At 54.1% G+C, this 239,681-nt stretch overlaps 5 protein-coding genes across 11 annotated transcripts; all 5 read left to right on the top strand.

The window, feature by feature from the left end:
* Nucleotides 1–6,957: 6,957 nt before the first annotated feature.
* On the top strand, nucleotides 6,958–45,842 carry SLC60A1 (solute carrier family 60 member 1). 2 transcript variants are annotated; one of them, XM_078612188.1, is made up of 11 exons: nucleotides 6,958–7,215; nucleotides 10,828–11,081; nucleotides 25,367–25,562; nucleotides 25,822–26,067; nucleotides 27,315–27,453; nucleotides 28,104–28,216; nucleotides 28,796–28,969; nucleotides 32,032–32,179; nucleotides 33,367–33,437; nucleotides 37,581–37,713; nucleotides 42,115–45,842. In XM_078612188.1, the coding sequence occupies exons 2-11, from the start codon at nucleotides 10,852–10,854 to the stop codon at nucleotides 42,147–42,149; spliced, it is 1,485 nt and encodes a 494-aa protein (XP_078468314.1). In that variant the 5' UTR covers nucleotides 6,958–7,215; nucleotides 10,828–10,851; the 3' UTR covers nucleotides 42,150–45,842. The 2 variants fall into 2 exon arrangements, with proteins under 2 accessions (XP_078468314.1, XP_078468313.1); XM_078612187.1 differs by having other exon boundaries at nucleotides 6,959–7,215; nucleotides 42,112–45,842.
* A 3,140-nt stretch (nucleotides 45,843–48,982) lies between these two features.
* Nucleotides 48,983–74,078, top strand: LOC144731200 (histone lysine demethylase PHF8-like). Of its 6 annotated transcripts, none has more exons than XM_078612190.1 (23): nucleotides 48,983–49,127; nucleotides 51,323–51,408; nucleotides 52,103–52,319; nucleotides 52,701–52,861; nucleotides 53,266–53,407; nucleotides 54,296–54,482; nucleotides 55,358–55,520; nucleotides 56,516–56,603; nucleotides 57,797–57,921; nucleotides 58,717–58,808; nucleotides 59,367–59,456; nucleotides 60,402–60,791; nucleotides 61,446–61,573; nucleotides 62,750–62,794; nucleotides 63,668–63,930; nucleotides 64,268–64,347; nucleotides 64,914–65,059; nucleotides 65,766–66,082; nucleotides 66,765–66,860; nucleotides 67,632–67,741; nucleotides 67,984–68,187; nucleotides 68,991–69,159; nucleotides 69,722–74,078. In XM_078612190.1, the coding sequence occupies exons 1-23, from the start codon at nucleotides 49,030–49,032 to the stop codon at nucleotides 69,811–69,813; spliced, it is 3,489 nt and encodes a 1,162-aa protein (XP_078468316.1). In that variant the 5' UTR covers nucleotides 48,983–49,029; the 3' UTR covers nucleotides 69,814–74,078. The 6 variants fall into 6 exon arrangements, with proteins under 6 accessions (XP_078468316.1, XP_078468318.1, XP_078468317.1 ...); XM_078612192.1 differs by having other exon boundaries at nucleotides 57,815–57,921; nucleotides 61,443–61,573; XM_078612191.1 differs by having other exon boundaries at nucleotides 52,106–52,319; nucleotides 61,443–61,573.
* A 1,060-nt stretch (nucleotides 74,079–75,138) lies between these two features.
* LOC144731202 (uncharacterized) lies at nucleotides 75,139–80,637 on the top strand. Its single transcript, XM_078612197.1, has 3 exons — nucleotides 75,139–75,200; nucleotides 77,636–77,798; nucleotides 80,400–80,637. The coding sequence occupies exons 1-3, from the start codon at nucleotides 75,149–75,151 to the stop codon at nucleotides 80,488–80,490; spliced, it is 306 nt and encodes a 101-aa protein (XP_078468323.1). The 5' UTR covers nucleotides 75,139–75,148; the 3' UTR covers nucleotides 80,491–80,637.
* Nucleotides 80,638–82,293: 1,656 nt separating this feature from the next.
* Nucleotides 82,294–93,988, top strand: MRPS9 (mitochondrial ribosomal protein S9). Its single transcript, XM_078612196.1, has 11 exons — nucleotides 82,294–82,429; nucleotides 84,409–84,624; nucleotides 85,903–85,965; nucleotides 87,679–87,709; nucleotides 89,579–89,658; nucleotides 90,036–90,121; nucleotides 90,448–90,523; nucleotides 91,649–91,820; nucleotides 92,205–92,313; nucleotides 92,815–92,984; nucleotides 93,517–93,988. The coding sequence occupies exons 1-11, from the start codon at nucleotides 82,328–82,330 to the stop codon at nucleotides 93,606–93,608; spliced, it is 1,197 nt and encodes a 398-aa protein (XP_078468322.1). The 5' UTR covers nucleotides 82,294–82,327; the 3' UTR covers nucleotides 93,609–93,988.
* Nucleotides 93,989–103,415: 9,427 nt separating this feature from the next.
* On the top strand, nucleotides 103,416–189,684 carry LOC144731203 (calcium/calmodulin-dependent protein kinase type 1-like). The gene is made up of 11 exons (XM_078612198.1): nucleotides 103,416–104,045; nucleotides 116,191–116,322; nucleotides 135,443–135,517; nucleotides 157,701–157,839; nucleotides 161,052–161,178; nucleotides 175,513–175,588; nucleotides 177,946–178,058; nucleotides 178,448–178,526; nucleotides 179,148–179,235; nucleotides 181,296–181,440; nucleotides 189,477–189,684. Exons 1-11 carry the CDS (start codon nucleotides 103,948–103,950, stop codon nucleotides 189,602–189,604), a joined length of 1,200 nt encoding a protein of 399 aa, XP_078468324.1. The 5' UTR covers nucleotides 103,416–103,947; the 3' UTR covers nucleotides 189,605–189,684.
* Nucleotides 189,685–239,681: the final 49,997 nt, after the last annotated feature.

A 239,681-nucleotide genomic window follows, 5' to 3' on the forward strand; every position in this document is an offset into this window, starting at 1 on the left:
TTATAACATTATTATTTTGTGTTGCATATTTACGTAGTTTTGTGGCGAACTAGGACTTACATCTAACCGAGAGGGAAGAGGGTCCGTGCCTTTACACATCTGGTAGTTCCGCTTTGGTCCAAGCAAGTCTGACTGCCGATGAAAACAGATTAATTATCATCGAAGCCGGTCCAGTGTGTGCAGTTTGCTTGAGTTGAGCCAATGTGGTTGACATCGTGCACTCCCTGCAGCTGGGAATTTTTGGGACTCGGTGAGAATTTGCCGTGTGCGTGTTTATCACAAATATAAGTGTAAACTTATTTAGTGTTAAAATGCTTGTTTTCCGTATCAAGACGTTGTACAGGGCAAGGTTGTAGACGTAATCGATGCACACGGAGTGAAGTCCAAGCAACGTGGCACAGGTCGCGCAGATTGAGCAGCGGGGCAGGCGCCGTGCAGAGCCCCCCCCCCCTCCCCCACGTGGTGTGGCAGTGGGGGGCCTCTCGTCTCGAGCCGCGGGGGGGGGAGATGGAGGCGCGGATGGGGACAATCGGCGACGGTGTCGCTGGGACGCACGCAGTCGCGGCCATGTGGGTCTCAAGTTGTTCGATCTTGGCTGGTTGGTGAAGCGGATTCGGCGGGGTGGGTTCTGGATGAGGCTCGCACCTGAAGTCAATGCCCATTGTGACTTGTTGAACAGACTAAGCTGAGGACACGAAGCTGCTGCGATTAGCAAATCCAAGCGTCTCCCTGCTGGACCGCGAGTGGAGTGGTAACCCAGTCCATGTGGCGCGCCTGAGCCAGTGCTGGACATTCTTATGAATGAAGATTGTGTAGGCCCCTACACAATCTTCATTCATGAATGAAGAAGTATCTGTAGCACAGGGGCCTACACAATCTTCATTCATGAATGAAGATTGTGTAGGCCCCTGTGCTACAGATACTGTGAGGGCCCACAGTAATATGTTCAAAAGGAAAACAAAGTGAAGGAAAAATAAAATTTATTTTTACAAGGCTAACAACAAATAGAATTCAGCATTCACAAACGAAATAACTTTTCACTTCATCTCTGGAGGCCTTCCAGCTGGTGGAGACCCCTGGACTGCAGCTCCTAAAGCCCTCGCGCCTTAATCCGGCCCTGGTCATCTCCTTGTGAGTCAAATGAGCCCAGACCAAATATCTCGCCTGTCGGGACTACGTGAGGTAGCGCAGCATCAGCTGTTCCAATTTATCTGTGGCAAGTATATTACGTGGTAACCATTTAAAATCAATGGAATTATCAAGTAATTCACTCTCGTTAGCCGTATAAATAATGAGGACTCCTGAAGCTTTTGAGGGTCTTGTTTGGGATGTTTGGCAGCGTGATATCGGAGTGTGCAGAGGAAAGCCACCAATGTGATGGTGGCTTTCCTCTGTTTGCACTCGGCCACATATTCACTTTAAAATGTTTTCTTGTTCATGTTTTTTGTTTGTTGCGGTTGCACCCGATTCAAGAGCCGAATGGCTCACAGGGCTAGATTAATAAATGAACTTGAACTTGAGAGAACCTCGGACTGCACGCAACTGGCGACCAAACCTACTAGCTCCTCTGCCTCCTGAATGCGCACCGCCTTATTTATCCGTGTCTTGCCACGCACACGGTTTTAACGCCATCTCCGTGTGGTCCGCCAACCTCGCCACTGCTCCCACCGCATTACAAGGCGCAATGGGGGCCCATCAGCCCTCACCGTCGCAGTGATCAATTACCCGGGCAGCCGAGAGGCGCTTCTGGACAAAGCCGACGACTGGCTGACCCCACCCTGCCGAGTCGATGCAGGCACATTGACACTCACCGCGCCGGGCTTGGAAAATCTGCGCCAGGCCGGGTGCCAAGTGCGGTTAAAATAACAACAACAACAACTCGTGGTGCACGCAGATGCTACCGTGGCTTTTGTGTTTCACCGCTCGGCCCGGCGTCTGCTGTTTAAACACCAGCGGCGGCCTCAATGTCCCTGCCTCCCGTCTGTTTTTGGAAACGTTGCTGCCTGCGCGACTCCAGCCCGCTGCGAGCCACGGGGCCGGCTTCTCCACTGCTCGTGATCATCGGTGGCTGCCGCGACTGTACACTGCGATCCTCCCTCGGATCTTACGGTGGAGGAGTAGAGAGTTCATCGCTCGGCATCTCCCAGAAACCATCTCGTGGATGCGCAACCGAGATTTAGATTTGTCATCGTCGCTGTACAAATGCCTCCACACCCAAGGGGGAGCGATTGGTTCAGCCACGGCACGCGCAGCGGCGCACGCGGTGTCACTCGTGAGTGCCTGGACCGCGGGGGTGCTGCGGGCCGGGCTGCCCGACTCGTGATAGGAAGGGGGGGTCCGTGTTGGAGCGAGCTCGGCTTGGGCCCTCGTGTGGAAGGAATTAAATTCGCCCCCCTTCTAATGCCCCCCCCCCCCCCATCTTTGTAACCCGGTGCCTACGCCCCCTCCAGCTGATGAGCCCCGGGCGCAACTGCACCGCCTGCACACTCGATAGCCACGCCACTGGGAAGGCCGTGAGCTCAAATCCTGGTTGAGGCCTCGTTTTGACCGTCGTCCCTCCTCCGCCGCTAGATTGGCCGGGTCGGAAGCCATGCGAAGGGGTTTCCTGCCTCCACCAAGAGTGAGGCGGTGTCAATCTCCATTGTCGACCCCGAGCCAGTTGTCGGAGATTCCACATTCACGTGGCAGGGAGCCATCGGTACTTTTAAATTGCTCCAATTATTGCGTGGCAATCAGAAACTCATTCCGTGCGTAAGACCGTGAGCCGAGTTTCTCTGCAGAGGCTTTGCGCCGTGGGTGGGCATTAACGCCTCGGGCTTCAATTACCCAGAGCACCCAACGTCTGCGCCTGCACACAACTGTTCGTCTGCATGAATTGTTTTTAGCACACAGCACGCTTCATCCTGAATGCCCTGCCAAGGACGATTACCCCAGGGTGGGTTTTTTTTGTGCGCTTCACTTTGCCACTGAGAGTCGGTGGAGCGGCGCGCGGCGTTGCACTGAGCGCGCACGCTGGGACGAGGTGCGCCCAGGTGAGACCCGAGTCCCAACAAACCCTGCCTCGTGGTGAGACTCGCAACGGATCATTCACAGGTCGTGAGCGCCTCCTGGACGCCCTCGGGGAGTTCCACAAACAGTTAGGTGTGAATTCTAGATTTGAAGCTTTCGCGATTGCAAGGATTCATGCTCTTAGTTCTTTCGGTAAAGTCACGTAGGTAAAAAATGAAAATAAAATAAAAATCACGACGTTTCGGAGGCAACACAAGTCTCCGTCATCAGGTGGGACCGTCACAGCCAGATTTGCTGCATCAAGTAGTTAGTTGTGATCCATCAACCCTCGCTGCTGTCTCCACAGCTGCAGGATAGCGTGCCACGTGCATGGCCACCACCGTGTCACCTGTACCACCGATCAATTCCTGGATAACACGACTGCACAGACAAATGATTCGTGCATCTGTGGCACTGCCGCACGCACCGTAACCGTGGGAATGCAGCCGCGCGCTTAATTCACAGCACGTGATGCAGACAGATGCGTGAGTTGATGCGCGCGTACACAGCGCCTACGCGGGAAATAATTACACGGGCTCTTGTTCGCGAACGACGTCGAGGTAATAAAAACTTTAAACACTTTTTGAAGTGTCCTGCAAACCTGGCTCGGCATCAACGCTCGGCTGTTCCTCGACTTTTTGCGCTGCAGAAAGAAAACGACTCTCGCGCTTTGTGAATCTTTATGTAGAGTGGAGGAGGAATCCGATGAGCTACGAAGCATTTTTTCAACAGATGTCCGATGGGATCGAATTCGTGGCTTATTTTGAGGTTGAATGGAAAAAAAAAAATATAAAAAAATTGACATAATAAAATAATAGAATAAAAAAACATTATTTTATTATTTCCATTCTACGTGACTTTACCGAAAGAAGCAAGAAGATGAATCCCTGCAGTCACGAAAGCTTTAAATCGAAATTATTTTGAGGTTGTTTGTGGCCAAATCTCTCGGTCCAAACTTCGAGGGCCGACGCACCGGGGTGACCCACAGGCGGCGAGAGAGATCCAGCGAATTGTGCCCGCACCTCCAACTCGACTCTCGAGAGGTGAAGACAAAAACAGCATTGTTATTTTTAAATCCTTTATATTAAGTTCGCTTGCTTGCTTAGGACCGTGCAAATCTTTCGGTCGTTTTTTAACCCACTTCCCGTGATCCAATCGAGCTGACATTTTCCACACATACTCGTTGTGCGTGACAATTAATTTTCGTGAAAAATTTTTTCCAAAATTTTACACTTTTTAGGACAAAAATATTATATTTAATTACCAATTGCTTAATGGTGCAATGCAATCATCTGACCCATAGGTGGCAGCCATCTCAAGCCAGAGGACGAGAGGACTCTAGCCGCCACGCATATAAAGGATTTATAGTGAAAAACTTTGTTTTTACGGGTTATACTTATTATATACTTAGATTACTCGCAGAACAGGTTCCATAGATAGCACTTGCACAACCTCGCTATCCGTGCTCTGATTCGTGTGGCGTTGTCTTCGTGCTGTTCACCTTGTGGTGTTTCCTGGTCTGACGCTGGTTGTGAGACTAGGCCATAAAGCAGGCTGGCTGTCTGGTGTAGGCCAATAAAATTAAAAGGCAATGCAGATATTATAATATGTGCATATGATAATAGGTGCATTGATAATGATCATAGCATGTTTGCACGTGTTGCCACAAGTACGTGTGGTTAATCCAGACTTGATTCCTTGCAAAAATGTTTCTATTTGGTGTTTGAACATCTTAACACCATCTGTTTTATTGCCAGAAAGGGTAAAACCTATTCTCATTTTATTTTATATATCTAAATCTAAAAAATATTTTAAATAGAATGCCACGCACGGATGGGTTCTTCAGCCCGCGGCGACTTTATTCAAATCTCGAGCTCTCTTAAGCAGCAGTAGCAGCAGCAGGAGCTGCGACACCTCCACCTGTATCCCGACTCCGTAGCCCCAGGTGCAGGGTTGTCGCGTCCTGCGCGTGGGGTCAGGTCACGCGTGCGCCTGAAGCCAACAGGATTCCTTCACTGTTTGTGAACGCGTTTGGTGGTAAGGGAGGATAAGTCGAGGCTTGCCGCGTTTGCAGTGGTAAGTCTCGCACATCCACGAAGCTTCTGCGATGCCGGTACAGCCTCGATGGCTGGAAGTCCCCACGTCCCAACAAACTCGTTGTTTTACTTGCAGATTGTTTGCAGATAAGTAACATCATGCATCTCGGGCATTAAACTATTTCTCAGATAAAGAGGCCGTTCCAGGTGTCACACTTGAAGCAGAAGTCGACCGTTGCCCTGCGGAGTGGGAAGAAAGGGAACGACCCTGGATGAGATGGTGTCACTGCGGATATCATGAAAATAGCGGGACCAGTTGGTGGGACAATGAGAGCGCGCTTGTTACACGAGATGATTACATTTGACATTAAAATACCTCGATTGTGCAACGATGCATCCATCATTCTTCTGTTACAAAATGGAGATAATAGCGAGCTGAACTAAAGCCGAATTCTCCCTGCACGCGGACAAATCGAATTCACGAAGATTATTGGGAATGGATTCGCGGAGAATTCCAAGGCCACACGGCCACATGAGCGAGCTGGGTTTTATGAACCAGATTCTGGGAACAAAAGATCATGATGATAAAATACCGTGATGCCTGGCCCTTGGAGACGAGACGAGGTCTTCTCATCGGTGGAAATCGATGCAGTCATCCATGCTCTCGCAAACAAAGACCCAAGAAGCAGAATATTCAAACAAATTAAAAACTGGTCGTGCAGGGAGGCGGTTGTCCCCACAGCTCTTCTGTGGCACCACGCGGCTTTTATTCTGAACATCGATAGACAGAAACCAGACAGGCACCAAAGTTCTAAAATTAAGATCCAGACAGGCACCGATGCGTATGGGGCGAGCTTTTTGCACCGCGGATTAAACTCATCGACAAATCCGAATTGAAAGATCGCAGATTTTTCGTGGAATTTAGGAGTGGTGAATTTTAGTTTCACTCCACAAGTATAATGTTTGGAATAACCATCTCAGACATTCCGATGACATCGTCGATATAACCCCGAGTCTCTGGACGCTGTTTTCAGGAGGGTCCTGCCAATTTGTCGCGGTCGTTGGCGATGTTGCTGCTACTGCTGTTACTGTGTAATCCCAACGGGGTAATGTGTAGGGAATTTTCCAGCATTGCGATGTTTGGCCAATGCCACAGTTGCCTTGTATGTTTGTGTGTTTTTTTGTGTTAGCTTTGGGCAGGAAACCGGACACGGAGAATAAGTCTTTTGCGACCAATATCAGCCATACAAGAGGGGGGTGGGGTTGGGGGTGGTTAGATCGCGTAAATATAAATTTGTCGTTAAACCCACCCACCACCCGACACAGCTAATTAGTCGGGTTTCCACGCACAAAGACGCGCGAATCGGGAATCGAACGCAGAGGTCGTTTTGCTGAGAGGCTCGAATATTGTGACTGCACCGCCGGCCTTGGCTCCCAGGATGAAGACGTGGGGTAGAGAACAGAGACGCAGACAGCGACTTGTTGACTGTGAAGAACATAAAGAGGGTTTGGACAAAGACAAAGATCCCCCGTGTAGCTTGAACAGACTGTTGGGGCAAGTGCTGTTAGCGAGCACCTATGGAGGCCGACACGGCACACGAGGGGGTGGGTGGCCAGCACCGCGCCCGACCGCCTTTGCCACCCCCAGTGGCGATGTTTACACATCGCACCGGCCACACATTTAAGGCTGAGTCGACCTTGGGGAGGCCCAAGACCGTAGTGGCACCAGCGCGCTCACCACTCCCCCACCGCTCCCCGCTGGCACGCACTCGGCAGCGATCTGTGCGTGCGCAAGGTGCAATGCGTGACGCCGTCCACACGGCTCGGAGCAATGAGGTGGAGCTCTCCGCTCCCCCGCCCAGCCCCCCCTCCCTCCCTCTGCTTCCTCGTCACCCTGTCCCGAGCGAGTGGAGGAAGAGGAGGCAGTAGCAGCAGCAGAGCAGCCGCAGCGGGCACGGCCATGGGCAACAGCAGCAGCAGCAGGAGCCCGCAGGCTGTGGGCGCTTAGAGCGAAGAGGGCTCCGTGTGGTGGTGCCAGCTCACGCCGCCTCCTCCTCCTTCTCTCCCGGCTGCGGGGCTCCCACTCGCACCCCTCCTCGCCGCTGCTACCGCAAGTCGCTCACTGGCACAGGTACTCGTACTGCTGCTGCTACTCCTGCTGCTGCTGATTCTACTCAACCTTCTCCTACTCCTGCTGCTGATTCTACTCCTGCTGCTGATTCTACTCCTGCTGCTGATTCTACTCCTGCTGCTGATTCTACTCCTGCTGCTGATTCTACTCCTGCTGCTGATTCTACTCCTGCTGCTGCTCCTGCTGCTTCTACTCATACTCCTGCTGCTCCTTCACCTACTCCTGCTGCCGCTACTCCTCCTGCTGCTCCTACTTACTCGTGGTGCCGGGTGGAGGAGACGTGGTGGCCTCGCCTGGGTCTCTAGCCAGTTGCTGCTGAGTTGGGGATCTCGCCCTCTGTCTACCACGAGTGGTGAGCGAGTTGGAGATCTCGTCCCTCTGTCTACCACGAGTGGTGAGCGAGTTGGGGATCTCGTCCCTCTGTCTACCACGAGTGGCGAGCGAGTTGGAGATCTCGTCCCTCTGTCTACCACGAGTGTTGAGCGAGTTGGAGATCTCGTTCGTCTGCCTATCACGAGTGTTGAGCGAGTTGGAGATCTCGTCCCTCTGCCTACCACGAGTGTTGAGCGAGTTGGGGATCTCGTTCGTCTGCCTACCACGAGTGTTGAGCGAGTTGGGGATCTCGTTCCTCTGCCTACCACGAGTGTTGAGCGAGTTGGGGATCTCGTTCGTCTGCCTACCACGAGTGTTGAGCGAGTTGGGGATCTCGTTCGTCTGCCTACCACGAGTGGTGAGCGAGTTGGGGATCTCGTTCGTCTGCCTACCACGAGTGGCGAGCGAGTTGGGGATCTCGTCCCTCTGCCTACCACGAGTGGTGAGCGAGTTGGGGATCTCGTCCCTCTGTCTACCACGAGTGGTGAGCGAGTTGGGGATCTCGTTCGTCTGCCTACCACGAGTGGTGAGCGAGTTGGGGATCTCGTCCCTCTGTCTACCACGAGTGTTGAGCGAGTTGGGGATCTCGTTCGTCTGCCTACCACGAGTGGTGAGCGAGTTGGGGATCTCGTCCCTCTGTCTACCACGAGTGTTGAGCGAGTTGGGGATCTCGTTCGTCTGCCTACCACGAGTGGTGAGCGAGTTGGGGATCTCGTCCCTCTGCCTACCACGAGTGGTGAGCGAGTTGGGGATCTCGTTCGTCTGCCTACCACGAGTGGTGAGCGAGTTGGGGATCTCGTCCCTCTATCTACCACGAGTGTTGAGCGAGTTGGGGATCTCGTTCGTCTGTCTACCACGAGTGTTGAGCGAGTTGGGGATCTCGTTCGTCTGTCTACCACGAGTGGTGAGCGAGTTGGGGATCTCGTTCCTCTGTCTACCACGAGTGGTGAGCGAGTTGGGGATCTCGTCCCTCTGCCTACCACGAGTGTTGAGCGAGTTGGGGATCTCGTCCCTCTGCCTACCACGAGTGGTGAGCGAGTTGGGGATCTCGTTCCTCTGCCTACCACGAGTGTTGAGCGAGTTGGGGATCTCGTCCCTCTGCCTACCACGAGTGGCGAGCGAGTTGGGGATCTCGTCCCTCTGCCTACCACGAGTGGTGAGCGAGTTGGGGATCTCGTCCCTCTGCCTACCACGAGTGGTGAGCGAGTTGGGGATCTCGTCCCTCTGCCTACCACGAGTGGTGAGCGAGTTGGGGATCTCGTTCTTCTGCCTACCACGAGTGTTGAGCGAGTTGGGGATCTCGTCCCTCTGCCTACCACGAGTGTTGAGCGAGTTGGGGATCTCGTTCCTCTGCCTACCACGAGTGTTGAGCGAGTTGGGGATCTCGTCCCTCTGCCTACCACGAGTGTTGAGCGAGTTGGGGATCTCGTCCCTCTGCCTACCACGAGTGTTGAGCGAGTTGGGGATCTCGTTCTTCTGCCTACCACGAGTGTTGAGCGAGTTGGGGATCTCGTTCTTCTGCCTACCACGAGTGTTGAGCGAGTTGGGGATCTCGTCCCTCTGCCTACCACGAGTGTTGAGCGAGTTGGGGATCTCGTCCCTCTGCCTACCACGAGTGTTGAGCGAGTTGGGGATCTCGTTCCTCTGCCTACCACGAGTGTTGAGCGAGTTGGGGATCTCGTCCCTCTGCCTACCACGAGTGTTGAGCGAGTTGGGGATCTCGTCCCTCTGCCTACCACGAGTGTTGAGCGAGTTGGGGATCTCGTTCCTCTGCCTACCACGAGTGTTGAGCGAGTTGGGGATCTCGTTCCTCTGCCTACCACGAGTGGTGAGCGAGTTGGGGATCTCGTTCGTCTGCCTACCACGAGTGTTGAGCGAGTTGGGGATCTCGTCCCTCTGCCTACCACGAGTGGTGAGCGAGTTGGGGATCTCGTTCGTCTGCCTACCACGAGTGTTGAGCGAGTTGGGGATCTCGTCCCTCTGCCTACCACGAGTGGTGAGCGAGTTGGAGATCTCGTTCGTCTGTCTACCACGAGTTGCTGCTCTCAGTCCCAATGGTGCTGGTCCCAGCCACTTGATCGCTAGTTTATGCTGCAGTACTCTATATGTAGTAGTATTCCTCCTGCAATTGATGTTAGTCCTCTAGCTGGTGTAGTTTGGTGGCCTATGAAGCACTGTGTGTTGATGCAGTCGTGTACGCATTGAACATGTGCTGGGCTGTATAGACCTTGGGTGATGCTGATGGTCTATGCAGTTCTGCGGTGGTACTGTCTGTTAGTACTGCGGTAGTACTCGTGGTTGTTTCGTGGTTATGGTTGTACTTTATTAATCCATAATCTCTGCCATTACATACAATGAAACAAGAAAAGGTAAAAAAGAAAAAAGCAGAGCAATGTAATACAACACACTATTAGACATTATTGTAAAAATAAATAAAAAGTCCATCTTATGTGTTAGTGAATGTTTTTATATTTCATGCAGGAAATGGCAGGAAATTCGTTTTCAAATTTAGATTTTTTTCGGGGGTGGGGCGACCCCAGACCCCCTGGAAGATTTGCTCTCCCCCCCCCCAATGTTGACTCCACGGCTACGGCCTTTGGTGTACTGCGGTCACACGGAGCCGCGCTCCACGTGGGTCTAAGAACTCCGCTGGCCCACGACTCTCATTGACAGCTGCAGGCTCCCTGGACTCTCCCTCTAATCCGTGATGTTCACCCCACTAAGAAGGATCGCGAACCACCCCGCGGTAACTCTACACGTGTACCGGCTCATAGGGCAGCAGCAGCAGCAGGATCTCGCTTTTAATATCGCAGCTGTTCTCGCCCATCATCGGGCATCGGCGTCGTCATTTCCACCTCGTGTTACTTCTCTTCCTACATTTCTGCTGCGTTCGTGAGATGTTGAGTTTTGAAATGTTTTGTCGTTTGAATAATTTGCGACGCTACACAGCGCGTTGTTTGCCTCTTAAGTGTGACTCTTAAATACGCGATTGTTGTGAAGGTGAGGTTAGTGTCCGAGTCTGTATTTATCCTGGAGAAATCCGTAGAGCTATAAAGCTCTTATATTTTCACAGACGTCGAGGCGGGTAACACTCCGTCTGTGCTACTCTCCCGTTTCCTGGGCGAAACGTGGGCGAGGGTTTTGCCCAATCCTGGCCACTGAATACATGAAGTCTGATCGCCCTCCAGACTAACTCCCCAGTGTCTCCACCTCCTCCTTCCTCCTCCCCCGGTGCCCCAGAGGCTCCGTTACCACCCAGCAGACATGGCCAGAGATCCCGAGCCATGGGTGCTCTTCAAGAGGAACCTGCAGGCCACGCTCACCTACTGCAGCGTCTTCTTCACCTTCGGCCTGTGCGCCTCCTTCCTGGGGCCCACGCTGCTGGATCTGCGATGCCAGACCCACAGCTCCCTGGAGGCCATGACCTGGGTGTTCTTCTCGCAGGCCCTGTGCACGCTGCTGGGCAGCGTTCTGGCCGGAATGCTGCTCAAACGGTACGTTGCGTGTCTCGCTCTCTCTCTCGCTTGCTCTCTTTTTTTTACGATCAGTGGAAACAAGAAGATGCTCGGTGTAGTCGGCACTTTGCTTCGTTCATCATTTCGTTTTTTTTTCAAAGCTTTGCTTTATGTGCCCCCCACCCCACCCATTTTAAATTAAATATTTCACTAAAGAGTAAACGCTCTGCTCTCCCTTATCCCTTTCCTCTTTCTACCCCCCCCCCCTCTCTAGCCCCTCTCTCTTACGATCAGAGGAAACAATAAGATGCTCGGTGTAGTCGGCACTTTGCTTCGTTCATCATTTAGTTTTTTTTTTTATAACTTTGCTTTATGTAAACCCCCACCTCTCGCTCACTCTCTCGCTCTCTCTTTTTTTTTACGTTCAGTGGAAACAAGAAGATGCTCGGTGTAGTCGGCACTTTGCTTCGTTCATCATTTCGTAATTTTTTTTTTACTTTGCTTTATGTAAACCCCTACCTCTTGCTCTCTCGCTCACTCATTCTCTCGCTCTCTCGCTCGCTCATTCTCTCGCTCTCTCGCTCGCTCATTCTCTCTCTCGCTCGCTCATTCTCTCTCTCGCTCGCTCATTCTCTCTCTCGCTCGCTCATTCTCTCTCTCGCTCGCTCATTCTCTCTCTCTCTCGCTCATTCTCTCTCTCTCTCTCGCTCATTCTCTCTCTCGCTCTCCAGCAGTGTATCTGTCGGGCAGTCGGCCGTGGTGATGGGATACGCGCGTGTCGCTGGGCGATTCCCAGCCGTGTGAGTTGGGTTCAGTTCGAGTCGGCGAGTTTATCTGTTGCTGGGTGCGTCTCGGCGATTTTATTTCGTATCCTGACCGAGTAACCCTGGGCTGGCCGGAGGGAGTGAATCAGGCGGCAAGCTCGGGTCCCGTCGCGTCGTGTGCTGGACCGCTGCCGTGAGCGGACAGATCGACTCGCCGTTTGACCGCTGTAGTTTAAATGCCGGTCACAGATCCACTCGGACCCTTCGCTCCTCCAGAGTCGGCGCGAATTCGCAGCGCTCTGTGCAGAGTGAACGTTGGTCGTCCTACGGAGAGACCAGCCCCCGCCGTGTAATGTGGAATTTCCACTGGCGGCTCGGGGCCCGCAGTGGAGCAAGCGCTTGAGTCGTTGCTCGGGAGGCCGTTGATCGATGTCCGGTCGCCGGGTTGGCGGCGGCGTTGGTCGCGATTCCTCACCGAGGCAGAGTGAGCAACGTGCAGGCCGCCACCACCATCCACTCGAGCGAGCGCTGCCTCGGCGCTAGAGCCGCAATTATTTACGGGGCAGAAAGACCTCGTGCGATGAGTCATAATGAGGTCTAAACCGGTCTACAATTCTCTACTTGTTTATGCAAATGTTTATCGTAGATGTATAGGTGACGTGTGCATTGTGAAATGCGCGGCTTTGTTGGTAAGCGAACTTGATTATCACGAAGGTGGCCAACGACCTGGGCATTCATTTGCGCTCCGAGTTTCGAATGTAGTAATCCTTGTTCCCGCGCCCTACAAACAAACGGCGCTCTTGACGTTCGCAGGGAAAATAATTTCTATTATGTTTTATTTTTATTATTTTATTACTTCCCTTCTACGTGACTTTACCGAAAGAACCAAGAAGAAAAATAATTTCTCTGCGTTTAGTAGCAGGGGCCGTGGAGCGGGAGGGAAGGGAGGAGGGGGAAGAACAGGGGGTGGGAAGGGAGGAGGGGGAGGGAGGAGTGGGAGGGGGAGGGAGGGGGAGGGAGGGAGGGGGGGGGAGGGAGGGAAGGAGAGGAGCAGGGGGAGGGAGGGAAGGAGAGGAGCAGGGGGAGGGAGGGAAGGAGAGGAGCAGGGGGAGGGAGGGAGGGAGGGGGGAGGGGGAGGGAGGGAGGGGGGGAGGGGGAGGGAGGGAAGGAGAGGAGCAGGGGGAGGGAGGGAAGGAGAGGAGCAGGGGGAGGGAGGGAAGGAGAGGAGCAGGGGGAGGGAGGGGGGGAAGGGTGTCAGGGTGAGAATGTAGCCGTACCGGGGTCGGTGTTGGAGCAGTGTCGACTCGGCTCGGCTCCCATGTGATGATCGTTGCGAAAACATCGCGAGAGGCGACTCGGAGCCGTCACGCCTGAGGTCCCTGGGCCCCGGCCCTCGGTTCGGTGCCTTTCCGAAGGGGGTTACGATTTACGAAGAGCAGCGGTGACAACAAACCGCGATAAACAACTGCGGCAGTCGGTATTGGCGCGTGAAGTCCGCCCGCTAAGTGTGCTCCCAGATTGATGTTTCGGCAAACGCGACCGCTGAGACTGACAAGAGCAGTGATGGTGATAATGACCACGTGGGGGGGGGCGGTAAGGAGAGGGCGGTCGCAGCGACACCCGTCCAGACTCGCCGCAGAGACTCCCAGAAACCCATTTTGGGTGTCTCTGGGAGACTCTGGCTCCCCTGGCCCTGCACGGAGAGTGTGGGGAGCGCCACTGCCCCCCGACTTCTTCTTCGCACGACCCCGTCGATCGCGCTCTTCGTGTCCGGGGGCACGGAGCCTCCTCGCCGGCGGAACTTCGGAGGAGCCTAAAATATCTCGGCGTTAATTGCCGCGCGGCGGTTAACATCGTCGTGACGGTTTGGCGGCAATTTTCGGTGGACGAGAAGCAACTGCGCTTCGCCGTGCCGGGCCTGCCGCGGGTATTTCGCGTTTGCATCATAATTGCAGCCGTGTCGGGGGGGGGGGGCGGCGAAGAAACACCACCCTCCTCCTGGGATGCCCCTCGGCGAGCGGCGCGTCCAGTCCTTTCGGGGAACAGCCTCGGAAGATTGAACCCCCCCCCGCGCTTCTGGAGTGAAGTTGGCTGCGTGGGTCCATGGACGAACAGCTTTTGTGAGTCCATGGGCCCAAGCAGAGCGCGGTGACCACCTGCGGTAGCAAAGCTCTCGGTGCGCCGACGCGTTTGTGCGACCAATGAGAGTGGAGCGTTTGATAACTCGCTCGTCTCCGGCTGTCGTTGCATGATTCTGTGTTTTTGGCCACACAGACGGATTGGAAGCGGTAACGTTGTGCCACCTCTGGTGGTGGTCCCGGTGAGTGAACCACCGCGGCTCAGAGACGACAGATTGGCGCTTCACCATTTGTCAGTCGCACGATTTTTTGTTGAGTTTCAAGATTCCGCCCGTCTACCCAGGAAAGGCCTCGCTGAGTCTCAAGGCTCATTTTCTGGAGGGTCCTGCCAAGTTTGTCGCAGTAAGGGGTCCATGCAGCTGCTACTGCTGCTGCTGTGTATATCCCAATATGAGTAATTTCCAGGCATTGTTATGTTACGGCCAGCACTAATGACATTGTGTGGCTTTAGTTGAGCTATGGGAGGAGAACACTGGAGCACCTAGAGGAGTTGAGCTATGGGAGGAGGACACTGGAGCACCTAGAGGAGTTGAGCTATGGGAGGAGAACACTGGAGCGTCTAGAGGAGTTGAGCTATGGGAGGAGGACACTGGAGCGTCTAGAGGAGTTGAGCTAAGGGAGGAGAACACTGGAGCGTCTAGAGGAGTTGAGCTATGGGAGGAGGACACTGGAGCGCCTAGAGGAGTTGAGCTATGGGAGGAGGACACTGGAGCGTCTAGAGGAGTTGAGCTAAGGGAGGAGAACACTGGAGCACCTAGAGGAGTTGAGCTATGGGAGGAGGACACTGGAGCACCTAGAGGAGTTGAGCTAAGGGAGGAGAACACTGGAGCGCCTAGAGGAGAGACACACACAGACCAGGGGTAGAGAGAACGTGCAACCTCCACACAGACAGCCGCCACAGTCAGGAATTGAACCCAGGCTCTTCTTGCTGTGAAGTAGGAGCGTTATCACGGCCGCCACCAACACCATCCTACGGCCCAGCGAGTGTCTGCATTCTATGCCTTTTAGATTGCACAATCGATGGACGGACTGTCTGTTGCCAGGCGGAGAACTCCTCACGGAGGGGGACTTGGGTAGACCGATGACAGCCGACGGAATGAAACAAAATAGCAGATGGAAAAGTCGCTCGCGCAGCAGAATTCGAACGTTACTGCCGACGCCTTTATTAAAATAACTGCCGTGATTGCAAAATGCTGCCATCGTACCGCAGGCTACAAAGTGACAAGCAAATGAGGCGGAAATGGCCGCACTCGGAGAACTTTCCAAACGGCGTCCGGGTTCTCGTAGGATACGGCTCGGCTGCGGTCAAATCAGGTGGAGGGGTTGTGAAATGGAACCCGGCCTTCGCCGATTTTATTTGGTTCGATCACCGGTGACCACTGCAAACCGAGCACCGTTTCATCTCCATTGGCGCCTGGAACCAAAACGGTGAACCGCGGTTCTCAGCAGTTCGTTCGAACCCCCCCCCCCCCCCAGGCACGCGGGGGGACCGTTACTGCTCAAACAGCCGCGTAGACAATTCGGCAACCCACTTTCTGTGTTGCCACAACCTGGCTGCCTCGCAGCCACGACCAGTTGGGAGTTCTAAAGACCCAGTCTCCAAAGCGCCGGGTTACGGATGTGTTCCAAAAAAAGGGGGAAACCCCTATTATTATATTTTGGTACTGGCAAATGAGGTCTAATGGTGAGGATGGATGTGTTCCACTTTATGAGCCACACACTGGAGTCGATCACTCGCTCAAGAAAAGTAAACCACGCTTTATAAAATCATCGATCGACCTCGCCAACGTTCCCAGTGTCAATGAACGCAACATTCCAGGCCAAGCGCCTGTTGACCGTTGCCAACCCATCGAACAGCAGTGAGGCCGACGCAGCCGGAGGCTGGTTTCATCCTCATAGGGACTCATCAGTGCGGTACAGTCATCATTGTTCACTGCTGCCATGTGGCTCTGAGAGCCCCATAAACGGAGAAGCCTCACAACTGTACGTTGTAGGGACGCCCTTAGCACACGCCGAACGAAAATAAATAATTCAAATCTGTAAATGACGAGAAAACCGACCGTTTTCTCCGCTCTCTGAGCTGGTGGTCTCTGATAAAATGGCCTCGCATTCAGTTCTCTTGAGTTGGTGGTCTCGACAAGGCTGAGCGCTTTTGTACGTGCAATGCTACACACCTGCGTGTGCGTGTGTGTGTTGGTAAACCTACGCAAGGCTGTTGAGAGAAGAGTATGTGTGTGTTAAGCGCTTTGTGGAGTTTCTGTGCCGCATTGCCCGACAGCAGCTGTCGAATGGACTCCCGCTTAATTAATTTTAATCGAGTGTCCTTCAGGCAAAACTGCATCTCGCACTGCTGTACAAGACGACAGCAAGACCATACAAAGGAAAACAAATATATATTTTGCCCCTCGCAAGACAAAGAGCGCACCCAGACCCAAGGTCAAGTCAATTAAAGGCCAAAGTAAACAAAACTGTTTCTAGATGGGACTGAATAGCGGCAGGGGAACGTGCCGCTTATGACCTTACCGCACCCCACACCGCGTTCCGTGTTCTCCACCAGCAGCTTGGTCCCCCCCCCCTCCTTTTCAAGAGCGCTTTCATTCCGAACTATTTTAAGTGTTGCTGGTGATTATTTGTTTCCCGGTAGGCCGGACGAGACACGGTGAACTTCCGTTTGGCGTCGCCCGCACCGAGATCGGTGACGGATCGCTCACCCCGCGGTTGCCCTGCCGTACCAAGAGGCTGGCCCCTGCCGTAGAAATGTCTCTGCAGCCAGTGGTTGAAATTCCACGTTCTCATGGCCGAGGCCAGCTGCTCCAGACTTCCCACAGAGCAGTACTCATCTAATGACTCCTATAGAGATAATGGCGCGAGGTGACCCCTTGGCTGGGATTTGAACCCAGGACCGCGGGTCACGAGTTCTGACCGTGGTGCCGCGCTGGCTGGACTTGAGAGAGAGAGAAGGAGGGAGACAGATGGATGGTGCGTGGTGCGTGTGCCCCAATGGCGGTCGCGTCTCCCAGCGAGAGTTTCTAAATTGCTCGCGCATCCGCTCGCCGTCACCGGCGCTCGTGCGTGTCCGTGTGCGTGTCTGTGTGCGTGTCCGTGTGCGTGTCTGTGTGCGTGTCTGTGTGCGTGTCTGTGTGCGTGTCTGTGTGCGTGTCTGTGTGCGTGTCTGTGTGCGTGTCTGTGTGCGTGTCTGTGTGCGTGTCCGTGTCCGTGTGCGTCGTCTCCCCGCACCTGCTGCTCGTGAAAGGCGGACGGCGCGCCCGCACACAAAGCTGTTTGCGCGCGTGCGGCTGCACGGATCGCTGAGCGAGCGAGCGGAGTGTGCACAGCGTGGCTTTCATTTCCTCGCCTCCGCCACCGCCGCTGGGGCTTTCACTGCGAGCGCACGGCTCTGTTGGCACATCCTGGCTTTTGTTGAGCGTGCGGGCGTCGATCGTGGGGCGAACGCTCGCCGCCGCCAGTGACTTTCCGCGCTCGTGCCTTGAACGCACGCCGCGTCCGAGGCTGCATTGGGTACCGCGAAGTTCTCGGAGGGGGTTTTAAAGTCAATCTTATTTGCGGTGGGTGTTCCTCTCCGCATGATCACCTTCGAATAATAATATTAATATACGTTGGCTTGTTTATTGTGTGCAGTAGGTCGCACGCTGACGATTGCCGGCGATGCGGCGTCTGTCTCCAAGCGTCTGCGCCAAGCGCCGTACTTTCGTAAGCGTACGAGAGTACGACGCTACAGGTTCTGCCGGTGACTTCCCCACGATTCCAAAACTTGAGGGAAACGAACCAAACGCCCCAGTGCAGTGGTCGTCTGGTCTTCTCTCTTTAGACTTGCTGAGCCTTTCGTAGGTAAACAATTGGCAGTAGCATGATTATTATTATTTTGGCTGCTGCCGATTGAAGTAAAACGTCCAAGCAGCTTCCTGTGTGCGCCGGCCGGCGTGACCTCCCCCACCGCGGCCCCGCGCACCGCCTGGGGCCACGCGGCCCCCAAACCTTCACGACCCCTGGGGGGGGGGGGGGGGGGCCTCAGACGACCACGGGGCCCAGTTCAGGCTCTCTCGGGCCTCGCACGCGAAGGGCCGGGCGCGGTGCTCTGCATCGTGAATCCGGCGACCCGAATTGTGTTCTCGGCCACAGGTCGACGTGAGTGGCGAGCGAATGCTGATCGAGTCGTGGGGCTCCCCCACCCTTCGCTGAGCCGCACTGACCGGCGTGGTGAAGTATGGTCAGAAACAATCCCCACGACTGACGCGGCGTGGGAAGGATTTCCCGCAGCAGCGGATTGAAAAAGGACCGTAAGTTACAATTTTTGGTTCTTTCGGTAAAGTCACGTAGAAGGGAAATAATAAAATAATAAAAATATAAACCAATAAAAAATCCTCATGACGTGATTGCTTGTGTTGCAGTCGAAACGTCGTGAGAATTTTTTTTATATTTATATTATTTTATTATTTCCCTTTTACGTGACTTTACCGAAAGAACCAAGAATATGAATCACTGCAGTCACGAAAGCTTTAAATCAAGACTGTAAGTTATGTTTACGATTCAAGAAAACGTTTCAGAGTTTCCGTGCTTTCAGCAGCGCCTTGCTGCGCGAGGCAGCAGACCCCGGACTCTGACCCGCATTGTTTCTGGCTGTCACAATTCGCACCTGGCCCTGCCCCCCACCCACCGCCACGCCAAGAATCTTCGTCTTGCACGTGTGGTGCGGGTTCGCGTTGCCTGCGTCGACGTGGCTGTATTTGTTTTTTTAATTAAGCCGCTCCTAGCCGCGGCTCTGATTTCAGTTCCCTGCCAATGTACACATGAACGCTTTAAGCAGCAGATATGATAATTTGATAATAATTCAGATCAATCCGAATTCGCTCGGAGCCTTAGCACCATTGCATTAGTTCGGATCATCATAGTTTCAGGGCAAATTTGTATTACTTAGGGGGGGGGTTGTGGATTTTTGGGTTATTTCACCCCATGTCATGTGACATCACTCTTGTTGAGAAAAGCGTGGAAGTGACATTGACCACGTTGCTCCTACGTCACCGCATTAATTCGCAACGGCGTCAAAATTGAGATCGGACTAAATTTCCGCGAGTGGACCGGATTTTGGGATTTTTCGTATTTGCACAAATAGCGTTCGCTCGTGTACGCGTGCCGTGTCATCTTAACGGGCGCTCGCTGACGTGTACGTGTGCCGTGTCATCTTAACGGGCGCTCGCTGACGTGTACGTGTGCCGTGTCATCTTCACGGGCGATCGCTAACGGCGCCCTCCCCTGCGGAGAGCCGTGGAGCTTCCGCACCGCAGATAGCTGCTGCCCGCTGGGTTGGCGCTCCGCTGGATGTCTTGCAGAGTCGTTGGCGCCGCGACGTCGATGCCGTTTGTTCCATCGTGAAGCTGCTCCTGTGTCAGCGATGGACGGCATGTGCGCTGTGAGCGTCAAGGAATGCGAGGCTGCGAAGGCTCGCGGCAGGCCCGTCCGTGATGAGCTGCAGTTTATGAGAGTGACCTAAGACGAGAGGATCGCAATGCAGTTGTTCAGGAACCACTGATGGTTGTTGATGAATGCGCAGAAGCCGCATGCGTTTTGCACGTCCCTCCGTTGCTGCTGTGGACTTGCCGATGATCGGTACCAGCGGTGTCAAGATCGGCCTCTGTAGAGGAGGCTCGTGAAGGACGCTGCTACTGGGCAGTTGGAGGCAGTCGCCCTCCAACAACAACGGAGGGCGGAGGAGCGACGCTCACAACGACGAGCGGAGCGCCGGGTGGCTAAAGCACAGCAAGTTGGCACAGTAGGGGGCACAGGTGGTGCATCGGCCAGTCATCTCAGTCAGTCGACCCGTGGCACCTGGGTCTGCCCCGTGACCTCCTGCCAGCGGGCGTTCGACACTTCACGTGGCCTCAAAGTGCACATGGCCTGGCACAAGCGTCGTGGTGACGTCACCGCCACTTAGTGGCGAATGGCGGTTGTTGTTGTTGTTGCTGTTTGACGCTTGGGGCCTGCGCGTTTCTCGTCGTGTGGCAGATTTGAGTGAACTCCAATCGAAGAAGAACTTTTCAGCAAATGTTCATTCACCCTCGGCAGGACAGCAGAGCACCAACACACGACGTCACAGATGTGAAATACAGCGACAAACACACAACGTTACAGATGTGAAATACAGCGACAAGAAAAGAGGAGGGTATCGTCACCGTGCGACCCTCTCCCCGTGGCGGCATTCTGCCGCGGGCAGCCTCGGCGCAGTGAGCAACTCAATAAAGAAAGGGGCGGACGAGCCACCGCTTTGACTCCTCGTGGAGGAGGGGAGGGGGAGACCCACCCACCCCACGCTGCGCTGACGCTCCGTATCGCTGGGCTCCGTATCGCTTGGCTACGTTTGCACTTTGCCTGTTGCAGCGCAGCCCCTGAAACCGCCGCCCCACAACGCACTGTTAACGCGTCGAGGTTTACATTCCACAGTCATTTCCTGTTCGCGCTCCGATCGCGATGGGGCTTTGCTCATCGCCGTGGGCAAGCCCCGAGCCGGCGGTGCCAGTTCCATGTTGCTCTGGCCGGAGTCTGCCTCTCCACAGGAATCGTTGTTGACTCTATGGAGCCCAGCCCATGGTCGATTCTTGCTGTCTCGATGGGTTCATCTCAACTCGCGGTTACGTGACGCGTACAGCAACGAACAGCATCTTCTCCAAAGACGCTGGTACTTGATAATTGGTTTTTTACCCTTTTATTTGGCAACAAAACTGACACCTTTTTTACGAGGAGTCATGTTTGCATAGACCACAATACCTGCAGTCATAATGCAAACAAAAAACATAACTCTGATCATGTATGCACTGTCCTTGAAGTTGATTGGTCCACACCCGAGACAGCTTTCCTTAGAGCCTAGTCTCACATGGGTTGGACCAGATGACGCCAAAAGGCGCACAACTCAAAGACAATGCACCATCAGAGTATGAGAGCTCGGGGTAAGCATTTACACCATTGGAACCTCATTTGCCAGTAAAAAATATAATTGTTTTTTTACCAATCATATTTTTTACTGGCAAATGAGGTACCAATGGTGTAAACGCTGGTACTTGTTTTCACGATGCCGGAGGAGGGTTTCCACCTGCTAAGTACAAAACCCCCGCCAAGAACGCACCGTGACGAGCGTCAGAGCGGAGGGCCCCACGTGTCGTGGAGTGTGGTGCGTCGCTCACCTCGCGCAAACGTAGACTCTCAATGTCCCTCGCTCCTGAAAAATCCCGGACAGGTGGCAACCCCCAGCCCGGAGTGACGATGGGTGGAGAGAACCCTCGGCCGGCCTGTGCGAGTTTGTCGACTTTGGACTTTGAGTCGCGCGCCGCAGCGACGCCCGGCCAGGCGTGAGCCCCGCGTCCGGGATTGAGACGAATGCGAGAGAGCACGTCGGGAGGGGGGGGGGGGGGGGGATCTGTGTGAGCGCACTGCGAGGGTGACCCCTACGACCCACGGAGGGGTCGCGTGGACTCGGGGCTCGGAGCGGCGGTGCGGTGGGTTGGACGCAGTGCCGTGATCCCTCGGCGGCCTGGGCTCGCCTGCCGGCCACGAGCAACGATGTCTAAACCGATCCTGTCCACCGCCCCCCCGCACCCTTTGCCAGCCCTCACTGGTGAGGTATGGTTCACCAGTGTGGTTTAACAACCGCCACAACGTGGGGAAGCCTTCATCCAGCAGTGGATTGACTCGGGCCGCGTGTCCTCGTTGGGACGTGTTGCTCGGCTCACACCGCACTGACCAGCGTGGTGAAGTATGGCCAAACAGCCCCCACGGCCGCGTAGGGTGGTTCGTGGTTGGGCGTTCCTGCGGGGGGGAGGGGGGGGCGTGGGGGAACGCGCGTGGCTCGATCGTGCGATCAGAATAACGCGCGGCACCTGGGGCGCCACCTGGGCGCCCGATCGGCAACGCTTCGAGATGCAATTGCTGATGCAGTCAAACGCAGCAGAGTTTGTTTGTTAGAGTTTGAAACGCCCTTGAATGTTTCCTCCTTGGCAGTGTAAGTCATTGGAACCGGCTGGGCAAGGGGCAGGACTGGTTTTCTCAAGTTCAGCCACGCGTCGGAGTGCGTGGCGGGGTGAGCGTGGCGGGGTGAGCGTGGCGGGCTGAGCGGCGGGGTGAGCGTGGCGGGGTGAGCGGCGGGGTGAGCGGCGGGGTGAGCGTGGCGGGGTGAGCGGCGGGGTGAGCGTGGCGGGGTGAGCGGCGGGGTGAGCGGCGGGGTGAGCGTGGCGGGGTGAGCGGCGGGGTGAGCGTGGCGGGGTGAGCGTGGCGGGGTGAGCGGCGGGGTGAGCGGCGGGGTGAGCGGCGGGGTGAGCGGCGGGGTGAGCGGCGGGGTGAGCGGCGGGGTGAGCGGCGGGGTGAGCGGCGGGGTGAGCGGCGGGGTGAGCGGCGGGGTGAGCGGCGGGGTGAGCGGCGGGGTGAGCGGCGGGGTGAGCGGCGGGGTGAGCGGCGGGGTGAGCGGCGGGGTGAGCGGCGGGGTGAGCGGCGGGGTGAGCGGCGGGGTGAGCGGCGGGGTGAGCGGCGGGGTGAGCGGCGGGGTGAGCGGCGGGGTGAGCGGCGGGGTGAGCGGCGGGGTGAGCGGCGGGGTGAGCGGCGGGGTGAGCGGCGGGGTGAGCGGCGGGGTGAGCGGCGGGGTGAGCGGCGGGGTGAGCGGCGGGGTGAGCGGCGGGGTGAGCGGCGGGGTGAGCGGCGGGGTGAGCGGCGGGGTGAGCGGCGGGGTGAGCGGCGGGGTGAGCGGCGGGGTGAGCGGCGGGGTGAGCGGCGGGGTGAGCGGCGGGGTGAGCGGCGGGGTGAGCGGCGGGGTGAGCGGCGGGGTGAGCGGCGGGGTGAGCGGCGGGGTGAGCGGCGGGGTGAGCGGCGGGGTGAGCGGCGGGGTGAGCGGCGGGGTGAGCGGCGGGGTGAGCCTCACAGCCACAGGTGGTCGCCAGCAAACACGAGGGTCCCCGCCGTCGGCGCAGAGCCAGAGAAGCCGGACGGCAGTGGTTGTGGTGGTGGTGGTCATGGCGGTTGTCATGGTGGTGGTGGTGACGGTGGTGGTGTTGGTGGTCATGGTCGTGGTGGTGGCGGTTGTCGTGGTGGTGGTGGCGACGGTGGTGGTGGCAGTGGTCGTGGTGGTGGTGTTGGTGGTGGCGGTGGTGGCGGTGTTGGTGTTGGTGGCGAGACTGCTGCTGCTGCATCTGGCAGCCTGTCGTGATCCCACGCTGTGGAGGCAGCAGCAGCAGCAGCAGCGAAGGAGGCCTGTGGATCACGCACAGATGTTGCGAAAGTCCCTTCCCGTGGCTGACGAGGAGGTGCCATACCCTGGCTCGCCAGCAGAAGGCGGGACAGGAAGTGGACTAATCTCCTTTTCTTTCCATCTGTACGGGGATCGAGTGTTGCCCCCTTGCGTGCGTGGATTTTCTCCGGTCGGTTTCCTCCTACCTGTACAAACACTCGTACGTTGGCGGAAAAAACATCTTAAAATACAAACCCAATGAAGGATCCTCCTGAAGAAGCGGCCTTGGACCCGGCGTGGCTCTGCTGGACGAACGAGAAGACGAAGACGACGATGACGAAGACGACGATGATGAAGGGCTCGGCGCGTCGAGTGGGGGGCCCGCGGCTCTGCGGGATCAGAGAAGCCACGTCAAGACCATTGCACCGTAGCAAGCGGGTAACGACGACAGCAACAACAACAATAGTAAGAGTGATAATGCGATTCGTAACGTGCTCGATGCCCTTTAACTCCGGCCAGGTGGCTCCGGGCTAGAGCGAGCGGCTCGCACATCGGAGGGAAGGTTGCGAGCTCGTGGTGTGGGCGGGGGCGGCTGCGAGTCTGACGGTGTAAAAATTAGAAGAATGGGAAAATGCCACGGTATTTGTAAAAAGTGCCGAGTCGAAGCGTTTCGACAAGGTCATGCCCTGGGGGCAGTGAGCTAAGACACGGGCGGCTGATCGCACAGGGAGGGTTCGGAGGGGCACAGACAGACAGCGTTACATGGATGATCGTTGTTGTTGCTTCGTTGCGAAACGTCCAGTCGTTGGGTGTGGTGGTGGGTGGCTGGGTAGTCCGCGTGCCTAGCCACCGCATGCCTAAACAGCCAGATAGTGGGGGCTAAATGGGTACGGTACGGCTGGAGAAGCGATAAAGGATGTGGATCTGAGTGGACTTGTTGATGACCGGTATCAGCGGTGTCAAGATCGGCCTCTGTGGAGGAGGCTCATGAAGGACGCTACTACTGGGCAGTTAGAGGCAATTTTCCTCCAACGAAAGCGGAGGTTACGGGAGTGACACTCACGACGAGTGAAACGCCGGGTGGCTAAAACTCGAGCTGGCACAGTGGGCAGTACAGCTGGTGCATCTGTCCGTCATCTCGGTCAGTCGACCCATGGCACCTGCAGGATCTGTCCCGTAACCTCCTGCTAGCGAGCCTTTGACACGTGGCCTCAAAGTGCACCTAGCCTGCCATAGGCGTCATGGTGACGTCACCGCTACATAGCGGCGAACGACGGTTGGGGGTTTGTAATGGACACCGATAACTATCTAACAATCTTGGGAACAGGGTTGGGGGATCGCAGAGAGATGGGAGCTAAGATGAGGATAGGCGACACGTTGCTGCTAGGAATCAAGATGCCACTTGTATGAACAGTAGAGAAAGTACGTTTCTGATGGCAAGACATCTCAACTAGAAAGGTCCTTGATGAAAAATGTAAAAGGCTTATATCTGTTCTCACTGTGAAATGATCGTGCAAGGCCATGTATCAATGTGCCAAAACGTGGAAGCGTCCAACCAATGCGGAGTATCCTTGATGACGTAGGTGTCAGAAACTAGACACGGGCGGAGAAAATTAAACTAAAACTGGAGCACGTGACCAGGAACGCTTCAAGAAGCGGATTTATACAAATGATGGATTCGATACCATGGTTGGGTGAACGCTGGTGTGGTGATTGTCGGTGAGCGCGAGGTTATCTGTAGTCCTTTGTTATCACGGTCGTCCACGTTTCACTTGGCGGCGTTGTTGTTGTTGTTTGTGTTGTACCTGTCGCTTTGCTGTCCCTGTTCTATTTTGATGGCTCTTGCTGCTCTTGCATCGTTATAATTCACCGTGGTCATTTGTGGTGGTGTTCGAATTCGTAGTTGTTGTTGCAGTATAATCGTGGTTGTGGTATAATTGTGGTATAATTGTGGTTGTGGTATAATAGTGGTTTTGGTTGTTGTGGTTGTTGCGGTATGATCATGGTTGCAGTATAATAGTAATTGCAGTATAATTGTGATTGTGGTATAATAGTGGTTATGGGAAAATTGTGGTTGTGGTTGCGGTATAATTGTGGTTGCGGTATAATAGTGGTTGCGGTATAATAGTGGTTGCGGTATAATAGTGGTTGCGGTATAATAGTGGTTGCGGTATAATAGTGGTTGTGGTTGTTGTTTAGAGTGTCGGCGGCGCCGCTGCTGTTCGTGGCGACGCTCTCCGTGTCGGTGCTCTTCGTGGTGGTGCCGCTGTGCTCGCACGTCGTGCTGCTCGCGCTCGTGCTGGCGCTCGTGGGACTCGCCATGGGCTGCATCGACACCATCGCCAACACGCAGATCCTGCGCCTCTTCCAGCACAACGCCTCGCCCTTCCTGCAGGTGCGGCACCGGCGCCCCGCAGGGGATAGAGAGACTGGGGGGGGGGGTGGGGGGGGGGGTGGGGGGGGGCCGCCCTGCATGAGAGGGAGACGCTCTGTAGGCGAGACGGACCCTGCAGGTGCGACGTCACGGTGCAAACAGCCTCGATGGTGATCACGTGTAGAATGACGATGATGACGGCAGCAGCGCTGTCTGTGACGACACCAGCAATGACCCTGGCGACCGCTCCCCCCCGCCCCCCCCCAACTCTCCCGTCCAGGCTCTGCATTTCTGGGCAGGCCTGGGCGGCCTCCTGAGCCCTCTGATCGCCGAGCCCTTCCTGTCGGACGACCACTGCCTGCTGACGGCCAACGCCACGGTGCACAACTTCTCCAAGCTGGAGTCGCTGCGCAGCGAGCTGGTGCCGCACCACGTGGCGGCGCGGCACGACGCCGTCGTGCTGCCGCTGAGCGGGCGCGCCGTCACCAACGTGCAGTACGCCTTCTGGATCATGGCCTTCATCAACGTGAGGCCCGGACCCCCAGACCCCCAGCCAGACCCCCCCCACCCCACCCAGACCCCCCCCACCCAGACCCCCCCCCCCCTACCCAGACCCCCCCCACCCAGACCCCCCCCCCCCACCCAGACCCCCCCCCACCCAGACCCTCCCCACCCAGACCTCCCCCCCACCCAGACCCCCCCCACCCAGACTCCCCCCCCTCCCAGACCCCCCCCCCACCCAGACCCCCCCCACCCAGACCTACCCCCACCCAGACCCTCCCCACCCAGACCCTCCCCACCCAGACCTCCCCCCCACCCAGACCTCCCCCCCACCCAGACGACCCCCCCTCCCAGACCCCCCTCCCACCCAGACCCCCCCCACCCAGACCCCCCCCCACCCAGACCCTCCCCACCCAGACCCTCCCCACCCAGACCCCCCCCCACCCAGACCCTCCCCACCCAGACCCCCCCCCACCCAGACCCCCCCCCACCCAGACCCCCCCCCACCCAGACCCTCCCCACCCAGACCCTCCCCACCCAGACCTCCCCCCCACCCAGACGACCCCCCCTCCCAGACCCCCCCCCCACCCAGACCCCCCCCACCCAGACCCCCCCCCACCCAGACCCTCCCCACCCAGACCCTCCCCACCCAGACCCCCCCCCACCCAGACCCTCCCCACCCAGACCCTCCCCACCCAGACCTCCCCCCCACCCAGACCTCCCCCCCACCCAGACGACCCCCCCTCCCAGACCCCCCCCCCACCCAGACCCCCCCCACCCAGACCCCCCCCCACCCAGACCCTCCCCACCCAGACCCTCCCCACCCAGACCCCCCCCCACCCAGACCCTCCCCACCCAGACCCTCCCCACCCAGACCTCCCCCCCACCCAGACCTCCCCCCCACCCAGACGACCCCCCCTCCCAGACCCCCCCCCCACCCAGACCCCCCCCACCCAGACCCCCCCCCACCCAGACCCTCCCCACCCAGACCCCCCCCCACCCAGACGACCCCCACCCCGACCCCTCCCCAACTCTCACCCCGAACCCTTGTCCCTACCCCCGACCTCTCACCCAAGACCCCCCCCCCACCCTGACCCTCCACGTTGTACGATAAGTGTTCCCTCATGGAAGAACGCGTTGTAGAGAAATCTGGTCGCGTGAACACCACGCGTGAAACGAGTACTCGCCGCACCGCACGCGCTGCGTGTGCTGCCCGTGTGCTGAGCGTGTGCCGCGTGTGCTGCCCATGTCCTGCGTGTGCTGCTCGTGCAGCTGCCCGTGCCGCTGGCGGTGCTCTTCCTGATGGTGCGGAGCCGCTGCAGCCAGTGCTGCAGCCAGGAGAAGGCCCCGCTGCTCGGGGAGGACATCTCCATGGACGACGACGACTCGGGGCCCGACCACGACCGACGAGGTGACCCCCCCCCCCTGACCCCCCCCCCCCCCACCCCCGCGTCACCACGCCCGCGTGGGGTTAGCGGGTCGCACGGGGATTCCGCACGCTCGTATTCGGGGCGCCCCAATCCGTGTGGGTTTGCAGTCAAAGGTCTCTCCGCACGGCTCGGAAGGGGGCAGCACGCATCTCTGCTGCCCAGGGCTAGGATGGGAAGGGAGGGGCAGTGTCCATCTCTGCTGCCCAGGGCTAGGATGGGAAGGGAGGGGCAGTGTCCATCTCTGCTGCCCAGGGCTAGGATGGGAAGAGTGGGGCAGTGCCCATCTCTGCTGCCCAGGGCTAGGATGGGAAGGGAGGGGCAGTGTCCATCTCTGCTGCCCAGGGCTAGGATGGGAAGGGAGGGGCAGTGTCCATCTCTGCTGCCCAGGGCTAGGATGGGAAGGGAGTGGCAGTGCCCGACTCTGCTGCCCAGAGGCTGCGAGGTTTCTTAGCCAGGGCACTCTTCATTGAGGTGGTGGTTCGACTCTCAGCCAGGAGTTTCTCAAGGGTAGGCCATTGTGTTCTGGCGTCATAGGCCCCGAGCACCAAACTCGTGTGTGGTTCATCAACGTTTATCGGCGTTCTTGTATTTCCATTGTGTTTTTGTTCTGTGTTTTTATCGTTTGTCGTAGGGCCTACACAGCATGGAATTCTGAACTGTTTCACTGGGCAGAACTTGTCGACAAAGATGATGTCCATCCATATATTGGGAATGCTCATTCTGCTGTTCTCTGAAGGAGTCTTGGTAAGACAACATCATCGCTATTATCGTCACTGTCATCGTATTTGTGGTCATCAATATTACCACCATCATCATCATCATCACCCTCGTCACAATCGTCCTCAAATATATCGTCAACATGGTCACTCCCACAGGCACTGTGCGCGTCGGGAGGAGTGTCACGCGATCCCTGACGCATACGCTGGAGTTAGCACGTGGTGTGTTAGCCAAGACGTGAGCATTGAGAGGGGGGGGGGGGGGGGCTCCCTTGCCTGTGTGTGTCTCTGTGCCTGTCTGTGCGTGGGGAGCGGTTGTGTAGTGGTTAGCGCCCTGCGATATGAACCCGGCGACCCGGGCTCGATTCCCGCTCACGGTCAACACCAATGACGATTATCTGAGCCGGTCCTGGGCCTCCCCTAGGTCGACTCAACCTGGTGCGGTGTGTAAACATCGCCACTGGGAAGACAAAGGCGTTCGGGCGTGGTGTTGGCCACCCACCCCCTCGTGTACCGTTCCGGCCTTCATAGGTGCTCGCTGACAACACTTGCCCCTACAGTCTGCTAAGGCTACGCGGGGGTTCTTTGTCTTTGTGTGTGCGTGCAGTCCGAGTTTGCGGGCTTTGTGCACAGCTACTCGACGCACAGCTCGGTGGGCATGCTGCCCAGCGAGGCGGCCTTCCTCAACAGCCTCTTCTGGGGCTTCATCACGCTGGGCCGCCTCGTCTCCATCCCGCTGTCGACGCGCGTGCCGCTCAGCATCCTCCTCTCCATCAACTGGGTACGGCGCATTCGACTCCCCGCAACGTGTGGCGGGAGCGGTGGCGCAGCGGTTAGCGCACTGCGCTACAAACCCCGGCGACCCGAGTTCGATTCCCGCTCGCGGGCAACGCCGGTGACGATGATCTGAACCGGTCCTGGGCCTCCCCTAGGGAGATAAAGGCGGTCGGGCGTGGTGCTGGCCACCCACCGCCTCGTGTACCTTGCTGGCCTTCATAGGTGCTCGCTACCAGCACTTGTCCCAATAGTCTGTTAGGGCTTTTGTTCGTGTCCGTGTCCCTGTGTGTGTGTGTGTCGTTATCCCAGTGCTGTATTCCGATGCTGAAAAATTCCCTGCAAGTCACTCGATTTGGATCACACAGAGGCGCAACATCGCCCCCGACAGGACAACTTTGACAGGGCCCTCCTGAGGTGGAGTCTTGAGACTGGGTTAAAGGATCACAGCGGTGACGATAAGAATAAAGCCAGACAAGGGGGATCTGCGGATTGGTCGATACGATCCGAGTTGGACGTGCGAGTGAGAATTCTGGCTGCCACAGCGAGCATGTGCAGTTGAGCAGTGAAGTGACTCAACAGTGGGGTTGTCGATACCAAGGCGAGAAGGCCTCGCGTTGTGCGAGGAAGGCTGCGGGTCGGTTCCAGTGGAGGCCGGAGCGCCAGGCGGAGTGCCCCCCCAGCTCTGCGCTCCCGCCCGCCCGTTTGCTCGCTCGCTCAGGGCTGTGGGTTTGGCCTAAGAGCCGCCACTACTTACCGATTCAAACGAAGCCGTCTGGAGCCACCGCAGCGTGAGCCAATGGCGCTCATTGTCAGCGGCCGTGTCGCAGCGCTTTGCCTCTGGCGGCAGCTACTGCAGCTGCTGCTGCGATTCGAGCGTGGTGGCCGTGAATGATGATTACCGCTCCTCGTGTGTCCCCGTCGTCCCGTCCGCGTTGGTGCCATCGCGCGGCTCGGCGGCAGAGCGAGCGGCTCGCATCCTCGTTGGGAGTGCGCGGAGGCTGACTTGGCCCAATCATCCCATTGGGATCGATATAATACGTACCACTTTGTGGGGAAGTCTAGAGCCGTTGTGCTATCGATAGACACCTGCGATGATCAGGGTTGGCTACGTGTGGTGTGAAAGAAGTTGAACATTCATACATAAGCTTGCCCTCAACAGAGGAATATGGAATTGCTGTGTGTGTCATCATGCTCGTATGCACACTGTGTGTGTGCACGTGTGTATCATGCTCGTACTCTGTGTGTCTGTCTAGACTGACTGTGTATGTGTGTGTGTAGACGGTCTGGACCACTGGACGGGTTCCGCAGGATTGGAAGGATGCCCTGGTGGTCCCCCTCTTTAAGAAGGGGGACCGCACAGACTGTAACAACTACAGGGGCATCTCACTCCTCAGTGTGCCGGGAAAGGTCCTGGCAAGGATTGTTCAACATTGCCTTGCTAGGCACGCTGAGGAGAGGCTTGCGGAGCCCCAATGCGGTTTCGGGAAAGGGCGGTCCTGCACAGATGCCAAATTTTCTGTCCGTCTGCTACAGTAGAGGTGTAGGGAATTCCAACAAGATTTAATCTCTGCTTTATTGACCTGGTCAAGGCCTATGATACCATCAGTAGGCCTGGGCTCTGGGTTGTTCTTCGTGCTTTCGGAGTCCCTGACCCTCTGCTCACGATCATTAAGGACCTTCATGATGGTGAGCGGGCCCGGGTAAAACTACGTGGCCGGGAGTCAGAGCCATTCCCTGTACACCTTGGGGTGCGACAGGGATGTCCTCTGGCTCCCACATTATTTAACATCTATTTTGACCACGTAGTTCGTGAAGCCTTCAATAGCTGTACCGGGGGAATTTCCATTTGGTACAGATATAATGGGAGGCTGATCGATGCCCAGGTGTGATCAAGGGATGGCTCCCTATTGGTCAACCACGTTATGTATGCCGATGATTTGGTAATAGCAGCTCATTCAGAGGAGGAGTTGGAGACGCTGCTGCTGAGACTGGAGCATGCTACTAAGAGGTGGGGCCTTATGATCAGCCCCACCAAAACTAAGCACCTGCCTGGGTATTTTGTATCATCGGACACTCCACCCCCACAACTCTCAATCGGTGATGGGCCAGTTGTGGAGAGAGTGGAGAGTTTCCCATACCTGGGCAGTGTGCTTATGACCGGCTCCAGTTTAACAGCAGAGGTCTCACTCCGAATCAGTCGAGCGGCAATATCTTTTCATCGGTTGCGTAACGCTGTGTGGAAGCTGCCTGGTCTGTCGCTCCACATGAAGCTTCAGGTCTTCTCGGCCACGGTTATTCCCTCCCTTCTCTACGCTTGCAAAACGTGGACCCCCCCAAATGGAGCAGCTTTGCCGGTTGGAAACATTTAGGCTGGCCTGCCTACGATCCATCCTGGGTTTAACCAGGCTAGATTGTGTGAGGAGCTCACATATCCTTGAAACATCTGGACAAGGTCCCATCGGTGAGCTCCTATGGCAGGCAAGGCTGCGTTGGCTGGGTCATGTAGCCCACATGCCCAGCCACCGCATGCCTAAACAGCTTTTGTTCGGCCGGATCGAGGGGGCTAAATGGGCACAGCACGGGCTAGAGAAGAGATGGAGTGATGTGGTACAGGAGGACGTGAAGCTGAGTGAACTTGCCGATGACTGGTACCAGTGGTGTCAAGATCGGCCTCTGTGGAGGAGGCTCGTGAAGGACGCTACTGGGCAGTTGGAGGCAGTCGCCCTCCAACAACAACGGAGGGCGGAGGAGCGACGCTCACAACAACGAGCGGAGCATCGGGTGGCTAAAGCACAGCAAGTTGGCACAGTAGGGGGCACAGGTGATGTATCAGCCAGTCATCTCAGTCAGTCGACCCGTGGCACCTGCTGGGTCTGCCCCGTGACCTCCTGCCAGCGGGCGTTCATCACTTCACGTGGGCCTCAAGGTGCACATAGCCTGGCACAAGCGCCGTGGTGACGCCACCGCCACTTCGTGGCGAATGGCGGTTGTTGTTGTTGTTGTTGTTGTTTTAGACTGTGTGTGTAGACTGTGTCAGAAACTGACTGTGCGCGTGCGTGCGTGTAGATGGGCTGCGTGGCCTCCTTCGCCGTGATGCTCACCTTCTCGCGGCACCCCATGTCGCTCTACTTCGGCACGGCCGCCTTCGGCCTCTTCCTCAGCAGCGTCTTCCCCAGCGGCCTCGCGCTCACCGAGGATAGCCTCGACTACCGCGGTGCGCACGCTCGCACGCTCGCTCACTCGCAATGGGACCAGTCCGTCCCTCCCGATTTCAGGGACATCGCTTCACACAACAACCCACCACAACAACAACCCACCACAACAACAACCCACCACAACCACAACCCACCACAACCACAACAACAAACCACCACCACAACCCACAACAACAAACAAACAACGACCAGAACAGCCGCCGTTCGCCACTTAAGTGTCAGTGACGTCGCCACGGCGCTTGTGCCAGGCTGGGTGCACTTTGAGGCACTTGCCCCAAACACTCTGTGAGAGGCTACACGGGGGCGCGTGTGCCCACTCCACGGTGCCGGGACGAGTCCGTCCTGGCTGACTTCCCCGACCCCCCTTCAAACCCGCCCCCCCTCGTCTTCGTGAGCTGGCGGCTGCAGGCGCCCAAAGTGGAAATTCCACATGCCTGTGGCGAGTGATGGTTGTACCCGTAGGATGATCAGTGCTTAGTCCTACAGTGTGGTACTTATTCTATTGGTGGAAAGCCATAAAAAACTTGACCTGCCTCCCCACCCACCCCCCCCCATCTAGGTTAACTCAGCCTTAAATGAGTACCTGGTGTGGTGAGTAAACACAAGCAGTGAGGAGACCAGGCAAAGTTCAGGCCGCGCCATCGACCTTGTGCGCCATCTGGGCCTTCGCAGGCCCTCGCAAGCAGCACCATCGCATCTGTGTGTGCGTGTTCGGCTAAGGGTGCACCTGGCCTGGCACTTGCTGCACTGACAGTAATTATTGACCATACTTCACCACGCAGGTCGGTGTGGGTTGGTGAAAAGGAGCGTCACTTAAATGTCAAACGGCCGGTGCTTCCACTACTGACGTGCCTGTGTTTGTAGGTTTGTGTGTCTGCGTCCGTGTGTGTGCGTCCGTGCGTGTGCACGTGCGTCCGTGTGCGTGTGTGTGCGTGCATGTGCGTCCGTGTGTGTGCGTCCGTGTGTGTGTGTGTGCGTGCGTGTGCACGTGCGTCCGTGTGCGTGTGTGTGCGTTCGTGTGCGTCCGTGTGTGTGCGTCCGTGTGCGTGTGTGTGCGTGCGTGTGCACGTGCGTCCGTGTGCGTGTGTGTGCGTGTGTGTGCGTCTGTGCGTGTGCGTCGGTGTACGTGCATGCGAGCACTGAACACAAATTGTAACGACGACCCGCGATTGTGTCCCCCCCCCAGGTTGCGCCACCACTCTGCTGGTCACGGGAGCGAGCGCCGGAGAGATGTTCCTTCCCGTGATCGTGGGAACGGTGAGTGAGCGCTCCCCACTTGCGCTACCCGCCCGGCCCTCTCCGCCCACGCTTGTGCCGGGCTACTGCCCGGCTGGCCCAGTGCTTCCACAGTTCCACATCAAGTTGGTGGGGGGGGGGTCCCCCCTGGGAATGCGTTGTCTGGGACGTAGTCGTTCCGTGGAACCCCCACACCGCCCGTCGTGTCCCTCCACTGCTGGATGAGGCCACTTCTCACGTCTGGGTGAACCATATTTTCACCCGCTGGTCAGCCTGCGTTGGTGGGAGCAAAGCCATTGGGAGCATAGACGTGCAGCACAACAATGGACTTTGCTGCACCGCCCCCTGCTGTCCACAATGTAGCACCGCAGCAGCAGCAGGAGCCGCCTGTAGTGACTTGCGGTCGCCCATCCGAGCACGATCCGGGCTGAACCCTGCTTGGTGACCCGAGGTGTGATGAGATCGGGCACGTTCCTGGTGACTTGGTCAGGATGTGGATCCAAACTTCTCACGCTGCAATCTCCGTTGTTAAAGCCGGGTCTGTTGCGAGCGTCGGCGATTGTCTTCCCAAATAATCGTGCGATGGGACTCGTCTCTTGTGGTGGCCCTGAGCAAAGTGGTGGAAACTCCACGTTGCTGTGGAAAGGGCTAGTGTCTATAGGATGACCACTTGACTTCCCACAATGCATTACTGATTGTATCTACCCCGGTGCGATGTCGAGCTGAGTCGACTTGAAACAAAATTGCGAGTTGAGTGCTCCAGCCACCGCAATGTCAGCAGATTGAATCGACCCTTTGTCCTTCACGCACAACTCATCTTCAAATCTAAAAGGGTTTCCCCCCCCCCCCACCACACGGTCTACACTGTACGTGTTTGCACCGACTCCGAATCTCGCTCCCCCTTGAGCCTCGAGGATTTTATTCCCCACAACTGGCAACGCTGGTCTGGCGCTCCGTGCAAAAACAGCTCCCGCTCGCTTTATTATGGTTCCACTGGGCTTCCTTCCCGCCCATAGCGTCGCTGCTTCCTGGTTTTGTGGCCGCGGTCCGAAGAACAATTGGATGCTCGGGAAAGTCGCACTTTCGCGGTTCCCATCATAGCGAGGCGCCGAGGTTGTTCCGAGCCGGCGTGGGCAGAGGCCCGTGGAGGAGGCATCGCGCACGCGGCGGGCACGAGCCGCACGCGTCGCTTGAGTTGCGCGCCAGCGTTACGCGACCGGGCGCAGGCGGCGGAGGTCCCAGCTGCTCTCTCGTGGCTGGAGCGTCGCACGCGACAACGTAACCCAACAAACGGGAGTTGTCGACAATGTGCGTTCGTATTCGGCACCCTTCACGACCTGCAGAGGCAGCCGCCGTGCGCTTGGGTTTAGACACAAACGAGTTAAACAAATGTAGCCCTCTCCCAAAACTGATGTCGTAGTTCGATTTTTGCAATCGTCCACACCTCGATACAACTGCTGCGGAGCTCGGCTCAACAACGAAAATGCCATAAGTTTTTTTCCCCCCCCACGATTTTGCCCAAGCTGCGACGTTGGGGGGAGGGTCGCACTGCGGCGGGCAGAGCTCTCCCGGCACAGCTGTGAGATTTGGGCTCGAATCCTGGTTGGGGGGAGGGGGGGGTCATCTCTGCCCATCATCATCCATCTGGCTTCAATATAAAGAGTGCCACTATGAAGAGGAGTCACCATTACATTTTAAGTGTCAATAGCTTGTAAGAAATGTACACTTAAATTCTCAGTTTTGCAGTTTTTATCACAAATAAAATTAAACAATCTACTGGTACCATGCTGAATCACAGGGCACATGGGCTGTTTGTACTTCGTAAACAAAAGTGGTGGAAATTGCACATTCATATGGCAGAGCCAGTATGTTCCTACGACGACCAAAATCGACTTCCTATGAAGTGGTTCTGATTTTATCGACCCTGTAAATCATGATGGGCTGAGCTTGCGCTGACCAAAATTTGACCTCTTGACTTTTCCATGTATGAGCTGAGTGCTGCTTTAGCAACCGCAGTGCACCGCAGACAGATGCGTAAACACTTAAACGGCAACGTTAACGCGATCCACGGTAGTGTCTCAAGATTGTAATGTGATTGGTTTATTGAAAGACTTCTTGGGCCACATTTCATTTGAAAACCAAAACGCATACAAGCGTAGCAAGCAGCAGCAGTTCACCGCAATCCTGCTAAACGAGAGCCGTGGCCGCCGCCGTGAGACGAGGCACGTTCGTTCGTAGCGCGGGCGTCACCCGGCCTGGCGCAGGGGAACCGGTGCATCATGCGCTGGGCCGCTTGTGGCCCAGAGGTCGCAAACGGGTTTTGATTCCTTACCCGTACCCGGCCGCACCAGGGTCGCAAATGGGTACCCGTACCCTACCCGTACCCTACCCGAAATGAGTGACAAACGGTTATTCACAAGTGACTCACGGCCTACCCGTACCCGTACCCGGCCGCACCAGGGTCGCAAATGGGTACCCGTACCCGTACCCTACCCGTACCCGTTCTCTACCCGTACCCTACCCGAAATGAGTGACAAACGGTTATTCACAAGTGACTCACGGCCTACCCGTACCCGTACCCGGCCGCACCAGGGTCGCAAACGGCTACCCGTACCCGTACCCGGCTGGGTACGGGTAGCTGGGTTTCGGGTAGGGTACGGGTATTGGGTACCCGGTTGCGACCTCTGTTTTGGCCCCTCGCCACAGACGCCTCGCGACGGGGGGCTGCGTTTCAGTATTGTTCAAATCGTTATGATACGGCGGCGGCTGCTGGCGTATTGAAATACGGTCGGTTATTTTCCCATAAATAACTTGTTGGTTGTTCTTTTTTATGTAAAGCTTTCGTGACTGCAAAGATTCATATTCTTGGTTCTTTCGGTAAAGTCACGTAGAAGGGAAATAATAAAATAATGTAAATATAAAACAATACAAAATTCTCACGACGGTTCGACTGCAACACAAGCAATCATCATCAGGTGTGAAATCCACAGCAAGAAAATTTGAATTTCTTTGTTGGTCTTTGTTATTTTGCTTTTAACTTGAGAACCAAATGCGTCTAGTAATCCCAAGTCCCCTGCGTGCCCGGTTTGCCTTCCTGTGTGTGTCGGCTGTGCGGCGGTGGTGGTGGCGGTGGGACTGCTGTAGCCAGTAAAGCAACAGACGCTATTGGCGGAGTGCGCTTGTTTTGCGGTGTAGAGCTGTACCACAATGTCTCGCGACGCAGACCCCGAGCCGCCTGCGAAATGATTATTTCCAACGTCTCCGTTCTGTACACTATTGTTTGGCCAGTACTGGAAAAGGAAAATAACTCGACGCAGACGATAATAATGCACGGGGAGGCACATGCATCACTTATGGGGGCATATCTGATGTCCGTGAAATAATTGTGATTTTGTTCTCGAGAGAATAGGCGATTGTCCCGTCGTGCCTAAACAACAATCAGGGCTAGATAACAAACGGGCCGAGATAAGAATCATGCCTCACTCTGCTGTGACGTGTTTGTGTATTCACGTGTTTCTATAAACGTTAAATCGAGCGATCAGGGCACCACTCGCTCATCACTGTGTGTGGCTCTGAGCCAGTGATAAAACACTCCACACTCCCATGGCAGGAGCCCTTCCCACGATGGAACTTTTCGCTCTTGACTTCCCACGATTGTGATCGCCTGACTGGAAATCTGAAGGTTGCAAAAGTTAAATCCCTTTTACAGGTTGAGTCAACAACCCATCACTATCATCGTCATCATCGTCACCAGCGTCACCATCTGAATCTGTGGTAGACAAAATGAGTAGCACTTTACAAAGTCAACATTGGTTTCGATTTAAAGCTTTCGTGACTGCAGGGATTCATCTTCTTGGTTCTTTCGGTAAAGTCACGTAGAAGGGAAATAAAAAAAAATAATTTAATATAATAAAATAAATTTATTATATCTCTTATAATGTTTTATGTTTTTTATTTTATTATTTCCCTTCTACGTGACTTTACCGAAAGAAGGCTGTAGCTCCGGCCATAGCAATGTGGAATTTCACACGATGGGTTCAGGGTTGCCAGCAGGAACGAGAGTGGCACCCCCAGCGGCCGTGTGAACAGGGATGCGCTTGAGCTCACGAGCGTGACGATCGAACGGGTCGCAGGGGAATGACTGTGAACCCTTTGTCGACGCAGATCATTGACCAGCAAGGCTACGGGATCTTCCTGCCCGCTGGGCTGATCATCTGTGTGCTGGGGCTGCTGGCCTTCCTGGGCCTTATCGCGTGCCGACGCTTCTTCACCTCGCATGATGAAGATCGCCCTCACGGTAGGCGTGACTGCGTGTCGATGCACGGGTGTGTATGTTGCGTGTATGTTGGAGGCAGTTGCCCTCCAACAACAACGGAGGGCGGAGGAGTGACGCTCACAACAACGAGCGAAGCGCCGGGTGACTATAGCACAGCAAGTTGGCACAGTAGGGGTCACAGGTGGTGCATCAGTCAGTCGTCTCGGTCATCTCGGTCAGTCGACCCGTGGCACCTGGGTCTGCCCCGTGACTTCCTGCCAGCGGGCGTTCGATACTTCACGTGGCCTCAAGGTGCACATGGCCTGGCACAAGCGTCGTGGTGACGTCACCGCCACTTAGTGGCGAATGGCGGTTGTTGTGTGTATGTTGAACGCGGGTGGAGTTTAGCGGAGGGGAGCACGGGAGGGCAATGCCCTGCCCAAACTGGACACCTTCATTAATTTATTTTGAGTAGTTTACAATCAAGATTATAAATACATGTATTATATGCATCGGCGATTCCTAATCCGAGGGACAAAGTGAATCCCTGCCATCCCCGCCAGATCTAGAAGTCAAACTCTGCCCATGATGTTGAACTTCTTTTGCACCGTATGTAGCCAAGGGGCCGTCCGTAAATGACGTCACGCGATTTAGGACGATTTTTGACCCCCCCTCCCTCGTCACACGGCGTCACAAAAAGTGAGACCCCCCCCCCCCCTCAAATGTGACGTCACAAAGCTCTGCCCCCCCCCCCCCAAAATGAAACATGCTTCAAATCGCTTTAAACTATTGTCATTGTAGTGCGTATTTAATGTGCCGCTGCACTCTGATGTTGTAGGAGAAACATTTCTTTAAAAGTCTATTTAATTAAGTAGAACGTGTTGTCTATATTTATTTAAAGTTGCGCATTTTGATGTGACGTCACATTTCTCAACCCCCCCCCCCCCTCGTCACACATCGTCACAAATGTCTGACCCTCCCCCCCACCCTAGGTGCGTGACGTCATTTATGGACGGCCCCCAACCGTGATAATCTGAGGTGCACTGTGTCATTTATGGAATATGGATTTCCCTGTGTGTGTACACACATGCCCAAACAATATAGCCATCAGAAGACTGTTGGGGCATATTGTTGTTTGCGAGCACCAATGAATGCCGACACCGCACATACAGCACTTTTCCCTCCGATCAATGAAAGGTTACTCGAGGGGTCTTTGTCTGTTTGTGCAGTGTGTGTGTGCCAGTGAAGGGTGTGCATGTGATTAAACAGGTGATACTGTGTGTACAGTGGTACCTCGGGAGACGTAGTTAATTCGTTCCAGAAGGTAGGACTTATACTGAAAATGACGTAGACACCAAACGCATTTTTCCCTTAAGAAATGAAGGGAAAGGAAATAATCCGTTCCAGAGTATAAGAAATGATATTAAATATGGCATATTATACATTAATAGGGTTGTATAAAATAATTTAGACACTACTTATTACTAAAATGCATACATACATTAAAATAAATGCATAAATAAATTATATATATTTAAATAAAAATACAATTTAACGTCACTTTACCTTGCTGAGAGGAATTGATAGCCTACGAGGATGGTGGTGAGGAAGGGGAGGAGTCGTGAACGGGGTCTACGCGGGTACGCGGTGACTCATTCCGACCCATACAAGTTCTAGCAAGCGTGTCGTATCCCAAGCAAGACGTCGTATCCCAAGCAAGACGTCGTATCCCAAGCAAGACGTATCCCAAGCAAGACGTCGTATCCCAAGACATTTTCTCTCTCGTCAAAACACGACGTGTACCAAATTCGACGTATTCCAAAGCGGTCGTATACCGAGGTCAGGGTTGCGATTTGCGCACCAATTTCCGCAAACATGCTGTTTTCGACCGCATTTCGCGGTAGTTTCTGTGACCCTCTTCCGCACAAATTTCCGCAATTTGCGGTGATTCCTGGGAAGACTTCCGCAAATCGTGACTTCGATTCCCGCCTATACCGGTGCCGTACTCGCGCGGTTGGCGCACATATCTCGCGTCTACCCACTTGCCTCTGCCGTAGCTACTCTATACCTCCTGCAAATAAATACACTTTACTGCTAACGATAATAGCTCATAACATCACACACAGATTCAAAAATGAGCAGCACCCCCACCACCAAGAGCAAGCCTATCGTCCTCGAGCGCTGGTTCCTCGGCCGCCTGTGGCTCATGTACGACAAGGAGAAAAGCGCCTTCTTCTGCACCACGTGCTCTGCCGCCGGGCCGAGGTCGTGCATCTTCCACAAGGACAACAAGGGATATACCCCGGGCGTCTCGGGCAAGTTTTCCCTCGACCGCATCGTCGACCACGGCGACAGCGTCGGCCACCTCAAGGCCGCCGAGACGCTCCGAGCCAAGTCGGCCTTGGAGTTGGCCTTCCACAGCGGCAAGCAGGAGCAGAAGAGCATGGGCGCGGCGGCCGGCGAGTCGGGCGCCGCCGACTACACGCTCTGGCATTCGCACGCGCTGCGGTGCGGCTACTTCATTGCCAAGCACAGTCTGCCCTACTCGATGATGGAGCACATCTGCGGCCTCGTGCAGACCAGCATCAACTCGTATGCGGGTAAGCGGCCTTCTCCACTGCCAGCGGTACCTACGGCTCATACTGCTCGCGCGACAGCGCAGTCGACATGGTGGAGATCTGCAGCACGTCCATCTTGGAGAAGACCGTGCACGAGATGCGCGAGGCCAAGTTCTTCTCGATCAGCTGCGACGAGAGCACGGACGTGGCATCTAGCAAGAACGCCGTCGTCATGGGCCGCTACGTATACTGCAACGCCATTTGCATCCGCATGCTCGGCGTCGTCTCCCTCTCAAGCGGCAGCGCCAAGGCCGTCTTCGACGCCATCATTGAGCTGCTCGATGGCCGCGGCCTCGACATCGAGGACCTCATCGGCTTCGCGAGCGACGGTGCGTCCGTCATGACGGGCTGCAACACGGGCGTCGCCGCCCGCCTCAACTTAGTAGTTCCACGTTTGGTTTCGGCACATTGCCCAGCGCACCGTGCTGCTCTTGCGGCAGAAGACGCTGAGAGCGAGTACGAGGAGGAGCGCATGCTCGTCGTCGCGGGCATCTACAACTACTTCAAGAGGTCGCTCCCGCGCCAGGAGCTGCTCAGCGCGGCCATGGACAAGCTCGGGGCCCCGCACCTCAAGCTGCTCCTCGGCGGGTTCACGCGCTGGCTCTCGCGCGGGCAGTCGTTGCACAACATGCACCGCCTCGCCCAGTCCGTGGCCGAGGTCCTCGCGGACGACACGAGCTCCGTCGCCGCCGCCAAGTACTACAGCTACTTGCGCTGCGTGGCCTACCACGTCTGGATCGCGCTCATGTCGGACGTGAGCGGCATCCTCAACATGCTCAGCACGGCGCTGCAGGCCGACGACATGCACATCGTGAGCGTTGGAGGCATCGTCGCCGCGACCGTCCAGCAGCTGCGCTACACCTTCTTGACCACTTTGACGCTCGACACCGTCTCGACACCGGCGCTCCTCGAGCTCAACGAGCGCCTCGGGGGCAACGTGCAGTCCGAGGACGAGGACGAGGTGGCGGCGACCTTTCGCGCCGGGGGCGAATACGTACAGCGCCTTGTTGCTCATCTCGAAGAGCGCTTCCCAGAAGAGACGCACTCCACGGTACGGGCGCTCGCCATGCTGTACCCAGACGAGATCGCCAAGGCGGCGCACATCCAGACCTTTGGCGTGCACGAGATCGTCGCGCTCGGCAAGACCTACCTGCCGGACGCCTCCTCCTCCGAGCTCGTGACGGAGTACAACCACTACAAGTACTTTGCCATCGGCAGCTTCCGCGGCGTCGGCGCGACGGAGATCCTCAAGGTCGTGTGCAGCAACTCGCACATGCAAAAGTCCCACCCCAAGATCCTCACGCTCATCAAGATCGCTGCGACTTTGGCGCACGGGTCTGTCGACTGCGAGAGGGCCTTCTCTCTGCAAAACAACATCAAGACCGAGGAGCGGTCGCTCCTCACGTGCAAGCAGTTGAACGCGCTTATGGTTTGCGCCCGCGACGGACCAAAACTCAGCAACTTTGATGCCGAAGACAACATGAAGCGCTGGAAGAATGCGAAGAAGAGAAAGTACATTTGCTCGTAATCACGCTCTGCCTTTGAATAAAGTATGTGGTTCTTGTGCGGAAATGCGGAAATCATATATTCATTGCAATCAGTAGCTCAAAGCCCTGCGTGATGTTGGGCCTTGCATATATCCTTTCCAATAGAACGCATTAACGTGTTATTAAAAGCGCGCGGTCACAGGAGTAGTCTTTCCACCGTTTGCGGTTGACATTAGCAGAAATGCGGGAAAAATTGAACCCTCCTTCTGCATTTTCCATGCCGAAATCGCAACCCTGACCGAGGTGTGACTGTATGTGTGTCTGCGCATATTCAGCAGATTCCAAGGTGGAACCTGGCGGCGCAGGCATGTGAGACACCCACGCCGGCGTTGAGGTTCACTGCAGTTGGGACGCTCCACCGTGCTCCCTCCCCATCGCACGTCAACCACGTGGCTTCTCTCTCTCGGCACCCCATGGGAGAATTACACCTATCTCACCTCGTCCCCAGCATCAACCAGAAACGTAACATCCTGTAGTGATCCTATAGCAATCCTTTCTCGACGTATAGGTCCATGAGTACAATGTGTGGTGTAGAGACGCGTTAGGGATAGTGTGTGGTCTATTTGATAAAGTGCTGTGCAGTGTCAATCCATCGTTTTCGATCACCTTTCCTATGGCTTCTAAGCCTTGACCCCTGAACAGAATGAAACGAGTCACGTTTGGATGCAATATATTTATAAGACTTCCTACCAAACGTTATGTACATACATTTTTCCCTAAATAGACAAAAAAAAAGGTTCATACCCTATTTTCTAATGTGTACATTCATAGATTGAATTTGAAATCTTTCCCCGTGAAAATCTCAAGGCGATTTTTCAGAAGAACCCTGCCCAAGATGTTTGCCCAATTCCAGTTTTGTTTTGTTTTCTATAAAGCATACGAGAGATGGACACCCTTGCCTTGCCACGCGCATGGCACATGGTAGGACATGACAAGCCCGCTTGCTGTACTGCTCACCGCTGGCACCACCTCGTTTATCAACAGGGGTGTGCCCCCCACGTGGTCCGTCGTGTCTCCCATCCCCGCGTGCTCCACCAACCCCCCACATCGGGCTCGCGACGTTCAGGACGCAGCGTCTTTCAGTGCGAACGAGCGTGCGGCATTGATCGCCCGCAACCTGAGCAGTTGGTGAAAATGCCACATCCCAAAGGCGGGGACCGTTCGGTCTGGAGGTTGATCGACTGACTGTTCACCTCCCGGACAGTGGTACTCGTTTTATATCCGTGCTGGAGAGACGATGAGTCGAGTCGACACCGGCAGAATTTAACTGGTGACTCTCCAATCATGTGTTAAACGCCTGTGCCATAGATTTTTTTTTGGAAGTTTGATATAATTAAGTTAAAGTCATAATCACGGTGGATAAAACAAGTAGCGCAGCTTGTGTGAATTCGACAGTGTGTGTACACTATAGAGCCCGTATGGAGATTGTCCACCAACTGGCCCCTGCCATAGGAATGTGGAATTTGCACCGCTTGCTAGGGGCCATCAACAAAGACGAGTGCCACATTGCACTCGTCTGACGGAGCCACTGTTCACGAGAGGGTGATGATCGTGTTACGAATGACTGCGCTTTATTTTTCCTAAATCTGTGAAAACTCATCATTTATGTTTGCAACGACCCCCTAATTTTACTTAAGCAACTTTCTTCGAAAACCTATACCACAAAGAAGTACGTAAGCATTTTAAACAGTTTACCGTGTGTGTTTTGCTAAGCTGTGAAAAAGCGTGTGAACATTTGGGTAGCCATGTGCACAACGCTATAGCTACATTTTTATTTGCTTTGCCGCGAAATTTATAGCTCGACGCATATCCTGAAAAGCAACGCTTGTATCCTGATAAATATGAGACCACGCGGCCTTCTATAAAACATATCCGGTCAAGATTCACTTAACAAACTCTCCCGGTTCTATTGTCACGTGTGTTTTTTACACGGCACCCTTAACATTTCGTGCCGATTTCAACGTCCCCGTTGTCGTAAAACGTCGGCGGTTTCATATTTTGTTAGCAATGTGCACGCCAAGGTTCAAGAGGTCATCGCAGCCCACGCTGCTGAAACCGTGACCCCTCACCCGCCGCCTCCGTCGCACGCATCCCGGTTGTTGCACAGGCGAGCGATGCCCGAACCAGCAAGGCCCGTTCGCTCGTATGGTCTCCCAACATCTGTCTCCAGGGTTTCCCGATGTCACCGCCGCTGCCGCTGGGTGCCACTCCAACCTCCCCGTCTCCATCCTGCACTTGTGCTTCACCTGTTGGTCTTCCCCTTCCCGATTAAGGCTTCAAGGTTGTCCTGCAATGTTTATTCAGAACTTGTGTGTCATAGTTTTGGTTCTTTCGGTAAAGTCACGTAGAAGGGAAATAATAAAATAATAGAAATAAAACAATAAAATTCTCACGACGTTTCGACTGCAACACAAGCAATCACACCTGATGATGATTGCTTGTGTTGCAGTCGAAACGTCGTGAGAATTTTATTGTTTTATTTTTATTATTTTATTATTTCCCTTCTACGTGACTTTACTAAAAAAACCAAGAATATGAATCTCTGCAGTCACGAAAGCTTTAAATCGAAATGTAACTTGTATGTCGTTTACCCGATCTTTCCATGAAATAGCTGGCACCCTCTGCAAGTCACCCGCTATTATTCAAAGTCCTGAAGCTTCTTGACCCATCTGTCAAAGTGCACATGGCGTGGTGTGCGAACATCTCCAACGAGGAGACAAAGGTGGCCATTCTTAGTGTGCGTTTGCTAAAGAGCACTTGTCTCAAAAGTCTTCAAGGCTGCAGGTGGGGAGCTTTGTCTTCATCATTTGCAGCACAATTAAAGAGAGATTGGTGTCATTGTGGCTGTTATACATAGCCATCAAAACGATCGGTAATGTTACTGTCTGGCACATCACAAATGTGATTCAAGGTCAAATTTATCACCCATACATCCCCTTAATCAGACCTTGAAAAATAAAAGGCCTCACAATTTTCAAAATATAGGAAAATCATCTCAGCAGACGCTACTTGTCAGATCAATTTCAAGGTCAAGCAAATACTTCATTAGACATGCCATCCACACATCACCTTGCAATGCATTTATTTGTAACCTGCTCTTTGCATGCTTGAGAGTGGGGTAATTAAGTGTCATCACAGTAGTCACCTTAGCTTGATCTAAGAAAAACCCGAAACGTTGCATGCTTACTCTGTAGAGCATTTAGATCCATGCTTGTAAGGCAGTAGCTGTGTGAACCATACACGTTTAACTTGGTGCGGAAAGAGGCTGGAATCGACACTTATACTCCGTCGTGATAACACTCCGAGATGGTGCCGTGGTCTATCGGTGAGCGCACTGGACTTGCAAGCCACAGGTCGCCGGTTAAACTCAATCTCTTGGTCTTGGCAAGGTATACAAATGGCAAGTTTCTTATATCCTCACTGCCTGTCCACCCAGCGGCATGAATAGCTACACCGCGTTTGGCCATTGGCAGGTCGTGTGTGGTGGGGGGAAGTGTGGGTACTCCAACATCTTTGTTCGCATTAGTTTGGGGTTGCTGATGGATATGAGCGCCACCCAAATCCTTAAGCAGGAATATCTTATATTCGTTTTGTCACATTGAATAATACACATTGACATGTGATGACTCGAAAGTTGAACGTTTGACTGTGGTTTCAGTGTGAAGTTTCGCAAGTGGTATTCGATGAAATGAAAATTATTAGAAAGGGTTGTTAGGTTGCAAAGGTTGCACCGCAAAGATGGTATCTGCAGTGCGACAACCAATCGGATATGGGATGTCTCAATAATGTGAGTTTTGTAAACCAATTACAGTAAAAAAAAATAATCTTCACGATTATATATCCAGGTGATTGGAAGCCGCCAACACGTCTATTTAATGTGTTCCGTTTGATGGGTCCCCTTGAGGGCAGACACCACGAGATTGTCATATTTATCCCAAGATGTGTTCCATGCAACAGTGATCCCCCGCAGTCTCTAAACCAAATAAACCGCTCACCGCCTTGTCAAGGTTGTGTTTGTCTTGACATGATTTACGACGACACCACGTGCACTTGCACCCATTGCCCACATGGTGGAGCCTCCCTGATTAATTATTTAGGCAGAAACTATTACCAGAATTAAGGAAGTTTTCATAAAATATTAGCAAAACGTTGTTTCCTGCCAATTCATGAATTAGAATCAAGATTTATAGATTCAATATTTTTAAATGTTTAAAGGAAGCGTTTCTTTATTCCAATGAGTAAGAATGAGAATTATATTTGTAAACCACCGATCATCAGGGATCCGAACGTGCTGTACAAGACGGTAATTCGTGCAACTGATCACTTAGACACGGTAGAATAATAAAATACTAAAAATAAATTGCGGAATTGGCTCAAAGTGGAATAGTGCGGAAGTGCACAGATAAGATTTCAGACGCACTTTAAACATGTCCACAGAGTCGGAACGATCCTGAGACCTCGTGGGAGAGGTAGGGAGGTAGGGAGGGAGCTCCAGAGTGTTGGGGGCTACACGGGACCCGGCTCTGGTTCTCACAGACCGCAGCCCACACCTGGGAACACACACGAACTGTGGCCACAGATTTGTGCTGTTGCCAGCGTGTGAGATGACATTTTATTCAGAACCCCGCGGCGAGCATTGCACCCATTCTGTGGTGCTTGAGCAGGAGAACCGGGCCGCACATCAGGAGGAGGTGAGTGCGGTGAGTCCGCGCGTAGCCCGCACCATTGTTTTATTATTCACCACTTTCATCCGCGCCTCTTTGCCGCACCGCGTACTTGTCTCAGTCACAGTGTTGGTAAGCCCACAAGCTGCTAACCCCGAGCCAAAATGAGTAAAAAACAAACTTCGCTGGAGATTTAAAGTTTTCGTGACTGCAGGGATTCATCTTCTTGGTTCTTTCGGTAAAGTCACGTAGAAGGGAAGTAATAAAATAATAAAAATAAAACAAAATAAAATAATTCTCACGACGTTTCGGCCACAACGCAGGCAGCCGTCCTCAGCTGCTTGCGTTGTGGCCGAAACGTCGTGAGAATTATTTTATTATGTTTTATTTTTATTATTTTATTACTTCCCTTCTACGTGACTTTACCGAAAGAACCAAGAAGATTCGCTGGAGAGCTTCTTTGAAAAGGGGGAAAGACCCAATGATGACCCCCCCCCCACCCTCTCGGTCCGTGAAAAAATTGATCTTCCACGAAACAGGTCCCTGGTGCCAATCAGGTTGGGGACCGCTGTGCCAGAGGACGGCTTCGGATGACGGCGTCACGGGAATACTTCCGAAGTGAATTCGAAGTCTCGCACGCACACTCGGGGCACACCTTGCAACGTTCCGTTGGCCGCACGTCAAGCGACAAATGTTCAATCCCCCAAGGTGTGCGTGGCCAAATTGTGACCAGGGGCCGTCCATAAATGACGTCACGCACCTAGGGAGGGGGGGGGGAGAAATGTGACGTCACATCAAATGCGCAACTTTAAATAAATATAGACAACACGTTCTACTTAATTAAATTGACTTTTTAATAAATGTTTTCTCCTACAACATCAGAGTGCAGCGCCACATTAAATACGCACTACAATGACAATAGTTTAAAGCGATTTGAAGCATGTTTTATTTTCAAAATGGAAATATGGTTTTGGGGGGGGGCAGAGCTTTGTGACGTCATATTTGAGGAGGGTGTCTGACTTTTTGTGACGCCGTGTGACGAACGAGGGGGGGGGGGCGTCAAAATTGGTCCAAAATCGCGTGACGTCATTTATGGACGGCCCCCAACCAAATGTAAACTTTGATGGAGTCATCGGTGACCAAGCGCTCACTCCACCAACTTGCCCATCATTGCGACGGCAGAGACGAGATGGCAGGCGAGGGATGCCACGGGACGAGCCCTCGTGGATTGCGCGGGATCGCCACCTGCTGGTGGCCAAGGGTTTCACGCGGCATTGGCCGTGAGTTTGCCAGGGAACAACAAATGCCTTTGGGGGCCGTCCATAAATGACGTCACTCGATTTTGGACGATTTTTACCCCCCCTAATCGTCACATGGCGTCACAAAAAGTCAGACCCCTCCTCAAATATGACGTCACAAAGCTCTGCCCCCCCCCCCAAAACAATATAAAAAATGCTTCAAATCGCTTTAAACTATTGTCATTGTAGTGCGTATTTAATGTGCCGCTGCACTCTGATGTTGTAGGAGAAAACATTTATTAAAAAGTCTATTTCATTAAGTAGAACGTGTTGCCTATATTTATTTAAAGTTGCGCAGTTTGATGTGACGTCATATTTCTCACCCCCCCCCCCTCGTCACACATCGTCACAAATGTCTGACCCCCCCCCCCCTAGGTGCGTGACGTCATTTATGGACGGCTCCTAAATGGAACTGATTTAAGAGATGTGCCCCCGCTGCTTCCACATCAAAAAGCGCAACTTTAAATAAATATAGACAACACGTTCTACTTAATTAAATATACTTTTTAATAAATGTTCTCGCCTACAACATCAGAGTGCAGCGCCACATTAAATACGCACTACAATGACAATCGTTTAAAGCGATTTGAAGCATGTTTTATTTTCAAAATGGAAATATGGTTTTGGGGGGGGGCAGAGCTTGGTGACGTCATATTTGAGGGGGGGGTCTGACTTTTTGTGACACCGTGTGACGAGAGGGGGGGGTCAAAAATCGTCCAGAATCGCGTGACGTCATTTATGGACGGCCCCTAGGTCGACTCGGCCTCAAATGAGTACCTGGCGCGAATCTGTAAATATCGCCACTGGGGAGACAAAGGCGGCCGGGCGTGGTGCTGGCCACCCACCCCATCGCGTGCCGTGCCGGCCTTCACAGGTGCTGCTCGCTAGCAGCACTTGCCCCAGCAGGCTATCAAGGCTACACGGGGGCCCTTTGTCTTTGTGAAGGCGACCGATTGCGCAATCGCGCCCGGGCGCGAACGTTCAGCTCACCGCGTGCAGATTCGACAACATTCTCACGCGTGACCGTACAAATATTCACAAAAAAATAATAATTTGCAATGCAAATATTCGCATCCCCGTTAACATTCAACATGAACATTGTGTTAAAATTTTATACGTAAAAAAATATATATTTTTAACAAAGATATCAATGATAAACCTCTGTGCTGGCATCAGGGCGCCGCGTGGCGAATGTGCAGATCGCAGAAGCGCGGTTGGTGGTCGTCGCAAGATGGCGGGCGAGCCCGTGTATTGCGTTTGCCGCCTCCCTTACGATGTCACTCGCTTCATGATCGAGTGCGACGTCTGCAAGGACTGGTTTCACGGCAGGTGAGGAACGCCGCGCAGCACCGAGCCGCGCTGTTAGCGATGCTCCGCGCCCCCCTCCGCCGTCCTCAACGCGCTCCGCGAACGCACGGCCGCGCTGTGGCCTGGTCGATTTTTCGTAATCAATGGAGCCTGCGGCTCGCCTGGGCGCGGTGGCGTTTTCGCGCGGGGAGGCGCTCGGCCCGCGTCGCTCGCTGCGGCGCAGAGGCCGAGCACGCGTGGGTTGCGGCCGAGACGAGGGCAGGGCGAGGCCGCGAGGCGCCGCCGTCACGACCGGGCTGCGCGTTTTCGGTGCGGACGCGCGGGCGTCAATAAAGTAGCCGTCGTGCAGCCTGGGCCTGCGCCAGGCGAGCCCCGTGCGCAGTTGGCGCGCCGCTGAGGCGGCGAGTTACAAACAAAATCGCGGCTCCCAATGCCTCTGGAGTCGGCGGCGAGGTGGCCACGGCCTGGCGCGATTCGTCGTGGTCTGCACGGGCCAGCCCGAGGCTCGCGCGGAGAGGTAAGGAGGGAACTCGGGGTAGGCCCGTAGCTCGGGCAGTGCTCGCGTTGGGCCGCGCTGCCTCAGCTCTGCGGGTTGAGCTCCGCTTGTTGCTTTCACCGAGTCTACCTCGCGTGTTCTCTCAACGATGGGGGGCACTTTTGGAAGAGAAAAGATCATTCGGGCTAAACACGAAACCTTTGGCACTAAGAACAGTGCGAGTACAACGAAACACTCCACGAGTTGCATGCAGCCGCAACGGGGTCTTGCGCACTGCTCGGCTGTTGAGTCACTTTCACTACTTTTGCGCAATTTTACGAGTCGCTTTTCAAGTCGGTAGTAACAACGGGCTTGTAAACCACGTATCTTAAGGCAAATGTTAGGGGTGCGTGTTATTATCCAGGATCTTTGTGTGGTCACAATTGTACTACTTTGATACCGGGCCCAAGGTTTGGTGCGGCCCACTTTCCTAAGCGTCTTTAAATCCGGCGAATATGGGAATCGTGACAGCGTGCCTCGGGAATGGTTAGAATCTCAAGGACGATGCCAGGAGGGTCCTGCATCATTGGATTGTTTGGCCAATTCCACGGTGAAGTGAATGTGGAGTTAAGCACCATTCTTCATATGAGTGTCGATAGACTTTGTTTTAATGTTGAATGTAATTGCACCTGCCATAGGAATCGCCCGCTATACCTTGTAAAATAGATCCTGCTTGGTATATGGAAACGTTTGGGGTTTATAATGTTATTTGTTTATGTTTCGTCACATCTTGATATATTTAGTACCCCGCTATGTTGTGATGGCGGTGGCGTATTGATGGTGCACTGCCCTATGAACCTATGAGTTCGATTCCCCGCCACCGCTAACATCCGTTGCGAGTGATATCTGGACCGGCTCTTGGCATTCCCTTCAACCAGCGTGGTGAAATACTGTACATGGTCAAACGGTACAGTGTGAGCAGGCCTTTGTCCACCAGTACATTTGTAAATTGTTGTAGATTTTATGTGGGAATTATTTCCTGTTCAATGGTTATCGCTGACTGCAATACTTGTTATTGCATTTCACGATATATATATCATTTTTTATCTTTTATATATGTACATCTCTTTATATTATGGCAACTAATGGACTTTACAAATATGTGTGCTGGGGTGGCCTATATATGTGTGTGTGTGATCATTGCACTTGTAGGATTTAAACGTTTACTCATATCCACCCCAACTCTGTTACGTGCTGTGGTGGCAGGTTTTTCCCACAAACACTTCGTATGGGAGTATGATGCAGTTGTCAAACTTTTGCGTGTTGAGCAATATCTGTAGTAGTAAAGTCAGACTGCAGTTGTTGTTTACAAAGACAATTGGACAGTACTTGTCTTACTGGTGACCTTAAGCCAATAATTAAAATCGCATACTGTATATCCAAGGCAGGGTGTAGTATCATGGGAAAGCTACTTCTGACTTCTCACCAAGTGGAACTCGTATTATGGACACGCAAGAAGACATGTTGGTCTGAGTCCCACCTAACTGGTGTACAAACTGTTGTACCGCCATCAAGTCTTGCGTTAACAGTACTATGACTGGCTCCTTCCTGAGAATATGAAATTTTAATCGTGAGTCATGGTTGTCAACATTTGTAAATTGAGCAGGTAAAGACTTAAACCAATTTTTCCCCTGATAGTCTATACAACTAAATGTGAAATATTTGCCTCTTGTGTCCACAGCTGTGTTGATGTTGAGGAGAGTGCAGCAGCCAGCATTGACCTGTATCACTGCCCCAACTGCGTGAAGCATCATGGGCCCTCTGTCAGTAAGTATCTCATTTACCTCCCATTTGTGCCTATGGTGACGCGTTGTCTCACTCATCATAACTTTCTCTCCCCTGATTAAAACCTACAGTACTTGTAAAGCCCAATCATACTTTTTTTAACTTCCAAGTTGCTTACCCTATCTTGCCATTAAATCCCAGATGTCCTGCACATGCACTTGTACTAACTGGTACATTTTAGTTTGTTCAAATCCAACTGTCATACCAGTGACATCATCCCTGCATCATCTACATTTCCAAGTCTATTTGATGAAGATGGCTTACCACAATGATAACCCTGGATTTTATGCTATCTACCATGCCTAGGGATTGCATAGATGGGAATGCATAGGTGAGCTTGACATTGAACAGTAGATTGAACAATGCTTCAGTTCCAGTCGATTGTGAATACATGGTATTACGTATGCATGTTATACTCACGTGTTACCTTGTACGCTTATGAACACACCAGACAGTACTGATGAGGGTGAGGGGCAGGGGAAAGGGGAGATTGAGAGTAGGCAGTCATACATTACAAGCCAGCGTCGGTTACCTGTGAAAATGCTGGAGCGTAAATCTCCGATGAGCACTGTTGGCTACGTATGGTGCGAAAGAAGTTCAACATGCTTGCATACAAATTGGAATGTGTCTTGGATTTTCTTCACTGCTTGCAATTGCTGCTTATAAGAGTTTGTAGAAGCTCCTTACCCCCGTGCAGTGCGCAGGCGGAGGAACCAGAGCTCAAAGCAGCAGGAGGCAGGAGTGGTGCTTGACAAGGTTTCGGGAACGGCTGGGGGGAAAGGCGTTACTGGAGGGGGCACCATGTTGGCAGGGGGGGGCTTGGGTGGGAGCAAACCCGTGCAAACTGGCTCCTCCATCTTCATCAAGGAGCTGCGCAGTCGCATGTTTCCCAGGTGAGCTGTTGCTGCTGCAGTTACTCATGCTGCTGAAGCTGCTGTTATTGCTGCTGATGTTTCTCCTGCTGCTTACGTTTCTGATGCAAATTCTGCTGCTGCTCTGGTGGTTGCTGTTGCTCTGAGGGATGTGGCTGCTGCCATGACTGCTTATGGCTGCTGTTGCTAGTTGTGGTGGAAAATGCTGTTGTTGCTTTGGGGGTTGCTACTGGTGCTGCGGCTATAGCTGCTGCTGTCTGAACCCCACCATACTCATTTCTGCATGCTGACATAATAAGGTCCTCACTCGCAGCACTTGCCCCTGTACTTTGTCAGGATTTAAGGCTCATCTAGGAACTTTTGTCTTTGTGTCCGCACCCTGGCGGCGTTGTGCATCAACAGCGCGGACGATGTTCTGCTGAAGCCGCACGGCAGTCAGCTGACACTGCAGTACCTGGAGCAGGCCGGCTTTGAGACGCCCATCCTCGTCGCCAAGAAGGATGGTCTGGGCATGATGGTGCCACCCACCTCCTTCACAGTGAGCGACGTGGAGCAATACGTGGGTACGTGCTTCTCTGCGTGCATCCCTGCCAAGCCACTCTGGGGGTGGTGGGGTGGGCTACGGTTCAGAGGAGGGAGTGTAGTAAGCAAGTTGTTGACTTATTAGCACAGATTGTGGAGTGCTTTCCCATCGTGTGTGTGGGGTGGTTTACTTCAGTCACTCTTCTTCTTGCTGGTTTTTAGAGGACTCGTAAGCAGAACAAGAGGAGTTAAAACCCTGATCTACTCTACCCATAGGCTCTTGAAAGCATTGGAGGATCAAGGAATTCAATACACTTCACTTAAAATGGGACCATGTACAGAAATAACATTATTTCATCAAATTTAGTAATTGCTTTCGTTGTTGCGTGACGGATTCCACAATATTCCATCGTAACGGGAAATGTTCCTGTCTCGCACACTGCAGGCAGTGAACGCCTCATCGATGTGATCGACGTGCCCCGCCAAGCGAGCGTGAAGATGACGCTGGGCGAGTTTGTGCAGTACTACAACAGCCCCAATCATGGCCAGGTGATGAACGTCATCAGCCTGGAGTTCTCCAACACCCGGTGAGCACACAAAGGAGGCAAAGCCTGTGGTGGTGTGGAATACCCGTCTTGTTATTTGTGTTGACCCAAGGGTCGTTTGTCTAACTACTCCGTTTCACAATTGTGTGTCCGCAAGGTGGCTGATTTCAGATTGACTGCAGTGCCTTCAAGAGGCGTGTTAGCTGAGTTAGCTTGAGGATCACTGTTACGTTGTTTTTATAGCTTTATTTTGGTGATTTCGAAAACGTTTTGGATTAGCTATATTTGTTTGATGTTGTACAGAGTTAGGCTGATAACTTTAATCTAAATTGTGTTATGGTTGTTATTGTTTGACTTGCATCCCACTGGGATTTTTGCACACAGCATTGATATACGGTGCTTTTTCAGGAAGACTTTGCTGTTTTTTCCTGGATTTTTCTGTTGCGCGTAGTCACTTGAGGATGTTTCTTGTTCATGTTTTTGTTTTTTGCGGTTGCACCCGATTCAATAGCCGAATGGCTCACAGGGCTATACCTAATAAATGAACTGAACAAGGCGGGTACCGTCCACGCGTAGAATGTCCTTACCGTTCCTATTGCTGTTAGGGACTGTGTTAATGATGTCATGTTCAGGCTCGGGCTACGATTTATTTTTTAATAATCTGATAATTCCGGGTGATGGGCACAATTCAGTTTTTACTCCACCTTGACAAATATTTTCATCATAAGACTAAAATGTGGATTCCACCCTTTTCACCAAAGATTTCCAGCTGCCGTGATTGCTTCGGTTGTGTGGTATTTTAAGTGCGGTGAACTCCCGTTTATGTTTTCTTTTAAACGAGAAATTGGTATGACAACCGCACACTGGAGAAGACTGTGCCCTGCCATGTGGAATTTGTTCTGAGGGCCATGCCCGTTGCGCTTGGTGCAGCTTGTCCGTGCTTGTGGAGCCACCCGAGGTGGTGCGGAACCTGTCGTGGGTGGAGAACTACTGGCCCCTGGACTCGCAGTTCCCCACCCCGCACGTGGATAAGTACTGCCTGATGGGCGTCAAGGACAGCTACACCGACTTCCACATCGACTTTGGCGGCACCTCCGTGTGGTACCACGTACTCAAGGTCAGTCGGCTCGCCTGCTTGTCATTCACGCCGGCTGTCTAATGTGCAATTTAATGCAGGTTAAAAGTGGTTACAGAGACTCTTACTAAGTAGTGATGTTCATAGGCTGCCCGAGCCACAGGACTGGGGAGGGGGGTGATAGTTGACACAGCATGTGGTTCCACCATGGGTAGTGTAATGACCACCACTTGTGGTACAGCAGCGGCTATGTTGTGGAGAGGCTGGCCTCACCGCGAATGTTTGGGATTTCTGCAGCTTGCTGAGGGCTGCCAAATTCCCCCTGCCTCTGTTCACCTATGAGTATGAATGGGTACACCACAGTCAGTTCCCAGTTTGTGAGTGGTGGGGTAAACTGGTTACCCCCAGGTCTTCCAAGACATCTGTCCAGCACTTAAGTAGGGCAAATACCCTCTACAGCAGTGGTATTCACTTTCGCCAATAAGACATCATTGTGAGGGCCACCACACTGCTTGAAAAGGGGTGTTTTCACATTTGTGTATTGTCGGGGCCCGCACGTCAGGGACTGCACTAAAGGCCACCAGGGGCCGCCACTCGTCTCTGGGCCTTGCAATGAAGAACACTGCTCTAGAGAGGCTTTGTACAGCTCCCTCTAGTGGAGGCCCTTTCACCAGCATGTGTGTATGTTGAACTTTTTTCGCACTGTACAAAGCCAACTGATAATTGGAGGTGCATTTTTCAAGGCTGCATCTGTACCATATTTAACTTGAACCTACATTTACAGCTTTAAGTTATTCTATAATTGTTGTAAGTACACATTGTGGACTCACGAGGCCGGGACCACAATCGCCGCTGTTAACGTACATGTACTTATATTGCTTCAAACTAAAAGCAGAGTGCCGTGTCTACGCTGCCAGGGCGAGAAGATCTTCTATCTGATCAAGCCAACCAACGCCAACCTGGCCCTGTACGAGCGCTGGAGCCTCTCTTCCAACCAGAACGAGATGTTCTTCGGGGACCAGGTGGACAAGTGCTACCGCTGCACGGTGAAGCAGGGCCAGACGCTTCTCATCCCCACAGGTGAGACCGTGGTCAGGTGAGGCTGCTCTGCTGCAGCTCGTGCAGTGCGCACCACCTGCTGCCCTTGGCCACGTTGGAGTGAACCTGGCAAGTTGTGGTTGCGGTGGCGCACACACCTGTGCTTTTGTGACAAACGGTGGATTGCGTATATTTGTGAAACTCAAATTCTGTGGTCTGTGTCAGGGGACCTTGAGCTGACACTACAGAGAGTGGGTTCGAGGAACCATCTGTGAACCTTGAAGTGGTATCTCTTTTTAAGTGTGAGGTTTCTCCAGATGTTGCAATTTCGTCTTGCATGCCAAACACTCCTAAAAATTGAATTAGTTGAAATGTCAATGAAGGACCCTCCTAAAAGTCTTGTGACCCTGTGTGGCTTTTCTGAATAAGTTAATTGCATTGTAATGAAACAGTAATGGAATTAATAAAAAGTAAATTGTCTCCATCTAAGAGATTAATATGTTGGCACACGTATACAATGGAAATCCCGAGGACATGCAGTTAGGCATACATGCCAGCGTATAGGTTAAAATGTTGTTATCAAACTCGTCTATGACCTAATTACCTGGAATGCGGCAGATCCTGTGGTATATCCAAGGTTCAGCAGTGTTGAGCCTGGATAACACTTGGCTAGGAGACCACTATAGACAAAAGACAGCTGTCATAGGCGTTGTGGGCTGTAGAGGGTAGTGTAGCAAAATCGCTTGCTTTGCACTCTCCACTGTCACCAACCCGCATTTACCAGCATGGTAAATTATGGCCATAACATCCCAAATGTCTCACAAGGCCCTCATCCTGTAGTGGATAGACAAAATGGGCTTGTACACGAATATTTTGTTGGAATGACACTTGAAGAAATGTTTTATTACCGGACTTTAGGAACCCTGAGCTTGCGTGCGTCATTTCGAGTTCACGATATATAGTGGTGAGTTGCAAGTTCTTTGTTGTAGGGAGACGGAGATAGACGCTGCGTGTGGAATTCCCTGTGTCCTATTCAGGCTGGATCCACGGCGTGCTCACCCCCGTCGACTGCATCGCCTTTGGTGGAAACTTCCTTCACAACCTCAACATCGGCATGCAGCTGAGGTGAGCTGCGAACATCGCCGCCCATGGGACTTGCAGAGCTGCCACTGTTGAGGATCCCGGATTCAAATTTTGGTTCAGTCACCCCGTCCCCCATTCAACTGGGTTTTCAAGTTTAGCAAGTTAATGGTATGGGCCCAGTAAAACCATGATATAACGTGTGTTTTTTGCACTAAATTCAACATTTTCCAGCTCCAGCATTGCACGTGTTGGTTGCATTGCCTTGCAACGCACTCTATCTGTAGGTAATATAAGAATGTCCACCACTCATTAGAACGAGTCAGATATTTTCCCTAACTAAAGACATCATATGATGGTGAGAAACATTGGACTTGTGTTGCATAGTTTTTCAGAGGTATTAATGTGAAAATAAAAGTACGTCTCTGCTTTTAACGTGAGTTGCAGTAATTAGTTTACAATTAAGTTGAGTATTCATTGAAGATGGATTAACTGGAGTAGCAAGTGGTGATTAAGTTCCTACATTTGCAGGGAAACATTGGACATGAAATACATGAATACATGTATTCATTATGTCTTGGTGAGTCCCCCTCTTGTCATATGAAACATTGGTGTAAACAATGATTATTATTGATGGATTGAGCATTTATGACAAACCCAGAAGTGGATGTTCTTAAAGTGCTCAAAATTAAATGATGGCAAATTTGTACTAAATCTCCCTCAAAGGTTGCATTTTTTTATGAATGCTAACGGTCCGAATTAATGCAAAAACAAGTAAACCCGTAAAAACAAAGTTTTTCACTATAAATCCTTTATATGCGTTGCATCGGGGCGGCTAGAGTCCTCTCGTCCTCTAGCTTGAGATGGCTGCCACCTATGGGTCAGGTGATTGTCTGGCAGCATTAAACAATTGGTAATTAAATATTTTAAAAAAATTCCCTAAACAGTGTAAAATTTTGGAATTTTTTTTTCACGAAAATGCATTGTCACGCACAATGAGTCTGTGTGCAAAATGTCAGCTCGATTGGATCACGGGAAGTGGGTTAAAAAACGACTGAAAGATTTGCATGGTCCTAAGCAAGCAAGCGAACTTAATATAAAGGATTTAAAAACTAATGAAACCGTGCAGACACCGTACATGAATTGGTATAAACAAAGAAATTGTGAGGACTCGTCAACTCGCGCAGGGTTGATGGTCTACGCCTCCAGTGGACGTTTCGCAGAGCGTGATTGTGCAGTGCACGGTCATTGTGCAGGGTGTCCGAAATGGAAAAGCGCCTCAAGACGGCTGACCTCTTCTCCTTCCCCAACTTCGAGACGCTGCTGTGGTACACCGGCCGGAGCCTCCTTGAGACCTTCCGTGGTAAGCGTGTGTGTGTGGGTGCATGTGCTTGGGTGTGTGCGCGCGTGTATGGGTACGTGTCCGAGAGCTCTCCAAATTGTGCTTTATTGTGCCGAGCCATGGGTTGCACCCCAATCACACACTCGGTATCATCGGTTATAGAGATGCCGCTATTGGAACAGCTCGCCCTGGGATAGTGGTGGTACTGTTGACTTCCCCTTGAAGTGGTCTTGGAGAACTAAGGATTGAGCTGATTTTATTACTGGGTTTTGCATCTTCAACTTTGATATTGTAATGTGCTCAATATAAAATAGTTTCCCAGCAAGTAAATCACCAATCATTACTTCCTTATAATCACCTATTACCTCCGAATTGTTTTTATCAGTTGTGTCCATCAGGTCAAGAACATCATTCATTACCCTTAGAGTTGGCAGAGCATAACATCATGACATGTCAGGAAACGACTCCAGAAGATGACACTACAGAACTAGAACCACATCAATAGCCTCTCGCGACATGAGGTATGCACTAACAGTTCAAGAAACCACTTGTTGTGCTGCCAGTGGGTTTGGGAGTCAAACCAACACTTCTTCAAAACTGGTGGATTTCAGGAGTGTGCGGCCACACAACTGCAACAGAACTTAGTGGTCATGATTAAGTTCACGTTCATCAGGGTGCATGGTTCACCTCCAAACAGTGCCCAAAGCTGATTGCAGCCTTGATTGTAGCGAGCTGCCCATGTGACCCCGTGTGCCCCCCACCCCCATTGTGTCCCTCTGTGCCCCCCCTGTGCCCCCATCACGACTTAATTTGCAGAGCTGCGAGCACGCGGGAACCAGCCGCCCGCCTACCTGACGCAAGGAGCCAAGGCCCTCAACTCCACCCTTCGCTCGTGGATGCGCAAGGAGGTTCGATGTCCGCTCTCGTCCTACATTGGCCATTATCTCTCGTACACACACACACATCGCCTTGAGCAGAGAATGCAGGTGCTATGTTATACAAATGGTATGTGAATCCAAAATGGGCTGGACAAAGTTGTGGAAGTTGGGGAGACCAGACTCATAAGGAGTGTATGAGAGATGACACACAAAGTTGGGAGAGAATAGGCAAAGGATCATATTGAGCAGGGTCGGTGTGGGGAAAACGATAAAAAAAGAAGCCAGTGACTTGGGAGATGGGTTGGATCAAGCACGGAGAGTGGATGACATATCAGATATATGATCTCAAGAGCAAACTGATGAAGTATGGTTCTACAGGAAGGTTTATGGTGGCAGTCATTGGGTGACAACCATAACCCATTTGATCAGCACGTTTTCAGCAAACATCCAACATTTTCACGCATTGTATGTGTTAGCTTTAAAATCTTTCACATGTAATATTGTTTATTATGCAATTTCATTAATGACCTTTTTCTGATAGTGTTGAATGCTACTGGAAGTCATGGTTTTACTTTGTTGTGACTGCAGGTGCTGGGGGACCATGAGCCAGATATCCCAGATGACATCAACTATGGGCAGCTCACCAAGGATCTGGCGAAGGAGATCCGCATTGCGGAGGTGCGTGTGGCCCAGAAGCCTCATCCCTCTCGACTGCCTTAGTTTGGCTCAAAGTGCATTGATCTGTTTCCATTCAATCTTCATCAAGTGCACAAGCTCCTTACGGCCAGTGGTGTTGGTTGCAATATTCTGCACAGTTAAAGCCGCGAGGTCATCGCAGCCAGCGCTGCTTAAGCTGCCGCACATTGACATCACTCCCTTCAGATAGATCCCAGTCTTTGCACAGTTGATATCACTCCCTCAAGGTCTGCTTGTACGATCTCCTACCATCCGGCTTTAGGTCTTCCCCTTGGTTACCAACAACATCTTGATGGCACGCCAATGTTTGGCTTGGTAACATGTCCTGCTCCGTCCTGCACACATGCTCCTTTCGTCGCAACCTAATTCTGGTAACATCCACAATGTTACCGTCATGTGCTGTCCAAAGCTTCTAAGTTGCATAACTAATGCCAGAAGCTTTTTAAAATGTTTGTATCCTGAAGTTCTCCTTGCTGACCAGTACAGCAAGAAACATTACTTCTTCCTCAAGCTCTCGGCCTTTCACCTTTCTGCTCTTTCAAAGTGGTTGATGAAGTCTTTGAAAACGAAATGTTTAATTTGAGGCGGTATAAGAATGCAAAAAAATTGATAAATTCATTGTACATCTCTATCTGATCTGCTTAAAATCTGCAGTGTTTGAAAGGCACGTGCGTGGCTCATGATGATGGCAACCATATTGACTAGGGATCGAATCACATAGCTCGGTGTAAAAAAAAGTATTTGTCTAATTTGTTCTCTGTCATTTGTACTGGTTGTATTGCCAGTACTTTATCAACTGTAGTCTTAATTTGCTTGTCATTCGTTCCGACCATTAGTCTAAATGAATCAATGCTTGCCAGATACAATTGTAATCTATTAGTCTGCAAAGTCAGCCTGGCATATCTCACCACCACCACCTCCTCACAGAATCCCCCAAGTGGCGGTGGTGGCGGTGTGACGGGGGCAGCGGTGGGAGTGGGGGGCGGCCGCCGCGGGGTTACACGCACCACCTGGGGCGGGGCCGAGCCGCTGCTGCTGGAGCCTGGCCCTCGTGCCGTGCGGCTCGTCCCTGGTCACACGGCGCTGTCGGACAGTGAGGGGGAGCCGGGCGAGGTGATCATTGGCGTGCGCCACAAGCCTCCGCGCGCCCTCGGCCCCGACGCCGGCCCCGGCCCCATCGCGGGCCCCGGCACCGCCAAGGGCAAGCGCTCGAAGAAAGGCAAAGGTCGCGCAGCGAAGGCCAACATGGGGCTCGACACTATGGAGATTCACACGGTGGAGGCGCTGCACAAGATGGGCACGACTAAGAAGGGCGTGGTGCGTGGAGATGCACACCACGGAGTGCGTGTGTGTCTGTGATTATGGGTGACGTCTGTGGGTGTGCGTGCGTGTATGGGTGTGGATATGGCAACAGTGGCGCAGTGGTTAGTGCACTGCACTACGAACACCGGCGACCCGAGTTCAATTTCCGCTCTTGGCCAACCAGTGACGATTGTCTGAACTGTTCTTGTGCCTCCGCTAGGTCATCTCAGCCTCAAATGAGTACCTCGTTTGTGATGTGTAAACATCGTCACTGGGGAGACGGGCGGTCAGGTGTTGTGTTGGCCCCACCCAATTGTGCGCCGTGCTGGCCTTCATTGGTGTTCGCTAACAGAGATATGGGGATCTTTGTCTTTGGTGTCCAACATCGGCATGACCAACAATGAGGTAGTTGACGGAGACTATCACGTGATTGGTGTGTGGTGGTGATAATAGTGGATGGGCATGACCAAGAGTGAATGAGGTGGCGGAGAATGATTTTTGTGGGTGGAAGTGATGGTGATTGTTGTGCTTCAGTGCTGATAATGCAGATTAAGCTGCCGCTGGTCGTAGTGACCGGTGCTGCTAATGCTTGTGATGATGGTAATGCTGATAGTGCTATGAATACTGAGGGTGCTGGCGGTGATGGTCGGTGTGTTGCCCATTCAGAAGGCGGCGACTCGTTCACCGCAGAAGGGCAGGCTGGGCAAGGGTGTGCCGATAGTGCCCACTGGCGCAGATGTGAAGACCCTGGACAGCGAGAACGTTCGTCTCGTGCTGTCCAACGGCAAGGTGCTGAGGTGGGTGTGAGCCACAGAGCTTGGCGATGAGACCACATGGGGCAGCGCTTTCACAACTGTAAGAACGAGGTTTAGGTTAAAGTATGGAAGAGTAGAGGTCAATTTTATTTGAGGGATGAGTAATGTAATTGTTACTGCATGGGTCAGAGAGTTGGACTTTGAACAAAGAAACGAGAAAACAAACCTCTGGCCTGAGAATGCAGTTGCACATAGAGTGTGCGAGGAATGCCGTAGTCGGACATGGTTACTTGTGTGCGTGGCTGGAGAGCTTAGTGAATGTAAATCAGGAAGAGGAGGACGTGGTTGCTGGGACAGACGGAGGGTGGAGGAAGGCAAGTTATGGAGACAAGCATTATCTGTGGGCCAAAGCATAAATCGGTACCACCTAAAGTAGCTTTAGTCATACCGATTTATTTACATGACGAATAAAAGAGAATGGTTGATAACCCACTAGTTTCAAATTGTTTTCACGTAACTAATCTAATTGGCCACATAGCGAAATTAAAACCGCTGTACTCGTTGCAAGTTTAAATTATTGTTATATAATTCCAACCCCCCCCCCCCCGCTTTGCTCTCCGCACCTGTTTGGTTCATAGTGATGACATAATCTTACTCTATTTAAGACCGGAAATAGGTGGATTGCTTCACTATTTTGGAAAATCGCCCGATGTAATTGCCAGCGAAACATCGTACTCAAATTGTAAATGTTGTGGGTTTACTCTCCAACGCACCAGTGGACTGAAGTCGTAACTAATTGGCACGTTTTGTTTCCGTGACAAACCTTACTGGCTGTGTCGGGTGGTGGAGGGTTACGACACATTTATACTTACGTGATCTAACCCAAAAACCTTTATGAATATTTTTTATTATTGCTCATTTGAGCACCAAACATGACAGTGTAATTTAATCCAGTCGTATTGCTGCGGGGTGACCTCACAGCAGACATCTTATTTGCTTACAATATTTTGACAATTCTCAGTTTGTATATTTGTCTGGGATGAGTGGGTGCATAGGTGTTATGTGTATATAAATGCAATTGTGTGATTTTTTTTTTTTTACCTGTAAATTTTGATATTCATTTTCACGATACATCTTTGCATCCCAAGTCATTTCAGGACTTTTTGGTTTTGATTCATTGTGTTCAGCATCTGACATTTTTCCCATATTTTGTAACAGCAAAAAGAAGACCAAAAAAAAGCTTGGCAGTCCATTTAAACATCAGTAAGTAGTGTGTGTGCATGTGCATATGTGTGTGTTATTGTATAATCTAATAGCATAATAGCGATCCTACTCTTGGCTGTGATACAAATAATTGCGCCCTGCACATTATCAGTGACATTTGAACATCTGAATCTGACCAGAGCCTTCCTTAGGTTAACTCGGCATCATATTAGCGATGCATATTGGTCAAGAACATTGGCACTGTGGTGATTAAGTAGGCCTTGCATGGCGCTGGCCATATCACCACTGCCCCCTTGCGCCGGGCTTGTCTTCATAGGCGCTTGCTCACAGAATTTTCCCCCATTATTTAAATTGTGTGTGTGGTGGTGGATGCGTAAATTTTAGGGCAGTAGCATTATGCTGTAGGAATAAGAAGCATTCTAAAATGAGTCGGTTCACGTGTTCTGTGTTTTGAGAAGTGCCAGTATAGCATACCGTTGGATATCGGCACATTTCAATCACCGGGCATATTTATGTTTTGTAAAATTAGATATTTATCCAATATTTGTATACGTTACAGACAACATGCCTTGCACACTTGTACTTTTATTACTCGCTGTGTGAAAGTGTATCATTTTGACCACTTTTGCTGAAGTAGTGTACAAACGCATTTCCATCGTAAAGGTATATGCGAGCATGGGAGTGCATGCATACATACATTCACTCAATATTGATATATTGCAACTACAGGGTTCCGTCTATCGCTGCAGTTAGCCTGTGCATTAACATCCCAAACAGGAACCAAGAAAGGACAGCTACCTTAATTAGTCCCAAAAATTTGGCAATTCAATGGTTATTGGCGTTTGGATGAAACTGCGTTCTATCCATCCCCCATGGCATATCTAACCCACCACCTCTTCCTCGCTCCCACAGCGCCAAGGATCTGAAGCAGGTGGAGGTGGGGAAGTTTGAGCCGATGTTTGGTGTGGGAGGAGGCGCAGCGGGAGGCGTTGTAGTGGCCGCTCCCGTGGGGGCCACAGTTGTGGTGGGGGCCACTGGGGCGGCCGCAGGTCTCAAGAAGGAGGCAAAGACTGCGAGGGATGCCTACGACTACGACTCGGACGAGGACCGCATGGCGATCGATGAGACGCCCATCAAGAAGGGCCGCAAGGAGGCGTGGAAGCACACAGGCAAAGGTAGCCGCATGCCACTACCTTAATAATACAAATACCCCCCCAGTGAAGCTGTTCACAGTGCAAGGCCTTCCCCTTTGAGAAACGCCCAACTTGTGGAACTAAGCTTTCTCCTACACCCGCACTCTGTCTTCACGCTGACACAGCAGGTGGCATCACTCACACACTCCCGTCTCCAACTTTCGGAGGTCTTTGAATGTTACTGTAGACGTATTTTTTTTAAAAGTCATTTTGGTCTCGGCAGACTGCTGAATTCAAAATAATAAGAACAATTGTTTATATATTAGTTATTCACAAATATCAGCTGTCTCCAAATTCTCTTTTGCATTTTTTGTTGCAGAGCGGCCAGTTAAAGTGGAGGTGAAGAAAAGCTGGGCTGTGCCTGCATCCGCTGTAAAGAAGGAAACCAAGGCCAGCCCAGTGCGTGCAGAGCTCACGCACAGAGACACACTCAGCTACATGCACACACATTATTCAACAAAGATTTCCTGTATGGCCATATAGACCTTGAGGGCAAGTGCTGTTAGGGAGCACCTATTAAGGTCAGCAAACCTACAGGAGGCTAGTGTTGCCAGAACCGTGGCCTGCCACCTTTGTCTCCCGGTAGTTGATGTATATACACTGCACCAGGCACTCGCGAAGGCTGAGTGATACAAAGTCAAAGATCTTCCGTATAGCCTTAACATATTCTTGGGGGCAGTGCTGTTAGTGAGCACCTATGAAGGCCAACATGGCACACGAGGAGGTAGGTGGCTAGCACCATGCCTGGACACGCACACTCGGTTGTTCACTCGCTCGTGATCGTAATATCTCGGCACACTTTCCTCCTGGTTCCACTCTTGCATGTTCAACCGCTTTCTCCTCTGCATCCTCTCCCATACACCTCATCTCCCAATTCCACTTCGTCCAAATACTGCTGCCAAACTTTTCACTCGCATCTGCACCCCAGGTGGACTCGAGTCTAACGCTAACCGTGCCGCGTGCAGGTGGTGGAGCCCGGCTCCGAGGACGAGGATTCCCTGCAGATTGACGTCGGGGGCGCGGGCGGAGTGGCGGAGGGGGCCGTGCCCCGTGGCGTCGGAGGCTCCATCCTCGACCTGCTCAAGGCCAGCCGGCAGGTTGGCAACGACGGGTCAGTGGACGGGCCCGCGATGACGTTTGGTCACGTGGGGCATGCGCTTGGCAATCGTTCACTTTCTGATCGCTACTCGCCCAGACACAGAAGCTACTCGCTCGGCAAGCGTTAGCTTGCTGCTTGCAGACGAAGGTGATCGCTTAATCGCAGAAGCACTCGCTCACCTCTCGCTGAGCACTCGATGCTCATGCATCCAGCATTCACCCAGCCACTCACTCACTCATCCGCTCACTCAGTCTCTGGCTAAATTATTCTCTTAACCACTCATTAGTACAATCACTACAACTGCCAAAATGGATTCAACTGCCGAGTACCTTTCCAATAAGTCATTCGGCATGCATTTAAATACTCAACCACTGTTACACTCATCCAGTACTCGCACCACCGCTCGCCACTCAGGCAATGGGCTTCCTTACATTGTATCCCAACTGACCACCTGCAGGTGCAGTCATTTTTTCCACAAATGGAAAATAAAGGAATTGCTCAAACACGATTGCAGCGCACGGCAACAAAGAGTGGAACGAGCCGTGAACTCGTAGCTACGGCGGCGAGTGTCTCGGGCGGTGTGGGTGGCCCACACTCGTTGTCTTGAAGAGTCACTCCTTCACTTCTCCTTTGCTCGTTCAAGCCCCCCCCCCCCCGTGCCCGCTCACCCCGATTCCTATGTGCCACCTGCTTCCCCCGTCTCCCATGCGCCCCCCAGTGAGCCGCCGGCGTCTCCAAGCACGCGCGAGGCTATCCAGGGCATGCTCTCGATGGCGGGCTCAGCCACGCGGCTCGGCTGGCCCGTAACCGGCTCCCAGGTGGGCGGGCGAAGGCACGCGGCGGCGGCCATGGCCGCGGCGGCCGCGGCTGCTGCCGCCGCGGCCGCGGCCGCTGGGACGACAACGGCGGCGGGCGACGCCAAGAGAGGGACCCAGCGGCGCAGGCCCGAGGCGCGGCCCGGCCGCTCGACGAGCGAGGGGGATGGGGATTCTGAGGACGACGACCTGGACCCGTGCTTCAAGGACTCGGAGTACGGTGCGAAGCTCACGCCACGGCCGCCTTGCCGTGCCTGTGGAGGGGGCTGCCTGAGCCGTTGTCGTGGGGCCTGCAGGAGAAAATGCTGCCACGCTGATGGGGACACACGGCAGCTGCGTGTTAAACGAAACACCTAGAGTTGGTGGAAAAGCACGTGCATCAAGGATTCCACAGGATCGAGACAGCTCTGGGTGGCACTCGCCCCCAGGGTTGCTGTGGAGGCTTTGAAGGGTGCTGAATCCAAATATGAAGTCGGATATAAAATAGTGCTAATTTTCAGAATCTTTTTAAATCGTTTGCATGCCAATGCTGACAGAAAGTGAGTTAAGTCTACCAGTGAATATACTTTCGTCAAATAAATATAAGTTTGCTAACATATCTCTTTATTAGTTGGGTTTTGGGTTGAAAAACCTCTATACCATAACAGGTAAAACAGGTGCATCGGTGCCGTTATTTATAAACACAATGTGTGTGGGGGGGGGGGGTAATGGTGCAGTGGTCTGCTCACCATGGCAATCCCAATGAGCTGGTTTTGAATTTCAACCACGACTAACATTAGTTAAAGGCAGCTGAGCATGTTGCTGGCTGCACCAACCCGTCGTGGTGTGCTTAATAGGCACTCGCTAACAGGCCTCGCAGTCACTAAAGCTCCATGTGTGCGGTGGTGTGTCTCGTGTTCCAGTCTACCCTTCCCTGGAGTCGGACGACGAGGAGCCGGTCTTCAAGTCCCGCACCAAGAAGAAGAAGGGCGTGGGAGATGCACCCTGGAACCCTGGAGGTACTGAGCCTCTCGTCGCACCGACACCACCAGTGCCAACAACACAAACGCGCCTCTTTTGGAGAAGTACCCAGGTCGTGATTGTCCAGGGATATCTGATACAGGCTTCAAGCTTCGTTAACGAGGAATCAATACTGAAATGTCTGGTCAAGCGTGTTGGTCGTGGTTGTGACAGCACGGCCGTAACTCGCGTACACTTGAATGCGATGCTAGTGAGGTGATGCTACTGAAGCATTTTCTCCAACGAAACGCTTGTAAGTGACTTACAGATATTTTGGTTTATCAGTATTAGACTTCAAACTCAGCCTAGGTACGGCCACTTTCTCCAAAATTAGAACTGTTATACTTCTAAATTATGTCTTTAGATTAATGTGGCTGTAATAGCTGCTGTTTTCATTCCCATACTCCCTCGTGGGAGACAAGAGTGGAACTAATTTTATTGACCCTGGAGGGATGATTGGGTGAGTCGACTTTTGACCGTTAATTGAACTTTCGACCTTTCGTCTTGTACTCTAATCACAGCACCACTGGGCCAGATTGGGTTAGGCTATGTGTTGATTGGATGGAGAATTGGCACTGAGAGTGATGGAGGCAAAAAAACATTCGTTAAGGTCAGTGTCAGGAAGACGTCAGATTCACTGAACGTGAAGTTCAATTTCAGAGATAGTTGGAATTCCCGGTGTGGTGTGTGTACTTGAAGGGCCATCTTGTGTGCCATGCTGGCCTTAAGAGGCGCTTGCTAACAGCCCTTCCTTGTCTCTTGTACCACAGCCAAAGTGGTGCCTACAGTGCCACGTCCCGAGCGGCCGGTGAGAGAGGGTACGCGCGTCCCCTCCATCGAGACCGGCCTCGCTGCTGCCGCCGCTAAACTCTCACAGCAGGTAGGCACAGCACCCGCTGTTAGACACAATACACACAGCACCATCTGTCGCCATTCACACAGCACCAGCTCACACACACCATACACAAACCACCTCACCCTCCCCGTCACTAAGGTGGTGTGATGCTCTTCCACATTACATGGGCTCCATACAACAGGACAACTGGGCAAGTGCACCCCTCTGCTTGCTTTTGAAATGCAACGCTCAACCGCCGTGTGTTGCTGCTGTGCTCGTGCGTGCAGGAACAGCACAAGCCGGCCAAGCGGAAGTACCTGCGCAAGCGCGCCGCCACCGTGCCGGGGGCGGGCGGCGTGGGAGAGGTGGACCCCCTCGCCGCAGATGACGCTGCCGTCTCCGCCGCCATCTCCGCGACCGCTGAGGGCAGCGACCCTCCTGGGGAGGAACCCCCCAAAGAACCCCAGGGCTCCCCGGACAATCGCTCACAGGTACCGCGCCGCCGAACAAGGGGTGGGGGGGGGGTAGCCGTCATGTGACTCCAGTCGTGCTTTAGCAACAGCGTGTTGCTGCTCGACACTGACCGATGCAGAAGGGCTCGCTGCTGTAGACGTTGGTGTAATCGGACTCACTGCTGGAGACGTTGGTGTAATCGGACTCACTGCTGGAGACGTTGGTGTAATCGGACTCGCTGCTGTAGACGTTGGTGTAATCGGACTCGCTGCTGGAGACCGACTCTCACAAGCTGACGCTGCAGACGAACTCACTGACTCTTTTAGACTGATTGCTGTAGACTCACTACTGTTTAACACGTAGGCTTTCGCAACTAATATCATCCATAATAGAGGTGTTTTGGTTTAGATCGCGTGAATATATAAATGTGTCGTTAAAACCGGCCACCACTTGACACAGCCAACGAGTAAGGGTTGTCACTAAAACAGAAAATACCAATTCTTCGCTAGTACAGCACACCGGTGTGTTGGAGAGCCAAGCCACAACATTTACAATCTCGTGGACTCACTACTGTAGAATCACTTCTGTAGAATCACTTCTCTGACTACTGCATACAGACTCTTCTATAGACTGACACTTCCTGCGGAGTTCTCGAGAATGACCAACTAGTTTAGATTGGCTGCCGTGGATCAATCCACCACCTAGGACCACCTGTTTGTAGTGTTAACACTGTTGGAGCGACTGAAGAGTCTGATAGACCGGCACCTCTAAGATGACCGTTGTAGGCCACTAGACGGCTGTAAAAGCGGCGTGCGTGCGTGCGGTGTTGTGATGGCGGCAGGAGTTCTTCACGGGGAGCCTCGCCGACCACGAGTACACGTCGGCCGGGGGCGGCACCTTCGGCCTGGCGCGGGGAGCCACGCCCATGGCTCCCGGCGTGTTCCTGTCATCACGGAGACCCAGCGCCCCCGTGCCCAGCACCCCCACCACCAACCTGGGCTCCCCCAAAGGTACGGCAGCACCCCGGTGCCCCTTCCCCCCCGCTGCTTGTTCTGTGCATTCACAGTCCGTGTTGCAGATGACATGACCCAGCAGTAGTGCGCTCGCTGCTTGTTGCAGTGATTCGCGGTTCAATTCCGGCAGGCCGTCCTGGTTATTATTGCGGGTGTATGAACAATGAATATGTGCCGTCTGCTTCACATTTAAAGATCCACATAATTTGAAATAAGTAGGCCATTGGCTGATTTATTCATAATATATGTTGTGTAGTCCATTTTCTGATTCATTGATACTGTAGGCTAAGTAGGCCATCGACTGATTTATTGATAGTATCAGATGTGAATTATGCAGGATAATTACGTAAGAACTAGTAATTATTTGGTGCTACTAGAGGCCTTTTAAATGATGAACAGGGTAATTGTCACAGTAGCTAAAATTGTGGGGTATTTGCCCATGGCCAAAAACAATTCGAGGGCAGCGCGTGCATCACAGCAAGTCAGGGTATTTATTCTCTTTAGGACGAGGGGTGGAGCTGACTGCTTTGCCGTGTCTGCTCATGTGGTTCTTTTCCAGCGGGGAAGAGGCCTCGGAAGGGTCTGGCCACTGCCAAGCAGAGGCTGGGGAAGATCCTGAAGATTCAGAAGAACGGCCGCTTCTTATTGTGAGCGCTTAAATTGGGGGGGGGTCGTGTGTTTGTGTCGACAGAGAGATCTTGACGTGCTCGGAGTTCCTTCAATGCACGCTCCGGCTAGCCAATACTACCACCGTGGCCTACAGACAGTGTTGGGAGGATGTATTTTGAAAATAAATCCATCTTGATTACTTCTTATTTCACATTTTGAACTAGTTATGTATTTATTTAATTGTTACAGCTCTGTATTCCGTTTGATTACTTTTATGATCTGCATTGTCAAATTCAAAGGGTATCTCGCTGCTCTAAGGAGCAATAGGGCAGCACTAATAAGGAACTGTTGATGTCCCTGCGGCTGGTGTTGGGAATTCTACATTCCTGAAGAAGTGCCAGTGTCTATAAATCGTCGAACGTTTACTTACCTGCAAATTGGTGCTAATTTTATGAGAAGAAATAAATGCTTACAAGCGAAGTCAACCCTCCCATTCATTAACTTATTTAACCAGGAGATAAAATGATCTCGTTTAGATGCATGAAACAACATTTCCTCTTTTGCCAGGGTGTGCACTTTTAACTCACAAGCGAATGACATTGAGTTGAGCACTTTGATTTAGCTTTCATTCGAACGATTTAACCTCAGAATTAATAGAATCGTTCAAATAATATTGTTGATGTCCTGACATTAGCATAAGCTGCCAGTGAGATTATTTTACCCTTTGATTTTTTGACATGTTTATAATTTAGGATGCAATCGTAATAGTAATTCTTTGGAATGTGCTAAGTGTAATTTAATTGTACACTAAAAATGGAGTAATATGTCACGAACGGTCACCTGTGTTTAGTGATCTAAGCGCAGTGATGCGTTACCCCCCCCCAGCACTGCCTACAAAAGCCACACACGGACACAGCTTCGCACACGCAACAAACAGCAGCAACGCTTGTATGTAGCACTCCGGAGGGTCCGAGTACGTCATACGTCACAAGTATTTCAATGATGGTGCAATTTTTTCATTTTCTTTTTCTCTCAGTGTTAGCGAGCAAGCCACAATGGTCGCAGTAGATGCAGCCCACTGCCAACGCATGCACTACAGGTGTTGCGTTAAAGTCTTGGTCAAAGTTCGTAGCTTAAATTCCGATTCTCGTTAAGGCCACATTTTGCCAGTCAATTTGGCATGATCAGGACACAAATGATTTCCTTTGGCATTGTTAGTTAAGCACAAAAAGCACCTCCGCTGTCGTGATTAAACCTGATCCCGTAGTTTTGTTGCAAAGTCAATGGCTGTCCTGCAAGGTCTGGTCCGAGTCTCGGCATGGTCGCCACCATCTGGCTGTAGGTCTCCTACTTTGTCCGTGACCTCGGTGCTGCTCCAATGTCTGTCTCGGTGACCTGCCTCTTCCAGTCTGCATACATCTCCGTCCATCGCTGCCTTGCTCAAACAAGCAATGTGGCAGTGCTCATCTCCATTGGCAGCCCTGGTTGAAATTCCACATTGCCATGGTAGAGGCCAGTGACAAACACTGGTGACTTCCTACAAAATGGTTCGTACTTCCCACTCGCAGTTGGAAGGTCACGAGTTGAAATGTTAATCGGGGGTCAACACGTCCTATCATCTCTCCAGGGCCGATAAAATTATAACTTTTTTGTGGGAATTCCACAGAAGTCACCATCTTACAAATTCGGCATTTGATTGGTGGTGGATATGGGATGTTTTTGGTCTGTGCACCGACCAAACAATCGTTTGAATAAACAAGAAACTTTGTCAGATGTTCAATCCTACACAATACTGTTTACTTCCACAAGCGAGCTCGATTGTGTTTGTTATTTCAGCCCCCTCACACTTGTTTGGTGTTATTGCTGCAGCCGGATCTTGTCATGGGGTCGAGTGAGAGTGATGGGCGATATCTGTAACGTCAATGATGGGTCACTGTAATACGCCTCATGCATGTGAATGTGAAGGATATCGCGAAAGAAATACACGTGTTTGACGATTGCCTGTGTCATTCATTGAAACGAATAGCAATGAATGTGTAATGCATTTCAATCGCTATTTGTTTCAATGGGAAAAATAATAAAATCACTATATCCTTCAGAAAGGTATTGCCCATTGGTGGTAAGATGTTGTTGACTAAAGTGAGAAATGCCATGTGATATAGGCAATAGCAAGTCAATAGGTACCCAGAAACACCAGGACGTGCTAATGGTAATACTATTATTGCCGTGTACTGGCCATTATCACCAGTCGTTTAATTGGCATTTTTAGACATCATCACACGTGTGCCCTGTCGCAACACAGTTTAAGTTACATAGAGATTCAGTGAAGGTGTGTGTGTGTATAATCCTTTGAGGCGGTGGTTCAATTGTCACTGAGAAGAAGCTAACCTGTGACCACGTGACCAACAATGTGCTTTTATATTGGGAAATCCGCAGTCTGTGAGACAGTCTGGCCAAGCAGTTTTGAAAGAAATAATTATGAGAATAGTTTAAAACTATAGGAAATCTTAAACGTTTGTTTTGTTGTAGATTTTTTTGTATTTATTTATGAAGTTTTTTTCTAATCACAATACTGCAGTGTATTATCATTTGTAACATTTTAGGGTGACATGTTGCAAGCATTTTTTATTTACTTTAACATTTAGAGGCAAGACTTATTTTACTAAATATGCTCTCAGTTTCGAAATGTTGTAAGCTTTTTTGAGATATTATTTCCTATTTTAATTTAAGTGTGCATAAGTTCTGTAAAAAAAAATGTATATTACCTCTTACACACTAGTTTATAATAAATATTAAGCCCGAAATTAAAGCACTGCAGATTTAGTGAGTTCAACTTTTTAAAATGTTCTACTTACCCTGCGTTATAACACGTGGCCCAATGAAGTGTAGGTCGTCATAAGCGAAGGGTGGGTTCGATCAACTGTTAGGCCCTGGTAAATTGTGCTAAAGTCACCCCACAAGCTCGACCCCATGAAAAATGTGACGACTAATTTTATCTGGGTCAAACGTGAAAAAATGAAGCATTTCCCTGCTGAAATATAATGCGTGGCAGTGCGCAACCATCCTCTCCATGACACATCCTCCCGTGAGGAAGGAGTTTTGGCCGAGTTGACCCCCATCCTGGATATTCGAACGTTCGTCCGTCCCACCGAGTTGGGTGATCTAATCAGAGCCACTGGGCCCATATAAGAATATTCCATTGAGATCGCGTAAGATCACCGAATACCACTGAGCAGCTGACGTGAGCACCTAGTGTGTACGAGGTATTGGTGAACACTTGTACTGTATATTATTGTGTTCTTATCTGCACAGCGGCACCGACTTTGGCAGTTGTGCGATCTGCCATCAGCCCACCTCGGCCTTCCCAGTTGCTCCAGAGGAAGTTGAGCGCAGTGCTCATGTGATGAGAGTGAATTTGAGAAAAGTTGCAGCTTTGTTTTATCGCAACATCACTTAGAATGTGTATGCTACTCCACTGTGTGTCAATTTGTAAAACGCAGGTTGTAATTGAGACTGGAACCGATGATACCCAATGAACAAGCAATATATATAAAAATTGGTGCGTTGAGCCTGAAGTTAAAATGAAGACGTAGGAATCATTACCCGAACCCAGGTGGATCGCGGGAGAGCTGTTTGTGCAGATAAAAGCAGCTTTGCTGAGATGACTTTTAATTTGTCGCTTTGTATCCTCCAACTAACTGAGGTGGATACTGTTCTTACTGTATGTGGTACGCAATTCATTTGACCGCTCAGACTCGTGAGTTACCGGTAATAGGTTTATGTTTTAGACATTAAACTAGAGTGTAAAAAAAGAATATATATTTTTTTGCAGCCAACAATATTCTCACTAAGTTCGAGTTAAGACTTCTTTTGTGTACATTTACAAACTCTGCAGACTGTCTATTCGACGGCGTAACGAGAAGCATTATTTTATACGGAACACAATTGTAACCGGCCCAACATGTTTTTTTAAAACACTGAAAGTTTTGAGAATAGTTCTGTTGTATTTTGTAAGCAGCTTTTTGTAGGTTGTTACCAGAGTTTTGAAATCTGTTTTTTTAAAATGACACTTAACGATAGTAACCCGCATTTAAAGGCCGTGATGAAAACCTTTTTGTACTTTGTAATGTAATCATTTCCCATGTGTTCATTGCGTGCGGTTGTCACTTGTACAGACGTGTTTGTGTATGGGTTTGAAAGTGATGTCTCATTCAAGGTTATTTGCCTTCATAGACACCACATGTATCATCCAGAAGTGCTTGGAACTAATGGTTTAATTTGTCCATTAAATTTTCTGGTTATTGCTATTCCCGGTTGCTTCCTGGATTTGTGTTTTTTTTCTTCTATGTTTGTGATGTTTTATTAAAAACATTTTGACATTGATGAGTGCCAACGTGGCCAGCTGTTAACTACCTCGCTTGGTGCACAGGAGGTCGTGGGTTCGATCCCGATCCTGACACCTGTATATTTGGAGTTGGCACGTCTCTCCCCGTGGTCGTGTGCATTTTCTTCTGGTGCCTCCGGTTCTTCCCTCGACATTTCTAAACACGCGTTTACAATATTTGGCTTCTATAAATGTCCACATGATAAGCCACTTCATTGAGCGATCATTTGTGGCCAGGTCGCTTAAAAAAAACTGCATAGCTCAGTGGGCCTTACCTGGTAAAATAAGTTTGCTTTGAAAGTGTCAATATACAGACTACACCAAGACACGTACACCCATATAATAAACACCGACGCGTTGAATCTATATTTCAAATTACATTTTGGATGTACTCATTGGAAAATTGCGAGTTGAAATCCTGACTGAGGGCTGCCTCGGCCCATGATCCCTCCAGGGGGGGGGGGTCGATAAAATAAAAACGGTTCCATCCTCCCTGCCTATGTCAGCTGTTATTTCATGCTAATCTCTCACATTAACATAGCCACTTCCGTGCCCAGTTACATGCTAATTTCTCACATTAACATCACTAGACCCAGCCACTTCTTTATGACCCTTGGGCTACACCCATTTCAAACCTTTTAAAACAGCCTGCATCAGCAGCAGACCATCCTTTCCCACCTGATGACGGACGCTTGTGTTGCGCCCGAAACGTCGTGATCTATTTTATTTAATACCTACGTCACTTCACCGAAAGAACCAAAGAGTATGGATTCCTGCAGTCACGAAAGCTTCAAATCAAGATTTTTTTTCGGGGGGGGGGGGGGGTGAGGGAGGGTCAAAATCACTGCAAGAACATTCACAAGACGGACACGTGGAATGCCACGGCGCGCGAGCCCGCTGTGTTGCTCAACGACAACGGCCGCCGTTCGCCACCAAGTGGCGGTGACATCCCTGCCGGCTCTTGCGCCACAACACCCGACACGATCAGGCGAGATGAGGCTGAGAGCGGCGCTTCTGCTTGCGACACCGCTGCTCGTGCATGGCGGTAGGGAGACTGCGTGGACGTGAAGATGTACATCTCAGAGATCGTGTTCAGTAAAACGTCAAAACAATTGAAAGTTTATTGGACACCGAGACGGTTGGGATATGTTTTTTAAAGATTTGCAGCATAAACGGATCTACAACACCAAGCTTTTAAAGTAGAGTTCTCCGTCAATACTAATTTTAAGCCCCAGTAGCGCCCTCAAGAAAGTAGACATCCATACTGCACATTACAGCAGACGGGGAACGGTGCCGGGCATATGAAATCCGTCACGACCTCGTGCTGAGCAAAGTAGATTGTAACGTACAGAATAAACGTGCAACAGTGCGTAACGAATGCGATGTCGCAATTTGTTGGGTGCCATGAAGGAGGCAATTGTCGATCGCCACCACTCATAGATCCGCCACTGAGCAACTCTGGTCAATACTGCCAGGCTGATGGGTGGGAAATGTCAACTTCATCTTTTTTAGTTAAATCAATGACAGTATTGTGTAAATGTAGTTCGAATCATAGCGTGTGTTTGACATGGGACTGTGTTAATACTGGTAGGAACCACCTGGTTCCACCTGCCCACAGGGGATTATTGTGTCCGTCCGTCCGTCGTGTATCCAAAAATGGGAGGGGTGGGGCTGGGTGAGAGGGGCTGGGAGGGGCTGAGTGGGGGATGGGAGGGGTGGGGCTGGGTGGGGAGGAGCTGGTCACCCCGTGGTGCCCTTATAAAACTCAACGTTTAAGCTACTCACGCCGGCTTGTGCCCGCCCTCACAGTCGGCCATATTTGCAGAATACACCACGCCGCCGTTGACCCTGGCCATTGACCGAGCAACCCAACGTTCCTACCAGCTCCCTCCGCAGGAATGTGTTTACCTCCCAATTGCATTGTCTGCGGATGCCGATGTTTGCATACACCCACGATCATTCCTGCTTGGCTAGGAACACTTTAAAATGAGCGGGTGAGTAATCAGAAGTAGTTCCATTAATCTCCGTGTGGGGGCTCGTGTACTACCACACGGGCATTGGTTCCTTCCAATGGTGACGCTTCATCCCAAGACTTGGTGCTCATGGCGCAAATGGAATAAAATTGGGAGAGAATAAATAACAACAATTGACCTCAGTTAGAGGGCAGAGGAGCGACGCTCACAACAACGTGCGGAGCGCCGGGCGATAAAGCACAGCAAGTTGGCACAGTAGAGGGCACAGTAGGGGGCACAGTAGGGGGCACAGGTGGTGTATCGGCCACTCATTTCAGTCGGTCGACACCGTGGCACCTGCTGGGTCTGCCCCGTGACCTGCCAGCGGGCGTTCGACACTTCACGTGGCCTCAACGTGCACCTAGCCTGGCACAAGCGCCGTGGTGATGTCGCCGCCACTTAGTGGTGAATGGCGGTTGTTGTTGTTGTGTATGTGTATGTTGTATGTGTGCTGTGTGTGTGCTGTATGTGTGTGTATGTGTGTGTTGTATGTGTGTGCTGTATGTGTGTGTTGTATGTGTGCTGTGTATGTGTTGTATGTGTGTGTTGTGTGTGCTGTGTGTGTGCTGTGTTGTGTGTTTTATGTGTGCTGTATGTGCTGTGTGTGCGCAGCCCCAGCTGTGTGTGTGTGGTGTGTGTGCTGTGTGGTGTGTGTGTGCTGGGTATGTGCTGTGTATGTGTGTGTGCTGTGTGTGTGTGCGTTGTGTATGTGTGTGCTTTGTGTGTGGTGTGTGTTGTGTATGTGTTCTGTATTTATGTGTGTATATGTGTGTGTGTTGTATGTGTGTGTTGTATGTGTGTGTTGTGTGTGTTGTGTGTGTTGTATGTGTGTGTTGTGTGTGCTGTGTGTGTTGTGTGTGTTGTATGTGTGTGTTGTATGTGTGTTGTGTATGTGTGTTATATGTGCGTGTTGTATGTGTGTGTTGTGTGTGTGTGCTGTATGTGTGTGTTGTATGTGTGTGTTGTATGTGTGTGTTGTATGTGTGTTGTGTATGTGTGTTATATGTGCGTGTTGTATGTGTGTGTTGTGTGTGTGTGCTGTATGTGTGTGTTGTATGTGTGTGTTGTATGTGTGTTGTGTATGTGTGTTATATGTGCGTGTTGTATGTGTGTGTTGTGTGTGTGTGCTGTATGTGTGTGTTGTATGTGTGTGTTGTATGTGTGTTGTGTATGTGTGTTATATGTGCGTGTTGTATGTGTGTGTTGTGTGTGTGTGCTGTATGTGTGTGTTGTATGTGTGTGTTGTATGTGTGTTGTGTATGTGTGTTGTATGTGTGTGTTGTATGTGTGTTGTGTATGTGTGTTGTATGTGCTGTATATGTGTGTGTTGTATGTGTGTGCTGTGTGTGTTGTGTACACAGCCCCAGCTGTGTGTGTGTGCTGTGTGTGTGTGTGTGCTGTATCTGTGCTGTGTGCGTGCTGTGTGTGTCCTGTGTGTGTGTCCTGTGTGTGCTGTGTGTGTACACAGCCCCCGCTGTGGAGAGCGCGGCCGCCGTGGTGAGGTCCCCGCGCGCGGCCTCCTCCTCCTCCTCCGCGCTGCTGGAGACGGCGCTGGTGGCGTTCTTCGTCTTCGTGCTGCTCCTGGCCATGGTCCACAGCACGCGCGAGTTCCTGGAGAGACGAGCAGACGAGTGAGCCACCCCCCCCTCCCCCCACGATCATCGCTGCGTCGCAATCGACGTCGACACTTGAACGTGAGATGTTAAATCCCTCGCCCGGTACGCACGAAGTCGTGGGTTTCGATTCGGACCCTGGCGTGTCCATCTCCATCTCCACGTGGTCGCGTGGATTTTTGTGTTTTTCTCCACGTAGAGAAAAACACGCGTGGAGCTTGGGGGCCGGCCATAAATGACGTCACGCGATTTTGGACGATTTTGGACGATTTTTGACCCCTCCCCACTTCGTCACACGACGTCACAAAAAGTCAGACCCCCCCCCCCCCTGAAATATGACGTCACAAAGCGCTGCCCCCCCCCCCCCCAAATAAAAAAAACATGCTTCAAATCGCTTTAAACTATTGTCATTGTAGTGCGTATTTAATGTGCCGCTGCACTCTGATGTAGGAGAAAACATGTATTAAAAAGTATATTTAATTAAGTAGAACGTGTTGTCTATATTTATTTAAAGTTGCGCATTTTGATGTGACGTCACATTTCTCAACCCCGCCCCCCCCCATCGTCACACATCGTCACAAATGTCCGACCCCCCCCCCCTAGGTGCGTGACGTCATTTATGGACGGCCCCCTTGTTATTTGTGATCGCCGGGTCGCTTCTAAATCGAGAGATAATTAGCTCAGTGGGGCTTACCTGGGAACAATCAAATAGAAATGTACACATTCTAGATTTGAAGCTTTCGTGACTGCAAGGATTCATACTCTTAGTTTTTTCGGTAAAGTCACGTAGGTAAAAAATAAAATTAAAATGAATAAAAGTAATCATAGAAATAAAATAATAAATCACTATTAAAATTAATGAAAGTAATAATAGAAATAAAATAAAATAATAAATCACTATTATTTTATTTTATTTCTATTATTACTTTTATTAATTAAAATTTCATTTTTTACCTACGTGACTTTACCGAAAAAAACCTAAGTGTACAAATGTACACAGCCCACTGCGATCACTAATCATAGTTACACGATTCAGTTTGCTATCGCCATGTCCCTACGTTTCATTCACGTCCACGAATGTTTCTAATGTTAACACATATTATGTAAAAACTCGATTTAAAGCTTTCGTGACTGCAGGGATTCATATTCTTGGTTCTTTCGGTAAAGTCACGTCGAAGGAAAACAATAAAATAATAAAAATATAAAAACAATAATAGTTTTATGTTTAAAAACAAAATCTTGTTTTATATGTAAGTAATAAAATAATAATATAAATATAAAACAATACAAATTTTTCTATTTTTATTATTTTATTTTTTCCCTTCTACGTGACTTTACAGAAAGAACAAAGAACACTCATCACGTTAACACTTATCACGTTAACACTTAACACATTAACACTCATCATGTTAACACGTTAACACTAATCACGTTAACACTTTAACACTTAACACGTTAACACTCATCATGTTAACACGGTAACACCTATCACGTTAACATTTATCACGTTAACGTGTTAACACGTTAACACGTTAACACTTATCATGTTAACACTTAACACGTTAACACTTATCATGTTAACACTTAACACGTTAACACTTAACACGTTAACACTTATCATGTTAACACGTTAACACTTATCACGTTAACACTTAACATGTTAACACTTATCATGTTAACACTTAACATGTTAACACGGTAACACTTTCCACGTTAACACTTAACATGTTAACACTTAACACGTTAACACTTAACACGTTAACACGTATCATGTTAACACGTTAACACTTATCACGTTAACACTTTAACACTTAACACGTTAACACTCATCATGTTAACACGGTAACACCTATCACGTTAACATTTATCACGTTAACGTGTTAACACGTTAACACGTTAACACTTATCATGTTAACACTTAACACGTTAACACTTATCATGTTAACACTTAACACGTTAACACTTATCATGTTAACACGTTAACACTTATCACGTTAACACTTAACATGTTAACACTTATCATGCTAACACTTAACATGTTAACACGGTAACACTTTCCACGTTAACACTTAACATGTTAACACTTAACACGTTAACACTTAACACGTTAACACGTATCATGTTAACACGTTAACACTTATCATGTTAACACTTAACACGTTAACACTTATCACGTTAACACTTAACACTTATAATGTTAACACTTAACATGTTAACACGGTAACACTTTCCACGTTAACACTTAACACGTTAACACTTAACACGTTAACACTTAACACGTATCATGTTAACACGTTAACACTTATCACGTTAACACTTAACACGTTGACACTTATCACGCTAACACTTATCACGTTAACACGTATTATGTTAACACTTCACACGTCAACACTTATCACGTTAACACTTATCATGTTAACACTTAACACGTTAACACTTATCACGCTAACACTCATCATGTTAACACCTAACATGTTAACACGTTAACACTAACACTTAACACGTTAACACTTATCATGTTAACACTTAACACTTGCCACGTTGACACTTGTCACGTTAACACTCATCACGTCATCACGTTAACACGCATCATGTTAACACGTTATCACGTTAACACAGACCTCGTGCTAAAATCGAGCTGCTGCTGTCGGCAGCCGAGGAGGAGAAGTTGAGGCGAAGTCGCAAAGTCGTCGTCACCGTCGTCGAGTGACAAACGCCGGGCGGGTCACCCTCGCAGCCCACGTTGCATATCGATATACATATTGATTATTGATTCACTCGTCTACATGTGTTTGTTTGTGTGCCGTGAACGACCACTCTGGGTCTAACTCCGCTTTAAAAGAGTGCCGAACTTTAATACACGTGTTGTGTGCGTTTCGTTTGTTGTAACTTTCTTGCCCCGCGCCTCCACTGGACATCTGTGATCAAAGAGCTTCATAGATCATCGGATTCCCAAACCTGTCAACCCTTTGTCAGCGCCGAGATTATTACAGGCCAATTGAGAACTTATTGGTTACCCCGTGCCCTTATAAATCTCAACGTTCATCCTGCAAAGTCCCATCACAAGAGAGAAACACAAATAATATGTATTTATAATATTTATTGTGCCCGTATGGACGTGAAAACTCAAATCGCCCTGTACACAAGACTGCGGCTAGACCGTGTGGGTTGTGGACACGGTTGTGGGTTCCTTGTGCAGGTCAGATTCTCATCGATAATAGAGTTGTTTTGGGGTTAGACCGTGTAAATAGATAAATGTGTCGTTAAACCCCTCCACCACCCGACACAGCCAACTAGTAAGAGTTGTCACGTCAACAGAACGTGGCCAATTCGTCACTAGTACAGCACTAGTGTGTAGTAGTGTTTAGTGTAGTGTATAGTGCAGTGTATAGTGTAGTGTGTAGTATAGTGTAGTGTATACTGTAATAGTGTAGTGTATAGTGTAGTATATAGTGTAGTGTGTAGTGTAGTGTATAGTAGTGTAGTGTATAGTGTAGTGTAGTTTATAGTAGTGTCAGAACCGGCCCTAGACCTTTGGGGGCCCTAAGCAAAATTTGGTTGGAGGCCCCTTTGATGTATGATTTTTTTCACCCACTAGCTAGCAGTGACTCTAGGGGGCCCTCTGCTGGCCACGGGGCCCTTTGCAATTGCAAGGGTCGCTTAGTGGCTGGGCCGGCTCTGAGTAGTGTAGTGTATAGTGTAGTATATAGTAGTGTAGTGTATAGTGTAGTGTATAGTAGTGTAGTGTATAGTGTAGTGTATAGTGTAGTATACTAGTACAGCACTAACCGCTGTGTTGGAGAGCCAAGCCACGACATTTACAATCTGAATCCATGTGACTCAGATGTTGACAGTGAATCGTCGCTGTTCGCCTGTTTGAGACTTAGGCTCTCAACAAAGCTGTCTCTGGGGTGGAACAATCAGCTTCAAAGACAACGCATCATCACACACTACCAGAGCATGCTTTTGGTTGCATGTCCACCACAAGTACCGTGTGGTTAGCAGAGGTGTGGACTCGAGTCATGTGACTTGGACTCGAGTCAGACTCGAGTCATGAATTTGATGACTTGCGACTCGACTTGGACTTGCATAACAATGACTTTGTCCCACCTCTGGTGGTTAGTACAGACATGATTCCTCGCAAAAGGTTTCTGTTTGGTGATTTGGCATCTCAACACAACTCCTGTTTTATCGACAGAAAGGCTAAAACCTATTCTTATACAGATTCCGATTGTGATGGCGACTCGGCGCGCATGCGCGTTGAGGCGCGCTGTGGGGAGTAGTAAGATGGCGGCCCGTGCCTAACGGGAGTAGCAAGATGGCAACTCATCGCGCATGCGCATTGAGGCGCACTGTGGGGAGTAGTAAGATGGCGGCTCACGCGCTGCACGGCAGTAGTAAGTTGGCGGCTGGTCGCGCATGCGCGTTGAGGCGCACTCTGGGGAGTAGTAAGATGGCGGCTCGGCGCGCTTCACGGGAGTAACAAGGTGGCGGCTCGGCGCGCATGCGCACTGCGGTCGCCGTGCAAGTGCTGCAGGAGTAGCAAGATGGCCGCGCCCGCAGCGGCGTGGTTCCGCGCCTCGGCCTCGCTGCTCAGGGCTCGCGGTTCGTTCCCCGCTCCGGGGAGACGCGGCGGCTCCCTGGTCGACGTGAGTTTTGTATTCGTGGCACCCGCGAGAGAGCGTCCGTCCGCTCCTCCTGTTGCGGCGCACTGCTGGTGCTGCCGTGAATGTCATTGGCCCCGCCACGGGAATGAGGAATTGTCACCGCGGGAGTTAAGCGCCGTCCCCGTGTTCGCCTTGAGCGGGGAGACGCGGAGAGACGCGGTGTGGCGCGGGTTTCACGGGGCCCTGCGGCTGTTGCTGCCACCCCGCCATCGGTATAGGAGGTCGCGAGTTGACATTCTGGGCTCGGCCCCGGGGCTCAATATAACGGGTAGCAGCGTGCGTGGAGTCAATTTGTGGATTTTGTTTAATGAAGGGAGACGGCAGGCATATCCCCACCCTGGTAATGTGGAGTTTCCCGTTATAGCTCTCAAGCATTTTGATGAAACTGTTTGAGAAGGTCGCGTCGCTGGCTCTCGTCACCTGCCCCGTGACCTCACGGTGACCTCACGGTGACCTCACGGTGACCTCACGGTGACCTCACGGTGACCTCACGGTGACCTCACGGTGACCTCACGGTGACCTCACGGTGCCGCACGGCGCACGGCGCGGGGGCGATGTTGCTCGCGGTGCCGGTGCTTCGTATTGATGCTGCTGGCGATGATGATGCTGTCCTTATGGTGATGATGCTGTCGTTATGGTGATGATGCTGCTGTGACGAACCTGTCATGATGATGATGCTGCTGGTGATGATGCTTTCCCGGTGATGATGATGTCGTTATGGTGATGATCCTGCCCTGTTTATGATGCTGCTGGTGATGCTCCTGCTGGCGATGATGCTGTCCTGTTGATGATGATGCTGGTGATGAACCTGTCATGATGATGCTACTGGTGATGATGCTGTCCTGTTGATGATGTCATGTTGATGATGCTGGTGATGATGATGTCATGTTGATCATGATGCTGCTGGTGATGATGCTGCTGTGATGATGTCATGTTGATGATGATGCTGGTGATGAACCTGTCATGATGATGCTGGTGATAATGATGATGTTATGTTGATGATGTCATGTTGATCATGATGCTGCTGGTGATGATGCTGCTGTGATGCTGTCATGTTAATGATGATGCTGAACCTGTCATGATGATGCTGCTGGTGATGAACCTGTCATAATGATACTGTCCTGTTGATGATGCTGTCCTGTTGATGATGTCATCTTGATGATGATGTCATGTTGATGATGATGCTGGTGATGATGATGTTATGTTGATGATGTCATGTTGATCATTATGATGCTGCTGTGATGCTGTCATGTTGATGATGATGATGCTGGTGATGAACCTGTCATGATGATGATGCTGGTGGTGATAATGATGCTGGTGATAATGATGATGACATGTTGATGATGATGCTGGTGAGGAACCTGTCGTGATGATGCTGGTGATAATGATGCTGGTGATAATGATGCTGGTGATAATGATGCTGGTGATAATGATGATGTCATGTTGATGATGATGCTGGTGATGAACCTGTCATGATGATGGTGCTGGTGATGATGATGTCATGTTGATGTCATGTTGATGATGATGCTGGTGGTGATGATGCTTATGAAGTTTTTTTGCTGGTGATGGTGCTGACAATGGTGGTGCTGGGGAAGACAATGCCACTGGTAATGTTGCTGCTGGTGGGATGTTGTTACATTTGAAGATGATGTTATTGCTATTGGTGAAGTCACTGGTGGTAATGATGACGAAGAGGCTGGTAAAAATGTCACTGCTCGTGTTCATGGTGCGAGTGATGATGTTGCAGCTTGTGAAGGTGATGAAGTTTCTGCTTTTGTTTTATGTAACTGATTATTAATTTGGTCTGTTGTGATGATATTGGTGACATTGCCACCGTTTCTGCATCTGTCACTGTCACCCCACTTCGAATCAAAAAGATGCTGCTGCTGTTGATGATAATTTTACGACGTCTGCCGATTAAGATAATGCTGCTGCTACGGTTACTGCGCGTGAGCGTGCAGGCGTGTGTGCGCGGAACAGGCGCCTGGCTGAGCTCCCGGCGCCCGTACGTGGCCGCCCGTCCCGGCTCCACCGTGAGCGGCGGCAGCGGCGGCGCCGCCGACCGCCTCTCGGAGGAGTTCCTGGCCCAGCAGCTGCGAGACTACGAGCTGGGACGGCGCCACCTCGCCAACATGATGGGCGAGGACGAGGAATCCTTCACGCAGGAGCACATCGACGTGAGGAGCAACGCACGCACCACGCATGCACCACGCATGCACCACGCATGCACCACGCATGCACCACGCATGCACCACGCATGCACCACGCATGCACCACGCATGCACCACGCATGCACCACGCATGCACCACGCATGCACCACGCATGCACCACGCGCGCCGCGCTGCTGCCGAGACGCTGTGCCGGCACTGCTGAGGGCCCAGACCGGGAGTCTCGCTCGGTCTCAATCCGTTCATATGGGCCGGGTCAACGTCACTGAGCGAGGACCCCCAGCGATCCTCGGTTCAAGCTCAGGGCGGAGTTTCGTTGGGAGTTCTACTGAGCATGCACCGTTGACTATTTAGTCTCAATACCTAGGCCTGGTCCTTCATATCTCAGGGGTGATGATGTTGCCACTGAGAGTCACTGTTCAGGTTCTGGGGTTGGATTGTGCTCACCCTCCACAGCTGATGGATATTCCCAACGGGAAAACACTTGGTATAACATCTATTTAGAAAAACCTCATTGATTCTCAAGACTCGTTTTAAGGAGGTGCCTGCGTGAGGATGTTTGGACAAGATAATTTTAAGGAGTAAAACACAAATTGTCCGTAGAGACAGTTTTATGGTCCCACTCGTTCTCCTGTCGTCTCCGGGCCAAATTGCAACACAGTGAGTCTGGGAGTCTCAGCATGTGTGTGATCCACTACCTCTACAGGCATACATCGCACCCACCCTCGTCCCATATACACCGTGCAAGCACTTCAGCTATGCCGGCCAAGTGTTCTGACAGCCATTAGAGGTAACCACAAACCTGGGGTTTGAACCCGGGTCTTGTGAGTTCATGGTCCATGTGACTGGCACGGCCGTGATGAACCACTTTTTTAAATCCTTTATATTAAGTTTGCTTGCTTGCTTGCTTAGGACCGTGCAAATCTTTCGGTCGTTTTTTAACCCACTTCCCGTGATCCAATCGAGCTGACATTTTCCACACAGACTCGTTGTGCGTGACAATTAATGTTCGTGAAAATGTTTTTTCAAAATTTTACACTTTTTAGGACAAAAATATATTTAATTACCAATTGCTTAATGGTGCAATGCAATCATCTGACCCATAGGTGACAGCCATCTCAAGCCAGAGGACGAGAGGACTCTAGCCGCCACGCATATAAAGGATTTATAGTGAAAAACTTTGTTTTTATGGGTTATACTTATTGAAGCTGATCTCCCATAGCAGTGCCAAGGTGTGCAATTGAGGGATGCAGTACAAAGACTGACGCTGTTTGTTTCTCTTTCAGAAAGCGATTGAATATCTCTTCCCCTCGGGGCTGTTCGAGAAGAAGGCCCGTCCCATAATGAAGGTATTGTAACTCGTATCAAAAATCTCGTTTGTTGTTTTTCATTCCGCACTGTGTGTGTACGTTCAAGTAACTGTGTGTTGATGTCAAAGGTCAAAGTGTCTGTGCTCAAATGAACTGGAACAGCGCTCATTTCTATTGGTGCTTCTGAGCCAGTAGTGGAAATTCCTCCTTCCCGTGATGTTTCCCGGTCCCACAAGTTAATGCTTATTTTATCAACCTCAGAGGGATGATGGTCTGAATGGATATCTGAATGGGTTGCAAGCACGGTCTATGGTGCTTCCTGACCTGTTTGGTGTAGAGGGCATTTCAGCAAATTATTGCAACACTAAAAATCTGTGACTTTCCCATGCAGAGACAGGCCTTCTCCATAGAAACAAGCAAGATCACAGCCCCGTGCTATACTCTCAGCTGACCCGAATGGTTTTTATAGCTACAGAGGTCTGTTTCTGTGTGTGTATTGTATTTATATTGCGTAGCGGTCGGCACACTACAACCACAAAGTAGATATCCCTACTCTTTCGTTCTTTCGGTAAAGTCACGTAGGTATAAAATAAAAATAACTCGCGACGTTCCGGGCGCAACACAAGCATCCGTCATCAGGTTTTGCTTTCCCACCTGACGACGGACGCTTGTGTTGTGCCCGAAATGTTGTCATTTATTTTATACCTACGTGACTTTACCGAAAGAACCAAAGAGCATGGATTCCTGCAGTCACGAAAGCTTCAAATCAAGATTGATATCCCTAGTTCGATTCCCATCCAGAGCTAACATTAGTGGTTTATATCTGAACTGGTTCTGGGCCTCCCCTAGTACCTTGTGCAATGTGTAATCATCAGCACTGGGGAGAGAGAGGTGGCCGTTTATGGTGGTGGTAGCCACACCATCTCTCCGTGCGGAGTGGCGGCATTAACAGGCACTCGTTAACTTGCACCCAGCAGAACAGCCTGTGAGCACGATACAAGGAATCGTTGTCTCTGTTATACACGCGGCACCAGGAGAGAAATGGGAAAACCCTTGGGTGAGCTTGAGAGGCGTTATGAGCCGAGACTACGTCACCTCACCCAAAAAATTCATTACGTATCGTAATACGGTTAGTCCTCGCTTCATAGATGTTAACACAATGCATTTTTGCTATAGCGCATTCCGTTGGGGAACACTTTTCACACACCGCGGAATGCGCATCGTAACGCGATATCTGAGCGGTTGACCACAAACTAATTTTTTGAGCTGCGTGGCTGGGCGGTACGATACTGTACGCAGAATGATACAGTAATTTGGCGGCGTTCCCTCCGTTATTTTTCCCCACAACTTACTATGTGTGCATACGTAAATCTCGGCAAATAGTATTGTTTTTTTTATTCATGGGGAAATTGTTTTCGCTTAACGTTATTTTTGCTTAACTCGGCACTTTTCAGGAATGCATCTACCACTGATGATGAATCGTCATACTCGAATTGTAAATGTTGTGGGTTTACTCTCCAACACACCGGTGTGCTGTACCAGTAATGAATTGGCATGTTCTGTTTCTGTGACAAACCTTACTAATTGGCTGTGTCGGGTGGTGGCGGGCTTTAATGACACATTTATATTTACGCGATTTAACCCAAAAAAAACCTCATGGATCTACCACCGTGTTAAGCGAGGACAAACCTGTACCGGAATAATCGCATCCGAGTGAATGTTACGCTCATTTACGTTCCATTTGTTTTGCAGCATCCAGAGGAGATATTCCCCAAGCAAAAAGGTACGGAGGCGGAGTCCGTGGTTGGATATTTACATTTGGCGTTTCACCCAGAGACACTGAAAGTCACCTGAACAACAACGCAGCAGCACTCCTCATGCTCAGACGCCTCTTATCCCCAATTCTTGTTTCTTGCGGGGGCTTGGATGATCTGTGAATTGTTCCACTGGCAGGCTATTTCTCCCACAGTTATAATAATGAAACTGTTGTATGTTTTTAGAAAGCTGTTTCATTCATCATGCAAATTGCATCTCGGATCACAGCCGTAGGATTTGTAACTCGCGCATATTTCGCACGGACGCGCGGGGAACTTCAGGCAAGCGAGAAAGCGGCAGCGCAACAGCCGCTAACCAATAATTGCCCAAGCTCTGGGGTCCTATATTCAGATTTTAGACTTAATTTGGAGCTTTCGTGACTGCAGGAATTACTCTTAGGTTCTTTTGGTAAAGTCACGCATTAAGAGAAAATAATAAATTAAATACTAGCATACGACGTTTCGATTGCAACACAAGCAATCATCATCAGGTATAAATGAAATAGAAACACAAATCTAGTATACTTAGAAATGTAATGTAATACAACAGAGAGTCGGATAACATAACAGTCAACACCCTACCTGGTTGATTACGTTCTTCCTGAGAATGCTATTTTAGGCCAATCGATTAATGAGCGTTGAGCATTTATACGCTCATAGGAGGAAGGAATGAATAAAGGGAAGCCGTTTCCATCGTCTTTTTATTAGTGTATAAGGAGAAAGAGTTATTGAACAGTAGCTCGGTTGGCTACACACGGGAGCCAATCGATTAGCAGCTCACCCTGTTAGCCGCTAGATTGTTAATAAGTAATTAAAGTTTTTTTTGTTAATTAAGCTAATAGGCTAAACACCTCCGCTAATTCGCTGTTTGGTCTGCAGCAGAGTCCACGTGTCTAGACAGGACATCCAAGTGGTTAGAGAGAGCCCCAGTCAAATGATCATCAATGCTCTTGAGATATGGGTGTGGATGTGTGCATGTGTGTGGCGAGTGGTTGCCTAGCGGTTGGAGCACTGCGCTATGAACACGGCAACTTGAGTTAGACTCGTGGCCTGGTTTGACATCAGTTGTGAGTGATATCGAAATTGGTCCTGCTTTAAATGAGTACCTTGTGCGGTGTGTAAACATCAGCATCTTCTTGTGTGCCACGCAAGCCTGAATAGGTGTTCACTAACATCACTTCGGTTCTGTCGGTAAAGTCATGTAGATAGAAAAATAATAATAAAAAATAAAGTAAATAAAAATAATAATAAACAAAAATCCACTAATGTAGACTGTAGCCTGGTTCTTAACCGGATTGAGTGTACTGGCAGTCTATAATGTAGACTGTAGCCTGGTTCTTAACCGGAGTGAGTGTACTGGCAGTCTATAATGTAGACTGTAGCCTGGTTATTAAGTTTGGTGAGTGTACTGGCAGTCTATAATGTAGACTGCAGCCTGGTTAATAGGCTGGGTGAGTGTACTGGCAGTCTATAATGTAGACTGTCGCCTGGTTATTAAGTTTGGTGAGTGTACAGGCAGTCTATAATGTAGACTGTAGCCTGGTTATTAAGCTGGGTGAGTGTACTGGCAGTCTATAATGTAGACTGTAGCAATGGTTAATAACCAGGCTACAGTCTACATGAGTGTTTTTTTATTTTATTTTAATTATTTTTATTCACTTTATTTTGTATTATTATTTTTCTATCTACGTGACTTTACCGAAAGAACCAAAGAATATGAATTCCTGCAGTCTCGAAAGTTTTAAGTTAAAAGTTACTTGTGTTTATTGTTCGTGTGTGTCTGTCCGTGTGCCTGTCCGTGTGTCTGTCCGTGTGCCTGTCCGTGTGCGCGTTCCCAGTCATCCAGTGGGGAGAAGATGGACGTCCATTCCACTACCTCTTCTACACGGGGAAGCCCAACTACTACACCCTCATGCACGTACGTACCTGTGTGCTCGTACGCACGTGTGTACACGTACGTGTGTGCTCGTACGTACGTGTGTGTCAGAGAGCGTGTGGGGTGCGGTAGTGCAGCGGATAGCGCGCTGCACTACGAACCAGGCAACCCGATTTCGAGTCCCGCTCATGCTTAATACCGTTGATGGTGATCTGAACCGGTTCTGGGCATCCCCTAGGTCGACTCAGCCTTAAATAAGTACCTGTTACCACGTGGTAAACACCAGCACTGGCAAGATAAAGGCTGACGGGCGTGGTGTTGGCAACCCACCCACTTTCAGCGTTCAAAGGTGCTCGTAAACAGCACTTGTCCCAACACCCTGTTAAAGCTATACGGGGGATCTTTGTCTTTGTTTGCAGGACTTGTACTCCCAGATGCTGCAGGTTGAGGCTGAGGAAGACAAGATGAGGAGCAAAGGTTACACGTCCGGTGACGCTAAGCCTGTGTAAGAGTCGCACCACAACAACAACAACAACAACGCCAAGAGCAGCAGCAGCTGGGTGGTGGCGCTGTGGCAACGCTCGCACCACGAGAGCAAGAAGTCCCTGGGTTCAATTCCCGAATCGGGCGCCGTTCTGCGTGGAGTTTTGTACGTCATCTTCCCCCTGTTGTGTGCGTGTATGTTGAACTCTGTGTACCGTGTGACGCGGCACGGTGAGTTTTCACGGTGTGTCTCACCGCTGTGTACCACGGCGCGCTGTGCTCCGTGTGACGTGGTGCGCTGCGTACCACGGTGAGTCTCACCGCGTGTCTGCCTCCTGCCGTGCGCAGGGCCCTGCCGAGCAGCCGCTGGGTGACGCAAGAGGAGCTGGAGCAGTCGCTGAACGAGCAGCTCAGCGAGCACGACGTGCGTGCTCATACTCCCCCCCCCCCCCCCCCCCCCAACGTTTACCGTGCATTGTGGGTTCACAGGCCTCCCCCTTGGGCTCTCGCCGTGCATTGTGGCTTCACAGGCCTCCCCCTTGCGTTCTCGCCGTGCATTGTGGGTACACAGTCGTCCCCCTTGCGCTCTCGCCGTGCATTGTGGGTTCACAGGCCTCCCCCTTGGGCTCTCGCCGTGCATTGTGGGTTCACAGGCCTCCCCCTTGGGCTCTCGCCGTGCATTGTGGGTTCACAGGCCTCCCCCTTGCGCTCTCGCCGTGCATTGTGGGTTTACATTCCTCTCAGAGGCAGCCGCCCCTCGTGAGATGCCTGGAAGTTTGGGGAAGCGGTGATCTTGAGCTGGAGGGGCGGGGGTGTGGGGAACAGGGTAGGCAAGCTTGTAGAATGAGGTTGATGTGGACATGCCTCTACATATATGCGCGTGTATGTGCCTTTGTGTGTATATACACGTGTGTGTGCTCGTGGAGTGGTGGCATAATGGTTAGCGCTCTGCATTGTGAACCCGGCAACCGGAGTTTAGTTGCCGGCCACAGCTAGCTAACATTTGAACTGGTCTGGGGCCTACCCTAGGTCTACTCGGCCTTAAATGAGTACCTGCTTCGGTGTATAATTATCAGCACTGGGAAGACAAAGGTGGCGAGGTATCTGCTATCTAAGTGATCTTTGCCATTTGTGCGTCCACGTGCGAGTTTTGTGTGAGTTTATTAAATTTTTGGAAGAATGCTTATTTTATAATAGAATTGGCCAACACTCAACTGTGAGTTTCTCCTGAAAACAAGTCTTGAGACTCGTAGGAGCTTTTCTGAATAACTTGCACCGCCCCCTTGTGCGCTATGCCGGCCTTCATAGGCGCCACTCCCTAACGGCACTTGCTCCAACGGTCTGTCGAGTTTAACACATAGGCTTTCGCGACCAATATTATTCATAATAAAGGTTTTTGGGTTAGATTGCGTTGACACGGCCAGACAGTAAAAAATGTGTCACGTTTACAAATGACAAATAGTTCACTACTTTAACCCACCGGTGTGTTGAACGGTCTGTCGATGCTACACGCGGAATCTGTGTCTGTGTTGTGTGCGCGTGCGTGCAGTACGCGCGCTTCGTGCGGCTGGGCGAGCGAATCGCGTCGCAGCCGTTCCCCACCGAGGCAGCGCGCGAGCAGCTGCTGCGCTTCCGCGTGGCGCTGCAGGTGCAGTCGCAGCAGCAGGAGATCCCGGAGCGACGCGCGGACCAGGAGGGGCGCGCGTACAGCGAGGCGCTCGGTAACCGCACGCACGCACACGCACACACGGGCAAAGTTCCCCCGCACAGCCTTTAATAGATTGATGGGGAAAGTGCCATTATCGAGCACCTAATAAGGCGCGCATTCTTGTACACTTGTGCACACGCACTACCGCACGTACACGCACTCACGTGCGGACAATTCGAGCCATGCACACACACGCACCTACATAACCACGCATACTTTCACACGTATACACACGTAACCAACCGTGCTCGTCACATGCGCGGGGGAAGGACGACAAACTTGCCACGGCGCTCAACACCGGTATTTAGCGACCGGACCCGCGTCTTGGTTTCCGTCGACTCTTGCCGCCTTGGCCGGGCGTGCGATTGAGCTCGCGAGTGTCTTCGGGCCTCCGCAGGCTTCCGGAAGAGGGCCCGGGCCAAGGTGACGCTGTGGGAGAGCGGGTCGGGGAAAGTCACCGTCAACGGACTGGGACACGTCGACTACTTCCCCCAGCTGCAGGACAGGTGGGGACCCGACCCACGTCTCCACGCGTGGCACGCGGCCCCAGTGTGCCAAGTGGCCAGCAACAGACAGCACAGACAGTACTCTCCGAGTTCTAGTCGATAAGGGCATAATGCGTTTGTTGAAGTGAGCAATATTAAGTTGGGAAAAGAGACGACGGGAAGGAATTCCCAAGCGAAGCAGTGGGAGGGAAGGAGCAGAGATGTGTGGTGAGTGGTTGGGTCAGTCAGAGTGGATGAGTGAGTGGGTGAGTGTTGTTGTGGTCTGCAGTGTGGTGAGTGGTTGGGTCAGTCAGAGTGGATGAGTGAGTGGGTGAGTGTTAGTGTGGTGAATGAACATGGTGGAGGAATCGATGAGCAAAGGTCACACGGGAACATGAATACGCATCACCACCCGGGGGGGCAAACGTCTCGTGTGCCATGCCGGCTTGCTTTCTAACAGCACTCGCCCCGACGGTTGCAAAGGCTACGTGGGGGACCTTTGTCTCGGTGTGCGTGACGCAGAATGCAGCTGATGTTCCCGCTGCAATTTGCGGGGCGTCTGGGCGCGCACGACGCGGAGTGCGAGGTGAGCGGCGTGGGCAGCTCCGCACAGGCCGGCGCCGTGCGCCACGCCCTGGCCCTCGCGCTCACCACCTTCCTGGAGCCGCACCTCATCGAGAGCATGCGCAGGGGTGAGTTGGGAGAGCGAGTGAGTGTGCCAGTGTATGTAAGTGGGTTCGTCTTTGTGTCTGCCGTGCCGGCCTTAATAGGTGCTCGCTCACAGCACTTGCCCCAACAGTCTGCGAAGGCTATACGGGGGATCTTTGTGTGAGTGAGTGTGGGGAGCAGTAGTGTAGCAGTTCGCACGCTGCGCTGCAAACCCAGCGGCCCCAGTTCGATTCCCGCTCACGGCCAACATCAGTGACGATTATCTGAACCGCTCCTGGACTAGGCCTCAAATTAGCACTTGGTGCGATGTGTAAACTTCGCCACTGGAGAGACAAAGGCAGCCATGTGTGGTGCTGGCCGGATACCCCCTTTTTTGCCGTGCCGGCCTTTATAGGTGCTGCTCACTAACGGCACTTTCCCCAACAGCCTGTTAAAGGCCAGGCGTGCACGCTAACGCGTCTGTGTAGCCCCTGCAAGAGGCTGAACGCTGGGTCTGTTGGTTCAATGTTCTTTGCATTCCAAGCCTGGGTCTGACTCTTGTCTCTCCGCACTCAGCCGGATTGTTGACCAAGGACCAGAGAACGAAGGAGAGGAAGAAGCCGGGACAGGAGGGCGCTCGCCGCAAGTTCACGTGGAAGAAGCGTTAGCGCTGCCGCCTAGCGCTGCCGCTAGCGCTGCCGACGCGCTCACAGGGACAGCTGGCGCCCACTGGGCCGGTCTCCACAGCTCCCGCATTGCAGCCGCTCCCTGTTGCCACTTGCAGCGTGCGTGAGGATTTCTTCTTTTAACAGAGCCAAGAACGTACAGCGTCAGCGGTCTTTGCCAAACGATCCCAATGCTGAGAATGTAGCTGCCAAGTGGCTCGATCGGGATCACACGCGCCAGCAGCGGGCACCCATTGCCGTGACAAAACGTGACAGGACCCTGCCGCTGAAGGAAGACTCTTGAACTCCCTGCGGCGCGGGTAAACAAACGTAAAAATAATAACTACAGGAATTATTTTAATAAAAAGAAAATCGAGCAACAACTCCATTGTGTGCGTGTGTGTGTGCACCTCGCTCGGCTGTGTGACGCGAGCCGCCCTGCGCGCGGTTAATAATCGTAGCGGTGCACAAGCACTACCAACAATAACAACAGCGCGCTCCGCAGTAGCAGTGCTGGAGAGTCGGTGACTTTTCGGGTCATGGGCCAATTCATAGAACATTTCTGGCAAACGTCAAAATAGTTTGAGGCTTAAATAGTGAGAAAAGTTAACGCGTTTGTAAATGTGGGAGGAGGGCGTTGTTTATCGTGTTCATTTCTTCTGTCTGCCCGTTTGGTTTGGGGTGAAAACTGCTCTTTGTGTTTAGTTTATTGTCCTCGCCCCGCACCTCCGATTGGCGCGGTTGGCTACGTACGGCGCGAGAGAACTTCACACAAGCACTCTCCTGGTGGTGGCCTAAGTGGCCTGGACCACACACACGAGGACGTTGTCTCGACGCATGGCGGATACACAGGCAGAACGCTGTGCAGTGGGAATCTCGCCAGCAATCTGCAATAACCACGTGAGGTGCGCCCACTTGTGAGCGGAACACGCCTATGGCAATTAAAATGGCATTTAACACGGCGTGCGGTTACAATCCCTATTTTAAATTAACGGTCAAAAAATGCCTTTCTTGAGTTGCAGTCGAATTAAACATTTTTTACAAGGTAAAGTCCACTAAGCTATAGAGATCTTTTTCAGAAGCGACCTGGCCACAAATGATTGCTCAACAAAGTGGCTCATCACGTGGAAATGCACATCAGCCAAATACTCTTAAAACGCACGTTTCTCAATGTGGAGGGAAAACCCGGATGGACCCGGAGAAGAACCCACGCCACCACGGGGAGGGAGGGAGGCACGCAAACTCCAAATACACAGCAGCGGGCGTCAGGATGGGGACCGAACCCACGACCTCCTGCGTACCGTGCGAGGTAGTTAACATCTCCTAGACACCGTGGTGCCCCACAGATGGCTTCGCTGTTGAGGGCACTCGCTGAGTGCCGCGAGAGTGGACCACAGCCGGTGCCGATCGCGCGAGGCAGTGCCCCCCCCCCCCGTGGTGTCACCAGGGGGCGCTCACCCGGTGGTCCGGAACGTTGCGCTGTTTGGATAAATAACAATTATCATGTTTAACGTTTAACACGTAGGAGGCTTTCGCGACCAATATCCATTAGAGGTTTTTGGGTTAGATCGCGTAAATACACACCGGTGTGCTGTACTAGTGACGAAATGGCACGTTTTGTTTACGTGACAACCCTTACTAGTTGGCTGTGTCGGGTGGTGGCGGGTTTTGACGACATATTTATGCGATCTAACCCAAAAACGTCTATTATGAACAATTATAATATTCTTCGAGCAAAGTTTCCCAAGTCGTGCGTGACGGTTCGAGCCCCGCAGCCTAGCCCTGTATCGGCCAAACAGCAGCACATCACCGCGCTGTCCCACTCGCGGATACGTGGAAAGGTCGGATACGTGGGCATCTACACAGTGACGGCTACGTGACCGTGCACAAAACACCGCACTGGGTTCCCCATTCGGGTTAATGACCTCAACCCGAGTCACCAATGATGGCAGATTTTTCTTATGACACTTGGTTCTTCAATGCAATCGGCCGAGTTGAACTGTGAATGGCAAAAGTGTGCATTGTTTCTCGTGTTTAATTTGACAAGAGAGCTAAAGTGGAATTGCAGTGAGAGACGGCGAGAGGTACATTTGTATGAGAGCACACGCGCAGGTTACTGACGTCGTTAAAAAGGTGCAGAAAGGTCAAAGTGGGAGTGGGCAGGTCGCGTCACTGGAAGAGATGAAGGCCGCTGGTTCCAGGGTAATGGAATGCGTCCGAGAGGACGCGAGTCGAGGAGATGGAGAAACGAAATCGGGGCATACTCGTAGGTTTTTTCGGTAAAGTCACGTAGGTAAAAAATAAATAATAAAAATAATAGAAATAAAATAATAAATCACGACATTTCGGAGGCAACACAAGTCTCCGTCATCAGGTGGGACAGTCATCTGAGGACGGCTGCTTGTGTTGTGGCCGAAACGACGTGAGAATTATTTTATTTTTATTATTTTATTTTTTATTTTTATTATTTTATTATTTCCCTTCTACGTGACTTTACCGAAAGAACCAAGAAGATGAATCCCTGCAGTCACGAAAGCTTTAAATGGAAATTTAAATTTACTGTATCAAGTTTTCCGAAACGTGATTTATAATTTTATTTCTATTATTATTTTTATCATTTATTTTTTTTACCTACGTGACTTTACCGAAAACACCTAAGAGTATGAATCCTTGCAGTCACGAAAGCTTCAAATCTAGAAATCGGGGCAGACGCCAGGCGGATTCTTCCATCGGAGGAACGTGAGAGATGGCGGTAACTTGGGGAGGCCTCCGTGTATCAGTCGTGATCACGCCGATGGCGAGAGGAAGCCACTCCTTGCAGAGCACGCAGAGAGCTCCCTCCAGGCTGGGCGAGAATTTGTGGCTTCCACGACTCTGGTTTGACACGAGGCTCTGCTGGAACGGAGAGAGCTGCAGGAGGATGCTTTCCGCTCCATGTGGTAGGCTGTTTTTTTATTTTATATACAAAGACAGCGATCACCGCGGAGATGGAGCAATGAAATCTGTTTCACGCGCAGGAGGCAGGCGGTGGCAGCTCTGAACCACGAGGGATGGCGGCGGCTCGGGGGGAGGCCTTCATCCAGCAGTGGAGAGACAATGGCGGATGATGAATTACAAATGCAATACCAAACATTGTGATATTTAAGCCACGTCGATATAATGTTCTTTTTGAAGGGCAGTGTTTTGAATTGCTAGCTGGTGCACTGGGTTTCAGGCTGCAGTTACAGGGATTTCCCATCAACTGAAAGGGAATTGCCGAAATAGCTCGGCAGAGTCAATGGGGCTTAAAGTCAATTCCGGAATTGCCTATCAAATGAATGGTGCTTCAACGCAAATTCTGGAATTGCTTATCAATTGATGGCAAATTCCACAATGGCTTGCAAACTCAATGGGGCTTTGAGGTAATTGTGAAACGGCAACACCTAGATTAGTTCGGGATCAAGGTATCGCAAGTCGGCTGTGATGGATACGTTCAGTGCCGTGGGAGATGAAGGGTTGTATTAAATCGTGCTCTGCGTGTGTTTTATGCTCCAGTCGTGGTGCGGGTGCCTTTGTGTTGTTGCGTGTTGCACCACCAAGCCGGCAGTCTGCCGGGGTTGTCATCGATTTCTTCCGGGCTTTGTGGGAAGCAAAGAGCGGCGGTAATAATTAGCCTCGAAGCAGCAACCCCCTGGGTTCGACTCCCGGCTTGGGCGCCTTGCCGTCTGGAATTTAACACGGAGCGTAGCGCTAGAATAAGCCGACTTACGTGGCAAACCAAACCTAATTGCGTTTTTTTTTCTTCCTCTGTGTGTGTGTGTGGGGTAATTGGTGACTGAGCTGAGACCATCGTGAAACTCGCTGCACTTGAGAACCCAGTTTAATTACGCGTGATGAAAACCTGGGATTGAACTCGGGGTCTCTGCGCTGCTGGGTCCAGTCGTCTGGCCCGGCTGTAACAAATCATTCTCTCGGTTGGCCCAGAAGCCCTATCGGGACTTGCGGTTTGAACTCGCTCGACAGCTGAATATGTTTTATTCATTTGACGATTGATTTTTGTTGTGATGCTGGTGCCGTGCGCGAGTCTGCTCGTGGCCCCGTCAATAAAGTGAGGGGTAATTAAGGAAAGTCATTATAAAGCATAGGCCGAGGAATTTTAATTGGTTTCCGTAATTCTCTTAAGCGCCGGTCACGCATTGCACTGGGGTTGCTTCTAATGGATGCGCCGCCACTTGTTTTCAATACAGATCTAATTTTTTTTAAAGATTTATGGGTTCAAGTCACTAATCCCACGTCCGTGAACAGTTGATCTGTTTTGTGTGATCAGTCCGGTGATTGAGCCTCTTGGTCCGTTCAGTCACAGATGCAACACCTCCCCCCATCCCCGTCTCACTCACTATACTCACCCAGACCTTTGATGCTTCTGAGTATGTTTATACCGATAACATTATTATTCCATCAGCAGCATCGGCGCCATCTCCAGCAGAAGAGAACAACGCATTCTGGCGCAGAGACCGATGTGTCCGCGTAATACCACTACGACTAATAATGCAATTTACAACTCGCACAATAATTCACGAACATAAATCACCGTTACTGAGGCGTGGAGCCAAGCTCGGTGCCACTCGGAAGCCAGGCGAAAGAGGTGGGGGACTTTCAATAAAGAGGTGCAACCTTTAAGAACCCCGTGGCGTATTTAAGTGAATGGTAACAGTCGGCGTTGATTGGAACGCTGCTGCGAATGTGCAGATAGGTGATGGCCGCGTTCCAGACGGAGGGGGCTGGTTCCTTGGTGGAGTCTAACCACACTCGGTAATGGCAGGGTGGGTTAGTTTTAACAAGTAACCAGTCGATGCTTACGTGGTGTTTTGCAATCCATATGGAATCCCCTATTCGATTATCTCAAAGCAACGTAGTCGCATCACCGTTAACGGTTGATTTGGATTGTTATGCAGCAGCAGCAGCAGCAATAGTCCCGGTCAACATCGGCAACAGAAACACACACACAGGAGAAGTGGCCAACCATCCTGTGGCAGGACCCTCTTGCAAACGAGTCACGAGTCTCGGTGTCAGCCCCCCCCCCCCCCTATACAGATTTGAAAACAAAAACTCGTGGCGCTGGCCCTGGTGCTGAGTCTCCCGCCTCATCGTCGTCATCGACGCGGCCTGGTGACCATTTGAACAATCGGTGACGAGTCCGCACACACGAAGGCCTCCATTCTCCACGTGCGAGTATTCACAATGCATGGCGACGCCATCGCAGCTGACGGTTTAAATGCAGACCGCCTCGCCATCGCTTTCTCTTGCCACACCCCGCAGCCTCATCACCACCACCACCCGGCTCTAGACCGTAGGTCCCCTTTGCTCTCAAGCCTTTGGGTGTCCACGCTAATGCCGATATAAAGAGGCATCGTAAACAGGGGGAGGTTTGCTCCATTGAGAACGTGCAAACAGGAACAGACATTTTGATTGAAAGCTGTCGTGACTGCAGGGATTCATATTCTTGGTTCTTTCGGTAAAGTCACGTAGAAGGGAAATAATAAATGAAAAAAATATAAAAAAAAATTCTCACGACGTTTCGAATGCAACACAGGCAATCATCATCAGGTGTGAAAACCACAGCAAGAAAATGTGATTTTTATTGTTTGATATTTTCATTATTTTATTATTTCCCTTCTACGTGACTTTACCGAAATAACCAAGAATAGGAACAGACATGGTTGTTCCTTTCGCTGGGAATGAAAGCAAGGTCAACGTTTCGGTGCCTTCGCCTGGCTCGTGATTGTGGCTTGGGTGCTGTGTCAGCAAAATCGAAGCTGACGAGTGAAAGAAACAGGAGATGTAAATTTGAATGACTAATGTCAATAACGAGCCAATGTGTCTCACCGTCACGCGAGTTTGCTTGACACACAGTGGCACTTATTTAAACGACCCCGGAGGGATGCTGGGTTGAATCGATCGGGATTTCAACTCGAAGCTTTATGACTGTTGATCCAGTGCTCCGACTGCCCGATATCAATATGGATTGGGCGAACACCTGCACAGCATACCGATGCTTGCGAATGTGTGATTGACAATCTGTGACATTAACATTTGTTCGCAATCATGTTTGATGCTAATGTGTGCACATTAGTGAAGATTAATGATGCGTGAGTGAGTCGTACAATGATGTGCCCAATGGAATGAGCGGCACTTTTATTAAAGCCGCCGGTCTTCGTCCCAACGGATCGACTGGCACATGCCATGGAAATGTAAAATCCCCACCAGTGTTTCATGGAGACCCTTCGAACATTGACTCCAATGCACCTATGTGAATAGCAACTCTGAGTGTTATGGCCACACTGAGTATCACACCTTTTCATAGCCCCAGATATGCCACCCTCACAAAGGCAAATATCCCCCGTATAGCCTTAACAGACTGTCGGAGCAAGTGCTGTTTGCGAGCACTATGACACATACACAGGGCACTCAAATATACAAAGATCGCTCTCGCAGAGAGAGGACGACTCGAAGGAGGTGTGAGGAACCGCGAGCGAGGGACAAGGCAGCAGCAGCAACAGCAGCAGCAACAGCAGCAACAGCAGCAACAGCAGCAGCAACAGCAGCAGCAACAGCAGCAGCAGCAGCAGCAGAAGCAGCAACAGCAGCAACAGCAGCAGCAACAGCAGCAACAGCAGCAGCAGCAACAGCAGCAACAGCAGCAGCAGCATCAGCGGCAGCAGCAGAAGCAGCAACAGCAGCAGCAACAGCAGCAGCAGCAACAGCAGCAACAGCAGCAGCAACAGCAGCAACAGCAGCAGCAGCAGCAACAGCAGCAGCAACAGCAGCAGCAGCCACGCGGTCAGTGGCACCATCAACAATTCCCCGCGCTCTGCGGTCCTCTCATTGGAGCAGCACACCACTGGAACGACCCCCAGAGACAACCCGCAGTTTCGGCTCCACCACTACATTCAAGTCACAACTCAACAACAACAACAACTCATCTCGTTGCACTTGCATACAACAGCTAACTCACGGCCACCACTTGCTTTTATCTCCATATTTTAAACAACCCTACATTGCGTGTGTATATATTTCTCTGACTCACTTGCAGTATCGAATTGTCTATTTTGGGGGTTGGCGCTGTGGGTGGCAGATTAGTGCCAGGAAATGCGCCTCGTGTTGAAGCAAATCTTACAGCGACTTGACTCTCCACAGTAATGGAGTCATCGGTATTTAATGAGCGGTTACGTGTGCGCATCCGAAGACAGCCCACGCGTGCGAGGGGGGAACACTCTATCCCGTACAGACGGGGTCCACCGTTGGTTTGCCGTGTCGGCCTCTCCCGGCGAGCTACGGAACGGGACCTGAAGGGAGTTTCTCGGCATCTGCGTGTGATCCAGCAACCCTCGCTGCCGCTGCCTCCCTGCGCACGGTGAAGGATCGTAAGCAGTAGGGCTGGACGATTTGGGGGAAAATATCTCATTGCTTTTTTTTTGACAGATATTGCGATTACATTTTTTGAAGTCAAGCTTCAGTTCAATAATCACTGTGTAATAGATTTAAAACATGTGGTGGAGCATTACCACATGATACCATCAAATTATGAACTGCTCTATATATTTAATGCAAGGATGAGAACTTAAAAGACATGCATTGCTTCCAACGTATTTATTAAAATGTTCTAATTGAAATAGAACAATCAAACATAGAACAATTGATAAAGTTAAATAAATAAAGTTATAATAATAAAAACAATTCCATAAAGAAAGTAATACGACTTTTCAAATCTCAAAAAATCGCAGCCTTTGCGATTCGCCAATCGCATTCTTTCAAATTGCGATTAATCGATTTTAAATCGATTAATCGTTCAAGCCCTCGGCCAGGCCAGCCGCGTGCAGCAGTGCAGCCGACACCGTCGTAATGCCTCGGAACGACGTCGTCGCCACATCCGTCTCGCTCCTCCTGCGGCACGTGGAGGAGCGATCCGCGGCCGTCGCTCCGTCTCCGCGGTGGTGGTCATCATCTCGGACGCGTCATCCCCCCATTGGCTGGTGATCCGTCTGCACCATCGCCGCTCCCACAGCCCCCTGCCCGTGTCTCTCAGGGCGCGTCTCTGGGCGCTGTAAGTTGGCACAGAAGGTAGGGGGGCACGGGTGGTGCATCTGCCAGTCATCTCGGTCAACCCACGGCACCTGACTCCGTCCCGTGACCTTCCTGCCAGCGGGCGTTCGACACTTCACGTGACCTTAAAGGTGCACTTAGCCTGGCACAAGCGCCGTTGTGATGTCACGGCCACTGAGTGGCGAATGGCGGTTGTTGTTGTTGTTGAATGGTGGTTGTTGTTGTTGTCTCCTGCTGCCCGTCTTGCACGTTCTGTCTCGGTTGGCGCTTCTGCAATCTTCTCGGCGACCTTGTCAGATGCAGCTCCGCCGTCTTCTTGGTCCACTTCCCGTGTCGATGGTCCACGCGACAGCTGACCGTGTGCACTGATTGAAAAGTGTCACATGCAGCAGCAGCGTGCTGTGTTCGTATACAAACCCACCGCTATCAACCCGTCACGGATTACCCCGCATTTCTTGTACATGGAAATTGAGTTTTCCGGTTCATACGGCGTACATCCGTTTCAATACGGGCACACAAAATTGTGTTTTTTCTCTCTGTTTGTGTTTCTCCCTCGTGATGGGACTTTGTCGGATGAACGTTGAGGTTTAGAAGGGCACGAGGTGACCAGGGCCGGATTAAGGCACGGGGGGCTTTAGGTGCTGCAAGCCCATGGGCCTTCGCCAGCTGGAGGCCCTCCAGAGATGATGTGAAAAGTGATTTCGTTTGTGAACGCTGAATTTTATTTGTTGTTAGCCTTGTAAAAATACATTTTATTTGCCTTTAACTCTTGTTTTCCTTTTGAAAATATTACTGGGGGCCCTGACAGTACCCTGTAACCCAGGGGCCTACACAATCTTCATCCGGCCCTGGGGATGACCAATGAGGTCTGAATTGGTCTTTGGGGGGGGGGGGACACCCCCCCTCAATATTCAAGTATGCTCAAAATGTCCCCCCCCCCCAATATCTTATCGATAAAATTGATTTCTGTTGATATGATTGTGGTTATGGTTGTACTTTATTAATCCCTATTACATACAATGAAACAAGAAAAGGTAAAAAAATAACAAAAAAACTGCAATGTAATATTAATACACTATTAGACATTATTGTAAAAAAAAAGTCCATCTTATGTGTTAGTGAATTTTTTAATATTTTAGGCAGGAAATGGCAGGAAATTCGTTTTCGAATTTAGATTTTTTTTTCGGGGGGGGGGGGGGGGGCCCAGACCCCCTGGAAGATTCCCCCCCCAATGTTGACTCCATGGCTACGGCCTTGCTGTAATAAGTTCGGCACTGATAAGGGGTTGACAGGCATGCAAACCCCACACACACGAACACTCATACACACATTTACTCATCATATACGTACATACTGTACATAAATACAGTGATCCCAACATAGCCTTTTCACACATTGTTGGGGCCAGAGGTGCTGTTAGCGAGCACCTATCAAGTCCGGCACGGTACAAGAGAGGGCTGGCTGTTGCCAGCACCACGCCCGGCCGCCTTTGTCTCCCCAGTGCTTTATTCTTTTTGACACCGCACCAGTCTGTCTCGACGGTCACGGCCCTGGCATCGCTCGCCACTGATGTGCGCCGTGTCCCTGCAACTCGAATCGGCGATCTCCATCGGCGACTTGTGTAGGAGCAGCCGCTCACCACTGCGGCCAACCGCTCAGACGCAGGCGGCGAGAGGACACGTGACGCTGCTTTGCGCTTTGCGTGGCAGCAATAATAAATAAAGAATCATTACGACCACGGCGATGATTGCAGAGCAGCCGTGGATGCGGCGACGTCGTGGTGGTGGTGGTGGCTGTTGTTAACGCGTGAACTTATTCCGCTGCCGTTGCCTGGTAAGCAGGCCAGCCAGTGGGATGTGCTGATGCTGCTGATGATGCTGCTGCAGCTGATGATGATGATGAGCATCAGCATCGCAGCTGCAAGGACGGGAGCAGCAGCAGCAGCACATCGCAGCGGCACACAGCCGCGAGCAGCGAGCCAGGGAGAGGTCTGAGTCTCTGAGAGCGAGGGGAGTGGAGAGAAGAAGAGGGGGTTAGAGGCAGCGGGAGACGAGGTGGAGAAAGGCGAGCGAGAGGAGGAGGAGAGAGAGACGGTGATTCCTGAGGATCGAGCAGACACGGAGAGCGAGAGAGAGAGAGGCAGGGGAAGCGGAAACACTGTATAGGTAGAGCTGAGAGGGGGAGAGAGGCAGGAGGAGGCAGGCGAGAGGCGGAGAGAGAGAGAGAGCCGGGGAGAGAGCGGGGAGAGAGAGCGGGCAGCATGTCTGGTTCTGCAGGCGGAGATCTGTGCGCGCCCTCGTGGAAGAAGCAGACGGAGGACATCACGGCCACGTACGAGCTGCGAGAAGTGCTGGGCACGTGAGTCCTCGCCTACCCACTCACCTACCCACTCACCTACACACTCCTTCACCCACTCACCTACACACTCCTTCACCTACCCACTCCATCACCCACTCCATCACCCACTCACCTACCCACTCCATCACCCACTCACCTACCCACTGCATCACCCACTCACCTACCCACTCCACCACCTACCCACTCCATCACCCACTCACCTACTCACTGCATCACCCACTTCATCACCCACTCACCTACCCACTCACCTACCCACTCCATCACCTACCCACTCCATCACCTACCCACTCCATCATCTACCCACTCACCTTCCCACTCCATCACCTACCCACTGCATCACCCACCCACTGCATCACCCACTTCATCACCCACTCACCTACCCACTCACCTACCCACTCCATCACCCACCGACCTACCCACTCCTTCACCCACTCACCGACCCACTCCTTCACCCACTCCTTCACCCACTCCTTCACCCACTCCTTCACCCACTCCTTCACCCACTCCTTCACCCACTCCTTCACCCACTCACTCCATTACCCACTCCTTCACCCACTCCTTCACCCACTCCTTCACCCACTCCTTCACCCACTCCTTCACCCACTCCTTCACCCACTCCTTCACCCACTCCTTCACCCACTCCTTCACCCACTCCTTCACCCACTCCTTCACCCACTCCTTCACCCACTCACTCCATTACCCACTCCTTCACCCACTCCTTCACCCACTGACCTACCCACTCCATCACCCACTCACCGACCCACTCCTTCACCCACTCCTTCACCCACTCCTTCACCCACTCCTTCACCCACTCCTTCACCCACTCCTTCACCCACTCCTTCACCCACTCCTTCACCCACTCCTTCACCCACTCCTTCACCCACTCCTTCACCCACTCACTCCATTACCCACTCCTTCACCCACTCCTTCACCCACTGACCTACCCACTCCATCACCCACTCACCGACCCACTCCTTCACCCACTCCTTCACCCACTCCTTCACCCACTCCTTCACCCACTCCTTCACCCACTCCTTCACCCACTCCTTCACCCACTCCTTCACCCACTCCTTCACCCACTCACTCCATTACCCACTCCTTCACCCACTCCTTCACCCACTCCTTCACCCACTCCTTCACCCACTCCTTCACCCACTCCTTCACCCACTCCTTCACCCACTCCTTCACCCACTCCTTCACCCACTCACTCCATTACCCACTCCTTCACCCACTCCTTCACCCACTGACCTACCCACTCCATCACCCACTCACCGACCCACTCCTTCACCCACTCCTTCACCCACTCCATCACCCACTCACCTACCCACTCCTTCACCCACTCACCTACCCACTCCATCCCCCACTCGCCTACCCACCCAGCCGTTCACCTACCCACTCACTCACCGATTCACCTACTCACTCACCTACCCACCCACGTACTCACCGAGTCAGCTACCAACTCTGCCACTCTGCATTTCATTCACTCAACCAGTCATACATACTCATTCACCCATTCACTCACCAACTCACTCGCTCACTCACCCATAACTCCTTAACCCCACACTAACATATACACTCGCCCACTCACCCATTAATTCCATCACCCATTCACCCACTCACCTACCCACTCCATCACCCACTCGCCTACCCACTCATCCACTCTCCCACTCACTCACCCATACGCCAACGTCATCACCCAATAACTAAGCCATCAATTCAAGCACCCATTACCTGATTCATCCATTCACACCCCCATTCTCGCAGAACCACTCATCCATTCACTCGCCCACTCTGTGTTTCTTTATAATCCACACACTCACCCACCAAACACTCACTCACATATTCACTACACACAACCATTCACCATTTCAACCGACCATTCACTTGCCAATCCACCCAGTAATTCACTCACCCATTCACTCACTCGATCACGCGTCAACCCATTCAATCACCCACTTGCTCACTCACTCACCCACCCATTGAATCACCAAGTCACACTCATTTACTCACTAACTCAATCGCGTACACAATTACTCACCCGCTAATGATTTCATTCAACTAATGACTCAATCAGCGGTATAGCAATCGGTCTCTGTGTAATCACCATTACACGCAGACCTATTACCATTCACGATACGACTGCATGGCCAATACGTATGTGTGCGGCGGTTACTGTGTAGAGCGAATGGGAGTAGATCTGTGTGTGATTCTGTATAGTGAATGGTAATAGTGTACTGTATGTGTGTAGGGGTAGTGACGAGGGAGAACGTGCTCCTATTCTGCGGTGTGTGTGTGTCGTGTTGCATGCAGTAGGCCTCGGTGTGTGTACTCTGCTGCTGATGCACGTGTTATAATGACATTGAGAAAGAGGTTATCAATTCACAATTGTGGCGATTTCATTGATAATTGTGGGACGGCCAACAGCCAACACTTGATCACGAATGTACAATCACAGGCCGATAGATCAGTACACATCGCAGCATCGTGTACGGGTGCGTGTCTCGGTAGAGTGCAATTGGTGTTAAACACCTGGAGCACATGGCCCATCCATTGTACGAGTTTGAAACGGGAGTTGCATCTCACCCCCTGCCGAATGACTGCATCTGATGAGCTGAATTATCTAAACATATCGGGTCAAAGTTGACGCATCGTAAGCTGTACATGAAATCTCATTGGACTTGGTGGAGCGGCTCGAGACGAGTTCTCCGGTTTTACAAACGAGATGTTAACTACCTCGCCAGGTATGCAGGAGGTCGTGGGTTTGTTCTCGACCATGACGCCTGCTGCTGCTGCTGTATATTTGGAGTTTGCGTGTCTCTCTCTCTCATCATCATCACGGTGGCTAGGAGATGTTAACGACCTCGCCTGGTGTGCAGGAGGTCGTGGGTTCGTTCCTGACCCTGGCGCCTGCTGCTGTATATTTGGAGTTTGCGTGTCTCTCTCTCTCATCATCATCACGGTGGCTAGGAGATGTTAACGACCTCGCCTGGTGTGCTGGAGGTCGTGGGTTCGTTCCTGACCCTGGCGCCTGCTGCTGTATATTTGGAGTTTGTGATGTCTTTCTCTCTCATCATCATCACGGTGGCTAGGAGATGTTAACGACCTCGCCTGGTGTGCTGGAGGTCGTGGGTTCGTTCCTGACCCTGACGCCTGCTGCTGTATATTTGGAGTTTGCGATGTCTCTCCCCCCGTGATCGCGTGGATGTTTTATTATTAAACTCCTTTGGTTTGTCTCCACATTGAGAGAGGTGCGTTTAAGAGTATTTGGCTCAAGAACGCTGTCTTTCCGACAGCTCTGTTCCTCACCTGAGGACGGCTGCTTGTGTTGTGGCCGAAACGTCGTGAGAATTTTATCATGTTTTATTTTTATTATTTTATTATTTCCCTTCTACGTGACTTTACCGATAGATCCAAGAATAGTATTTGGCTGCTATTAATTGCCACGTGATAAGCCAATCGAAAGCTCAGTGGGCTCTACCTGGTAAAATAAAAATAGTAAAATGGATAGTTTATCTTCAGATTAATCCGAAATCTCCGCAAATCAACGCCTGGGATACGACGTCGCTAGCAGCGCAGGGCACGTCGCGGGGGGGGGGGGGGTCCATGGGGGCCCAGGGCGCTCGGCCGTGGCCCCAGCAGGTGGACGATGGTGCCACCTGTTGAACGGTGCCACGCGATCTTTGCATGCCGAGCGCCCTGACGCGGGCGCTTGGAGAGGTTTCGCGTGACCACCGCGGCGCGCCGCACGGGCCTCGTCGGGGTCGTGTCCGCCGCGGGCCCGGGCCGGCCTGCCCCCTCCCCCCCCCGGGGTCATCCGCACGGGCGGCCCTGCAGGCCGCACCGTAGTCGCGCCGTCTCCACGCTCGCCACGTGCCGCCGTCGTGAACGGCCTTCGTGTCGTCGCTGTTCAGCGTCGCAAATTCCGTGACGGCGCGAAGCTTGATTTTCGGAGCAGCCCATAGGTCTGCACGGTGGAAGCGGCGAGGGTTGGTGGATTGTGCAGATGTCGCGAAACTCGCCAGGAGGAGGCGGTACAGCAAGGTGTGGAATAATATCATCTGTCCCTTCTGTACGGGATAGAGCGTTGCACCCTTGCACATGTGAGTATTCTCCGGGTGCTCCGGATTCCGCCCACGTAGAAATTACGCAATGGTTGGATGAAACATCTTAATATATCGAGGAAATGTGGAGCTTGGGCAATTGTCGGTGGTGGGCCCTCCTTCTGTCCGAGCTGGATTTTGTATGAACGACACAAGATGAAACTAAATATGTATATATTGTTATTATAAATCGGGAACACAGGAAGAATATTGTGTCCTGCCTGAGTATACTCGTCAAGGGCTATAATTAAATGCCAGGTCAATGGCCTCTCGTATTTTCTGTTATATTCAGCTCAGAACTCGTTGTGCTATGCTCGTGTCATCTGTGGCGGGGGAGTGAAGAGCGATCCAGAGCCTGAGACCGGACAAAGCGCTGGACCGAGATCTCTCAAGCAAATAGCGGTCCAAATGGATCTGCGTGCGTCTGTAGTTTTGTGAGAGTACGTGAGAGTGTATGTGAGAGTGTATGTGCGTGTGGGGAGCGGTGATGCAGGAGTTAGTGCGCAGCACGATGAACCCGGCGACCCCAGTTCGATTCCCGCCCACGTCCAACATCGGTGACGATTATATGAACCAGTCCTGGGACTCGCCTAGGTCGACTTAGCCTTAAATGAGAACTGGTGGGTTGTGTAAACATCGCCACTGGGATGACAATGGCCGCCCGACGTGGTTTTGGCTACCCATCCCCTCGTGTGTCGTGCCGGCCTTCATAGGTACTCGCTGACAGCACTTGCTCCAACAGTCTGTTCAGCCTATTTGGGGGATCTTTGCCTTCATGTCTTCGGATATGTGAATTGGCACAGTAGGGAGCACAGGTGGCTCAACTGCCAGTCAGCTCGGTCAATGCACAGCACCTGGGTCTCTTCCATGACCTCCTGCCAGCAAAAAAAAATACTTCCTGTGACCTCCTGCCAGCAGAAATCCTTTCCACATTTCACGGGCTGGCCCCGAGGTGCACACAGTCTGACACAAGCGCCGTGGTGACATCGCCATCATCTTCATCAACACTTAATGGCTCATGGCTGTATGTGTGGGTTATCAGTGCTCGCTGACATCACTTGCCCCGACGGTCAGTTAAAGGCTACACGGGGGATCTCTGCCCGACGTCTGCCCAGCACGCGCACGCCACACACGTTCGCGACTTCTCGCGCCGCGGAAATCCCACCGACGTTCACGGCTCCCCGTCGGCTCGTGGTGTGTCCGTCACGGTGGCACCGGCGGGTCTCCTGCTGCCTCGGGCGGCCGAGCGAGAGAGATCCCCCTCGCGTCAGTCCGCGCAGCTCCGGCATGACGCGAGATTTTAATGATTGGATGGAGAGCTTCATGATTGCGTCGCTTCGCCGTTGCGGCGTCGCGGATTTAGACAGCTGCTGTTGCCGCTTGCTTCGGCTGTCCCAGATTCGTTACGTAACATGGTGCCTGCATTGCCGCTGTCGAAATCAGTGTTGTGCCCTGCGTGCAGATTACTGCCCCGTGATCTTGCGCATGAACACACGCGCACAGAACACACACGCACCAACGCAACAACAACCGCCATTCGCCACTAAGTGGTGGTGACGTCACCACGACGCTTGTGCCAGGCCATGTGCACCTTGAGGCCACGTGAAGTGTCGAACGCCCGCCGGCAGGAGGTCACGGGGCAGACCCAGGTGCCTCAGGTCGACTGACTGAGATGACTGAGATGACTGGCTGATGCACCACCTGTGCCCCCTACTGTGCCAACTTGCTGTGCTTTAGCCACCCGGCGCTCCGCTCGTTGTTGTGAGCGTCGCTCCTCCGCCCTCTGTTGTTGTTGGAGGGCGACTGCCTCCAACTGCCCAGTAGCGTCCTTCACGAGCCTCCTCCACTGAGGCCGATCTTGACACCGCTGCTACCAGTCATCGGCAAGTCCACTCAGCTCCACGTCCTCCTGTACCACATCACTACATCTCTTCTCTAGCCCATGCGTCGCCCGTTTAGCCCCCTCGATCCGTTTGAACAAAAGCTGTTTTGGCATGTGGTGATTGGGCATGCGGGTTACATGGCCCAGACAACGCAGCCTTGCCTGCCGGAGGTGCTCACCGATGGGACTTTGTCCACATTTTTCGAGGATTTATGAGCTCCTCGCACAATCCAGCCTGGTTAAACCCAGGATTAATCGTAGGCAGGCCAGCCTAAATGTTTCTAACCGGCGGAGATGCTCCATTAGGGGGGAACACCAACACACACACAATCACGCTCCCCACACACCAGCACAAAGAACAAAGATCCCCCATATCACAAACGCACACTGTACGCGCGCGCTCACACGCGCGCGCATAGAGAACCCCCACGAATCCTCAGAGACTCTGGGGCAGCGCTGTTCTCAAGCCCCTGACCAAGGCTGGCATGGCACACACGGTGGGGGTGTGTGTTGTGGTGTCTTCTGCGTCACACCAAGGTGTCTTTGTCTCTCCGCTGCTGCTGCTGCTGCTGCTGTTGATGCTGTACCTAGCCGGGGAGTGGCACTCTCGTCCTTGGCTCGAGTGTCACCAGAGACGTGGTGATTCACCACCCCCCCCCAATCAGGGTCTTGACGAATCCTCTCGATTGGGGGTTACAATTCACCCCGGCAATCGATTATTCTTGTCTGGCGTTCTCGCCGTCTCATTTGTCTTTCAGCGTTCCGTGCAATTTGCCGCTTCCATTTTCTTATTTTCCGCACGCAATGGAGTGTTCCGCAATTCTCCGTCGGCGGTGCCACGAGCCTCGGGGTCGCTTTTTTTCAACCGATGGCTCGGTGGCTCCGGTGCACGTCGGTGCCGCGGGTCGGCGAGCCGGGCTTGAACAACGCAGCGAAGTGGAGGAGATTCTTTGGCCTTCGAATTACTGCGAGTGCATGCGCAGACAGGATGCCGGGACTGCCGTGGCAGGAGAGACCGATTAAGCCAATCGGGAGCTCGGAAAGGAGGGCGGCAGGAGCACGCGGCAGATGCAAGCGGCAAGCGGCGTGGTGGGCGTCCGGGGATCTGCGCGCAGGGTGGCGGCGGCGGAGGGCAGGTCCACGAGACGCCGTCGGAGGGGCTCCCAGGGGAAGAACCCGAAGCTGGGGTGGCGACGAGGAAGCGATGATGCGGTGCCGTCGTCTTGGCAGTGGATAGAGAATGGTCCGCGGCTGTAAGATTCTAACCCGAATGGGAAATTGTCTTGCTGTTAATCAACAACAATGGTGAGACATGCAAAGGACGCGCTTCACGTTTCAATACTATGCCTCTCACGATCCGCAGCGGCGAGGCGGAGTGAGTGTTTAGGTCAGTTTTGAATCTTCAGAGAGGCGGACGTCTTTATCCTCGGGTGCCTTCGATCGTCTGGACCCGAGCACATGGCCGGCACGTGACCCACACGTGACCCACACGTGACCCATACGCGTGACCCGTACGCGTGGCCTGTACACGTGGCCTGTACACGTGGCCTGTACACGTGGCCTGTACACGTGGCCTGTACACGTGGCCTGTACACGTGGCCTGTACACGTGGCCTGTACACGTGGCCCGCACGTGTGGCCCACACTCGGCCCAGATGTGTCGCCGGAGTGTCGGAGACGATGTGGGATTTGCAGTTCTTCTCTATGATTTATCCGCCACACGATCGGATTACTGGGGCATCGCCAGTTGCCGATCGATCTTTACCCCGATCATTGCCCAAAGCGTCCGGCGGCTGCCTTCGCGCTGATAAATCAATCATTTTATTCATGCGTCGTCGGTTAATTCGCAAATGTTGTTCGAGCGTACACGCGACAGAATGGGGATTTAATTTTCTCTAATGTCTCTGAAATGTCTGCCCGAGAGACGTACTGCTTTCGTGTCATTGATGTTGAATGCACTGCTGTTGTCATTGTTCTTGTTCGTCCTTGTCTGCTGGATGTGTGCAGTGTCATGAATCGCTGTTGTGTTTGTGCGACCGTGACAAGCCGTGCATCCGCCTCGCCCGAGTGGCTCGCTTCGTGTCGAGGCCGTGCCCACCCCCCCCGACTATCTGATACTGAAGTTCGGTTTGTTTGAGAGAAAGAACAAAAAAACTGCTTCCATTCGCACGGCCAGGGCTGCCGGGAGTGGGGGAGAAAGGGAGAATCTGCAAAAGTCCTCGCACAAAAGAGCACCTCCACCAAGGCCCCGTGTTGTTGTCGCCTCGTCAAGAAGTAGGCCCCGCGTGACTTCGGGGCCTCACGCCTCCAGACACCTCCGCGTGGCGGCCCTGAGCACCATCGTAGGGCCCTCGAGAGACATCCAGGAAATTCTAAACGAGGTCCACACCCTTCTTGGTTCTTTCGGTAAAGTCACGTAGAAGGGAAGTAATAAAATAAAAAAACATAATAAAATAATTTTTCACGACGTTTCGGCCACAACGCAAGCAGCCGTCCTCAGGTGAAGTCCAGGTCTGTCGGGGAGACAGCGTCTGAGAGGTCCACACCCTTCGTCTCTGTGACCTCCACTCGCAATCTGCCTGCCGCTGTCAATGCGGAGGGACCTCACGCAGGCTTCCGTGGTTCATCTTCACGGCGGTGACTGACGCTGCCGTCGAGTCCAGCCAGCTGGATCCCTCGTGGCCAACTCAAAGCGTCGCGGCCACAGAAGCACCCCGACTTCTCACCCCCCGCGCCTTGCGCCGACAATTGCCAGCAGAGTAGGGGAGAACGTCCCTTCGTCGTTACCCGGACGTCGCTTCTGCGACGAACATCGGCTTCACCGCCCCCCCCCCCCTCAATCGCTCCTCTCGGAGAAACTGAAGTCACCGTTTGCAGACTTGAAGTGGAAATTATTTTGGATCTTTGCAGCTACTGCGAGTCACAGTGTATGGCTGTACTCGCCCGCTTGAAATAAAGGAAATATTGATGATGATGATGCTGGACGATGCTGGATTAGAGTGAGACCCGGTGCGTGATGGTGATGTGAACCCGGGGGTGAGGTGGGTGAGGTGGGGTGGGGTGAGGTGGGTGAGGTGGGGTGAGGTGGGGTGAGGTGGGGTGAGGTGGGGTGGGGTGAGGTGGGTGAGGTGGGGTGAGGTGGGTGGGGTGAGGTGGGGTGAGGTGGGGTGGGGTGAGGTGGGGTGAGGTGGGGTGGGGTGAGGTGGGTGGGGTGAGGTGGGGTGAGGTGGGGTGAGGTGGGGTGAGGTGGGGTGAGGTGGGGTGAGGTGGGGTGAGGTGGGGTGAGGTGGGGTGGGGTAGGGGTGAGGTGGGGTGAGGTGGGGTGAGGTGGGGTGAGGTGGGGTGGGGTGAGGTGGGGTGAGGTGGGGTGAGGTGGGGTGGGGTGAGGTGGGGTGAGGTGGGGTGAGGTGGGGTGGGGTGAGGTGGGTGGGGTGAGGTGGGGTGAGGTGGGGTGAGGTGGGGTGGGGTAGGGGTGAGGTGGGGTGAGGTGGGGTGAGGTGAGGTGGGGTGAGGTGGGGTGAGGTGGGGTGAGGTGGGGTGAGGTGGGGTGAGGTGGGGTGGGGTGAGGTGGGGTGAGGTGGGTGGGGTGAGGTGGGGTGAGGTGGGGTGAGGTGGGGTGAGGTGGGGTGAGGTGGGGTGGGGTAGGGGTGAGGTGGGGTGAGGTGGGGTGAGGTGGGGTGAGGTGGGGTGAGGTGGGGTGGGGTAGGGGTGAGGTGGGGTGAGGTGGGGTGAGGTGGGGTGAGGTGGGGTGAGGTGGGGTGAGGTGGGGTGAGGTGAGGTGGGGTGAGGTGGGGTGAGGTGGGGTGAGGTGGGGTGAGGTGGGGTGAGGTGGGGTGAGGTGGGGTGAGGTGGGGTGAGGTGGGGTGAGGTGGGGTGAGGTGGGGTGGGGTGGGGTGGGGTGGGGTGAGGTGGGGTGAGGTGGGGGTCACAGATGAATGGGCAGGGTCGCGCTTTACAACAGCCGCTTTAAACGCTGCGTTGCCATGGGTCGGCGGCGGGGCCATTCGGCTGCGGAGGTTTCAAACGGCACGGTTCGCATGCTCGGCATCCTCCCGCGTGAGCCGGCGTCGATAAATTAATGAGCCGCTCTCTCTCTCTCGGTGTGGCGCTCATCGATGAGGAATTAAGCATTCTGTCACCTGCCTCGCAGTAATGATCTGCGAAGCCGCGCTAACGCCCCGTCGGTGGTGTCTGGGTGAAGGCCGTTGGCCGCGTTCAGCGTGCAACGTGGCCTCGGAGGTTCAGTCTCGGTCAAACGAGAGCATAGAGTAAACCCTCCATGCACACGAAGGAGTTGCCACTTGGATCTCCACACAGATGGATTTAAGTCCCATCTCCTAGGCACCCAGTGAAGTTTGGGAGTTTAGCAAGTCCCAACACGATCCACCAACCCTCGCCTCTAGAGGGACGGCTCACGGGGGCGTGTGCCCCCGGGGGGACGGGAGGCCCGGGTGCCCGGGGCTGCAGGCCGAGCGAGCGGCTGGTGCGGTGGGGTCGTCACGAGCTTGCCGGCACGGACTCTGGAGATCTCCGTGCCCGCGATCGCCTCGCCGCTCAGGCGCTGTGACCCGAGGTCGGTCCCTCACCTCGGCTCGCATCGGCGGGGAGCGTCGTCGGGACGGTACCTCGGTCGAATTGGCGTCGCACGAGCGCCGTACCCCGCGCGTCGCGTAGCCATCGGAACCAAGAAGACGAAGGCGCCAGTGCACCGTGCCAGACCTGATGGGCGCTCGCTAACCGTCTCGTGAAGCCTCCACGGGGGAACCGTGCTCGTTGTGTTCGTGGTGTCAGCGATTCACGCGGTGCCCTCCAATTCCAGTGCAGATTGCACAAACCACGATCGTGTAGCGCTGCCAATGGTATCTGAACCTGCGTTGGGGCCTCCCCCAAGTCAACTCGCCATGAATGAGCACCCGGCGCAGTGCGTGAATTCTCAAAGCGGGGGGGGGGGGGGGGATGTACCTTGCTCCCACCCCGTGCGGACCGCGGGTGGAAGCGTTTAACGCGAATCGAGTCGCCGTGCGTGGCCGTGCTAGAGAGCTGGGTCCGTAGCCCTGCGGGGCCCGGGCAGCCCTGTCGATAACCAATTAAGGCCCCTTCATGGCGAGGCAGGTTATTTATTTATCTCCGCTGCCGCGAAACCCAAAGGACATTCCCCGCACTCCTCCGCTCCTCGCGCCTCCGCGCGCGCCCCTCATCGACCGGCCACGGTGCTGGCCGTAGTCACCGCGACGACCCGGTAGGCGGACAGACGTTCTGCCCCGAGCACCGCTGCCGGCGGTGGCGGCAGCGGCGCAATTATGGCGTTAACGAGAGCGATTGCCCCGACGCCGGCTCGTGAAGAGGGAAGCCCCCGGTAGTGGCCGCGGTCGTGCCGGCAGCGGCTCGCGTGGCCGTCCGCTCGTTAGTGCCGCGTCGCGGCGGTGGAGGCCGCCGGCGCCGTCTCCTGGGGTGACATCCAAACACCCCGAGCTCGACGGCGCTGGGGTACGACAATTATCTGGGAGGACCCCACGCACCGCCGTAGAGGTGTGGAATGTCGCTAGCCTGCCGGTGGGGATCAATGCCGTCCCGATGCCCCGGTGCGCAGGCAGTCTCGCCGGCTGTGTTCGCCGTCACCTGCGGTTATTGCCGTCTCCTTCGCATCTTGGTGTTTACTTCTCGTCGGCTTCCAGGGATAAAAATTACGTTTATTTAAAAAAAAAATCGGTTTTGTTCCGTCGGATGAATGAGCAGATGGGAGCGTGCTGGGAGAGATCCCAGTGGCGGGACTAAAGCAGGGAACTGCTGCAGTGGTGAGATGTGTACGTCAGACGGGCAATTCGGAAGAGCTGGGGATTAGTTGAGAGTTGTGCAATGATTGTGCAGGCTTCTCGAATCTGTCGGGAGGGAAGAGACGTTGCGAGCTGCCACCGTTACCCCACTGTGCTACCATGACCCCACTGTGCCGCCGTGACCCCACTGTGCCGCCGTGACCTCACTGTGCCACCGTGACCCCACTGTGCCACTGTGACCCCACTGTGCGCCGTGACCTCACTGTGCCACCGTGACCTCACTGTGCTGCCATGACCTCACTGTGCTGCCATGACCCCACTGTGCGCCGTGACCCCACTTGGCCGCCGTGACCTCACTGTGCCACCGTGACCCCGCCGTGTCGTTGGCAGGGGCGCGTTCTCGGAGGTGGTGCTGGCGCAGGAGAAGGCGTCGGGCCGTCTCTTCGCCGTCAAGTGCATCACGAAGCAGGCGCTGCGCGGCAAGGAGAGCAGCATCGAGAACGAGATCGCCGTGCTGCACAAGTGAGTGGCGTGCGCGTGACGGCGACGCGGCTCCGCTTCGCGTTGACCCGACGCTGCTGAAATTACGCGCTCCCAGAAGGCCGTGTGGCCGACGGGATGGGTGTCCAAATACGTAAATAAACGCTTAGATATATTTTTACGTTGAGAGGCGGATACGTGGTGACGGAGGAGGTGTACGGTCCGGTTATCGATAAGTTCCCCCTGCTCTCCGCAACGACGTGGATGGTTACTCGTGACGCCGCTCGCTGAGGTTCGCGCGATCGTCACAGCGCCACTCTCCCTCCCTCCCTCTCAGCGGTGTCAAGAGCTTAGCAAGGAACTCATTACTACCTCCGCCGATTCCCTTCACGTAAGTTTCGTGGGCAGGAATGACGCCGTCGTCACGCTTACTTTTGGTTTGGGATTATGATTTAAAACTCCCCCCCCCCCACCACAAATCAATAAGCGTCGTAGGTGGCGTCGTTGTTTTGAGTGAATCTGTAAGCGGTTGTGGGTATCGCAATGGGAGGGCAGCCGCTCGCTCCTGCTGTGGTCGTCTCTTCCACCGTTGTTGGAATTCGCGTTGACGTTGCCTTGAGGTTTGGCGTCTTCGCCGATTGCGGCTCGTCAATCGCGGCACTCGCAAAGGGCCGATTGTGATCGCGAGGCGTTACGATGCGTCTCCATCGACGCCCGGAGCCGGGCGGCGGAAACTCCACGCGCCCGTGACAGGTGCCGGTCTCTCTACATGACGGCTCTTTGGCTTTCCGCAGAGTGCGTAACGTAATTTTTATCGACCACGCAGGGATGATGGGCGGATCCGATCCCCCAATCTGGATGTGATCGAAGGTGCTTTTAGAATCACAAATCGGACAAACAAACGCCAGGTGGTGATGGTGGTGGTGTGTGGTGGTGGTGGTGGTGGTGGTGGTGCTGCTGTTGCTGCTGCATCTCAACTGCATCTAGAAACCCCATGACCGTGGTGGGTGGTGCAGGGAACACATTGCGTGTCCTACACACAGCTGACGCTGAAAACATTCAAATTGCCGCTCATGAACATGCAGTCGTTAACGTGGACATGGGGACGATCGTGGTGTCGGCGCCAGCGCGTGCCGCTCGTTGTCCGTTATCTGATGAACGCCGATCGGCTAATGGACGTTTGGCAATGCGCACATTTTACATTCGTCGAACTCTTATCAGGATTGTTCGGTATCATCATTGGAGCCGGGGGGGGGGGGGCGGCTTTTAAGCGACGATCCACGCACCGCGGTCACCCGTGTGGATGTGGTGCGAAGTCAAACGGTGGCTGCTCAAATCGGGCAGAAGCAGGCAGGCAGCCAGACCCAAGCTCTGTGGCCCCATGTCGGGATGTTTGACCACCCCGTTCGTGAGCGCGGGATTCGTGTCATCCTCACAGCGCAAGGCCATCACACAGGTGCTGCGGTGTTTCATAGACAGCTGTAATCTGCTAGTAGTGGGCGACGTCTCTCTCTGTGGTTTCACCCAATGAAGTAATCCGAGTCAACATTTAAAAATTTGACGAATCTCGACCGGGGACGCCAGCGCACGCGGCTTCCCTCCCATGTCTCTCTCGCCATGTCGCGGGGTCTGTGACGTCCACCGTGACGTCCACCGTGGCGTCCACCGTGACGTCCACCGTGGCGTCCACCGTGGCGTCCACCGTGACGTCCACCGTGACGTCCACCGTGACGTCCACCGTGGCGTCCACCGTGGCGTCCACGGTGACGTCCACGATGAAGTCCACCGTGACGTCCACCGTGACGTCCACCGTGACGTTCACCATGGCGTCCACCACGGAGTGGACGCCGGGTTCGCAGCGCCGACCTCTGCGCCGAGCGGCAATCGCTGCCGCTCGGCCTCGTCGCATGATCCACCAACCCCTCCTGCACGCTCCCAGATTAGAACTGCGCCCGCGATGCCGGGGGCGGGTGGGGGCTGGGGGCTGGGGGGTGTGGGGGGTGTGGGGGGCGGGTGGGGGCTGGGGGTGTGGGGGGTGTGGGGGGTGTGGGATTGTCGAGCGGAGGTGCTGCGCGTGCTCTACGGAGGGAGAGCGATTGAATTGCCTCCGTGGAAGACGGACTGTGCCGCTGCCGCTGAATGGAGCAATTCGCGTTGCTGATTATTCCATCTCCAGCCCCGAATATATATATATTAAATATATATATAATATATAATTCAATAGGAGCCCCTGCGCGGACATTGCGCAACGGCACGAACCCGGTAACCCCCGGGCCTGATCCCCGCCGTCCGCGCCTGCAAGCTGCTCGTTTGTCAACAAAGCAAATCAGAAGCTTGACGCGCTCTCTCCTCCGCTCGAGTGAATAAGCGAGGCGGGCGCTCATTTCGGTTTTGTTGGCATCGGGCCACATCCTCCCGGCAGCCTCTGCAAACGTCGAGGGAAGAAATCCCGTGACCGCGGCGGCAGGGATGGCGTTGAGCAGGGATGGCGGCAGAGATGGCGTTGAGCAGGGATGGCGTTGAGCAGGGCTCGGGAGCGGGTGGCCCCAACGGCACGCCAGCAGCGGCGTCGTGCGCCCGTGGTGTGTGCGTGACGCTCTCGGCCTTGCCTAAACCCCCAGCTCGACAGAACTGAATGCGCGGCCCGCGTTAATTGCCGCTCGGGCCACCGGACTTGAAGAAAGTTTGAAAAATGTGGCCGCCCCGGCGGGCGGCAGTGGCAGCAGTTTGTACCGACGGGTTTTGTGCTCATTAGGACTCGTCAGTGGTGCAGCGCACGCGACGTCCGTGCCCTCCCGCCGTTTGCGAGCGGCGCTGCCTCCTCTGACAGACGAGCGGTAACGTTAGCGTCCCGCTGAGCGGCCCGCATTTCGTCAATCCCCGTCTGGGATTTGAGTCCACGGCTTCCCCTGAGGTCGGTGTCTCTGTGTACGGAGCTAAATATATTTAGTTTACAAATGCAGAGCCAAGGGCTTCCGATTGCGAAGCTGGAATGCGATGGTCCTGGTCACTCTGTACCTTGCATGAATAAATATTATGAAAATGTGTCCCTTAAGCGTTGCGTAATTCCCACGAGTCGCGCAATTTGAATGTTCCGTCTATGAGAAGGAGGGGCTGGTAGGTTGGGGGGTGGTAGGTTGGGGGGTGGCTGGGTGGTTGGGTATGGGGTGGTTGGGTGGTTGGGTGGCTCGGTGTGGGGTGGTTGGGTGGTTGTGTGGCTGGTTGGTTGGGTGTGGGGTGGCTGGGTGGCTGGGTGGTTGGGTGGTTGGGTGGCTGGGTGGCTGGGTGTGGGGTGGTTGGGTGGTTGTGTGGCTGGTTGGTTGGGTGTGGGGTGGCTGGGTGGCTGAGTGGTTGTCTGGCTGGGTGGTAGGTTGGGGGGTGGTTGGGTGGCTAGGTGGTTGGGTGGTTGGGTAGTTGGGTGGTTGGGTGGCTGGTTGGTTGGGTGTGGGGTGGCTGGGTGGCTGAGTGGTTGTCTGGCTGGGTGGTAGGTTGGGGGGTGGTTGGGTGGCTAGGTGGTTGGGTGGTTGGGTAGTTGGGTGGTTGGGTGGTTGGGTGGCTGGGTGTGGGGTGCCTGGGTGGCTGGGTGTGGGGTGCTAGGTTGGGGGGTGCCTGGGTGGTTGGGTGGCTGGGTGCTAGGTTGGGGGGTGGCTGGGTGGTTGGGTGGCTGGGTGTGGGGTGGCTGGGTGGTTGGGTGGCTGGGTGGTTGGGTGGTTGGGTGGTTGGGTGGCTGGGTGGTTGGGTGGTTGGGTGGCTGGGTGGCTGGGTGTGGGGTGGTTGGGTGGTTGTGTGGCTGGTTGGTTGGGTGTGGGGTGGCTGGGTGGCTGAGTGGTTGTCTGGCTGGGTGGTAGGTTGGGGGGTGGTTGGGTGGCTAGGTGGTTGGGTGGTTGGGTAGTTGGGTGGTTGGGTGGCTGGTTGGTTGGGTGTGGGGTGGCTGGGTGGCTGAGTGGTTGTCTGGCTGGGTGGTAGGTTGGGGGGTGGTTGGGTGGCTAGGTGGTTGGGTGGTTGGGTAGTTGGGTGGTTGGGTGGTTGGGTGGCTGGGTGTGGGGTGCCTGGGTGGCTGGGTGTGGGGTGCTAGGTTGGGGGGTGCCTGGGTGGTTGGGTGGCTGGGTGCTAGGTTGGGGGGTGGCTGGGTGGTTGGGTGGCTGGGTGTGGGGTGGCTGGGTGGTTGGGTGGCTGGGTGGTTGGGTGGTTGGGTGGTTGGGTGGCTGGGTGGTTGGGTGTGGGGTGGTTGGGTGACTCAACACCATTGAGAATTGGATTCATACCGGAGTTTCAGCCGTCCGTGATTAAACTGGCTTCTCAAATACAGTGATCGTGTCAGCCCGGTCACGAGGTGATAAGCAATTCCCTCTCCCACCCTGACGATCAGATGAATTGTCACGACTCAGGGCTGTGGGTCAATTCAAGGGTGCATTACATTGTCTGGTTCTTGCCACCTCATCTCTATTGTATTCCATTTGGACAATTTTGTTCACTCCGTTGTCCACTACTGCAGGGTATAGTTTGCATTTTACCATCTTCAGCCATGGCAATGCGCTGCTCGTTGAAGGCCTCCCCCAATCCGCCACCTCCGACCCTCTCTGTGACCGCTCGGCCGACTGTGATGTCCGCACGTTCCACTGCCGAGTGGACGTTGGGAAGCAGCTTGCCCTTTGGGTCACGTGCACGTGATCGACCCGTCCGCGGCTGGACTCAGAGGCCCGTGTGCTGACCGGTACCACCGGGGAAGCATCTGTGGAATGAGAGGCGTTGACATCGGTAATGGGAGAAATTCTTCTTGAGGAACTCCAGCAGCAGCAGAAGTTGTGCTGTGAATGGACCGTCCATCACCGGGGCAGATGGGTCGTCAGCACGTGATATTTCAGGGGGGGTGGGGGGGGGCTGTTGGTTATTTATTTGTCACGGATGCTGTCTTTGTGTTGCCCCCCCCCCCTACATCCGCCCGGCCCACACGGGAAGCGCTGTGAGTTCAAACCCCGGCGAGGTGGGGGGCACTCTACCCCTCGTCCATCCATGAGCCACCGCACGTTGGGCAGTGCGTGTATCCAATGCGGATGTACCGGCTCCTTCCATGGGAATGTGTAAATTCCACCAGACCCACCACTAGAGATGAGTGCTGTCCAGTGCTCATTCCTCTGTTGCCGCTGTGTACGTGCGCGTTAGCGTGCTGCTCACGGACCCGGCGACCTGAGTTCGATTCCCGCTCACGTCCCAACACCAGTGACGATTAGCTGAAATCGGTCCTGGGCCTCCACTAGGTCGACTGAGCCTCAAGTGAGTACCTGGTGCGATGTGTAAACATCGCAACTGTGTGCCGGGCCGGCCTTCATGGGTGCCCGCTAACAGCACCTGCCCCAACTGTGTGTTAAGGCTATGCGGGGGATCTTTGTCTTTGTTTTGTTGGGAGCGGTGGCACAGTGCCTAGCGCATGGCACTCCACACACGATTCCCGGCCACAGCTGGCAACGGCGGTGATATCTGGACCTCCCCCAGCTCAACTCAGCATGAACTTGAGTGGCTGGCGCAGTGTGACAGCATCAGCACCTGGGCAGGCAAAGATGGCCAGGGCGTGATGCTGGGGTATCTTTGTCTTGTGTGTGTGTGACGCGTGCGTTCGCATACCACGAAGCAGATTTCCTTTATTTTATCAGCCACGCTCGCGGCAGCACGCGACGACATGCCGTTTACCGTGGAGAGCATCCGCGCCCCACGGCCATTTCTCTTTTCCACTGAAATCCCCGGAGTGTCGCGGGGGGGGGTATTTTAGGATGGGCCCAGGGGCAACAACGGGGAAGAGTTACCGCCGTCAGGAGCCACGACGCTGGGGCAGGGGGGGGAGGCCGGAGATAGTGCGGGCACCATCATCACCACCGCTCGGCGAGCCCGGCAATGCGGCGCTCGAGAGAGAGAGAGACCCTCGCTCCCTCCCAGGCGCTGCGTTCCCACATGAGCGAGCAGCCCCCACATTCACCGTCTCTGGGTTCGCACAAAGACAACGAAGGTGGGAGGTGACTTCGTGGCCTGGCGGGACGGTCACGTGGCCGAGCGTTAAGTCATGGCCGCCCCTCGCCGAGAAGCCTCGGTTCGAATCCGGGTTGCCGTCCGCCGTTGATCGAACGGAGTTCTCGGGTGCGGCGGATTTGGTGGTCTCAGCCGGGGGGTGAAGAGGTGCGGCGATCGGCACGCTCACGCCACACGCGGCACATCACAAGGGATGTATTTCGGTTGATGAAATAATATATAATCTTCTTGGTTCTTTCGGTAAAGTCACGTAGAATGGAAATAATAAACTAATGAAAATGAAACATAATAAAAGAAACATTTTATTTATGTATTACTTTATTATTTACCTTCTACATGACTTTACCGAAAGAACCAAGCAGATGAATCCCTGCAGTCACGAAAGCTTTAAATCGAAATATAATAAATAATGTTTTAGCCACGTGGAAGGGAAATAATAAAGTAATATCAAATAATATCAAATAATATTATTTTATTATTTATAATAAATAATATTTCAGCCACGTAGAAGGGAAATAATAAAATAATATCAAATAATATAAAATAATAATATTTTATTATTTCCCTTCTCCGTGACTTTACCTAAGGAACCAAGAACATGAATCCCTGCAGTCACGAAAGAAGCTTTAAATCGAAATGTTTTAGCCGTTGTCAATCCACTGCCGGTTGATGCCTCCCCCACGCCGCGTCGCTCGACCAAACTTCACCACGCTGGCCCACGTGGGTTGGTGAGGAGGGTGCCCCCAGACCAGTTTACAAATCCTTCGCCACAGGTGCCAGCTATGGCCGGAAACCAAATTCAAGTTGCAGGGTTCAGAGGTCAGCAGTATGCTATCGACTGCGCCACCACCCCCCCTTGTTCAGAGTTGACACAATAATCTCGAGCCCTCCCATGGAAGCTGCCCTGACGTCCATGTATGTTTGTATGTTGAACTTCTTTCTCACCGTACGTAACCAAGTTTGAACTCGCAAACACCCCGTGTTGCCAAGGCTCCGAGTACTCCAAACTGCATCTCATGTGGTCCTGTGATAGGCCTGGGAAACGTCCTCCTATCCCGCACATGAGTACCTGGTGTCGTGCACAAACATAAGCACTGGGGGAGCTGGGGTGGTTTAGGCCACACCACCACCTCGTGCGCTGTGCAGGCGTTAATAGGTTCTCACTAATGGGCGACTCGTCAAGGGATTTTTGTTGTTGGCATGTCTCTGCGTGAGTCTGGGGCTGGCTGTGCGTGAGTCTGTGGGTCTCTGTGTGAGTCTGTGGGTCTCTGTGTGAGTCTGTGGGGCTCTGTGTGAGTCTCTGGTTCTCTGCGTGAGTCTCTGGGTCTCTGCGTGAGTCTATGGGTCTCTGCGTGAGTCTGTGGGGCTCTGTGTGAGTCTCTGGGTCTCTGCGTGAGTCTCTGGGTCTCTGCGTGAGTCTGTGGATCTCTGCGTGAGTCTGTGGGTCTCTGTGTGAGTCTCTGGTTTTCTGCGTGAGTCTGTGGGTCTCTGCGTGAGTCTGTGGGTCTCTGTGTGAGTCTCTGGTTCTCTGCGTGAGTCTGTGGGTCTCTGCATGAGTCTCTGGTTCTCTGCGTGAGTCTGTGGGTCTCTGCGTGAGTCTGTGGGTCTCTGCGTGAGTCTGGGGCTGTGCGTGAGTCTGTGGGTCTCTGCATGAGTCTGTGGGTCTCTGCGTCAGTCTGTGGGGCTCTGTGTGAGTCTGTGGTTCTCTGCGTGAGTCTCTGCGTCTCTGCGTGAGTCTCTGGGTCTCTGCGTGAGTCTTTGGGTCTCTGCGTGAGTCTGTGGGTCTCTGCGTCAGTCTGTGGGGCTCTGTGTGAGTCTGTGGGTCTCTGCGTGAGTCTGTGGGTCTCTGTGTGAGTCTCTGGTTCTCTGCGTGAGTCTGTGGGTCTCTGCATGAGTCTCTGGTTCTCTGCGTGAGTCTGTGGGTCTCTGCGTGAGTCTGTGGGTCTCTGCGTGAGTCTGGGGCTGTGCGTGAGTCTGTGGGTCTCTGCATGAGTCTGTGGGTCTTTGCGTCAGTCTGTGGGGCTCTGTGTGAGTCTGTGGGTCTCTGTGTGAGTCTCTGGTTCTCTGCGTGAGTCTGTGGGTCTCTGCATGAGTCTCTGGTTCTCTGCGTGAGTCTGTGGGTCTCTGCGTGAGTCTGTGGGTCTCTGCGTGAGTCTCTGGCTGTGCGTGAGTCTGTGGGTCTCTGCATGAGTCTGTGGGTCTCTGCGTCAGTCTGTGGGGCTCTGTGTGAGTCTGTGGTTCTCTGCGTGAGTCTCTGGGTCTCTGCGTGAGTCTCTGGGTCTCTGCGTGAGTCTTTGGGTCTCTGCGTGAGTCTGTGGGTCTCTGCGTCAGTCTGTGGGGCTCTGTGTAAGTCTCTGGGTGTCTGCGTGAGTCTGTAGGTCTCTGCGTGAGTCTGTGGGTCTCTGCGTGAGTCTGGGGCTGTGTGTGAGTCTGTGGGTCTCTGCATGAGTCTGTGGGTCTCTGCGTCAGTCTGTGGGGCTCTGTGTGAGTCTGTGGGTCTCTGTGTGAGTCTCTGGTTCTCTGCGTGAGTCTGGGGCTGTGCGTGAGTCTGTGGGTCTCTGCATGAGTCTCTGGGTCTCTGCGTGAGTCTTTGGGTCTCTGCGTGAGTCTGTGGGTCTCTGCGTGAGTCTGTGGGTCTCTGCGTGAGTCTGGGGCTGTGCGTGAGTCTGTGGGTCTCTGCATGAGTCTGTGGGTCTCTGCGTCAGTCTGTGGGGCTCTGTGTGAGTCTGTGGTTCTCTGCGTGAGTGTCTGGGTCTCTGCGTGAGTCTCTGGGTCTCTGCGTCAGTCTGTGGGGCTCTGTGTGAGTCTCTGGGTGTCTGCGTGAGTCTGTAGGTCTCTGCGTGAGTCTGTGGGTCTCTGCGTGAGTCTGGGGCTGTGCGTGAGTCTGTGGGTCTCTGCGTGAGTCTCTGGGTCTCTGCGTGAGTCTTTGGGTCTCTGTGTGAGTCTGTGGTTCTCTGCGTGAGTCTGTGGGTCTCGGCGTGAGTCTATGGGTCTCTGCGTGAGTCTGTGGGTCTCTGCGTGAGTCTGTGGATCTCTGCGTGAGTCTGTGGGTCTCTGTGTGAGTCTGTGGGTGTCTGTGTGTGAGTCTGGGTCTCTGCGTGAGTCTGTGGGTGTCTGTGTGTGAGTCTGAGTCTCTGCGTGAGTCTGTAGGTCTCTGCGTGAGTCTGTGGGTCTCTGCGTGAGTCTGGGGCTGTGCGTGAGTCTGTGGGTCTCTGCGTGAGTCTCTGGGTCTCTGCGTGAGTCTTTGGGTCTCTGCGTGAGTCTGTGGGGCTCTGCGTGAGTCTCTGGGTCTCTGTGTGAGTCTGTGGTTCTCTGCGTGAGTCTGTGGGTCTCGGCGTGAGTCTATGGGTCTCTGCGTGAGTCTGTGGGTCTCTGCGTGAGTCTGTGGATTTCTGCGTGAGTCTGTGGGTCTCTGTGTGAGTCTGTGGGTGTCTGTGTGTGAGTCTGGGTCTCTGCGTGAGTCTGTAGGTCTCTGCGTGAGTCTGTGGGTCTCTGCGTGAGTCTGTGGGTCTCTGCGTGAGTCTGTGGGGCTCTGTGTGATTTTGTGGGTCTCTGTGTGAGTGGAAAGCGCTGATTACAATAGAATTGGACAAACAATCCAACTCAGGACCCTCCTGAAAACAAGTATTGAGACTCATAGACGCTATCCTGGATAAATCGTATCATCTACAGCAGCAGTGTCATCGGTTGGGGTTGATGCGTGCCTGTGATCCAGTGAGTTCGAGGCAAGGGTTGGGTGGATCACTAGGCGATTCACAAAACTCCCAAATGCACTGGCCTGGAGGTGACCAGGAGATAGCAGTACAGCAAGTGGGACGTGTAAGCTCCTGGGCAGAGCTTTGAATGTATGCATGGGTTTTATTCTCAGTGAATTAATGGAACTATTGCGGAATACTTTTCAAAATCACTTTTGTAAGATGAAAAGTGAAGGAATGTTAAGTATCGCTTGATTTAGTTGAACACACAGGAGGCTTTCGCGACTAATAAAGGTTTTTGGGTTAGATCACATAAGCATAAATGTGTCGAAACTCTCCACCACCCGACACGGCCAATCGGTAAGGGATTCGTCACGTAAACAAAACGCCAGAGTATCGCTTGATTTGATAACCTTCATTGAAATTAAGTTTTTCATCGTTGCAAAAAAGAATACGCTTAAACATTTAAGTTCATGCACAATTCGCATTTGTTTACTAAAATGTTATATGCGTATAACATTGAGTTGCAAGTTCAAAGATTTAACTTAACGATGAAACCAGCTCAATCATTACGTAATGTAAACGATCAGAAAATAAACAAATCGCACAAAAAATGAACCTGAAATTGTCCTTAACGCGCGAAAACAAATCAGCTTTCGTGAAATGTTTCATGCGGAGCTCATGCCTGGGATCCACCCGGCGGCAGGGACTGTACGCCGTGTGTGCACACCACAGCGCGCTCATCATCATCATCATCATCTTCTTCTTCTTCCCGGAGACTACCTCCCTTAGGCCATTCACAGCCACTCCCCGCTCGCACTGGCCTGCGTTTATTCCAATTGGTGCTCCTGAGTCGGTGTGGGGAGAATTCCGCGTTCTTGTGGCGGGTGCCGGTCTCTCCACAGGACGATCGCCGCTGTTACCGTCACTCGCTTGACCTAGCAAAGAGCGGTGGGGGATTGCTGGGATTTGAAGTCGCGCGCTCGCGACAGCGAGTCGCGGCCGCTCGCCCTGCGGGCTGTCAGCGTCGTGGCGACGCTCGTGCCTCACGGCAAGAAGGGCCTGGGTTTGATTCCCGGCTCGGGCGCCTTTCTGCCTGGAGTGCAGTTTGTCCATTCTCTCTCCCCCTCTTCTGCATGGGTTTGATCTGGGGTTCTTTGTTTTCCTTACATCACGAAAAAAAAAAACACGCGCAGTTTAACTTGTGACGGCCAAACCACATCCCACTGCTGAACGTTCCCTGCACAATTAGCATCAGCAGCAGCAGCAGGACCCTTCTGAAAAGGAGGCCTGAGACTCAGTGAGGCGTTCAGGCCGTAAACTCCGAACGTCACGATCTGGATTCCGTGTACCACGGTGGCCGCTCCCGAGCGTCCACCGTGGTACACCTCCAGGGTGGGCATCTCACACCAAGACAATCGCCTGCAACTCATCTCACACCAAGACAATCGCCTGCCACTCATCTCACACCAAGACAATTGCCTGCCACTCATCTCACACCAAGACAATCGCCTGCCACTCATCTCACACCAAGACAATCGCCTGCCACTCATCTCACACCAAGACAATCGCCTGCCACTCGTCTCACACCAAGACAATCACCTGCCACTCATCTCACACCAAGACAATCGCCTGCCACTCATCTCACACCAAGACAATCGCCTGCCACTCATCTCACACCAAGACAATCGCCTGCCACTCATCTCACACCAAGACAATCAACTGCCACTCATCTCACACCAAGACAATCACCTGCCACTCATCTCACACCAAGACAATCGCCTGCCACTCATCTCACACCAAGACAATCACCTGCCACTCATCTCACACCAAGACAATCGCCTGCCACTCATCTCACACCAAGACAATCGCCTGCCACTCATCTCACACCAAGACAATCGCCTGCCACTCATCTCACACCAAGACAATCGCCTGCCACTCATCTCACACCAAGACAATCGCCTGCCACTCATCTCACACCAAGACAATTGCTGCCACTCATCTCACACCAAGACAATTGCTGCCACTCATCTCACACCAAGACAATTGCTGCCACTCATCTCACACCAAGACAATTGCTGCCACTCATCTCACACCAAGACAATTGCTGCCACTCATCTCACACCAAGACAATTGCTGCCACTCATCTCACACCAAGACAATCGCCTGCCACTCGTCTCGCACCAAGACAATTGCTGCCACTCATCTCACACCAAGACAATTGCTGCCATTCATCTCACACCAAGACAATCGCCTGCCACTCATCTCACACCAAGACAATCGCCTGCCACTCATCTCACACCAAGACAATCGCCTGCCACTCATCTCACACCAAGACAATCGCCTGCCACTCATCTCACACCAAGACAATTGCTGCCACTCATCTCGCACCAAGACAATCGCCTGCCACTCATCTCACACCAAGACAATTGCTGCCACTCATCTCACACCAAGACAATTGCCTGCCACTCGTCTCACACCAAGACAATCGCCTGCCACTCATCTCACACCAGGACTATTGTTTGCCACTCGGCCAGTTGTGCTGGCTGGAGTCCGGCGGGGCGGTGGCAACATTGCGGCTGGCGTGCCGTGCCACTTTGGTTTTTTTCCATGACTCGAGATTTTTCTCTCTTTCCTGTGTTACATAATGCTGCCTTGTGGGCACGTCTGGTTATGTAATTAAGCGCGTGCTTGTGGAGGTACCAGTGTAGCTGCCGGGCCTGATGTCATGCCGGCGAGCCTGGGTTTGAATGCAAGGTTCAGCCGCCCGTGGTTAAACCGACTTTCTCGAGTGTAATCGCATCGGTAAAGGGCAAGGAAACGTGTCGTAACACAATCACAATGCAGGCTGGGAAACCGTATTTCCGTGCATCGTTGGCAATTTCACAAGTGTGGCGAATCGATGGCCTCGGCTCGCGAGGGGGGAGAGAGCACAGGGGCACGCCAGTATTTTAAATGCCATGGATGGCGGGAGAGATGGAATCAAACTGACGACCTCTGGATTGCAAGAAGTCCATTTCCCTGCTAACCATTATACCGCGGCAGCAGCTTCATTGTAGCACGAACAAAATTCTCTCGTAAGTACAACAGCGAAATCAACAATGGGCTGAGCGGCGATAGTCAGATAGCCGAGAGGGACGGAGAGGGGGGGAGGGGGGAGATCGACTTTATATTTGTAAATAGCACTTCACGCCGTGGGGCCCTGAATAAATGTGCCACGAGTTCGTAGAGAATCGGCACGCGGCCAGAGTTGCTGGACCGAGCGAGGCTGCGGAGAGAACACGAGGAGCGACGCGTCGAGTCGGCGGACGAGAGACGCCTCGTTCCCACACCTGTCCCTCCACTTGAAGACCACAAGTCGTTTGTTTTACACATCCCATCAACTGCCATGCAACCTTCTAATTTCAGCAACATTGGTTCGACACAACCAAACTGATTGGATGTGTAAAAAAAAAAATATTTGTGGATGAAACGCTGTGGGCTCCGGTGAGGGATTGTGAGATAATTAAACGTGGCCCTCACCGGTGCCGGCCGCCTCTTAGCGCCGGCACCGCGGGGAGCCAGGGTCCGAGCGAGCGTCGTGGCGAGCGGAGCGGCTTTGACAGCTGCTGTCACCGTGCGCCCAGCGAGCGAGCGGGGACAACGCTCGATGTCCAATTACGCAACTCTCCCCGTCACCTGCTGCGCGTCGCTTCAAGTGCTATCTGGGAATTACCGCTTTAGAGTGGGCGGTAATTTTTTATTCGTATATATATGGGGGGTGCGGGGGGGGGTGGTTTGGTGGGATTTTACAACCAATTATTTCCACTTCAGCTCCCGGCATGTCTCTTAATCAAGAGGGTGGCGCGCCGCTGGGGCGGAGAGCGGCCACGAGAGATGACAAGAGCCACATGAGGGTGGGCACAGGGCCGACTGTCGTACAGGAGGCATCCCTCCTCCTGCATCAGGTGCCCAGCTCTGCTGGGCCAGTGGGACAAAAGTCAAATCCGTGTTGTCACCTTTGTTTTTATCTTGGTGCTCTCATTCGTCATGGAGACATGGGCTGATTGGACGCGTGTGTGCGCATGCCGCGTGCGTCGATTGCGCAGTCGGTTGCTGACTGCTGCCTGGATACCAACCCAGCTTCCCTGCGGTGCCAGCTCGGGGTGTGAGCTCATCGTCACCGATCTTCATCGCCAACTTTGTCACACGCCGCTCGCGACGCGTACGGAAAGCGTGCACGCACAATGGGAAGGACTTTCAAGCCGCGTTGCTTCAAAGTGTCCCTCGGTCAACCCAATTCACGTCACGGCTGCGTCGCTTTGTTTGCGGTTGTGTTGCGGTTTGGCGCTTATTCGCCTGAAGCAGCTCCTGGCCTGTGGAGTGAAACGTCGGACATCGTGCCGAACAACACGAGCCGATCTCGCGGCGCTCTCACGAGGAGATGAAGTCCGATGTTTTTTGGTTCTGATCAGAGGCAGCAACGACGTTGATGGAGGTGGTGAGATTGGCTTGTGCTTGAGCCTCCGCCAACACACTGGGATGCACATTTGTTTCCAACGGAAACCCTGGGTGATCGGAATAAAGTAAAACGTAAAATGATAAAAATTAACAAAATAACATAACCCCCCCCCCCCGCCCGCCCCCCACTCGGGGACATTCGGACTCCAAGCGATCGTGCCGGGATGTCGCATCACGAGCAGAAGTCTCCCTCCGGATGTCTCGCAGCGAGCCGTGGGACCTCCTCCCCTCGTGTCGGAGAGCGGCCCCCGGGAGATGAGAAATGTGATCCGAGAATTCCAACCGATCTCGCTCCCCTTTTCAAATCCTCGCCGCTGGAATGTGGGCGAGACTCTTAATTGTGAGTGTGATGTTCGCTTGTGTGTGTGCGTGTGCGTGTGTGTGCGTGTGTGTGCGTGTGCGTGCGTGTGTGTGTGTGTGCGGTTACAGCATCCCACGTCAGAGAATGAGGAGGCTTACCGCAGCCTTCGCTCGGAGGTTCGGAGAGCCGTAAGGCGCTGCAAGGATGGGTGGTGGTCGCGGGTTGCTGAGGAGATGGAATCTGCCTCAGTGGCCCGCGATCACAAATCACTATTTAACTCCATCAAAAAAGTAACCTGCAGCGCCACACCTATTACCATCATTAGGGGGAAAACGGTGATCCAATCTCCGACCCCCAGGAACAGGTTTGCAGATTTGCTGAGCATTTCTGTGAGGTCCTGGGGGAGGGAAAATCTCTCAGCCAGGAAAACATCATGGCACAAAGTGGGGATAACCCTGCTGAGGCTGCGGTGCCTCAAATATTGGAGGAGGTCACCCCCTGTGAGTGGCTGGCTGAGGTGCCATCTGTTGAGGAAGTACTGAAGGCGATCCGGAGTCTGAGACCAGGAAAGGCACCGGGCAGAGATGATCTCCCAAGCGAAATGCTGAGGGAGGGTGGCGCTTGTGCACAGACTGCCCTATATGACATCATAACAACAGTCTGGACCGCTGGACGGGTACCGCAGGATTGGAAGGATGCCCTGGTGGTCCCCCTCTTTAAGAAGGGGGACCGCACAGACTGTACCAAATACAGGGGCATCTCACTCCTCAGTGTGCCGGGAAAGGTCCTGGCAAGGATTATTCAACATCGCCTTGCTAGGCACGCTGAGGAGAGGCTTGCGGAACCCCAATGCGGTTTCAGGAAAGGGCGGTCCTGCACAGATGTCATATTTTTTGTCCGTCTGCTACAGCAGAGGTGTTGGGAATTCCAACAAGACCTACATCTCTGCTTTATTGACCTGGTCAAGGCCTATGATACCATCAGTAGGCCTGGGCTCTGGGTTGTTCTTCGTGCTTTCGGAGTCCCTGACCCTCTGCTCACGATCATTAAGGACCTTCATGATGGTGAGCGGGCCCGGGTAAAACTAAGTGGCCGGGAGTCGGAGCCTTTCCCTGTACACCTTGGGGTGCGACAGGGATGTCCTCTGGCTCCCACATTATTTAACATCTATTTCGACTGCGTAGTTCGTGAAGCCTTCAATAGCTGTACCGGGGGAATTTCAATTTGGTACAGATATAATGGGAGGCTGATCGACGCCCGGGTGCGATCAAGGGATGGCTCCCTATTGGTCAACCACGTTATGTATGCCGATGATTTGGTAATAGCTGCTCATTCAGAAGAGGAGTTGGAGACGCTGCTGCTGAGACTGGAGCGTGCCACTAAGAGGTGGGGCCTTACCATCAGCCCCACCAAAACTAAGCACCTGCCTGGGTATTTTGTACCATCGGACACTCCACCCCCACAACTCCCAATCGGTGATGGGGCAGTTGTGGAGAGAGTGGAGAGTTTCCCATACCTGGGCAGTGTGCTTATGACCGGCTCCAGTTTATCAGCAGAGGTCTCACTCCGAATCAGTCGAGCGGCAATATCTTTTCATCGGTTGCGTAACGCTGTGTGGAAGCTACCTGGTCTGTCGCTCCGCACGAAGCTTCAGGTCTTCTCGGCTACGGTTATTCCCTCCCTTCTCTATGCTTGCGAAACGTGGACCCCCCTAATGGAGCATCTTCGTCGGTTGGAAACATTTAGGCTGGCCTGCCTACGATCCATCCTGGGTTTAACCAGGCTGGATTGTGTGAGGAGCTCACAAATCCTTGAAAGATCTGGGCAAAGTCCCATCAGTGAGCTCCTCCGGCAGGCAAGGCTGCGTTGGCTGGGTCATGTAGCCCGCATGCCCAGCTACCGCATGCCTAAACAGCTTTTGTTCGGCCGGATCGAGGGGGCTAAACGGGCGCGGCACGGGCTAGAGAAGAGATGGAGTGATGTGGTACGGGAGGACGTGGAGCTGAGTGGATTTGCCGATGACTGGTACCAGCGGTGTCAAGATCGGCCTCAGTGGAGGAGGCTCGTGAAGGACGCTACTGGGCAGTTGGAGGCAGTCGCCCTCCAACAACAACGGAGGGCGGAGGAGCGACGCTCACAACAACGAGCGGAGCACCGGGTGGCTAAAGTACAGAAGTTGGTACAGTAGTGGGCACAGGTGGTGCATCAGCCAGTCATCTCGGTCATCTCGGTCAGTCGACCCGTGGCACCTGCTGGGTCTGCCCCGTGACCTCCTGCCAGCGGGCGTTCGACACTTCACGTGGCCTCAAGGTGCACTTGGCCTGGCACAAGCGTCGTGGTGACGTCACCGCCACTTAGTGGCGAATGGCGGTTGTTGTTGTTGTGTGCGGCCATTGGTGACGGGGCTGACACCATTGGCCCGGAGCGCTCGTGAACTCACTTGGATCGCGGGCGGTCAAAGCCTCGAGCCAAGCCACGATTCTGACCCTAAGCCGAGGCCCCAGGCTTCCACTGGGGCCTGCTCCTTGGCTGGTCGCTCTTCACTGAGATGTGTCGCGTTCACGTTGATCTGGCCGTCGCTTGGCTCTCCGCTCCGCTCCCAGCCACCCAAACCACTGCTCGTCACGTCCATCATTGTCAGTGACGGGAGGCGCGCCTGCCGATCGGTAATGCAGTCCGAGGAAGCGAAGCGAAAGAGTTGACCGCCGCCGGTGGCGCGCGTGGAGGGGAACGGGCAGCGTGGACGTGGAACGCCTTGTGTTGGATCGTGGATTGGACTGGGCCTTGCCATAGGGAATGTGGAATTACACAACGGGCGCTCACCACCTCTATTGGGTGTGAAGTGCCACGTGGCTGAGTGCAGCGCCATGAAGACACTGAAGACACCGCGATTCGTCAACATTCCACAGGTTCCTGCACAAACACGCATCGGAGAGAGCGTTGGCACTTGCGAAATTGAGCCGGCGCGTCAATTCCACATTGCCATGGCAAAGGCAGCCTTTAAAGTCCACGATCACAGAGCGGGTGCGGTGAGCGGCGAACTCTGACCCCAGCGGTGAGCAGATTGCGTAACGCCGTCACGTGTCATCGAACTGAGCGGCTCGTGGGCGCTCCGTATGCGAGCGAGCGCGTGTCTGTAAATATGCACCCAGTTAATTTTCCCGGGGATTCTCATTAGCGCTTGTTTGTGGCGAGGCTCAGGGGTATGACAGCTGCAGTCGAACGATGATTAATTCCGCGGCGGTGAAAGCTGCGTTTTGCCTTTCAGCCGACGAGAAAAGTCATCCATCAGCCAGCTCGGTTTCTCTGCACCCAAGTTTGGCTTTTTAATTGCGCAGTTGGCCTGTGGCCGCATCGGCGGCACGACAGCGATTCATCGCTGCCTGTCGCACACAGAATTCTCCTCTGCGTTTATTGCCTCCAACAAAGCGGGAAGTCGAGCCCTCTGTAGGCCCCGCCTGCTCCCTCTGTCAGCTCCGCGCCTTTCCTTTTTGTGCCCCGCCCATTCTTCTTGACGCCCCGCCCCTCTTACACCCGGGACACGCTGGGGGAGGAGGTGGGGAGTTGGGCTGTTTGGGGTCGTGGTGGGGGTTTGTAGAAGGGTGCGGGGTGGCAGTGGTTGTGATAGGCGGGGGCGCTGGGGGGTAGGGGGCGGTGGGGGCTAGGGGGCGGTGGGGGCTAGGGGGCGGTGGGGGCTAGGGGGCGGTGGGGGCTAGGGGGCGGTGGGGGCTAGGGGGCGGTGGGGGCTAGGGGGCGGTGGGGGCTAGGGGGCGGTGGGGGCTAGGGGGCGAGGCGGATTCACAATGCCACCAATATCCCTCGTGGTGCACTGAGGTAACGACAGATCGCTCGTGCATCACGTGCCTCTCTCTGACGTACTCGTGTCGTCACAGTGCTGGGTTTGTGACCTCATCTCCGTCGACCGGGGCGGCGGCGGCGGCGCAGCGGCGTCGCTCGCGCTGCCCCTGCAGTCACGGGGACCACGTTGGGTCGTGGGGTCGTGGGGTCGTGGGTTTGGTCGTCGACTCGTGCGCCCTGCTGCGACCCGCCACTACAGGGATCGATTTGGCGTGACGATGAGGGCGACTTGCCGGCGGACATCGATCCCGAATGCTCGCGATGCGTGCGCAAGGATCGGTGCTTGACCTTCATGGAGGCTTTCGCCGCGTGCGCACCGTCCCGTGTCGATTCTACCTGTGCCAAATTCCCCGTGGGTCTTCTACGGTGGAGACGGACCTCGGGGGGGGGGGGGGGGGTTGATCGCACGTGACGGTTGCACGGTGGGGCAGAACCTGGATCCTAACCCACGACTCTGAGGGGCCCGGCTCTGGGCTCTGGGCTCTTAGAGCCCTGAGTGTCGTGGTGAGTGGGGATTGAATTGTGGTGTCGGTTGGTAACGCAGTGTGTGTCGTTGTGTGTGTGTCTGCGCGTGTGTGTGTCTGTACGTGTGCGTCATGTGTGTGTGTCGTTGTGTGTGTGTGTCCGCGTGTGGTGTGTGCCTGCGTGTGTGTGCGCGCGTGTGTGTGCGCGTGTCCGCGTGTGTGTGCGTCTGCGTGTGTGTGTGCGTCTGCGTGTGTGTTTCGTTGTGTGTGTGTCTGTGTGTGTGTGTCGTTGTGTGTATGTGTGTCTGCGTGTGCACGCTCAGGCTCAAGCATGAGAACATCGTTTCCCTGGAGGACATTTACGAGAGCAAGACGCATCTCTACCTCGTCATGCAGCTGTGAGGACGCTCACTCTCACCACCACACTCACCACTACACTCACCACCACACTCACCACTACACTCACCACTACACTCACCACCACACTCACCACCACACTCACCACTACACTCACCACCACAATCACCACCACACTCACCACTACACTCACCACTACACTCACCAACACACACTCACCACCACACTCACCACCACACTCACCACTACACTCACCACTACACTCACCACCACACTCACCACCACACTCACCACCACACTCACCACCACACACTCACCACCACACTCACCACTACACTCACCACCACACTCAGCACTACACTCACCACCACACTCACCACTACACTCACCACCACACTCACCACCACACTCACCACCACACTCACCACTACACTCACCACTACACTCACCACCACACTCACCACCACACTCACCACCACACTCACCACTACACTCACCACCACACTCACCACTACACTCACCACTACACTCACCAACACACACTCACCACCACACTCACCAACACACTCACCACCACACTCACCACTATACTCACCATCACACTCACCACCACACTCACACTCACCACCACACTCACCACCACACTCACCACCACACTCACCAACACACACTCACCACCACTCTCACCACCACACTCACCACCACACTCACCACCACACTCACCACCACACTCACCACCACTCTCACCACCACTCTCACCACCACACTCACCACCACACTCACCACCACACTCACCAACACACACTCACCACCACACTCACCACCACACTCACCACCACACTCACCACCACACTCACCACTACACTCACCACCACACTCACCACCACACTCACCAACACACACTCACCACCACACTCACCACCACACTCACCACTACACTCACCACCACACTCACCACCACACTCACCACCACACTCACCACCACACTCACCACCACACTCGACAACACACACTCACCACCACACTCACCACCACACTCACCACTACACTCACCACCACACTCACCACCACACTCACCACCACACTCACCACCACACTCACCAACACACACTCACCACCACACTCACCACCACACTCACCACCACACTCACCACCACACTCACCACCACACTCACTACTATACTCACCACTACACTCACCACTACACTCACCACCACACTCACCACCACACTCACCACCACACTCACCACCACACTCACCAACACACACTCACCACCATACTCACCACCATACTCACCACCACACTCACCACTACACTCACCACCACACTCACCACCACACTCACCACTACACTCACCACCACACTCACCACCACACTCACCACTACACTCACCACCACACTCACCACTACACTCACCACCACACTCACCACCACACTCCCCACCACACTCACCACCACACTCACCACCACACTCACCACCACACTCACCACCACACTCACCACTACACTCACCACCACACTCACCACTACACTCACCACTACACTCACCACCACACTCACCACTACACTCACCACTACACTCACCACCACACTCACCACCACACTCACCACTACACTCACCACTACACTCACCAACACACACTCACCACCACACTCACCACTACACTCACCACCACACTCACCACCACACTCACCACTACACTCACCACTACACCCACCAACACACACTCACCACCACACTCACCACCACACTCACCACTACACTCACCAACACACACTCACCACCACACTCACCAATACACTCACCACTACACTCACCAACACACACTCACCACCACACTCACCACCACACTCACCACCACACTCACACTCACCACCACACTCACCACCACACTCACCACCACACTCACCACCACACTCACCACCACACTCACCACCACACTCACCACCACACTCACCACTACACTCACCACCACACTCACCACCACACTCACCACCACACTCACCACCACACTCACCACTACACTCACCACCACACTCACCACCACACTCACCACTACACTCACCACCACACTCACCACCACACTCACCACTACACTCACCACCACACTCACCACTACACTCACCACTACACTCACCACCACACTCACCACCACACTCACCACTACACTCACCACCACACTCACCACCACACTCACCACCACACTCACCACTACACTCACCAACACACACTCACCACCACACTCACCACCACACTCACCACCACACTCACCACTACACTCACCAACACACACTCACCAACACACACTCACCACCACACTCACCACCACACTCACCACCACACTCACCACCACACTCACACTCACCACCACACTCACCACCACACTCACCACTACACTCACCACCACACTCACCACCACACTCACCACTACACTCACCACCACACTCACCACCACACTCACCACCACACTCACCACCACACTCACCACCACACTCACCACCACACTCACCACTACACTCACCACTACACTCACCACCACACTCACCACTACACTCACCACCACACTCACCACCACACTCACCACCACACTCACCACTACACTCACCACTACACTCACCACCACACTCACCACCACACTCACCACTACACTCACCACCACACTCACCACCACACTCACCACCACACTCACCACTACACTCACCAACACACACTCACCACCACACTCACCACTACACTCACCACCACACTCACCACTACACTCACCACTACACTCACCACCACACTCACCACCACACTCACCACTACACTCACCAACACACACTCACCACCACACTCACCACCACACTCACCACTACACTCACCACTACACTCACCAACACACACTCACCACCACACTCACCACTACACTCACCACCACACTCACCACTATACTCACCACTACACTCACCACTACACTCACCACCACACTCACCACCACACTCACCACCACACTCACCACCACACTCATCACCACACACACCACCACACTCACCACTACACTCACCACTACACTCACCACCACACTCACCACCACACTCACCACTACACTCACCACTACACTCACCAACACACACTCACCACCACACTCACAAACACACTCACCACCACACTCACCACTATACTCACCACCACACTCACCACCACACTCACACTCACCACCACACTCACCACCACACTCACCACCACACTCACCACCACACTCACCAACACACACTCACCTCCACTCTCACCACCACACTCACCACCACACTCACCACCACACTCACCACTATACTCACCACCACACTCACCAACACACCACCACTCTCACCACCACATTCACCACCACACTCACCAACACACACTCACCAACACACACTCACCAACACACTCACCACTACACTCACCACCACACTCACCACTACACTCACCACCACTCTCACCACCACACTCACCACCACACTCACCACCACACTCACCAACACACACTCACCAACACACTCACCAACACACTCATCACTACACTCACGAACATACACTCACCAACACACATTCACCACCACACTCACCACTACACTCACCACTACACTCACCACTACACTCACCAACACACACTCACCAACACACACTCACCACCACACTCACCAACACACTCACCACCACACTCACCACTACACTCACCACTATACTCACCACCACACTCAACAACACACTCACCAACACACACTCACCACCACACTCACCACCACACTCACCACCACACTCACACTCACCAACACACTCACCATCACACTCACCACCGCACTCACCACCGCACTCACCACCACACTCAACAACAACCGCCATTCGCCACTAACTGGCGGTGACGTCACCACGACGCTTGTGCCAGGCCATGTGCACCTTGAGGCCACGTGAAGTGTCGAACGCCCGCTGGCAGGAGGTCACTGGGCAGGCCCAGGTGCCACGGGTCGACTGACCGAGATGACCGAGATGACTGACTGATGCACCACCTGTGCCCCCTACTGTACCAACTTGCTGTGCTTTAGCCACCCGGCGATCCGCTCGTTGTTGTGAGCGTCGCTCTTCCGCCCTCCGTTGTTGTTGGAGGGCGACTGCCTCCAACTGCCAAGTAGCGTCCTTCACGAGCCTCCTCCACAGAGGCCGATCGTGACACCGCTGGTACCAGTCATCGGCAAGTCCACTCAGCTCCACGTCCTCCTGTACCACATCACTCCATCTCTTCTCTAGCCTGTGCCGCGCCCGTTTAGCCCCCTCGATCCGGCCGAACAAAAGCTGTTTAGGCATGCGGTGGCTGGGCATGCGGGCTACATGACCCAGCCAACGCAGCCTTGCCTGCCGGAGGAGCTCACCGATGGGACTTTGCCCAGATCTTTCAAGGATTTTTGAGCTCCTCACACAATCCAGACTGGTTAAACCCAGGATGGATCGTAGGCAGGCCAGCCTAAATGTTTCCAACCGGCGAAGATGCTCGATTAGGGGGGTCCACGTTTCGCAAGCGTAGAGAAGTGAGGGAATGACCGTGGCCGAGAAGATCTGAAGCTTCTTGCGGAGCGACAGACCAGGTAGCTTCCACACAGCGTTACGCAACCGATGAAAATATATTGCCGCTCGACTGATTCGGAGTGAGACCTCTGCTGTTAAACTGGAGCCGGTCATAAGCACACTGCCCAGGTATGGGAAACTCTCCACTCTCTCCACAGCCGCCCCATCACCGATTGGGAGTTGTGGGGGTGGAGTGTCCGATGATACAAAATACCCAGGCAGGTGCTTAGTTTTGGTGGGGCTGATGGTAAGGCCCCACCTCTTAGTGGCACGCTCCAGTCTCAGCAGCAGCGTCTCCAACTCGTCTTCTGAATGAGCAGCTATTACCAAATCATCGGCATACATAACGTGGTTGACCAATAGGGAGCCATTCCTTGATCGCACCCGGGCGTCGATCAGCCTCCCATTATATCTGTACCAAATGGAAATTCCCCCGGTACAGCTATTGAAGGCTTCACGAACTACGCGGTCAAAATAGATGTTAAATAATGTGGGAGCCAGAGGACATCCCTGTCGCACCCCAAGGTGTACAGGGAGAGGCTCTGACTCCCGGCTACGTAGTTTTACCCGGGCCCGCTCACCATCATGAAGGTCCTTAATGATCGTGAGCAGAGGGTCAGGGACTCTGAAAGCACGAAGAACAACCCAGAGCCCAGGCCTACTGATGGTATAATAGGCCTTGACGAGGTCACTCACCACCACACTCACCACCACACTCACTAGCACACACTCACCACCACACTCACCATGACACTCACCAACACACTCACCAACACACTCACCAACACACACTCACCATGATACTCACCACCACACTCACCACCACACTCACACTCACCACCACACTCACCACCACACTCACACTCACCAAAACACTCACCACCGCACTCACCACCGCACTCACCACCACACTCAACACCACACTCACACTCACCAACACACTCACCACCACACTCACCACCACACTCACCACCACACTCATACTCACCACCACACTCACCACCCCACTCACCACCACACTCACCACCACACTCACACTCACCAACACACTCACCACCGCACTCACCACCACACTCACCACCACACTCACACTCACCAACACACTCACCACCACACTCACCACCACACTCACCACCACACTCAAACTCACACTCACCACCACACTCACCACCACACTCACACTCACCACCACACTCACCAACACACTCACCACCACACTCACACTCACCACCACACTCACCACCACACTCACACTCACCACCACACTCACCACCACGATTCACCACCACACACTCACCACCACACTCACACTCACCACCACACTCACACTCACCACCACACTCACACTCACCACCACACTCACCACCACTATTCACCACCACACACTCACCACCACACTCACACTCACCACCACACTCGCTCCTGCCCTCACACTGTATTTGGGCCAGGGATCATCTTCTGCATAATTAGCAGATCTTCTGTATCCGTGTGTTTGTGTAACCGCGCGTATGTTTTTTGACGCAATCGCTCGGGGAGCGGTGGCGCAGCGGTTAGCGCACTTCGCTACGAACCCGTCGGCCCGAGTTCAATTCCTTCTCAAGGCCAACACCGGTTACGACTATCTGAACCGGTCCTGGGGCTCCTCCCCTAGGTCGACTCAGCCTCAATTGAGTACCTGGTGCGGTGTGTAAACATCGCCACTGGGGAGACAAAGGCGGCCGGGCGTAGTGCTGGCCACCCACCCCCTCGTGTGCCGTGCCGCCCTTCATAGGTGCTCGCTAACAGCACTTGCCCCTACAGTCTGTCAAGGCTATACAAGGGATCTTTGTCTTTGTGTAACTGTGTGTATATGTATGTGTGTATGTGTGTGTGTTTGTATATATGTTAGCCTGGTATTGTATGTGTGTGTGTGTGCGTGCCTGTGAGTGTGTGTGTACGTATGTGTGTGTGTGTTTGTATATATGCTAGCCTGGTATTGTATGTGTGTGTGCGTGGCTGTGAGTGTGTGTGTGTCATCTCTAGAGAATCAGACTCTGCGCTGCGTTCCCAGCCTCAGGAAAACAAACAGAATCCTCTAATACACATTCTGCCCGACATCAAATACCACACGCACACACACACATACAAAGATCCCCCATATAGCCTTTCACACACTATTGGGACAAGTGCTGTAAGTGAGCCCCTATGAAGGCCGGCATTGCAGGTGAGGTAGTGGGTGGCCAGCTGTCTCCCCAATGCTGATGGATGCACACTGCGCTGGATACCATTTAAGGCTGAGTCGATCTAGGGGAGGCTCAGCATCAGTTTGGATAATCGCCACTGATTTTGGTCGTGGGCGAACATCATACTCGGGTCGCCGGGTTCGGAGCGTGATGCGCTAACCACTCCCCACACCAGCACACAAGCGCACACACAGCACACACACACACAAACACACACACAAACACACACACAGCAAACACACACAAACACACACAAACACACACAAACACACACACACAAACACACACACACACAAACACACACACAAACACACACACACACACACAAACACAAACACACACACAAACACACACACACACACAGCAAACACACACACACACAAACACACACACACACAAACACACACACACACACACAAACACACACACACACAAACACACACACAGCACACACACACACACAAACACACACACACACAGCACACCAGCACACAAGCGCACACACAGCACACACACACACAAACACACACACACACACAAACACACACACACAAACACACACACACAAACACACACAAACACACACAAACACACACACACACACAAACACACAAACACACACACACAAACACACACACACACAGCACACACACAAACACACACACACAAACACACACAAACACACACACAAACACACACAAACACACACAAACACACACACACAAACACACACACACACAAACACACACACACACACAAACACACACACACAAACACACAAACACACACACACAAACACACACAAACACACACACAAACACACACAAACACACACAAACACACACACACAAACACACACACACAAACACACACACACAAACACACACACAGCAAACACACACAAACACACACACAAACACACACACACAGCACACCAGCACACACAAACACAACAACGCACAGACACACAGCACACGACGTACGCACAGCCCTCGTGCAAGTCCACTGCGGTATGCAGGCCTCGTGTCTTGGCCATACTTCACCGCACTGGTTAGATGGATTCAGGTTGGCGGAGGTGGAGCGGTGGGTGGATCAGTTCGTGTCGTCGCCACTGGTGTGAGCCGGGGCTGTGAAATCCACCCTCGGTGTCGCCCGGGTTCACCGTGCGTGACAGTGGTGAGTCAGTGGTGAGTCAGAGGTGAGTCAGCGGTGAGTCAGTGGTGAGTCGGCGGTGAGTCGGTGGTGAGTCAGCGGTGAGTCAGCGGTGAGTCAGCGGTGAGTCAGTGGTGAGTCGGCGGTGAGTCGGTGGTGAGTCAGTGGTGAGTCAGTGGTGAGTCAGCGGTGAGTCAGCGGTGAGTCAGTGGTGAGTCGGCGGTGAGTCGGCGGTGAGTCGGCGGTGAGTCAGATGTGAGTCGGTGGTGAGTCAGCGGTGAGTCGGTGGTGAGTCAGTGGTGAGTCAGTGGTGAGTCAGTGGTGAGTCAGCGGTGAGTCAGTGGCCCCGTGTTCTGCAAGAGACGGACAGTCCAAGTTGGTCACAAATCGAATGGGGCCGATGGTCTCAGTAGGAAGTCGGCAAACCTCACTCTGACTGGAGGCGCGACGACCCCCACAAGCTGGGGTCGAGGTGGCTGCTGCACGCGGCTTGTGTTGAGGCCGTCCATAAATGACGTCACGCACCTAGGGCGGGCGGGGGGGGGGGTCAGACATTTGTGACGATGTGTGACGAGGGGGGGGGGGTGTTTGAGAAACGTGACATCACATCAAAATGCGCAACTTTAAATGAATATAGACATCACGTTCTACTTAATTAAATAGACTTTTTAATGTTTTATCCTACTACATCAGAGTGCAGCGCCACATTAAATACACTACAATGACAATAGTTTAAAGCGATTTGAAGCATGTTTTTTTTTGGGGGGGGGGGGGGGGCAGAGCTTTGTGACGTCATATTTGAGAGGGGGGGGGGTCTGACTTTTTGTGACGCCGTGTGACGAGGGGTGGGGAGGGGTCAAAAATCGTCCAAAATTGCGCCGCGGGTGGTTTGAAAGACGCTCAGTCCCAATCCCGTTCCTGATTCAAAAATATGCGGCGCGACTTTCTAGCATGATTGTCGCCAGCATGATCGTCACACTCCTGGGCTCGCGAGAGCCAATTAACGATGCCGAGTTGAAACATGACATCGAATTTCACTGAGCTAATTTCTGGAACCAGATCTCGACGCTCCATCTCCGCAGTGACCGCGCTGTGCGGGTGCCCCCCTCCTGCGGCCCGTCACCGTGGGCCCTCCTGGCTGCTCCCCGCCGCGCCCGGGCACGGATCGCGTCTCTCCACATTCGCGAAAGGCGCCCAGGGTGTGCACGCGTCGCACTCTGAACTCCTCGGTCTGCTCGGTCTCTGGGGGCAATGTCGCCGAGCACGCGACTCTTCCCCTCCGCAGGCCAGAGGTCGCAAACGGGTTTTGATTCCTTACCCCCCGTACCCGGCCGCACCAGGGTCGCAAACGGCACGTGTTGTGTATCGGTGTGCAGTGCGTTGTGTTGCCGGGTATCGGGTAGGGTAGCCGGGTATCGGGTATCGGGTAGGGTACGGGTATCTGGTAGGGTACGGGTATCCGGTAGGGTACGGGTATCGGGTACCCGGTTGCGACCTCTGCCGCACGCCCCGTCGCGCATTCTCTTCGGCGCGCGCTCCGATCTCCCGGCGTCCGTGCCGCCGAGTCGGAGGCCGTGGCGAGCGGCCCGGGGGGCTCGCTGCGGGGACGTCCCTGGTGGAGGTTTCATCTCGCGAACTGCGGCCTCGGTCACCTGGGGGGGGGCACGGGGGGGGGGGGGTCCGGGGTCTCACCTGGGGGGAGGGGGGGGGGTCCGCCCAGGGACGGTGATCAAGTAAACGGTGCTCATCCTATGAACAGACTGGCCCCAGTCATGGGAATGTGGAATGGCCACACTGGCTAAGGTGAAGAGCACTGCCTCGTTTTGGGCCGGGGTTTGTCCGAGTTGCCTGCGATCCTCGCCTTGTCCGCCGGGTGTCGCTGCCCACTCCACCTTCCTCTGGCCTCGCCACGAGCCGCGGGCAGCTCGGCGGAGCTTGTCAACGCAAACAAACAACAACAACAACTCCTTTCAGATTGTCTCAGGCTGCGGCATGGAGACCGTGCAGGAGCAGTGGTGAATGTGTACGTAGCAGCAATACGGAGCGTGCCGTGTCAACACGACGCACCGCTCACCGACACACAACACGTGCCGTGTCAACACGACGCACCGCTCACCGACACACAACACGTGCCGTGTCAACACGACGCACCGCTCACCGACACACAACACGTGCCGTGTCAACACGACGCACCGCTCACCGACACACAACACGTGCCGTGTCAACACGACGCACCGCTCACCGACACACAACACGTGCCGTGTCAACACGACGCACTGCTCACCGACACACAACACGTGCCGTGTCAACACAACGCACCGCACACCGATACACAACACGTGCCGTGTCAACACGACGCACTGCTCACCGACACACAACACGTGCCGTGTCAACACAACGCACTGCTCACCGACACACAACACGTGCCGTGTCAACACGACGCACTGCTCACCGACACACAACACGTGCCGTGTCAACACAACGCACTGCACACCGACACACAACACGTGCCGTGTCAACACGACGCACTGCTCACCGACACACAACACGTGCCGTGTCAACACGACGCACTGCTCACCGACACACAACACGTGCCGTGTCAACACAACGCACTGCTCACCGACACACAACACGTGCCGTGTCAACACGACGCACTGCTCACCGACACACAACACGTGCCGTGTCAACACAACGCACTGCACACCGATACACAACACGTGCCGTGTCAACACGACGCACTGCTCACCGACACACAACACGTGCCGTGTCAACACAACGCACTGCTCACCGACACACAACACGTGCCGTGTCAACACAACGCACCGCACACCGCTACACACAACACGTGCCGTGTCAACACGACGCACCGCACACCGCTACACACAACACGTGCCGTGTCAACACAACGCACTGCTCACCGCTACACACAACACGTGCCGTGTCAACACAACGCACTGCACACCGCTACACACAACACGTGCCGTGTCAACACAACGCACCGCACACCGCTACACACAACACGTGCCGTGTCAACACGACGCACCGCACACCGCTACACACAACACGTGCCGTGTCAACACAACGCACCGCACACCGACACACAACACGTGCCGTGTCAACACAACGCACCGCTCACCGACACACAACACGTGCCGTGTCAACACAACGCACCGCTCACCGACACACAACACGTGCCGTGTCAACACAACGCACCGCACACCGACACACAACACGTGCCGTGTCAACACAACGCACCGCTCACCGACACACAACACGTGCCGTGTCAACACAACGCACCGCACACCGACACACAACACGTGCCGTGTCAACACAGCGCACCGCTCACCGACACACAACACGTGCCGTGTCAACACAACGCACCGCACACCGACACACAACACGTGCCGTGTCAACACAGCGCACTGCTCACCGATACACAACACGTGCCGTGTCAACACAACGCACCGCTCACCGACACACAACACGTGCCGTGTCAACACAACGCACCGCTCACCGACACACAACACGTGCCGTGTCAACACGACGCACCGCTCACCGACACACAACACGTGCCGTGTCAACACGACGCACCGCTCACCGACACACAACACGTGCCGTGTCAACACAACGCACCGCTCACCGACACACAACACGTGCCGTGTCAACACAACGCACCGCACACCGACACACAACACGTGCCGTGTCAACACGACGCACTGCTCACCGACACACAACACGTGCCGTGTCAACACAACGCACTGCTCACCGACACACAACACGTGCCGTGTCAACACGACGCACTGCTCACCGACACACAACACGTGCCGTGTCAACACAACGCACTGCTCACCGACACACAACACGTGCCGTGTCAACACAACGCACCGCACACCGCTACACACAACACGTGCCGTGTCAACACGACGCACCGCACACCGCTACACACAACACGTGCCGTGTCAACACAACGCACTGCTCACCGCTACACACAACACGTGCCGTGTCAACACAACGCACTGCACACCGCTACACACAACACGTGCCGTGTCAACACAACGCACCGCACACCGCTACACACAACACGTGCCGTGTCAACACGACGCACCGCACACCGCTACACACAACACGTGCCGTGTCAACACAACGCACCGCACACCGACACACAACACGTGCCGTGTCAACACAACGCACCGCTCACCGACACACAACACGTGCCGTGTCAACACAACGCACCGCTCACCGACACACAACACGTGCCGTGTCAACACAACGCACCGCACACCGACACACAACACGTGCCGTGTCAACACAACGCACCGCTCACCGACACACAACACGTGCCGTGTCAACACAACGCACCGCACACCGACACACAACACGTGCCGTGTCAACACAGCGCACCGCTCACCGACACACAACACGTGCCGTGTCAACACAACGCACCGCACACCGACACACAACACGTGCCGTGTCAACACAGCGCACTGCTCACCGATACACAACACGTGCCGTGTCAACACAACGCACCGCTCACCGACACACAACACGTGCCGTGTCAACACAACGCACCGCTCACCGACACACAACACGTGCCGTGTCAACACGACGCACCGCTCACCGACACACAACACGTGCCGTGTCAACACGACGCACCGCTCACCGACACACAACACGTGCCGTGTCAACACAACGCACCGCTCACCGACACACAACACGTGCCGTGTCAACACAACGCACCGCACACCGACACACAACACGTGCCGTGTCAACACAACGCACCGCTCACCGACACACAACACGTGCCGTGTCAACACAACGCACCGCTCACCGACACACAACACGTGCCGTGTCAACACAATGCACCCCACACCGCTACACAACACGTGCCGTGTCAACACAACGCACCGCTCACCGACACACAACACGTGACGTGTCAACACAACGCACCGCTCACCGCTACACAACACGTGCCGTGTCAACACGACGCACTGCTCACCGACACACAACACGTGCCGCGTCAACACGACGCACCCCACACCGCTACACAACACGTGCCGTGTCAACACAACGCACTGCTCACCGCTACACAACACGTGCCGTGTCAACACGACGCACTGCTCACCGACACACAACACGTGCCGTGTCAACACAACGCACCGCTCACCGACACACAACACGTGCCGTGTCAACACAACGCACTGCTCACCGCTACACAACACGTGCCGTGTCAACACAACGCACCGCTCACCGCTACACAACACGTGCCGTGTCAACACAACGCACCGCTCACCGCTACACAACACGTGCCGTGCCATCTAACACGGCACGCAGCATGGAACCTTCCTAGCACCGCATTGACTCGACGCTTTGGACTTCTCGGTGTTTTATAGTCAGATGACTCAAGGAAGCTGCCACCAGTGACCCCCTCGCCATTACTCCGAGGTGAATGCCCGATGAGATTATCGTGACATTTGAATAGTTACATTTCGATTTAAAGCTTTCGTGACTGCAGGGATTCATCTTCTTGGTTATTTCGGTAAAGTCACGTAGAAGGGAAGTAATAAAATAATAAAACATAATAAAATAATTCTCAAGACCAGGTCTTCACCTGAGGACGGCTGCTTGCGTTGTGGCCGAAACGTCGTGAGAATTATTTTATTATGTTTTATTATTTTATTACTTCCCTTCTACGTGACTTTACCGAAAGAACCAAGAAGATTTGAATAGTTTTTTCACAATGAGCACGTGACAATGATGATTGCATCAATTCAACTTTCGCGACGATGGAATCGGCAGCTTGGGTTCGTGTGAGGACAGCAACACACACACACACGTGCGCAAAGACAAAGTCCCCCCGTGTAGCCTCCACATGCTATTGTGGCAAGTGCTGTTAGCGAGCACCTATGAAGGGGTTGTCCGTCTCCCCAGTCACGATGTTTACTACGCACCGCTCCGAGTACCCGTGTAGGGCTGAGTCGACCTAGGGGAGGCACGGGACAGGTTTCAGATCGCCGTCTGTTGGCCGCGAGCGGGGACTCGAACTCGGCTGGCCCGGTTCGCAGCACAATGCGCTAACCGCTGCACCGCCGCTCCCCACACAGTCGCGCGCACGCTGGCACGCGCGCGCACACTGGCACGCGCACTGGCACACGCGCGCGCGCATTGGCGCGCGCGCGTGTGCCAGTGCAGCAAACAGCCACAGTCAGACCCCTGTCTGTCTCCGTCTCTCCCATTCCAGGCGAATCGGCGAGCAGCCGGAGAGAGAGAGGGGGGCGAGACGGCGCTCGCTGGCAACGGTCTTGGGCCTGACCCAGATGTGTGTCTATAGACAAAGACAAAGCTCCCCTGTGTAGCCTACAGCCATCGTTGGGGGCGGGGGGGGGGAAGTGCTTCCAGTGAGAACTTAGTAGGACCCTGCACGGCATTCGAGAGGGTAGCAGCGGGGCGAGCACCGCGCCCGGGCCGCCTTTGTCTCCCCAGTGCTGATGTCCACCCACCGCAGCAGGTATCCAGGTGGGCGTCGTGTGTTCTCACGCCATGTGGATGTGTGTGGGTGCTGTGCCTTCGGAGTGTGGCGTTCGTGAGCCGCCGAATGAGGAACGGCGAGTGGACACGGACTCTCCGTCTCTCTCCTTGCAGCCCCCTCGCCATGGCCGGCAGCAGCAGCAGCATGGGACCTTGAAGTTGGCATTGAGCTCTTGAGCACATTGCTGCCCTCACAGGCAAGAACCAGGCTACAGTCTACATTACAGACTGCCAGTACGATCAACGAGGTGAAGAACCAGGCTACAGTCTACCTTACAGACTGCCAGTACGCTCACCCAGCTTAATAACCAGGCTACAGTCTACATTATAGACTACCAGTACACTCACCCAGCTTAATAACCAGGCTACAGTCTACATTATAGACTGCCAGTACACTCACCTAGCTTAATAACCAGGCTACAGTCGACATTATAGACTGCCAGTACGCTCACCGAGGTTAAGAATCAGGCTACAGTCTACATTATAGACTGCCAGTACACTCACTCCGATTAGGAACCAGGCTACAGTCTATATTATAAACTGCCAGTACACTCACCCAGCTTAATACCCAGGCTACAGTCTACATTATTGTTTTTATAATTTTCTTTTTATTCACTTTATTACTATTTTTGTATCTCCGTGACTTTACCGAACGAACCAAAATAATAGAACAGTCTCTCTCTCTGTGTGTGCGCGTGTGTGCAGTGTAGTCAAACACGCCAGCGGTGTGGGCGGTCCTCCTGCCCCCTGTTTGCTTAGTAAGTTTAAACAGATGTGTGGGTGCGGTGGGTGGCGGTGAGGTAGTGGTGGGTGTGGTGGCGAGGTAGTGGTGGAGGTGGTGGCGAGGTAGTGGTGGAGGTGGTGGCGAGGTAGTGGTGGGTGTGGTGGCGAGGTAGTGGTGGAGGTGGTGGCGAGGTAGTGGTGGAGGTGGTGGCGAGGTAGTGGTGGAGGTGGTGGCGAGGTAGTGGTGGAGGTGGTGGCGAGGTAGTGGTGGGTGTGGTGGCGAGGTAGTGGTGGAGGTGGTGGCGAGGTAGTGGTGGAGGTGGTGGCGAGGTAGTGGTGGAGGTGGTGGCGAGGTAGTGGTGGAGGTGGTGGCGAGGTAGTGGTGGAGGTGGTGGCGAGGTAGAGGTGGGTGCGGTGGCGAGGTAGTGGTGGTGGAGAGGTAGTGGTGGAGGTGGTGGCGAGGTAGTGGTGGAGGTGGTGGCGAGGTAGTGGTGGAGGTGGTGGCGAGGTAGTGGTGGAGGTGGTGGCGAGGTAGTGGTGGAGGTGGTGGCGAGGTGGTGGTGGCGAGGTAGTGGTGGAGGTGGTGGCGAGGTGGTGGCGAGGTGGTGGTGGAGGTGGTGGCGAGGTAGTGGTGGAGGTGGTGGCGAGGTGGTGGTGGAGGTGGTGGCCCACGTCTCTCCCTGCTTGCGGGCTTGGCCGCCTTTCCCGCAGTCGACCACACCCCGGTCACACTTCCCAGTCAACACGAGGTCCACTACGATCAGAACCGTGCAGATGACTGCGATGACGTTCAGCGCAGCAACACCGGCACCAGATCTCTGTGCAAGTCGCCTCCTGCTGCCACCCCAAAACAAACGCCCAAATCCCCAGACTGCGATGGGATGGGCTGAGCGAGGCCAGGTGGCTGGTCGTGGTGTCTCTCTGCAGCTCGGCGGACTCCACGGAAACATTCCTGCGCGTGGTTCCCGTGCCGTGCGCGTGGTTCCCGTGCCGTGTGCGTGGTTCCCGTGCCGTGCGCGTGTGTTCCCGTGCCGTGCGCGTGTGTTCCCGTGCCGCGCGCGTGTGTTCCCGTGCCGCGCGCGTGTGTTCCCGTGCCGTGCGCGTGGTTCCCGTGCCGCGCGCGTGGTTCCCGTGCCGGGCGCGTGGTTCCCGTGCCGTGCGCGTGTGTTCCCGTGCCGTGCGCGTGTGTTCCCGTGCCGCGCGCGTGGTTCCCGTGCCGCGCGCGTGGTTCCCGTGCCGGGCGCGTGGTTCCCGTTCCGCGCGCGTGTGTTCCCGTGCCGCGCGCGTGTGTTCCCGTGCCGCGCGCGTGGTTCCCGTGCCGGGCGCGTGGTTCCCGTGCCGGGCGCGTGGTTCCCCTGCCGCGCGCGTGGTTCCCGTGCCGCGCGCGTGGTTCCCGTGCCGGGCGCGTGGTTCCCGTGCCGGGCGCGTGGTTCCCGTGCCGGGCGCGTGGTTCCCGTGCCGCGCGCGTGGTTCCCGTGCCGCGCGCGTGGTTCCCGTGCCGCGCGCGTGGTTCCCGTGCCGCGCGCGTGGTTCCCGTGCCGGGCGCGTGGTTCCCGTGCCGGGCGCGTGGTTCCCGTGCCGGGCGCGTGGTTCCCGTGCCGGGCGCGTGGTTCCCGTGCCGGGCGCGTGGTTCCCGTGCCGGGCGCGTGGTTCCCGTGCCGCGCACGTGCCATGAAGGTTCGCGCCTCCGATGTGCACGGTTGGCTATTATGTATCGGCCTCATTGTCACGTGTTCATTGTGAAGCGCAACACAGATGGATACAAGATTCACCGCGCCTGCGGGATGGGCTGCCCTCCAGTGCAGTGCGGAGCAGGCCGGGTCGCGGTTGATGTCGAAGGCCCTCTCGTGAGGGCTGCAATTAGCCAGTAATCCCAGAATGGGGGGGTCCATAGTGGCCGTCACATCGGGAGGCTTGCTCCTGCCATGACAATGTGGAATTTGCACCGCTGGCTTGAGGCTGCCTGATGAGATGAGCGATTCCCAGCGCTCGTTTTCGAGCAGAGAGACTTGTTGTGGGCTCGGGTTGATCTTATCCTTGCTTCGTGGACGGCGTCTCTCCACTGCGAGTGCTTGGCTCGTGTGTTTATTGACTTATTTGCGGGTATTTATTTCTCTAAGCCACTCGTATTTGTTTGCGTTGCGTTAGAATGCTCTGTGTCCACATGCGATGGGATCGCGCCGCGCGTGTGGTCCGGACGTAGCAGAGACGCCGCGTCCCCTCGCAGCCACGCGACCCTGCGGCCGGGCTCATCCTCGCCGCCACGGTGACCACGTGGTGCACGGAGAAGGCGACCCAGCGCCGTGTCCGTGATCACGACCCAGCGGCGTGATCGCGACCCAGGGCGGCTCGGGCGGCTCATCATGGCCGTGTCCCAGAGCCGACACTGTGGCGTTGCTGGGTTCAAATCCCCGGAAGCCGACCCTGGTGAGAGTGGGGGAGTGTGGTGGCTCATGGCCTTGGGCTTCTCACCGCTGGTTACTAAATCAGATCACATAAAATTTGGTCCAAATTCCAGCTCTGAGGAGTACAAAAACAACCAGTTTGCCACGTGATGAACCCTTTTGTTTGTTGGGCTTGTAAACAAAACATCGGTCAGCGCCAGGTGCGCATGAGAGGCTGCTGAAAGGGACTTTTTGTAAGCAGCGCGGAGTTTCTGTTGTCGTTGTTGTGAAGTCATCTGTGGGACCCGCTCTGTGAACCTGCCCAGCGGGAGCCTCCGAGCGGATCACCTCTCACCATGCCATGGTGGCGACAAAGACACGGAGACACACAGAGAGGATTCGCTGTCAAGTAACGAACGAGTCGCAGTGGGACGAGTGTCTATATTGGGAGTCAGATGCGAGGAGCGATTCTCGGAGAGACGGCAGCCGCTGCCTTCGAGCGCTCTGCTTGCGGACCCCAGCGCTGCGTGGCGTCTGCAAGGTTTACGGCCCCAGGCTTCAGAGGGAAATGTGATGGGGGTTGTTTCGGGAGAAGAAAAAAAACAAGCAGTGGGTGATGGATGGATGGCAGTGCCGGATTAAGCTCGTGCGGGGACTGTAGCATATGTTGTTATAAAGGGGCCTTAAATATAAAAAAACACGTAAATATAAAAAAAAACATACAAAATTTACTTGCATAGTAAAGTGATTGTATTTTGTCATTTGCTATACAACCAGATAATACGACAAATCGCTAACCTTAAACACCCAGTCGTTCGTAAAAGTTGAAGGCGGTATAGTACTATAGTAATAGAGCAAGTGCAGAATCACTGAACCGCAATTGATACCTTGAAAGCATTTAGCGCGGGGCCCTTAAAAGTGCGGGGCCCTTAAAAGTGCGGGGCCCGTAGCATGTGTAGCTACTCGGATAATCCGGCAATGGATGGATCTTGGGAGTGAAAAATGCATTGGAGGAGTTGGCTGGCGACGAGTTACTTCTGTTTGCTCGCAGTTCAGCGGTCGGCGCGTCACGCGGCGATCCCGACGGGTGATTTATGACACACGGAGCAAGGCCTTGAATCTGGAAGGACACTCGCAAGACGAGCTGCTGCAGATTCTCCATCCGCCGCTCATCAGCGGCGAGACGGGAATGCGCACGCGACCGGGCGGCAGCTCATCCCCGGGGTCGTCTTTCAAACCGACGCCCTCGGCGCGGAGCTTCGCGGTTCCACTCCGGCAGGCCGCCCTGGATAATGCCGATCCCCTGCTGTCTATTGGGAAAGGTGTCGGCCCAGTGCCGGATTATCGTAGTAGCAAAAGTAGCTGCACGTGTGGTAGCTGCACGTGTGGTAGCTGCACGTGTAGTAGCTGCACGTGTGGTAGCTGCACGTGTAGTAGCTGCACGTGTAGTAGCTGCACGTGTAGTAGCTACTACACGTGTAGTAGCTGCACGTGTAGTAGCTACTACACGTGTAGTAGCTACTACACGTGTAGCTACTACACGTGTAGTAGCTGCACGTGTAGTAGCTGCACGTGTGGTAGCTGCACGTGTAGTAGCTGCACGTGTAGTAGCTACTGCACGTGTAGTAGCTACTGCACGTGTAGTAGCTACTGCACGTGTAGTAGCTACTGCACGTGTAGTAGCTACTACACGTGTAGTAGCTACTACACGTGTAGTAGCTGCACGTGTAGTAGCTACTACACGTGTAGTAGCTGCACGTGTAGTAGCTACTACACGTGTGGTAGCTGCACGTGTAGTAGCTACACGTGTGGTAGCTGCACGTGTAGTAGCTACACGTGTAGCTACTACACGTGTAGTAGCTGCACGTGTAGTAGCTGCACGTGTAATAGCTGCACGTGTGGTAGCTGCACGTGTAGTAGCTGCACGTGTAGTAGCTACTACACGTGTGGTAGCTACACGTGTGGTAGCTACACGTGTAGTAGCTGCACAAGTAGCTACACGTGTAGTAGCTACGGGCCCCGCACTTTCAAGGGCCCCACGCTAAATGCTTTCAAGCTATCAATTGCGGTTCAGTGATTCTGCACTTGCTCTATTACTACAGTACTATACCGCCTTCAACTTTAATGGGCAACGACTGGGTGTTTAAGGTTAGCAATTTGTCGTATTATCTGGCTGCATAGTAAATGAAAAAATACAATTACTTTACTATGCAAGTTAAACATTTGTGTTTTAATATTTACGTGTTTATTTATTTATTTAGGGCCCCTTTATAACATATGCTAGAGGTCCCGCACCAGCTTAATCCGTCACTGCTGAGGCCATTGAGTGCCGAAGTCACGGTACCATTGGCCTAATTTGCAACAACAGCAAACAAATAACCTCGCAGTTTACTCGATTTGAAATCACTCGTAGCAGCAGCATCATCGCCCGCTGCTGTGAAACGACTGCAGATTGCATCGGTGGACCACAGCGGCTCGCTTCGCGACATGATTCGGATTGTTCTTGAGCCACCTCCCTTGCGCTCTGTGCCGGGACTCAAGAGTGGCGCTTGTTCCTGCAGCCTCAACGATGCTCGATGGAGACCCTTGTGTGTTGTGTGTGCGAGCGTGTTCGTCTGTCGGGGTGAATACAATGCAGAGGTTAAAGGTGAAGGCCACTCGGTGCAGCTGGCAGCCCGCGACTCCTGCGATGAATTCGGTTTTGGCGCAGGGAGAAGCACCAACAGCACGCACACACACAGCATGTTGGGGCAAGTGTTGTTAGTCAGTACCACCTATTAAGGCCAGAGTGGGCACACGAGAAGGTGGGTGGCGAATACCACGCCCGGCCACCTTTGTCTCCCTAGTAGTGATGCTTAAACATCGCACTAGGTAATTAGTATTTGATGATGAGCACGGCCCAGTGCTCGCTGGAGCAGGGAGGCACTATTGACTCTCGACTTTGTGAACTCGAGGTTGTTTGGGTTATTCGAGTCGGTAATTTGTTACTCACAATAATATTTGTTTTTAATAAGGGGACAGCCGGCGTTCTAATTTCACGGGAGGCGCGGGGGCCCAGGGGCTCCGCTGTTCATGGCTGCGTCAGCCCTTTCCATCAAAAGCCACCTCCATCAAACGAGGCGCGTCTCTTCAAACGCCGCGGAGCGGACGCGGCAAGGCCGGGGAAGCCTTTTTAAATCCTTTATATTAAGTTCACTTGCTTGCTTGCTTGCTTACGACCGTGCAAATCTTTCGGTCGTTTTTTAACCCACTTCCCGTGATCCAATTGAGCTGACATTTTCCACACAGACTCGTTGTGCGTGACAATTAATTTTCGTGAAATTTTTTTCTCCAAAAGTTTACACTTCTTAGGACAAAAATATTATATTTAATTACCAATTGCTTAATGGTGCAATGTAATCATCTGACCCATAGGTGGCAGCCATCTCAAGCCAGAGGACGAGAGGACTCTAGCCGCCACGCATATAAAGGATTTATAGTGAAAAACTTTGTTTTTACGGGTTATTCTTGTTGTCACCTGTGGCTGGGAGAACCGCGATGGGGCTTGGGATCGTTTCGCACTGCAGATGCTGTGGCCTGAACCTCAGAGATCTGAGCGGCAGTGACATGACGATCGGTTAGCCTGAAGCGAGTACGGGTGGCTGCACCGTCCACGATGCCGGACCTCCTGAGGCCGATTTGGCGGTGTCTCCTCGGCTGTGGCCGCGATTCTCCTGAGCGAAATTTCGAATACCCCCCTCCGTTTGTCTCCGGGTGCTCTCTCCGAGAATTCTGGTTTCGTCACCGCGGTACATTTTTTGTGTCACTTTGCTCACCTCACCTTTGTTGTGGTTACTTTCTGACCTGCCCCGTACTGGGCATCTGTGAGAAAGAGCTTCATTGCTCATCGTATTTATCCACGATAAGTACTGATTCTGATTCTGTAAGACGTCGTGCACTCAATAATGAATCGTCCAATCCTCCCGAGTGACAGCTTTGTAGCGGCTCGGTGGATCGTCTCAAGACGATGCGAGGGCGTCCGGGGTAAGTGCAGCAGGGAAACGTGCTATTTTTATCACCTGATCTTTTCGTTTATGTATGGAGTTGTTTAGTTTGAACACAAGACTTGTGTGTATTTGCGTCAGCATATATGTATATGCATGCGGTGATGTGTCAATTAACCAGAATCAGAATCGGTATTTATATTGCAGGAGGAATCCGATGAGCTATGAAGCTTTTTTTCACAGATGTCCAGTCGGGGCACGGGATCAGAACAACAAGCAAAACAAAAACACGTGTGTGTGTGTGTGTCTGTATGTATGTGTGTGTACGTGTGTGTATGTATGTATGTGTGAGTACGTGTGTGTGTGTGCGGGGAGCGCTACAAACCTGGCGACCCGAGTTCGATCCCCGCTCACGGCAAACACCAGTCACAATTATTTGAGCAAATCCTGGCCCTCCCCTAAGTCAACTCGGCCTCAATGTGTGAGCATCGCCACTGGGGAGACAAAGGCGGCCGGGCGTGGTGCTGGCCACCCACCCCCTCGTGTGCCGTGCCGGCCTTCGTGTGTGCTGCTGCTCGCTAAGAGCACTTGCCCCAACAGTCTGCTAAGGCTACACGGGGGGGGGGGGGGGGTCTTTGTGCGTGGGGATCAGGGTCTCCGGAGGGGAGCTGTTTGACCGCATCGTGGAGAAGGGCTTCTACACGGAGAAGGACGCCAGCGCCTTGATCCGGCAAGTCCTGGACGCCGTGCGCTACCTGCACCAGATGGACGTTGTCCACCGTGACCTCAAGGTACCCCCCCCACCCCCCCACCCACCCAGCCCGCTCCCCTCCCCCTGCCCCCCCCCAGCGTCACCTGGGGACCGTCGCTGCGTCGCGCCACGTCGGGTTCCGCTCGCCCCCAGCCGACCCCCAGCCCGACCCCCAACCCGTGGTGCCACTTCCACGTTCCCGTGGCTGAAAGCCATTCCCTCGTAAGACGACCGCTGTTGACCTCCCACAAAGTGGTACCGATTTAACCGGCCCCCCGAAGGGACGATGGGCTGATTCGACCACGGGCCAGAGTTCACGCCGGCAAGCTTCCGACGGCGGAGACGCGTGCGCTGCACCGCGCTGCCCGGCGCGTCCCGGCTGGAGTCCTCGCCCCGGTTTGGGGCAAGCGTTGACTTTTCATCCAAGGAAACAAAAGCCACTTTTCAAAGCTACAGGTGCTCACCGAATTCTTTCCACAGAGCTGCAGTCACGCGTTTGGCAACGTGACGCACGCCATCCCACCGTGAATATTGATGACAAAGGGGGAGAGAGTTTCTGCGTCGCGACGCACGCGGAGTTGGACGCGACGCTGTTTCGGGAACCCTGCAGCTTCCTGCGTTTTGTTCCGTCGACGTTTCGCGCGGAGTTTGACTTGCCAGTGCTGCACGGTGCCGCGAGGTGCACACCGGTAAGTGTCACCGGGGCTGGGGCCTGCTCGCACCCGCTCCTGATCCGGCTACGTAGGCTCGATGGACGTGAAGCGACCGAAGCGTTTAAATGTTTGTCACGTTTCATAGCGGTAGATTGAGGTGGTTTTGCCAGGTGTTTTCAATTGTCTCTGTTGTGCTTTAACTCGAATGTTGGGAGAAATAAACTTATTCTTAGGTTTTTTCGGTAAAGTCACGTAGGTAAAACATTTAAATTTAAATTAATAAAAGTAAAATAAAATAATAAAAATCACGACGTTTCGGAGGCAACACAAGCTTCCGTCTTCAGGTGACTTTACCGAAAAAACCTAAGAATACAGCTTCATCAAGGCCTCTCACTCCGACTCCTCAAAATCAGGACACGGACTCTTTCCGTCAGCCCTCATAATTGTGAGCTGGAATGATGTGGCCTGCTACCAAAACAAATGAGGTCATTACCGTGCGTGTGTACGCGTGTGCACATATGGGTTGTATAACCCAGCGCTGATCAGTGCTATTAAGCTGTGGTGAAACATCGCAAGACACACACCGTATATGGCATTGCCCACGGTACATTGTGTTCCTCTAATAAGCTCGCTTAGCGTGTGCACCGCTCCAGCGCTGTAATTTAAATGTGACATGCATCCCCACGTACGTGCAGACGCATACACACGCACACAAAGACAAAGATCCCCCGTGTAGCTCTCAGCAGGCTGCCGGGGCAAGTTGCTGTTAGTGCGTAGCAGCACCGATGAAGGCCGGCACGGCGCACGAGGCGGTGGTTGACCAACACCACACCCGGCCGCCTTTGTCTCCCTAGTGGCGATGTTTATACACCGCACTAGGTACCAATTTGAGGCTGAGTCGACCTAGGGGAGGCCCAGGACCGATTCATATATTTGGCCATGAGCGGGGATCGAACTTGTGTCACCGGGTTCGTGCGCAGCGCGCTAACTGCTACACTACCGCTCCCCACACACACATGTACCCTTACAACCGCAGAGGCAACTCATCCACAATCCTGAGACAGATATCTCCTTTGCATAGCCTCAATGGCCGGAGCCAAGTGCTGCTAGCGAGGAGCACCTATCAAGGCGGGCGTAGTGCTCGAGGGGATGGAGAGGCAAACACGTGACCCAGCCGGAGATGGCCCAGTAGCCCCAGTGTCGGAGCACGGCTCCGCCAAGCACCCGGGTTTGAACCTGGGCTCAGCCGCCTGTCATTAAACCGGCCGCTCAAGTGCAGTGAGTTGCTGCTCCCAGGCCCGTCACGAGTGACTACATCTTGTCAGAATGTGTCCTTGCCACTTGCTCACGGCTCCGAGAGCCAAAACTTTGGATTGGTCGCTGCACGCGCACAATCTTGGCAGGGCATCAAGGCCTCATTTGCATTCATCAGAAGCTTAAACGCGGTGGCATAATCTCAAAGTGCCGTGCGGAAAAGCACAAAAGCGCGAGCACACGAAACATCAAGAAAGCGGGACGAGAGGGAGGGGGAAACGGACATGAAAGACATCACGGGGTCGGAGTGAGGGACATCAGAGACGCAAGGGGAAGCGATGACCTGGACTCAAACCCCGGGGGGGCGGGGGGCTGGGGGGGGGGTCACCTCCACCAGGGACCAGCGGAGAGGAGCGTCAGGGCCGGCGACACGACGGAGCGGGGACTTGCAGGGCCCCGGCCGTGGGCTCACGGGCCCATTCTGAGATGCCCTCGGCAGTGGTCCTGTGGCGTCGCCTGCCTCGGCCGTTCTCCGGCCACGGGGTCACGTGCGCTGCTCGCTGCGGGGTTTTCTCGCGGAAAGTTCTTCGTCGCCCGACCGATGGCGCCCATAGCACAATCGGAGAATCAGAATTTTCGGAGGGCATCAACATGTATCTTTTAATATAAACGTAAATCTATATTTAAACACGACATACTTAAGCCACTGTAGAAATCTTCTTGGTTCTTTCGGTAAAGTCACGTAGAATGGAAATAATAAAATAATAAAAATAAAACATGATAAAATAATTCTCACGACGTTTCGGCCACAACGCAGGCAGCCGTCCTCAGGTGGAGAACAGGTCTGTCGAGGAGACAGAGTCTTTAAATCGCAACCACTGTAAAAAGTCATCAAAGTAACTGTAATCTGATTACACACCGCGAGTGGCTCGCAATCCCAAGGTTATCAGTTCCATTCCCGGTTCATGTCTCAGTTGGGGATTTGAACCACGTCACGGGGGAGTCAGCGGTCGTTGCATTACTACGTTGAGACTCAGCCCCACCATAGGAATGTGGAATTTACACCGCTGTCTCTCTGCAGGGCTGTACACGGAGAAGATGAGCACGGTCGAAAATATTTTCGAAAAAAAAACACGGACATGTGGTTTCTTATTCGTGAAATAATTTGTCGAATCGTGAAGGCAATCTTCGTCCCGGACGGGCGCCGTGCGTCGTTCCGCTAACGGGCGGCACACGGCTCGAACGCTTCACCGCTTGTCAGATTTGTCCGGGCCGGCGCTAGCGGGGCGCTGGGCCAAACCAAAGCGTCTGCCAATCCGCGTGCGTCTCTGCCGTCCGTCCGCAGCCGGAGAACCTGCTGTACGACAGCCCCGATCCCGACTCCAAGATCATGATCAGCGACTTCGGCCTCTCCAAGATCCAGATCGGCGGTGACGTCATGTCCACGGCGTGCGGCACGCCGGGATACGTGGGTAAGCGGCGAGACGCCCCGGTCGTACGCCTCCGGCGCGACATGCGGTCGCGCGGCACCGTGGCCACGACGTCCACTCGCTTGGGGGTTGGGAGTCTCGCTCGGGAAACTCGGCTCTGCCCGGCGAGATCGTGACGGCTTGTGCCAGCCAGGCCTCGGCGCTTTCATTTGTGCCTCTGTCTGCTCCTAAACCCTGCGCCGCTGAAAGTAACGCAAGTTGCGGAGAATAGTCACGACAGGTGCTTTATGCAACTGGGCATGCGACCAGAGCTCAGCATAGTCCAGACCTAGAACTCATCACTCAGCCGAGTGGTTAGAGATGTATTGGTTGTGAGTTCAAATGCCGAACGGAGATCGACTCCGACCATCAACCTTCCGGGGTTGATAAAATAATCACCCCTTTGTGGTACGTTGACAGTGCTCGTTTGTGTGGATGAAACCATCCCCGGTCATGGGAATGTGGAATTTCCACTCTTGGCTCAGGGCCGCTTGACTCGGCTACATTGTTGTTGTGTTTGGGATTGGGCTGTGCACGTGGCGATACTCATGACGGGTCTCCGGCGCTGACGCTGGGACCACTCGGGGCTGTGGGAGTCTCCGCGTGCATGGCTCTGTGTGGTCAAGGACCCAGGCTCGTTGTGAGTGGCGAAGCGAGTGCGTGGGGGGGGGGTTCAATAAATCCAAGTTGGCGATGCGCCCGAGCCATTAATCTCCCCACGGTCGGCGGTGTTTTGTGTCGCTCAATTCAAAGCAAGGCCGCTGATTAAATTTCATCGCGTTTTTGGAGGCAGGCTCGGTCGAGGTGGCTGCAAAGGTCGGCTACCAAATGTTGAACGCGTTGAGGATGTAGTCTCGGTTATTTTGAGCTCTTGTGCTATTTGAGTGGAATAAATTTAAGGTCGATGTAGTTTCTGAAATGCAGTCCAGCTAATGATGATTGCAACATCAACAAAATCTTTCGCGTGAAACGAGTGCCGTGTTACGTGCGGCCACGCACCGCCCTCGACGTTAAACAGAGGTGCAGACGCTGGAGGAACGGTCGCCGTGGCGACGACTCGCCCTGTACCGAGCGGGATGGAGCGCCCCCTAATGGGGGGCGAGGGAGGCCATCGCAGAGACTCGAGGAGCCTCTCTCCGGCGTCGTCTTGCGGGGGGCTCTGCTTACTGAGGGCTCCCCCCAGGAGATCGCTTCTTGAGCTCGTGACTCGAACCCAGCGGTCACACAGCTGGGATATAACAAGCGGTCAAAACCAACCGTTGTTCAGCTTTTCGTCTGAATTGACCAGGAGCTGAACCATCAACCGCATCAGATCATCACCACCAGGCCGATGTGCACATCTCCTGGGAATGGCCCAGGTCCTGGCCCAGAGAGAGAAGTGGGGTCCAAATCTCCACGGTCATGAATGCGGTCGTGCAATTGTGGCCATTCGACCCAAGTTATGGATCACATAGTAAACCCATAGACACACATAGAGACTAATAGAGATATAGAGAATCAGAGAAATATATTGAGACTCACAGATATATAATAAACACAGGCCACGGCATTGCGATTTTGGCCATGCAACCCAAACTCTGGGACGCGTAATAAACCACTGGTCTGCGCTCCTTCATCAGAGGAGCAGAAACAGCAAAACGACACGAACTCTTTTCGATTTAAAGCTTTCGTGACTGCAGGGATTCATCTTCTTGGTTCTTTCGGTAAATTCACGTAGAAGGGAAGTAATACAATAATAAAAATAAAACATGATAAAATAATTCTCACGACGTTTCGGCCACAACGCAAGCAGCCGTCCTTAGGTGAAGACCAGGTCTGTCGGGGAGACATTCAGACGCTGTCTCCCCGACAGACCTGGTCTTCACCTGAGGACGGTTGCTTGCGTTGTGGCCGAAACGTCGTGAGAATTATTTTATTATGTTTTATTATTTTTTTACTTTCCTTCTACGTGACTTTACCGAAAGAACCAAGAAGACACGAACTCTCTCTCTCTCTAGAAGCCCTATCGGCATGGTCAGCAGCAGACCTCGACATTGGCATCGAGCTCCTGGACACGTGGTCGCTGCTGCTGCCACCGTGCGCAAGGCTAGCAGAGGAGGAGCTGAACCTGTCCCCTCGGGCCGCAGGGCCAGCGCGCGAGCCGGTCCATCGCCGCCCCCCCCCCCCCCGCCGCCAGCCCCCCGCGCTGCGATCACGCGGACTGGCGGCGATGTCTCGAACGCACGGCTCGGCTGGGAGAGAACCCGCGCCATTAGGAATCGTGAGTTGACATTCAGGGTTTTAATGAACGCAAATCAAACCCCGAGGAATAATTAAATTAAACGTGAGTGCTCATGCCGTGCACGTGAGAAAAAAAATAGGTCAACACCACGTGTGGCCACGGCTTTGCCGCGGGCTCCTTCGTGAATAGGAGGAGAGGGTGAAGGTGTTAGCAGCGTCTCTCAACGGCTGTACGCTCGCGCGAGCGTACTGGCGCGCCAGGGCTGAAGCCTCACAAGCAAGTAGGGTCTGGGTTTCATTTCTGACTCGGGCGCTTTTCTGCGTGGAGTTTGCATGATCTCGTCTCCTGTTCTACATTGATTTCCTCCGTGTGCTCCGGGTTTCTCCCATAGCTATACACACACATGCACACGCAATGTAACTGGTATTGGCCAATCATCCCAAATTGACATGCCAATTACTTATTTGTGAATACACAGCAACAGCAACATCGCCGCCTACTGTGTAACCTTGGCAGGACCCTCCTGGGAGCAGGATTGAGACTCAGCGAGGCTGTGCTGGGTATCATTGTACACGATCATTGTACACAAGTAACGTGACTGGCTGCACTCTGACGTACGGTTGGAGTGAATATAGGTGAGCTTTGCGCGAGACTGCAGTTCGTGTAGCTGTGACAATTCCACTCCCCGCAGGTGATTCTGAGATTCATGGCCGAGATTCGATTCTTTGTGGTACCGGCCGTAACGTCTCCCTCCTTCGTTGCCTTATCCCAATGTGACGCGCGTGACACGTGTGACGACGCATGTAACACGTGTGATGAATCAGGATAACGTGCACGACTCCTGTGGCGTGAGTCGTGCACGCGCGACGCGAGCTCTGACCCGCCGCCGCCGTGAGCGATGCGACACCACACGTCGCCGCGAGCGGTGCGACGCGTGTTTGTGTTTTAGATTTGAAGCTTTCGTGACTGCAAGGATTCATATTCTTAGGTTTTTTCGGTAAAGTCACGTAGGTAAAAAAAATTAAAATTAATAAAAGTAAAATAAAATAAAAATCACCACGTTTCGGAGGCAACACAAGCTTCCGTCCACCTGAAGACGGAAGCTTGTGTTGCCTCCGAAACGTCGTGATTTTAATTTTAATTTTATTTTACTTTTATTAATTTTTTTTTTACCTACGTGACTTTACCGAAAAAAACCTAAGAATATGTGTTTGTGAAAACCCCGGCTCTGGGAGCCGCCGCACCGACCGCGGCCGTGGATTCCATCGGGGCCGTGGCCCTCGTCGTTAAAACCCTGGCAAATATGTGCGGTCTCTACCGCAGATGCTCGGCGCCGCGCTCGAGACTTCTATTCTGGCGTTGTTCTTGGTGTAGTTCTGGCACGTGGCGACCATCTGAGAATGAGGAACAGGTTTACGAAAAAGAAATAACACAAAAAGCGGCCCAATAAAAATATTTTTACGGCACGGAGAAAGGAAAAGCTCCGCATCTCAGACGAGGGCAGTTACTCTGCAGAGGGGATGGAGGTGACCGCGGGAGGTGGTTTTTACGGCCGCCTCGGATTGCGGAGGATGGGAAGGGCTGGGGGTGCATGCTGTCGACGCGGTGCTCATTGTTAGCAGAAGCTGCTGGGTAGGTGGGGGGGGGGTGCCGTCAGTGCAGGTGATGTCAGCCTCACTGGAGCGCTGCGATTCTGCGGAATTGGTGCAATTCCGAAGGTGACCGTGAGGGTGACGATCGGCTCGTGAAGACATCAAATACTCAGTCCGGCGAGCATCGCTCACGCGTCACTTCCATGACCGCTGCTGAACAAGGGGTCCCCCCAGGAGATCGCTCCTTGGGCTCGTGACTCGGCCCCAGCGCTCACACAGCTGGGAGAGAATAAGTGGTCAAAACCAAACGTTGTTCAGCCTTTCCGTCTGGATTTTCTCACTAGGAGCTGAGCCATCAACCGCAGCGGATCATCACCCACCAGGCCGATGAGCACATCTCCTGGGAATGGCCCCGGTCCGGGCCTCAAGCCCAAATCTCCCTCTCCGCGGTCCAGCAGGCCCCCCATGCGCTGCACCCCCTACGGCCCACCCCACCTTCCCCAGGGAAACTTTTTTAAAAAAAAGTAGGTTATTTTAAACAATGTTTAACGGAGCCAATGGCCTATTTTTGTTATTGTTTCCACCGCGTGTTTTTAACACAAACACGGCCGGCAAGCTGAGCTCGGCGAGTGACGTCTTGCTTCTGTGCTGACCCCGTGACCTTGCAACGGGTTCTGGGGTCATCCCAGCTCTTGACCCCCTGTAGCATGGGTCAAGAGTGGACCCGTGGGACCGGTTTGGCCTGGCACGGCCATCGTGTGCTCCTGGGTACGTCGGCCTAGCCCCGTACCAGCCCCGGGCTGGGCTGGGTCGGGTCCCACCGGCCATGCAAATCGAGCTCCATGCTGCTTTTAGGGATTAAGAATCGTTTTTACACAAGGTGCATTCGATAAGCGACTGGTAAGTTGCGACTGGTGGCAACAGCGGTACAAAGGAGGCAAAGCAAGTTGTACACTGGATGAGCGAGTCCACTGGACAACCAGCAGTTGACTTCCCTCAAAGTGGTACTCGGTTTGATGACCCCGGAAAGGATGATGGAAAAAGTCGATTCCCGACTGGGAATTGAACTTGTCTCCTCGTGGTTGTGAGCTGCGTACTCTGTGTGTATGTGTCAATGTCATCACAGTCACATCTGTTGCACGAGTAAAGTAACGTCACGTCATGTCCACCGGTATCAGACCGCATCTGTGCCTCATTTATCAAATTCACAATCGCGAACGGAGTTGATTTTTCAATTTGAATCGCCGATTTGTGCACACATGTGCAACTGTTTTGGTAAATGAACCTCGGCAAACCACAGCAATGTTTCTCCCGCTCTCCTTCTTGATATACACATATTGATCGATCGCATGCCTTTGCTTGTGCGTTTGTGCGAATTAAAATTGATCGATGATTCGAACGACGCCCGCCAGTCCGAGGCCAAGCGGGGAGCGGTGTTCGTGCCACGGTGTTGCGTGAAGCGCTGTTGGTATCAGCCGTCTTCTGTTTAACGTTGGCGACAACAGCGGGGAACTAAAGTTTCCCGTGGCCCTCCAACTCGGTACAACTTCATTGAAACCCGGCCTGACGAGCGGTCTCGGGCTGCGTGGGGGTCCCGCGGTCGTCACGGCAACGAGTAAATCAACACGGCCGATTTTGTTATGCCTATGATAGCATGGATTTGTTTCACGAGACAATTGTACTAATCTGTATTTATGAAGGAAATCGACTCGGCCAAGTAAATTTTCCCATTTATTTTTTAACGTGAACCAGAATGACTTCTAAACTTGCGTGGTTGTTTTGATTCACAAGCTCGCCGGGCCAGGCTGCCCAGGCAAGAGTGGAGGCTGGGCCTACCTAGACGATGTTTAGAGTCATTTCATTTGTCCCATTAATTGCAGTTGGCGTAGTCTGTCACTTCCCTACACGAGCTGTGGTAGCAACTGGACCTTGCGCCATCGCTGTTGGATCATTGTTATTGTGTTTAATCTATTTTGGCCTCCATTTTAATTCCTATTTCTATATATTTTAAAGAGGAGCAGTGAAACGCCTCGTGGTAAAAAAAAAAATTGCGCGTCAATTTAATGTACATTTCCTGGGCCAGAGTTTTCCAGCAGTATTTCCTTAAAGCAGACAGCCCTGGATCTTGAGGTTTCTGTGGTTGGGTACGGAACCGTCCCCACAATTATCATATCATATTATCATATTATTTACTGGCAAATGAGGTAACAATGGTGTAAATGCTTTACCCCGAGCTCTCATACTCTGATGGTGCATTGTCTTTGAGTTGTGTGCCTTTTGGCGTCATCTGGTCCAACCCATGTGAGACTAGGCTCTAAGGAAAGCTGTCTCGGGCGTGGACCAATCAACTTCAAGGACAGTGCATACATTATCAGAGTTGTGTTTTTTGTTTGCATTATGACTTCAGGTATTGTGGTCTATGCAAATATGACTCCTCGTAAAAAAAGGTGTCAGTTTTGTTGCCAGATAAGAGGGTAAACAAACAATGATCGTCCCCACGCTGCTCGCACATACCAACCCGGACAGCCCAGTAGCGGCATGCTGCCGATGAGACCCAGACAAAGTCGGAAGCAGTCGAGCATTTTCTGCTCAAACCAAAAGCTGTCGCTGGCTTTTGCCAGGACGGCTCCGAGGCTGTGGACCGAAATTTCTGCATTTTGTGGTGAAAAACACTCTTGCTGTTATTTTATAAATTTCCAGTAGTAAAAAATGCAATGATAGTGAAACAAATAAATTGCGCTGTGCACACCGAAGCAACCTCCGTGGAGTCAGCGTTGAACATGGACCAGGTGACCGCCACGTGGCAAAGCAGTATTTACAAAGCGAGAAGCGGCGCTCCATCGCTGGGGAGCTATCGGGCCGGGGGGCCGTTTGCCAACACTACGAGGGGCCCCGGCGGATCGGCGGGATGGGGGGCGGGGGGTGGGGGGTTGCGTCAAAGTGTTCCCGCAGCTCGGGACTCGATGATGACATCCCGACGGTGAAACGTCCCGCACATCTCGATGTAAAGCTTTCGTGACTGCAGGGATTCATCTTCTTGGTTCTTTCGGTAAAGTCACGTAGAATGGAATAATAAAATAATAAAAATACAACATAATAAAATGATTCTCACGACGTTTCGGCCACAACGCAAGCAGCCGTCCTCAGGTGAAGAACAGGTCTGTCTACGTGACTTTAGGTGAAGAACATGTCTGTCGAGAAGACAGTCTCTCGACAGACCTGTTCTTCACCTGAGGACGGCTGCTTGCGTTGTGGCCGAAACGTCGTGAGAATCATTTTATTATGTTTTATTTTTATTATTTTATTATTTCCATTCTACGTGACTTTACCGAAAGAACCAAGAAGATGAGTCCCGCATATCATTTATTACTTGCAAGATATATTACTTTTCCGAATATTTCCACGTGGCCAGATATATGTGTGTGTGTGTGTGTTCCTCGCAAGGGAAAATGGGGCCCACACATGGCCTTTACGAGTACGGGGAGCCACGCATTCGTAGCCGCGAGCCGCGAGTGTTCCAAAAAAGCACTCCGGGCGTGGATACATAATGGCTTGCGCTGCGCCGCCACTAATGCGCTTGACAGCCCAGTCGGGGCATTCTCTCCATGCCTGTGTGGATTTTGCTGCGAAGTGGAAACATATGGGGGGCCCTCGGTTTTTGTTCCCTCCCATCTTGGCACAGCAGCCCCGGGTTGTCTCCCGGTCTACGCGAGATGACGCCACGTGTGCGCCGTCCACAGAGGCCTGCCACCTCTTGCCTGCCACTATGATTTTGGGCTTTCTTGGCCTTGACCTCCGGCTTGCCGCCGTCCACTTGGAGAAAAGCCAGCGTGGGTTTTGTTTCTTTTCGGGGAGAGAGGGAGTTCACGGTTTAAGCCGCGGTTTAGCCGCGGTAAATTTTCTGCTGAAAGGTTTTGGCACAAGAATGTTTTTTCGGCATTAAGCCCAGCATTTCCAAGGGTCGAGCTCTGATTTATAAAACACATTAAATTATATTATCGTGTTCAGCTCGGGGCTTTTTCTAGGTTGACTTTGGCCTAACTTTTATGAATAATACTGACGACACAGTCGCAGTGCTTGTCCCCCGTTTAAAACGAGCACGGGGCAACGGTTCTCTCCAGTGGGCAGTGAAATGTCAGCGCTGGTAATTCCACATTACTATGGTGGGTGCCGGCCTCTATACATTTGTTTTCCCCACTTAATTCAGTTAATTCCAGCTGTGAGGGATTAAATGTTAAATTTGGTTTGCCATACATTAAAGAGGTACCTGCCACCTATTGCCGTAATAATTCAAATTTTTTCACCCGGGGAAAACCTCGCAAGCGTCCGCTTCAGGTGCGTCCTGTGCTGGGAAGTTTGGCCAACTCCATGATGGAGGGAGGGTTCGTCGCGTGGCAGGAAACCGGAGAACCCGGAGAAAGCCGCGTGCGCGAGTGTGACGCTCAACACCCCCACACTGCCACATCTTCGCCGTCTCACAGCCCCTTGCCGACAACACGTGGCAAGCCCTGGTGGTCACCCGTTCCACCAGGCTCCAAGCCAGATGAGCCTCTATAGAGCCGATGAGATGGGATGCATTGAGGATGATTTGGTTAAACTTGTACGAGCAATCGCATAAGCTGCAGTGGTTGGCTGTTAGGAACAGGTCCTCTGAGCCAAGTGAGCAAATCGAGCATGAGCCTAAAGTTTTTAACCTTGGCTATTGAACAGACACTATTAAATTCATGGCACATGGGGAGCTATTTATCTTCTCGTGAGTGATCGGGTGCTTGAACCTTAGCCCACAAAGGTGCAGGCTCAGCTGACTTGCCACGGAAGATAGTCCCCTGCCTCCGAGACTCACGGCCACCTTTGCAAATCCGCGTTGGGTAATCATTTCCGTTCGGTGTCGTATTCCGTTCTGCTTTTCGAATAACGGTGTAGTTGTGACGAAGCCTCCACTCCTTTCCCAGCCGCGGCAGCTGCGCGCTCACTTACCTCCCTCCCGTGGGACCTTTGCCCCCGCGACGGAGGACCGTGAAGTTCGCGAGACTCTCCACCGGGGACGCGCCAGTCCCGAACGGCACGGCACCTCGGTTCGACTCCCCCCATCCACGTTGCGCTCGCCGCCTGCGAACGCACGCGGCAGGATCGGCAGAGACCGTGGCCTGGCACTGAGCGAGTGGAGCTATGGCGCGGCGTAGATGTTCGGTTTCGCTTCATGTTGTCGTAGGTATTACCACGCTTCCTAGCTGTGCTTTGGCACGAAAGTCTGTATAGGTGTCTCAAATCGCCTCGTGGGGAAGGCTGCGAGTTGAAATCCTGGCAAAGCGTTATCTCTGTCAAGGATGGTAATCCGTGGTTGTCAATCATTCTTCACGGAGCGAGAAGGGTTCGTCCTCTAGCGTCGGGTGAGAGGGGCTGTCGAAGCAACTCTGGCAGTAGTTCTGTAGCGTCTTCTTCATGAGCCGTGACCCAGCGTTCAGCTCTGCTGCCCACAGCGCGTTATTGTGAAGGGCTCCTCCTCACCACGATGCTCACCATAATCCCATGCAGTGACACTGATAGCACAACTGGGACCACATTTGGTGCTAAAATATTTTGTTCTGAACAAGCTATAGACGATTTCGATTTAAAGCTTTCGTGACTGCAGGGATTCATCTTCTTGGTTCTTTCGGTAAAGTCACGTAGAAGGGAAGTAATGAAATAATAAAAATAAAACATAATAAAATGAAATAATTCTCACCGAAAGAACCAAGAAGATGAAGCTATAGACGTCCATGTGGCCAGTAGCCTGGACCCAAACATTCACGCTGCTACGCGGCCTCGTTCGGCCACACGCAGAAAGGAAGGAGACGAAATTCTGGTGCTTGCCAGTCCTCCCGATCTGGGCCACACCGCTACGAGCACACCACGTAATTTCGTTTTCAAGTTTGGCGAGTATGTAGTGGGGCTGGTGCTAGTGGTGCTGGTGCGGAGGCTGATAGATGTTGGTGGTGCTGGTCGGGGTGATGGTGCTGGGTGAGGGCGGTTGCTGATGATGGCCTAAGTGGGGTGGGTTGAGTCGTTAGCGTTTGACGAATTGTTTTTAATGTGCAATAGAAATTGGTATGCGGATTGTCTCAGTGAAGAGAATTGCGTTTTCCCAATGCGTGAAAACCCCATTCAGGGGGCCTAACACTCAGCCCAATGTGATTGATTAAACCTGTTGTAAAGAATAATACCCCGCGAATGTGAATAAGGCTTTTGAAACACGGAAGCCTCGCATGGGTAATTGTTTCCTGAAATTCCTGCATGTGTGAATGGGGCAGTGTGGAATGCTAATCACTGTTTTTTAACATTTTTGTGATGCCACATGTTCAGAGACACGCGTGAGTCATCAAACCACAACCACTCGGCGTCTGCCACACGCGTCGCGCATGAGACACGCGTGCCCAGACCAGGAACCACTCTCCATCTGCATGCGTTTGTCTGTAAATTCATCAACTTCACTCCACTGAGTCCCCCATCCTTGCTGAGGACTTTGTCTAACGGAAACTTGACTGTTTCATCTCAATCACCACACTGCACAATACAAAAATACCCTCTCACTCACCCAGTCGTCCACACAAGACAAAGATCCCCCGTATAGCCTTAACAGACTGTAGGGGCAAGTGCTGTTAGCGAGCACCTATGAAGGCCGGAACGGTAAACGAGGGGGTGGGTGGCCAGCACCACGCCCGACCGCCTTTGTCTCCCCAGTGGCGATGTTTACACACCGCACCAGGTACTCATTTAAGGCTGAGTCGACCTAGGGGAGGCCCAGGACCGGTTCAGATAATCGTCGCTGGTGTTGGCCATGAGCGGGAATCGAACACGGGTCGCCAGGTTCATAGCGCAGCGTGCTAACCGCGACACTACCGCTCCCCACTCACCCGCCCACACATGCACTCACTCACCCATGCATGCACTCACCCACCCACTCACCCATGCATGCACTCCCAGAAAGCCGTGGGGTCTATGAGTTTCACAAAAATAATATATATATTTTTTACATGAATAGATGGCAATCTGAAGGCCAGTCTGGCTCAGGCAGGTGACAGGACGAGTTTGTTTGAGAATTGGCACTTCGGCACCGCATTGTCCCCTAGGATATGGAAGTTGTTATTGAAGTATTGCGAGCGGCGTTGGCGGCAGGGGAGGTGAGTTCGAGTGGGCGGCGAGGCTGAGCGGCGCTCCGTTGTTGTTGCTGTTGTAGGGACAGTAGCCCGAGTCATCTAGCCGACCCCAACTGGCGCGTCCGCTCGATGACGCCCTCCGTGAGTAAGAGAGAGCTTGGTCACCGATCGGCCGTCGTTGTTCCGTCGTGCCTGCGGAGGCAGAGGAATAGCGCAGCGTGGGATCGCGCCCTTCGCGTGTTTGGCACGCGACGAGTTGTACGTCGTCAAGGTATCCACGTGAATGTGTTCATTGCGTGGGTTCCCCTGCACGGAGTGGGTTTCTAGTGGAAAAACGCAAGTCCCCCCATGTCAGCTGTCCGTGCCGTTGGTTTCGGCGCGCGGTGTTGGCGAGAAACTCCGCGGGGAGGGTTCGAGGCGCTCTGCGGCACGGCGGGCAGTGCCGTTGGGGTTCAGGGTTGGCGGTCGGCGTTGCTGGCACGGAACTGCTGTTGCACCCGGCCGGCAAAACGATTGGTGAAACTCGAACCCATTTAAGTTCCCGTGGTGATAGATCGCATCGATCTGTTGGTACAGCTGATGAACCCTGGAGGGGTCGGCATCAGGATAAGACCAGCCGAGCGGATGAGCACGCCAATGTGGGAAGACCCGGGTGATATGGAGGACTCCCTGAGATGACTGGTCAATGCATCCGCTGTGGCCCTTGCTGTGCCAACTTGCTGCGTTTAAGCCGCCCGGCTCCCGGCTTGTTGTTGTGACCGTCGCTCCTTCACCCTCCGCTCTCGGTGAAGGGCGACTGTCCTCCGACTGCCCAGTAGCAGCATCCTTCACGAGCCTCCACCGTATAACCACACACAAAGACAAAGATCCCCCGTATAGCCTTAACAGACTGTAGGGGCAAGTGCTGTTAGTGAGCACCTATGAAGGCCAGCATAGCACACGAGGGGGTAGGTGGCCAACACCACGCCCGGCCGCCTTTGTCTCCCCAGTGGCGATGTTTACACATCGCACCAGTTACTCATTTGAGGCTGAGTCGACCTACGGGAGGCCCAGGACCGGTTCAGATAATCGTCACTGGTGTTGGCCATGAGCGGGAATCGAACCCGGGTCGCCAGGTTCGTAGCGCAGCGTAGCGCTAACCGCTACACCACCGCTCCCCACATAGCCAAACACGTGTGCACTCGCGCACAAACAGACGCACATAAACCCGTGTACGTGGGATTCGGGGCATGATCATCAGGGACGGATCCAGCCATCGCTGCCAGCGAGATGAAACAAGAGGAGGGGGGCATTCGCTGCCAGCCAGGCAGCTCCAGCGGGCTGGCAGGAACCGGGCGCACGAGACGGTGAGACGGAGAGACGGAGAGACGGTGAGACGGGTGCTGGCCATGGCCACCGTCACGGCGCTGCCAGGGCCCCGTGACTCGCGTCGTTTCGCTCGCGGGCCGTGCGACATCGTGCCTGCCTGTGTCATCCATACGCTTGGGTCTTTCATACCTGAGGGCCGTCGCGTAAACAACCTTTGTGTGTATATATATATTTTTTGAGATAAAGAATAGTAACAATATGAACAACGTCGTGAAGCTCTCTTTAGCAATTCACGACTGGATGAAGGGACCCCTCCCACCATACTTCACCAGGCTGGTCACTGCGGGTTGGTGACGAGGGCACCCAGGACCGGTTCGGGTATCGCTCGCCGCTGATGTTAGCCGTACAATGCGCTAACCGCTGTGCCACCGCTCCCCACCGATAATAATGACGATATGAAATCCGCCGAACAGACGGAACGCGCGTGTCGTGTGGCGACGCCAGCCGAGAGGCGTTGGGGTGAGAACCGCGTGGCGCTGGGCAGCGGCGTGGGAGATTTACTTCAAACCGCGCGTTGGCCGAGCACAGGTGGCCCAAAAAGCCAACCGGTCAGCAACAAAAAGCAGCATGATTAACGTTGTCGTAGAAAAGGGCTTAACGTGTTTATTTACTTGCGCGAGGTTGTTGTTGTTGTTGTTGTGACTGCGAGAGCTGGGAAAAGAGACGAGGGAGGGAAGGGAGATTCTCAGGTGGAGTGGTGCAAGGGAGCATGCCGGGAGAGAGAGGGTGTCTATGAGTTTCTGTAAGTGTTCGATTATGTATGTTAATCTAGAGGTCTCTGTATTGGTCTCTGTGAGTGTTCGATTCTGTATGTTAATCTAGAGGTCTCTGTATTGGTCTCTGTAAGTGTACGATTCTGTATGTTAATCTAGAGGTCTCTATGAGTCTCTGTGAGTGTACGATTCTGTATGTTAATCTATAGGTCTCTGTGAGTGTACGATTCTGTATGTTAATCTATAGGTCTCTGTATTGGTCTCTGTAAGTGTATTATACTTTATGTTAATCTATAGATCTCTGTCTGAGCCTAAAGGTCCATGCGAGTCTCTGGGTCTCAGTATGAATCTTCAGGGTCAATTCTTCGTACGGCCGATGTCGATGAAGAGCAACAACTGTCATTTGACTTGGAGGTTGTGAATGAGGCAGATCATCGCGTCTCGGAGTAGCGGGGAGTGGTGCATCGCTGCGACGATGCCTCCCCCTTCGTGTCTGTGAATCGGGCACCGAGTCGTCGCGTGTTTCCCTTCCGGGTAGTGACCACAGTTGCACACTGCCGGAGAGTTTTTAGTATTTTCATTTTCCGCGTGTGCGTCATCGTCAGGTTAGCCGTATCGGCTGCCACGGTTTGTGCCGTCGGTGTGGTTCAGGTTCGTGGCCGTAAGCCCCGCCGGAGATCAAAGCCAGGGATCTTCTTCGCGAGGCGTTTGTGACTTCTTGTCAACTCCGTTCGTCTTTGCAAGCACCATCAGGGTAGAAGTGGCGTTGGGCGAAGTGCCGTGACCTGCAGTGCGGCGGTTGACCTCTGTGTGGGCGAGGTGGGCAATTGGGAGAGATGGCGGGGGTAAGGGCATAGGACCTAAAGCCTGCCGCAGGCCCGTGTCAGCCTTTGCCTCGCCTCTGTGGTCTTACTAAACCCTCGGAGCCGTTTCACGGTTCGGTACCTAGAGCGCTGTGTTTCAGTTCTACCACATTGCGGAAATAAAATTAACAGGAGTATTCTTACCTCAGGGACGAGGAGTCTAAGCGTGTCCCTACTCAAAATGAGCCCTCGAGCCAATGGTGGAAATTCGACATTCCCATGGCAGGAAAAAATATCTCCAAAGGGTGACTGCTGTTGGCATCCCCCAAAGCAAGCTGGGAATTGAACCCAGGCCCCGCTTGCTGTGAGGCTCATGTGTTACCATTGCACCATCCTGCTGCTCCAGTTGCTAGTAGTGGTTGTAAGTTGCTGTTGTTGTAGTTGTTGTAGGAGTGACTCTGCTGGTTCTATTGAATTCTGCTGCTGCTGCGTCTGTCCCTGCAGCCCCAGAGATCCTGGCACAGAAGCCGTACGGGAAGGAGGTGGACTGCTGGTCCATCGGGGTCATCTCCTACATACTGTGAGCAGCACGGCTATGCACCCACACACACACAACGACAAAGGTCGCCCGTGTAGCCTTCGCAGACGTTTTGAGGCAAGTGCAATTGGCGGTCACTTAGGGGTGGTGGCCAGCACCACGCCCGCCCGCCTTTGTCTCCCTAGTGGCGATGTTTAGACATCGTACCCGGTACTCATTTCAGGCTGAGGCAACCTCGGAGAGCCCCAGGAACAGGTTCAGAAAATCGTCACTCGTGTTGGTCGCGAGCGGGAATCGAACTTGGGTGGCCGGGTTCGTAGTGCGGCTGGCCAACAGCTGCGCTACTGCTCCCCGCGAATACGCACTCACACGCACTCACACGCACTCACACGCACTCACACGCACAGACACGCACTCACACGCACTCACACGCACTCACACGCACTCACACGCACAGACACGCACTCACACGCACTCACACGCACTCACATGCACTCACACGCACTCACACGCACAGACACGCACTCACACGCGCAGACACGCACTCACACGCACTCACACGCACTCACACGCACTCACACGCACTCACACGCACTCACACGCGCAGACACGCACTCACACGCGCAGACACGCACTCACACGCACTCACACGCACTCACACGCACTCACACGCACTCACACGCACTCACACGCACAGACACGCACTCACACGCGCAGACACGCACTCACACGCACTCACACGCACTCACACGCACAGACACGCATTCACACGCACTCACACGCACTCACACGCACTCACACGCACAGACACGCACTCACACGCACTCACACGCACTCACACGCACTCACACGCACAGACACGCACTCACACGCACTCACACGCACTCACACGCGCAGACACGCACTCACACGCACTCACACGCACAGACACGCATTCACACGCACTCACACGCACAGACACGCACTCACACGCACTCACACGCACAGACACGCACTCACACGCACAGACACGCACTCACACGCACTCACACGCATTCACACGCACTCACACGCACAGACACGCACTCACACGCACTCACACGCACAGACACGCACTCACACGCGCAGACACGCGCAGACACGCACTCACACGCACTCACACGCACAGACACGCACTCACACGCACAGACACGCACTCACACGCACTCACACGCACTCACACGCACTCACACGCACAGACACGCACTCACACGCACTCACACGCACACACACGCACTCACACGCACTCACACGCACTCACACGCACTCACACGCACAGACACGCACTCACACGCACTCACACGCGCAGACACGCACTCACACGCACTCACACGCACTCACACGCACTCACACGCACAGACACGCACTCACACGCACTCACACGCACAGATGCGTGCGCACACAAAGACACACAGACAGACGCCCACAGAGAGGTTCCGTGGTGGTAATGCAACTTAATGTAGCGGCTCCAAAGTGTTTGCAACCACCTGGTTTTATTGCTTGGCATCTCCGCTCAGCCATCTCTCTCCTCATTTAAACCGACTCTCTTGAAATCACTCACGTTCAAGTGTGAATGCGATCTTACGACATTGTTGCTGTTGCTAAAGAAGATATGATTTTGTTAATCTGTAATTTTGGAATGCTGTGATGTTGTCTGCCGGCGGAGTCGCTCTTGGCAAAGAGCCTCTGAGCTTAGTGGGCTTCACCGGGAAACTCGCTCCTGGTTCCGATCGTTCAGAATGGGCGCCACGGTAGCCAGATGTTGACTAGCTCGCCTGGTATACAAGAGGTCGTGGGATCGATCCCGACCCTGACACCTGCTGTATATTTGGAGTTTGCGTGTTTCTCTCTCTCATCATCATCATCACGGTGGCTAGGTGATGTTAACTAGCTCGCCTGATATACAAGAGGTCGTGGGTTCGAACCCGACCCTGACACCTGTATATTTGGAGTTGGCGTGTTCCTCTCTCTCTCATCATCATCACGGTGGCTAGGAGATGTCAACTACCTCGCCTGATATACAAGAGGTCGTGGGTTCGATCCCGACCTTGACACATGTATATTTGGAGTTTGCATGTTTCTCTTCCCGTGGTCGTGTGGATTTTACTCCGGGTCCTCCGGTTTTCCCCTCCACATTGAGAATCAGCGTCACGCGTTTAGAGTATTTTAGCTGCTAATACATTACCACGTGATAAGCCACTTCGTTGAGCTATCATTTGTGGCCAGGTCGCTTCTAAAAAAAAGCCTCATAGGTCAGTGGGGCCTTGCCTGGTAAAATAAGAAATAGTTTTATAGTTTAATAGTTCATAACGCCGCATCGCTCGTAACGCCGCATTGTCGTTGTTGTTGTCGCCATTGCCGTCCGCACGGGTGTGGAACAGCCTGTGCGGGTACCCACCCTTCTACGACGAGAACGACGCGACGCTGTTCGAGCAGATCCTGAAGGCCGAGTACGAGTTCGACTCCCCGTACTGGGACGACATCTCTGACTCAGGTAACCGCGACGCTGCGCTCGGTTCTAGTTGACACAGGCGGGACAGCGAGTCGCCCCCCCCCGCTCCCCCGCCCCCGCTCCCCCCGTGAGCACGTGACGGGGAGGAGGCTGCCACGGTGGCGGAACATTCAGGAGCCCACTCGACTTGATGAAGCGACGGGGGGCGAGTTTCTGGAAGGCCCGGATGGGTTCGCGGAGCAGTGGGGTAAAAAGCGTGGCTCCTCCCACCTCTTCCAAGACATCCGACCCGCGCGTGGAAGAGTAGGCCAAATAGCACTCGAGAACGCCCTCTAGCGGAGTTCCAGTCTTGCCCCGCGTGTCGCAGCGGCGGTTTGTGAATCGGTGACGTTCAGCGCTCGAGGGCACCGTCGCTCTTGTTGTGTTTCCAGCGAAAGACTTCATTCAGCACTTGATGGAGAAGGAGCCCGTCAAGAGGTACACCTGCAGCCAGGCCCTGGAACACCCGTGGTGAGTCCCGCGCTCGCCGCGGTCTCGCGCTCTGCTGTGCCGTTCGGGCAAACGCCCGTCGCTGCTTGGCCGCTCCGGTCGGTGCGGCTCGGCGAAGGTCTGCCTCCGATGCCGCTCGCCGCCGATGGCTTGCCGTGGCCGGGAGTCGGACGCGGGTCGCCTGGTTCGTACGGCAGCTCGTCAACCGCCGTGCCACCGCTCCTTCGTTTCGTTCACGTTACGTTTAATGTTCTGCTGTAAACGCCCTTAAAATAATAATATAAGTATTACTTGGGAAGCTGGCCCATGCCACTGCGTGTGTTTTCTGCTGTATGCTTAAGCTGGGATTGCCAAGCTGGGGTTGTCCTACGGACCAAGGGCAGATGTATTTCTCAGTCAGTCTCGGTATATGATCACGACTGTGCGGTTTACTGGAGTGAAGTTCAGCACCGAAATGCTGGTCCAAGATCTCAGTACAAGCTGATTCCTGCCACCCGACACAAATTCCCAGACCGTACGGGTCAAACCTGGGCTGGGGTCGCCACCTCTCCAGGTCGCGACCCCTGCCTGAGCCGCGTGCTCGTTGGCACGGGGAGACGCGGACCGTGTGTGTGTGTGGCTCTTGCTTCGTGCTTGGCGCAGGATCGCCGGCGACACGGCCCTGGACAGGAACATTCACGAGTCCGTGAGCGAGCAGATCAAGAAGAACTTTGCCAAGAGCAAATGGAAGGTGAGAAAAACGCGCAGCATTCACGCTCTCAACCCGGCTGGCACCTCCTGTATTTCCCTGCCCCGACCCCCTCCCCCACCGCTCCCGGCCACCCCTTCTTCGTCTGCGGGATGCGATCTTGTTGCCGTGTAGGCCACTCGCCTCCGTCTTGCCTCTCTCCACCCCAGCCGGCAGCACACGGCGGGATGTTTCTCACGTTTGGGCTCGTGCTCCGTGTTCCCCGCCGGCGTTCGTGTTCCCCACTCTTTGCCGTCGCAGCAGCAGCGGGCTGTGCGCGCCGTCTCCTGTAGGCCCTGCTGTTGATTTTCGGTATCAAATTGAACTTTCTAAAAGCGCCCTCCGGACCTGCTCTCGCTCGCCTCTTGGCATTTCAGCCTGACGGCTGAAGTCACGAACCACCTCATTCCGAGCAGGACCCTCTGAACAAGGCCTCTTGAGACTCGGCGTCGATGTTGTATTGATGGCGGTGGTGATGTCAGTGGTAAAGAATGCCACAGATGAAAAGGATTTTGAAAGTTAAAGTGATTTCCTGCTCAAATGAGCATCGGGGCAGTGCCTCTCTCCCATTTACAACCCTGAGAAAGTGGTTGAAATTCCACATTCCCATGACAGGGGCGAGTCTATCCATAGGGCAGCCTCTGTTGACTTTCCCACAGCAGTGTCACTCGTGTTCATCGACCCTGGAGGAACGATGGGCTCAGTCAACCCCACGACCTGGAGTTGAACTCAGGGCCTTTCCAATTGTGAGCCACTCGTTTTTCCGCAAAATCTACCAAGCCGGATAATCAAAATGAGAATCAGAATGTGTATTTCTCCCGGAGGAATCCGATGAGCTATAAAGCTCTTCTTCACAGATGTCCAGTCGGGGCGGGTAAGAACGTGACAACAAACACAAAACAAAAACACCACGGGGGTGCAAAGTACAAGGGAGGTAAACAAATCGCCCAAAGAACGCCAATGATGAAAGAGATGGCACGAATAATGATGAGCGTGCTCATGATGATGATGATGAAGGTGACAATGCTGCTTAATTTTAGAACTTTCGTGACTGCAGGAATTATTATTTGGTTCTTTCGGTTAAGTCACGTCTAAAGAAAAAATAATAAATTAAATAAAATCTATTATTTAATTCTTTAATTTAATTTATTATTTTATCTTTAGACGTGACTTAACCGAAAGAACCAAATAATGACAATGCTGCTGTTTATGATATGATGCTGATCATAATGATGCTGCTGATAATACCGCTACTGCTGATGATGATGCTGCTGATGATGATGCTGCTACTGCTGCTGCTGATGATGCTGATGATGATAATGATGATGTTGCTGCTGCTGATAATACCGCTACTGATGCTGCTGATGATGATGCTACTGCTGCTGCTGATAATACCGCTACTGCTGCTGATGATGATGATGATGCTACTGCTGATGATGCTACTGCTGCTGCTGATAATACCGCTACTGATGCTGCTGATGATGATGCTACTGCTGATGATGCTACTGCTGCTGCTGATAATACCGCTACTGCTGCTGATGATGATGATGATGCTACTGCTGATGATGCTACTGCTGCTGCTGATAATACCGCTACTGTTGATGATGCTACTGCTGCTGATGCTGCTGCTGATGATACTACTGCTGCTGCTGATGATGCTAGTGCTGCTGATGATGATGCTACTGCTGCTGCTAATACCGCTACTGTTGATTATGCTACTGCTGCTGATGATGATGCTTCTGATGATGCTACTCCTGCTGATGATGCTACTGCTGCAGATTATGCTAGTGCTGCTGCTGATGATGCTACTGCTGCTGCTGATAATACCGCTACTGTTGATGATGCTACTGCTGATGATGATGCTACTGCTGCTGATGATGCTACTGCTGCTGCTGATAATACCGCTACTGCTGATGACAATGCTCCTGCTGCTAATGATGCTGATGATGATGCTCCTGCTGCTGATGATGCTGATGATAATGATGATGTTGCTGCTGCTGCTGATGCTGCTACTGCCGCTGACGACTCTGCCTGCCGCTGACGCCCGAATCGTGTCCGCGCAGCAAGCCTTCAACGCCACGGCGGTGGTGCGGCACATGCGGAAGCTGCAGCTGGGCTGCAGCCAGGACGGGCCGGCCCAGGCGGTGGCCCCCCCTGCGGTGCCCTTCAACGGTAGCACGCTGCACCCCGCCTGCTCCAGCAAAGGCAGTAGGTGGTGCTGTCTGCACTGAGCGCCCGTCCCGATCGCGCATCCTTCCCCCCCCCCCCCGCGCGTTCCGCTCGCTCGCTCGCTCCCTTCGGTCGATCGGGGCGAGAGCCTCGGGACGACGCGGAGTGCCGGGGTGGGACGCAAGAGAGGGAACACGGACGGGAGAGAGGGGGAAATCGCGCCGCGGTGGAGGGCGCCCGCGAACTTGGCGCCGACGCCAAACTCGCAATAAGATTGTGAGCAGGTAAAAGAAACGTCTCCTTCGGCGTGTGTGGGAGAGTAACACGGAGCGAAATGCTGCGTACCGACGAACCGAGGTTAAACGAGGAGCGACGCTTGCAGGCAGCCAGGCAGCCAGGCAGCCAGCCAGGCAGCCAGGCAGCCAGGCAGCCAGCCAGGCAGGCAGGCAGGCAGCCAGCCAGCTCGGCAGCAACACCGTGGCAAAGCCTGGCAAACACCGTGGCAAAGGGGGAGTAATCGTTCTGAGAAGAGCCGGTGTGCGGTGTTGGCGCGTGCCACAGAGCAGACGTTCGGTTCAGAAGGGAAAGACGCCATTCCAGCTCCTAGAAGCACCAGGATGCAGGAGCGGTTCTCTCTAAACCTGCCGTCATTTCTCGGCAGAAGGCGCAGGGACTTTTTTTGCGCGTTTCGGGTTGTGAGGATTTTAATCCGGCGAAAGCAAAGATTTACACACAAGAGGGACAGAAGGAGAAACGTCGTGGATTAGAGCACGTGCTCTGCTGAGAGGCATCGTGGGGTGACTGCCCTGTGGGTCGAGACGAACGAGACGGTGGCGGCCGAGGGAGGGAATCCGTCAGAGAGGACGTCGTCCCCCACGGAGATGGAGTGGGGAACTCGGCTCATGCACTGGGTGGATTGTTGCATTGTGGGACCGGGAGGGATGGTGACTGATTGGTGAAGGAGGGGGGGGGGAGGTCTTCAGTAGATCGCCATAGCTGATGATAAGCAAAGTAGTTACACTAAACTGTTTATGTCACCTTCAGCAGCAGCATCATAATCAGTAGCAGCGCGCGTTATATTCTTCATGGCGGTTGTGTTAATGTCATCGACATCATCAATGTGTTGTATCTTCATTCACAACCCACACACTGTATTCCTCGTCATTGTCATCGTCGTCTGTGCTGTTTGCGAGCGTGAGGTTCACGCCACCGCGGGGTTTTTCCCACAATGCCGTGCACCAGGAAGAGCGGTCGCTCACGCCGACCTCTCTTCCTCACACCGCAAGCCGTGCTCAGCACTGAGCACTTCTCAAATGTGGCGGTCGCATTTAAAAGGGCGGAATCCACTCTTTTTTTTACTGGCATGCCAGAGCCGTGCCAGCGTGGGGGCAGTCACGGGGTCGGTGGTTTTCCACCGGCTATTTGCCGAGCCGCGCCAGAACCAAGCCACGATCCTCTGGTTTGACATGATCTCTGAATCCGGCTCAGGGCCAAGCAGGGTCAGCGGTGGGGCTGACGACGGTGGCGACTTGGGCACTTTTGCCCATGGGACTCTTCGTGGTCTCACTCGAGCTATTTCTCGCGGTTGAACAAAATAACCTTGAGGCCGGACGTGGGTTTGGGGCACACCGCGAGGGAGCGGCGTCTACGCGCGTCTCGCGTCGTTCACCACGCGCGGCGCGACTCGGCTTCTGCGGTGGAAAACCGGGCCCATCCCGAACCGTGCCGGACTGGCACGGCGCCAGCACGCCTCGATTGTGCAGTGGAAAAAGAGTTAAAAGCGTCTCTCCATTCAAACGGGTGGAACACATCTCCACTGACCCCAAGGCTTGCGGTGGAAATTACACGTTCACGTGGTAGGGACAAGTCAGCCCTTAATAATGATTTCTTACACAGTGGAACTTATTTCATGAACCACTGCGTGTAGGTGGGCGTGGACCACAGCACCACGCCGTGGGATTTAACAAAAAAGAAAGAATAAATCCGTGCGTGTGCCCTCGAGGTTCATATCGCGTCGCTTCTGTGTTTGTTGTTTTTTTATTCCTGGATTTTTTTCCCTGCCTGGCATCCATTCCACTGTTATTACGACACGGGGGTGGGGGGGGGGGTGGAGTGGCGGCACAGCGGTCGGCGCGCCGGTGCCGTTAACTCGGCCGCTCCCAGCAGCCACGGCTAATGCCGTTTGGCGGCTGCTACATGAACAGGGCTGCTCGCCCTCCACCAACCCGCGCTGTCCAGCGTGGTGAAGTATGGTCAAACAATTCCCAACATCGACATGGTGTGGAGAGAGTGTCAGTGTCCAGGGAGAGTGTTCGTGGAATGGTGTGAACGCTGCGTGTGATAGTGGAACGGTGTAAACACTGTCACCCTTGCTCACCGGGTAATTGCAGGAAGCGTTTGCCAGGGCAGATGTAACTTGAGCCTCCCCGCTCCGTCTTAATCACAGACGATGGGGCCGACTCAGGGTCTCGCTTGATGGACGTGAAGTGGAGGAGCCGTAGGGGCCTGTCCTGAGACTCCGCGTCAGATCGAGTGTGCCGGAGTGAGCGGCGAGCGACGCCGATAGCCAATTCACTTATTCCCACTCCGGGGTCGTGGTACAGAAAGTACAGAAAGTAGAAAAGACGGGGTTGATGGGAGAGTCTGCATCCTGACCGGTGGCCGTGGTTCGTGCGGCAGAGGCCCCCGGAGTGAAACGTGGCCTCCTGGCTGGCCCTCGTCCGCGCCTTTCCCCTCTTCGTAGCCCCAGCGCCCTGGGCCACTGTGGACTCTGTGATTGTCTTGGGGAGAAACTGGTTCCTGCCGTAGGAATGTGGAATTGACACCATTGGCTCTCGTCAGGGCAGAGAGATGCTTCGACCTGACCTGGGAACCATGAAAGTAATACATTTTTTAGCTTCCGCCAAATTAGAAAGGTACGGAATCACGGAAGAGATTACGTTTGTTTACTTTAAAATAAAAAAGCCCTCCGGTAGTCAATCGTCGGAGAGTGACTCCGAAGTCGCCCTTCCAGCGCCGCCGCTGTAGAGCTGCGCACAGCCAAAGGCTCCTGAGAGCGACGCTGCGATCGTCCCCCCACTCGCTCCGGGAAGCCGTCACTGCCTGCGGTGTCACCGTCCCAGCGCCCGCGCCGGTCTGCGTTCAGATCCCCCCTCGTGCCCCCCCCTCGTGCCCCCCTCGTGCCCCCCCTCGTGCTCTCCCCTCGTGCCCCCCCTCGTGCCCCCCCCCTCGTGCCCCCCCTCGTGCCCCCCCCCCTCGTGCCCCCCCTCGTGCCTCCCCCTCGTGCCCCCCATCGTGCCCCCCCTCGTGCCCCCCTCGTGCCCCCCCCATCGTGCCCCCCCCCTCGTGCTCCCCCCTCGTGCCCCCCCATTGTGCCCCCCCATCGTGCCCCCCCTCGTGCCCCCCCTCGTGCCCCCCCTCGCACCCCCCGCACACAGGGAGGGGGGGGGCAGGCCCTGCGCTCCGGGGGGAGGCCACAGGACCCCAAGGCCACTTGCAAATAAAATAAATAAATAAACCCCCCGTAACATTTTTGCTTTGAAAGCCACGGCCAAGCTATTAGGGCAATTTCCCAAAACACGATATATATGTACATACACACACACTTTTGTTTGAGCGAAGGTTATGATTATCTCGTGAAACCTTGAAAGAGAAACAGGGCCCGGGTAAGTGCTGTGAACGGGGCTCTGCTCACGTCGTTAAATTAAACCTCGTGCCGTGGCCGAGACGCCGACGGGCAGCAGAAGCCGTTTAAACTGTTTGCTTTGTAGTTTGTGGGTTTGCCACCCTGGACAGAATAACAAACTTGGGCCCGCAGACCGATTGGCGAGGCTTCAAGGCGTATGATTTTGCGGGCCGCTTGTTAAAATCAATCGCGCGGCGCAATCATCCGCGTCGTCACGGGGAATATAAGTAGCAAAATAAATAAGTGGACACGACGCCTCCTTTCACAGGTCTGTGACGAACACGGCTCTCTGGGGGTGTGTAGCCTCAGCAGCATTGATTCAGTGCTTGACCTGTTTCGGCATGCAGTGTCTCACCAGCAATGCTGGTGAGACTGCCCGATGTTTATGGGAATGGATCCTCTCTGTTAGATTTGTGTCATAATTCGACTCGATTATATTTTGCGATGTTTATTTTTCAGAGGGATTTGTAGCCTTGAGCCTGGACTTGAACAGCGGTAGGGAGTCAACAGCACGGATCCCTCGGGGAAGGGGGCTCCAGACTGTGGGGGCAGCAGAGGAGAATGAGCGACCTCCCACTGCTTTGATGGAAAGCCTTATTTTCTGGAGCGAAGAGTGTGTGCAGGGGAGCGGGTGAAGAGTGCGTGGAGAGGGGATGAAAGTGAGATTAGAGGGAGAGGGTGGAGAGGGTGGAACAGGAAACTTGCACAAAGCCGTGGCGTAAAACACAATCCGCAACACAATCCACTCCTCGTGTCTCCTGCGCTCGCACACACACGGAGCACTTCACATCTCCAGCTGGTGGCCCCGAGGCACTGGTGGACATTCCCCATTCCTATGACAAGGGCCAGCCTCCTCAAAGGACGACCACACGGTCATCTCACAAAGCGGACCTCGCCTTATCGACGCCGATTGGACGATGCGCTGACCGCGGGACTCTCCGAGCGGGATTTGAGCTCAAGCGCTTCCCACCGTGAGAGCGGAGCGCTCCGTCCGCTGCGCCCAAGGCCGGTCGGGGGCCTTCCACAGATGGCTCGAGCGCCGTTCCCTGCCCCCTCCCCCCCACCCCGGGTCGCCCCGCGGCGCCTGCGAGCTGCGAGGAGGAGTCCCCTTGACGAAAAGAAAACAGGCGGGGTCAAGGGGGCAATCGGCTTGGGGCGAACCGAGCGGCCGCGTGAGTGGCGGGCAGGGCGGCCGACGCCAACGGCGCTCGCCGCTGGCCGCGTCCAACGCGTTCGGCGTGCTTCAGATGGCTGCTGCGTGTCGCGAAGTGGCCACACGAGGCCTGTGGTTGTGTCGTTGGGCCGCGCCTCTCCGCCCGCTTGTGTAAGCGCTTCGGCTCAGGCATGCGCGCAAGGGGGTATGGGGAATCGACTCTGCTGCCCGCACGAGCGTGTGCGTGCGCGTTTGCGTGCGCGTGTGCAGGCATGCGGAGCGGGAGTGCAATAGTTAGCGCACCGCCCTATGAACCCTGTGCCCAGGGTTCAATTCCCTCGCCAGGCCAATAACAGTGGTGAATATTTGAACGGAGCTTGGCCCTCCCCTAGGTCGACTCGGCCTCCATTGAGTGTCTGGTGCGGTGGGTAAACATAATCGTAGGGGATAGAAAGGTTGCTAGTTGTGGTGGAATAGCAAAACTACACGATCTCTCTCTCTCCTCTCATCGTCGCCAGCGGTTTTCAATATTTGGCGTTTAGCTCCTAGACACATCGCGCGCACAAATGCACATTCTGCTCGACAAAAACGACGTGACCAAAAAACATGCGTTTAGACATCGTTCTCGAACATTTAATCCCCCTCGAAGCCCTTTTGCGGGCTAAAGGGGCTTGCGGACCGTGACGAGCGCACAGAAGCGCGCGTCGATCATTGGCGTCTCCTGCTCCGTTGGACCAGCCGTGGGGCCATTCTGTCCGCAACGCAACGGAAGTTTGTTATGATGATGATGATGGTGGTGGCCTTAGTTGATCAGAGAGTGGGCTGGGATCCCAAAATCATGCGAGGCTCTTGGGCGCAGTGCCGCTGTCATTATGGGCTGCACCCCCCCCCCCCACCACCACCCCCCAATTTTTGCAATTTTACCCCAAAAGATTCATAACCACTTGAAGTGGCCGCCCTACTTATGAACATACTTGTGCTAATTGTGACAAAGTGCGCGATCTCCCGTGTCGTGGCGTCATCTCCCGCGCGCCCGCGACCCCGTCGCGCCTCGCCGAGCGCGATCCTGTCCGCGAAAATCCGAGGGCGTTTAGGGATAATCCGCACCGAGCTGGAAGAATTGCACATTCCTTAATTAATAACGCTCGCTAATGTTGCTATGACGCTGCGCGCGCTGTACCGAGGGTTTGCGATAAACACAGCGCCAGCCGAGGAAGCAACGGGAGTAGAACGCGCAACAACGATCGGAGTTGTGGCGTTGGCGGAGTTGGTGGTGGCGTTGGTGGCGGCGTTTCCTTACGCGATCCCTGTGACCCAGCAGCCCGCGCCATCACCGGAGCTTGGAAACTTTGCGGTGGTCGAGGTGTGGTTCGTGCCGGTTGGGCGACGGCCAGAGCCTGTGGGTGGTTGTCGGCTCGGGAGCTGTGGGGCGGCCAGGAGAGGCCAGCGCTGCCTCCGCTGCCTGCCCTGGTGCGTGTGTGGGGGGGGGTTCCTCCGGTTTCCTCCCGCGTTGAGCCAAACGAACATCCCATCGCGGAACCCTCCCAGTCTTGAGGCTCGATGCATATTACGGCGTGTGCTTGTAGGTACACACACATACAGCCCACAGCAACGACGGCCGCGATACGCGATGACGTTACCACGGCGCTTGTGCCAGGCTAGGTGCGCTTTGAGGCCACTTGAAGGCTGTCCAGCAGGAGATTACGGAACAGACCCAGGTACCCTGTACAGACAGACAACGCACGCACGTTGTCGCTCGCACCACGCACGCCAAAGCACCATTGAAGGCTGAGTCGACCAAGGGGAGGCTCGGGATGAGTTGAGATATCGCTCGCCGCCAATTGCTATCCGTGGCCAGAAATTGAACGCAGGTCGCTGGGTTCGGAACACGTTGACTACACCACTGCACCACCACTCCCTCCCCACCACACGCGCACGCCCGTCCATGCTGGAGACGGGGTCTCGACGGAGCCGGCTCGGTGCTCTGACCTCCGAGCCGCCGCTGGGTGGCCACCCCGCAGAGGGAAGCGCCTGAGTTAATCCCGCGGTCGGGGTCAGTGGAGTCGGTCATTCCTCTCCGGGGTCCGTGAAACGGGGGGCGGCGCTTCGTGCCGGCGGGCAGCCGTCAGCGACTCTCCCGCAAGAGAGCGGCGGCACCTCGGCCCCGCCGCGAGAAGGTGGAGTTTTCAGAGTTGCCAGCGACGAGCCCCCCCCCCCTCCCCCCCCCCCCCCACGATGTACGTTTCACAAACGCCCGCGGGCATCTTACGCAGGGCGCTCGGTGCGAGCCCACGGGACTGCGTGAAAATATTGCGGCAAAAAAAGAATCCGGCGTCGTCACTGGCCGAGGGGCTAACCGTCTGTGGCGTGCACCGACGATGACCCTATCCGCCAGCGGGTACACGCGCTCGGCCGATGCTAAGGAGGCTATTTAAAGGAAATTGCCATTGTGGGTAAATTGTAAGCACGTGTGGTCCCGTGGCGAGTGCGATGGTCACCTTTGTGAAAATAAGCACGGCGTTCCCATGGTGCCATTCTCATAACAAAGGAGTTTTTGCAGCCCTTTGCCGGTCCGCTCATGGATGAACGCCTTCTGGAGTTGTGTCAGTCGTGGGGATTGTTTGCACATACTTCACCAATGTTTTATGTTTTACGTATTTTCTCTCATTCATTTTTTCGTGAAAAACTGCATTTCGCTTGCAAGAGCCCTTGAGGCGGAATGGCTCGTCTGCAAGGCTGTTGCAATTATCACGACGTTGATGATCTTTTTGGTTCTTTCGGTAAAGTCACGTAGAAGGGAAATAATAAAATAATAAAAATAAAACATAATACATAATACATTTTATGTTTTATTTTTATTATTTTATTATTTCCCTTCTACGTGACTTTACCGAAAGAACCAAGAAGATCATCAACGTCGTGATAATTGCAACAGCCTTGCAGACGAGTAAAGTCACGTAGAAGGGAAATAATAAAAATTAAACATAAAATGTATTATGTCACGTAGAAGGGAAATAATAAAATAACAAAAATAAAACATACAATTTATAATGTTTTATTTTTTATTATTGTATTATTTTCCTTCTACGTGACTTTACCGAAAGAACCAAGAAGATGAATCCCTGCAGTCACGAAAGCTTTAAATCGACGTTGATGATGTCCATGAGAACGTTGCTGCTGCTCTTCATGCTGCCCCGTGCTGATCACCGTCATGGCCGTCCGCCCCCCTCTCCCCAGGCTCCAGCTCGGCGTCTCTGTCCACGTCCGAGGACGCCATGTCAAGCTCCCCGACGCCGTCGCCGACCTTCACGGGGCCTTCCCTCAAGCCGTCGCCCGGCGCGCGCCCCACGGCCGTGCAGGAATGAGGGGCCTTTGCGTGGCCCCCTCGTGCGAGGGCCCCTGGCTTGCGGGGCCTCACGTTGCATGCTGCTGCTGCTGCTGCTGCTGTTGTTTGTGTGTGGGGGGCCTTCACGCGGGACCTCGCTTTGGGCCTTCGCGCCATATCTTGACGGTGTCAACGTTAATGTGGGCCTTCCTCATGCCCCGGTGCGGTGTTTTACCCTTCGGCTGATGCCGGCGGTCTCGTGGTCTGGGCCTTCACGTGATGTCTTTCCTTGAGCTTCGTAGGAAGCTTCCCGCAGGACCTTCCTCTAGAACTACCGTGTGTAAACCTTCATGCAGGGCCCTCGTCATCTAGGATCTTCACGTGGACCTCCGTGCAGGACCTGCGTGGTGGGCGATCGTAGTGGGCACGCCTTTGATCTCGCGGGGAGGCCCGGGTGGCACAGGCAGCCAGCGCTGCCGTTGGAGCGCAGGCGCGAGTTTAGCTTCAGGATCTCCGGTGCAGCCGGCACGAAGGTCCCGGCACGGTCACCGACGAAGGCACTTAAACAAAACAAAGCCATTGTTGCGGTTCTGGGTTCGCGCTTGAGTTTGGCCCGGTTGATCTCCGGGGGATCATTTGTAAATATGGGACGTGACGATAATAGGCGCAGGGCAAACCACAAAATGGGTCACCACAGTTGGCAGATGGGCGAGGTAGACTCTCCGAGGGATGATGGGCAGATTATTGTGATATCTCTCAGAGTTTCAATACAAAATTAAACACTTTCACCCATAACCCCCTTTTCCACTGGCACTTTGGAGCCGTGCCAAGCACAGGGTTACGATTGGTTGTGCACTGGGGGCTATTGCCGAGCTGAGCCGGAGCCAAACCCTGAAACTCTGACCTCGCAAGACATCCGAATCAGCTCGGAGCCAAGCAGGGCCAGGTTTGGGGTCGTTCTCGGCGCACCGGCTCGCGGCGGCGCGCGTGTCCCGGGCGCGACGGCCCCGGCAGCACGGGGGGGGGGGGGGGCTCGGTTTGTGCGGCCACCCTTCACGATAGCGCGGCGCCGCTGTGAATGCCGGTGGCCAAGTCGAGAGGCAATTTTTATTTTTAAACCCCGCCCCCCCACCCACCACCCACACCACCCACCCGCCAAAAACTTAGACTACAACGTTTCATCGTGCGGCAGTGATCGAGAGGCTGATAGAGAACGTGATGGTCAGCAGCGGACGGGTGTCCGATGGAGAGATTGGCCCCCCGCCACGGGAATGTGGAGTTTCCACCATCGGCTCAGGGTGGAGATTAGCGTCACCGCGATGCTCGCTTGACTGTGACATCATCGCGTTGCGAACCGTGCGTGTGTGTGCGTGCGTGTGTTTGTGCGTGTGTGTGTGCGTGCATGTGTGAGTGTGTGTGTGTGCATGTGTGTGTGTGCGTGCATGTGTGTGTGTGAGTGTGTGGATGTGTGTGTACGTGCGTGTGTGCGTGTGTGTGTGCATGTGTGTGTGTGCGTGCATGTGTGAGTGTGTGTGCATGTGTGAGTGTGTGGATGTGTGTGTACGTGCGTGTGTGCGTGCATGCGTGCATGTGTGCATGCGTGTGTGCATGTGTGTGTGTGCATGTGTGCGTGCGTGTGTGCATGTGTGCATGTGCGTGTGTGCGTGTGTGTGCATGTATGTGTGTGTGCGTGTGTGTGCGTGCATGTGTGAGTGTGTGTGCGTGCGTGTGTGTGTGCGGGTGTGTGCATGTGTGCGTGTCTTTGTGCATGTGTGTGTGTGCGTTTGTGTGTCTGAGTGCGTGTGTGTGAGTGCGTGTGTGTGTGTGCGTGTGTGTGTATGTGTGTGTGGATGTGTGTGTGCGTGTGTGTGCGTGTATGTGTGTGTGTCTTTGTGCATGTGTGTGTGAGTGTGCGTGTGTGTGCATGTGTGTGTGCGCGTGTGTGTATGCGTGTGTGTGTGTGTGCGAGTGCGTGTGTGAGTGTGTCTTTGTGCATGTGTGTGTGTGTGTGCGTGTGTGTCAGTGCGTGTATGCGTGTGTGTGCGTGTGTGTCAGTGCGTGTGTGCGTGAGGCTGTCTGGTGAATGTGCGCACGGATTGGCGCTGTCCCCGCTGTGAGCGGCCGCGTGGCCCTCGCCTCCTTGAGACGTCTCCTCGCCGCGTCGGTGCGGCGACGCTGATTGTTCCGAATTAATGAGAAGAATGTGAACATCGCGCCGAGGTAGGAAACGTTCGCGTGATCCGTGCAAAATGTTTCTGTTTGGATCGATCTGAAACCACCACAAGAAGCGATGGAAATTTCCGGTGGCGTCGCTTCTTTTTCCCGCCAAAAGTGCCGTCGCGTAACGACACTTTGGACGGTGCGTGACGTCACTTGATATAACATTGAAGTATAACAATGTCTACGTTTTCACAGTTGTACGTTTTACCGATGAAACTTGCATGTAAAAAAAAAAAAATCGTACGGATATTTTAAATCGTCGAAACGATTACATTTGGTGTACACGCAATGAAAGTTATTCAACGTAGTATTACATTTACATCTGAAAATATTTAATAAAATCTGAAATTGGTTGGGCGTAAACATTGCACAAAAAAATCTGACATTCAGAAATATGTGATCTGCCGCTGAACGGAGCCTTCGTTTGTTCGGGACATTGCAGCGATGTCACTCAAATCCCTTGGGAATGTGTCGTCACGCCGAACTGGGGAGGCAGCGCGGTTCGAACCCAGCGGCTGCCCCGGTTAATCCTGTCGCCAACGGAATCAAGAATTGCCAGAGCGCCTGCCGAACTTACAGTCGGAAAGCTGTGGGTTCAAATTCCCGGTCAGGTGTCAACTCAGCCCGTCGTCACGTTGGAAGGGTCGATAAATGAAGTACCACTTTGTGGATGAGCAGATATTAGGGGACGTCCATAAATGACGTCACGCACCTAGGCGGGGGGGGGGTTAGACATTTGTGACGAGGGGGGGGGGGGGTTGAGAAATGTGACGTCACATCAAAATGCGCAACTTTAAATAAATATAGACAACACGTTCTATTAAATAGACTTTTTAATAAATGTTTTCTACTACAACATCAGAGTGCAGCGCCACATTAAATACGCACTACAATGAAAATAGTTTAAAGCGATTTGAAGTATTTTTTTGGGGGGGGCGGAGCTTTGTGACGTCATATTTGAGGGGGGGGGTCTGACTTTTTGGGACGTCGTGTGACGAAGGTGGGGGTGGGGGTCAAAAATCGTCCAAAACCGCGTGACGTTATTTATGGACGGCCCCTTACAGGGGCAGCGGGTGACGGGGCAGGGCGGTGGGGGCCGGGGGAGGTCCCTCTCAGCAGAGGTCGCAACCGGGTACCCGATACCCGGGTACCCGATACCCGGCTACCCGTGGCCGGGTACGGGTACGGGTACCCGTTTGTGACCCTGGTGCGGCCGGGTACGGGTACGGGTAGACCGTGAGTCACTGGTGAGTAACCGTTTATCACTCATTTCCCAACGTCTTGTCTCTTCTCACAATTCAAGTTCCTAGAATCAACCCACCCGCGCCTGCAACGTGGCTTCATCCCAGAGGTCGCAATCGGGTACCCGATACCCGTACGGCCGGGTACGGGTAGCCGTTTGCGACTCTGGTGCGGCCAGGTACGGGTAAGGAATCAAAACCCGTTTGCGACCTCTGCCTCTCAGCCATCGCGCCAACCGCATCTCGCAACGGCGCTCCGAGCGAGCGAGCGCGCTCCCGCGTTGGACGCTGCGAGTTCATCTCCCGGCGAGGACATGGACCGGGCTCGTGGTCTCTCTGCAGTGGCGACATCGAGTGCCAGTGGCTGTCACGTCGACCTTGAGGGTGGAGCGGTGGCGCAGCGGTTAGCGCGAGCTTCGCTGTGAACCCGTTGGGCAGAGTTCGATACCCGCTCACGGACGGCGTCAATGGTGGGTGATGTCAGATCAGGGCCTGTGACACCCATAACCAAACATCCAGTGTGGTCCAACAACCCTCACAGGGCATAGGGAGGCCTTCATTGGCTAAGGGCTCGACGTTCATTAAACTTCAGTTTCATTTCAGCTAAGGGCTTGACGTTCATTAAACTTCAGTTTCATTTCAGTTTCATGTATTAGGAGGTATAACCCTGTGAGCCATGCGGCTCTTGACTCGGGTGCAACCGCAACAAACAAAAACATGAACGAGAAACATCTTAAAGTGACTACACGCAAACAGAAAAATGCAGGAAAAAACAGCAAAGTCTTCCAGAAAAAGCACCGCATTTCAACGCTGTGTGCAAAAATCCCAGTGGGATGCAAGTCAAACAATAACAACCATAAGACAATGTAGATTAAAGTTATTAGGCCAACTCTGTACTACAACAAACAAACATGGCTAAACCAAAACTGAATGTGTGTACGTTGAACTTCTTTCACACCGTACGTAGCCAACCGTTCTCACCGGAGGTGCGGGGGAAGGACATGGAACTAAAGACGAAAATCGGTATTGTCAAAGCCATAGGAATGTGGAATTCCCACGTGCGCTCTCCGAATACTTGTGACTGAGTGAAGCAGTTGCTTCATTTCTGAACTCGCCACTTCATGAGAGATTGAAAGTCTGAGGTGCACACAAAGACAAAGATCCCCCGTTTAGCCTTAACAGACTGTTGGGGCAAGTGCTGTTAGCGAGCACTTATAAAGGCCGGCACGACACACGAGGGGGTGGGTGACCAACACCACGCCCGGCCGCCTTTGTCTCCCCAGTAGCGATGTTTACACACCGCACCAGGTACGCATTTCAGGCTGAGTCGATCTAGGGGTGGCCCGGGACCGGTTCAGATAATCGTCATCGGTGTTGGCCGTGAGCGGGAATCGAACTCGGGTTGCCGGGTTCGTAGCGCAGCGTAGCGCTAACCGCTGCATCACCACACACATACCTTTTGAACAAAGGGCCACAAATTAAAATATTTTATTATTTGTCTCATTTACTGTAATTTAATCATCACCCCACATACCACCCATGAAACAATAACGGTGTGTTTACTATTTATATATTTATATACGTGTGTGCGTGTGTGTGTACTGGCTGGAGCCCAATGAGCAGAGATATTGCGATCCTTCGTGATTGACATTGCAGATCGTTTCGTGCCGGTGAAAGCACGAAGACGGAATGAGAGACGCCGAGATGGAACGATAGAAACGTGGCCAGCGAGCTCAAGGGGCTCGCAATGCCCTCATCAGAGAGGACCAACAGTGCTGAGAGACGAGGTTTAATTCCAGGTTCCAACCGCCCAATTACTTCACCCAGATGCCCAAGTGTGGGGGTCTCGTATTCTAAGCCTGGCTGCTCAGAAACAAATTTTGCTTGTGTTGCCTCCGAAACGTCGTGATTTATTTTATTTTATTTTACTTTTATTAATTTTAATTTTTTACCTACGTGACTTTACCGAAAAAAACCCCTAAGAATATGAATCCTTGCAGTCACGAAAGCTTGAAATCTAGAATTGCTTCTGGCTATCCTAGTTCTGGGGCGCAATAAAAAGGGGGAATAGTTGGAGATTGTGAATGCTTGACACGTGGCGAACCACTCGCAGTGGGCGAAAACAATGATCACTTACCTGGGGGGGGAATACGGACTGAGTTTGTAGGCTTTTGCAGGAGGGTTCCTGCATCGGGATGTTTGGCCGACACCGATGGCATCGCTTGTGTCGAGCTGTGGGAGGAAACCCGCGCAGAACAGAGGGAGAGAAAGAGAGAGAGAGAACACAACGCCGCACGCAGAGAATTGCTCGGGTTGAGGCATGGAACCATGCAGGGGGTGCTCCTGGCTGTGAGTCGCGAGTGTGACCGTGAGTGATCGAGCAGCCTCTGTGAGTGGTCCGAGTGAGCGTGGGCCACGTGGTCATCTCAGGCCGCTCGTCTGGCGGGATTTTCATTATTATTATTCTCCACACTTCTGCTTGACCCAGTAAACGCAGGACCTGCAGCGTGCCTCACACGACTGGGCACTGGCAAAAAGAAAAGAGCGTTGCTGGTAGCAGTTATCGATCGGCCACTTTAGTGCCAGTAAAAATACTGGACTATCCAGGAACGGTGACGGCGCGCAATGGAAACGGAATTTGCAGCCTTGTTTTTTTTTCTTAGTTCTCAACGTTGAGACAAATCGACGGCGGTTGTGCTTTTTGTTCAAATTTGGACGTTGCTGATGGAAGCGATACCCGTAGCAGTGGATGCTTCGTCGCCAGCCACGCACGCGTCGGAGCGCTGACTGGCAGTGTGGACTTACAAGGCTGCAAAGTTGTAATCAAGAGTGGAGAGCGCAGATGGTGCAATGGTAATGAGTTCCAGAGTTCAGTAGCAAGAGCGCCACGTGTGGCGGTGAGGCAACCGGCCCGGTCCCAGTTCGGCACGACTCGAGGGGGCACGAGAGAGAAAGGGGGTTGGGGGGTTGGGGGGGGTCATTGACGGATGAGACAAATAACTGGAGGAGACTGTTTGGGAGCACGGGGAGTGTCCCAGCGGCGGTGGCAGAAGGAGGTGGCAGAGCCACTGTAGACCAACCCCCAGACACATTTCGCAGTCAGCGCAGGCGTACAACAACAACAATCGAGCGGTAAACTGGGATAAAGTTCAAGACGGCATCACCGGTAACAGATCTCTTGCGCAAATCAATTCCTGCTGCCCCGAGCACCGATGCCAATTCCCGGCCAAACCCGTCCAGGTGGCAACACTCGGGTGGGATCGCCACCGTGAGCCGCATGCGTGCAGCCAGGAGGCGGCTGAGCTGCACGGGAGAGCGAGGCCCTCCCTGTTCGCGCTCGGCCACGATGCGGAGGCTGAGGTGGAACTCGCAGGCCTGTGGCCAGCCGTTGTCCAAATAAGGAACAGAAGAGTGAGGCTGGGGAAAAAAAAACTTCATATTCTTGGTTGTTTCGGTGAAGTCACGTAGATAAGAAAATAAAAATAAAAAATAACTTTAAAAATAAATTTAAAATAAAAACAAAAAGACCAACGACGTTTCGATCGCAACACAAGCGGTCATCATCAGGCGCTGTTATAGCGATCGAAACGTCGTGGTTTTTATTTTATTTTAATTTAACTTTAATTAGTCTTACAATCTTTTATTTTATTTTATTATTTTCTATCTGCGTGACTTTGCCGAAAGAACCAAGAATATCAATTCCTGCAGTCACGAAAGTTTAAAGTCAAAATTTAAAAACAACGTCAGTTTGTGTTGCCACTGGAAGCCCGTGGAATCGGTGGTCATTCTCAATCTGCGGTTGTTGCAGATTGGCCTTGTGCTGTTTATAAACGCAGTCGCCTCCGTGGCGATAGATTTGTTGAGTTATGTGCGCGCGTATAGTGTGTGTGTATATAATAGTGTGTGTGTGTATAATAGTGTGTGTAATGGAAACATTTAAGCTGGCCTGCCTATGATCCATCCTGGGTTTAACCAGGCTGGATTGTGTGAGGAGCTCACAAATCCTTGAAAGATCTGGGCAAAGTCCCATCGGTGAGCTCCTCCGACAGGCAAGGCTGCGTCGGCTGGGTCATGTAGCACGCATGCCCAGCCACCGCATGCCGAAACAGCTTTTGTTCGGCCGGATCGAGGGGGCTAAACGGGCGCGGCACGGGCTAGAGAAGAGATGGAGTGATGTGGTACAGGAGGACGTGGAGCTGAGTGGACTTGCCGATGACTGGTACCAGCGGTGTCAAGATCGGCCTCCGTGGAGGAGGCTCGTGAAGGACACTACTGGGCAGTTGGAGGCAGTCGCCCTCCAACAACAACAGAGAGCGGAGGAGCGACGCTCACAACAACGAGTGGAGCGCCGGGTGGCTAAAGCACAGCAAGTTGGCACAGTAGGGGGCACAGGTGGTGCATCAGCCAGTCATCTCGGTCATCTCAGTCAGTCGACCCGTGGCACCTGGGTCTGCCCCGTGACCTCCTGTCAGCGGGCGTTCGACACTTCACGTGGCCTCAAGGTGCACATGGCCTGGCCCAAGCGTCGTGGTGACGTCACCGCCACTTAGTGGCGAATGCCGCTTGTTGTTGTATATAATAGTGTGTGTATAATTGTGTGTGTGTGTAATAGTGTGTGTGTGTAATAGTGTGTGTGCGTATAATTGTGTGTGTGTGTAATAATGTGTGTGTGTGTATAATTGCGTGTGTGTATAATAGTGTGTGTGTGTGTAATAGTGTGTGTGTGTAATAGTGTGTGTGTATAATAGTGTGTGTGTGTAAAAGTGTGTGTGTAATAGTGTGTGTGTGTATAATAGTGTGTGTGTATAATTGTGTGTATGTGTAGTGGTGATACGCGCTGGGGTAAGGATCGTGTGCCAGCGCGTAGTGATTGGCTGTGTGTGTTGGTGACGCGCGCTGACGGTGAAGGATCATGGGTCAGCGCGGGGTCATGGGTTATGAGGCAGTGATTGGCTGGGTATCGGTGACGCGTGCTGACAGCGAGGGGATCGTGTGGCAGCGCGTGGGGATTGGTCAACTAAGGGGGTGCTCACGTCGCGGTCCGCATACGCTCCGTCTCCCGGGAGCGGAGGCTATATAAGGCGGTGCGCACAGGCGCACGGGGAGTTGGTGACCAGTGAAGACAGAAGACGGAGGAGGAAGAGATAGGGCCCTGAGGCACCTAGTCCCGCTGTCCTTGTGAGGACCGGGGCCCTGTGTGGCTCAGAGGTGGGACCTTGGGACCCGGGGCCGAACGTCCGTGTGAGGGCCGGCCCACGGGACCCAGAGGTCGTGACCCACGCCCAAGCTGGGGTGGGTCTGTAGGCTCCACGGACGCTACGGGGCTTGAGTGGCTGTGAGCGTGCACCGTGAGCGTGTAGCGTGAGCGTGCAGCGTGAGCCGTAGTAACCACACGTGTCAAGTGGAATGTGCAGCGTGAGTTGTAGTGACCACACGTGTCAAATGGAGTGTGTAGTGTGAGAAATAGTGACCACACGTGTAATTGTGGCAAGACAAGATTTAATAAAGTGTGCTACCCGTCAAGTGGTTTCCCGCCGTCATTCCGAATACTTCAACCGGCATCAGAAGTGAAACAGTCTTCCAGGCATGGATACAAGGAAGACTCATCGGACTCATGGGATTGACCGCGAGGATAACCTCGACGACTCGGGCCAGCTGGCATCAGGGGGAGAGGACGAGGAGATGCCGACGCCGCAGGACCCACCGGGGGCGCCCGACGAGCGGCTGGGGGCTGATGCCGGACTCCGCGAGGCGCACTCCCGTCTGGCAGAGCTGCTACTCGCCGCGGCGTCCATCCTGGCGGAGATCACCACGTCGGGAGGAGCGGGGACGTCGGCGGACATTCAACAGGCTCGCCTCGCAGATTCCCGCCAAAATAACTTGGCAGTTCCCGCCATTTCAACCACGCGGACATCTTTTGGCGGGAACGGCGAGCAACACGTGGCGGGAGTTCTCCAAGCGCGCCCGCTTACGTCATCAGCGCGTGCTACGGACCGCCATCAGCCACCCGCCATAGGGGCCGCCATCTTGCAGACCGACGGTGCGGCGGAGAGGAACCACGTGGCAGAGGACGACTTCATCTTCCAGCAGCGCCTTCCCACGTTGACAGCCTTCAAGGCGGAAGGCGGGGACTGGGGCGCATTCCAATGCAGGCTTCTGGCGCATCAAGAAATGTCGGCCTGGTCCGACGCTACGGCGCTGCGGGCACTGCCTGCCATGTTGGACGACGACGCGCTCGCGGCCTTCAGGTCCGCACAGAGGTCGGACCGCTCCACGCTTAAGGCTGCCTTGGGCCTCATGGCCAAGGTCTATGGACCTCCTTCGGCTTGTCGCTATCAGTTTTACGAGCGACGGAAGGCGGACACGGAGACCGCGCTCGCCTACCGCACGGCGTTGTTGGCTCTCGCCGACGCCGCGTTCCCTCGTATGGACGAGGAGGGCCAGGATGCGATGGTCTTGGAGCAACTGCTCAAGTTGGCGCAGGACCTGGGGGTCCCCATCAACACGGCCGACGAAGTCGACATATCTTCATTGCGGGTCGGAACAAGTATACAGGCGCACGAGGTCCTCAAGCGTAAACAGGGGGTCGTCTGCACTGCTGCCGTGGCCTCAGCTCCGGGCCCGGTGGTCACAGAGCCCCAAGTCGTCTGCCCACGGGAGGAGGCGTTCACCGCTGGACGACCGGGGGACTGGAGGTCCGGGAGTCGTTCGCCTCTGCGATCGGCCCGCAAGCTGGAGCAACCGAGACCTCCGAAGTCCCTCATCACGTGTTACAACTGCGGCCTCCGGGGCCACGTGGCGTCCGGTTGCCGCGCTCCACGTCAGCGCGCCATGGGACCTCGGCTGGACGACGACCAAGGCCCCAAGTCGTCCCTACTACCCCCGGCAAGTCGCGGCACTTCACATGCTCGGCCTACATGCACGACACACATGGGCCGTCGCTTTGCGGCGGAGGAGGGCTGATTAGGGGTCGGGGATTCGGTTCGGAGAGGGGGGTTCGTGCAGGACCGAGGGGACATTAAATGGTCTGAGTTGGGTCACAGAATAGTGGCTGCGTCGGCGGGTTCATCGGTCGTTACGGGATTCATAGACGGGGTCGAGGTCAGGGTGTTAGTGGACACTGGGGCGTCGGCGACTATAATTTCAGACCTCATTTACAACATTCTCCCCGTCCAATGTCGACCTCTGCTTCCGGTGGACGTACCATTTTACGCGGCAAATGGGGGCTCTTTGGGCATTGTCGGGCAGATTCGGGCGACCATTTGCATAGGGGATATTAAATTGTCGGGACCTGTTTTCGTCTCCTCTTCGTTAGCGGTTTTTTGTCTGTTGGGCACAGATTTTTTGGCTAAAATGCCCATTAAAATTCTCATCGATCAACGTTGCATTGAGCTACCATCGGGTCGCCGTATTTCTTTTTTGTGGAATCCTACGGAAATTCGGATGGCGTGCGCTACGATACAAGCGCTGGCGACCCAGACCGTGCACGTGCCCCCGGGTTCGCAGATGTTGATTCCCCTCCGGTTGAGGAAGCCATTGGATGGGGAGACCTCGGAACAGGGCGTGCTGTTGGGTCCATCAAATAGGGCTGTCGGAGGTCTGGATTTGTCGGTGGCTCACACGTTGGTTCAGGCTGACATGGACCCGTTCGTTATGGTTCTAAACGCTGGTTCGCGGCCGGCCGTTATTCAGCAGGGCACTGTGCTTGCTCACGCGGCACGGGTCCCTGCGGAAGAGCGCCTTGTTGCGCATGTTGATCCAGTCCCGGCGCAGAAAATTCGATCGGGGGAGGACCTTGAATGGGTCGATTCGCTGTGTGCGGACTCAAAGGATATGTCAAGGGTACAGTTGGGTGCTCTGCGTGCTTTGCTGATAGAATTCTCTGATGTGTTCAGTAAGCACAAATATGACATTGGGTGCACGGACCTGTTGCGCCATCATATTGAAACAGGCGATGCGGCACCGGTCAGGCAGAATCCCTTCCGGCTGAGTCCTGCTGAGAAGGAACACGTTCAGTCAGCCGTCAACGATATGCTGGCGGCCGACATCATTTCGCCTTCTTCCAGTCCTTGGGGAGCACCTATCGTGCTGGTTAAAATGCAAGACGGGTCCTTGCGATTTTGTGTAGATTTCCGTCGCCTGAATAAAATCTCCGTGGCTGACGCGTATCCGCTCCCCAGAATGGACGAGTCCCTCGATGCATTGTCTGGTGCGCGATATTTTTCTACTCTTGATTTATTATCGGGATTCTGACAGCTGCCACTCGACGACGAGTCTAGACCTAAGACAGCATTTCTGACTCCAGGGGGCCTGTTCCAGTTTAACCGGTTACCCATGGGACTTCACTCCGCTCCCGCGACGTTTCAGCGCCTTATGGAGTTGGTTTTGTCGGGTCTGCAATGGGATACTTGCTTGATTTACCTAGACAATGTCATTGTTTTCAGTAAAACGTTTGAGGAACACCTCCAGCGGTTGAGAGGGGTGTTCTTGCGGATGCGATCGGCTAAATTAAAGTTTAAACCGGCCAAATGCCATCTTCTTCGAAAGTCCGTGAGATACTTGGGCCACATTGTCGATTCTTCGGGGATCTCTACCGATCCCGCGAAGACGAACTGTGTCAGTTCATGGCCAACGCCCACGTCGGTTTCTGACGTACGCAGTTTCATTGGTTTTGCTTCCTACTACCGCCGATTCGTTGAGCATTTCGCCACCATTGCAAAACCCTTGCATGCTCTAACGGCAAAAGGAGTCAAGTTCCGATGGGGACCGGAGGAGGAGGCCGCGTTCTGCTCCCTCCGGGACGCCTTGGTGGGTGCCCCGCCCTTATGTTATCCTGACTTTACAAGTCCCTTCTTGCTAGATACGGATGCTAGCAACACGGGCATTGGGGGGGTGCTCTCACAGGTCGTTGGGGGAGTCGAACGGGTGGTCGCCTATGGTAGCAGGGTTTTGTCGCCGGCGGAACAGCGCTACTGTGTCACCCGTCGCGAGTTGCTGGCTATTGTTTTTTTTGTACAGCAATTTAGACCATATCTCTATGGCCGTCATTTTACGGTCCGGACGGACCACGCGGCGCTTCAGTATTCATTGAGGGTCGCCCAACCCTCGGGCCAATTGTCACGGTGGTTGGAAGTCCTCCAGGACTATCAGTTTACGACCACTTACCGTAAGGGGTTGCGCCACACTAACGCGGATGCCCTGTCGCGATTGTCGCCTTGTTCCAAATGTGCGTGCTTAATGGGGTCGGCGCGCTGTAAACCGCCAGCTGCAGTAAGCGTGGGTGCGTTGGCCGCGACCGCGGATGCGCCGATTGGTGACGTTCCCGCTACCCCTGAGGGAGGGGACTCGCTGCTCTCACTGTCTCTGATTGAGTGGGGCCATCTCCAAATGGCTGACAGCTCCCTGCTAGCGTTGCGTCGCAGGGCGGGGGGTCCCGAGGAGGGCCGGAAGCGAACTGGCTCCTGGCTGCTCAGGCAGGGCCTGCTAATGAGATGGGACAATTTGTCCCGGCGGCACGCACTCGTGATGCCTTCCGCTATGCGGGGAAAAGTTGTCCTGGCCACACACGAACGCCTCTTGCATTTGGGGGTAAACAAAACGCTTGCTCTGCTTCAGCGTGACTATTATTGGCCGGGGATGGGGAGCGATGTGGTAAATATACTAAAGGGGTGTGTAGACTGCGCCAGACGGAAACCACCGCCCGTGGCGTCAAATCCACCGCTGCAATCTATTCAGGTCTCGCGCACTAATGAGCTCGTTGCGCTCGATATTTTGGGGCCTTTTCCAGTCACGCCTAGGGGTAACAAGTATCTGTTGGTTGGTGTGGAATACTTTACCCGGTGGCCTATGGCGGGGCCACTCGCCAACCAGTCGGCGGCGGCTGTGACGGACGCCTTTGTCCAGGGCTACGTTCTGGATAAGGGGGCTCCCGAACGCTTGCTGACCGACCAGGGAAAATTTTTTTCGAGTAAATTGCTGCAGGAGGTATGCGACCTTTTGGGTACTAAGAAGGTGCGTACCTCCCCGTACCACCCACAGACGGACGGGATGGTGGAGCGACTCCACAGGACTTTGACTTCTATGCTGTGCCAGCAGGTGTGCGAGGCACATGTTGACTGGGACCTGCAGGTCCCGGGGGTCCTCGCCGCGTATAGAATGGCCCCCCATGCAGCAACGGGATTTTCCCCATTTTATCTGATGTATGGTCGGGAGGCCGACCCGCCCATGGAAACTCAGCTGGGTCTTTCCGCGCCACGAACGAATTCAAAATTGGCCGAACATATTAAATTTAACATTGCTAAGCTGACCGAGGCACGGGAGGCCGCACGGCTTAATTCGAGGTCTCGCCAAATCGCCAACGAGCGCTTGCGTGCACGGAAGGTGTCCGTGCACGACTGGAAACCGGGCGATAGGGCCTGGCTGCACTGCCCTCAGGCACCTTTGGCTACGTTGCCTAAATTGTTAAGGCCATGGCGGGGACCCGTGGAGGTCGTGCCGGTTGCATGCCCCCAGTGTGTTCAGATAAAATGGGGAAAGCGCCGTTGGTATGTTCACCCCTCCCGGCTGAAACCGTTCTCGCCTCCGTATGGCCTCCCTTTGTGTCGTGAGGACCGAGCATGTGACGTGACCGACGACCCGAGGGGGGAAATGTCTCCGCCTGATCCTCACATGTCTCCGCCTGATCCGCTCCCAGGTTGCTCGGAACTGACAGCTGCCGACCACCGGCGGCCGGATCCCCGCGACACGGCCGGTCCTTCCAGGCCCGATCCGTGCCTTCCGGGGCTGCCGGAGCCACCAGACGGTCGTCAGCGTCCCGTCCCGTACGATGGACCGGCCAGGCGGACTCGCGCTAAGTCGCGCAACTTTTCCTGACCAACTGAATGAGGGGCCGATGCGGCCGGAGCGTCTCGTCACTGCGTTCCCCATCCGCTCGACCGCTCTATCACCCCGGTTGAGGAGCGAGCGGAGGGGGGGATCGATAGTTACAGAGACACTGGACACGTTTTTTTCTTGGAATTACTTTCATTGTGTTGTTCGTCGGTTTGTACATAGCTTGTTGTCTGGTGTTGTATGTTGTTGTTGACTTTTTATTGTGTTGTTCGTCGGTTTGTACATAGGTTGTTGTCTGGTGTTGTTGTTGTGTTACGGGGCACACTGGGGGGTGGGGATTTTGTTGTTGTTACTATTGTTGTTGTTGCTGTGTTGTTTAGCAGCCGGGCTAAACAGCTGCGAGCTATGTGGGAGGGGGTGATGTAGTGGTGATACGCGCTGGGGTAAGGATCGTGTGCCAGCGCGTAGTGATTGGCTGTGTATGTTGGTGACGCGCGCTGACGGTGAAGGATCATGGGTCAGCGCGGGGTCATGGGTTATGAGGCAGTGATTGGCTGGGTATCGGTGATGCGCGCTGACAGCGAGGGGATCGTGTGGCAGCGCGTGGGGATTGGTCAACTAAGGGGGTGCTCACGTCGCGGTCCGCATACGCTCCGTCTCCCGGGAGCGGAGGCTATATAAGGCGGTGCGCACAGGCGCACGGGGAATTGGTGACCAGTGAAGACAGAAGACGGAGGAGGAAGAGATAGGGCCCTGAGGCACCTAGTCCCGCTGTCATTGTGAGGACCGGGGCCCTGTGTGGCTCAGAGGCGGGACCTTGGGACCCGGGGCCGAACGTCCGTGTGAGGACCGGCCCACGGGACCCAGAGGTCGTGACCCACGCCCAAGCTGGGGTGGGTCTGGAGGCTCCACGGACGCTACGGGGCTGGAGTGCCCGTGAGCGTGCAGCGTGAGTTGTAGTGACCACACGTGTCAAGTGGAGTGTGTAGTGTGAGAAATAGTGACCACACGTGTTATTGTGGGAAGACAAGATTTAATAAAGTGTGCTACCCGTCAAGTGGTTTCCCGCCGTCATTCCGAATACTTCATATGTAATAATGTGTGTGTGTATAATTGCGTGTGTATGTAATTGAAAAGTTTTACGGCCCAAATGCTTCTTCTGTTGGGCTCGTAGCACATCCGTCAACTACAACCGATTCGCTTGCTCTCCCTACACTCGCCGGGTCGTGTGTCTCGGATTTAAACAAAGTACTGCACGTGCTGCCTCAAGACAATAGAGACGAGACGGACAATAGAGACGAGCCTGACAATGAACCACGACAATCGAATGGCCCCAGAGTGCGCGATGAGTTTGCCGCTCGCTTCGCAGCCACCGAGCCACGCGGTGTGGAGTGCTCACCGCGTCGTAGCGAAACGTCCGTTCGGGTCCAACGCCCCCCCCCATCCCCCCCCCCCTCTCTGCGTCTTCTTCTTGTTGTTATTGTTGGGAGAGCGGCATCGCAGCCACTGCCCACGCGCCAGCCTCGACCCCCCCCCCCCCTCGGATCGCTTCCACCACAACTTTGTTTCCGTGTGTGAGTTTTGCCAAATTGTATTCGTACCGTTATTCAGATGTCCTCTTTTCAGTTTAATTGTAAAATTGTGCGCTCTTTTTTATTTTGGGTCAAATGCAGATCTGGCCGGTTGGGGAAGCATTTAAAGTCCTTATATTTCATGTTTCCGCACGCAGCCGTGATTAAAGATCGTCTTGAAACTTTGTTCGGGTACGACCTGTGTGGGTATGAGCTCACGCACGCAATCGTTCCCTAATAAAGTTTACACGCGAATTGTGGGTGAACTATGCTCGTACAGCGAAGCATATCACGTGGGCTGCGATGCTGCCACTCTTTGAGTTGGGCATCACGTGGGCTGCTATGCTGCCACTCTTGAGTTGGGCATCACGTGGGCTGCTATGCTGCCACTCTTGAGTTGGGCATCACGTGGGCTGCTATGCTGCCACTCTTGAGTTGGGCATCACGTGGGCTGCTATGCTGCCACTCTTGAGTTGGGCATCACGTGGGCTGCTATGCTGCCACTCTTGAGTTGGGCATCACGTGGGCTGCTATGCTGCCACTCTTTGAGTTGGACATCTGAGACGTTTCAGGGCTTATTTACATTGTCAGAGTCCCATGCTGGGTTGGCAGTCTGACGATATTACCCACCAGGCTTTGCATGAGCTTGATTAGACCGTCGGTGGTGCGTGCTGGCCGACAGGACCTGACGTTGACTCAGAGTATACTGGACGTGTGAAGCCATAAACAGTAGGTGCAGTCTTCTAAAATGTTCCTGTCGAGAATGTTATTGTTTGTTGGGCGCTAATACGATTAAACCTTTCTGGGGGTGCCGCATCACGGGTCTTACCACGCCAGACGAGTCCTGGAAGCCTGGACACTGCATCCCGTCGAAATCTATTGATCTTGGCAAGAGATCGAGGCGATCGGTTGTGGCCCAATCTAGATTTGAAGCTTTCGTGACTGCAGGAATCCATACTCTTTGGTTCTTTCGGTAAAGTCACGTAGGTAGAAAATAAAATAAATTAAATCACGACGTTTCGGGCGCAACACAAGCGTCCATCATCAGGTGGGAAAGCATGGTCTGCTGCTGAGCCAGACTGTTTTAAAAGGTTTGAAATGGTTGTAGCTCAAGGGTCAATTCATTTATTTTATTTTATACCTACGTGACGTTACCGAAATAACCAATGAGTACGGTTGTGGCCCGTTCAGCTTTCAAAATGCATGAGCTGGCATCGTTGCAAGATAGCCATGCGACACGCGTGTGAACAGATCTGCCGTTTGTTATGACGAACAGTTACGTTCCTACTCTTAGTTCTTTCGGTAAAGTCACCATGTAGGTAAAAAATGAAATTAAAATTAATACAAATAAAACAATAAAAATCACGACGTTTCGGAGGCAACACAAGCTTTCGTCTTCAGGTGAAACCGTCACAGCAAAATATCTGTACCTTATATAGTGGTTAAGGGGGGAGGAGCCAGGAAGGGCAGCGGGGGAGGAGTTGTGAAGTAGTCAATTACTGCTTTTGTTATACTGCTGGGTGGGTAAATGAATTAGATACGATTAAGCTACGTTCCTGCACAATCTGGGATTAAACAAGGGCTGAGTTGACTCCCAACGTGGAATTGAAGTCGCAGCCTTCTGACGAGAGCGTCGCTCGACAGCTAAACGTGCAGACTTACCGAAAGTGAAATGCCGTGCAAACTAAAATTAGAAATCGGAAGGAAAAAAAATCGACGGCCTGAATACGAGAACGGACGGTGATGATTTTTTGTTGCGTTTCGTTGCAGCAAATTGTGGTCTGATGACGAAGAGGCGGGGACACTGGGTTGGTGAGCACATCTGCCCACCGGCTCACCCAAGTGTCTCTCTGCCCTGGCATGAGCGCCGTGCCGCAAACAATATCTGTGGGGGTTTTTTGGCAATGAACCAGCAGTGGAAATTCCACAAGAGTTGTGGTGCGGACAAAGTCTCACCGTGGGACGACGCGTGCCGACGTCCCACAAAGCGATGGCTGCCGGCCTGCCTGGGTGTGATTAAGAACCCGCATCGATCACGACGATTGTGCACTGCCCCCGCGTTCCGCAGCGGAGCGCAGTCCGCGAATGAAGAAGCTCGCCGCTGAGCGGTGCGCGATCGGACAGGCCTCGCGCGACGAGGCCAAAAATATCCTCAAACAGATTTTGCGCGCAGTCCCCCCCCCACAACGCAGCTTGCGAAGCCTCGCAAGGAATGACACGTGCTTCTCATTAGCGCTGGCGTTACTTATATATTTCTTTTCGAAATCCTTCCAAAACCGCGGCGTAAAAGCCCAGCATCGCTAAGTCTGCCCGTCACGTATCCCACGTGCGCGCGCGCGCCACGGGCTCGTATTTCCACGCGCGCGCGCGCGCGAGTCTCTAGTCTCTCTCCACCGAAGCTGCTCGACTCAGAACTCCGCACTCGATGAGCTCATGGAAACGTAACTCTTGGCCGGAATGTCTAGCGCGGCCGACATTTAATTGGTAAAATCCCGGGACGGCTTCCCAAATTTTGCCCGTGCGAATTCCTCACTCGGAATTCACCCTGGGAGTTTTGAGCGTTTCTCGAGACCACGACGGTTATTTTTGTGAAGCCCCCGCGTATCCCGTGCGACATCCCCCTCCCATCACCCCGCCGCGGGCGTGGCCACCCCTACATCATCGACGCGTCCTCGGCACACCGGGGCTGCACCGGGGCACGTGTCTGTCTACTGTGAGGACTGAGACGCCTGCCACGTGGGCCCAAACCAGCGCCCAAGTCACGTGTGGGTGGAGTTGCTCTTCTCACGACCCTCGCCGTGGCCGGTGTGAATGTGCCCCTCTTCTACATATTAACTCATAATGTACATTTAAAGCTTTCGTGACTGCAGGGATTCATCTTCTTGGTTCTTTCGGTAAAGTCACGTAGAAGGGAAGTAATAAAATAATAAAAATAAAACATAATAAAACAATTCTCACTTGTTTTATTATGTTTTATTTTTATTATTTTATTACTTCCCTTCTACGTGACTTTACCGAAAGAACCAAGAAGATCATAATGTACATCTTTATCAATCCACCGCTGGATGTTTGTTTGACCATACTGCATCACGCTGGTCAGTGCGGGTTGGTGAAGCGAGAGTAGTGGGGGGGGGGTTAAGGCTGACGTTGGCTGTGACCGGGAACTGCGACGCGTCATTGCCGTTGAACCAGAGAGACTTCCTGCTCAAGAGAGCACGGGATGAGTGTCATCTCCCTGGGCAGTCCTGAGCCCGTGGGGAAATTCCACATTCCCCTGGCAGGGGCCAATCTCCATAGGATAACAACTGCATTGAATTCCTACGGAACGGTAACTCTCTTTTAATAATGAACCTGCAAGAATGGTGGGGATGAGGTCAAACCCCGAACCACGATTCGAACTCGAGTGGAGCACTCTTGCGTGGCGCCACCCGGCCGGATGATGAACGTCGCTGACCCCTCCCGTGTCTCCGGGTGGCTCCGGTCCGCCTGGTCAGAGCCACGCGCCAGGGAGTCGTGCCACCCCAGGGAGAGGCTCGTCCCGTGTCTATAGCCGGCGGAATCTGGCTCCTTGGTCGCGATGGGTGGACATTGAGCGATTGCAATCTAAGTTGTCGTTGCGACGTTGAATGGAATGGCTGGCGGTGTGAGCTGCTCTGCTCAACGAGCACGCGGGCATCCAAGCACTGCACGGCTAAGTCTGGGCCCTGCGCATGGGGAAGTGTCATCAAAAATGAGGAGGAGGCCTTCATCCAGCAGTGGATTGACTGCCACGTGGTGCAGATGGTAGAGCACATGTCTAGCGATCAGAAGGTTGTGAGTTCATATCCTGCTCAGGACTCAGCTGCAGCTCATCATCATCATCATCATTCCTCCGGAGTGGATAAAATGACTGCTGCTATGTGAGAGAGATGTCAGGAGGAGATTGGACCCCACCATGGAAATGTGGAATGTCCCTACCATTGCTACCTGCGGAGGTGACTGTCGCTCCATTGTCAATCGAGATAATCGCAGCGGACCCAGAGCTGGCTCGGATTAGGCCATACAGCAGTGGAGCAACGGGATGGCCTCTCCACCCCCATGTTTACAAGTAGAGAACAAAAACAAAGATCCCCCGTGTAGCCTTAACAGACTGTTGGGGCAAGTGCTGTTAGCGAGCACTCATGAAGGCCGACACAACACACGAGGGGGGGGGGGGTCAGCACCACCCCCGGCTGCTCTTGTCTCTCCAGTGGCGATGTTTACACACAGCACCAGGTACTTATTTGAGGCTGAGTCGACCTAGGAGAGGCCCATGACCGGTTTATAAAATCGTCTCCGGTGTTGGCCCTGAGTGGGAATCGAACTCGGGTCGCCGGGTTCGTACCGCAGAATCTCGCTTACCGTTGCACTACCGCTCCCCACACAGTTGTAGACGCAAACACGCACACACGCACAGACGCACACGCACAGACGCACACACACAGACGCACACACGCACAGACGCACACGCACAGACGCACACACAAACAGACGCACGCACACACACACACAGCCACACAGCCACGCTTGATATAGTGAACGCTCACCACGGGTACGCCGAGAGAGAGAGGGCGAGTGTGTGCGAGCTTTCGTCGCCAGTCGTCTGCCTCCTAGGCACGGGAGACTTTGTCTATTTTATTTTGGGGCACCCTGCTGCCGAACTGGTCACCTCCTGTGGCCGGCGTCACGGGGTCGCGAGCGGCAGGCCGAGGGAGTGGCGTTTTGGGACGGCGCGCGGTCCACGTGGCCCCCGGATCGTGGGTCGACCTCACGGCGCATTGGGGGACGCGGTGGAGCGAGCTCTTGGGCCTCGAGGCGTAGACGTTTCAGAATCATAATATTTATTCATACTAGTGGTATCCGATGAGATATGAAGCTGTTTTTTCCACAGTGAGGGCAGGTCAGAACGTTATCTTACCCGAGAAAGCCCACTGAGCTATTAGCTTCTTTTCGAGAAGCGACCTGGCTTTCATACACGACAGCTTAATGAGCATGCCACCTGTGGCACCCACAACTTCCATCGTTCTAATTTATTCACGTCCCCTGGCCAAATAACGGTGAATTATGTGAAACACCACTTGAATCGAGTGTTACCGAATTATTCACTCTCAATAGCCGTATAAATGCATAAATCGGCACGGCCAAAGTGCTGCTACCACAGGTGGAGCCGTTCTCTGATCTTTCCCCATGGGCCGCGGTACATCGAGTGTGCAGGCGGTGGACCTGCGCCAGGGAACCCCACGGGCGCCAGGTTACCGAGAGGGTAAGGCCTCAGACCGGTGGGGGTCTCTCGTTGCATTCCTCGCACCGGGGCCCACGCCAACCGCACGGTTCTCTAGCAGACAGGCGCTTCATTGAGAGCGAAGGGCCTCTGGAGACGCGGTGGTTTCTGGGGGTTTGTGGTCCGTAAGGAATTCCTGCAGTGGGCAGACGCCTCTGTCCCCTGTGGGAGCGTGGCTGGAAGATGACGCCACGTGGCTACTTCTGGACTCGTACTCAAATCTAGAATGAATACTTCTGGACTCGCGTCAGTTCGCCTCTCCAAACCGCACGCCGAGGCCACCCACGGAGATCGTTCTGCCACGTGGCAGGCGTCCGGCGTGTTTGCAGTGCCAGTCCTCTCTGCTAGGTGAGGCCAAGCGAAGTGAAACATCTCACGTCTGTCCTCTCGTGCTTTTTGCGTAGTCGTTTGTGACCGGGCAGAGACCATCAACTCGCCGCCACGCTTAACAACCCGGTATTGAACCCGGAATTAAACGCGGGTGGCTGAACCCCGGATTCAAACCCACGGTCTTGCTTGGCCACAGAGAGTGGACCCTGAGTCAATGTCTCCAGGTGCGGTGGTTGTAGTCGCCGCTGTCATGGGCTGGTTGTAGTTGGTGTGTGGTGATGCTCCCCAGTGGCTGGTTGTAGTTGGTGTGTGGTGATGCTCCCCAGTAGCTGGTTGTAGTTGGTGTGTGGTGATGCACCCCAGTGGCTGGTTGTAGTTGGTGTGTGGTGATGCTCCCCAGTAGCTGGTTGTAGTTGGTGTGTGGCGATGGTCCCCAGTGACTGGTTGTAGTTGGTGTGTGGCGATGGTCCCCAGTGACTGGTTGTAGTTGGTGTGTGGTGATGCACCCAGTGGCTGTTGTAGTTGGTGTGTGGCGATGGTCCCCAGTGGCTGGTTGTAGTTGGTGTGTGGTGATGCTTCCCAGTGGCTGTTGTAGTTGGTGTGTGGCGATGCTCCCCAGTGGCTGTTGTAGTTGGTGTGTGGTGATGCTCCCCAGTGGCTGGTTGTAGTTGGTGTGTGGTGATGCTCCCCAGTAGCTGGTTGTAGTTGGTGTGTGGTGATGCTCCCCAGTGGCTGTTGTAGTTGGTGTGTGGTGATGCTCCCCAGTGGCTGGTTGTAGTTGGTGTGTGGTGATGCTACCCAGTGGCTGGTTGTAGTTGGTGTGTGGTGATGCTCCCCAGTGGCTGGTGGTAGTTGGTGTGTGGTGATGCACCCCAGTAGCTGGTGGTAGTTGGTGTGTGGTGATGCTACCCAGTGGCTGGTTGTAGTTGGTGTGTGGTGATGCTCCCCAGTGGCTGGTGGTAGTTGGTGTGTGGTGATGCTCCCCAGTGGCTGGTGGTAGTTGGTGTGTGGTGATGCTCCCCAGTGGCTGGTGGTAGTTGGTGTGTGGTGATGCTACCCAGTGGCTGGTTGTAGTTGGTGTGTGGTGATGCTCCCCAGTAGCTGGTTGTAGTTGGTGTGTGGTGATGCTCCCCAGTGGCTGGTGGTAGTTGGTGTGTGGTGATGCTCCCCAGTGGCTGGTGGTAGTTGGTGTGTGGTGATGCTCCCCAGTGGCTGGTGGTAGTTGGTGTGTGGTGATGCTCCCCAGTGGCTGGTGGTAGTTGGTGTGTGGTGATGCTCCCCAGTGGCTGGTGGTAGTTGGTGTGTGGTGATGCTCCCCAGTGGCTGGTGGTAGTTGGTGTGTGGTGATGCTCCCCAGTGGCTGGTGGTAGTTGGTGTGTGGTGATGCTCCCCAGTGGCTGGTGGTAGTTGGTGTGTGGTGATGCTCCCCAGTGGCTGGTGGTAGTTGGTGTGTGGTGATGCTCCCCAGTAGCTGGTGGTAGTTGGTGTGTGGTGATGCTCCCCAGTGGCTGGTGGTAGTTGGTGTGTGGTGATGCTCCCCAGTGGCTGGTGGTAGTTGGTGTGTGGTGATGCTCCCCAGTGATCCAGTCCAGATCCGCGGCTGTCTCTGGCTGCGTCCACAGCGATGTACAGTGAGGAGCAGCGTGCTTCATTGCTCTGCAGCAGCAGCAGTCCTCCAGAGAGCCTGCAACAATACATTCCTGTGTGTATGTGCTAATGTGTGTATAAATATCGCTCGCTTTTTTAATTTTGACTTATGTCTGCAGGTTTTTTCTTCGCAGTAGTCTTTCCCCCCCACTCCCTCTCTCTCTCTTCCTTCTCTGGACCACGTTAGACCATCTAGGGGCAGTTGTTTAATGAACGGGGCGATTGAAGAAGTTTCAGAGCAAGTGTTTCTAAGCCACGCGTGTCTGATGTTTGTTTAAATCATGAAGGAAGTGGAACCCTTAAGAGGTGCCTTGGGAATGAGTGTTGGCGCCATGGGCAGCTCAACTGCGCGAACGAACCCGGCGGTGACCCGAGTTCGATTCCAGGCCACGGCTGACATTGGTTGAGATTGAAATCTGAATTGGCCCTGGACCCCTATTCCGTAACGCGCACTGACCTGCACGGGGAAGTATGGTCAAACTACTCCCGCGACCGGCACGGCACGGGAACAAAGCATTCGTCTGGCAGTGGATTGACAAAGGGCTGAAGTTTATATTTTACTGGTAGGAACCACCTGGTTCCACCAGCCCACAGGGGATTATTGTGTCCGTCCGTCGTGCATCCAAAAATGGGTGGGGAGGGTGCGGAGGAGCTGGGTGGGGAGGGGAGGGTGGGGAGGGGCTGGGTGGCGGGTGGGATGGGTGGGGCTGGGTGGGGAGGGGCTGGTCAGCCCGTGGTGCCCTTATAAAACTCAACGTTTAACCTACTCACGCCGGCTTGTGTCCGCTCTCACACTCGGCCATATTTGCGGAATACACCACGCCGCCGTTGACCCTGCCCATTGACCGAGCAACCCAACGTTCCTACCAGCTCCCTCCGCAGGACAATGTGTTTATTGGGCTAAAACTTCGCTGTGGGTTGCATTCGCTGCCCAGCGAGACAAACTGCAGTGGGATAACTAATCTGTGTTACTGTATTCCATCAAAGCACAAACCCAAATTGAAGATGCCATATTGATAATACTGTAATAAAATAATATGGTTTAACATATATATAGATCCTAATTTAAAACATGCTGTAGAGTTTGTAACCACAGACACGTGAGAAAGCAGCCAGAACCGGCAAGAACAATTTCCCAAGCTCTGCAGTTCTTTATTGGGATGTTTGGGAAACCCTTTTAGTGCGCGTTTATACGTGTGAGTGCAAACCGGAGCACCGAGGGTGATAGCACTCAATCCCCGTACAGATTGAATACAGCTGGAAATGAACCCACGTGTTGCTGTACTGACATCATACCGTGGCCCATCGAGCCAGGAGGTGTGAGCGTCAGTGCACTTGGGCAGGACGCGTGACCACGAGAAGGAATGGTGGCTGTTGGACGAGATTGGTATGGGAATGTCACCCAAAGGAGGGGACATGCCCCAGAACGCGGCCATGGACACGTGGCAGTGAGAACCGGCCGTGTGTGCAAGCGATACATTTCCATTTCAAGGGATTACCGAGGTGATATCTAAATAAAACATTTTGCAGGTTTGATTGTGGCGTCGCAGGACAATGAGGGATGGCGATGCCGTTCAGAGGCCTTCATCCAACGGTGGCTAGAGCGTGGCTGATGGCGTGGTGGTGATGGGTTGTATTGTTTGTCAAGACGCGTCTCCCGGCTCAAACGAGACTCAGTGGCAATAGGCAACCCCAAATCAGTGGACAAGACTCCACATTCCCGTGGCCGTGTATATGCTGAGGACATCCACTGTTGGCCTTCCACAAAGTGGTACCTATTTTATCGACCCCGGAAGGAATGATGGGTATGGTTGGTCTCCCCCCCCCCCACCACCCCACTGGGATCTGAACGTGAGTGACATCGTCCTTAATGTTGTGTCGGGCGACCAGATCGTTTAGCTGTCAGCCGCGGGCGGGCAGAGGTGAAGTGAAGGGTTGGCGCGAGTGTCCCGGGACCAACAACAACAACCGCCATTCACCACTAAGTGGCGGTGACGTCACCACGACGCTTGTGCCAGGCCATGTGCACCTTGAGGCCACGTGAAGTGTCGAACGCCCGCTGGCGGGAGCTCACGGGACAGACCCAGGTACCACGGGTCGACTGACTGAGCTGACCGAGATGACTGGCTGATGCACCACCTGTGCCCCCTACTGTGCCAACTTGCTGTGGTTTAGCCACCCGGCGTTCCGCTCGTTGTTGTGAGCGTCGCTCCTCCGCCCTCCGTTGTTGTTGGAGGGCGACTGCCTCCAACTGCCCAGTAGCGTCCTTCACGAGCCTCCTCCACAGAGGCCGATCTTGACACCGCTGGTACGAGTCATCGGCAAGTCCACTCAGCTCCACATCCTCCTGTACCACGTCACTCCATCTCTTCTCGAGCCCGTGCCGCGCCCGTTTAGCCCCCTCGATCTGGCCAAACAAAAGCTGTTTTGGCATGCGGTGATTTGGCATGCGGGCTACACGACCCAGCCAACGCAGCCTTGCCTACCGGAGGTGCTCACCGATGGGACTTTGTCCAGATCTTTCGAGGATTTGTGAGCTCACACAATCCAGTCTGGTTAAACCCAGGATTGATCGTAGGCAGGCTAGCCTAAATGTTTCTAACCGGCGAAAATGTTCCATTAGGGGGGTCCACGTTTCGCAAGCGTAGAGAAGGGAGGGAATGACTGTGGCCGAGAAGACCCAAAGCTTCGTGCGGAGCGACAGACCAGGTAGCTTCCACACAGTGTTACACAACCGATGGAAAGATAATGCCGCTCGACTGATTAGGAGTGAGACCTCTGCTCTTAAACCGGAGCCGGTCATGAGCACACTGCCCAGGTATGGGAAACTTTCCACTCTCTCCACAACTGCCCCATCACTGATTGGGAGTTGTGGGGGTGGAGTGCCCGATGGTACAAAATACCCAGGCAGGTGCTTCGTTTTGGTGGGGCTGATGGTAAGGCCCCACCTCATAGTGGCACACTCCAGTTTCAGCAGCAACGCCTCCAACTCATCCTCTGAGTGAGCTGCAATTACCAGGTTGTCGGCATACAGTATATAACGTGGTTGACCAATAGGGAGCCATCCCTTGACCACACCCGGGCATCGATCAGCCTCACATTGTATCTGTACCAGATGGAAATTCCTCCGGTACAGCTACTGAAGGCTTCACGAACTACGTGGTCGAAATAGATGTGAAATAATGTTGGAGCCAGAGGACATCCCTGTCGCACCCCAAGGTGTACAGGGAATGGCTCAGACTCCCGGCCACGTAGTTTTACCCAGTCCTGCTCACCATCATGGAGGTCCTTAATGAGCGTGAGCAGATGGTCAGGGACTCCGAAAGCACAAAGATCAACCCTGAGCCCAGGCCTACTGATGGTATCATAGGCCTTGACCAGGTCAATAAAGCAGAGATGTAGGTCTTGTTGGAATTCCCTACACCTCTGATATAGCAGACGGACAGAGAATATGGCATCTGTGCAGGACCGCCCTTTCCTTAAACCGCATTGGGGCTCCGCAAGCGTCTCCTCAGCGTGCCTAGCAAGGCAATGTTGACTAATCCTTGTCAGGACCTTTCCCGGCACACTGAGGAGTGAGATGCCCCTGTAGTTGTTACAGTCTGTGCGGTCCACCTTCTTAAAGAGGGGGACCACCAGGGCATCCTTCCAATCCTGCGGAACCCGTCCAGTGGTCCAGACTGTTGTTATGATGTCAGGTAGGGCAGTCTGCGCACAAACACCACCCTCCCTCAGCATTTCGTCACCACCAGCACCAGCAGAACACCACACTGACGGAATGGTCGCGCTGCCAACGAGTTTGCCGAACGCCGCCCCCATTCCCACAATCCCGCGTCCGATCTGCACGGCGGCGGCAGACGTCGGGGCAGGGCCGCCGTGCCCGGGGGCTGCCGCACAGCCCAGGGCACGGGATACCCTGGCTGACAGAGCAGAGGACCCTCCCGGGGAGATGGAGCGGCGTTCAGCGGGCGACGGGGGGGAGCTCTGCGTGTGCGCGATCCGCTCCAGCGAACTGAACGCTGCGCGCTTGTGTGCACCACGTGGTAAGTGGGGGGGGGGGGTGGCACGTGCCCCCCCCCCCCAATGATCCGATCGAAATCCCTGATTTTCAGGGTAACGTGCAGGGTAGAGTACAGGGTGGGGTGTAGGGTGGAGTTCAGGGTTGAGTGCAGGATAAAGTGTATGGTGGAGTGCAGGGTGGAGTGCATGGTGGAGTGCAGGGTGGAGTGCAGGGTGGAGTGTAGGGTGGAGTGCAGGGTGGAGTGCAGGATCACGGTACACGGATCATCCGATGACAATATCATCCATAGGAGCGGTGAGTTTTGCGTTACACGTACAAAACAATGTCTAAAGTCCAATCTGGCTAAATAAATCATGTCAACACAGTTTTTATGCCAAGCATAACAAAACACTTCATAAACACACCCTATGTTATTGTTATTATCATCATCAGCAGCAGCAGCCTTCTGGCGAGTTGGAGAGTTTTCCACCGTTTTTTTACGGGGCAGGCGAATCCTGGGGGGGGTGGGGGGGGTGAGAACACGAGACCCAGGCCGCCTGGAGCCCCCCACCGTGGCCGGCGGAACCCGCGTCACGTGGGGCCCCCCACCGTAGCTGGTGGAGTTGGCGTCACGTGGGGCCACATCCTTTGTCGTGAACCTTGACGCTGGAGCGTGCGGTGCAAATCCGACGTCGAGTAAGTGCATTTCCTACAGCGGAGTGTCACGTCAGAGCACTCTCGATTCGTGTCAAGTCGGAGTATCGCCCTGGTCAAAGAATGAAAGCGGCTATGCTCATGTTTTACGGTGGGCCAGAGTCAGTGGTGGACATTCCACATTCCCATGGCGGGCGCACCGTACTTTCTACACGACCACCGATCGGCAGACTTTCTCGCGGAGTCGGTACCCACTGCATGGAGACGCAGGGTCGGGAACAGAGCTCGTGTCTCTGAGTATGAGGCGCGTGTCTCTGTGTGTGTGTCTGTGTGTGTGACTCTGTGTGTGAGTGTCTCTGTGTGTGTGTCTCTGAGTGTGTGTGTCTCTGTGTATGTGTGTCTCTGTGTGTTTGTGTCTCTGTGTGTGTGTCTCTGTGTGTGTGTCTCTGTGTGTGTATCTGTGTGAGTGTCTCTGTGTGTGTGTGTCTCTGAGTGTGTGTGTCTGTGTGTGTGTGTGTGTCTGTGTGTGTGTGTTTCTGTGTGTGTGTCTCTGTGTGTGTGTCTCTGTGTGTGAGTGTCTCTGAGTGTGCGTGTCTCTGTATGTGTGTCTCTGTGTGTGTGTGTGTCTCTGTGTGTGTCTCTGTGTGTGAGTGTCTCTGAGTGTGCGTGTCTCTGTATGTGTGTCTCTGTGTGTGAGTGTCTCTGTGTGTGTGTCTCTGTGTGTGAGTGTCTCTGTGTGTGTGTGTCTCTGTGTGTGTGAGTGTTGTGGGGGTCGCTAGCCCCCGAGATCCCTCCCTCGATAATACTAACGGCCGGACTAACATCATCAATCGCCCCCCCGCTGCTAAGCGAACCGCCGCTAGGCTCCTCACCCAGGGTGTGGGAGCCGTCACCCGAGGATTCCCCTCCACCGCGGGTCCGCGTAGCAGGCATGGATAACCACGCACGCGCACACCCACACACAGCTCTGCACGGCACTCACCCAACCCTGACCACTCACGTTAGGATCGCGCACCTGTGTCACACACGTCGTGAACGTGCGCGCACACACGCATACAGCTCCACACGCGATACCCACTCCTGCGCCGCTCTGCGCCGCGCTGGCCGCCCACGTTACGATCGCGCACCTTGGGCACGCCGATTACGCACGCCGAGAGCTTACGCAAGTAACGAGCGCACGCAAGCGGGGCACACGCCGACACGACGACTCGTCCCCTCCCCCACTCGCGCGTGCACGTCAACACAAATATCGTACAAGGACGATTCTCCTCTCACACGGCTGCGTAGTCACGCCAACACACCAAAAGTGCTCTCCCCGGGCGTTAACGCACACACCTCCGTACCCGCACAATCGTACAGAGACCACGGCCTTTATGCGTACAACGACCACACACTCGCGAATGCAGTGCACGCTAATACCACGTTCCAAAAACACCCAACAACACGGTTTTGTTACTACGCTCGAGATTTTATTAGCCCTTGCTAACCAACCGAGCCACCCGTGTGTGTGTGCGGGACAGCAAGGCGCTTCTAACCCACACTCTGGTGCCGTGTAGCCCTATTCTATGCTGCGCTCTCTGCTAAACCGCTTTCCTACTCGTCCTTACCCCGAACTAACCCTCTCCTACGGATCCTACCCTCCGCTCTGAGGTGTTGTAAGGCGCGCAACACGATACCGTCTGTAGTCCTTGGTGACCTTGCGGCGCTCAGATCGTCCTGCAGACAATCTAGCGGCTCGCCCGATGACTCCTTCGTCGCTGACCCCGTGTCCAAACTCCAGAAGAAGAGAGTTCCCTACTGCCCCTGCGTTTTCTTTTAAACTATTCACATCAAAGGCTAGGCGCCCCCGTCCCGACCGCCTTGGTCTCTCGACCAATCCTGAGCCTAGGATTTCCCGCTCTTTTGCGATCCCGCCGGCCTTTGAACTTTCGACCAATCAGTCGTCCCGGGTCCTGATCCCAGCTATCTGCCTTGCTGACCCGTGTTTGTGTTTGTATGCGTTTCTAACTGCGGGGCTCTCTGAGCTCGCCGTGGTCGTGCGATCTCAAATCCGCCCACGGCGCCGCAGTGTTACTTGGCCTGGGAAGGGTCCTGTCCAATTCCCTGGCCCTGAGAAACCGTGGGGTAACCCCCCTAGGGGGCCCTCGGGTGAAAACTCAGGGTAGGTGACCCGACCACGAGGCCCTACGTGGGTGCGGGTGCGTGTTTATGTGGGGGGGGGGGTGATGGGGGGCAGTGCGGCGGTGGAAGCCGGGCGGCTCCCTGGCTCGGCCGAGCGGCCCCGTCGCTGTGGCACCACATAGCCCCCCGGGGTGCCAGTCCCCGTCCCGGGTTGACTGGAGCACCTCGCCTGGGTTGCCCCCACGAGGTATCGCCGCGGGGTCCGCGGGATTCGCCCGGCCCTTGTGGCTGGCCTCGGGGGTGGCGGCTCCGTCTCCTGGGGCTCCGGCGGTGGTCTCCTCCTCCATTCCAACGGCTCCCCTCGGTCTCCGGCACCTGCGGGCTGGGGGACAAACTCAGAGGCGGTGGGGTTTAAGGGTCGCCGTCCTCGTCGCCCCCGGCCCCGCCCGGGGCCCCTCGGAGCCCGGGGCTCCGTGGGGCCCATATACTGCGCGAGGCCCCCGGGCACGGGGGGTGGGGGGACCCCGGGGTTTCGGGGTACTTGGACGGCGGGGCTCCCCCCCTCGGGGGCTGCTCGCCACGGCTTCAGTCGGCGGATGTTGACCACCATCTCCCGGCCCCTCTCTCCTCCCTGAATCAGCACCGTCCATGGTGAGATCTGCCGTCTCACAATCCAGGGTCCTCGCCAGTAGGTGGTCAGCTTCCCCACCTGTCCGGCACCGACGCGGGGAGTGTACAGCCACACCTCGGAGCCCGCAGTGTAGAAGGGGGGCTCCATACGGGGTCGGGCGCCCTGCTCTTGCCGCTGGTGCGCGGCCTCTCCGTGCGGGTAGGCTCGGCCCCTGGCCTCTCGCAGGGTCTCCAGCAAGTGCTCCATGGGGTGGCTCCCTTCCTCCCGTTGCGGCGGAGGGACACCGAACAGCAGATCTGCGGGCAGGCGAGACTCGCGACCAAACATCATTAGGAACGGGGTCTGTCCTGTAGATGTGTGAACGGCGGTGGTGTAGGCGAACAGGGCATAGGGGAGGTGTTCGTCCCAGTCCTGTTGATTCGCGGCCGCCATGCGTTTAAGCTTCCCGGCCAGAGTCTGGTTCATCCTCTCTACCATCCCGTTCGCCTGGGGGTGATATGCCGTGGTTCGGTCCTTCTGGATCCCGAACTCTCGGCACAGCGCCTGGAATAGTTCGGCCTCGAATTCACTACCCTGGTCGGTAATGACTCGTTCGGGGATCCCGCACTTAAGTACGTAGTTTTCCACGAAGGCCCGGGCCACTACGAGGGCTGTTTTATCCGGGATAGCCACCGCCACGGGGTAGCGGGTGAAGTACTCCACCGCTACAAGAATATATCGGTTGCCCCGGTGGGATCGTGGAAAGGGCCCCTGCAGGTCGATTCCGACCAACTGATTCGTCCGACTGACTCGGAACGGCCTCAGGGGTACCTGGTACCTCGCCGGCTTTTGCCCACACTGCTGACAGGCCCGGCAGCCCTGCACCCAGGCGGCCACATCTTGCGCTAATTTAGGCCAGAGATACTGGCGACGCAGAGTCTCCCGGGTGCGCCGTTCCCCATCATGGCCCCCGAGCGGGTGGTCGTGTACCAGTCGTAGTAGTTGGGGCCGCACATGGGCGGGAACGCAGATGCACCCCGGCTGCCCAGCGTCGGCCAGTTCCCTCACCACCCCGTTTTCTACACACAACCGGGCATACAAACCGCTCCAGGGCCCTGGTAGTGCATCCTTCCTCTCTCGCAGTGCCGCCTCCACCGCCGCCAGATCCGGATCCCGCTGCTGGGTTTGTCGCAGCTGCTCGTCGTCCAAGCCCGGGAAGGCGCAGCCGACATCCTCTTGGATCCGCCCGGTTGGGGTGGGATGATCCGTCTGTCCCCGGGCTCCTTCTGCAGGGGTTCCTGCGGCGCACACTGCACTCTCTCTCGGGGGGGGGAGTTTAGTTTCCGCGCGCTCCTTGGGTTCTGCTGCCTGGCGGCAGCGTCCCCCCGTGAAGCACGGGCAGGCGTCTCCCTCCCTCGTCTCAGCGCGCACCGCGGGCCGTCTTGACAAGGCGTCCGCGTTCGCGTGTGTTCGCCCCGCTCGGTACTCGATCTGCAGGTTGTACTCCTGCAGCTGCGCCAGCCATCGAGCCATCTGCCCTCGCGGTTCCTTGAATGTAAGGAGGAACTGCAGTGCATAATGATCGGTGCGCACACGACATTTCCTGCCGTACAAGTACGGTCGGAACTGTTTACACGCGAAAATTACAGCATACAGTTCCTGACGGGTTACACAATAGTTCAGTTCGGCCCCGCTCAGGGTCCGACTGGCGTATGCGATGACCCGCTCCGTCCCACCCTGCACTTGCGACAGCACCGCGCCCAGCCCACTGCTGCAGGCGTCAGTGTCCAAAATAAAATCGGTGGTGAAATCTGGGAAAGCCAAGGTGGGGGTGTGGGTGAGGTGGTCTTTGAGTGTGGTGAAAGCCGTCTGGCAGGCCTCCGACCACTGATAGGGGTTCTTAGGGGAGGTGAGTTGGGTGAGGGGGCGTGCAATCTCACTGAATCCCTTTACAAATCGACGGTAATAAGTGGCGAGTCCCAAGAATGACCTGATCTCCGTCAGGTTCCTCGGCCGCGGCCAATCCACTACGGCACGCACCTTCTCGGGATCGGTGCTCACCCCTGCCTCGCTGACTCGGTGTCCGAGGTACCCCACCTCGCGTTGCGCAATGTAACACTTACGTGGCTTGAGCTTGAGATGGGCTGCTCGCAGTCGCTGGAATACTTCCCGCAGCCTGGACCAGTGTTCGGACAGCGACCTACTGAACACTATTACGTCGTCCAGGTAAATCAGGCACTGTTCCCACTGCAAGCCCCGCATCACCAACTCCATCAACCGCTGGAACGTCGCGGGCGCGTTAGTGAGTCCGAACGGCAACACTCGAAACTCAAACAGGCCCATCGGGGTGGTGAATGCTGTTTTTGGCCGATCCTCCTCCGTCATCTCCACCTGCCAGTAACCGGACGCCAGATCGAGGGTGGAAAAATACCGCGCTCCTGCGAGACTGTCGAAGGTGTCGTCGATGCGTGGGATGGGAAAAGCGTCGCCGAGGGTGACTGCGTTCAATTTTCGGTAATCAACGCAGAACCGAGTCGATCCGTCCTTTTTCGTTACCAGTACCACCGGGGCAGACCAAGGGCTCGCGGAGGGCTGGATTATGTTATCGCGTAGCATATCCGTGACTGCCTCTTTGATCTGGGTCCGTTCAGGCGCGCCCACTCGGTATGCGGGGAGTTTGATGGGTCGGGCTGCACCTGTGTCAATTTGGTGCTTGACCAGGTCGGTCCGGCCCACGTCCGAATCGTGCTCACTGAACACGTCGGCGTACTCCCGCAATAACCCGCGCAGCTGATCGGCCTCCCCCTTAGGTAAGGCTGCCCAAGGCACATGTAACGCATCCTGCAGGGGAACAATCTCGGCTCGGGGGGTCGGGCCGACCCGCCAGGCCAGATCCTGGCTGTCCTCGGGGCGGCCAGGGTCCTCCGCCCAGAGTGCGAACACCGAGTCGTTCGAGTGGCGAGCGTGCAGGGGGTGTACGGTGGCTACCGGGGTGCGTCGTCGTATCATTGCCGGGGTACTGTGTGGGTTAAACACACGTATAAACAGCCGGCCCCCATCTGCGTTTACCAGTGTGGCTGACCCTACCACCCCGTACCGCGATGCCAACTCCGGGTGAGGAGTCAGCATTACCTCGCCCGATGGTCGGTGGGTTGGGTCGGTGGAGAGGGTTGCCACTGGCACCAGCATCTCGGCGAGAGGCCCGATGGTGACGGCCGACACCAGCGTAGCGGCCACGGGTGTGAAGCGTGGGCGATTCGGCTCCTGTCCTAGGAACGGAATCCGCTCCCCGCTGCCCTCCACCGTAGCGCATCGTTGCCGGGGCTGTACGTTAAGTCCCAACTTTTCCAGGAGGTCCGTTCCTGCAATGAACTCGTGGCACAACACACTCGAAACGTAGAATTCCTGTGTGCACACCTGGTTTCCTATGCGGACCTCTAGGGTGGCTCTCCCCAGCAGCCCCATTCCGGCTCCGCTCGCCGTGTGCAGCGCGCGGTCCGGTGCCTGCAGGTGACGCACGTCGACCCCGATCGCGCTGCAGTGCGCTGCGCTCACGAGCGAGGCCACCGCCCCCGTGTCCAGCAGAATTCGGGTACGCACTCCGTGTACCTCCCCTTCCACCAGCGACGTGGCCCCCGTGATCCCCGCCACCAGCTCCCGTAGCCAGTCGCCAGGAGTCACCGTTTCCGTGGGCGTTGTTGTTGGAACCTGTGTGGAGATCACTCGCTCGCCATTATTACCATTACCGTCTATTTGTATCGGGACCGCGTCGATTGCACCCCTAGTTGGTCCGCTCACTAGGAGGCGTTGGAGTTTAACCCGCGCCTGCCTAGCTCGGGTGATTTCAGGACAGTCTCTCACTAGATGCCCTCGGCGATCGCACATATAACATGCCCGGGGAGGGGGGGGGGCTCCGTAGTGGGCCCCCCGCCCACTCCCCCCCCCCCCCATTACGCCGCTGTCCACCCTCCGCCTCTAGTCGGGCTACCCTCCCAGATAACCCTCCCACCGTGGCGCGTAGGTCCCCCATTTCAGATCGGATGGTCTCAACGGAGGATTGCAATTGGGTCATATTTTTGTTCGTTTCCTCGCGTACCTGGGTTACCTGGCCGGAGACATCCTTTATACCCGTTTGTATACCGGCAACCCATCCCGGGGTTGTCTCGCGGGACACTGGAGGCTCTCTTTCCCGGCCCCTTACCGTCCTCGCGAGCTCCTGTTCCTCCTCCTCGTCTTCCGAGAGCAGGCTCGCAATGGCGCGCTCTCGTCCCAGCCCCCGGAGCTGCGCGCGTTCGCTGTGAATTCTTTCACACTTACGTGCGCGCTCGACAAGGGTGTTAAAGGGAAGACGTGGGCAGCTCATGTCTGGCTGCCACCACGCCGTGCGAGACAGGTACCGCTGGATTTTCTCGGCAGCCAGTTCCTCAATAACCTCAGTTGCGTACCCCGGGCGTGCGATCTTTGTTAACTCGCGCACATCCTCGGCGTAATCACGGAGATCTTCGCCAGGTTGGCGACGGCGCGCCTCTAAGGCCGATTTTGCTTCCTCCTCGTCACGCGTGCCAAAACGCTGATCGAGTCGGCGCATCAGCTCCTCTAGCTGTGTCTGTGCGCTCGCGGGTAACGCTTCTACAAAATCGGCTGCCCGCCCATCAAGATTCATATTAAGTTGACGTACTGCCTGCGCGTCCGTCCATCCATTAATTTCCTTGGCCCCTAAGAGATTGCGGGCGAATGCCTTCCACGAAGGGGCCCCCCGGCCGGTAAATATCAGTCTTATTTTAGCGTGAGGTAACGCGGGGGTCCGTACCGCTTCCGACACCAATTTGTGGGGGTCGCTAGCCCCCGAGATCCCTCCCTCGATAATACTAACGGCCGGACTAACATCATCAATCGCCCCCCCGCTGCTAAGCGAACCGCCGCTAGGCTCCTCACCCAGGGTGTGGGAGCCGTCACCCGAGGATTCCCCTCCACCGCGGGTCCGCGTAGCAGGCATGGATAACCACGCACGCGCACACCCACACACAGCTCTGCACGGCACTCACCCAACCCTGACCACTCACGTTAGGATCGCGCACCTGTGTCACACACGTCGTGAACGTGCGCGCACACACGCATACAGCTCCACACGCGATACCCACTCCTGCGCCGCTCTGCGCCGCGCTGGCCGCCCACGTTACGATCGCGCACCTTGGGCACGCCGATTACGCACGCCGAGAGCTTACGCAAGTAACGAGCGCACGCAAGCGGGGCACACGCCGACACGACGACTCGTCCCCTCCCCCACTCGCGCGTGCACGTCAACACAAATATCGTACAAGGACGATTCTCCTCTCACACGGCTGCGTAGTCACGCCAACACACCAAAAGTGCTCTCCCCGGGCGTTAACGCACACACCTCCGTACCCGCACAATCGTACAGAGACCACGGCCTTTATGCGTACAACGACCACACACTCGCGAATGCAGTGCACGCTAATACCACGTTCCAAAAACACCCAACAACACGGTTTTGTTACTACGCTCGAGATTTTATTAGCCCTTGCTAACCAACCGAGCCACCCGTGTGTGTGTGCGGGACAGCAAGGCGCTTCTAACCCACACTCTGGTGCCGTGTAGCCCTATTCTATGCTGCGCTCTCTGCTAAACCGCTTTCCTACTCGTCCTTACCCCGAACTAACCCTCTCCTACGGATCCTACCCTCCGCTCTGAGGTGTTGTAAGGCGCGCAACACGATACCGTCTGTAGTCCTTGGTGACCTTGCGGCGCTCAGATCGTCCTGCAGACAATCTAGCGGCTCGCCCGATGACTCCTTCGTCGCTGACCCCGTGTCCAAACTCCAGAAGAAGAGAGTTCCCTACTGCCCCTGCGTTTTCTTTTAAACTATTCACATCAAAGGCTAGGCGCCCCCGTCCCGACCGCCTTGGTCTCTCGACCAATCCTGAGCCTAGGATTTCCCGCTCTTTTGCGATCCCGCCGGCCTTTGAACTTTCGACCAATCAGTCGTCCCGGGTCCTGATCCCAGCTATCTGCCTTGCTGACCCGTGTTTGTGTTTGTATGCGTTTCTAACTGCGGGGCTCTCTGAGCTCGCCGTGGTCGTGCGATCTCAAATCCGCCCACGGCGCCGCAGTGTTACTTGGCCTGGGAAGGGTCCTGTCCAATTCCCTGGCCCTGAGAAACCGTGGGGTAACCCCCCTAGGGGGCCCTCGGGTGAAAACTCAGGGTAGGTGACCCGACCACGAGGCCCTACGTGGGTGCGGGTGCGTGTTTATGTGGGGGGGGGGGTGATGGGGGGCAGTGCGGCGGTGGAAGCCGGGCGGCTCCCTGGCTCGGCCGAGCGGCCCCGTCGCTGTGGCACCACAGTGTCTCTGTGTGTGTGAGTGTCTCTGTGTGTGTGTCTCTGTGTGTGTGTGTCTCTGTGTGTGTGAGTGTCTCTGTGTGTGTGAGTGTCTCTGTGTGTGTGTCTCTGTGTGTGTGTGTCTGTGTGTGAGTATCTCTGAGTGTGAGGCGCGTGTTTCTGAGTGTGAGTGTGGGGAGCGGTGGTGTAGCGGTTACGGCGCTGCGCTATGAACCCAGCGACCCGGGTTCGGTTCCCGCTCACGGTCAACACCAGTGACGATTATCTAAACCGGTCCTGGGCCTCCCCTAGGTCGACTCATCCTCAAATGAGTACCTGGTGCGGTGTGTAAACATGGCCACTGGGGAGACAAAGGCGGTCGGGCGTGGTGCTGGCCACCCACCCCCTCGTGTACCGTTCCGGCTTTAATAGATGCTCGTTAGCAGCACTTGCCCCTACAGTCTGTTAAGGCTATACGGTGGATCTTTGTATTTTGTGTGCGTGTCTCTGAGTGCGAGGTGCGTGTCTCTATGACCTCCTGTCACAGGTGCTGGCTAAAGTGGCCCCTCGGGATAGAGTCATCTTGTTGGGTGATTTCAATTCCCGAGTTGGTCATGATGCTGGCACCTGGTCTGGAGTGATTGGAAGGCATGGGCCAGATCAACTCAATAACAACGGAAGAAGGATGCTAGATTTTTGTGCAGCCCATGGGCTTGTAATTACCAACACGTTGTTCAGGCATCGGCGCATCCACACAACATCATGGATGCATGCCGGGTCCAAGCAAGAACATCTGCTGAACTACGTAGTGACGGATCAGCGGATGCGAGCCCATGTCCTTGACACCAGGACCTACCGTGGAGCTGGTCTGCCCTCTGACAATCGACTTGTCATCTGTAAGATGCGCCTGCCATTCTTCTACTCCGGTGGTGGGTGTACACTCAGGACCCCATTCCAACCTAAGGTGACCTGGTCTCAGCTAGCTGATGGAAGTTGCAAGCAAGAATTTCATCATCGCTTGCAGCTGGGCTTGGCATCGTCCCCCACTCCTCTTGATGTTGAGGGTAAATGGGCGAGGTTTAGGACTGTGACTCATGCAGCTGCATTGGCTGCTTTGGGCACGCGGTCCAGACCTCCTCAGATACCCTGGTTGACAGAGGAGGTGTTCAGGCTGGTTGAGAAAAAGCGACAGGCCCACTCTCATCGGCTACAGCATCCCACGTCAGAGAATGAGTAGGCTTACCGCAGCCTTCGCTCGGGGGTTCGGAGAGCCGTGAGGCGCTGCAAGGATGGGTGGTGGTCGCTGGTTGCTGAGGAGATGGAGTCTGCCTCAGTGGCCCGCGATCACAAATCACTATTTAACTCCATCAAAAAAGTAACCTGCAGCGCCACACCTATTCCATCATTTGGGCAAAAAACGGTGATCCAATGTCCGACCCCCAGGAATAGGTTTGCAGATTTGCTGAGCATTTCTGTGAGGTCCTGGGGGAGAGGAAATCCCTCAGCCAGGAAAACATCGTGGCACAAAGTGGGGATGACCCTGCTGAGGCTGCGGTGCCTCAAATATTGGAGGAAGAAGTCACCCCCTGTGAGTGGCTGGCTGAAGTGCCATCTGTTGAGGAAGTACTGAAGGTGATCCAAAGCCTGAGACCAGGAAAGGCACCGGGCAGAGATGATCTCCCAAGCGAAATGCTGAGGGAGGGTGGCGTTTGTGCACAGACTGCCCTACATGACATCATAACAACAGTCTGGACCACTGAACGGGTTCCGCAGGACTGGAAGGATGCCCTGGTGGCCCCCCTCTTTAAGAAGGGGACCGCACAGACTGTAACAACTACAGGGGCATCTCACTCCTCAGTGTGCCGGGTAAGGTCCTGGCAAGGATTATTCAACATCGCCTTGCTAAGCACGCTGAGGAGAGGCTTGCGGAGTCCCAATGCGGTTTCAGGAAAGGGCGGTCCTGCACAGATGCCATATTTTCTGTCCATCTGCTACACCAGAGGTGTAGGGAATTCGAGCAAGACCTACATCTCTGCTCTATTGACCTGGTGAAGGCCTATGATACCATCAGTAGGCCTGGGCTCTGGGTTGTTCTTCGTGCTTTCGGAGTCCCTGACCCTCTGCTCACAGTCAGAGCCATTCCCTGTACACCTTGGGGTGCGACAGGGATGTCCTCTGACTCCCACATTATTTAACATCTATTTTGATCACGTAGTTCGTGAAGCCTTCAATAGTTGTAACGGGGGAATTTCTATTTGGTACAGATATAATGGGAGGCTGATCGATGCCCGGGTGCGGTCAAGGGATGGCTCCCTATTGGTCAACCACATTATGTATGCCGATGATTTGGTAATTGCTGCTCATTCAGAGGAGGAGTTGGAGACACTGCTGCTGAAACTGGAGCGTGCCACTAAGAGGTGGGGCCTTACCATCTGCCCCACCAAAACTAAGCACCTGGGTATTTTGTACCATCGGACACTCCACCCCCACAGCTCACAATCGGTGATGGGGCAGTTGTGGAGAGAGTGGAGAGTTTCCCATACCTGGGCAGTGTGGTCATGACCGGCTCCGGTTTAACAGCAGAGGTCTCACTCCGAATCAGTCGAGCGGCAATATCTTTTCATCGGTTGCATAACGCTGTTTGGAAGCTACCTGGTCTGTCGCTCCGCACGAAGCTTCGGGTCTTCTCGGCCACAGTCATTCCCTCCCTTCTCTACGCTGGCGAAACGTGGACCCCCCTAATGGAGCATCTTCGCCGGTTGGAAACATTTAGGCTGGCCTGCCTGCGATCCATCCTGGGTTTAACCAGGCTGCATTGTGTGAGGAGCTCACAAATCCTTGAAAGATCTGGGCAAAGTCCCATCGGTGAGCTCCTCCGGCAGGCAAGGCTGCGTTGGCTGGGTCATGTAGCCCGCATGCCCAGCCACCGCATGCCTAAACAGCTTAAGTTCGGCCAGATAGAGGGGGCTAAACGGGCGCGGCACGGGCTAGACAAGAGATGGAGTGATGTGGTACAGGAGGACGTGGAGCTGAGTTGACTTGCCGATGACTGAGTGTGAGTCCGCGTGTCTCTGAGTGTGAGGCGACTTTCGCTGTCGTTATCCACTGCGCTGCGTTAGGTCTTTCGTGACAATTACTTCTTGAAAACGAGAATTTAGCCACCCTGCCAGAAAGCCGCTCCACACACAGAACAAACTCTGCCCGTATTTTGCAAGCGTCGTTAACGATGAATATTTGTTTATAAAACAAAAATACAAACAAAAATTACAACTCATGAAGGTTTTATTTGCTTTTTCTATCTCATATCTGATATTTTCAAGGATTTCCGGTGGGTTATGTGCTTGTGTGGCTGTTTCATGATTGATGGAATCCCCCTCTTCGGAGACGTTTGTACACCACGCGGTAAATCACCCCGCACACTTCTCGACGTCGTTGTATTTATATGTCTATCGTTGGCTGTATCGCGACAGGTTAGAATAAAAAACAAATCGTGTGGCAGCGTTGGCGTCTGTGGCTCCACGCGCCGTCCTCCCCCGCCGCTCGAAAGCAACCGGAAGATGACGGGATCAGGGGCTTCTTTGTCTGACCTCGAAATCGACATCATCATCCTGGGGGGGGTGTTTCATTCCTTTGTCACTTCACCGCATGATGAAGGACTTCTATGTCGGGGGGGGGGGGGTGGGGGAAGGTTTGACCATACTTCACCACGCCGGTCAGCGCGGGTGGGCCCACGATGGGTTTGGATATCGCTCGCTGCGACGTTGGCCGCGGCCGCGTCTGTCGCTCCGTCGTCGCGGCACGGGGCTTCGTGCGCTCCGCAAATCGCGAGCGGCCCTCGTGGGTCATGAACCCGGCCAAACGCGTCGTGAGAAGCGGTGGCGGCGGTCCCGTATGGACGCTGCTAGGGCAGCACCAATTGATGTTTTTTGCCACCGAGATTTTCCGGCGAACCGTTATTCAACTTTGTCGCAGCAGTTCCGAACGACCGCGCGCGCGCGCAGCGGGAACGGTGGCAGCACCCCCCCCCCCCTCGCTCCCTCCACGCGGCCCACGCTGAGCGCGCGTGTCGCCAGGTCTGTCACCACGTGGTCGCACATCGACTCCGATTTAAAGACGAGGGTGGCGGTGGTGGCAGCGTGACTGAGCCGGACGCGGAACGCTCGCAACGCTCCCGTCGGCCCCTACCCCACAGCCCCACGTCGCTCCGAGCTCGTTCCTCTGTTGGCGACCAACGTTTTCCCTGACCGCGCCGCGTGCCCTCCTCGTGCTGCTTGGCGTATGAGCGAATGAATGGCTCTTTCAGGAGAGAGAGAGAGAGGGGGGTTGTGTGTGTGGGGCGGTGTGGTGGCGGCTTTGAAGTGTGAGCTTGATAATCCGTCTGTCGTCGCGGCTCGGGGAGGGAGGCTTGAGGGCCGGGGGGGGGGGGCCGGGGGGGAGGGCCGGGGGGGGGGTGAAGGCCATCCTCGCCCACCGCCCGGATTATCGTAGTAGCACACAAGTAGTGGCTACTACACGTGTAGGAGCTACTACACGTGTCGTAGCTACTACACGTGTCGTAGCTACTACACGTGTAGTAGCTACGACACGTGTAGTAGCTACTTCCAAGGGCCCCGCGCTAAATGCTTTCAAGCTATCAATTCCGGTTCAGTGATTCTGCACTTGCTCTATTACTATAGTACTATACCGTCTTCAACTTTTATGAACGACTGGGTGTTTAAGGTTAGCGATCTGTCGTATTATCTGCCTGTATAGCAAGTGAAAAAATACAATTAATTTACTATGCAAGTAAAAAATGTATGTTTTTAATATTTAAGTGTTTGTATTTAGTGTCCCTCTATAACATATGCTACAGGCCCCGCACTAGCTTAACCCGGTACTGCACATGGCCAAGGAGGGATGCAGGAGGCCGAGTCAGGGAGAAGGAGGCCAGAGACAGGCCACACGATGATTGTACCCCCACCCCTCGCCCCTGTCACAGGTGACTTTCTCGATGTCCCCTGGGAGACCGCTCTCCCGTCGAAGGGAGACACCTGGGCTTGCAATGGTCCTAGGCACGGCGACGCCAGGATAAATGAGTGGCGTTTATTGCAACCGTAAAGCATACAGTAAATTGGTACAGTGTAGTTGCAGCCATAATTTGAAACACACTCGCTGTCATCAAGAACGCACGGGCACAGCTCCCTCGCTGCTCGCGCCAGAAGCCAGCGGCCGATGCTCGCTCGGAACTCAACCCCCCCCCCCACCTCAGTCGGTTCTAAGTTCCACCATCACTACCATCACCACTGTCATAACCACCGCTATCATCACCACCGCCATCATCACCATCACCACCGCCATCATCTTTACCACCGCCATCACCACCGCGTGGCTTCAGGGCTCCCCCTGGCCACCGATTTTTGGGCGCCACTCCGATGGTGGCCTCGGTGAGTCGTCCTCCATCTCCTCCCTGCACGGGAGTCACACTCATCATCATCCTGATCTCCTCTCCCCAATGCTTTCCTGCCACGAGCTATCCCCATCCCACCGTTACGTCCCTTGCATTTTCCACACGAACCTCTTTCCCCTCCCCGCGTCAACCCCCACTGTGCAATCTTCACCGCCGTACGAGTTGCGTTCTTCAAGTGCAGCTCTCTGGCCGTTTCTGTAACGCAGACTTCACGACGCTGCTCCTAACGTCACGGAACCCTACAAGACACCACAAGACCAATCCCATCGAGCTGTGTCACATGCGCGCGTCTTAGGACCGTGCCGCCCGCTACAACGGCCGAGGGGGCGTGGAAAGAGGAGATGTTTCTGCTTTTTGTTCGGCGCGTGCACAAGATCGGTGCCAATGTCAGAGGTCTGCTGCCGGCCACGGCGAGAGGGCATCTTGAGAGAGAGTTGGGAGAGGTTTTGCTGTTCCTCCTCTTTCGTTGAAGGAGCCCACACCTAGGTGGGATCACGACACGGTCCGTAGTTTCTGTTACGTGACCCCAATTGTTAATTCTCAGGGAGCATAATTCCGCATTTCGTATGGCTGGGGCTTGCAGGCTGCCACGTGGAACCACATTACATTGCACTTGTATCGCTTCAAGAGTCCAAGATCACCAGACACTTTAATTCCGTGTTATATCATCATCGTAATAATAATAATATCGATATTGTGCTCCATTTTCCAGAAACGGAGTCGCGCTACACATTACAAAAAGCAAATTAAACAAAACTGAGCTCGTAGTTGTTTCTTGTGAAAGGGTTCACTGTAAATATTTACAGTGAGTCTCACTGCGTTTACGACGTCTGGGCCAGCAGGGCTTTGCTTTGCTTAGGCACGGCCGCTGGTGATGGCCCCTAGGGCCCCCACAACACCACGCCACTGGTGATGATGGCCCCTGGGGCTCCCACAACACCACGACCGCCAGTGATGGCCCCTGGGGCTCACACAACACCAGGGCCACCACTGGTGATGGCCCGTGGGGCCCCCACAACACCACGGCCACTGGTGGGCCCCAACGGCGGCACGGCCGCCCCCCCTCGCGTCACGTCCACAACGTGGTGCACTTCCCACCGTTTGTCGGCCCCCGTCGTCGTGTGTATATTAATATTCTCTATATTAACAAAAAAAAACTCCCTCGTTTTAAAATTTTCTTTTGCTCCAGTAACCTAAGCGTAGCGTATTTCGCATATGACTTGCATACATTTAACGCCGCCGAATTCCTACGCACGCCGCTCGATGCACGCATCGCGAGCGTCAAGACGCATCGTGGTGCGACAAGACGCAGGATCGCCCACCGCCCGCCGCCTCTGCTCGTCCGACTCCGGCCGCACGGCGATCGGAGCGACGTGCGAGCGGCCACCGTCGTCGACCAAACCTCCCAGGACGCGTCGCCCGGTCGCCACTCGGCCCCCTTATCGCATCCGTGCGGTCACCCGCGTCAATGTTCGACGCGACGCCGCCGCCGCCACGGGATCTCGTGCCGTACACAGACGGCCGACTGCCCCCCCCCCGCGCTCCCAGGGGCCGGGTGTCAACCCCCGACTTCCCCGACACCACCCACGGACCGCTCGCCAGCCGCGCGGGCACCGGCGCCTCAGGCTCGGAAGGGGATGGCGTTGAGGCGCGCTCGCTTCTGTGCCGTCGCCTGGCCCCTGGGGGGGGGCGGGGGGGGAGGGGCGCGCAGCCCCCCCCCGCCGCCTCCCGCGACCCCCCCGCCGCCCCCCCCCTCCTCCCAGCCGCCCGAGCCGCTCCCTTTGCCCAGCAGCCGGCGGTAGCCCTCGGCCGCCTGCTTGCCGTCCTTCTTGGCCTGGCGCAGCACTCGCTTCAGCTTCTTCACCTGCAGCGGGGGGGGGGGGGGGGGCGAGGGGGCGAGGGGGCGGGGCGAGACGGGGCGGTAAGCATGCGTGGCCCGCGACGGCCCAGGCTGAACCTCGCGCTGGATTTGTCGTCTGCTTTGTTTTTCATCATAAACGTCTTTGGGTTAGATCGCGTAATTTATAAATGTGTCGTAACCCTCCACCACCCGACAAGGCCAAACAGTAAAAATATGTTACGTTTACAAGAAGAGTGATTCAACATCATTTACAATTTCTGAGTAGTACGACGTTTCGCTGGTAATCACATCCAGCATCATCGGGCAATTCGCCAGAATGGTGAAGCCCTCCACTTGCTCCCGGTCTTAAATAGAGCAGCAGCAGGGTGACGTCATCATTTAACCCAAAAAAAACGTTTATTGTGAATAATATTGTTCGCGAAAGCCGACGTGTTACTTTGTTTGTGTTTGTTTGTGTTTGTTTGTGTTTGTTTGTGTTTGTGTTTGTTTGTGTTTGTTTGTGTTTGTTTGTGTTTATTTGTGTTTGTTTGTGTTTGTATGTTTGTGTTTGTTTGTGTTTGTTTGTGTTTGTGTTTGTTTGTGTTTGTTTGTGTTTGTTTGTGTTTATTTGTGTTTGAGGCTCAGCCGAGACGCGCGGTGGGCTGACGGTCGATCCCTTCTCCCTCGGTGAGCTCCGGCCACACGGCGCAGTGGCGTCTGACAACGGTCCCCCACCCACTGCCCGTAGGGACCCCCCCCCCCCCCCCGGGACCCCCCCACCCCACCGCCCGCCTTACTCCGGCATGCAGGAGGAGAGCAGCCGGCACTCGGCACTCGGGAACGACGTCCACTTGCCTTTTGCTGCAGGTGCCGGTTCTTCTTCTCGAGCACGGAGAGCTGCTTCGTGAGCTTCCGCACGCGGTCCTCCTCTTCGAGCAGCGCCGACTGAATCGGGGCGCAAAGCATCTGCAACACAGTCACGTGGGTGGGGGGTGGTGGAGGGGGTGGGGGTGGTGGGGTAGAGGGGGTGGTGGGGGTGGTGGGGTAGAGGGGGTGGTGGTGGTGAAGGTGGTAGTGGTGGGGGTGGTGGGGGTGGTGGGGTGAAGGGGGTGGTGGTGGTGGTGGTGGGGGTGGTGGGGGCAGTGGTGGTGGTGGTGGTGGGGGTGGTGGGGGTGGGGGTGGTGGGGGGTGGTGGGGTTGGGGGGGTGGTGGTGGGGGGTGGTGGGGGCACGCACATCGGGTGAATGGGGAAACTCCGTGCGATGGCACAGACTTCGAACTCCCTCCCGCCGTCTCTTTTCCCAAGATCTAGGAAGCGTTGCTCAATTTCCAGACGCGTTGGTAACCCTGTGACGCGCGTCTACGAGGACAGCGCCGTTCGTTGCTGGCCGCTCGACGTTTTTGGGCTTTTGCAGCTGTGTGGCTTTGCCCCCCAGCCCATTCCACCCGCGCGAGACCAAAATAAGTCCATAAAGAATTCCGTGGCGGCCGTGTCGGGGCGTGACGTCTCGCGCGGGCTGCTGCGCGTTTATTTTTAGGGGGAAATTAATTTCAACTCCATCACGGGCGCTGGCTGGCAAATCGCCCGCCTTGGCACCACGCGAGCCACGCACGGAAGCCTCCGTCCACTCGATCACGCGCCGGCAGTCGCCTGAACCCACGCCCCGGCCGCCTTTGTCTCCCCCAAGCGCCCGACATTCACGCACCGGGATGACCGATTTTCCAAGGGGGCTGAATTGACCTGGCTGGTAGCCCGCGGGCAGGTAGCGATGCCTGCCTGGGGAATTGCGGCGAAACCTCCGAGCCAATTGAGTCGATGGTGCCCGGCGATTTGAACGCCCGGCAGGCAGCAATGAATCTGCCGCACGGGGCGATCGCTATCGGCTTTTAATCCGGCGTCCGCCCGCCCGTCCGCCCGCCCGCCCGCCTGTCTGCTATGAAACGCGGCTCCCGTTGGGCGCAGGATTCGCGGGACGCATGGGAGGGGGGGGGGCTGCCGGTGGGGGGAGCGCATCGGGCGCCCATCACCCCACGCGTCGTGCCCGGCTCCCCTGAAGCGCGCTGACTTTGTGTCAAAAGCCAAAGAAATGCAGCGGCTCTCCGCGGGGTGGACCTCGCCTCCAATCGGCGTTCCTGAGCAGACCACGGAGAACTCCAAATTGCAACGGCATGAGGCCATCCACTCCGAGGGTCGTTGTCTACATGGGGTTTATGAAGCGAGAGGCCCCCGCCGTTTTGTTGGGGGGGGGGGGGTCGAACGGGGGCTGCTCTGTGCAGAGAGCGATCGGAGAGAGCCGTGGAAACGTGGACCAATGATATCACGACTCCACGCTCATTGGGGCCGCGTTGATCGTCTCACTGCGAGATGCACCCAATGGGTGGATATGTGCTGAGACGTGTGGTGGTGGTGGTGGTGGTGGTAGACGCGGCCTCCTCTCTGTTCGTTCCCCCACGAGGCAGCGCTCCGGTCGCTCGTGAATTCCGATGGCACCGTTGGAGTTGTCATCGGAGAGGAAACGTTCACCGGTTATTGCTTGTTTCTCAAAGATTCACGGCAAATGACATCCGCACGTGTTTCGCGCCGCGAATGTGTCTCCTCCACTTCGGGATGGATGTAGCGAAGCCACGTCAGGCGTGGAAATCGGCCACATCCATCATCAAACTCATCGCTCAAGCAAGGCCGTCACGGCCAGCATTCGCCGTGAAATACATCGAGCACGGATTGGGGATTTCAGGGACAGGTTGACAAACGATCTGTCACGCAGCCCAAACGGGGAGCTGCAGTCGGGTTACTGAAACAAAAACAAAAATGAAGTCAGCCCAGAAGGTCACCGTTTGGTAATGTGGCCTCCAAAGACGGAGCATCAGATATGTTTTCCATCTGACGCCACCCGATATTGCGATCACGTCAAACGGACTTCTCCGAAATGTCACGCGTTACGCATCACGAGTCGGGTCGACTTACAGCCTCTCGGCACCCAAACGAGCAATGGGCAGCAATCATCGACATTCGACGTCCTGAGCCAGCGGTGGAAATTCCACATTCCCATGGCGAGTGCCAGTCTCTCCACAGTACATTCGTCTGTTGACTTCCAGCGTTTTTGGTTTCTGGTTTTATCGAGCACGGAGGGATCACGGGCCCGGAGTCACCCTCTGGCCCGGATTCGAACTCGTCGCCATTCCGACTGCGGGTGGCGCGCCATCTCCAGCGCGTGGAGCGGTGAGGAGACGGCCGTGCGCTGCCGTGGGACGCACCATACCGGCACCGCCGGCACGCCATGCCGGCACCGCACGGCACGGCACCCACGCGCCGGCCGCCTTTCATGATGAAAGCACCGCCGCACCAGGTAGTCGTTTTAGGCTGAGTAGACCTAGAGGCCCCCCACACCATTTACATTTAACGCCGTGCACAGGGTCGCCTGCCGGAGCAGGCCGGGATTTGGCTCCGGTGTGCGGGTGGCGGAAATTTGATTCGCGCGGAGATCCGGAGTCGGTGTTGCCGGTGTTGAACTTCAGTTTGGCGAACTGCGCAGTTCTGGCAGTCGGCCTATGGTGGGATAAGGTGGCCACCCACGCTAAGCATCCTGGCCACGAAGTGAACCCAGGTCATCAAGGGTCCTGGTGACTTGGCCTTGCCGTAGACACGCGGGTAGAGTGCCAGGACGATTGATCAAACCTGACACAGCCTCGGCGTGATGAAAGCAACATTGAGATGAATTTGTCCCCAGCGCACCGAGGCTGCTCCTCAACGCAAGTCCCTCGAGCACAAGTGGCGGCAGTAGCCATCATATGGCTACGCTGCACCGGTGAAGCTGGCACGCGTTTGCCTTGCTGCTGCATTGTTACACACATGAACAATGCCACAATCTCGCCTCTTGGGCTGTGGCCATCGCCATACTGGACACAATGTACGCAGGAACGTTGATTTGATGTCACCGTGACTTCAACAGCACGCTGCAATTGTGTTGTGTTTTGCTGATGAAGAGACCCTGTGTGCCCGCGCTACAAACGTGTTTCTGGCTGTTGCCTTGGCTATTCAGCGAGAGAAAGGGTTTGGATTAGGATAAGATCTCCGTGTTTATTTGGCCACCGTAGCGGTCGGCGCACTGCGCGCTGAACCCAACAACCCGACTCTCGCTCACAGCCAACATCAGCGACAAATCTGATCCCGGTTCTGGGCCTCCCTTAGGTAGACTCAGCCTTAAACGAGCGCCTGGTGTGACGTATAAACATCGGCAGTGGCGCTGACCACACCACCCTCTCCCGTGTCGCATTGACATGCATCGGTGCTCGCTGGCAACACTTGCCCCAACTTGATACAGCAATCGTGCTGTGACGGTCCCACCTGATGACGGAGACTTGTGTTGCCTCCGAAACGTCGTGATTTTTATTTTATTTTGTATTAATTTTAATTTCATTTTTTACCTACGTGACTTTACCGAAAGAACTAAGAGTATGAATCCTTGCAGTCACGAAAGCTTCAAATCTAGCACTGCCAGAGACCACGGCGTGTGACCCGCGCGTGGCAAGGCAGGCGAGATCGCTTGGCTCGAGCCCTCGACCTGGCCGAGCGCACGACGGCATCCTCGCGTCTTGTGATGAAGTGGCTTTCTCTCGCGCTCGCACTCAGGTCCCAAAGACAAAGGTGCCTGTATGGGTTTAACACACTATTGGGGCAAGGGCTGTTAGCGAGGACCATTGAATGCGGGCGCATGACGCAAGCTATCCGTGGTAAAGTAATCCTGATTATATTCTTTGGGTCTTTCGGTGAAGTCACGTAGAATGGTTATTTATTTGAACCTATCCACGTGACTTTAACGAAAGACCCAAAGAGTATGAATTCCTGCAGTCACGAAAGCTTTAAGTCGAGATTTAAACTTGATTAATAAAGCATCTGTCGTGCGCACGAGTGGCCGCTCATGCCGCAGTGGGAACGGCAAATCTCGTTACGTCAATTCAATTTGGTGGCATTTTGAACGTAAAAAAACCCATCTCAGCTACAGACGCTACTGCCAAGGAGCATCGCCTTTATTTATCCGTACGGAGTCCCGAGGCTCGTGCGTTGGGATGTTTGGCGATTTTCATCAATGAGCGTTTTGCCTGCGGGAGGAAACCTGAGCACACGAACAAAATCCACGCAAAGGAAGGAATAACGCGAGAAGATCCGTGCGAATGGATTCAACAATCTACCTGCTGTGATGACATCTCTTGGCTACCTTTTTTTCTTGTTCATGTTTTTTTGTTTTTTGTTTGTTGCGGTTGCACCCGATTCAAGAGCCGAATGGCTCACAGGGCTATACCTAATAAATGAACTTGAACTTGAACCTTGGGCCAGAGGGTTTTAGAGTCTCACAAATCTGTGTGATGCACAAACCCTCGCCTCCAATGTGCTGGAGCACATTGCTGGCTGTTGAGAGCGAGTTTGAATGAGGATAACAAAAGGCGGCTTAATCCTAGCTGGCTTATCTACATATGCCATCTACATTACAAAGGCTCAGTTCCAGCAGCAGTACTGACCATCTCACAACTCCTCCTCTCCCGCGGCCCTTCCTGGCTCCTCCCCCCCTTAACCTCTATATATAAGGTCGTACCTCTTGGGACTTCTCTCCACTTGATACAGATATTTTGCTGTGACAGTTTCACCTGAAGACGGAAGCTTGTGTTGCCTCCGAAACGTCGTTATTTTATTGTTTTTATTATTTTTTTATTTTTTATTTCATTTTTTACCTACGTGACTTTACCGAAAGAACTAAGAGTATGTTAAGAGGCGTGTTGGTCAGGCTGTACCTCCACCCCAATATCTCCCACCAGGAACAGCAAGCCCCCTACCACGTGGCCCATCAGCCAAGGGGCCTGGGCCCCGTACCCACTTGGGGTGGCAAATGGGATCAGTTTCCACCGTGGGCAACATCCCCAACACCGCTATTGTACGTCAAGTAACACCACGGCACCCTTCCCTAACGGCGTTTA

The sequence above is a fragment of the Lampetra planeri genome, chromosome 38 (assembly GCF_965212315.1).
Source record: "Lampetra planeri chromosome 38, kcLamPlan1.2.h2, whole genome shotgun sequence".
Classification (NCBI taxonomy): Eukaryota; Metazoa; Chordata; class Hyperoartia; order Petromyzontiformes; family Petromyzontidae; genus Lampetra; species Lampetra planeri.

Coding starts and splice junctions, on each gene's coding strand:
- LOC144731202 (XM_078612197.1), top strand. CDS start 75,149: ATGAGGCTGAGAGCGGCGCTTCTGCTTGCGACACCGCTGCTCGTGCAT. Junction 75,201..77,635: donor ACCGCTGCTCGTGCATGGCG/GTAGGGAGACTG, acceptor GTGTGTACACAG/CCCCCGCTGTGGAGAGCGCG. Junction 77,799..80,399: donor CTGGAGAGACGAGCAGACGA/GTGAGCCACCCC, acceptor ACGTTAACACAG/ACCTCGTGCTAAAATCGAGC.
- MRPS9 (XM_078612196.1), top strand. CDS start 82,328: ATGGCCGCGCCCGCAGCGGCGTGGTTCCGCGCCTCGGCCTCGCTGCTC. Junction 87,710..89,578: donor GATATTCCCCAAGCAAAAAG/GTACGGAGGCGG, acceptor GCGCGTTCCCAG/TCATCCAGTGGGGAGAAGAT. Junction 90,524..91,648: donor AGCAGCTCAGCGAGCACGAC/GTGCGTGCTCAT, acceptor GCGTGCGTGCAG/TACGCGCGCTTCGTGCGGCT.
- LOC144731203 (XM_078612198.1), top strand. CDS start 103,948: ATGTCTGGTTCTGCAGGCGGAGATCTGTGCGCGCCCTCGTGGAAGAAG. Junction 175,589..177,945: donor GGGGTCATCTCCTACATACT/GTGAGCAGCACG, acceptor GGTGTGGAACAG/CCTGTGCGGGTACCCACCCT. Junction 178,059..178,447: donor GGACGACATCTCTGACTCAG/GTAACCGCGACG, acceptor TTGTGTTTCCAG/CGAAAGACTTCATTCAGCAC.
- LOC144731200 (XM_078612194.1), top strand. CDS start 49,030: ATGGCGGGCGAGCCCGTGTATTGCGTTTGCCGCCTCCCTTACGATGTC. Junction 60,792..61,442: donor GCACGACTAAGAAGGGCGTG/GTGCGTGGAGAT, acceptor TTGCCCATTCAG/AAGGCGGCGACTCGTTCACC. Junction 66,083..66,764: donor CTTCAAGGACTCGGAGTACG/GTGCGAAGCTCA, acceptor CTCGTGTTCCAG/TCTACCCTTCCCTGGAGTCG.
- SLC60A1 (XM_078612187.1), top strand. CDS start 10,852: ATGGCCAGAGATCCCGAGCCATGGGTGCTCTTCAAGAGGAACCTGCAG. Junction 11,082..25,366: donor GCCGGAATGCTGCTCAAACG/GTACGTTGCGTG, acceptor GTTGTTGTTTAG/AGTGTCGGCGGCGCCGCTGC. Junction 33,438..37,580: donor TTCCCGTGATCGTGGGAACG/GTGAGTGAGCGC, acceptor TTGTCGACGCAG/ATCATTGACCAGCAAGGCTA.